Here is a 209,949-nt window from a genome sequence, read left to right as displayed (position 1 = left end):
TTTTTTCTTTGTCGCTGTTGATTTTACAGTTTCCATTCACAAAAGTAAATTGTAGAGAATTTAATTGTTTAATTTTTAGTTCTTTAAATTTTTCTGTACGACTTAAAAAATATTACTAACGGCAAAGTGGAGGAGAGATACACATAATCGTCTTTAAGCTTTTTTTTACAGAGCCTTAACGACTATCAGAAAACAAAGGCTGTAATTGTGCAAACTTTTTCTAAGATCAAATTAAATGTAGTAAAGCCCAATGCCGCCATATAGGTAAATCTGATTAATATATCCGTTAATAATCAATACAATGCTTAAGTGTCAAATTTTTTATTGGCATTTTGTTAAAAATATTTTCTTCCAATGAGGAAACAATATATTATCTTCTTCTTTATTAAGGCAGCATATTCTTGTACTAACGCTAGTGGCCAGTATCTGGTTTGCTTCAGGTCTTTTTCCCTGTCTATACAAAAAGACTTGTAGACAAAAAATCTGCGTTATTAATTTTTTTTTTATTTAAAGTACTTTCCGTATGCAAAAATGTCTCCGAATATCAAATTTAGATTCAGAGGAATCGAATTCGTGTATTGTCACTTGAAAATTTTCCTTTTAATAAATGGATTCTTCTACAGTAAAACGATATTCCGCTGCCCTTGGACCTATGTCCCAGTAGTATTGAAACATACTAGGTAAGACAAAACACTTGAAAATATAAAATACTAGCAAAATATATACAGTGCTTTTCTTTGAAGTCCCCCCCCCCCCCCCATTTATTTTTTGAACGGGTCAAAAAACATTTTTGAAACTTGGCATAAGTAAATTGTTCTATAGATACTATTTTTCACTGTAAACTAGGTAGTTGTAAATTCCAAGATGGCGGCTGGGCGACATCTTGAGAAAAAATTTTAAATAGAAAGGGGGGTCGTGTGGTACCTCATTTTAAAGGTCTCAATGAGTACTTTATAACCCTGAAATATTAGACCCATATCTTAACTCGTTTCAAAATGGCGGCCTAATAAAAAAGTATTTTTTTTAATTTTTTATTTTACATTTTAATGATTTTTGAATAGGTAAAAATCAGTGTACGAAAATAAATGCGTCACTATTTTATTTTGACATAAAAACGACAGTTCTAAATGTCAAAATAACACATAAACGCCATCTTGACGATCAGGAAAACGTTCGTTGAAAAGCCTTTCAGTCTCATGAAAATTACGCGTTGCTCCATAAATAAAAATTGCTTCGACTTTTTCCTCCAATGGACGAGAATTAACCATTTTGAAAAAAACAATAAATTCAAACTGCCAAACACACTAAACAATATCTAACAATGACCGATACAAGAGTAATTTACCGGTTAAGGAAAAATATCTTAAAATTTTTTTTCGAGTTTTTTTAATAGCTATTTGGTTTTTGGAATATCTAAATAATGTTCAATAACCTTTAACGTGAAATGTGACATACGAGGGCGGTTCAGTAAGTCTTTGGAAACCAAAAAGTTAATCTTTAAATCCAAAATTATAAATTATTTGTATATTATTATTAAAAACGTTAATAAAATCGCAACAGTGTATTTTTTTGGCTGTTACTTTTAGACAGGTCAAAACGGAGGCCACCGAGTCCATGTAATAAATATTAAAAGTACTCAATAAAACCTTTTAAATGAGGTAACACAAGATTTCTATTTAATGCATTTATTCAAGATGGCGCTTATGTGTTATTTTGACATTTAGAACTCTCGTTTTTATGTCAAAATAAAATAGTGACGCATTTATTTTCGTACACTGATTTTTACCTATTCAAAAATCATAAAAATGTAAAACGTTAAAATTAAAAAAAATACTTTTTTATTAGGCAGCCATTTTGAAACGAGTTAAGATATGGGTCTAATATTTCAGGGTTATAAAGTACTCATTAAGACCTTTAAAATGAGGTACCACACGACCCCCCTTTCAATTTAAAATTTTTTCTCAAGATGTCGCCCAGCCGCCATCTTGGAATTTACAACTACCTAGTTTACAGTGAAAAATAGTATCTATAGACCAATTTACTTATGCCAAGTTTCAAAAATTTTTTTTGACCCGTTCAAAAAATAAATGGGGGGGGGGACTTCAAAGAAAAGCACTGTATACAGGGTGTTACAAAATTCAGTGCAAATATTTTAAGAGCGTATTTTTGGAGTTAAAATAAGACTTTTTTTTCTATAAACATGTGTCCTAAAATAAACCCCCTCAGAGCTACAGCCCTTGCAAGTTGCTTGAAGAAAACTGATTATTTGGAACACAGGCTCAATACGTCAAATCTTTTGGAAATTTGTCCTAATTCTTTTCGGCTCTCTTGACATACTCAATCTCAAAAATGGTGTAAACCCAATTTTAGAAAATGATTCAGGCCGCCTTACCCTTTTGATGGTCCATATTCTATGTTTCCAATAAGAAATTTGAATATGTAGAACAAACACCATCTAATTATTCCTGGAAAAATCTAAAATTCTCGTTTTTTGCATTTTTGGATAAAATTAATTTGATTTGACAAAAAATAACAGTCACAGCGCACTTCGTTTTTTAATAGAATAATCGGGTTTAATAATGCTCTCCTTTTGTTTATCAGAAATTTTCCCGAAAACGCTTAATTATATCGAAAAAATGCAAGAGACAAAAATTTTATATTTTTTCGTTACTAACTAGATGGTGTTACTAGATTTTTAAATTTGGGTTGGGTTGGGTTTCTTATAAGATTATAAGAAACATAAGCTACGGGCCCTCAGAAGGGTAAGCTCCCCTGAATCCTCCCCTAAAATTAAATTTATACCATTTTTTAGGACGGAAAATAAAAAAAGCACCCAAAAAACGGAGACATGCGGATTTTCAGAAGAATTGATGCATAATTGTAGTTACGGTTCCCAATAATCAATTTTCTTCAAGCAATTTGCAAGGGCTGCAGCTCTGAGCGAGCGCATTTTAGGACATATGTTTATAGGGAAAAAGGTATTTTTTTTAACTCCAACAATACGCTTTTAAAATATTTGCAGCGAATTTTGTGACACGTTGTATATTATTAAAGTCTATTACGTCTTCCAGTGACAATCTTTTAAATACCCCTAAATCCTCATTTAATTATCCTGTAAGTCAAATGGTATGCAATTCCCGCCATATTCTTTGCTGTTTTTTATTTATATATTATACATAAATAAAAAAATATAATACATATAATTGATTTTTTTAGGACATTTCTAAAGATAAACCGGTATTATTATTTTATTTTCCTAAAATGCGAAAAAATTTAAAAGCCTTATTTTAACTAAACCTTTGTAGTGTAGAAGGTTGTACTTTATTCGAAAGATTATTATTCAGTTTTGAAATAATTATCTTTTTTATTGCTTTTTCGACAATTTTACTAGATCACAAATTAATATAAATATAACCCATTGTGAGTCCCTTTTCATGGATTAAGTTTCATCAAGATATTAGTTAATAATATAAATTGGTACTTCATTAATAATAATAACAAATACATATTTGACGAATGAAATACAATATATAAAAATCTTCGAGAAACACTATTTCTTTTTGGAAGTGCTTTTGACAGGCCATCACCAGAATACTTATATTGATTTGGGTTTTAACAACACAAAATAAGAAAACTGCAACCTTTTATGCCCTCCACTATAAAACATACAAATTGTATAAATATATCACTATAGTATTGAATATCCTAATAAGGTTTCTTTTTAAACTCTAGCTACTTATCTTTTGTTATTTCTTAAAACGTTGACGTTTGATTTGATCTGTGATTTTTCATTTTTTACTAATTGTTAAGAAATAATATGTATTTTTAAAGTATGTTATGTGTGTTTTATACCTTTAGTCCTAATTTTAACGATTATTTCTAGACATTCCTAAATTTTTGCATGTTAGTATTTTTTGCAGAAATGTCATGATGGTTGCAATAGCAAATCCCTGCCTATTTCTCTTATTATTTTTATGACTATGAATAAATAACGCATGATTTAAACTGTTATATAAACAAAATTATAAAATACGTTCAAGTTGAACTTATTACATTTTTCTTTCATGTTTGTTATATTATCCAACATTTGAAAATTGATTTATATTGGCGCTTAGTATCAACACTGTAGACATTTTGTGATACCTATTCATAGTAAAAAAAATATTTCTATAGCAATAGAGGAAAAAACTTGCATCATAGAGGATACTAAATTTAATAATTTTGCAGTTATATTTACTTAATTTTGTTTAAATATAAAATGTTTAAGCTTGGATTTGTAAAATGTCTTTTACGCAAATTGAAATATGGATTTAATAAAAAATAGGAAATTTTTATAGTAATTTTTATAGCAATTCACATTCGGGTTAGAACAGTTTATTTTTATATTCGTATAAGTCGTTGGTTTATTTTATTCGTATGCAAATATTGACCCTCAATTTTTTTTCGTATGTTTAAAATAGGGTGTTATTCCAGGGTATCAAAGTCATGATGATTTTAGAATAACTACCATGTTAGGATTAAAATTATAATTAATTCACTTACATGAAGGCAATAGCAGATTTGAAAGTTTTAAGCAAATTTTTTCAAAATAAAATTTAGCAATAGTTTTTGTATACATTCGGGGGTCGTTCGCAAACTTTTGACCTGGGACTCAGTCCTAAGAGTCATGGTTAAGATTTTGTTTTTGTTTTTTTATAAATGTCTGTAAAATCATTTTTTTAAGATACAATTCCTTAATTTAAGCTATTCAAATAAATACAATAAAAGAATGAATAAAGCAATAAAAAGAAATAAATCAATTAAAAACCTCGAATGTTTTTTTATTTTTAAAAATACTGATTGTTGGAAAAAAATCAACTTTAAAATTAAATATTAAAAAAAATTGCAAAAATTAATAACTTCAAAAAAAATTATATTTTAAAAAATTGCTAGTTAATGACCTTACTGAAGGTATGCTATTGTTATACATTGATAAGAAAAATAGTTTCTACTTCAAAATACGGATATTACGTAAGAAGAGTGGAAATCATTCAGAATTCCTAAGTGAACCACTTTTTTCTATCATTTATTTGACGTGCAAACGCCAATTTTTATATTCGAAATTGTCAGTTAGTAAAAATTTTATTTATCCAATCTGCTGTTGCTTTATGGCCCATTATTTCGGAGACACCCTACAAACACGGTCTACTCAAAGTAATTGCTTGAAAATGATGGTTCAAGTAGCAAAGCTTAGATAGGCATAAAATATTTGCTAATATGGGAATATCATAAAATGTTGCGTACCCACAGTAACAATCTTAAGAATAAAAGCATACCTCTGTCTTTCCTAACCCAGAAAAATGTCGGAAATTGGACATCTTTTACAGCATCAATAATTCGTTGTCTTCTTTGTTAATGGGTTAGATAAGATGTAACATATTTTTGGTAAAAAATAATTATTTTATTAATTTTAATATTGTCTTGTTCAGATGCAGATTTATCAATAACAATTTTTCAAAACAAATTTCTAGTAATTGGTGCTATTAAGCCTGCTATTGTAACTTGATTTTTTGTACACATAATATTACTAAACTAGTATTATGTGTAAAATTGAGAATATGTTATTTTTTCCATTTATGAGGCCATTTTAAATATGTTATTTTATGCCAAATTTTTAATGTAATGTTTAGAAATATGTTTAAAGTGTTCCATAATTTTAGCAATTGTACAAAAATATTAAAAATAATTATAATATAATTTTTTGTTTTATTTTCTTGAAACTTTTGGAGAAATATTTTGTTCTCCAAGTCCATTTTCAAAGTTCGTTACAATTTGTATATTTTTTGAATATTTATTGATATTTGGTATAAAAACGTAACTAAATAATGATTGATTGATGTTCTAAATTCACTTCAAGTATGTAAAATTATGTAAATAGTTTAGAGCAAATTGAAATATGTTTCTTATGTTATATTTTATTTCTTTTCTTTAAGAATTATATAACGAAAAAACTATATGAGAAACATTAAGTAAAAGCAAAAGTCAATAATAAGAAACGCATATTTTGTTAATCGACATTTTTGTGATTTCAATAGCAAAGCCAATTATCAACTAATATTAATATGTAAATAAACACAGTAACAAGAAAGCTGTAAGACTTCGAAAAAAGCTATAACTGTATCCAAATAAAAATTAAAATTAAGTATAAAATAATCCATTATATACACAATTTTGAACTATTTGTCTGTCTTAAACCTTTGATTCATAATATAGAAGAGCTGAGAGTGAATAAATAGGTCATCTAAATATAGGTCTGAAAAGGCTTAGTTCTTGAGATAATATTTAAAAGTTTTTTGTTTTAAAAATATACCAGAAGAAACACTAAATCGGAATTTTTATGTGTTTATTTCTAGACGGCGTCATCTGGAATATTTTTAAGCTTTTTAGAACACGTTTATTTTATAAATACCATACACCTTGTATGGTTATTTTAACTATACACGAAGAAATAAGAAAATTCCAAGAAAGAGAAAAATATATGAAGAGCCAGGGGGAATAAGGATGAAAGTCCATGAAACATAAAATCGAAATATCGATAAAATTAAGTTTGAAACCATTCAATATTTTGCTTAAAAACTATTCAATGAATAAATATGTACTATTGGGTAGTTCAACGGCGTTACTACCCGAAAAAAAATTGTAAGGCTCTAGAACAATAAAAAACAAACAATTCTAGCAGAGATCGCAAAAAACTGAGAAAGAAAGATAAGGGTCCAGTGACTTTCATCGATATTTCCTCTTATTATCAAGAATTTCTACGGTTTATAAATAGGCCAATAAAAGCTCAATTTTACGAAAGAAATCTTTATTGTTTGGGGACAAAATGAAGACTACGAAATAAAATAGAAATTCTCAATTGTGTGGCAGGCTGCAAATATACTCCTGTGCCGATTCTCCACAAAATCTTGCAAGCTTAGTTAGATCTTTGAACTTAGCACCTGATAAAGGGAGTAGACCTGAAACAAGACAAACTGTTGCAAACAATCCCCTCTATTGTTTGGCACCAATGGTTTTTCGACGATATCAGCTGACTGCCACTCCCCGTTGAATGTTGTCCGGAAAAACACAAGCCTTGGATTTTCCTTCGAAAATTTTATTTTTCTAATAACTCTAGTTGGAAAGGGACATTTTTTTTTGTAAAATGTATTTAGAAGCACTTCCCATTACCAGAAAAAGTGTTGTTGAACATTTTCAGTTTTAAAGGGCGATGGTTTATTCCGACTTGACTCGAAAGCCTCTATCCAGTCTTGCGGTATTTCTGCTCTATGCTTTTGATTCCTTGTCGCACTCCATATATGAATGGCCTCGAATCGGAAATGTCATTTGAATAAAGTTTAAACGTTTCTGGAAATGTATAACATAATGCAAGTATCTAAACATAGTCCAGTTTTTATTTTGTCCTGGGCATGAGTCACAGAAAATGTTTAGTTTCCTCGTTTGCTGATTTAGATGATTGTACAGCATATAATGCAATAACGAACAAACATCCGATCTTCCCTTTTTGCCTATTACTACTGGATACGTATAGAAAATAGCTTGATTATCCGATAAAATATGAATAATAAATGTGTAAATTGACAATTGACGGCAATAATACACGTCATTTGTGGAAATGTTTGGAACTGGCAAGTTCTTGGCATAATCGATGCATATTGATTCCATTTCCATTGTTTTTCTACTCTTATTCTTCGCAGCTCTTTTCCTTTTGTAAAAGGTATCTGCTTTCCTCAAATGAATATCTTTATCCAGTTGAAGTTCTCTGAGAATTTCAGCAGTACTTTTTTCCGTCTTTAAGAGTTTTGATTGAAGATTTTGTATTTTGATGTTTATCTCGTCACAGAAAGAACAGGTATCTGAACGAGGGTACCCAAAACTAATGTTGAAGTTCTTGTTAAAAATTTCTCGATAGCTGTCGTAAGATAATTTCATATCATGATGTTTTTGTTTAAACAGTTTATGCATTTTTGCAACATTTAGGTCCTTCGATAGATACGTTTTCTTGGACTTACTTTTCTGTAATGGCTGCTACGGGATTTAAAAGACGAGATGTGCTGCTTTACACACGCAATTGTTTCCTTGGGCAGAGCATGCTTTCTATTTCTGTGCTTACCTCTGCTGTCAACTGGAGAAACACCTGTAATTTTTAATGACCTTTGAATTGTTTGGACACGCCGCCCACTTATTCCGTGAATTGGCAGGAACGCTTTGAAGCATATCTGAACGTCAGAAGTGACACCGTCTTGCCCCAAGACCACAGATGTAAATAGCTCCGCACAGATGTAAATAGCTCCGCACGTGCGGACTGTGCCCAAGACTCTAACTCTATATTTGTATGATGACTGATTAAACTTAGTGACTTCATTTTGCGGTTTACGGGGTCGTCGTCGCTGAATGGGCACTACGGAAATTAGACCGACAAGATACGACTTCTGCTCATTGCATGATGATAAAGAATTATTGAATTCACGCAAAATTATACGACGCGTTTCTTCGTTTACAACATAAAAACATTTCAAATTCTTACACTTACAATCACTGCCAGTCTCATTACATTTCAAGCGAAGTTTCTTTGTAGCATCACAAATACGTCCATGTTTCCTTCGTTTTTGCGTCAGAGCGCTAGGCAAACTATTCTTCATAACCTCAAAAATGCACGTGTTTACAATATTTATTAGTTATCACTCACAACAACACAGTCGCACTGATTTAAATGTGATATTTTTATAATATTATGAAGTAATATTTTTAAAGGCGCCATTCAATCCATATGGGACTCTCAGCGTTTTTTCCGCTGACGCATGGCCTTTCAGCGTTCTTTCCTAGTACATCTAATTTTATTTCGATTATAACTTTGGACTGTCATCTTTGTTTCTTCTTATACTGTAACCCGACAAAATAGAGGCTATAAGCATGGTTTTGCATTGAATACTTTATTTTTCGTTAAATGTGGACTTTCATCGTTCTTCCCCCTGACTCTTCATATTGTATTTGTCATTTTTTAGTGCTTGAAAAACTATACTTAATAGATTAAATTTAGTTACGACAAATTGTACGAATCTCAAGAACTTGAGATTATGCTCATATGTACCACCGAACATAACCTAGAGATCTTGTTCTTTATACTGTGTATGTACTTAGTCTATGGTCAGAATTTATTAAAAAATATTCTGTGAAAGGATGAATCTTGTTTTATCCCTACAGTGTACATGTGTGGGCACAAAATATTCATGTGGTAGAAGATCACCAACATTATGGCGATATTTTTTAAAATTAATCCGAACCAACGAAAACTAAAATACTATGTCACTAAAATAACATATTAAGTCAATTACTATTAGTGTTTTGTTAATTTACAATGATCAATTATTTGGACCCTATTACTCATCTAAACGTGTAAACTCTAATCTATTTTAATTTTTTTTTAAGAGGAACAAATACGTGGAATAAAGTTCCTTTAAAGAATAGCTTGCTATCAATTTAAAGGATGTCCTGCACATTTTGGAATGTGCAGGACTGCGAAACTGGTTAAATATAAATTACCTAGAAGTGTGAATTGAATAATTAGATCCAGTTAAATGGTTATCATAATCACCGAAGCCCATTAGATTTTTTCTTGTGGAGTTATCTTAAAGAAAAAGTTTATACTGCACCACTGGCTACAAGACAAGATTTAATTTAAAGAATAGGCTGATCTTTTCGAAAATGTTATAAGTCAAAAAGATCATATTTCGAATATCTCTAATTAACAATTATATAAATTAATAGTATTTATTTTCTTTTAAACAATAAAAATTATATATTGTAGCGTTTTTACCTTTCTTTTAGGTGTGAATGAAAGCACTGTATACACAAAAATGATCAACAGATTTATTACACCTAAGATCTGGAATCCTCAATATAGTTAGGTTTGGCTTACTATTAAATTGAGTGAGGATGTCTTAATCGAGAAGAGTCTATATTGAAAGGAGTAGTAATCAGACCGTAGTTAAAGTGTAAATATTTATATTTGCTAGGTGTAAGTGATCTCAGAAGGTACCAATTTACAAACCAGTTAATTAGGTCCACCACCTAGTAGTTGCACACGGTTATCCACATAGATGCGACCGCAACATAATCGCTTCGCCACCAGGACAATTTTAGATCGATTATCGATTTTTAGTCTTAGATTTATTTACGATTTTTACCTTTATTTAATTCATTTTATTTATATTTACGGTGTAGACCAGGGTAGATCATAACAAATATTTTCTTTAACATAGCATTATAGTGTCATATATTTATTTGCTGTTTTTTACTTGATACTATATTTTCATTTATCGTACATTTTACTCATTTTTGCACTTATAATTTTACTATTTATCTTAAAAATTTATGCGAACATTTAGATCGTGCAACATATTTTAATTCATGTTATTTATACTAATCCTAATTACCTATTTAAATATTTAACAGGCAATTTGGGATTAACAATTTTTATTGCAGTCTATTGAAACAAAACGCAAGATAAAGAAAATTTATAGGATATTTCAAATAAATAAAGTAAGTTCTTTTCTTAGCACGCAAAAAATATTTGATGTACTTTCACGTTTTACTAATTTTGTAAATACATTTTCTGACTTATATCAAAAAGGTCAATTACAAGTCGGATACGAGCATTTTCAATAAATGTCCTAATTTCATTACAGTTCAGGGAGATCTCGAATTATTTGACAGCAATTATGATCATGCACAATATCGAATTGAATTTGAGGATGAATTTTTCGAATTCTGCAGCGAATGTCACAGATTCCACAAACCATGCCGCATCAGCAAGGTTCTCAAAACATGCCTTCACATAATTCCAGTTTACCTAAAATTAAGTTGCCTGAATTTTATGGTTCATATGAACTGTAACTACAATTCTCAGATATTCCTTGTATATAACAATGCATCACTTAGTAGTATTGAAAAATCTTAAAAAATGTTTAACAGGCGATGGGGTCAAACTTTTTCTTTGTTTGGAAGTAATTGATTCAAATTATATTGTAGCTTGGGATATCTTAGGCCAAAGATATGAAAATAAAAGACTCATCATCCAGGCTCATATGAAAATTTTTTTTGATACTCAGCAAATTAATAAAAAAAATCTCATGTTGCACTTCGAGGAATCATTGACACTGCAAATCTTTACTTGAGAGTTCTAAGCTCATTAGGCTTACCTGTTGATCAGTGGGATTGTTGTGTTTTATACCATATTGCATCTAAACTTGATACTGCCACAAGGCGGGAATGGGAAGATATTTCATTTGTTATTTTTAAGTAAACGTTGTCAAATACTTAAAAATATTAATTCTGCTAATTCAAATATCAACAATTGTAAACATCATAACCGCAGTTCAACCTTCAGTTACATCAGGAGTTTGCATGAATTGTAAAAAAGATCATCAGATCTTTTCTTGTGGCAAACCTTTGAGAGCTCAGCGTTCAAGATAGGTTGAATAAAATATGTGGCTTTCGAGCTTGAACCCAATGCTTCAAACAAGGTCACTCTAGTAAAGAGTGTAGAAGTACCTCTACCTGTAAAAAAAACATTCTTTAAAACATAACACTTTATTGCATTTTTCTAAATCATCATTCACAAATTAACTTAACTATAACCATAATCACGGGAATTTACAATCTTCGGCAGATCAAGACGCAGCAGTTGAGTGTGTCAGTCAGGAATCCAAAGCTCTATCTGTCACTAATATATTCTCAACGCCTCAAAAGTTAACCGACACCCTAACCATTTTATTACATACAGCATGTATTCTAATCGAGGACAAGTATAATCATCACCACATGTGTGGAGCTTTGCCTAATAACGGATCTCAATTAAATTTTATTATAAAATGTTTCTTAAATAAACTTAAGTTATTTAGCTCTAATACACAGCATTCCATTCAAGGATTCGGAAATAGTCTTTCCAACATTTTTAAATGTACAAGCATCAATAACAAATATACTGTTAATTCATTTTCATTAAAAAATATTCAATGTATAATCATATAGACAATTATAAAAAACTTACCTGATGTTTCATAATATTAAAAATCTTCAAATCCTAAAAAATATAGTTCTTGCCGATCAAGACTAACAAAAAAGGTCCTATCGATTTGTCAATAGGTGCTTCAATCTTTTGGAATCTATTGTGTTAGGCAAATTAAATTAAATGATAGTAATCTAGTTGTGCAAAAAACCAAACTAGGGTACATTTTATGAGGTCCATAAAATCCACCCTAGTTTCTTAAGAATATCTTGATCTTAAATGTGAAAATTAGTACTCATTTATCGACTCAGTCAAATACAGATTTCTATTTACCACATCATGCCGTTTTCAAATGATCTAGCAGTACCATGAAGCTCAGTGAGTGTTTGTTGGTTCTGCCAAGACTTGCAATGGCTTGTCTTTAAACCACACACTGATAGTTGCTCCTAAAATTCAAGACGATTAAACTGATATCGTAGTTCGTTTTCGAACATATATTTATGGCTTTACAGCGGATATTGAGAAAATGTAACGGCGACTTCTAATTCAGGATGATTAAAGATGCTATCAGAAAATAATTTGGCGATCTGAGCATTCTCATCCAAATCCAAGAATATCAACTAAATACACTGACTTATGGTACAGCTAGTGCAGGTCACTTAGCTATTCGTTGATTACAGCAATTGGCCGTAGAAAATCAAAATCATTTTCCTAAAGCATGGAAGAAGATCTCATCATCATTCTACGTTGATGATTGGCTCTGTGGATCAAATACTATCGAAGAAGGCAAAATTCTTATAAAAGAAGTTAATTAAATTCTGCCATCGGCAGGTTTGATTCTACAAAAATGGATTGCTAGTGACAACAATATTGTTGAAAACATTTTAAATTCTTCATTTGAAGAAAAGCTCCTTACTGAAAATTTTACAACAAAAACTCTTGGCATTTTATTGAATTCCAAAAAAGATATTTTCCAATATACAATTTCTATTCCTAATATTAATCCTATAACCTAAAGATCACTTTTAGGTATTTTGTAATTCTTGATCCCCTGGGTCTTGTTGTGCTTGCGTCATACAAGTATTATGGAAATAACGTTTTAATTGGGACGAGAGTGTCCCAATGGATTTACATCAAACATGGAGTCATCAGGGTTTGGAATTACATAGAGCTTTGTTGCTAATTAGGTTATCACTAAAAATATTAAATTGCATGAGACATCACAAAATCAATAATTGTTTCTTTTGAACTCATTTAGTATAGTGTTATTATATCATGGCTTGCTCTAGAGCAAATTAAGTTAAGCACGTTTGTAGCCAACAGGATATCAGAAATAAGGCAATCCACTGTTGTCGAACAAGGGCATGACGTGCCCTCTAACCATAAATCGGCGGATATAATATATAGAGGGATAGATCCCAACAAATTAAATCATTGCGATCTTTGGTGGTTTGGTCCCAATTTCTCAAAATGTGATAAAACAAGAATGGCCATGTCTGCCTTCCAAAATAGCATTTTCAAATAGTCTTGACCACATTTACACATGATCTAAGTCTAATTTTTTTTAACAGTTTTTCTTCATATACACGACTACAAAGGGTGATTGACTTTTGTTTAAGATTCGTTTAAAAGTTGAGAATAAAGGAAACAGTTAGAGCAGACTTACAGACGCAACATTCTGACGCATCATTTTGTCTAAGATTGTTCAAAATTATTCCTTTTTTGGGGAAATCAAATGCCTCAAGGTATCTTTACCTTTACAAAAAAGAAAAACAGAATTCTACGTTTAAATCGTTTCATAGACTCTGATAGATTATCAAGAGTTGGAGGTCGACTAAAGCTTTCAGATTTGAATTTTAATAACAAATATCCTATTTTGCTTCTCACCCATTCTAATTTCACGAGCCTAATTATTTGGTATGAACATTTAAGACATTTACATGGTAGTGCTCAAACAACACTATCTGCCGTAAGATCCAATTTCTGGCCCATTAATGGTCGTCACCTTGTTCAAAAGGTTTTTCGCAAATGTATTGGTTACTTTAGAACAAATCCCAAAGTTTTTCAAAATCAAATGCGTAACTTGCCAAAGAACAGAGTGACCCCACAAAGGCCTATTTTAACTACAGGAATTGATTTCACTGGACCTTTTATTGTGAAGAATGGGAAGGCTAAAAACATAACTACGGTTATGGGTTACCTGTGTATATTTGTATGCTTTACTACTAAGGCCGCCCATTTTGAACTGGCTGTAGATTTATCCTCAGAGTCATTTCTTAACTGCCTGAAGAGATTCGTTTCACGAAAAGGCATTTGCGCCAATATATTCACTGATAACGGCACGCACTTTGTGGGTGCTGAATGCGAACTTAAGCAGACAATTTTAAAAACAAAAAACAAAAAAGATTTTATGCTAGCACTTCTAGCTTCAAAGAATTTTAAGAGAGCAATAAGATTGCATAGCTTTTTACACCACCATATTGCCCCATTTTGGACGGCTTGCATCAAATTAGAAAAATTTTAATTTGAAAAGAATAGTAGTGAATGCCCTTTTAACTTATGAATCTTTTTTAATAGTATTTATTCAAATTAAGGCTGTACTTATTTCAAGACCACTAGTTCCTCAGTCCAGCGATCCCAGTGATGTAAGCGCTTTGACACCTGCACATTTATTAATTGGTCAGTTATTCAAAACGGGCACTAGTTATAATTACCTATAGACAATATTATTTACATACACTATAATTTTAATAACCCTCTCCACTGGGTCTGTCTCGTCGGAAGTCACCTTAGTTGTTTTTGTAGATTCCGCTAGAATCTTAGAATATAAATTATTATCACATCTTCATTAAAACATGTAACTGCATTAAAAAACAGTGTTTTATTAAGGAGAGCAAGAAAAAACTCAAAAAACTGGTCGGGGAAAAGTATACGCCAAAACAAGATGCCGTCAATTTCCTCCCGGAGGGAATGATGAGTATCCTCAAAAAAGGTACCTCATGATGGATTAACCTGGAGCTACGTTAATTGGCTGGATTGCGTATTCCAACACCTAAAAAAGTATACCTAGAAACGTTTTAGTAAATATATTTAAAATCTTATATATACCTCGTTCCTACTGGCTGGTCACCACAAAGATCATATCTATTATTTGGTGCCTCTGGTAAGATGTTATAATTCCTAGGAGTAAATATGTGTATTTAATAAGATTGTAAGATTGTTTAAATAATTTATTATCTCGTTTCAGCTTATACTATATAACAGCAAATGTCTTATAGGAAATGAAAAAAACTCGAAAATACTACACAGCAGGACTCTGACATATTTTCAAATATTTTATACCCTAATACCGTGGCGCATGCTCCAGGTATCAGAGTTTAACGGCAGCCGTCAACAAATTGACAAGTTGGCGGAGCAACGTGACAAGTGTCAGTTAACGCCAACATAAAGCAAGAATTTCAAAAATGAAAATTCAAATCACTGGTTCAAATTAGGTTCAACTCACCAATTTCTCTAACCCACTCTCAATAAAAAACTCGTATGAACTTACCAAAAATTTAATAAAAACAGAAATACCCCCTAACTCATTTCTTGTTTCCTTCGATGTTTCTAACCTATTTCCAAGCATCCCAACAGAAGATTGTTTATATACACCTGAGAACTTCTCTTTTCACAAAGCAAGCTACCTACTCATGTCATATTAGAAATTTGTTCTCTTATCGACAGTGTACTGAAGCAAAACTTCTTTCAAGTTGATTATAAATTATATTGTCAAAAGTCTGTTATTTTTTCTGGCAGAAGTGTTTATGTTTTTTCTTAAAAGAAAAATCTCAGATTGCGAGACTTATAAAAAACATATAAAATGTTGGCATAGGTACGTCGATGACATATTTACAGTTTTTACTGGTTCCACCGAGGACTTACTGGAATTTCAGGTATTTCTAAACTCAAACAATCCTTCTGTTCATTTCACTTTCGAATAGGAACAATTTGGTAATCTACCTTTTTTAGACCTCTTAATTAAAAGAACAAACAACATAAAACTCAAATTTAAAATTTATAGAAAACCAACGGCCACGGATAATGTTATATCCTTCTTTTCAAACCATCCAGTTAATCAAAAGCTTTCCGCATTTAACTCACTTCTCCACCGTCTTCATCATTCATCAGTCATCCCTCTTTCTCATAAACAGAAAAAAAACTCAATATCATTTTTCAAATTGCTCGGAACAATGGTTATCCTGACAACATAATAAATTCTCTTTATTTTAAACATCTTTACAAACATTTAAATAAGCCACATATATACAAAACCGATGGCGTTTACAGAAGAATATCATATTTTGGAAACATATCCCATTAGGTTGCTAAGAGTTTGTCGAGGGACTCCGATGAGCGGTTGCGTGTTTGTTTCAGGACTTCGAATAATTTGTTTAAATCTCTTGTCACCATCAAAGACAAAATTCACAGTCACATAGAGATTTGGTGTTTACAGACTATGTTATGTACTAATGTTCTCACCCTGACTGCAATGTGTGCTACGTCGGACAAAGCGGAAGGAGAATCAAGACGAGAGTCAAAGAACATAGTTAACTCATTGAAAAGAATATAAACCGATTTATAACCAATACCTCTTCTCCTTTCGCCAATCATATTATTGAGACCGGACATGGGTTCGACTAGCCCGAGGCGGATACCGAGGTGCTCCACGTTTGTCAGAAATAAATAATGCCATCAACTCACCGGTTTACACTTGCATTAATGAGCAAACTCAATTCGAAAGCAACACTTTCTTTAATTCCTTGGGTCCTAATAGTAGCACTGACATTTGATTTGACTTATTGACACACATTTATTTGTTTATTTATTTACACCCTATAACACTACAGTCCGATGGTTTTCTCTTACTCGCTCCCAGTACTAAGTAGAAATATGCTAATCTCATATTGTTCAATTTTGTGATAATTTTAACTGTTCAGTAGATGTCGTGCAATGTACCATTCAAGTATTGTTTGCTATTGTTTAGAATTTGTGTTTGTGTTAAGTTTTACAATTTTATAATTTTGTCTGTATTTTTTATATTACCTGTCAAGAAAAAAAAATGTTCGTATATGTTTTTGAACTGTATGTAATATATTTTAGAGTCTGATGATGGCAAGAACACTTACCGAAATGCATCACTCCTGAAATTAGAGGACTAGCATTTTATTTGTGGAGAAAAGACTTTACCTACTAACTTTTCAATATTATATTGACTCCACTTCAGAACGGACTTTTTCCTTAATAGAAATTTGTTTTTTCGAAAATTCTTTTTTTTTTTCGGATACTTTTGGAATTACTCCGATTTTTTTAGATTTTAACGAGGTATTTTATTAAGCACTTAAGTCCGCTAAATTCTTCTCATTTAACCAACTTTCTATCTCTTATGATTAAGGAAATCCCTGTCCTGGCCCTCCTTATCTTAGGCCTTTGTATAATCAAGCTAGTAGTCAATATATTTCAATGCTTCTGGTTGTCTTTAAGTGTTTATGTCTTAATAATAGTGTAAGCATTTTGATATCGTAGAAAAACAAGTTTTAATTTTATATTTTTAAAGTAATTTTGGGATATGGTCACATCACATTATTTAGAGGTAGAAAAATTATCGAAAGAGTTTGGTGACTTAGGCCACTGAAGGGATTTTAGGGCATCTCTGTTTTTCAGTGGTCCATGATAAAAGAAAACGCAAGATAGATTATTGGTGGAGAGCACTATAATTTGGATATTAAAATAGGAAATTATCTTTTTGAAATATTTTTAAGTTAAAATGTATAGGAAAGCTATTAGCTATTAAGAAAAATAAATATCAATTTCACTTGTCGTGTATCATGATAATTACAAAGCAAATTATGATATTTCTTATTTTCTTTAATTGTAATAAATATGGAATTTAACTTAAAATTTAGACCGTATCTATATGAAGACTAAAATACAAATCGTTTTTAAGTCCTGCGGCTAATGTACTTACTCAAAAAATATTATGTAAAGTGTAAATAACAATTTATGTAAAGTGTAAATAACACTGATACACAAAATGAAATAAACTATACTATAGTTATCAACCAAACTGCACCAATATCATTCAAACTGCATATCTCGGCTTAGCGACACCTCTTGAGAGCCACGCTCGTAAGCTTATTGCGCTGCATTGTTCGTAAGCATAATTTACACATTATGTAAAACTATAATTTTTCATTACTTTTATTTGATAATTCTCTAACTGTAACTGAAATAAAAAAATGAGCATTTCTATTAAAGATCACTTTCAAACTATAATAATTAGTGGGTTTCGGCGAAAATATTTAAGAAAAAGTAGAAAATAATTTTAAATTAAATTTTTTTAAATTAAATTTACCAATTATTGGTAACAGGATTTTACGTGCGCGATGTATCTGAGGCGCAACGAGACGAACTTATAACCAGAATTTTAACCCAGCGAACACTGAACAGTCTTGGGAGAAACTCTTGGGCAAACATTACGCGAAAATGTGAAAACTGGTACAATCCTGTTGTTAGAAATACATCAATATAACAAGTATAATTACGACAAAAAAATTAAACAAAACGAAAAAACACAAAAATTAACATTTATGTTTTTAAAACCAAAAACAAAACAAAAATTTACCTTATTAAAATAAAATAGTTTTCTTTTTAAAAAACAAATTAAAATGAAACCCAAATCTAAAAACTAAATGTATAACAAAGAAAATGTCAGCTTCAAGAAACAAATATTCAATACAAAAATCAACATTATTTATAAAAATTATTAATGTTTTAAAAAAGTAAACATGTGACAAGAATGGACAAAATGTAACGGGGAAACTTTTTACTTCTGTAAAAAAGTCAAAATTTCCAGTCAGACATAAAAGTTAAAAATTCCAGCTGCAGCTGTAAAGGATGTAAAGGAGGCAAGTGCTATTTCAAGCATGCGGCTGTAATTTGCGTTTTTGTTAATGAAGAAAATGCACGGTCTAAAACTGATTTACCAATGATTTGGAATCGCCCTCCTGAAGTTCAACCCGAGAAATATAAGAAGTTGTACAATTGATGCGATCCAGAACAGCATCTGCAACTGTTCTTAAAAAAAACATTCAGTTTTGACACAGTTGAAAATTATAGTTTGTTGATGGGAGAGAATTGCATTTTTGCGCGTCTTCTGATAACTAAAAGTAATAATTCTAATGCGGTAAAAGAAACCGAGGCAAAAAGAATCACTGATAATAATGAATTGAAAAATATTATGAACCATTTGTATATATTAGAGACAAGTGACAATTATATAATTCAAACGTTGTAGTAGACGAGAACAAGTAGAGATCAATTTTCTTACATTGCGTTAAAAAATCACAGACATCAACATGGTTCTCTAAACGATATGTCATTTTACAGATCATGATTAATAAGACGAATACATCAACGCTCAACAGTTGGACGAGTGTCCGTTCTAATTTCCGTGAATTCAATTATTGCTCCGCAGTGTGGGTACTTCCTGAATGAAATTGGCTGTGTCTTGAATTGTTAATTTATTTGGCCAACAAATCTACGATTCTATTAAAAAAAATGTTTCTAAGATACTATCAAAAATTCTTAAAGCAGTTGTTCTTAAGGTAATGTATGCACATTAAAAAAAAATGAAAAGTCAAGCTGAGTTTCAATTTTATCAAAAAGAATAATAATTGGTCTTTAGAATTTCATTTACGATAATATGTGGGCTACGCAGGTTCTTTTGGTTACACAAATTGCAAGAGAATTTTAAAAATTGACAGACAAACTCCTGTTTTATTTGAACATCGTCAGCAATATGAGGAAATCTCATGAAACTTTTTCTAGTGGATTCGTCTGGACCCACTCTTTTTGTCTTGATCTCTACTAACTTTAGTGCTACGAAAATGACCTTTTTTACATTTGACTTCTTTTACAGTGCCATCTCTGCTGCGTTCCGTAGCTTTTTGTACAAAAGTAAGTAAGTATGTAAGTCTTGCCAAACATAAATGAAAGTATGTTCCTTGTCTACGAGTTTTAAGTTAGTCCCAATTTGAATCTCAACGTTACGAGTTAAAATTAGATTATTGTATATAGGTAGATCATCAAAATTGAAATGAACATCTGTTTAAAAAAACTTATGTTATGACCAACTTTCCCTAAAGTAGTGGTTAATTCTTTTTTTCGTTCCTCTCATTATCGGAGCCTCTTGATCCACGACTTCCATTTGACGGTTTTTCTATCTATATATTTCAGGGAGTATTGTTGCATTGTAGGCGTCTACTCGCGGATCCTCAAATTTCTTACCTCCAACAAAAAGCAAACAGTAAATTCGTGAATATTTCTTGGGCTGCCACGGCTCATCTCTGCAAGTTATATGTGCTTTTTTTTAGTTATTCGCTGCTAATGTTAGTTATGAATAGTACCCTTCATGGAAAACTCTATCAGAAAATTACTTTTCATTATTTTTTACTCATGTTATTTAAATTTTAACGCAATGACACCATCCACTTTTGGCGGCGCTTATTGATTTCATATTTTTCGAAGGAAATCTGTAAAAGCCTACCCCACAAGTTGTCCCGCTTGGTAAATGTCAAAAAAAAAATACATAAACAATTGTCAAACATGCGGACTGAGAATATTTGAGACCAGAAGTGACAGAGAAACCATGGAGGGAAAGAGACAGATGATGAGCATGAGATGCGTGCGATAGTAGGGAAAACGAGCTGATTCCCGTAAATTGACTCCAGGCGCATGGGGCAAGCATAGGAGATATCTTTCCTCCCTCCAGTCTTGTTGGACACAACAATAGCACCCGCTCTAACTTTTTCGCTGATTTTTGTGATTCTTAAAAGTTCATATCGCAAACAATAATAACGTCTCTGACAGCTGTTCAGCCACAAACGCACATCAAAATGCAATAAGCTTATGCCAAGTCGTGTCGCTTGGTGGTGCCACTGAATATATGCAGTTTCTCAAAAAATCTAAACAAATTCAAATTAACAAAGTTTTTACTCTATAAAAAATATAAAATACCTACTTTTCTAACCTAACCTCAACTTTCACTCACATTGACCAGCTGATAAGGTACAGAAAAACCGATAACCTTATCCAAACAGATCCAACTCGACCAGCAGAACAGAAATAGAGAATGGCCAGGCATAAAATATATAAAAGATGGGTACCGATATTAAAATGTCGTATTAAGGGCACATAAAATATGTGATACTGACATATCTGGAACATATCATGTAATATTTTTTAATATGGACTTGTTAAAGAATTAGTCTAGTCTATGTATATTGATAACGAATTGCAGACATATATTGGTAAAATAGTAAAAGGAGTACATTGCAAGACATTACCTTATGTAACATGCTAGCTGAGAAGAGTACGTTGAAAATGATTGAATATACATTAGCAGTCAACACTCAATTTAAGGATTAGTGTTTAAACCCTACAATGTCATAAGAAGGCAAGTATCTATGCTGACCAGACTCAGATTCATTCCAATTCATTTAATCACCTAGCCAGAATAAGAAAAAATCAAACAATCTATGGATATGTGGGTTCGAAGGGACACTTCAGTCTGACACTTCACTCACATTGTTTAAATGCTAAACTTAATCAAATAGAAAAAGGCCTTGTGACAAATGTTCACTAACTTTCCATTGTAGTAATATTGGTAATAAGGTTGGTAATTGGTAGTTGTTAATTATATTAAGTTTTTACAACTATAAAAATATTATGATTTTTTCTGCATGCTTGTATCATGCAACTATAACAATACCCACCATTATGCTAATACTGCATATTATTTATAATAGACATAAGAAAACCTGAATAACTATTGCCTGGACTATGAAAAAATCACACAAAACCAAGAAGCCAGAGAAATGATGAAGCTGCACTAAGAAAATGAAGCTACATCCCTGCACATGCTAAACGACGAAAAATGCAAAGAAAAAATAGAGCCTCGCCTTGGTACATATCAAAAATGAGTCCATATCAATACACGAAGCCTAAATAGCTCACACAAAGTCAACTCATGTGTTTTATATGATAAGAGAAGAAATGAGCTTAAACTCAAATAAAGGCACAGAAAAAATTATGTTCAAAAATTGACTATTTTTACTTTAATATAAATCCTTAAAAATTAAAGCCATCCTATAAGGTTCTTAATTTATCAGTTTCTTTACAGTCCCTGTAAGTTATTTGTTGACTATTTAAAATTTTTTACATTTATTCTATACAATGTATACATAAATAAAAACTTACAACGACCGGCTATTGCCATTTATTATTAAGAATTGAAATAAATATTCAGTTTTCGAATATAATAAAAATTTCAAATGTCAGTTTGTTTATGATTTTTATAATTGTGACACGCGTTATCTACATTGTATGTAAGTGTTTTGTTGCTTCTTTTATTATTTATTTACTTACGGAATTCATTTACTTTTTTATATAAATGATTATTTGCGATTACACAATGAGGTTATTGTGCTAGCTCACGACCATGCGTTAATTCTCGGCTACTTTAATAATATTTTAATTCAAAAAAATCAGTAAATATCAGGAATATTAGAAATTAAATGTAAGTAAGTCATCCTGCCTTGGACTTTTTAAAAAAGTTGTAAGTGCCCTAGATGTGCTTGTGGGTATGGGTATGTGATGGGTCAGTGCTGCTTCAGTAAATATCAATAAAAGCTTCTATTTTTGGAGATAATGACTGTTGATGTTTTTGAAAAAAGCGGATCAATTAAATTACTTATTCCGTTTAAATTACAAATTTAACGATCTATCATATTAAATTTTTTTTGCTACTTGAAAGAAAAAGTGGATTTTTTTAAGTAAGAATTGCAAACAAATGTTTTGACGTAAATGCCAACTCTTTCACATATATGTAAGTTAATATCTATTTAGAAAATAATTAAGAACCTATAGACAGTAAAACTTAGCCTGAAATGATTTTAAAATTATCATCATTATCTTAATACAACATGAATTTAACACATTTTTTATTTAATTTATAATATGTGTTTTTAATTCAAAAACATAAGTATACTTAACTTTGGAACTTGGAAGATGAGAAGAATCATTCTCTGTGCTAATACCGTTAAATGCGGCTATTACACATTTTTGTAACTGCTTGTCATATTAAACATAATGTTGGTATATTCGGTATTTAGCAAAACCTCAAAATAAAGGCCAAAGGAGTTAAGTCTCGGGATCACACTGGCCAAGATATTTTAGGTTCCAACCGACTTTCTACAAAATTAAGATATTCTCGTATTTGCCTAGAATTATTTGCAGTGTACCATCTTGGTAAAACTGACCTGTGTCCGAAGTTAATCTTTTAAATAGTCTTTTAAATCATTTTTCCAAAAATGCGAAAAATGAATTAGGGTTGAATCTAGTCATAAGTATTTCGGAGGTTAAAGATAATATTATTAGTAACCATTCTTTCGCTGGACAATATTTATTTTATTGGAAAATCCAAATCTTCAAACACGTGGATACCACTCACAAAAATGGTGCTGCCGCTCGAAATCTATTGGTTTAGGTCCTTGCCAGATCTTAAATTTATTTAATTGTTTAGGTAATTTTTTCGCAAAATAAATTAGATTACGGATTTGGTTACTACTATATTTTTGTCGATTTGCCCAGGTGATATCTTGGTTTGGGCTCTCAACATTACAAACAACAAACTATTTTTTGAGAGAAGGCGATCTTCAGTCGAACCAAACAATAAACGCCCGGCAGATTTAAATAAATAATTACACAATTATTCTAACCTGTATATGTATAAGGATAACATTAATGACTTTAAATATATTCCACACATGATTATAAGTTTTATGGGAAAAACTCTGTGAAAGTATTATATAGAATTTATTTGTATAACGTCGATATTTTTAAATTTTCATTTTTCTCAAAGGCCTAAAAATAAGCTCAAAACACCACAACATAAAATTTTTCAAGTTCAACCTAACCTGTAGCTCTAACCGGTTTTAAGACCCACATTAAGAACTTTATTTTTAACATCATTTATAAGAAGGCAATAATTGGTATTTATTGATAACTTTTTTTTAAGTTCTTGCCTTTACTTTAATATTTAAAAGCAGCATTAACAAATCAAATACTTACAATAATCAGCAAAATTCGCACCACGTAATAACGGTATACATTTTCAAAAATTATTAAAATGTTTTAATTTATTAAAATGGATTTTATTTCTTGAATTATTACGACTTGTACACGTACCATTTAAAAGTCTATGCTTTTTATCTTATTATTGCATATTTGTGTAAGTTTAAAGATTTTGTACGATTGTGCTCGTAAAATTTCTAACTTAATAATTTTTGCGTTTGTACTATCGATTTGTGTATTATGTATGAACTGTATTTCTCGAAATTAGAGCCAACCAAATTTGCTCAAGTAGTAATTTTATTGAAAAGGGATTGAAGCCAGATGTAGCGTGTCACATACATCGATTTTACGTCACACAAGGTTTAGAGAGACCAGGGAAGAATTCAAGAAGACCTGATGAAGGCATAAATCGTATCAACATCGACGCTTTTTGTAGGGTTGTTTGGTTTAAAAGATTTTTACCATACAGTTATAGTAAATATATGGAAACCACATTTTAATGCATACGATTTGCCGACGCATTACTATACAGAATGTCCGAGCCAAACATTCGATTTTGTAGGCTTATTATTTGTGCAATTTTAAAATTTTGTGAACGGTACTTGTTTCTAGCAGACTTATTTTTTTGATAATAATAGGACTCACCAACTCAATTCTTTCTTGCAGCGTATACACCATCAATACTATCAATATCACCAGCACCAGATTAAACAAATATTTCGTGCTACTGTTGTTATTGTGCACTTCAACAAAACACCGATATCAAAGTAAAAATAACTAAACCAACAAAGGCGTCGAAATATGCAGGTATTGCCTTTTTGTCAAAATGACTTGAATTTTTAGAATGTGTTTTTTTTATTTGAGATAACACTGGGATAATTAAAAAAAAGAAAATGTATACAGGTAACAATATTAAAAATTTTGAGGAATGTCAGGCACGTTTAGTAATATTTCTTGAGAACGAATTGATATAATACAAAAATAAGAATACGGCTATGTATAGAATAAAATTACCTTTAATTCAAGGTATTACTCGACCCCTATTCCTATTTTAAAAAAATTGACATGGGCGCTCTGGGGGGCGAGCGGATGACGTCAAAGAAACGTAATTTCTGTCAATAAATCTCCCCCTCAAGATTAAATTTGACGTGTTCGGCCGGTTTTGGCCAAACAATTAATTTTTTAAGATTTTCAGGGTGGACTGTTTTGTCTCGGACACCCTGTATAAAAAGACCTCAATTGTTTCGAAGATCTTGAATGCCTGACTGAGGATATATTTTAAGCCCAACATTAATGAATTGACAAGGGAACAAAGTCTTTGAAGGACGATCGCATGTTGAACTACTCGCATTTGTCATCAATATTTAGGAGACATTTTTGAAGAACATGCTTTGTACCATTTACTTCGTACGTAAAGTGATGCTCAAATTATTGCACAACTATAGTTCAAAATATGTAAATGTATTATAAATAATTTTCAGAATGTACAGGGTGGCCAAATAAGCGAGGTAAGCGGCTGTATCTCAGGATCTGTACATCTGGCAACAATGGAATTTTTTTTATTATTATAAACGCGGCTGTGAGAAAATTCTAGAAATTATTTTTAAGTTCCGTATTTCACCGCAAGAGGGCGCAACTAAAAATTAAATAAAAGAAACGTCTTTTTCTCCGAAAACTTAAGTATTAACTTATACTTTTGATATTATTTTTAGTAAGCCTAGATAATTTGCTATAATTTTGGTTTTATGAAACATTGACGTACGAACGATAGTAGGGGTGGGGGAAGCTATTGAAAGTGGAATCATTAAAATTGGTGTAAATTCTAAACCACTTATTCGATTTAAGCGATTCAAAATTTATTTGCAAGATAAATGTAGCTGCTTTAAAAGTCTGATCTCATCACTACCCTATAGTTCCTAATAAAACCGCCAGAGGGCGCAATTTGTAATAATTCCAGTTTTTTTTTCATTTTGTTCCAAATTTGAATTGATCCAAATGATCCAATTTGAAGCCAAATGAAAAAAACTGGAATTATTACAAATTGTGCCCTCAGGGAACTACAGGGTAGACTTTTAAAGCAGCTATATTTATCTTGCAAATAAATTTTGAATTGCTCAAATCGAATAAGTGGTTTATAATTTACACCGATTTTAATGATTCCACTTTCAATAGCTTCCCCCACCCCTACTATCATTCGTACGTCAATAATTCAACCAAAATTATAGCAAATTATCTAGGCTTACTAAAAATAATATCAAAAGTATAAGTTAATATTTAAGTTTTAGGAGAAAAAGACGTTTCTTTTATTTAATTTTTAGTTGAGCACTCTTGCGGTGAAATACGGAACTTATAATTTCCAGAATTTTCTCATGGCCACTTTTATAATAATAAAAAAAATTGCATTGTTGCCAGATGTACAGGTCCTGAGATACAGCCGCTTACCTCGCTTATTTGCCCACCCGGTACATAAATATCTATTAGAAATTTATAGTAATGGTTCTTGTCGTGTGGAAGCAAATATGTATTAACTATAGTTTATTAAGAATATTAAACATATATTATTGAAATATAAAAGAAACATCAAGAATACTAAAAATAATGTATTTCTTTTATAAGAAACAGTTAGTCCTATTGATACAAATTTACAACATTTATACATATAACTTACACATTTAATCCTATTTATGGATTTATTCAAAATAATCAGCCTTAAAAACACAATAAATAAATTATTAAAACAAAAAAAAAATGTAATACTGCAGAAAAACTTATGTATTCTTAAAGTATTTAAGTCACAAGAAATTATTTATTAGAAAAACATTATACAATATAATTTAAAGTCAGTCATTGCAAAAATATGTGTATTTATAATAATTTTTATCTATAGGATGTTTAAAGTGTACCGAGGTACCATATCTCAGCAACGAATGAGCTTTGATAAAGGGGCTAAAAGCAAGAAGACTATAGACAGGACAGGTAACTTTATGACTGAACGATGCCAAATTCATCGTCAAGATGGGACGTTTGGCGTCGAAGTACACGGCGCAAGAGATCGATCTTTCAAACCGCCCCTACCACCCAAATTCCGTGCTGATGAAAAGATGATGCCAATGATATCACTCGACATTGAAGTTACATTCGGTCTATAGTCTTTTTGGCTAAAAGAAATCGCTAGAAATACTTCTAAAAGTTCTAACTTCTAACCTTTGCTGATCGGAAGCCTAATAGCAGTGGTTAAAAAATACCTTTAGAAAACATTTCAAAAAATGTTCAAATAAAAAAATCAAACAAATACATATTATGTTCATTCGATAATTTCATTATAATTCTATATCGTTTTGGTTTAATATGTTTTGTTATAAACTGTCAAATTAGGATAGTTTGGAGGTAAAGAATTTTAAAATATTTATAATTGTGATTTAGCTCAATAGAATTTGATAAAACTGGTAGAAAATAATTTTGTTTAAGTTTGGTAATTAAAAGAAAAGGTTGGTTAATAAAGAATAATGATCCTCTGAACTATTTAGGCACAGTACTGGTCCTAACGATATAAAGCACGTTTAAATTTAAAAAAAAATAATAAAAAGGAAAAAACACTTATAAAAAGCTAGCTACTGCTTAATCATTGAACTTAAAAAATAATTGATTCTTTTATTAGTTAATAATTATTATTTTCGCTGTAACTTTAAAGTTATGAAGTTGAAACTGAATATTTTAGTTTTTTTATTGCAAACTCATTCCACTTAAAATAATTATATTTTTATGAATTAAAAAAAAAAACAAGTTTTTTAAATAAAGCCTATGATCCAGGAAATAAATATGACGTTATTATGTCTTTTTAACTACCATTCCTTTTTTATCAGGTTTAATAACTAAATCAAGTTTATCAAATTTAGTTGAGCTAAGCCAAAATTATAAATATTTTTATCAATCTCCCTCCTGCCCTAATTTGACAGTATTTTTTTAAAAACTTTGATGGGCATGTTAACAAAAGGCATTTTGTTAACATTTATTTCCAGTAATTTCTTTTAGTTATTATATTCCACACTTATTACTCGACGTCGTTTTCAATTTTTTGGATTATTCATTCTTGAGATATGGAACATCGCCACCCTTTACTAAATACCATATATATTATAGTCATAATATAAAAAATCATTTTAAACGCTATTAGATTGGTTTGGCATTCTTTTGTTTATATTTTAATGTAGCAAAAAATAAATTTATTTCATTATAAACATTACAATTAGTTCATTCACGGTAAAATGAATAAATTACTTATCACTTAACCTACTGGTCTTGAATTATTTTTCGTCACAGCAGTCTGTCACTTATATCACAGTAAATCTAACAATTTGTTTCCAGAGGTGTGGATTTAGTGGTATTAGTAACAGTGCTGGTATTAGTCAAAGTATCCCCTCCTACTGATGGTAGTCCATGGGAGCTAGACGAATGGTGATCCTGATTTGTGGTACCCATACCACCAATATCCCGATTTCGTAAAAAACACCAAGATCGTTTTACTGCTGAAAGTACCTGAAATAAAATAATAATAAATAATAATTTAAAATACTTTTATACAAATATTTAAAAACAAATTGTTATAAATAATTCCGAACATTCCATTAATCATATATTGAATTTTTTAACAAGAGAAGTATTAGAAATAAAAAGAAATTTTTTCATAATCTTTATGTCAGTTCAGCAATACAAATTAGGTATAATAATAAATTATAATATCATTACCTGTGGTTGACAACCCACAACAATGAATATAAAAACACCCTGTAGGCAATTAATAAGGTCGGTAAAATACCAGGCATATTCTGGTCCACCTGCAAACCAGGAGATCACGTCCATAATCCAAGTGACTCCCATAACCACCACCAGTTTAGCGCATACCCTTCCTAGAGCAGCCCTGTAACAAGAATAAAATAAGCTTAATTAGAATAAGAATTAAAAAAATAGGTCTCTATTTCTTTGAATTCCAGACACCTTGTAAATAACCCACCCATCCTCTATGTACCCACTCTAGTACAATTTTTAAAAAAGATAAAACTTCACGGAAAATTATTTCAAACGAAATCACTACGTTTTACTGCTTTATTTCAATTAACGTTTTAATTTTTTATCTCGTAGTTTAGTATATCCAGCATAAGACTAATAAGTCTCTCAGTAGTAAAGCATCTCTCAATTAAATTAAATGAGCCGTATAGCGAGTTCGAAAACAAAATTAAATATGAAGTTCAGTGAAATCTCATTTTGAAGGTAACTTATCTGAAATTTAAAATAATCTAAATTGGCTTCAGAAGTATATTTTTAAACGGTAGTTATATTTACGTCAGTAAGCAAGCCCCAGTGTGTTACTACAGAGACATTCGAAGTTCTTTTAAGTTCTTTAAAAGCTATGACGTACCTTAAAATTTATGGGCCATATTTAAAATTTTAAGAGTCAATAAGTAATAATATTATGATAAAGAGTATAATATTACAGAACAATGATGTCCTTACCTTTCAGTAGTAGATTTTACTAATTCCCTCTTCCATAATCCACAAGTCAGTTCTTGGGCGGTCAGTGCGAATAGTATTAGGTTAATACTAAGGAGGATACCCATTGGAATAAAAAAGTAGGTCATTATTTCAGTGTCGCCTGTAAAAAAACAGTACTGATTACATAAGGTCAACTATAATTTAATAAATAGCTTAAGGTATTTTCAAAGACTGCTAATATCGCAATTATTAGCAACTTTATTGTCACATATACGAAATACTCGATATGCCATTAAGCATCTGAAGCAGTTTTATAAAAAATAGTTAGATTTTTAGATTCTTAAATAAAATCTGATAAAGTATTTTTATTTTGGAAATCAGATAATTCTACAAACTATTATATTCAATATTAATTCAAATGTTGGGTCCCAAAAATTTAATGACGAGTTTTGCAATTTTGCAACACAAACCACTCTGTAAGTCACTGATAGAATAAACTTATCAATTTTATTCTCAAATTGTTCCAATCACTGTGAACCTAGCGTATGATGTCATAATTTTTATTGTACGGGGTGCAAGCAAACAAGGAAAGGAATGGAAAAATAGAATGAAAACACTCGCTTAGTGTATTCAAATGAAACACGAAAATAATATTTGGTCTAGGCTTAAGTAACAAAAGTGTATCAAAATGCTCAAAACAGAAAAGAGTGGGCAGCTGCCCATCTTTGGATGCAGTAATTTGATTGATAATATAGTTAAAAAGATTTAATTTTTGATGTATTTATCTATTTGTCTCATATTTGTTCCATTCATGCATATTTGTGGTCTTATAACATCGAAATACCAAAAATAATTAATAAATAATTCAGGCCTAAGATAATCTGTAATTAGCAACTTATTTTCTTTAGCCTTTCCGCTACAGTGGTAAGGTTTCTGATTAAAGAGCAGCCTGTCCTGTGTTCAAACCTGGTCAGTAAAAACCTTTATCTTTCTCTTAATTTATTGTTTAATTTTTGTTGAGTAAAAATGACCTTAAAATATACTATATTGACTGAAAACATATACCTCCACTTTATTAATCAGTCTTTATTTAATAAATAAGTAGCGAGACTGTAGGATTTTCATTTTACCTTAACTCTACTGCAAGTGTTGACTATTTCGTTACTACTTATTATATCGGTTTATCGAACTATATATATACAGGGTGTTCATTTAAAAACTTTCCACCACGGATTTATCGATAACCACGGTTTAAAAAAATATGCCGAAATACGTCAAAAGGTTTGTCAAGCGGGACAACTTTCTAACCTAAAATTACTTCACCCCCTTTCACCCATTGCCCCTCAGGGTCATCCTCTTAAAAATTTTAAATGGCAAGGGGTATCGAGTAATAGCTTGTTTAAAATGTCTTTCGAAGTCTGTTATTTTGAGTTTTTTAAATCGGTCGATTCGTTTTCGAGAAAATTAGAAAAATCTTTATTGTTCAGATAGAAAACAAAAACATGAAAATATCAGTTTTTATTTCAATAAGTGTTCAAGATGTTGCCCGTTTTTGGCCAAACAATGATATAGGCGATGTTCAAATTCCTGACGGACATTTTCAAACACATGTTGGGGGATATCATGGCAGCTGTCGATGATGCGTTGACGAAGTTCATCCAAACTTTTAGGTTGGGGAGTAAACACAATATATTTCAAATGACCCCATAGAAAAAAGTCTAACGGCGTTATATCAGGAGATCTAGCAGGCCATTCTATAGGCCCCCTTCGCCCTATCCATTTATCTGGAAACTCGTCGTCTAGCCATTGCCGAATGGGAAGAACATAATGAGGAGTGCCGTCTTGCTGGAAATACATTTCAGCCTCATCAAGTATAGGGTTTCCATCATCATCGATTTGGTTTTCAATGGATTCAGTGATAAGCGGATTGATGGTATTTTTTCAAACATATCCAAATAAATGTCCCTATTTAAATTTCCGTTAATAAATAATGGCCCAATCACTTTATTTTCTAAAATGCCTGTCCATACATTCATTTTTTGAGGGTACTGGGTAAACCCTTCTACAAATGCATGAGGATTTTCATTGCTCCAATATCTATAGTTATGCTTATTAACAAATCCATTTAGATAAAATGTGCATTCATCGCTGAAGCAGATATTCTTTACATGAATAGTATTATCATTAATCGCTTCAGTCATTTTTTCACAAAAATTAACTCGCCTGTCGAAATCTCTCTTGCTCTTGCAATATTTTCATTTTGAATGGATGAAATTTATGAAGAGCTTTTGGGAGGGTTTAAGCAAAAATGATGCAACGTTTGCCCTTCTGGAAGACCTTTATTAACATAAAGGCTTAAGCTTGAATATTGATGATTTAGCCGCAGCGGTATTTTGTGATTTCTCCAAAATATTTGATTGCGTGAACAGGGTATAATTCGGTAAACTGTTTTGCAATGGTTTCACTGGTGTATCTGGCAGAAGGCAAATTGTCAATGGATGACTTATCTGCTGCAAGCCCAATAGATCATGGAGTTTCCCAGGGTTCCGTGCTTAGCCCTATTTTATTCCTTTTCTATATTAATGACCTTGCATCTCTTGATATAAAACGTCGACGGCTTTAGGTAGGGTTAAGCAAAGAGAGTTATTCTAATCCCCTCTCTCTAAACATAAATCAAACTAAACTATTGGCATGGCATTTCAGTTTGCTAGCACTGATCAGATAAATATACAGGATAAAGAACTGGAAATAAAAAACTGTAATAAATTTCTTGGAATTTTCATCGATGATATGCTGAAATTAGACTTGTTGCTGCTGCAACTATCTTTTTAATTCTGATTTTATTTTACAGAAAAGAGCAATTAGGTCTGTTTGTGATAAATGACCTAGAAACCTGTAGGCTTTATTTAGGAATTTAAAGGTACTAACATTGTGCTGTTTGTTTATATTGGAAACAACATGCTTAATTTATAAAAAATGTAAATTGCATCTAACCAGCGATAAATCTAGAAAACCCTATAATACCTGACAAAATCAATATTCCAATGCTCATTCCAAAGAGTACATTGACTAGGAATTTTCTCATTTATTTAAGTAGATATTAAGATTTTTAATCTTCTTTCGCAATTATTATTGTGAAGTCTTCACAAGCTTTGATTTGCTTTCAAAGATCTTTTGCGTCCCTCCTTAAAAATAAAGCATTTAGAGTCTTACTAAATATTCTGATCATGAGTGGGAATAAACCATGAAACCATGTGTGCAAGCTATTGATCTTGATCTGCTTCTTTTTAATATTACAACAGCACAGAATGACTGGAATGATACACAACAAAAAGGAATATGGTGATATCTGAGACGAAAAGTTAAAAAACTTCAACAGAAATATTGATGAGTGTAGGGGTAACAGGCAAAAGCTGTGGTCTACAGAAAGTTGCCAGCAGCCCAGATAAGGGAGCAGACACGACACTTTAAATGAAACACTTATTTTATTATGTGAATCAAAATAATTAGATAAAGTTAAATATCTCATAAACTAAATGTGTGGTTGTTGGTTCTAAGATACTTTGTTAGAGACATTACTCCTTAAACTTTAAATTTAATGTAAATTGAGACGGTATTGTTTTTGTTTTTAGCATTAAATAATTATTAGGCGTTATGTTGAATCCACAACTAACATTTGATTGTTGAAATTTTGACTATATGTAAAAAATTAGGGAAAAAAATTGCGTTCTTCTCTCGTATTGCAAATTCTTTCTTCCATCAATCATCCCATTAATGAGGTCAAAAGCATTGCAAAACTCATTATTTTATGATGAAGTTCGCATTATATAATGCATTACCTGTTTGGGTAAAAAGTGCAAATTTAGTGAAGATGTTTAATAAATAAAGCTAGCAAGTGCTAAATAAACATTTTTTTTTCTTGACAATTTTTAATTTTGTTTTTGGTGATAATTTAATTGCCGTAATAACTTTATTATCCAGGGTCAACAGTGCGTCGGTCTTCGATAAAGCCTTAAAAAAAAAGGTTAACATTTTCTAACCTCTTAAAATTTTGTTGGGACATGATAGCGCATGTCTGGAAAAGATTTTAAAAAATACAGTGTGCTTCAAAAAAATTTAGCGATATAATTTAGGGGCATTTTAAACGGAGTGCCATTATTTTTATTTCATTTTTGGGATAACCTTAGGCTACTTAGTATATGCGATAAATATGACTACTTTATCATGCATAGTTTGACTGCAATAATTTTTTTTACAAAATCATCACATTATTTAATTTCATCTTGACATCAAAAATATTAATTTACGAGTAATGTCAATATTAGGTTAAATTCGGTTTCTAGAAGAATGGGAGTATTTTGACTTAAATGGTTTCTTTTTGTCATATAGAATTAATAAATCAACATTTTTTTTATTATGTAAACATATTACCTATTTAAGTCGTTTTTAAAATATTCACGATAATAATTAAACAAATATATTAAAAATATTAATCATTTTATTATCATTACATCATATGTTCAATATGCCTTCCGTTTTGTTCAAAACATTAATTACTACGTTGTGGAGTTACTAGAGGAAACGCATCTCGTGTTCTCTGCTACATGCCTACTGTCTACAACATCCACCTACAATGAGATTTCTATAAACAACTTCTTTTATAAAATCCAATAAGATAAAATCTAATTTTGTTAGGTCACGCGATCTGGCTGGCCAACTAATAGGTCCATTCCTTCCAATCTATTTTGCTTCAAAGGTCACATTTAAATATTCATTAACATTTCGAGAAAACTCTGCAGGAGCTACATCCTGTTGAAATCACATTTGGTTTTTAGTAATTATTGGAACATTCGCATGTACTCCAGGCAGTGCATTTTGTAAGAATAAAGGGTACCTTTCTCCATTACGATGACCATTAAAAAAAATAGAAACCGATAATAGTGCTTCGAATAATTCCACCCCACACATTTAATGACTACCTATGCTGGTAGTCGTCTGCCGCATGAAATGGGAGTTTTCGGATGAATAATAGTAAAGGTTATGTCTATTTACTGATCCATTTATATGAAATGTTGCCTCATATGTGAATAGGACATAGTTCAAAAACATGGGAGTTTTGTCATTTATAATTGCTCCAAAAACAAAATTCAAGTCGGTCTTGTATGTTCCTTTTTAAAATTCGTTGCACTGATTTTTCACTTATTCCAACTGCTCTTCCGATATTTGCTTGACTTAGACAAGGATCTTCACATCTAACTCTTGCTCCTGATTCGTAACCGGTCTCATTCTTTCTACCTTTGGGTAACAAACACTCCCTGTCACCACCAAGCTCGCTAATAACCTTCTAAAAGATTTTTCATCTGGAGATCTCCTATCAGGATAACGCAACCCAGATTTAGTATCTTCTTATTTTTGTGTTTTATTTTTCTATTTGCTCCTTATTATTACTTTTTAGATTTAGGTACTTCTTAATCACTATATATGTAGTTATTCTTTAAGATGCTGAATATTTTATCATATAATAAGGCATGTTTTGATTTGGTTTTATATATGAACTTTTTTGTTAGAAATGATACCCTCTGTTGCTTCCTTCAGTGTGAACCATGATGATTTATGAGACACCCTAGGTATATCCTAGTATTTCGTTTTCAACATTTCCCGAAATAAATAATGTATAAATTACATCAAGCCGTTATATCAAGTCCTTCAATATTTATTAAAAATCGAATTACAAAACTAAATAAAAGAACAATCCTTAATACAAATATATTTATCTGCATATAACGTATACATATAATGCCCATACACAAGGATATCGTTTGGCAAACCCATCGTATCGATTGTCTGCGCGCCAAAACTGCCGCACGCTGGGGATGGCTCGATACTATAAACTTGCCTGCGATTGGTCGCTTAAAATCGATGATAATGCCGGGGGCCCGATGTTATCGATTTTTTACCCTCCCGGCTTCTATACTCAAGACCGTTGTCCGTTGTCCCTTGTTGATTTTAATTTGCAGCGAATTTTTGTCTGAGCTACAAGTGCCGTTTCTTGCATCTGGCATCTATCTATTATTTAAACGTTTTGCACGTGTTAAAAACGCTGTCAACTGGTAAGTTTGTTAGCTTGTTATGCCCAGTAAGTTTTTTATTTAAGTTTTAGTTTATGTTTTTGTCCATTTCAACTTTCTAAGCATAAAACTTTAAATTATCTTGTTTATTTTACTTTCAGTAACAAAAGTTTTCTTTCTTTGAAAAATAAAACTGCTAGTGTAGGCTGTCATAAGTACATATTCTGATTTTGATCATTTTTAAATAGTTTTATAATTATGTGTTAGTTTAACATGTAAGGGGTAGATATATATGTAGCTAGCTATTCCTAGTTTTATAAATATTTTCAGAAACTTTATAGTGGGAGACTTGATCTATATGTTCTATGTGGTAATTGCAGTACACGTTTAATTTTTAGTAGAAATCAGTTATATTGGCAAATTGGATATTGATTTAATGTTGGGAGGGAGCCTGATTTGCAGGAGGTATTTACTGTGTGCAAGACTTTTTTACGGATTCCTACGACGCATTTATATTAAACAGTTAATAAAAGAATGAAATGTTCATACTTTTTGTATATTATTATTATACAAAACTTAAAAGCATTTTTAACAAAAGTTTTCTAATCAGTGCTTGTAAACACTGGCTCCCCAAAAATATACGTAAAAACATCTATACACTGCAATGTTGCTCATAATTAATGCACATTTTTAAAATCTTTCAATCTTCTAACAAAACTTCTGTAGGTATTTAAATCTCTATATATAATAAATCACTGGATTTTTTAAATCTATATTCCGTGTTTTAGAAACCTGATAAACATTATTTAGTCATCTTGTGGGGTAGTCATGCACAATACAGCATAACATAATATTTATGTTAGATTTTTGTAAGTAATTAGTAATTTTATAAAGTAGTTTGGATTGTTCTATTTCTAAGATTTCTCTTAGTCTTTTTAAATTTAATTCTGAATAAATTGTGTTAGACCTAGTAAGCCAATCAAAATCATATAATATTTTTAAAATTTTATTTCATAATCTTTGAACTTTATTAAAATTAGGTTTGCCACAAGGTATCTGAAATGTGTAAAAAAAATCAGATATTTTATTTATGCGTAGTGACTAATTTAAATTTTCATCTATAAGTAGACCGAAATATTCTATATTTGACACTTTTTCTATAGATATGCCATTTATGTTATTATTTAGATTGTTATTAATTGACATATTTTTTTTTGCTTAAATATAATGATTTAAGAACTGACCCCATGATATAGTATGAAGTGCTAGACTAGTTTTCTATTATATATGTCTTAACCAGACTGTAGAAAACACCCCTAAATCCTATTTTAAATAATTTATCTAAAGAATGTCTGTGGTTATTATACAGCAAAAGCTTTTTTAAATAATTATAAACTGCTATAACTATTTTTTGCTTATCTAAAGTGCTTAAAATATGGTCCATGAAATCAATAAGTGCACCAAGAGTACCAACACAGGTAAAATGTAATCTTCAAGATTATGTACATCTCTAACTATCGGAATCCCTCATCATGTCCGAATGCTTAGTTTAGTTTTAGTTCCTTTATTAAAAAGTAATCAAATAAACTCTCAGTAATCAAATAAAGTCACAGGTCTTAAATGTAAGACCTGTGATCTGTATAGCGGTCTGTAAGCCGGTCTCTTTGAGAAAAGATGAACTATTTCTTAGAATTAGTTCCTTTATGATTTCTAGTAGCTCTTCTTCATTAGTTAGTGTTAAGAAAACATAACTGTTATTGTAGACTTCTTTAACAGAAAAAATCTTTATTTGTTCAATTTCCGTTTCCATATATTTAACAATAGATTCTCCAACCTGAGAAAAATATTTATTATATTAATTGTTGGCGATATCATGATGATTTTTAATAATATTATTTTTAATTATCATTGAACTAATAATTACTTAATCTTTTTTTATTTTTATTAAGCTATGTATAAAGGCCCATTGTTTTTTACATTATTTTAAGCTAATTTTCATTTAGTTTGAAAGTAACAATTTTTTAAAGTACAAATTTTATTATTTATTTGGTTTTTTAATGTTTTTAAACTCAGAAGCTAATATTAAGGTTATTTCACCTTTTTTTACCTCTTTTTTTAATAAACTTAAAAACTTCTTTATTTATCCAGTTATTATTTGTATGAATTCATATTTTTTTTATCCCAGACTTATTTTTATACTTTAATTAAATCAATCAATTTTTGAAAAGATGTTACATTTATGCTTAAATTTTTTTATCTAAATGGGTTTAGAAATTGTTTACAATCTTTGATTCATAAACTACTGATTTGACTTCATAAACTACCTTTGGTTTGGTTTGTGAGATTACACAGAAGTTTTATTATCTATTTCTATTATCTAATATTAATCTTGTGATTAGAAATAACATTATCTTTAAGATTGATTTTACAATTTAAATCCTTCAAAATCAATGGAACTATTAATTCTAAATTTATTTATAGCTATTAAATTTTTATACTCATTGAGTACATGTGAAACATCTAACAAATTAATATTTATAACATATCTGCAACTAAAAAAAATTGTCAATATTAAGAAAGGGACGTTTATATACAACTTTTTAAAATTTTTGTTCACCTAAGCTAAGGCATATCTAGTTTATTACCTCAGTTTTGCTTGACAAAGCTACAATAATATGAGTAAAATATCTATCCTAATAACAATACTTTTCACTCATATACACAACTACATAAATAACAATTTTACTTATATTATTAGATAATATTAGTTATTTATTAATTTTTACTGTAATAAAATGTCTTTTTTTTCCTATTTACAGCTGTTTTCTTGAAATACCATGGGGACCCCTGCAGAAATCTGTGAGAACTATCAACTGAAATGGAGTTCCTACACCTCCTATATTCACTCTTGCATTTCATCTTCATTATTTGCAGAAGATTCTTTTGCTGATGTAGCTCTGGTGACAATGGATGGTCACAAAATAATGGCACATAGATTTGTATTATCTTATTCAAGCCAGTACCTTAACAAAGCTTTAAAGTTTCAACCAAAAGTTACAACAGCTTTGCCTATTATGATTGTTCTACCACAAGGTAATAAATAATATCACTTTTTAACATATTTGGATCTTAAGATAATTAATATATTATTAAGCTTGTCAAGAACACTTTAACTAACATACTCATTTATTTCTAGGTATAACCTATAAAGCACTAAAAATATTAGTTAAATATATGTACAGTGGTGAAGCCACTGTACCCAAAGATATATTAAATATTGTTCTTAAGGCGGGAGATATATTAAAAATAAAAGGGCTCTACAGAGAGCCACTATCAGAAGAGATTCAAGGCAATCAAAAGCCTGGCGGAGCCGTAAATTCTTCAAGTGGTGCTAGTCAAATAGTTACTACACAGGATTCAACAAGCAAGAATCTGCAAAAAGCTGCAAAAGCTCAAGAAGTTTTTCCTTTAATAAGCAAGAATCCTCCACCATTAATTGCAACAAGGTAATAGTTATTTCGTTTCAGGGAAATTATATAAATATCCAGGGCTTTATCTTTTGTGGATTAACTTTACTAATGTCTTTAATAAACCGTGTTTTATGAGCGAAGTAAAAACAAACTACAAAATATCAGTAGGTATGTGTCTTGGACTGGTGAAGATCAACTAAAAGCTATTCTTTTACATTTAATATTACTGATAACTAAGAATACTATATGATAATTAGATTTTTCATTAAAAAAATCGAGCATAAAGAACCCATGGACAGAATAATCATCTTTGGGAAATATAGCCTTTTTAAAATTAGATTATTTGGTTTAGACATGTTGAATAGAATCCTATATTTAAGCTTCTTATATGCCTTTTAATATAATAGTTGAGATTTGCTTCAAACATTGCAGATATTTTAGCTGCCATGTCTTCTTAAAATGGATTAGTAATATACTTTTGCATATTCTCAACCTCTTCTTACTCTACTTATTTTGAATTTGTGTCTAATTTAACGTACTGTTAGCATGTGATATGAGTATCCTTTCAGTTAAAAATGTAGGTAGTATCAGTATCAAATATCAATCAAGTATCAGATAAAACGTTACGTTAAAATAAAATATATTTAATTTTTGAATTCGCTTATTTAGGGAATAGGATATTAGATAAGTTTTAATTAACCAATTACTACGTTTTTCAACAAATAAACAAAAGGTGGATAGCATTGCAACCCTCAATTTATTACCCCAGTTCTTTTCTATTCAGTATTTTTAGTGTCATATTCGTAAAAACTTTTAAACGCTTGTATATTGGACTGATTGACTTACAACAGATCTTTTGCTATCAGAATAAAGTCTGTTGTGATTGAATTTTTATCACGCGTGGCATGGTGATTTGTTATTGCAAAATTAGTAATGTATTTGCAAATAGAACCATACCTATTATCTTCCCGGGCTAAAAAAAAAGTTGGTATGCCAAATTTCGTACTATTTCATTCCGTATTTCTTAATTTATATTAGAATAAACAAACTTAGATTATTAAAATTTAAAACCAAATCCTTCCAATCTCAGTGTTATCTATTAAAAGAGTGAAATTAGTATTGTGAGTCAGTTGTAGAGCTTTGTTAAAGTCGTGTAAATGTGAAAAAAAATGTTACAGTAAAGCCATTTATAGGAATTTTTAGTAAACTTTGGAAGCAAAATAATATCTCATTTCTTCAAATCTCATTACAGACTCTTCTTACTGCCTTGAATCACACTAAGTTATTTTTTTTCATTTCATTACAACCTAACATCATCATGTACATAAATTTTGGTCTTGACAGTTTTAATGTATTAACATCCATTTTCTGTTTTTAGTCAGAAGATTATGCAAACCAGTGCTGATCCGAAGTCTAAAGATATGCAAAAAGCCCAAAAACCGTTAAAATCTCAAAATAAATCTCAGGAAAAAGTGGTTGCAACATCTAGTTCCGTTAAGCAGTACGGAGGACCAAGAGTATTAAATTTTAGCATGAATAATTTTAATGGACTGGAAAAGGAAAATACATCTCCCAAACGGGCTATTATACTTAATCAAAAAGTATGTGATAAATTTTTTAAATTTCATAATTGTACTTTTTTATTTTCTTTAGTTAATATTATAGACTTACTTAAAAATACTTAAACATAACCAATTCAAACGACCTTCGGGATAGTTTCAATTGAGGAAACTTGAAAACAAATGGAACAAATTTAAACTAAAATGAAAGTTAAAAATATTATTTTTGCAGGTTTCGCAACAGGACAAACCGCATACGATTACGTCAGCTGATGTAGAGTCTCAAAATTCCTCGGATAGTACCACTTTAACTCTTAACGCAAATAATGGAAAAGCAACTGATAACCTGTCGTACTTGGTAATAAAGGATGAACCGTTAGAATGGGCAGAATCTGAAATTGATATTGTGGAACACAAGGAAGGTTTTGCTGAGGAATCTGTTAAATCTGAAACGTATGATTCGGCTTCCAACGACGGTAAGGGTAAGAGCTTAGGGTGATTCTTTTCTAATTATTAGTGTAGTCAAATTATCAAATAAAATTTTGAACTATATTTGTTTCATTCATAATGTTTCATTTTAGGATCGGCATCAGAAATTTATACCCCACTTACATGCGAATTATGCACTGAAACTTTCACCATTCCAGCAGACTGGGTAAAGCACGTTCAAACGCACACTGACATGCTACCAGCAAAAAGAAGAAGAAGAGACAGCCCAGACGTAAGTTAATTTCATAAATGGTCAATAAAGACTACAGATCTGTTTTTATTTAATTTTCCCAAAGGAAGAAGATGAAAATGCGAGCTATCCAGAACTTCAATGTGACCTTTGTGACAAATCGTTTTCGACTCCAGCAGAATGGGTACGCCATATACAGGATACGCATACTGATTTTGAGCTAAGCCTTTCTAATAGAAGAAATCAGAAAAAAGAAAAAGTGAAAAGTGTGAAAAAGTACAAATTTGTCGTCAAGAACTAATGTTAAAAAAGCCTAAAGGTAACTTCCAGTATTTCGATATTTTTTAAGATTTGAGAAATTATACTTATGTGTAATAAGATTATACAATTATATTTTACTGACATAGAAGTAGCTTGGTTTATAACAAATTTAAATAGCATTTAAAAGAAAAATAATTTTAATATAACATACATCTAATAAAACCTGGATGTGCATTTTATTAATAAAATTATCTTATTGGATTACGATGAATATCAAATATTATGTAGATACTATTTAAACATTATATTTCTGAAAATATATGACGGATGTTTCTAGGTATGGTGGTATTATTTTAAATTTTTACGGGAATATCCCTTTTTAAACCAACTAGAAACATATACATAAAATTATTTAAGAAAGCTAAATTATAGTGAGGATGCGAAATAAATTAATGGAGAAATAAAATAAAAATAAAAAAGAAAAACGTATTTATTTAAAAAAAAATCTTAACATCAACGTTTCGGTAGTTAAATCTTCTATCTCAAGATAAATAAAATCAAATTAAATATGTAAAATTTATTTATATTTCTATGATATTGTTTGATTCTTTAAAAAGACCCAATCAAATTTTTAAATTGACATTTGTTTGACTTTAAAAAACTGTTTTAAAAAGTAATAAAGAAAATACGAAGAGCACTTTTTTAATATTTTAAAGGGGCCCTAACATAAATCAATAATAGAAAATGATCATTATTCTATTAATATTGCCTGTTCTATCTATTTTTTTAGCAAAATAATCGATTTATTAGTAAAATCAACCGAACAAATAACTATGCATTTATGTTTATTTAACATTATAAATGCACTCTCTTTTAATTTACAAAATTTTAAAATTGATGAAGCAGCTCAGTTAATTCTATTATTTACTACTTTATTGTCACAGACGTATATGTTAATAAAAAGTTAAAAATTTTGTGAATTATTTTTTATTAAAATGCAATGACGAGAAAACTAATAATCAGTTTCCTTTTCAAAATTAAATTTTAAATTTTATTCGATTTTCGAGCAAATATCAATATATTGCCACCATATATATTAAAGTTTTTTTCAGACTTAATAAATATATTATTTAAAATTGGTGAAAGAGGAGAACTCATAACCACAGGATAGTTTTGTTGATAAAATTCATTATTATGTTGGAAATAAGTAGTTTTTACAGAATAAGCGAAATGCTTTAAAATTGTACTAACATTAGTGTTCTTCCCAAATATTACAATTTTCTAATTTATTTTTAACAATATTTAGATTTTTGTCAACTAGCACTTACCAAAAAAGGATATGGGTTACAAAAAACTGTAGAAAGTTCTCATAAAGAATGTGAGTTTTTAAGTTATGAATTAGATTATTAGTGAATGAAGATAAAATATTTAAAATAGATTTGAGAGATTTAAAAGAATATATAAAATATGTGAATAGGTGAATTTACGATACTAGTGGTATTTTGTAGGTGTATTGGTCAATTGTTAAAGAACATTATTTGTTTCTAGCCAACGTGTGGAATTATATTTAGTTCATCTTCTGGGCTCAAAGTCGTAGTTCTCTCTCGTCAACTTAAAAAAGTACATATCACAGGAATAAAAACGTAGAAATAATAGTTAAAAGGCGGCTACGTAGAGGAGGTATTATAAATAAAATATAATAAAATAAATAACGTGAAACAGTTTTTTACTACGAACATAAATTTACTACGAAGAACTACGACTGGAGCCCTGAAGATGAATAAAATGTAATTCGAAACGTTGGCTAGAAACAAATAGTTTTCTTTAATAATTGACCAATACACCCACAAAATACCACTTCTAATTATTATTTATGTTTAAAAAGCTAAAGGTGTTTAAATAGATCAAACATGGCATTCTTAAAATTCATTTGCTAATAGAAATATACTTTCTACAGTTTATCAAAATCAAACTAATGTCAATTTCAAAAAATCTTTGAGTGGGTGTTTTCATAGGAAGCGGCAGAGCTGCAAACTGATAACTGTTTAACCTTTCGGGCCCCCTGCAATAGCTATTCGAAATTAGGCCTAAAGAAAAATACTCATGAACGCATACTAGGTCCAAAATATCGAGCCTGGGTTCCCTTATAGGCAACCGACATGTTGCTGCCGTTGTCGTATCGACTCTAACAATCAAAAGCCACAGGACTGGAGTTTTTCTGCAGAACATCCCGAATTAACTTGGCTATGGCCTCTCCAGTCTTTTGACTGTAATTTGCAAATTCCAAAAATCTTTCATACATTTCATTATCGTAGAATAAAGGATATTTGTTCATCGTTAGAACAATTTTAAGTGGAATCAACAATAATAGAAAAATATTTAGCTGCATTTCTTTCTTCAACATGTTTAGTATAGTAAAATTCATTTTGTATATCCGCTGATAAATAATGAACTGGCGAGCTACGATTTTTTTGTTGCAATTGTTTTACTTTTTCTAAATGAACGCCAAGAAGAGAATCATAATTCCAATATACCTAAAAAATTGCCGTTTCTTGGATTGCCAATGTCATGACTCTAAAGACAAATAAACTGCAAACACCGTAACACAGTCGTACCAATCTGCTCGGACTGCAGTGCTTCCATTAAGACTATTACGGGCGAAATCCTGAGCTGCAAGCTCTTACTGGAGTGCATAAAGGTCTTGAAGGAACTGGTAAAGGTGAGCTGCAGGGTTCAACTTGCCTAGATATCTGGCATGCTATCTAGGCCAGGTAGTTCCAGCATATCTAGGTATCTGGCATGATACCTAGATATGCTGGAAACGGGATAACAATCGGCAATAACGATTATGGGGCCTGAACCCATCATCGTTATAGCTAAATGTGTAATAATTGTATCTATGAAGAGTTGACACTGGACAAGTGGATCCTCCGAAGAAGCACCTTGCATGAGTCAGGCTAAGACACACATGACCCGTTTAAGTTTACTTGTCTCATCAGAAATCTGCTGCGCTTAAAGAGAAGCGAAATATGGCCAGTGACCCGGACATTTAAGAATACAGCCATCTCCATACCATCGGACAACCCGGAATTGCAAACCACGTTATCGGGAAGTGCCTAGCACTCACACGGTAGGTTCAAATTTTTAAAAAACACCTACAGTGTACCAAGCCACAGTCCTACAATCCAGAAAGCCTTATTAATTTTTCTTGGCCTCTGGTATTCTTCGGTGAGGCATGATGGGTCCATTAAGAGACCTATGTACATAACAGCCGTCGGCTGCCTACTAAATACTTCTAATATAGAGTGAGATCTTAAAAACGCCGAAGTAAGCTTTCCAGGTTTGTTTTTCATCCTTTATAATATGTTTAACCTACAAGTTATCAGTGGTTAGATATGTAGCCAGATTATTTTCTAATCAGCGCTATTTAACGTAATTTACCTTATGAATATTGCTATTTTCATGGAAAAGTATTCTTTAATATAATTTTTTATACCCTCTAGATGGTTTTCAATCTACAGTTGTGATTACCGAGAGCACCGGCATTGCTCAGACCAACATCCGTGATTGCTGAGAAGATCCGAACTCATTGCAACTGAATATGGGAAGAAGAAAAGAGCTTGTTTCATTGCACTAGTAACTAACCAACCTCTGATAAATTTATGGCTATTTTGTAAATTTTTATTTATTATTTATTTAGGAAACGGACAACTATCAATATCAGGTAGAATATTAACTGGAAGGGCCTGAGGACTTCTACGCACTGCATCCTCTATTTCTAGCGGAGAAAAATTCTTATTTTGTTGCAGGCCTTAACATCAAACCCAAGAATTGATTTGTGAGTATAACAATTGGAATTGCTATCATTTCCAGAATTCGGACGGCTGTAACCTGCATTGCCATTACAAAAAGTTTTCTTATTATTATTACCATCAGTATTTCGATCGAAACTGGAAACTGAATGATAGTAAATACAATTTTTAGTAATAGCTTTATAAGACCTTACAAACGATACCTACAGTTGACGAGTGAAGTTGATGGAACTTGATTTTGAAATTGATGTTGTTCATTAGTATTAGATACTGACAATGAACTTCGTGTCAAAAAATTGCAATTTCCATACTCCTTAGTGTCCGCCTTCCGCTGTTCGCGTATTTGTGTTTTTCTTGGGCGCCTGACATGCTGATAAGGCATTATACATCTTTATCTAATGAGAATAATCATATGTTAAAAATTTTATAACAAATATATTCTCTTGTAAACTAATTTGTTTGACTTCTGGGGCAACTTACATTTTATATATTTTAAAAGAATTCAAGAAATAGATATATGTGAAAATTTTTACCGAATGTACAAATTTAAATCTATATACTATTTGTAATTTGAATTAAATATTTTTTTCTTGATGAAATATAAAACAACTGTAATTATATAAGAAAGCATTAAAAAAAACAATTGATATTTTCAATCTAATAAATATATTAGACAAAAAAACTACGCCGCAAGACGAAATGTTACTGCACTTTTGTGTTGGAAAATAGAAATACTGAAAATTAGTTTATAGTTTATAAGTTTTTAGTATTTCATTTGTATTATTTTTTATATATTAAACAAATTTAAGAACTTATACTTGAAACTGCAATTAACCAATTCAAATGCAAGACCCTCTTTATGGTTATTTAACTTAACACGCACAACAGACGTTTTGTTTAAAATTCTGTAGTAAGGTCAATTGTGTAGGTTACATTGTATTGTATAATTATTAATAATAATAAACTGTATAAGTAATCCTTCCAAAAATTTCGCTGAAAGCTTTTATGAAAATTTTTTTGATACTGTTTGCTATATTACACATGTTTGCCGTGGTGGGTATTATTTTTTATGTCCTTTATCCTCAACATTTTTGTCAAGATTGTCTGCTGTGTAAAACGGCTCCTATTAGGATAGTTCTTTTTCACTCCATCAGAGTTGTTACATTGTTAATTCTTTTTAGACAATTCAGAAAGTGACTGCGACTACAAATAGTAAAGTATCATAATTATCATTATAGTACATCGGACGTATGGGCACCCAGGTGCAGTGGGCCCCGGGAATTAGTCCCGGCTGCCCTTCCTGAACAGAGGTCGAAAGATAAAAGCTTAGTTCCAGGGGATGTACAAAAATCATAGGGTATATAAGAATTTACTTCAGATATTATATAAAAGATAGAAACTATTAGAGTTAAATTGAACAAAAAATAACGGAAGATACTGAAAGGTGCCATTAAAGATTTAAATTCATAAATTTAGTCGCTACCACAATATAGATTTTGCTTAATATTTGTTTTGCTGATAGTACGGCAACTATTGGAAAAACCTTGGGATACTGTGGCTAAAAAAGCGGAAAATTTCATGAAAATAGTCAAATCTTGGCTTAACAATAACTTGTTAAATGTATACATGGTTTTAATTGCATGGGTAGTAGTTTGTATACAGTCCTTAATCCAGTTTTTGTTACCCAAAAATTTACTGTCAAAATATTGTTGAATCAACCTGAAAAATGTATTGAAATGGAGCATTATTTGAGGATGCTAAAGTTCCTCAGCCTCTTTTTTAATCAAAAATTTGTTTTCAAAATGAGCTATAGTTAGATATATGTGCGTAAGAATGGCGAATATTTTCACAATTAGTTAAAGAAGTCTAAGTTCTAAGGCCTTAATCGTAAATTCTAAGTTGCACAATTTGTTATTGACCTTAGAAATCAATTGAGTCTTATAAACCCAAACTGTTAAAATGTGGCTGGTTCTATGTCTAGTGTAGTTTAATCAGTTAGTTTGGATATTTTGTTTGTTTGTCTTGATAGCTAAAATTGTTATCAAAATTCTATGTTATTATTAATAAACATATTTTTTAAATGGCCTGTCTTAGCTAATAATAACCTGTAAGGAGAAAGCCATAAAACACACATTTTATTCACGTTGTTCCATATGTTACTTTAATATTGAATTGTTGCCTATGTATTTGTATTTTTGTTGAATGATGTTTTACTTAAAAAATGTGACATGTTTTGATAACATAACGCATCTTTCCTTTCTTATTAAAGCAGTTTAACAATAATAATTGTACAATTTGTCAATAATATGATTTGATATAGATTATGCTCATGTTGTAATATGCAAATTTAAAAAGTTGTTGCAATTTAAAATCTACCCGATAAACATTTATTATCGGTTAGAAACCGTAATGATTATATTCTCTATATTCTCCTATGGGCGGCTGCATAGACATTGGGAATCAAAAACATTACAATAATCGAGCCCATATACTGCATTAATGCGTTTTACAATTTACCGAGGGCTTTTGCATTCGTTGTATAGCGCGTGCCTTTAGGCATGAATACTGAATTTTGATTTTTGTTAAAAAATAGGCATACCTTACAGGGAGTTTTAATATGCGCCGCATAACACGTTGGATTACAATTATACTGTTAATATTCTATAAAGATTTTTGAACAATGGTTTATGATTTAAAATTAAGTTGTATGAAATGAAAAAACTTCTGCATTTTGGATATGGAGGTAGAAAACCATAATTTCTTCTATCAAATTGTTTCTGAACAGGAAATGACAGTCCAAGAGTGGATTCAGATGCATTCATGAGATAATATTCTTGGAAGAACATTCAATAAAATACATCTCTGGTCATAGGTTAGGTATGAAATATAAAAATTCGTCTTATACAGGGTGTTTCAGAATTATGGGATCAAACTTCTAGGGGTTGTTCAGTATAACAGTAGAATCCATTTGAGTTTAGGAACCCATGTTCGGAAATGTGTCACTACGCCACTACGGCCCTAAGACGCGTTTAAATTTAGAAAAAATATTAATTACCTAAATAGGATCTGATGCATTTATTTTTACCTTTTGTATATGATACCATCACAACAATTGTTCAAAATGTCTTCCTCCAACCATACGCTATACACCGATTTAAACGCCGCACATGATTTCGGCGGACTACACTAAAAATTTGATCCTCGTTTTGAATGATTTCAAGTGCTGCTGTTATTCATCCAATTAAGTCTAGCTCTGATTCTACTGGAGTTTCGTAGACTAAAGACTTTACATGTCCCCACAAGAAAAAATCAAGCGACGTTAAATCGGGTGACCTAGAAGGCCAAGAAACTGCGCCACCTCTGGCAATCCAACGGTGCCCAAACCGCTGAGCCAAATACTCGCGTACTTGTACAGCAAAGTGAGCCGGCGCTCCATCATGCTGAAACCACATTTGCTGTCTAACCTCTAGTAGAACATTTTCTAAACTAGTTCTGGGAAAACTTCCTCCAAGAAACGCAGATAAATAGGTCCTGTTAACCGTTCCGGTAGAAGGTATGGCCCAATTAAATAATCATCAACAATGCCTGCGCATACGTTGACAGACCAACGATTCTGATCTTTTCTTGGAAAAATTGCATAAGGATTTTCTTCATCCCAAACATGGCCATTCCTACTATTAAAAATACCGTCTCTTGAGAAAGAGGCTTCATCGGTCTACAAAACATATCGTAAAAAATTTGGTTGTGCAATGATCCAGAAGCCATCGACAAAGTTGAACTCTAGGATAATAATCGGCTGCAGTCAAACCTTGAACTTTCTGAAAGTGGTAAGGATAGAGTTGGAAGGATAGAGTTGTTGCTCGTGTAGTACCCGCCAGACAGATGCGTTACTCATATTCATATTTTTAGCGACGTCACGTGTGCTATTTGATGGTTCATCGGCAACTCGCTGAAGCACCTCTTCTTCAAATTCGACCGTTCTTACGGTTCGAGCAACACCAGTATCATGCATTTTGGTCTTAAACATGCCTGTCTCAGCGAGCCGCCAATGAACCGCAATAAACTTTTTGTATCCAGGATGCTGCCGTTCGGGATAACTTTCACGATACACCCGCGATGCTGCTCGTGCATTGCAGTTTGTTGCTCCGTATACCAAATGCATATCCGCCAATTCTTTTCAGTTTCAGTTTTCCATTAGCAAAAATATTTAAAAATTGTAAGCTATAAAATTTTTAAACATGACATTGATACGCGTTGATTTTAAACAATTGTTGTTATGGTATCATCTACAAAAGGTAAAAATAAATGCAGCAGATCCTATTTAGGTAATTAATGTTTTTTATAAATTTTAACGCGTCTTAGGGTCGTAGTGGCGTAGTGACGCATTTCCGGACATGGGTTCCTACACTCAAATGGATTCTTCAGTTGTACTGAACAACCCCCAGAAGTTTGATCCCATAGTTCTGAAACACCCTATATAGATGCAATATTTAGAAAATATATACTTCTTACTTTTGCTGTGAACATATATAGGAAACCTTACTATAGAATATCACTTCAGGCAAGGGCAAGCGTTCAGAATTATTAAAATGGTCGTGTAATATTAATATGAAAATGAATAAGAATAATATGAAATACCATCTCACTCAAAAAACGTTAGTTAAAGTATAAGTTAACGTAAGTCAAACATAACACTTAGATAATATGAATCTCATAAATTTGTTTACAGGAAGAATGAAAATTGGTGCATGTTCCAAAGTGATGTTATTAGGCCTGCAATTCAAAATAAGAATGTTAGACGAAAGGTTAAGAACAGTTTTTTACACAACTAAACTATTTCGGATTCTGCTGTAAGGTTAACTTTACTAGTGTTTATCACAAAATAATAATGCCTTCTGCGAGATAATCTTGAGAGCTGTGAGTACCTATAAAAATGTTATCCACCGACGACAATTTGAATTAAAATTTTTGTCATATCTTAGTCATCTCATATCTAGTCTTAGCTTGTTAAATTAAACTCAACAACGTTAAACAAACGTTAGTTACAATTACTTTATATTAATTACGTGAAATTTAAATAAAATGAGAAATGAACGTTGTAAGTTTGCCTTAACCCTTTATAACATTCCCATGATAAATTGGCGATTGGTTGTTATGACTTAACGGATTACCTCGCTTCTCTGTTTAATTCTCAGCATTATTATTTTAGTTCTGTTTTTGCAAACAACAAGACTAACAATAGTAAAATAAATTAAAGGCATTCTTCGATAAATTTTTATGAAAGAAGCTACATTTTTGAGAAAAATCTCAGCTCATTGAGATGATGGTGACTAGTGGTTCAAAATTGGCTATATTAGTTGTTAAATAAAAGCCAATGTACACATTTGTAAATATATGTTGTAACTTAAGTCTCGACCTAAATACCCCAAGTAAAAAATCGTCATGGTTTGATTATTTCTTGGGTCCATTGTTTTACTTTTTTCCACTACTATTGGCAAATATATAGCGAGTTTTATGAATGATAGTAACTTCGGGCAAGGATTTGTTTAATTCTGTAAAATATATATGAATGATATTAACTATTTTATAATAACATGTTATATTTGACAAAAATATCTTGAACTTAAAAAGTTATGGCAGATATAAAAAAAAAGATGGTTCTTCCGTTTTTTTTGTAAGTAAGGAATAAATACTTGCCGGTGCGTTTTTTTTTGCTTACTAGTTTCTTTAGGATAACTAGAAAACTAAATGAAAGATGCATTAACAATAACATTAAATTTAGACTTTGCTGAAAGTCTGGTTGTCCTTACATGTGATAGATTCTAGTAATTCTGGATATACAAGTAAACAATTTGAATGCTTTTATGTTGCAATTGATATTACAGCCTGAATACAAAGTGTCAAGTTAGTTTATTGATGGGTTTTTTATAAACTTTGATCGTAGATCCCACCCCAACGCCTGACTCGTTATATAAAATAAGTCTACCTGTAGATACATAACAAAGCCTTTATATAATGAATCTACCCATAAATCCCATTAAGTGCGTTATCTGATTCCGAACCAATAAAATCCTTGAGCCAGTAACCAATAATTATTGTAAATTGGCCAATTATTGTACTTATATGCGGTGTCTTGATGAAATTCCGTACAACCTAGAATAATGGCAAGCGGCACGCTGATGCGAGGTACTGCTTCTTCGGGCGCAAGACCTTCTACAAGATCTACAAAAGATTTCCGATCGACACGCACACTGCACATAACATTCCAGTAGCGTAGTAGTTTTTTTTATTTATGCTTTTAAATGGGATTAAAAAATTTAAGATAAATGGTTAATTTATTTTATAATATGATATATTTAATATTTATAGACTCGTAAAACCTTTTATATATACATTTTGTGAAAAAAATATTTTAGGTTTTTATAGTTCAATAAAAATTAAATGCAGTTAATAAAAAATGAGTTCAGGTATGTTGAAGATGTAGGAATTACCAGGCTCCTTATATTAAAAATGTCTGCTTACTTTTGCTTTAGTTTTTTGGTGTCCTCTATTCATACATCTCAGCGAGAGTATGAAGAACATAGGGCATACAGGTATATATAAATTTTCCAAATAATTTCATGACTAACGTTATGGTAGATCTAATAAACTGATCTCATTCCTAAAAATTAAATGAACTGGTCATATTAAATTATTACTGCAAAAATTAACCAAGTATAAGGAACTTCATAGTTTACATAATTATGATTTATTATTGTGCTATTTTAATAAGCTAGTGATTCTAAAACATTAGATGTATCATTCAAGGCCAATACTGTAAAAATTTACATACACTGTAAAAAAACATATACAGAGATTGTACTGCAACCGATTATCGAAAATAAAAGAAATTTAAAGCAAAATAAGTAATACTAAGGCCGAAAGCTTCTTCCTTATTTTCTTAATTAAAGGAAGCCCTAAGAAAAACATCTTGTTAAAATATACCTAAAAGCAAATAACTGACAACTGAAATTTTGACTGAAAGTTTAAAAGCCTGAGTAATACGAGGTTGTCCACGTCTAATAACAGAAAAAGTGATTAACTGCGTTTTATACTAAATACCAAATGTAGTAAAAAATACTATAAGAAAACCATATGACGCCTAAGTAGACGAAAAGTAAGACGTAAAGAACAAAACAAAGTAAACACCAAAATATGTCATCTTAAGATGCAATATAAGAAACAACTCCTCTGACACAGCATTGGAAGAAGCCCGAAAAACTTAACTAAGGGAAGAAGTCAGAAACCATTAAAAAGGCTTGAATAAGGTGGATTGTAAAATACCTTTATTTTATGTTAAACTTATTCTTAACCCATTTGGAATTTTGTACTTTAGATTTAGCACTTAAAGATGAAGTTATAATGTTTTCTAAGGAGTCTTTTTTCCGCTTTAACCGCAAGTTACAACATCTCAAGTTCAATCGTTAAACAGCAAACATAATAATAATAATGTATACCGTAGACATCTAGGAAAGTGTCACTTTTAGTTTCATAAAAGGTACTTGAATTTAACATATGTGGTTTTTACTTCGAACGAAGACACTTTTTTGAATCTTATTAAGTATAACTTTTCTAAGACGACTGACTTGCGAACACATGAGACTTAGTTGTGAAGGCTGAGAATGTTTTGCAGACTTCTGATATTCATAATAACAGTATTTTGCGTGCTAAAATAAAAATTAATTTTTAAATTCTAACCTGAACTTGAACTTTAATTCAAATAAATCCAATTTTAATCATAAGCACCCGATTTCTCTTAAAAATATGATAAAAAATCACGATTTAATCCTTTCAGAAGATGACAAGGATAATTGCCTGGTTATACTAAAGAGGGATGATTACATAGATAAGGTATTAGATTTTTTGGAATCTGATGACTTTGTTAATATAAACAAACACCCTACTGGTTCTAAGGGTAAAAGAACCCTTGATAATTGTAATCTAACTTTAGAATTTTTTCAAACTAAAAAAGAAAAATTATATCCTATGAATCCTAGAACTCTTGTCCTCTACGGCCTTCCTAAAATCCACAAACCCAATTGTCCTATTAGACCAGTGGTGTCGTTTGTGAATTCACATTGTTTCGACTTGTCAGTCTAGTTAAATACCAAACTGAGAGATGTAACTGGTTTTAGAAGCACTTATTCTACAAGAAATTCAGTAGAGTTAACTAATTTTTAAAAAAATATTAGCTTACAAGAGGGTTCAAAATTATTTATTTTTCTGGATGTTAAAAATGCATTCTCAAGTATTCCACCTAGTGATTGCCTTGATTTGGTCATGCTTAAGTCAGCGCTTGACAGACTTATTCTTGATGATTTTTTAACACTTCTCAAGCTAGTACTTAATCAGAATTTTTTCGTTTTTAATAACAAGTTTTTTAGACAAGTTACTGGACTAGCAATGGGATCTTGCCTCTCTCCTCTTCTCAGTGAAATTTTTATGAATGATTTGGAGATAAGGATTGTCAATGGTAGGTTTTGTGCTTTTCTCACTGTATATAAGAAATATACAGTGCATCTCAAAAGTTATGTCTAAATTCATTTAAAATTCAGGGGTGTATTCGAAAAAAGAAACGCTCGGACCCGTCGATTTTTATTTCAAGTTGTGCATTTTTGTACGTGAAGTTTGTATATACAGAGTTGCTCAAAAATAAATTACGACTATTAACTTAATTTTTTCAAATGAAAGCACCTTTTTTATTTCATTTTTGAATTTCGCGTGGAATTCTACGTATGCTTCATGCATCATTTCTTATACCTTAAGTCAACAGTTATCAAAAAAAAGACGACCAAACATTATTATTGAAGTTCACCGTACGAGTCACCTTATCTCTGATAATTTTTAAACATAGCAAAATTCCATTTAGGCGTGTTTTTTTATTGTTGGCTGGTGACCGTGTATTTTCATAGAAACCGTATGACAGTTGTGCGCCAAACAGATATTATCAATTGTGAAGTGTACGAGCAAAGTTGCGGTTTTCACAATGGTAAAATTAACGGAACGAGAAAAAATAGAAATTCTGTGCATGGCTGGGTTTGCTGATAGAATACGTACTCAAAGAGAAGCTGCTCAATTATTCAATGAAATCCATCCTGATCGTCCTCCGATATGTCAAAAGGTGGTGAGTAGAATAGAGGCTAAATTTAGAGAATTCGGTCATGTTAGAGTCTGCCGAAATCTGGTCGTCCTGCTCGAGATGAAAATGAACAACATTTAACAATTTTGCTTTCTTTGGAAGAAAATCCATGCACTCTTCTGTCGCAGATTGGGGCAAATTTACACATGGCGAAATCTATAGTTCACCGAATAGTTAAAAAGCACAAATATCACCCCTACAAAGTTATTCCTGTGCAAGAGTTATTTGATGACGATTTCGATAGGCGAAATGAGTTTTGTGAACGCTTACAAAACATGTGCAATCTAAATAATAATTTAGTAACAAATATTATTCTTTCCGATGAAGCCACGTTCTGTTTGAATGGTCGTGTGAACAGAAAAAATTGTCGATATTGGGCAACAGAAAATTCGCATTGGATGATGGAGGTAAATATCCAGTACCCTCAAAAACTAAATGTGTGGTGTGGAATAGTGCGCGGAAGACTAATAGGTTCCTTTTTCTTTGGACAGACTTTAACGGGACAAATTACTCTCGATTTTCTCCAATTTCAATTAGTTCCAGCATTAGTAGCTTTATTTACAAATCCATTGAATCCAGACTATCCTGACAAAGAACTAATTTTCCAGTAAGATAGCGCTCCTCCGCAATATGCTGCCACTGTGCGTACATTTTTGGATGAAACCTTTCGCAATCGGTGGATAGGAAGGAAAGGACCCATCGAATGGCCTGCTAGTTCGCCTGACCTAACACCAATGGACTTTTTTTTGTGGGGATACCTCAAGTCGAAGGCATTTGTTAATAGGCTAAATAATCTAGATGACTTGAAAGAGAGAGTTCGCAGAGAAGTGCGCGCCATAACTCCGGAAATGATTGAAAATGTGCAACGAGACTTTATTGATCGCTTTGGATATTGTCAAGCCGTGAATGGCAACCATTTTGAACATTTAACCTAATTTTTGTTCTTTTTTTATTTGTTACATCAATCGTCTTTTTTTCGATAACTGTTGACTTTAGGTGCATGAAACATACGTAGAATTCCACGCGAAATTCAAAGATGAAATAAGAAATCATTTGGAAAAATGAAGTTGATGGTCGTAATTTATTTTTGAGCAACCCCGTATATACAAACTTTACGTACAAAAATACGCAACTTGAAATAAAAATCGACGGGTCCGAGCGTTTCTTTTTCGAACACACCTCTGAATTTTAAATTAATTTAGACATAACTTTTGGGATGCATAGTGAGATGTATGTGGATGATATATTTAAGAGACAACTGTTTTAAGATGACAAAAACACAACATTAAAAATCTTCAATTAATATTATTTTGATTTTTATTATACAAAGTATTTTGGCAAAATATAGGTATTCTATTTAATAAGTTTCTTATATTTATATATATGTATATTTTGATAAGTCAACGATAAGGATTATAAGGAACGCGTTCCCTTAAAATAATGGCCTTAAAAATTTAACCTGGTTTACTACAAAGTCAAATATTTATGACATTTTTCACACACTAAATTTTACTTACCAGCAAACCAGCATTGTTTCTCAGCAAATCCTGGTCTGATCATACTACATGTACCTGACAAATCAGATACAGCTCCGACAAACGCAAAAATAAAGGGTCCTCCCCATGCGTATGCTTCATAAAAATAAAGTCGTATGCGTTCTTGGTATTTTTCTGTATTTTGGGGTCTTAAATCTCTGAAAAATATAAAAGTTTATTTTAGGGTAAAATAAATAGTTCTTATGAAATGTGTTATGTAGACATATAAGTTGAAAACAAACAAACATAACAAACCCGGCCGGATGAGAGGTAATCGATGCGCTTACACTTTACAGGTATCAGTTCCTAAAAGTCATCCAATGTTAAGTTAAAAAAATCAAGAAATAACTGAATCGGAACAAGCGCATGATACGATGTTAAAACTTTTATACGTCGAGCGAATATCTGGCGCATCTAAGAAATGACGGGCAATTAAGTGGATTGACCTGAAACCCTGATGCATCAGCTCAGTGTTTGCTTGCTTGTTGCCAAGTAATCTTGTGACCAATATATGTGCAAATCATTATTAAATTTTAAAATAAAACTGGTAAATCTAAATACAGGAATAAAGGAATAAAACATTCATTATTAATAAAGTCCTTTTAGTGGCTTATTTAAATAGTATTTTTAATGTATTTATAAGGAAAATAATAAAAAATGCTAGATTTTTATAGGCAAATTCGTATTCTTTCTTAAACAAATTTAATAACGTGTTGCCGCCATTTTGAGTTTATTAGGGGTTTATTGTTTGTTTGTGAACCCTTCGTATCCTTCTACCCATGACATCCCAGACATGGTTAATGCAAGAACGGATATTTTTACCTAAAGGGACTGCAATATACCTTCTGCGGCATGGGACTGGGCGTTATTTCGATAAAATGTAACTTTATCTATCTTTTGAATTTACGGTAGAGTAAAAAGACTTACAACTCTGTAAATATATCTTTAGGCATTTAATTGACCTCGAAAAGTATAAAATGCAGATACTGAAGGAGCCACACTACCTTGATTGCGTAGTTGATTCAAACCTAAACAAACTATTAAGATTCTGATAATGGTTGTATCTCGTTCAACGGCAAATTCCAAAAAGCATCCTTTATCTTTTTCACCTGATTTTATTTTTCGACTTTTGTAAGCCCGCAGGTAAGATTGAGATTCGTTTCAAAACACTATGCTTTATCTCAATTCGCCGAAGAACAGCCAGACATGTAGTTCATGATCTAGTTCAGTTACCGTAACTTTAAGTTGGTTTATGATAAACTTTTTTGAACTTTCTTATTTCTTAACACTTATGGCGAAGAGACAAATAAACAGGCTGCCTACAAAAATTTAAAGAAGTATATGCTTCAATTATTTCCATAGATACATTTGAACTAACAAAGATGTTAAAAGCATTTTTCAATGTAAAGGCAAACTTAAAAAAATATATTTTTTTCAATAGAGCACCTTAAAAGAAGTTTATGCTTTAGATAAATATTTTGACTAACAATATATTTTATATAGTTGAAAAAAATAATATTTCTACATCCTGTCAGTTTAAACCTCATAAATACCTGAATAGGAAGTGTTTAATGTCTATCGAAACAAAAAAAACAAGAATATTAAGTCGGAAAACGAATATAAAGGGTTATCCCTCGAAGCCGTATTATCATGAGTTTTCTATGTATATAAAATTTATGAAATTCATACATGTGAAAATTTAAAAAAGAAGCTAGTAGCAAAGACGATATAATTTTAGTTAAAAAATACTTAAAAATAGCAAATAAACCCAAAAATATAAGGTACGAGGACTATGAAGTTTCCTAAAATTTTCCCAAAAAAAACAGCTGATTATTCTTATTTGCCCTTTAGTTAAAAGTAGCCTATTACCCTTTAATTATTAGGCAAAAATTTAAAAAAATAAAAAAACCTATTAATAGAAAAAAATTATCAAAGGAATAAAAATAATGTATAAAACAAATAGAAACCGAAATAATTGATGATTACTTATTTACTTATTCAAACATTAATACACACGACATTACTGACCCGAAGCTTTAAATGATTTTATTGTACAAAATAGTGTTAATATCTTCTATCTAAGTACATAAACAATAATAATTTAAGAAATGAATTAAAAATTGTAAACTGGCATTTAATATACAGGGTGTCTCAGCGAAAACGAAACAGAGCTATTTTCGGTATGAAAAAAAAATTTTTTTTCAAAAATCTCGGACATGTCGATTTTATTTTTGAGGGGGACAACTTTTCCTTACCAAGGCACTCTCATACCAGCAACCCCCTTCGAGGGGGTGGAATCACCCCTAAAATCCTAAATAGAAAGAGGGGTCGTATGATACCTTATTTTAAAGGTCTTTTAATTCTGAATATAACTGCCAAATTTGAAGGGGCTAAAATTATTTCTCTGGATAAAACAGCTTGTCAAAATTGCGGAAACAGCGAAAATGAAAAAGGTATTATGGACTCTTTTTTGGATAATATTTTTAAAAGAACAAGGAAATCCTATTTTCGAAGGGGTCACTTATTAATTAAGAGGCCACCTAATACCTGGAATCCTTTACGAGGGGTTGAAAGCACCCCTTAAATCTTAAACAGAAAGAGAGATCGTGTTATACCTTATGTTGAAAGCGTTTTCACTTTAAATTTAAATGGTGACTTCCGAGTGACTGATGGATTTCTTCTGGATATGAAAGCAAATAAAATTCTGGAAAAAATGCTTTAAATAAACCTTTATGCCTGAAACCCTTTCTTACAATTTTTTTTATTGGATCATTAAAACATGATTAAAAATTTATTAGTATTGTTAATATTATTGTTATTACACCTTATCAGCATATCATAAATAAAAACAAAATACCAAATAACATGCAAACACAAGTATCTGAAGAATTTATTTAGCTTGCTAAATATCATTGGTACTTTTTTCATAAAGCAGCATTTATTTAAATAGTTTTAAATTATTACCCAGTCTTTTACGTGTTGAAACACTATTAGCAATGGTTTATTCTACTGCAGAGAGGGTTGAGATGATAGAGTTTTTCTTTCGGCATAACAATTGTGCCAATAGAACGGTACAAGAATTTAATGACCTTCATCCAGAAAAACGAGTCAACAGAAAATACGTTCTAGAAATAGTTGCTAAATTTAGGGAATCTGGCAGTGTCTTAAATAAAAAGCGTGAGGTTCAAAATGATGTTGTTGTTAATGAAGCAATGCAAATAACTGTCCTAGGTCAACTTCATGCCGAGCCAGGAATAAGTGTCAGAAAATTGGCGACGAGTACAGGAGTAAGCAAAAGTAGTGTTCATAGGATACTTAAGCATAATAAATTCCATGCTTACAAAATTCATCTGGTGCAAGAACTGAATGAGAACAATTTTGACAGACGAGTGCAATTTTGTGAATCGCTTAGTGATATGATAACATTTGCTTTTCAGATGAATGTACTTTTTTTCTTAATGGCAACGTAAATCGTCATAACTGCCGCTACTGGTCAAATGCAAATCCGGGCCAGTTTCGTGAAGTTCATACCCAGTTCCCTGAGAAGTTAAATGTTTGGGCGGGAATCTTGGGCGGCTCCATTGTTGGTCCGTTTTTTCTGCCCGGAAATTTGAATTGAGGAATGTACCGAGATCTCTTGGAAAATGCCGTATATCCAAGAATAGTAGAAAATAATGGAAGGCGGAAATCATTCTGATGATGATCAAGTCGTTTTCCAACAAGACGGAGCGCCTCCACATTATGCTGCTGGTGTGAGGCAATATCTTGATGAGATATTTCCTGATCGTTGGATTGGAAGGAGAGGACCTTTTATGGAATGGCCAGCTAGGTCACCCGATTTAACCCCATTAGATTTTTTTTATGGGGGCATTTAAAAACAAAAGTTTACGCTACCCAACCAGACACCCTAGAAGACTTACGCCAGAGAATTATAAATGAGTGTCAGATGATAACACCTGAAGTTCTACAAAACGTCAGGCATCGTTTTGAGCAAAACCTGTATCCCTGCATGGAAGTAGGCGGGGCACAATTTAAACGTTTAATAAATTGACGTAATTTAAAAAAACTTGTTTTATTTAAAAGACACAAAAGGAAAAGGGTAGGTATTTCTTATCTCTCCACTTTTACTGGCAGTAAAGATATTTCTTGCTATTTTTATATCCACAAGATATCCATCAGTCACTCAGAAGTCACCATTTAAATTCAGAGTAAAAAGGCCTTCAAAATAAGGAATGACACGACCCCTTTTTCTATTTAAGATTTAAGGGGTGCTTTCAACCCCTCGTAAAGGGTTCCAGGTATTAGGGTGGCCTCTTAATTAATAAGTGACCCCTTTGAAATTAGGACTTCCTTATTCTTTTAAAAATATCCAAAACAGAGTTCAAAATACCTTTTTCATTTTCGCTGTTTCTACAATTTTGACAAGCTGTCATATCCGGATAAAAAATTTTAGCCACTTCAAATTTGGCAGTTATATTCAGAATTAAAATACCTTTAAAATAAGGTATCACATGACCCCTTTTTCTATTTAAGATTTTAGGGGTGATCCCACCCCCTCGAAGAGGGTTACTGGTATGAGGGTGCCTTGGTAAGGAAAAGTTGTCCCCCTCAAAAATAAAATCGACGTGTTCGAGATTTTTGTAAAAAAATTTTTTTTTCATACCAAAAATACCTCTGTTTCGTTTTCGCTGGGACACCCTGTATTTTGCAGATAATACTGGAATGGCAACGAATAATTTTATATAGCAACATTATACCATTGCAGAAACATGGCTCGGAGGAAGATATGATATAGACCCATCTCCTTAATTTTAACTATTGCGAATATATACGAAAACATTTTAAATATTAGATGGATGTTGTTTTAAAAAATACTTCTTTCGGATAAACAGTTTGGCTTTCAAGAAAATATATAAACATAAATCATCAGAGGTGTGGCTTATAGGCTAAGTGAAAGTTCTTTAGACAATAGAAAACAACTTATAACAATAAAAGAATTAAAAATACCTTAAAAAATTTAACTCTCTTGCAGAGTACCTCAAGGCCTTTACCTAAACTATTATAATTTATTATACAGGGTGAGTCGGGAGGAATGCATCACACTCCAGGTGAGTATTGTATACGTGAAAATAGTTTGAAACAGCCATTTATTCTTATGTGATTCTCATTTGTTTTTAATATCTAGCGTAATTACAAATACGCAATTAAGCTCTAAACATATCTTACTTCGTGTGCGAAGGGTCCAAGAAGAAGATTTTTTTCGCAAAAAAAATAGTAGATCTCTCCTGTGAGATGATTTTCTTAAATGTGTGAGCCTATTAAATAACTGTCGACCATACCACACCATACGTTTACCTCAAAACTTTTGCTGAAAATTAGTTTCGACTGTTGTGGATCTTCGTCTGACCATACATGGGAATTGTGAGTAATATTGATGCCATCACGGGTGAATGTAGCTTCATCGGTAAAAAGTATGCCCGATACAATAGGACGATTATAATTTATCTAACCACAAAATTGCATACGACTAACATAATTTTCCGGTTATAGGTGCTGTACATGCTGTACATGGTATGGATATAGGTCTTGCTCGTGGAGCATGTTGATTACTCTTTTCTGTGGAATAAACAATTGAGTAGCAATTTTTCGTGAACGGGGCCGTTGCATCATCTTCTACCAAATTCAGATTATTTTCGAAAGGCTCGTTCAGATGTTATGTTAGTAGTGGGCAGATTTCGGTCTCGCAAAGTTTGTTAAAAACTCTGATATTTACGTTTTTGTTCAGATTTCTTAGGTGTGGAAATCATCGGCGGAATTCTTAAATAGCAGCTGAAGCATTTCCATTACAAAAGCCGTAAACAAAAACCATATTTGCACATTCTAAATTTAAATAGATGTGTGGCATCTGGCGTCGTGAGTAAAATATAGAGTTCCGATTAGTGGTAAAACTGTTTTGTGATTTGAGTATTACATCAAAGGTGCCAACCATAGGACTATCGAAAATATATGGGTCAAAAACACTGACATGAGAATCGGGTAAGATTAATTATTCTCACTTGTACAACACAAGTTTGGTGCGGTCCTTCCGACTCACCCTGTATATGTCAACTCTTTATGTAAAATAACTATTTTGGGGCGGCTAATCAGCTATGAACATTCTACTGGTTATTAAACTCTCTCTAGTGAATTATGATAGGATTATGGTTAAAAAAGTTTATTGAAATATCTTGTAAAATCCTGTAAATATCCTGTAAGAATTTTGGCTAAAAAAGTTTATTAAAATGTTGTACCACGAAGTATAACGACTTTTTAGGAAATTTACAGGGAATATGATAAGTATTACATTTCCAAAATTTAGAACTCCAAAAATACTAAAGATGAATTAAATTAAAATTTTTTTAACAATTTAATGAATAATAAAATTTAAAAATAACATAAAGTGATAAAACTGAGAATTGTAAATCTGAAATTGTAATTTATTGAAAATGTAAATTTATCTATAAGAAAAGAATATACAAGGACTTAAAACACACATCCCGATGAGAGACCAAATTAAAATCAATATCTAACTGACTTCTACTTGCAGACCAAGACACAAAAAATATATTTTATATTGAATTTAGCAAAGTTACCTTTGGTAATAAGTATCACGTATATCACGTAGTATATGATTATTGTTTATCTATTTTTTAAGGATTCTACTAGAATTAATAATTTTGGATTTTTTTTTGTTGTAAATCAAGTTGTAATATTGGTTGTTAGAATTGCATAATTAATTATATAGTGCTTTCATCTCAAAACGAACCACCCTTAATAACTTAAAAATAACTTAAAAAAACACGTCAATTTAGATATACAGGGAGACGTTTAATTTTATATTTAACAAAGTTTTGTCAATCACCTCCTCACCTCCAGCTAACCTCACTTTAATATGTCAAATGAGGAGCCCCATCGTCTGACACATTATAGTAAGCCGCTGTAAAATATCTATTCAGCAGTGCCAAAAAAATGCCAACCAAATGTCTGGGAATAATAAATATTTTATCGACCTCAAACTTTTACATTTCAAATGGCTACACTAACTGTGAAATATAATTTTAAAGGGCATACAATCTCCTATCTAACCAAACCCAAAAAAAAAAACAAAATTGGTTGACGTATAACCGAATAGTAAGCAAAAATGTGTGATAATAAAGGACATTTCATCAACTTAAATTTTGGTAGGTCAAATGGGTGCCGCATAGTGTCACACAATATTTTAAATGGTAAACAATTTTCCATCTTACTTCACGAAAAAATGGATGCAACTTGAAGCGATTTACCAATAAAAATGTATGGTAATAAACGGTTCATTAACTCCAAGTAGTCCAAAAAATCCTCCTCGATATTACAAAATGTCCTTCAATCGTCCAATCTTTGGAAATCTAAGTGGATGAAAATGTTTTTAGGATACTAAACGCCGACCCCGGTAGCACCGTGGACAAAGCGTTCACGATGCGATCGTGTGGTCTCAGGTTCGAATCCTGGCGAGGGCATGGCTGTTTGTGACGTCATACAAAAAAACTCTCGTGGTTCGGAACCCACGTTAAACTGTAGGTCCATAATAAACAACAAGATTGGGCGGCCGTCGAAATGACGCGAGTCCATTGTATTTGAGGAAGAAGAAGAAGGATACTAAACGAAAATAATTTCTATTTCCAATAAGATAAAGCTCCGCCGCACTGTGCTTCGACAGTTTGAGTGTGGCTTAATGAACAGTTTTCAAAGATGTGGATTGGCAGGCGTCGTACAATTTAATAGTCCATACGGTCGCCGGACTTAACACCACTAGAATTTTTCCTTTGGGGGTATTTAAAAAGCAAAGTTTATGAAACCTCACTTTACAATTTAATGATTTAAAGGGTCGAATTACTCGTGAATGTAGAGATATTAGCGGACAAACACTTGCCAATCTTCGTGAGGAATTTTAAAACAAAATTTAATATTATCTCGCATTTAATGGAGTGCATTTGGAGCATTTTTTTTTAGAAGTTATTAAGGGTGGTTTATTTTGAAATGAAAGGATTGTATATCTATTAGATGAATAGATAAAGATTTTAAGTTTAGTTAAGTCTTTTTAAAAATTGCTGCATTTACTATTTGTTTTTACAAGTAATATCATATATTGAATACACGTACAAACCAGAATTTTTTAATGTTAATTTGATGAATAATTATTTGACACAGAAGGTATACGACTCTTGTATAATATAAGTGCGCCTTTAAAAGAAAGAAGAAATTCCTTTTAAAAAAAGAAGTTTTAGGTGCACAAAACAAAACTATTACCACGACTTATATAAATGGCTGTAAGTTAAGTAATGTTAAGAAACTGTGTCCAATAAAATTGGAGAAACAAATTTTATACCAACTATATTTCCAAGAACTTTTTTTTAATAATAAAGTTAAGAACATAAATTAAGTTAAACTTATGTATATGTACCTTAAATTATATCTACCTTCTGTTTAGTGTCTTCTTAAGGTAGGGTAAAGTAGGGGTAAAGTAGGTAGGAAGAAAAAATTAAAGACACAAGTTCATTTCTTCTTAGGTTATTTGCTCCTGTTTCTATTTTTTAATTAATATTTGATAGTAATTAATTAATTTCAAATTATTTAAGCTTTTACATCTACTTACTATTTACACCCTAAGGAAACACTATAGCTTGTTTAGCAATATACAGCATATTTCATCTCAAAAAATATACTTATTAATATTATATTATATTATCGTTAGAGAGTAGAACCTAAGATGATTTTAGGAAGCAAAGTGCAAAAATATGGATATCCTAGACCTCTTCACTTTTAAGCTTAAACGTGTTATGTGTAGAAATTTAATAACTTCCTGGATATTTAAAATAAATCGAGCACACATCTTTTAAGCACCAATAAAAAAAAAAATTCGATGGAGAATAGTTTTAACTAGTGGAGTCCGTATAAAATGCGTACTAAATTTTTTTTTTTAAATCTAATTTTTTTTTTAAAAATTTTGACTTTTTTACTTTTAAAAATTTGACTTAGATAGAGAATCAGATATCAGGTAAATTTGAAAAAAATATGTTAACTTTTATAATGCGAGATGATATAAACATATGGTTTTTTAACCACTTAGTGATTACTACAGTTTAATCTTTATAAGTAAAAAGAATCATCGAAAGCACCGAAGCAAAACATGATTGAATTTTTTTCTTTCTTAAAGAAGTTGTGGCGGAAGCAGAACGTTGACCTATTATAGTCGGGTACTCAACCAGTCACTTGTTTCGTTTTGCGGTGTGCAACTTAATACTTATAAGTAGTCGCCAAGTTTAGGCCTGATGGAATGTGCATTATGAGTTACCAAGATGACAGAGAATAAGCATTATTTTTTTCGATAAATATGTCGTTCAAAGAATATACCTTATGGCAAAACGTCGCTGAAAGCCGTTCAGTTGATCTGGAATTAAATCGTGATTTTGTAAGTGTAAGTAAAAAGTTCAGTATCTATTAGTGTTTTACAACCTAACACTATTTTTCTAAAATTCATTTTGCTAGAATTCATTAAATATAACAATTACTTCAACCTTCATATAACATTTTTAGACACAACACAAATGTATGCCTTTTTTCATTCTTTGTATTCTAATCAACTGTGACTATTAACTAAACAATGGTGGTTTATTAAGATAACTTATCTCAGTAATAATCGCAACAATTGACGAAAAAATTTACAATAAAGGAATTAATGATTGTATTGCCAGAGTAACTCGTCGGGGTTTTGTTATCTCGGGCACTGCAAAATTAATTGTGATTGGTTTGATTTATGAATTTAAAATGTCTGTTTATGGACATTTCTTGGACAAAATTAACTGTTGAGCTAGCCAGCTGATCCCATTTAAAAAAGCCAGATCCACTGGCAGTCAGCCATCTTTTAATAATTTAAAAGTAAAATATACCTAAAGGGCCAATGGATTGTCATGTGACAAATGTAAATGAGTTCAATGTTCACGTCTTCACACTGTTATTTCACTTTTTTTACATAACAAAATGCTTTAATATTATAAATGTCAGATTACTTATTTCAAAATTCACTTTTTAAAAATACTTTTGTTACTTAGAAATTACATTTACAAGTATCTTATTCAAAATATATAAAAATTACATTAACTTAAACCGAATGTATGAGTAACGTGTTGTCGAATTTTGGTTGCTATGTATTTTTATATATTTTATTATATATATATATATATATGAGTTTTTGAATATACCGATTCAATGGGAACAGGCATGCTGGGGGACTTTGCTAGAGGTGACTTTTATTATGGAAAATTAGATATACCAAAGATATACTCAGTTATTACCAATAATTTACATCTAATATAATTACTAATTTTTCATCTGAATGAAAATATCATTCAGATGAAAAATTGAATGAACGAAAATAACGAAAATGAACGAAAATAAACAAGCAAAAATCAGTTTTGCTAATTACCTTGGTTAGTGTAGTGCTGCTATTAAGATCAAAATCCGGTGCATTTTTTATCAGAAGTAAAATATATTTTGAATTCAGTACATGCATTTTAGGCAATATGTTAGTTAAGCAAATATGAAGACCGATACGTTTATGATTGGTAAATTATGGGCAGAAGAGCAAGAAGGGTAAAAAACGAAGAAATTGCAATCAATTTTAAGTTATGCTGCAAGGAGAAGCTACTTAAATAATAAAAATTGCGTCGTCTGAGGATCAACTCAACTATGACAACTATGACAACTATACTGTGCGTATCCTAGATATGAGAAATAATGACCTGCTCTATCTACAGCAAGTATAATACCAGTGCTAATTGAAATTTAAAGGATAACTACTTGATGGCATTTAACAATATTTACCTAATGTTTGAGAAAAGGAAAGTAGCATTTCCTTTGTGTTAAGCCAGTATACTTCCTGAACTAACTGCATGTGAAGAATATTATATACAGAGCGGCTTATCAGAAACAGTCCAAACAAGGTTTGGGGCCCTTTTTTAAAAAATCTGAAAAAATGCTCGGATCAGTCGATTTTTGATTTTAGGGGGACAATTTTTAATTTAATACTTTATTTTATATCTTTTATTTTTAATACTTTCAACCGCTTAACATCAACCCCTTGGCGGAAGTTGCAACCACCCTCAAAATCTTAAATAGGAGTGACGGTCAAGTGATTGCTTATTTTAAAGGTCTTTTTTATTCTAGTTACAACTGCCAGGTTTGAAATTGCTAACTTGAGTTTTCGCAGTGTGACAACTTATCAAAGATTTTGAAACAATACCATTGTTTAATACTTTTAATGCTAGTTTTTAGAGGTTGTTGACTTACAAAACAAAAACGCTTGCAGCCGTCGATTTTTGATTTTAGAAATTAGAAAAATGATTTTTTGTTTAAATTTTGAACCCCACAACTTCAACCCATTAGCAGGGGTGACATTCACCCTTATTTTTTAAATGGGAAGGTGTGTGTTGTGGTACATCTTTTGAAAGGGCATTTAATTTTATTTACAAAAGCGCTTTGTTTTTTAAATTTGAGCGGCGGGTTCCAGGGAAATCTAATATAATTTATTTGATTAGTACCTACGAATTATCTTATTAAATGTTGAAAATGTCCACCGTTTACCTCCATACAATAGTACAGTAACTGCTCAAAGTGTTCCCGGACATGTGAAGAATATCGGATGTTATTTGTTGGCACTCATGAATGATGCGGTTCCGTAAATCATTTAACGATTCAGGTTGGGTGGCACAAATTTTTGATTTCAGATATCTCCATAAAAACAAATCATGAGGCGATAAATCGGATGATCTTGCGGGCCATTCGATAGCACTCCTTTCAATCAGAAAACGTTTCATCTAGAAACTGCCGTACTGGTAATGTATAATGGAGAGGAGCTCCGTCTTATTACTTTTATCGTAGTGTTGGTCGTTTTCCCTAATTTCAATCAATTAAGGGTATTCTCCAAAAGGTCTAAGTACGTATCTCCATTTAAATTTCCCGGTAAGAAAAATGGTCCAATTATGCTATCACCAAAAATACCAACCCAAACGTTTAATTTTTGAGGGTATTGAGTATAAACCTCATGGTAGATTCTTGGACTCGTGTCGGACCAGTACCGACAATTATGACGATTGACAGTGGTATTGAGAAAACTTGAACATTCATCTGAGAAGCAAATACTTAAAAGATAGTTGGGATTATTTTAAATAAATTCAGACATTATTTCACAAAACTGTAAACGGCGGTCGTTATCATCTTTATTTAATTCTTGAAAAAGTTGAATTTTATATGGGTCCCATTTATTATGTTTTAAAATTCTCTGTATAGTGGTCCGCGAGACTCCCGTTATATGAGAAAGTTTTCGGGTACATAATGTAGGGTTCATACTAACTTCACCAAGAACACCGACTTCTACTGCCTCATTTCTCACTGGGTTTTCAATATTCCTTTTTTTATTTGCCACCTAACTAGTTTCCGGAAATTTTGCCACTAATTCTATGATGTAAGTACGTGTTAATCTGCATGTCTGCAAAAACTCAAGTTAGCAATTTCAAACTTGGCAGTTATAACTAGAATAAAAACACCTTTAAAATAAGCTTGATCCGCACCCTATTTAAGATTTTGAGGTTAATTGCAACCCCCGCCAAGAGGTTGATGTTAAGGGGTTGAAATTATTAAAAAAATTGTCCCCCTAAAATCAAAAATTGACGGGTCATCTTTTCAAATTTTTAAAAAAAGGGCCCCTTGCTGGACTGTTTTCGATGGGCCATCCTGTATATTGTTATTTTAATAACTATTTGGAACTAGATGTATTTATGTTTTAATTTACATAGTATATAAATTATTAGGAATTTTTAAATTACAATTAAATAAAGATAAAAAGAAGACCCTTCGTATAATATTTAAAGAATAAAGCACTATATGACATATTTTAATAAAGTATATTATATTATATATTGTGTATTTTATTACATTGAAATAATGGGATTCTTAAGAGCCTTAAAAGGAAAATTGTACTATTCCAGCAACAGAAAGTTATTAACGCTATAGGGTTCTTAAAAGATAAACATAAAAATGCTACTTGATTTTATTAATATTATTTCATAATGGAAAGCAAATTTTCAAAAACGAATATGTGGCGTAAAAGAAAAAAAATCATTCAACATATAACTTTAAATTTTAAATAATTCTACAGCGGCTTATTATTTTATATGTTTATGAAGTTGAAAAATATAATTGTTTTAAAACTAAAATATCAACTTTATTGACTCCACTATATTTTGATACAATCCATTAAATTATTGCCAATCTTTAAAGTACTACTTTTAAAAATTCTTGCATTTTTTACCCTATCTTTTTTTTTATAACACAAACAAGGTTATCTGTAAAAATTACTCTCAACTTGAACCTTATGTTTTACAACCTTATGTTAACTTTTTTTCATAAAAATTACATTTTCTATTATTTTCTTTTGGACTTTTTGGAGTTTTTACTGATCTCCCTACTGAGCCTCCAATGTTAATTAGAAGTATATAAAACCTAATTGAAAGGACATCCAGAATAATAGAAAAAATATAAGAAAATTGTTAAATATTTCAATTTTATTGCAATTGAATTAAAACTGAACTTTAAAAATAGAATCAACATCTGAATATTATTTAGCATCTTAGAATAAACTGTTTAGTTTGAGTTTTTTAAATAGACAGATAGTCCAACAAATAACAAAAAATAACAGACTGAATTTTTATTTTTTTTATAGGCCGTTGACAGCGTAACGTGTATAAATCTCCATTTTAAAATGTAAACTATTAAATTTGGACATCTTTGTTATAATTTATTTTTTTTATCATGCCTGTTAGTTTATACTAAGATTTTTATAGTAAGTATATTTCATAAATAATCATTCTATTTAATCACATCCTGGTCAAGAAACAATAAACAAGAATTTTAGGAACATCCACATAATTCAGTTTTCTGTGGAAAGCATTGTTTATAGAAACTTGTGAGGTGCTTTTTTACAGCTTGAGATTAATATTATTCGGATCATTTATAGAAAGATATACTTAATACTCAATAAATTAACAATGTAAACAATCTATCGAATTTAAGAATTTATTACTTTTATCAGGAATTTTTTGAGATTGCATAGTTTTCAATATTTAAATATTAGGTTTTTAATATTTCATTTACTTTTTATTATTTTTTCTTAAGTTAGGAAATAAAATTTAAAGAAGCAAATCTCATGCTTGTCTTCTTTCAAAATTGATTGGATTTCCATCTGTTTTATATCTTTTCGTATTTCTTTTGTATTCTCTTTTTGCAAAACTTTGCTTCAGGCAAGATTTTTATATACTAGTTTGTAAAACTAAACAACACAAAATATAGTATGTGCCTTCGCGATAAATATGATTTGTATTAAATTTTTTTTTTATTACAAATCGCCATATTTGTATTTATGATAATGTCATATCTATATGATGATACTTAATATATGAGATAAACTGGTGCTAGTTTTGTCTTTGTTTAAAGAAATTGTCTGAGAACTAAACCTCTTAAAACTGTAGTCTCGGTTGAAAAAAGTTCTAATTCATTTCTTGTTAAATCTGATGTTTCCTAGTTAATATCTATACTTGGACTGACTCTTGTTAAGTTTTTTTTAATTGGCCCTAGCAACAAATTCAATAGTAACGTTTCTAGTCCTCGCAAACAAAATTAAAATTGTATAATATGACATTACAACTAAATTAACCGACTGCGATTTGAAATTTTGTGAATTTCAAATTGCAAAGATTAAATAATATTACCAAATTGATATATGCTAGTTTTAATCTAATAAAATACTAAATGTTTCTTAATAATTAGCATATAACAGTATATTAGTGAAATTAATAAGAGAAAGTACTAAAAATAAAACTAATATGTTAAAAAGTATTGGTATCAGATACCTCCTTTTAACATTATGTCAGACTTATAATAATTATTTTTACTTAATATATTTTAACCCTGTTTTAGCTATATAAGCAAGAGGTCATCTAGCTTAAGTATACCACCAACACAATGATTAGATAGTTATAAGACGTGAACTTAATTTCATAATATTTCATAATAATTCATAAGTATATATATAGGTATGTGTGCCAATATTTACAGCAAAATATAAAAGTAATAGTTCTCATATAAAATTATATTAGTGGATTTTGGTTTAATAATAATTCATATTAGTAATAAACAATGTGGCTGATGTCTTTTTCCATATTTTTATTGTTAATAGCGATTGGTATACTTCTGTTTAAAAAGGCCTTAAACAGGATCTTATTAGTAAGATCCTCACCATTAATATCAACTACACCTCGTATTTTTTAAACCAGAATCTAAGCACCGCACTATGCCCGTGCCAATAATGGATAATATTATTCCGATAAATAGCCTCATGGAACTATTGTATTTAGAATATTTTAGAAATATGAATTAACGAAGTATGTATGCATGTAGGGTATAAACTTTGATGGGCATACTATTTCATGATTTTCTGTTTTTTTTTAATTAGTACATATCTTGTAATTCTGCTAGGATATCATAAATCAACATAACATTGAGACTAAATCATAAAACATCAAGTTAATAAAGCAAAGTACTTAAACAAATTGCAATCATAAATTACGACAACGAAAAGATGAAATGTGGATATTGGGGGTCGGTGTTGATATTGTAGTACATACGATACATAGAACATACATATATATACATATTCTAGGACATACGACAAAAAAGATAAACTAGTTATATTTTACCCTTTTAATGTAAAATAGTTGTAATTATTTTATTAAAATCATTTATCAGAATAATGAATTATACATACAAAATTCTAAAAACTTTTAGTTTTGACACCAGCTAACAATGCAAAATAACTAATAAAAAACTGATGTTTTTTTAACAATAAAACAAAGAGAGTGTTGTTGTGGCGGGCGTGTCCTGTTCAGTTTACAAGAATCGACCCGGCATTGGCCGGGTATCCAGTTGCAAAATAAAGTTATTAATAAATAAAAATTATTCTTATTTTTATTTTGTGTATTTTGTTTTGTTTTTATATGTTTTTTTTATCAGCTTTGTCTACAAAATTTTGTAATTTTTTGACAATAAAGCATATGATTGATTGATTGAAAAAACAAAACCAGCGCTACCAGTCAGCACTAGTACAAAATCGTCTATCATACCATGGTGGTATCCCCATAGCATTGTTTAAGGTGCCATAATAATAGCGCTCTACAATAAGTACAGAACAATGTTTATACTGAATATTTTTGAATTACTTAATAACCTAAATTTGGTGAAATAATGCTCTGTGAGAACCGTCACCTTGTAATTTACTCTAAATATTTAATAGGGCATAAATATGAGACACATACACTTCTTCTTTATAGATTAATTAACTCAAGTAAAAAGGCCTTCAAAAGGTATTTTACTAATACTGTGCTTATTAAGCGACTTTATACTAGAGTAGATTCAGTGGGTTTAGATTCAGAAGGTTCATTGAAACCACTTTAGAATTTCCAGGCTAAACATTTGATCCCGATATTTTTATGTCGTATAAGTTTTTCGTTTTTTATTTTTTTTAAATATTACACTATATTTAATTCTCACATATACATAATTATATAAAAGTATTAAGTCAGCACGTTGAGAAAAAAAAACTGTGTCTCTAGCAAAAATTAAAACGTTTTAATTCTTATAATTGCGAGTAGTGTAACAGTAGAGTAGTGTTACAAAATGGCAACAAAATATGCGATGATGACACGTTCAAGTCTTAAATGAGATTTTGGTTACACTTTATTACTTCCATTTTCATGTATGCGGAGCATGATTTTTTTTGGGGTTAATATTTAGTAGTTTTCTACTATTAATATGTAACATCTTACAGTGTGATTTTTTTTATTGACAATTTTATCTTTGTATATTTCAGTTTTCTATATTTAATTGCAACAATGTCTTATGTTTAAAAAAGTTTACAAACATTTCTTATAGTTGATTACCCAAGGCCTAAATTAACTCAGAAATTCTTGTATTGGGATGATTGATGATTTTTGAATGAAAATTAGTTTTAGGAAAAATCAATAGAGCTTTAAAGAAAACTATCTATTTATTTTATGTTATTTAATAAAATGCCTAATTTAATGAAATACCACATTTAATCGATATAAGTGAGCTTGTAGTTTTTTTAATATTAATTATTTAGAAAAACTATAATATGAAAATCTAAAATTGCTATATCGCTTACGCAATAAATATTTTCTGGTGGGCGTATTATTTATTGGTTTCCTATTCTTTCTAATTAGTAAATATTTTGTAATTTTCTCAGGATATCATAAATAAAAACAACATTAAAAAAACTATAAACAATACAGATTCACTGATGCAAGTAAAAAGTTCTTCAAAACGAATTTAATGAATACTGTGATTCTAAAGTGCAGTCGCATAAACATTTCATCCTGATATGGTTACGTCTTGCTTTTTTTTAAGAAGTTTATTGTTTTCTTTAGATAATACACTAAATTCAATTTTCACACAATAAACAAAAAACAATATTTATTTATTTATTTTATTGCACAGCTACACAAATAAGTTAAAAAAATATACAACTGATCAGGTGGTACTCTATACTGGCACTGATTGAATTTATGTTATAGACCTGAACTTGCCAAGGCACAACCAGTCCTCCTGCACCGCAACCAAATAACATCGAGAACAATGTGAATTGCACTATTTGTTTTATCTTAAGTTTCATCTTAACCGCATGAGCTAATGACGCTTCTATGGAAGTCCTTGAGTGTTTATAATATTTTTATTGCTTTTCGTATGCGGTAAATACATAACGATGTACTTTCAAGATACCAAACGTTCTTAACATCTTTAAATTGCGGTTGTTAGGTATTTAAATTACCTAAAAATATAGCCTTTAGCAAGTATTAAGAAGATAAACTTCTATAAAACTCCATAAAATAATTTTAGTAGACTTGTAGAAGTATATTTATAGTAATGCAAGAGACCAAATATATATATTCGATTACTTGCATGCAATGAGAATTTGTCTTAAATATAGTTAAAAATGGACAGAGAAGGAAAAATGTGTTCTCTTAAACAAATACATATTCTTTTAACCGATAAACGGAAATTAGATGGACTAGAACCTTAAACATTTCAAGATAAAGATATTCTACTGTTGTGAAAAGTTAAATATCTGGAGGTAAAACTGGAGCCCAAAATAAAATGGACAAATATTAAGCTAAAAACGCAAAATGGTACAATATATCTATAATCGATTAGTGCAGCCAGCTATTATCTACGCTGTGTAGCATGATAGCTCAAAAATAACAGCAAGACAAAAGCTAGATAGAGTAGAAAGACTAGCTTGTCTAGATATAAAAGAATCAATAAAATAAACGCCCATATCATATATCTTTCTGGATCTCCTAAGCCCTAACACTCAATATAGATTAAGACATCATCAAAGCGACCATTTTTGCGACTCATTGGCACGAAAAACGAAGGACTTAACATTTTATATATAATTCCTTTTTAAATTAAAAAAAAAGTTTTCTAGTGTATTGTTCTAATAACTTACAAATAAATTGGTAATTTGCTAAATCGACCTTAAATTATAAAAAAAACGAAACGTGTTGCTTCCAGACACAGTGGAGGGACATTTTTAATATTGAGTATTGCCTCCAAGTACCCAAATTATTGCTTGGATTCTTTCTGACATGCCTAAAATCGAATAACGAATATCTTCCTGAAGAATAAGGATACATTACTCTAAGAGAGTATATTGTAATTCATTTATAACTGAAAGAGCAGGAAAAAGACTTTTTAGTTTTGGCCCAAGTATGTCTTAAACATTTTTAATTGTATTCGCATCTGGACTAAGCCACTCCAAGACAGGAATATTTATATCGTTTGAGTAGTCTTGAGTCATTTTCGCGGTATGGGGTCTGACCTTATCTTGCATGAGAGAAAATTATTTCCAATGAAATCAACATAAGGAACAACAATCTTGCAGAATTTTACTTAAGTATCTGATAGCAGTTAAAGAGCCTCTTGGAATGGAATGACGTACAAAGCAAGATTGCCTTCACTTGTCTTTGCCTAACGGTCCGGTCTGTTCGCTTACATGGTTGTTCCAGACATAATGAAGTCGATTTCTGATTTCTACAGTTGTAGCATGACGATCTCGGAGACTTATGAAAATAAGTTCTTCCTTAGCGGCTAGTTCCAGGTCATCTAGTGTAACCTCCAGCTATCAAAAAGTATATAAATACGGTGCATAATGCTATTTGATACAAGATGATAACATTGGGCAATATAATGCTGACATCGATGATCAAGACCGAACTTGAATCATCGCAACCATAGCAACCGCTATTTCAGGATAAACAGCAGGCATTGTTAGTTTAAATAACCGTAGCAAAACATTGACAAAAATTTTTCAAATATATTAAGAACAATAGAAACCTATGGCGAAGTATCCAGTTTTGAGTGATAAAATTAGGAATTTTTAAATAAATGCTTGATTGTTGTTAAAAATAATGTAAAACAGGTTGTTTTATTTGTGTTTTAGTTACGATGTTGAAATCAATAACATCTTACTAATAACTAAATTTTTGTAACAGAAAATTGACACAATTAAAAAAAAATTAAATATTTCAATATAATTTTTAAAAGGCGAAACTAAATATAAACTAAATAAAACAATATAAAAAATAATTAATATAGCTTTTTTTTTAAATTAACACTTCTATAAGAATCTGTCAGTCTGTCATGGCCTTCTTAAAAAAAAAATAATACGGCATTGTTTCCAGAGATGCATGACCATGGCCTACTATTAAAATAAAAATAAGAGGTTATTTTACAAGAATTGTCTCTTATTTGGTCATTTTTAAAAATAAGTGCATAGCGTATGTATTTTTGTATTTTTGTATTTTGTTATGTATTTTTGACAAGGAAAAAAGCAGATTTTTGTGTTTAAAAATATACAGTTCCATTGTGTTCTATTAAAAAAAAACATAAGCTTATTTTATATTTTTATCAAAATCCGAAATCATTACAATAAAACATATAATTGTATTTTACAGGAAAACCTTTTAAAACTGTTTTTAGCTTTTCTAACATAAAACGGAGGTTAAATATTAACGGAGCTACAAGGAGAGGTCCCGCAATCAAAAATTTTCAAAATTACTCTATAGATTATATATTTCAATTTTCAATTACATATTTCGTTTCATTAAAAAGTAGCATAGTAATGCGAAAACCGCATAGCTTCTACAACCGAGATAACCTATAAAAGTTTCCAAATTTGGACACTCATGTACAGTGTGTCTCAAAATTAAAATATATATTATAACGTTATCGATTATTTTTTTAAAAATTGCTTTTATTGCTTATTTCTAAATAGCATGTCAACTTATAAAAAACTGTAAAATTTAAATTTTTTGTGACCTGTAGTTTCGATAAGATATGTAATTTATTATTTTTTATTTAACAATTTTAAACCACTTGGTTTCACTGAATAATACTGTAAAATAGATACATTATTGTAAATAGGTTTTAGAATAAGTTACTTATTTTGTTGGGTGTTACGTCACTTACAGTAAAAAAGGAATTTCATAAATTTGGAAGAAATGTGGCATTCCATTTTCGTTCAAGCAGCAAAAATAGTAAATTTTAAATTTGTTAAAAGACTTGACCTTAAGTGTAAAGTCAAGTGGTAATTAATCATTATAAGGCAAATGATCATAGATTTAAGTAGTACTTTTTTAATTTAAACGCAATGCCTTATTTAACTGAAAAGCACAAGATTGAAATTTTAATGATCATTGGATAAATAGAACAAGAACTCAAAAGGAGATTATGGGCTTATTCAGAAACATGTAGCCTGAAAATTATTTTCGGGAAAATTAACACGTTAGAAAGACAACTAGGTATTCCTCGTAAATCTGCGCTCAATGAAAGTCCCAATCTTAATGTGTTATTATCCTATAAAGAAAATTTTAATATTTCCACTAAACAAGTAGCGCGCGAATTGGAAGTCAGTCTTAAGAAGTAAGGGCCCCGAAGAAAAATTTCATTATATCACATTCCAAAGAAATTTCATCCCTTTTAACTAAAAATTCTCCAGGAACTCAATGAAGAGGATGCAGATAGAAGAATCAAATTTTGTGAACATGCGACAATTGCATAACGATTTATGGAACTTATGCAAAATAATACTGTTAAAACAGAAAATATTTTCTTTTCTGATAAGTCAACGTTTATGCTGAACGTAGGAGTAAATCGACAAAATTGCCGTTATTGGGAGCAAGAAAATCCATGGTGGATGATGCAAGGCTACACTCAACACTCAGAGAAAGTAAATGCTTGGGCAGGAATTGTAATCCAGCAAGTTATAAGCACAATTTTCTTTATAGAAAACCTAAATGGAGTAAGATGTTTACAGTTTTTATTAGAAGAACTAATTCCAAATCAAGCTGCTCTGTTTCCTGATCAAATAGAATAAAAACATCTGGTTTTAACAAGATGGTGCGCTTCTCCATTTTGCATATTCTGTTAGAAACTATCTGGATACTATATTTCCAGGCAGTTGGATTGGTAGAAGAGGATCTTTTGAATGGCCACCAAGATCTGCCGACGTAACTCCTTTAGATTTTTTTTCCTATGGGAATATTTCAAATCCAATATGTATGTCCAAGCCTGCAAACATTCGGGAGGTAAAAAAGGAAAGAATTTTGAGTACATTTTTGTTTTTCTTGAAAACAAGGTGTTTTAATTATCTTGGAAATCGTAAGTCATAAAAAACCTGAAATTTTGCAGTTTTGTATAGGTCGATATGCTCTTTAGAGATAAACAATAAAAGCCATTTTTAAAGAAATCATCGATAACATTATATGTAATATGTATTTAAATTATGGGAGACAGGTTATATTAATTTGTATATAAATCATTAAAAATGTTCAAAACGATTTTCAAGCGCATATAGGATAATAATAAATAGTAAATGGAATACATTTTATAAATTTATTAAAAAGCTTTGTGAGGAAAACAGATTTTATAATTTAAATTCAATAAAAAAATATATATTTTAATTATCTTGAAAACGGCAATCACATAAACTTGAACTTTTGTAGCTATGTATAATTCGATACGCTTTTAAAATACTTTTTCAAAAATATGCAACAAGAAATTAGAATTACTATCTTATTTTTGGCACATATTGCATAGCTTTGTTTTCAACAAAAAAGAGCGCAAATAAAATACTAATCAAAGGGGATTTTTTTTTAAAGTATATAAACTACTGAATTTATTTAAGTTATAGACTATATATGTATGTATTTACCTTGTTCTTAGTTATAAAATTTAGTTCCTATAGATATAAAATGCATTGAACCAGATGTTAAAATCTACTTTTATTTTATTTAGCAAATCTAGGTTTGTTTATGTTAAAACCTATAACATTTAATGGCAAGCATAATCTACTGTATACAATGAAATCTAGTGCATGTCAAACAATTCCATCTCCGTGTGTTCTTTTAATATTTATTTTCGAACCATAGATCTCATGCTAAAACTGTTTACAAAAGCAAGTGAGCTACTAGCCATGTGAGTTTTTTACGATCTATTTCTGAAAAATCAGAAACAGATATATTAGTTGACCTTTGAGGATTTATGCGCTCATTTGTTTTATCTTAAATATCATGGCTGTCCTCTAAAAGTCTGTTTTAATCATTGTAGGTGAAACTAAAACAAATAAATCTGGAAATTTTTCGAAATAACCACATTGCTTCTAGGTCAGTTCAGATATCAACATACAAAATGTGGCAAGGCATTTGATCTAAAATTAAAGTTATGGTATATACTGGGTGCGTCAACAAAGCGTACGGCAAAGCGCTATCTTGCTAAACTATATGAAGTAAAGCAAAAAGTTCTACAGCAAAGTTGCAGAGTTGCTAAAAATCTAGAAACTAAATATATTTTTTAAGAATAGTTTCTCATACATCGCTCCGTCTATCTATAACTCGCTAAGTGACAACTTTAAGAATATGAGTCCATTGAAGTTCAAGAAATCGATCAAATCCTTTCTTCTATCTAAAGAATAGTTACTACCTGCTATGTGTGTTGTATTTCTTATAATTGGTTGCTTTAGATATGTGACTCACGAATATCGGTCACCTTAAAAATATTATTTACCTGCCTAATAATATTTTATTTTATAAGTGTTGTTGCATGTTAGATTTAATTTAATTTTAATCTTTCGCTTTTTTTATCATGTTTTCTATGTTAGACTTAGTTAATGGGTAAGTAGAGTAGCTATGTAAAGTTAAACTTCGCCTTTTTTTGTCAAACATATATGTTTACAAGAATAAAGACATTTATTATTATTATTATTATTATTATTATTATTATTATTATTATTATTATTATTATTATTATTATTATATGTTTGCACAGGGTCGGTTCTAAAAAAGTTGTTATAAAATATGTTTTTTTGTTTGATTGAACGGCCTGTACATTTCACATAATGATTAGGCCTAAAGAGTTCTTACTATGATATAACATTTCTTTAATTTGCATCCGGCGTTGCTAGGTAATTAATTTTTTTGTATTTTTTTTTTGTCTTTTAGAGTTTAAGATACCTGTTAAAGACTGGCAGTGATATTTTGTCATTTTTGTGATAAGAAAGTATAATGATATTACATATTTAATAAAAGATCCTTCATCATATTACATGGGAGTTTTTGTTGATCTTATTGGAGGTCTGTCAGTTCAAAATATATTAACTTTTGATACGACATGATACAAAAAACGACTAGAGTAATAAAATGTACTTGTACACTGTGTCCCATTTTGGATGCGATTGCGGAGTATCTCTGTCATTTTGTAAGATATAGCTTTGCGGTTTTCGCGACCCTGTATCACTTTTTTCTAAAATTTTTAAAGCCACAAACAGAAATATTCCAACTATTTTTGTTCCTGAAATACAGGGCGAAAATGAAAATGTTTACTTTTGAAGATGTTATTATTTCTTAGGCCCTGTATAAGATTAAGAAGAAAAAAATTAAAACTGCTTATAATAGATATTTTTATATATAAGTCAGTGTATAAATTTTAGAGCACTGTTTTTCAGATTGAGCACAAACTTGATATTTATAATTATAAGTTTTTTCAATTTTTTTTCTGAATATATTGATGTATCACAACCTAATCTTTAATAAATTTTAGCTTTAAAAATCAGAAAAATCCATATTTATGTTTGTTTTTTTAATAGTAGGCCTTGAATTATTTAACACATACGTTCAACTATTACTTTTTTAAAACGCCATATGATTTAAACCTATTTATTTAATAATATTTTAAACATACGCTCAAAATATTACTTTTTAACATAAACTTAAAAATATTGGAAAAAATATATCGGTACAGATTTAACATTAAAAACTTTAAATACAACATTGACACTTTGTCTTATACATAAAGCATATACAGTTTCAATTCGCTTTAAGGCATTTAAAATTATAAAGGGTTGCCTCTGTTGCTTTTGTAAGTTTCTGAATGCTTTTTCTATTGAGGTTCGGAGTTTATTCATATTATTACGCCGATTTGCATACATTTTATTTTTTATGTATTACCATACAAAGAAGTCTAAAATACTTCTAAAATCCGGTGACCTCGGGTCATCCGGTCTATTTGATTAGCCTGTATGTGCCAATCCAGCATCTACCAAAATGAGCACTTAAATATTCTCTAACTACCCTTAAATTATAAGCGAGTTCCCCATCTTGTTGGAAATATATCTGATGTCGCTGTGCCAAAGGTATGTCCTCCCGCAACCCTGGCATATTATTTTGTAATATATTTAGGTATCGTTGGGCAGTTAAGCTACCTTCGAAAATTGTATTTATAATTTTAGTGTCCAATAGAAAACATGAAACACTAAAACCAAATCGGCCTCATTGCTGCCATTGAAAAGTAATATGTTGGTTTTTTGATACCACTATCTTGTATTTTGCGTATTAAATATGCCGCTGCTGCTTATATGGGATTCGTCAGATCATAATATTACGTTTCTTGCAAAATCCAGATCTTCAGAATGCAGAATGCAATTCTCGAACAATATTTATCTTATACGGTTTAAATTTGTCTTTTTTAACTCTTCTTTTTTTGTACTTTTGTTTTTGAAACTCTAGATTGGATGTTAACCGTAATACTGTAGCCCGAGATGGCTGATATCTTTTTGAAAACCTAATAAGATCTTTTTTTTAAATTTTGTAACAAAATAAAATAAGTCGATTTTTTACATGTTTAAATATAATTGCAGCGCTGCTTTGAGTTTTATGTTAGAAAGATTTAAACATTTTATATCATACTTTTAAAAAAATTGGAATAATTCAGCCATCATTATTGATTTGTATTAACTCTGTGACTTAGTATTCATGAATGCAATAAATAAAACGTTTTTTATGCACGTTCGCATGTGTGAAAAAATTCATGGCCTACTATTAAAAAAACAAACATATGATTTTTGAAGCTAAAATTTACTAAGGATTAGGTTGTGATATATCAATGTATTAAAAAAAATGCAAAAATTTGACGTAAGAATATATAGGGTGTTTCATTTAAAAAATACCAAGTGTATGTGGCCAATCTTAAAAACAGTGCTCTAAAATTTTTTTTTTAAATATGCCACTGATGACTATTTATGAAAAAATATCTATTATTTTTTTTTTTTATTTAAGCAGTTTTAAGTTTTTTTCTATCTTATACAGGGCCTGACAAACAATAACATCTCCAAAAGTGGACATTTTTGTTTTCGCCCTGTATTTCAGGAACAAAAGTAATTCAAATATTTCTGCTTGTGGTTTTAAAAGTTTTAGAGAAAAGTGATGCAGGGTGGCGAAAACCGCAAAGCTATATCTTAAAAATTTACAGAGATACCGTGCAATCTCATCCAAAATGGGACACAGTGTACATCTCACAACCTTTTTTGACAGAAAAGTTTGTTTTGCTGATCATCAGCAGATCACTCTCTACTAATCCCCTATTTATAGTTCATGAACCTTTTTAGTAATTACTGTAGCATATTTTCCTATCGATAATTCGGGAAATTTCATTTATTAATATCCACACTATTTATAATAAACACTTGTTGCCCTATCTTGGTAGCGTCGATTTATGAGATTTTTTAGAGGCAATGAAACAATATTGCCATTATTGGAAATTAAAATTTTCATTGTAAATTCCATTTAAGAAAAAAACGTTTTTTTTGCTTCAATTCTAAATGTTTTTTAATAAGGGTACTATAGGTCATCTTTAACTGTTTTTGAGTTATTGACCTTTAAAGAGTCACATTTTCCGCCTATATGATTTAATTAAATATATTAATATAAAATACACATTATACTTCAGTCATTCATGTTTTATTCTATTAGACCATCTTCTTTTTACTTCATTGGCATTTTATTGATACTTGTACTACAGCTCTACTATCTGAGCTTTTCGTCTCACGAATTATTCATGATGAAATACTATAATTTATTATAAACTATATTTGAGTGGCTCAGCTAAATGGTAAAGCTGCCTAAATTTATTGTCAGTACTGTATACGTATTATAAAGCATTATAATATGTATTATTTACAAAGTACAAATTAATTAATATTAATATTGCCTATTAAGACAGTAACCTAGATAATTATTATTAAATCTTTTGGAGTAAATTTTTACTTACTACTACAAAAAAATTAAACTGGATGGTGACAACAAGATGTTTTTTTTTTAATTTGGCCAGTTATAAACAAACCTGTAAAGTATTGTATATAATTTAACGCCAGTTACATTTTGTTACGGATACAAATTATGCTAAGACTAAGCCCAGTAGACATCATACACTGTTATCTACACCGTTATAACATAAATACAGTACAATTTGTATGCTTAAGAGGTAACCGAATGAGTTAGTAAACATTTTACGGCAACGTCTGCGATAATTTTATGTATTTAAAGATAAAATGGGCATCTTGCTGATAAGTTATTCATCTTTATTGTAATATGTGTAAATTGATCCCCTTTTTAGATAAAAATCTATCATAATAAAATTTAACATATAAAAAGCGTAAGATAAAAACCTCGCATTTGAGTAAACTTGTGCTTTACTTATGCAGACAAAAGGTCAGTAATATATTAACAGAAATCCATATCAATTATCAAGTACATTTAAACTCTATTTTTACAAGATATTCCAAAATATTATTATATATATAATAATTTTTCCAACTAATAAACTAATAATGAGCCAATTATTATGAGAAATAGGACAGCGGAAAGTATAATATACTATAAACAAGCGTTGTCACTCGTGCTGCCATTCTGTAATTTTTTATAAATGACATTAGTGAGAGGATACCCTATATATTGTTACCTTATTATTAAAATAGTTTATGAACATTATTTTTATCATTTTTATCCTTCAAGAGAAAGATCTTTCAAAGCTTAATACATCTATTATATTCTGCTCATCTTGTTGTAAGTGAAAAATGTTTTGCCCTAAATAACAAACGTGTACATAAAATAATATAGTCGATTAACCCTGATGAGTGTTTCTTTATATTACAGCAAATAAACAGTTACAGTAATCCTGTAGTTTACTTCCTAGATCGAATTTTATGAAAGCGTAGGAAATCATTTAAATAGGGTCTCGCATCAACGGGTAATAAGTAATACTTAACGTCAGCGATAACGGTACAAAGTACGAATTAATTATTATATTAAGCTTAAGTTGGTTTCGTCTTTATATAAATATATTTTACTTTTATTAAAAATTTACACGAAAACCCGTTTGGCCAATCCAGATACATACTCTTATAGTCATGTGTGAAACTTGAATACATTTTTGTCTGCCTTAAAAATCGAAAATTAACAAGTTTTCTGTGCCGTAAATCATGACCAAAAGCAAGAAAAACAGTTTTTAACGTAAAGTACTACACTAATATCGCGTAGGTTTTCTTTTTGAAACGAACTATTAAAACCTTTGGAGAAATACCTGAATACAATGTTTTTCAAACTCTGTACGGCCTGTAAAGATAACTATGTTTATAACTGGCCAAATTTTGAAAAAAAAATGTTGTGGCAAATGCGTGCAAAAAATATTTTAACTAATGCAGTCCAATTTCAATTTTTTCTAAGTAAAAATTTACTCCAAAAGATTTAATAAATATAAAGGTCTATACTGTCTTAATAGGCATTATTAATTAATTTGTACAGCTTAATCATTTAGCTGAGCCACTCAAGTTTATAATAGTTTTTTATAATGAATGAACTTATGCAGCTGTAGCCAAAGAGACTATCGTGTTTGTTAAACCCAAAATAGTACGTAACATCCAAGCACCTAGATGCGACCCAGAATTATAAAAAGAAGACGCCTAATCTCGACAAAAGATCTATTCAAAAGACCGACAAGAGCAGTACAAGCTAGTCCAGAAGTACAGTGTAAAACATCACATTAGTACGTAACAATAAGGAAACCAGAGTAAGAATTAAAGTAAAAATAAATCCAGGAAAACTAGGTATATGCATCAAGGAAGTCCATGACAAAAAAAAAGTCCTTAATAATCAAGTCTAGGGATGCCAAATGATGATGTCCTGAAAAACAAACTTGAAAAGAAAATAAACGATTCGGTTGCCGCTACACTTCCGAAGGGAAAGAATCCTAGACTGAAAATAGTGGGGATCGAGAAAGAATACTCACATGAAGAATTGCGATAGGTTTTAACTTCTTAAAATAAAGATGTTTTCTAAAGTGAAAGTTCCATAGAGGTAATTATCTTTAAAAGAATCATATCTCGAGTGTGATCATAAAAATTATCAAAGAATCAAAGGAAGATCTGAAAATTGCTTCAAAAAAAAAAGCTTCTTCTTAGACATAGATCTGGCAGATAATTTGAATATGTAAACATTACATGTAATACCTGCTGCAAATTTGGATATCTTTCATGAGAAGGTAAGTCACCTAAAATATGCGAAGAGTCAGCCAAAACAACGATTCTAAGGAATCGACCTCTGATGCCTAGTGCCGAAACTGCATTTAACTGCAAATGAAAAGTACGGATTAACGTTACATGTTAAGCCTGCTGCATTTGTTGTAAATTATGCATGTTATATCTGCCAAGTAAAATTGGAGTAAGCGAAAATACAGTATGCAGTTCATGATAAATTGCAATTACAGACGGGAGATATTGTTCAATTTAAAAACTGTGTAATTACAAATAGCCTAGTTCATCAAGCCATGGACCTTTACATTATACACCAAAACATGCAGAGTTTAAGAAATAAAGTAGCAGAAGTTTAATGCTTTTTAAGTTTTACAGTAACTCGTCCCCAGATTCTATTAGTGAGTGAACAATATGAACAAGTGAATAGTAACAGAGAAAAGCATTGAGGGTGTGGTGGAATGTGCCTGTGTTAAAAACAAAATAAAAAAAGATTGTAGTTGTGTGCGTATATAGAAGAGGATTAAGATCATATCAAATATTTAAGGTTAATAAGAAGCTTAGAGAAAGTATTCTTTTATGCCCATTTTTGGCCTCAAAAACGAGGTCGAAAAAATACCCGATTTCTTAGTTCTGCTCGGATTCCCCTATAACCCGGTATTTTCCTGATCTACTTGATGAGAACAATCCGCTGGTATAGTTAGTTAGAATTCGAAAAAAAAAAATTCTGGAAAAAATCCAAACGGGCGGGTATACCCGAAAAATGAAAAAACCCAAACTTTGAAGGCCGATATCTCGGCTTCTATGGGAGCTATCGGGAAAATTCCAGCGCTTTTGTTTTAGTTTCGTAAAAAGTTATTCACATAACTTTTTTAGTATATAAATATTTAGAAGGAGGATATTTCAATGTAGATCACGTTGAACAAAATAACATTATATCAGAGTTACCTGATTTATTAAACGCTTTTAACTTACAAAACATATATTTGAGGCTACAAAAGTAACTAAGACTACAGGGACACTTATTGATAATGTATTTAGTAATCTAAGTCATAATGATTTTAAGAGTAATGTTTTAAATTCTGTCTTATTGGATCACCATGCGCAAGTACTGGTACTACCTGTAAGTTTGAAAACAAGGAGAGTATTTTCTATAGTAAAAACCAGTTATTTTAATAATAAGCACCAGAAAGTAGATTTGGATACAGCTTTTGAGAGTGGCCATATTGAAACAGCATAAAACCTCTTTTATTCCATTTTCAAAATCAAAACATCACCACATTCAAAATCTTTTTAATCAAATATTTCCTTCCTAGAAGAAAGTTAAGCAAGTAAAAAAAAAATCATAAAGTATGGGATAAAGAATTTTTGTTATAAGAAAATAATTTCTTTTAATAAAAAGAACAAAAGCCAAGTAACTAATAAGTATTTCAAAATATATTGCAATATCCTAAAAATAGCTATATTTCAGGCAAAGTCTCTTACAAATATAAACGTTTTATTCAATTTGCTGAAAATAATCAAATACAACAAGTGTGGTAAATAAAGTAACAAAAGTAGCAATATATATATATTTTCTGATAAATATAAGAATTCTAAAAGTATAATAAATAACTTAAATGCATTTATCCTCAAGTCTTGCCCGCTGGGATTTCAACTGGATCTGCACCAGAAATGTACATAAATGATATTTGTCCAACCTCATTTTTTTTTAAACTCTACAACTCCTGATAAAGTAAAAAAAACAACTGCCAAGCTTAAAAATAGAAAATCTGTTGGAGATGACGAAATACCAATATTTCTTTTAAAAAGTGTCTTCAAATTGATATCTGGTCCTATCTGCCATAATGTTAATCTTTTTAAAGTTTCTCCACGGGGTGTTTTCTAAGCTTACTAAAAAATGCGGATATTAAAGTAAATTATAAAAAGGGTGACAAACATTTTAAAAAACAATTTAAGTCAATGTCATTACTTTATTTTTGCTACAAATGTAAGTAAAGTCTTTGAAATTTTAATTTTGGACAGGTTTTTATTTTTTTTTGAGAAAAACAAGCTAGTCAGTGTAAGGTAAAATAGCTTTTGAAAAGATAGATCCACTTTACAAGGTATATATAAATCTAAAGATATATGGCTCAAAAGAAAAGAAAGAAAGAACGAGATAAGATACTATGTTCTTTAAATGACAAAAATGAAACACTGGCTATATGTACAGACCTTTTAAAGGCATTCGATAGTGTGAGTCACCAGACATTATGTATGCAATTGGAATCATATGGTATTAAAGAAGTAGCATTAAATTTAATTAAACGTTATTTCAATGGGTAACTACAGATACTTCGGTCATCCTCCACTAAATTTATTTAAAAAATATTAATCCGACATGTTTCGGACATATAACATGTCCATCATCAGGAATAACAAATTAAGGGGTTCCGTCAATACATCTTATAGATCTGGTTCTAGATCTAAAAGCGAATAGGGCTCAGCAGGTCATAGAGAGGGATGAATGTGGCAATACTTTAAAATCAAACAAGCTGGTAACAAGGATGGGGGTAGCTCAGGGGTCAGTTGTGGAACCCTCTCTGTATGTAGCCTATACGAGTGAGCTTCCGGAGGTGTCTCTTGAACATATATACTATGGTACTATACAAGAAAGATGAAACTACATTATTTTTTTCCGAACAAAAGCAACAGCTTCTAGTTACAAAAGCAGTGAACACACTTAATCAACTGCAGAATTTCTTTGTAGAAAATAATCTTGAACTGAATATTTAACTGAATAATTATTTTAACAAGACTCAAATGGTTCAACTTTTAACTAACTTACTAAGTACTAATTATAACGTTTTTTATAATATGTACTTATTTTTAAGATGATATTGTGTACTTATTATATAATATGTACTTATGTATAAAATGATTTTCTCTTAATATTGTGACAATCCTATGTATCGTGGAAAAGTTTGTCATTTTTCATTGTCATTACAATTTTTTTTACTAATTTTTAAATGCTATTTAAGCAGAAAAAATAAATTTTTAATTCATGGTGCATATAATCAAAATATGTTCATTTTGTGCTAGAAATTGGTTCTAAAATGAAAAAATGCAAATAAATCGGTTAAACGTCTATTTATGAGACTTTTTTTTAGAGTTCTTTGAAGTAGATATAAGAATAAAAAATTTGAATTTTTCCAAAGGATCTTTGATAATTCAATATTTTTGTTTAATGGATTCCGTAATAGAGAATCAACTTCTTAACGCGCAAATATCTTGCTATATTTCCCGTAACTTTTATTGTGGCACTTATTGTGCCTGTATAGATTATGAGAAGTGTAACTAAGCTTTTTTTTTTTAATATTCCCGAAGAGGGAAAAAAATCATTTTGGCGGATATTTTAAAAATATTTTATTTTTGGGCTAGAAATCGGCCACAAAATCAAAAAATGCAAATAAATCGGTTAAACGTCTATTTTTGAGACTTTTTAGGGTACTTTGAAGTATTAAAGAATAAAATAATAAAAAAAAATAGATTTTTTCCATAGGAATCCTAATAATTCAATACGTATATTTAAAGTTCAACTACCATTAACTTAACCGGTCCTATATCTTTTACGGTTTTCAACATCCCCAATGACTACTCTCGAATTTGGGATAATCTGTACATTACTTTTTTAAACATGTTGATTATTCGTCTAAAAATATTTTATATTAATGAGAAATCAGTATCATATCTTTTATTAGCAAGGTTTTAGGTAGATAATCATCCTGATCCTCAACTGATAATGTTAAAAATATTTGGCCATAATATCCTCGTTTATTTGGTCACATATATTTTTCAAACAAACTACAGTCCTTTATTTTCTTCTTATTTAAGTTAATCGGTGTTCTCCCAGCATCGGATAAATCGTCCTCCGTATTCTTTAAGGAGTTCTATCAGTTTATTGGGGATGCACTTTCCAGTATGCCCTGAGAAACTGGTGTTTAGGCCATTCGCTAGAAAAAGAAAACTAGAAACGCTCAGATGCCTTTACTCAAATGAAAAACTATATTTCTCGAAAAAAGTTAATCTTGGGGTTACTCATACAGACTCATATAGGCGTAGTCGTATGGTAGAAAATAAAATGGTTGTGTGTAGAATGAACACAAATATAATTAAATCTATTTAGATAAGAGTCCTGAAACAATGAAAGCGGTAGACTTCAGTATATAAACATCTAGACTTGTCCCAATATCAACTACTGTGTAAATGTTTTTCTGTAGTAATTCCTTTCAAGTTTGGGAAACTTAGAAATGTGCAATAATATGTATAATTACATTGTTTTATTATTTTGTCAGCTTATCAAGTTGTTTAACATTTGCAGGTAATAGGTATATGTAGTATTATTTGAAAACTGCTTATAATGATTACAAATAAACAAATTAAAGTAATCCTTTTTAACAAACTGCGTTGTATCTGGCTAAGTAGCTTAAGGAAACATTAACCTATCCAGAAGTAAATAAAACGTGTTGTTTCCAGACAGAGAGAGCGATTAACCTAATTCCATTTCAATGTAAACTAATAAAACGTGCTCGTGAGCCAAAAACAAAATAAATTAATAAATCTGTCGCGGCATCGTTTTTTTAAACCTGGGGTATTAAATCCGTTTTTCGCGACGGACGGATGGACATAATCATAAATTTAAAAAAAATAATTTTTTACGATATTGGTATATTTTTTGTTACTAGTATAGAACTAGACTTCTTGACGCCTGTAGTAACATATAGTGCTTTTACGAGGACTTAGCTTAATACTCTAATTATCAAATATTTCACGTTTTATTTTATCATATTTAAGATGATCCTGCAAAACATTTAATTAATATTATTAATAATTACATACATATAAAAATTGAACTAATTTATTATATATCAAAAGATATTTCGTCAAATTGGCAATTTCCATACAGTTGCTAAACTAAAAGTATTATACATATATCAAGATTAAGTATAATTTAATAATAAACATCAAACAAAAAAACCATTTAGACCCTAGGCGTTTCAAATCTTTATTGAACTTCCAGACTTGGCGGCTGTATGGGACCTTGCACCCCTCAGTTTGCTAGGACTAATCTAATAATCTCGAAAATAAATAATCGTCTTCTCGTTAGCTTTTCATCAGTTTACTAACTGGATATTAATGAATCCATTTCAATTAGGATTTTTCTAATTACTTGGGGTCTAAATTTTTTTGCTTAAAGGAATAGGAAATGGAAAAAGCCTTATCCAAACGAAACGAAAATGATTGCATCCTAAACATTACTTAGTAATGCAAGCAAAAACCATAGCTTAGTTTACACCAGAAAAAGTAATTTAAACCTAGTACCAAATTGTGGGCTTATTTTATTTAGTACAATGATACTGTAATTCTGGGTAGATTGTTATTAAACAATAGTCAAAATGTCTGTTATAGGCATGAAGCAGCCAGCTTAGTAAACTTTTTACCAGTCTCCAGTCCTAGAAGTATTTAAATGAAGCCTTGGAGTAATGAGTCATAGATAATTATATGGAATAGCTATAATGACTCTAACTGGGTAGCCTAAGACATAGTTATTGATTTCTCGGGACCCAGTCTCAGTTGAAAAACAAATAGCACTTTGTTTATTTATATTATACCTGCACATACCAAAAAATTACAAAATTACCCATGTTAGGGGGAGCCATTGATGGTACTCATATTTTTATAAAACCCCCAAGAGATGGCTATAAGGATTTTATAAATAGAAAGGGATGGGCATCATATAATGAACAAGCAGTAGTTAACCATAGAAGTAAGTAAGATAAAGTCAATGGCAGATTTTAGAAAATATAAAATATAGTTCAGTCTTGATTTTTACTCAAAATATTATGATGAATACATGAAATATTGTATTAAAGCATTTCAAAAAGTTTAAATATATATAAATTAATAAAGTAATTGCATTCTAGGCATCTAAATGTTTTTGTATTAAGTAATTGCATTCTAAATGTTTTGGCCCAGTATTCAGGCTCAGCTCATGATGTCACTATTTTAAAAGCCTTAAACTTATACAAACACCATAAAAAAGTTTTGCCTCAGGTAAATTATTTTGCTTTCTAATTATCTAATTACCTAAATGAAACTCTTGTTTTCAGGAAAAAAATATTGAATAACATACAGATTAAATATATGATAATGGGAGATCCAGCCTACCCTATTCCTGACTGGATTCTTAAACGATATTCAGGAACGTTCAGTAGAGAGGAAGAATGCTTTGATGTTTACCTAAATTCTTGCAGAGTAGCTGTGGAGTAGGCATTTAAAAGATTAAAAGCCAAATTCAGGATTCTACAAAAAAGAATTGATACCAACGATAAATTTGTACCAAAGATAATAATTTTTTTTTTCTCAATCTGTTTTGTTATGATTAATTTTGGTAATGTGTGTAAATTTTATGGTAAAGTGTTTTAGATGCTATGTTTGTTTGAAATTTGAAATTTAAAGTGAATTTGGAATTTTTTAGTTTTTAGGATGCTTGTACACAAGATTTTGTTGTATTACGTAATATAGCACATTTTCTTTCTTTCTTTCTTTCTCTTTCTATTGCTTGCTTCATTCGTCATAATTTTATAGACGAGCGTAAGAAAATTTTTATTAAGAAATGGCTTGAGGATGTAGACGCAGCTGAAATAATGCTTCCACAAACCAAATCATCTGGGCAAACTTCTTGTGGCACTCCAGAGCTCAATCAGTTCAATCCTGTGGTAAAATACTATAGTCAGCAGCAGAATCTAGCTTAAATTTTACCTTAAATTTTCCAAATCACAAAACAATTTTACCACTAACCAAAACTTATTTTATTCTCGACACGTATTTCTCTAACGATGTTAGCATTTTTAAAAGAAGATTAAATAATCTATTTAAGAATAAATCTTTGAGTTCTAACCATGGGACTTTTAAAATTTCCCTCTACGTAAATTCTGTCACTGCTACATTACCACTTATGCTACTTACAAAGTAAGCTATTTATAAATATGTGGCTAGCATCATTATCTACCTTCATTTTATGTTATTTTTTAATATAACAGCTATTATTTCAAACTTTTATTTATACGATTCAGAGGTTACAAAGGCCGGAGATGTCCGGTACATTAACAACGTTCAAATTAGACCTTAAGACAGAAGTGTCTCACGTCAAACAGACGTAATTATCGACTAACTATACTTTGCTTCAACACCGTTGAAGCTTGTTTCCAGTTTTCCTAAAAACTTACTTTTTTTTAAATGCTGTTCTTCAAAAAAGAGCATAAAATTAAAAGACTGTATGTCAAGCTAATACAGTTAAAAAATGTAGCAACTCTAGTAGACTACTATATTTTTAGTTGCTAGCTAGTTCAAAGAATAAATTGGTATAAAGAGAGTTCAGACTTTTCAGACAGGATTATGGTGACCAACAGATTATTAAGTAAACTCTATATTGTGGCGAAATCATAGTTGAGCGCATTGAAAACTTTAAATGTAAATGTGTCAAAAAGGGTAAATCGTAGCGTGATTTTTGAAGTGTATCTTTTTTAAGCAAAAGTGTGTGCATAATGCATATTGCAAATAAAGAATTAAATTATGCCAAGCCTAAAAAAACTTACGGCGTATAAAAATATCAAAAGTATCGTCATCTATGACATAATTTTAAAAAAGGTTAATTGTAAGATTTGCCATATTATAAAAAAACCCATTATCCATTTTTTTTTAAAAACGATGTTTATTATCTTGTATCTTGGTGGCTCGCCTTTGACTTTCGGACTAGGAAAATTTAATTTATTTTAATTGCATTTTTTTTAAAGAAATCCACTACCGTTCATTTTATACGATCCATTTTATTAAACTGGAGCTGAAACCGACCATTCATTATTATCGATGGATTATCTACTACTAAATAGTGTAAATTATGTATGTTAAATATACTCTAAATACATCAGTCCCCAAAATCGAATTAAAAGCATTTGAAACAAATTAGGACAAGGATAGGACATTATTATTAAACATTATTATCCGGCGTTAAAGATAAGCGATGGTAGCAGAAAAGTGTATAGTTTTTATTTAAGATAAGCAATCTTGTGTTTGTGTTTTTAATTTTTCTTAGCAGGAGTTTTTATTTGACTTGTTTATTATCTAATGTAAAATGTAAAATCAAAATTTTGACTTACACGTGAATATTCAATAACGGGCAAAAAGCCCAATATTACAAGGAATAAATTAAATTTAAAATACCAATTGCATAGTAACCCGAAAATAAAGTAAACTCTATATGGCAATTAGTATAATTCAAACTATACATTACAACTTAACAACTAGGTCGAAAGCTCGTCTACTTCAACATCGTACCAATCACAGAGTATTCTTTACATGATAAAATTTATTTGCATTCAAGAAGTCAACATTAGAGGAGTGCTGACCACCCTTCTTGCTGTCCTTGCCAGGAATGAGTTTAAGCCATAGTTGGTTCTATGTGTAGGGCGGGTCTGTCTTGATGGTACATATGTGAATGGCAATATTTGCTAAACAACTAACAGTTGCGGGCATGAGTTACAGGAATAGACATATCATAAAAAACTGACATGTCTCTCAGATTTCTTTTGGTTTCAAGAGTTGTTAGATGTTAAGATTAGACTTGATAATAGTCAGAGTTATAGCAATTGGTTCCAGGAAAATTTATTCTGTATGTCATATGAAGTCGCTTGATATTCTGGTTATGGCAATTGTTAGAAGAGGACGACGCACATAAACCATATTCCAGTGCTCTGAAAATCTCTACATCTCTTGATAAAGCCTAACATTTGAAGTGCTTTTGAATTCAGATATGTGGGGTATAAAACTTAAATGGCTATCAAGTATGGATCGCAAGTCTTTTATGTGCGAATCAGATTTAAGGATATTCTTATTGATTTAGTAAAAATTATCAATAATATACGGACTCCTACTGAAGCATATTTAATGAAATTTTTTAACATTAAAATCCATAGAATTATTATTGCATTAAGCAGCCAGCTTGCCAGTCAAGCACAATGATACTATATGATGCCAAAAGAAGCAAAGAATACTGGTGAAAACATTTCATTAATATAAATATTGAATAACAAAATTCCATGGTGTGTCAGTGGTGTGCCACAAGTGTCACTGACTCTTCTGGTACACCAAATAGCACAGGAATCTCTTTAGATTAATAAGGGCAGCAAGAATCAATCAACGCCCATTCTCATTATTTATAAAGACATTTGATCCTTTCGAAGACTTTTAAGAACAGACTTTTCAATCCAACGCATAGACGGACTCCCTTTCAAGACCCTTAGAGAACCTGTTTCTAGGGAACTGGCCAAAAAGTCAACAAAGATTGGAAGATTTAATTCAATTTAATGACAGCAATATAGCCTGTCCATTGAAAAGTTATAACTGGAGAGAGAACATCTAATAATCTTTATCTAATTTATTTATATTTTATTTATTTATTTATATTAAAAACAACATCTAAGGAGTGGTACTTAGTATGCTGATAGGTCAGTAATTAAGTTACTTGGGCATTATCATCATTTTTATGAATTGGTGTTCTGTAACTGGTCTTCCAGCGAGAAGGAAAAACTCTTGGTTCGAGGCATAAATAATAATAATAATAATAATAATAATAATAATAATAATAATTATTATTATTATTATAATAATTAATGACTTTATTCAGCAAAAAAAAATATTACAGACACTTGTAATAATATGCCACTCTAGGCGAGATTCAGTTCGACCAGAGAGAGAGACTGCTTTAAGCAACTACCCTCCAGCCGTCTGTTTAGCTAACCAAGGTAAAACTAATACTAAAGCTAATTTCTAGAGTTGCCCTATTTAAATAATTTCTAAATCAATTGGATAACATACGAATTTTGCTAACTAGCTATTTCTCATCTCTGGAATTTATTTGCTAACTAGGCATGTATAACAAAAAAAAAACAAAACACATTAAAAATATGTAAAATCATGCCTTAATAGAACCAAAACATGGTGTTTTACAAACAACTTTTAGTCTAAATATGATAATAAGTTTAAACCATCTAATGCTTTGTTGATTAGTAAGGCAATGTTAAAGCGGTGTGGTGGCGAGGTATGGTATGCAAAGACTTTTGTTGTATTATTTTATGGAACAGTATGATGGAGTGAACAAACCTTCGAGCTCTCATATTTATCCATTTTGTCTTAGTTATTTTATGAGTTATTGGTTTAAATCTTCGTATTCCATGCATAAAACGAAAACAAGAGTTCTGTATTTTCTGTATGAGTGTGTTGTTAAAAGCGGTAATGCATGGTCCGTATACGGTATCACAAAAAATAAAGTGTGAGAGCACAAGTGATTCACATAGGATAATTTTTAATTGTTTGGTCATAAAACATCAATTTAAAAAAAAAAGCTTTAAGATTAATTAAACCCTTTTGTAGGTACTTATTAATATGTGAAACGAATTTCAGATCTTGATCTATAATCAAGCCACGATTTTTTACTTAAATTCAACACGGCGAAACTGTGATGTAAGCACGATGTTAGTGTAGATGGAAACTTAAAGAAGTAATTAAAAAATCACACCTTTTGTTATTTTCAAAAAGTTTGACATAACCCGCATATTTTCCAGTAAAATAATTGCTAAGTAATTTTTTTAACCCTTGCAATAACCAAATCAAATAGGAAGACCAGAGGCCGTGCTAATAGAAAGTTGAACCGCCTCAAAAAACTGGGGGAAAGACCATCTGAGCCCGGTAGTTTACTTATATCCAATAGTGACAACTTGGTATAGATTTCAGAAATTAAGATAGATAATTGGGACATTGGGAACTGAACAAGCTCTCTGGCTACACATTTCAGAAATCGGCGAATAGATTAGCTCAAGACTAGATCTCACGACCAGAGGACCTAGTAGTGCTGCTATATGAAATTTCATTTTGAATCCGAACCTTATTTCTACTGAATCTCACAAACCTATTAAACATTCTTCAAATTAAACCTGAGAGAAATCTTAGTTAAATAAACATACTCCTGATACCATCGTCTCTTTAGTGACTTGCACTCTGCTCTTAAATTGCAGAAAGAATTCTACTCTGAATATAAATGAAAGTTAAAAAATCGCTTGTGTATCATTTTCATTTCTATGATTAAATGTAAAGTTTTGTCAAAAAAAAAACTTCAGAAATTTAGAAAAACGACGTACAGAAGTTTTTTATAATATTTTATTTTAACTGCGGTAGAATCCTTTAGTATACTATTTTTCGCATTATGCAAAAACTAACAAAAAAAAAATAAGAAAACACTCAAACGCATAGCCGCTGCCGATGCATGACTGAGATGCATATTAGTAGCGATGCAGACGCATGCAGCCGGTTATTTGGCGGTACCTTTGACATGTAAGACCGAAAACGGTTACGATAAAACGTATTCAGCTAGTAGGTTACCCTCCGGCTGCTGCTGCTCGACCCATGAGCGAAAACGGATGTATGGTGTATATACATAGATTTCCTTTAATTTTTGGGGTAGTTAGTTATCCGGCGATCAAAGCTTCAAGGTGCGCAGATGTGCATAGAATAATTTTGATTTTATAGTAAGGATTATAAAAATATTTATTTGGCTACCGTGATATATATTATAAATAAAATGTGTTTCGGCATATTTTGTTTCGCGACTCTTTTTTCTCGAAGACAGAGAACGGCTGCGTTGATTACTTGCGAAGTCTTTGTTTCTCATAAACACACAAAAGCCAATCCTAGATACGTTTAAACATATTTGTGAGGTATTCTGCTTCAAAATCTACATAGTTTTTAAAATAATTATTGGTCAACAATAATAGGGGCAAATTTATTAATAACACATTTTACTTTTAACATTAAAATTATTACTTGAGAGGGCAGATTATCTTCAACAAAGTGACTATATTTTTTGAAATAGTCTTTTTAATTATTGCCTATTTGTAAAAACCAAAAATGTAAAGGTTTGCAAATAAAGTTCTCTGTTTTTTTTTTGAAAATCGAACAATTTTACAAGCATATTACAAATTTGCTATTTACTTTCTTTAAAATACACTCTTTCTCTATGCTTGTATGATCCCCACTAAAACTATATAAAAGTAATTACAGAGTATTTCATTAAGGGCACCGTAACTCATCAATAAATATTCTACCAGCTAGTTAAAAAGAAATAATCGCTTCGTTACATTGAAATCTGTGGTTCCGGCTAGACGGCGTTATTTGAAACACTTCTCTTTTTTAAAGTTGAAGAAGTAGTCCATTCTTGCAGTGGAGTTAATAGGTCAATGGGTAACTAAAGATAGGATGACCGAAGTATAGTTACCCATTGACTTCTCTATTTTGTTTTTATTTAAAAATTAAATAAAGTGGCATAATTATTACATCATAATCATAATTTAGAATAAGTAAAGACAAGAAAAATGTGAAACACTTAATAATTATCTTCATTTATTTCGAAATTATAGCAAAAAAATATTATTATAAGAAATAAAAAATAAATGACATATTTATTTTACATTTTTTCATTTTTACTTATTGTTTTATTTCCCTGAACTTTCCTTTAAATTTTTATCAGACTTAAAACTGATTCAAATAGTATAAGATCTAAAGTGAGTTTAAAGGCTAAATGGCAGAAGCAAACTTTAAATTTATTTTAAAATTATTAGTACTTAAACCATAAAAACGTGTCAAACTTACAACGTGCAGAAACCTATAATAATTATTTAAAACAACCCCCGAATTACAAAATGTCAAGTTTCTTTCAATAACACTGACCTGCTGCCAGTCTGCAGTTCAACTTGCGAAATCCCAATGCTCCCAGTTATTTTATGTGGTTGGTTGCATTTGATAAACAAAACCTTTTGGTCTTCCCCACTGGTCTAGCATGATTAAATCTGAAGATCTCGGTAAACACAAAAAAAATCACGTGTTTCTATGGTTTAACTATTAATGTTAATCTGTTTATGTTGTTTTGGCCAATTGGTCATGAAAAGGGCTTCAAATCTTATGTCTTTTTGGTATGGACCAAACTTCAAAAAATTAAAATTGATCTGGACTATATAATAAAAAATAAAATAAAAGGTAATAAGACTACCTGATTACTTATATAAAATTAATTTTTTTTTCATTTACCATAGTCTTCTTAATCGGAGACCTTTGAAAACAATTAATTTTTCATTGGTCAATAATTGTTCTTTTAAGTATAACTGTAACTAACAAAGAGCATTTTTATAACGAACAACAATTTTTGAATATGATATATTAATAATTTTTTTTAAAAATAAGGCTCTATAGCGGGCACCACTAGATTACACCAAAATTTAATTAGATTCTCCCCTCTCCTACCCTATTCTGACAGTTTATAGCAAACACTGTTGAATTATAGTAAAATTATCGACGTAATGTTTTTTCTAAAATTTTTATGCGAATGTTTAAAAAACGTTTTTTTTTCTTAATCATATCAATGACGCTCCCTAAAGGCAGAGTTAGAAACTTGAAAATTATTTCCAGTAATTTCTTGTGGCGACTTTTATTAATCAATTTTGAAAGCTCCTGGATTATTCATTATAGCACCTCGCTACCCTTTGTATCCTCGGCACACTTTGTATATAAGATACTAAAAAGGTTTTATATCTTAACATATTTCTTATACATCTTAATATATAAAATATTTTCTTTGTATAGTAAATTTAAAAAATCTTTACACCCAAATCGTTCAATAAACAAAAGTATCAGTAGTGATATAGCCCTGCCCCGGTCCAAAACTGATTTATTGTCACATTAAATATTTGCAAGGGACAAATAAAATCTACTTTGATGTAGCAACCATTAACGTGAATTTGATGCATTGAGACCCTACTGTGTTTGATATTCACAAGGATGAGGGTACAGCGTTAGGGCGGAATGTGATTCGCCCATTACAGATTTGAATTTCCAAATGAGAAAGGGGGACGGAAAAATTAAAGTTTCAAAATTTAGCATCGTATTTCAAGAAACCTTTTTGGTAGGCACTCAAGATTTCTTTCTATAACTATAAAAGAATAATTATTTATTATTGAATAAGTTAACAATAAACTCAAAAATACTAAAAAACCTTTAAAAATGTACAATAAAGTTAATCTTGTGTGTCTAATTGTGATTACATTATTGTATTGCATTGGGTATTGCATTCAAGTAAAATATAAAAAAATTATTTAATAAAAGTTAATATTTGTTATCTTAAATCTGTTATCTTATAGAATTTTTTTATCTCTAAGGATTCAATTTATTCTCATGATATTTTTAGGTTTAATTCCGCTGTTCAAATTTTTTAAATCTGCCTGTGGTATTTTAATATTTTCAAGTCAATTCGCAATACATCATAAGTCTATAATTAGATATATTTTTCTAAATTTTTATAAATCAAGATCTTAAAGTGATTTTTGAGAATGAAAGCTTTTCTTCTTGATCTGCAATCCATTCATTGATGTTAGCAAACACATTATTTTTTGCCACTCTATCTCTACCTAGTCGAAATCTTATCTAACTACCATCTAACTTACCTGGCCATTGTGTAGATTCCAAAGCCATATCATTTTTTTTCTCTTAATTCTTCTTCTGTCTTCGATCTTTCCCTCAATAATTATTTGTAGGGAGTTGTATTTTTAATAACGCATAATAATATACATTTGGCAAAAGTAAGTTGTTTTTCTCTTTTTTATAGTGTCGAATAGTTAACGGCCTTTGTTTATCATTTTTAAAACTTTTTCTTTTATTACTTTGTTCATTCATGTTATCTTGAGAATTCTGCGATATGCTCACATTTAAAATTCCACTAAATTGTTAATCATGTTATTGTCTGGAGAGTCCAACCCTTACTAGTACCTCCGTTTAGAATAATCGGCCAGATGTAACATTCTATTTATATGAAATCGTATACGTAAATTCTTTTTAAGTTTTGTAAATGCTGCGCCAGCCGATTCTATACGGCATTATATCTCTTTGTCTGATGTTTAGCTTCTAGATGGCCATATTTTAAGATATCTAAAACATTTCACACATTCTATTGATTTTCTATCAAAAGTTAGCTTAGATTAGTAAAAGCGTTGTCATCCCTTGTTGCTACATGAACTTAGTTTTCTTGGTGTTATATTAAAACCCATGGCTTTATTATATTGGCCTACTTTGCTAAAGAGTTATTGTAATTTAACCATGCTATCCATATATCATTCAACATGCCAAGTATTATTGATCCACGCATTAATCCACTCTGATTCCAATCTCTGCATCACTAAAACTCTTTTACTCTCTATTTACAAATTATTTTTTGTCACATCCTTAACCAATGTACATACAAATCCAGAAAAAAGTTTCTTTTTTCTTTTGGCAGAATATTAATAAAAATACGTTTAACATATTTTTATATCTTTTCAAGGCATGTTCATATGAAATAGCTCAAAGCTGTAGATTTTCTTTTAAAATAATAATTATAAGCTATAATTCATTGGCAAATGCTAGTCTATGGCATTTGAGTGAGCCAACTAAGTCGTTAATCAACAGAATACACAATATTGGAAATTCTGTGATATCAAAATAATTGTTCTTATGAAACTTAAACAAAATTGCCCTATTACAAGTCGTAAAAACTTAAATTATTATCACAACGATAAATACTTGTAACTATTTAATTAACTTATTACGAAAAACTTAAAACACAGTTTCTTTCAGCTCACTCAAAATGGTTTATATTGCTATATTCCTTAATTTTTTTTAAATTACCAAATTATCTTGCTCTGAATTTAAATTTTTAATGTCAAGTTCTGTCTCATTTTGGGAGTCTTTATGAGCAATATACACTCTGACTTTGTAAATCTTAGTTTAACTTTCTTTCACTATCTCTCATTTGAAGTTTCTGTAACTTAAGCTCAATTATTTGAAAATAATATATTGTTGAGATAAATTATTAAAAATATTCTTTAACCACTGTACCTAAGTAATCACATTTCACTGTTTCTAATGGAAATTTTTTTAATGACTTCATCACAGTTAATGAACCTTCAATATTCTTTTTATTGGAGATTCACCACTTTAACAGAGAAGGAAGCAAATTATTAAGACATTATTTTTAGAGTTTTTCAGCATCTGAATGCTGATTTTAAATGTAGGTTTTCAGAATATCTTTTTTAAATCCATTTACTTGTTCTATGTTTTTATTAGCCAAGATATACATAGTTTAATAGGAAAAACACTAAGTTAATGTTATTTCTCTGCCTGGTTGTTGTACTAGCGCAATGACAACCATTAGGAAAAGAAAGAAGCAGATAGATTAGTCAGAGAAGGCCGAAGCCACAAATTACTAGTACTAAAGCGTTTCTGTAGGTTTGCACTTTCAACAAGCCTGAATTCACTGCAGACCTTTTGGCCCACAACAGGAAAGTCGTTCTTTAATTGTACATACAGAAAATTTTTGAATTTTTTGACGGATACTAAGAAAGCACTTGACCATACTAAAATCTCAGAAGACACTCTCTCCATGCTATGCAAGTGCAAAGATTTAAGCAGGTTTGAATTCAAGAAGCTAAGAGACGCCAAGCTAGAATATTCTCTAATTAACCTATCTAATCTCTAATCACCGGATATTTTATTCTTTAATGGAAAATGTATTACGTAAAAATGCAAGTTGTTAACATTTTTCCAAAAATTAAAAATATCCAAAAAAATATTATTTTGAGCACGTAAATATGTATTTAATATGTTCGCAGGCTTCTATAGTAAGTTTATTAGTATATTCAGGTCTCATGGGCAAAACTATTAGAAAATTTGATGATATTTTATACCGCTCGATCTAGCTTACCTTTAATAATCAAAATTGGTAAACAGATGATCAAACTTTGCAAATGAAAGTAAAACATCAGCTGATCGACGATCTTTGATTTCGGAAGAAATTTCACCGAAAAATCGACGTTTGCGTAAACTTATTCTGTTTTTTTTTACCAGTCACTTAACCGCTATCATACACTGCAGATCTTAACCAGTTTTCACCATGTTTCTGATCGAAATTTTTTAATGATTAGTGACAATTAGACAAATACATACTTGGGATACAAATCACATATCTTTACGTTAAATGCAAGAAGTATTTATTTAAATATGTACTCTCAAAAGTCATATCACTCTAAATAAATACAAAATATAATTTCTCTTATGCAATATCCCTAAATTTTCACAAAATGTATATTTTCTTCTGAAAATAAAACTATGTTTTCCCTATCTTTCTTAGACCTTTACCAAGTGTTAGTATTATAAGTGATTGCCTATCATCCGAGAATTAGATTTTCCCAGCAAACCGGGAGTAAAAAGATCGACCCTTCACTTTTAGAGGGGTGGGTTTGGAGCTTAAGGGTGACAAAACGAAAGACCCTCTAATCTAGTTGTTAAGCTCATACATAAAAATAAGGATTTAAGTGGGCGAACACGTCTTTAAGCTAAAATAGCGTTGGGTTTATCTTAAAAACATATAAATACATTTTTATTAATTTATTGCGTAAGTTTATACATATTTTGGTATGTATAGTTCACTCAAAGATATACCGTTGACTCCTTAATAAGTCAATTAGACCATAAAGCCCCATTCTGCAAGGTCCAATTTTTTTAAGAGGTGATAAAGGGAACAGGGTCAGGTTGAAAATGATTCTAAGTGCAACTGACTAATTACATAAAGAATAGTATTTTATTAGAAAAAGTTAATAAGTACAAAAAATACACAAATTTGTATACTATTATTTTAATAATACTACTTATTTTTTTTCCAAAGTAAGGCAAAATGACGAGATAAATAATATTTATTTATAAAAGTATATAAGAGTAAATAAAATTAATAATAAAATAGGATCATAATATATAGTGCGGCTCTTAATTGTTCCCCTCTTAATTTTTTGAATATGTTTATACAAAAATTTGAAATTTTGCACACATCATTAGCAATTAAATACATTTTTATACATTTTTTTGTCACTAGTTCCTTTGGAAAAATTCAAAATGGCGACGGGACGCCATTTTTTTCGCGTTTTTTATTTATTTTTATTCTCTTTACGACACCTACTCAGGTGTAATGTGTTTGTAGGTATATTGTTGTTTGTAGAGTTTAAATTGAAATTTGACAGGGGACCTTTACTTATACATGTTGGAAAATGCAGTAGAACCACACCATCCTTGAGATTATTAAAGTCAATCCTCATGAATTTCAGTTAGTAATAAATTTTCAACAAGATGGGAAATCGCCTCACTTTAGCAGAAATGTTAAAGAATCTTTAACTAATACTTACCTTAATCGGTGATACCTTAAGCGGTGAGATTTTTTATGGGGCTACTTGAAACAAAAAGTCTACGTCACCCAGCCAGAATCTGTCTTCGATCTTCGCCAAATAATGATTAATGCATGTCGCAATATTGATGCTGCCAATTTCCAAAATGTTTGTAAAGAGTTCCCCAATAAATTATTTTACTATTTTAACGGGTGCACATTTTTAACATCTTTTGTAGTGAAATAGTTACATTTTTGTGTTACCTAAAGTTTAATTGTTTTAAATAAAAATACAAATGCGAAAAATAACATTTTGAAAGGCTGCCTTTTTGTTATGGGTTTAAGTAATGACTTAATATTCTAGGGTCATAAAGCATTTAGTGGGAGCTTTCAAATGATGCATCGCATGACCTCCCTTTCAATTTTATTTTATTTTAAGTTTTTTATGTTTTATTAAATATTTATTTAAGTTTTGGAAAATGAGCTAGGGACCAAAAAGTGATATTTTGGTTGCTAATGATGTAATTTGTAAAGAATTTAATTACAACTAAATTGTTCCACTCAATGTCTTCTTATTTATATTAGACCCTAGGTAGGTACTTACAGACGTAAAGGTATGTATAATACTTACAGACCTAAGATCATAAATTTTAATTCGGACTAAATTTAGGTGTAAGTATATACATATATTAAAATTTTTTGCCATTATTGTACCTACTTAATATTTTGCAATACAGGTAAATATTAAATTTCTAATCCGGCTCTGACCACAAATATTATAATTTTGGGTCTTTTTATGACCCAACAAATAATTAGGGTTTTATTGCAGTCAAAAGATCAACAGTATATCGTTGAGTGAACTATAACAAATACCTAAACGAAAAAAATGCAACAAATTTATGCATAACAAACAAATTTCTCGATACGATTATATTAATAGTGAATATTCTTAATAAAAACAAAAATAATTTTTTTCATTTTAAAATTGACTGCATTTGACTAAAACAATACGCGATGTCAATTTTATTGACTGATTAGTGGCCGAAATAAAACTTACCTAAAAGTCCACCAGATGTTGAAGCACATGGTATTTAACCAGAAGAACGCCGACAGAAACAGGAAATGCATTGCTACAGCTGTAAAGAAAACAAAGAATGTTTAGTTTTAAAACGTTTTTTTTTCAAAGGGTTTGTTTTTTGATATTTGGGCGTTGATACATTTTTAAAAGGATATTTTAAAGGATATATTTATATTTTTTATACATAAATAGAGGTTAAAGAGGTTTAAAAAGCATAAGCTTAGGCTTATGTGAGTCCGTTTCTACCTTTATATATCTTTCTATAAATGTTTTTACACACACAATATAAATAAATTTATAGTTATTCATATTCTAATTCTCATAAAAAAAGTTATTTATTTTTTTTAAAAAAGTAGTCATATGCAACTATGGCAAATAATATTTTGAGGAAAAAATAACTTATTAAATTTGTTTAGTCTACTTTAATTGTCTGTTTTCTTTTAAATTGAGGTTAGCTTGTCAAATTATGTTAACAAATAAACGCAAGGTAGCAAAAATATTATCATCGTCTCTGTAAATTTGCATCCTACCTATCGCTTTACTCAACTCGCTATTATTCATGATTAACGTCAATGTTAAGCTCTCCTGTTAGTCTTTTAAAAGTTTTTTAAGAATATCACAGCATTTTCCACTTAGATTGTGAAATTGCATTTTTATAACAAGTACTTGTGTATTAGTAGTTACTGTCAATTACAATGGTTATAAAATTTATATTGATTTGACTTATTGAAACAAAAATAAATTGAAAAAATGTCGAGTTTAGGAGAAAGATGACAAATTAATTTAGAGTCATAAATTGTTAAAAGTCTTAAGATATACTTCAAAAAAATTAAAGAGTCACTCAAAAAAATTAACACTAGAAGGTTAGATCAAAAAAACAAAAGTTTTGTAATCGACTTTTTAAATTGTTTTTTTGTAAATTTTAATTGTATTGATTTTAAAAATTACAAATATTATTTTTAAGTTCAGCTCAAAAATTTTAAAATACCAATATTTTTTTTTATACTACTAAACTTTTTTATATATGTAAGTCTAGTAGCGTAAGTAAATCTCTTTCTAACTATTTATTACCATGCATTGTAAATGAAAAAGAAGAAATATATTTATTATCAAAGTACAGTTTTCAATAAATAATACATTATAATATAAAATAAATAAATAAATAAGTAAAAGAATGTTTCAGATAATAATATCCAATAAACATACAAGATTTAAGCCCACTTAGACCTCAGATTTGTAAATGTGTTAATAATAAAAAAAAATAAAATCAAGAAATTTAGAATAGTACCTACATAACAGCAAGAATAAAAACACAAAAAAACGATGTAAAAACCAAAAGGATTGAATTATAAGTTTTTTTTCATTAAAAGTGAGAGACAAATAATAAAAGTTTATATTTTAGTTGAATAAGTTTATTGACGACTTTTGCTTTTGTTTTATTAAGTTAAAAAAGTTTATAGAAACTGCAACTTTTTAATAAATTTTCAAATTTCACGCTCTAAAGTCGATCTCGGTGAAACACCAGACCGTTAACCACTCGGCCAGCCCTGCTTATGAATATTAGAGTCAAAGGCATATATGCGTATCGTGAGCAGAAACAAGAGGTTAGATAAGATTATTAAAGATAAGTCCTGGCTCAAAGGTGAAAACATCATTAACGCATGTCAAAATTGGACTCTTTTTGACTTTGGCGATTTCCATTTTTTCCAAGAGATCGAACTTTCTACCTTTAGGACACTCGTGAATAATGGAAACATTTTCAGGGACGGAAAAAATATGACCCGTTGATAATAAATGATTAGCAAATGCTGACTTAGTTTCTGTGGTGTCGGTGTCCCTGAACTTATTAACGAGGCTTAGGTGTTCCTTTACTCTTGTGGATACTCTCCTTCCTGATTGTCCCACAAACAGCAGGGCAATCCCTACAATTAAGACAATATACACCCGATTTAGATAGAGGGTCACTTTTATCCAACGTCTTTACTAGGTTCTTTCTTAGCGAGTTAGTCGTTTTGAAAGCTATGGAAAGGCTGAAAGGCTTAAAAAAATTTGCAACTTGTTGGGAAATGCTGCCGAAATAACTAAGGCATCTAAAATTATTATTGTTGGTGATGTTGTTCGGTGGGTGGAAGATGTGATAGGACAGTTTATATTTATTACAAAATTTGTACTATATATACTTTATATATACTTTATTATATAATTTGTTCAAGCTGTAAAGTGAGAAATTATTGTTTACAGCAATTATTTTTATAATATTATGTTCTTTTTGAAAAGCATCTTTGGACAGAGGTAATTTAAATAAACGGTAGAACATTAAATTAAAGGCTGCATATTTGTGTTGATAAGGGGAATTGGAGTTAAATTGGATTATATTATCTGTTGCAGAAGGTTTGCGATATACTTCAAAAGAAATACTGTTATTATTTCGGTATAAAAAAAGATCTAAAAAAGGTAATTTTCCGTTTGTCTCTCTTTCCAGCGTAAAAGAGATCTGATTATAAAGGGAGTTAATAAATGACAAGAAATCCAATAAATCAATCTCGTCACCAACCCACAACACGCACACATCGTCCACGTACCTTTTATAAGCTCTCAAAAACCCCGCAAAACGACTTTTCATGATTTTCTCCTCCAAGTGACTCATGAAGACCTCGCTCAAAAATGGTGAAAGACAAGAACCCATGGCGAGACCAGATTTTTGCCTAAAGAATTGATCATTAAATTTGAAGAAATTTTGTTCTAACACTAATAATAAAAGGTGAATAAGATTATCCACCACCAGTTTTGGCAAAGTACTATTACTGTTTAGCAGGATCTCAACCAATGTTAAACAATCTGACGAGGATATGCTAGGGAACAAGTTCTTTACATCTAAGGAAAGCAAAATGGCATTGTTTGGAACATCTATATGCTTTAGATAATTGGTAAATTCAATTAAGTTTTTAATGGAGAATTCGTTCCGAAAACCAGTTACTTCTCTTAAAGTATTGTTAAGCCAAGAGGATAATTTGTAGCAAGGAGAGTTTACGAAGGAAACTACTGGTCTTATCGGGTTCCCCTCCTTATGAATCTTAGGTAAGCCATAGAGCACAGGAGCACGTGATAGGGTATAGGTTAGATTTAATTTATAGGTTAAACAGTTGAAATCTATATACTTTGCTTATAGGCTAGTCCTTTCTATGCCGCTACTTTTCTTGCCTAATTTGTTTTTAACCTTGAAAATGCGGGGGACAAATAATTTCTAAGGCATTAAGTTTAATACAAAGTAATAAATAGTAATAGAAAAAAACTAAATGTAAGCTAAAAATAAATACACGATAAAATGTAAAAAATATTTACTACTGAAATTCGCTACGACATATATAAAGATTAATTAGTAATACTATTTCTCATAATGTAAATAACAAAAAAAAAATCAAGTCAATATAGAAATATTAAATTTTTTTCATCATTTGAAATAAAAATGTCACATGCGTAACCGCCTAATATTTGAGCATGCTGTTCCACTAATTTGAGAATATTTGGTTGAGACATACCAAATTTAGAAATGGTGCGGATGCTTTATCTTGATGAATCCATAAGATATTGGCTAGTGGGTTTTTCGGATCAGCATATGCCTGTCACAATTGTAATACGATTATTTTTACTCAGTAATTAATATTTAGAATTAAACTAATTAAGCCAGATAGACCTAGTAAAAAACAATTATTTTTCAAATTTTAGTTTTAACCAACCTTCATATATTTAATGAGTGTTCACGTATTTAAGACGTAAGATCAGTAGTATTATCGAAAGTGCAAAGAGAAGCCAATTTAAAGTATGCCTTAATTAATAGGTATATTTTTGCATAAGAGCTAAACAATTTATATTAAGATAAAACAATAGAATATAAGTAATACATATTAGATAAATAAATTACATTATTACTGATAAAAATTTTGTTTTTAAATAGCAAAAAAAAAAATCAGAGCTATATAAACATAGACCAGATACACACTTTTTACATTATTTGTTCGTAATGCTCGAATATTAGTCGCCGTAGCGTAAGTTACATTATAAATTTATTGGTCATGCTTGAGAATTGCCAGACCCATGTTGGCCATTATGCTCTGAAAATAGCACTATTTTTCCTTGATAACAAGTATATCAATTAATATTAATGTTTACTTTGATTGCGATAAAGAGTTGAGCCGGCGGCGATATTCAATAAAAAAAGTCTTTTATTGAGACCAATAAAAGGCCATGTGTAATCAACGAAGGTTATTTCTAGGTCTGATGTCATAAACAAAACAGATTGAAAAAATGCATAGTAAAAATTTAAATTCAGGCCGTATATTGAAAATCGGAGATCGTTTTTAAAGATAAATAAACGCATTTCAGTTTAATAGATTCAAATGCTCAAATAAATAAAAAGAGCTAATTATTCTATAAAAGTTTTACAAAAAACCTCTTTTACAAAACACATAACCTTTTTTACAAGTCACCATTTCAAATATCAGAAACAGATAATTGTAGGGAAGAACTGCATTACATCTTTTAATATGGAATTTATGAGATTATTTCTGCTTAATAGTTAAATGACCTAGTAGTAGAAAAAAACTCAGTGCAATTACCTAAATAAAAAAATTAATAAGTTTCAATAGCACATATTTGTGACTTTCGGTTAACTTATTCTCAAACTACGGTGGTGATAGGTGTAAATAGAGTGAAGATATCAGTTAAATTATTACTTATTGCACTATTACTCTTAATACGCAAGATCTTTTCGTCCCTCACAAAGTTTACAAAACAATTAACATCAGATGTATCATTACCTACTATAATAGTATGATGATATAAATTTATTGTCTTTTTAAATAATAGATCTCTATATCTGAAAAAGGCTATATTTAAGAGCTGAGAGTGTGAAAAGGATTAGTCATTTATTTTTGAGTACATGCGTCGACAAGTGCTATTGTTTTAAAGGATTTTTAACCTAAAAATATAAAGTAGTTAAGAGCAAGAAGATTTGATTATTGTAATTCCATCGCATCTAGGACATTGTCAAACGTGAGGACGGATTGTTCCGGGTATTCTGAATGATGGATATTTAGAGACATATTTTTGTTTAACCGTTTTTATTTTTACCTTAGGCTTATCTAAAATTCTTAAGATCTGGTTATATTTTCAAATAGAACAGCGACTGACATAATGGATCAAAAATAAAAAGGTCCTTAAAGCATCACAAGGCAGCAATAGGACAAACAGGAGATTTAATTTGTACACAAGGCCACCATTTACCACCATTCACGCACATATACATTTCCTCTTTTATATAATAATGCAAAAGTATTTCGGCACCCAAGAAAGAAATTGAGGACCGTTTTTTCAAAACTCGCTTTGTCCAAATTATGCAAAATTGAGTTTTATATCGTTTCTACATAATTTCGACCTTCCGCATCGATTGAAGAAGTCGGTTTTTGAAAAACTCGCTTCATCCCAACCATAGGATGTATCAAAACTGGCTTTATCCGGTAGATATTGGTAAATATATACATAAATAGAGCTTGATGCATTATATATTTACATTTCGTGGTTCGTTTAATAATCGTTTTTTAAATTTTGATCTTAGTTTGGTATAAGTAGCAAGCCGATGCACATGTGTTTCGTAGTTTAAAAATGTCTGAATATTTAACGAATGTCGTAGAAGTGCCTGGAGGACGCTAACGAAAAATTCCGCGGAAAAAATCAACTCGATACACGGAAGCGAACGCGGGAGTATTGGATATTGTGTGCTCACATGCTGAGCAGTTAAATAAGAAGCACTACTGTTCAGTAGCAATGCTGACACTCTAAGATTTGGAAGGTACTTTGTTTTTATTCTCTATGTAAAGTAGTGCCTTATTTTAGTTTTATTTTTTTTTAGATTTTCGGAAGCTTTTGTATCTAAATAGTACCAAAGAATCGCAGGATGCATTTTTGCTCAAGTATATGAAGGTTAGTGCACCAAAGCGGCACCGTGTTGATCCTGATACCGTACGATGTCCCAAAAATGTATCCGTTAGGTACGAAATCAGAAAAACGAGTAGTAATGAACCACTGCAGATTTGTGCAAAATTGTTTCAGTCGATTACAGGTACTATCCTTTCTATCCACGTAATAACTGTATTTAATAACGTTTTATTTCATTTAGGTGTATCGAGGGACCGGCTTGCACGAATAGCTCGTCTGTTTTTGGAAACTGGCCAAACACCCAAAGAACAAAGAGGGGGTAACACAACCAAAGAAGATGATAGGAAGGTGACTGCAGATGTGATTAATCACATAAAAAATATAAGTATAGGGATAGTCATTATTGTCGCAAGAAATGCACCCGAGCTTACCTGCCACCTGAGTTAAATTTGTCCAAAATATACGAACGTTTCTGTGAGGAGCAACATACTAAAAAAAAAATATGCTCCTTGAGTAAATTTAAAAAAGTTTTCTATGGGCAATTTAATCTTGGATTTGGCTCTCCTCACAGTGACACTTGTTCAACTTGCAAGGAACTATTGATTAAAGTGAAAGTGGAAAAAGATTTGGAAAAGAGAAATGATATTAGAACCAAGTTAAGAATCCACAAACTGCGTGCAAAAAGATTTTTTGAGTTAATGAAACAAAAAAATAAAAATGAAAGTGACATCACTTTTGATATGCAGCAAAACTAACCCATACCAAAACTATCCATAGAGAGGTTTTTTACTTAAGGCAAGTGTGGCTTTATAATCTCTGCTTGATTATAATTAATAATACTCCAATAGATAAAAATAAAGTATTGCTGTACACATGGCTAGAGACACAAGCTGGAAAAAGAGCTAACGAAGTAGCTTCTGCGTTATTAAATTATCTGCAAATTTTGGAACAAAAAATAATTAAAGAGGAAAGAGAATGGGAACCTAAGGCACTTCGTCTTTTCTCTGATTCTTGTGCGGCGCAAAATAAGAACTCGATACTGATAGCAGCTTTATATAGATTTCTTGAAAAATCGAAAGTTTTTTTCAAAATACAGCAAATTTATCCCATTCGCGGTCACAGCTACATGCCCCCAGATAGGGTTTTTGGGAGAATAGAAAGAGAATTTCGTAAGCTCGAAAGCATAGAAATACTTGCTCAATATTATGACGTACTAAGTAAACATGGATACGTAAAGAAGTGGGGGAAGCATTGGAAAACTTATGATTATAAAACTGAGTCTAAAAAGCTAATAAAACCCAAACTTTTAATATGACACAATGTAGAATAATAGAATACCGCAAAGAAGGAGGAAAGGTAAATGTGAACGTTAAATCCGCATATACTGGATGTGCTACAGAAGTAGAAATATTTAAAAAAGGGGTGAAGACCTTAAAGTTATTAGACAAAGCATTGAAGATTCTAAAGACAAATCATGTTATAGAGGTAAAGATAGCAGATATACGTAAAATAATGAAGTACGTTGGAAATGCTAAAGACGATTTTTACAAGGAGCTTCTCGGGACAACTAATGAAAACCTTACCGAGGATGACCACTTGCTAGAGGGTGAGAATCAAGACGAAATCCAAAATGAATAAGAAAAATTTTTTTAATAATAAATATTTTCAGTTTTGAATTAAGGATTAAAATATGATTATTTGTTTGAATAAAATTGGAGAAAGTAAGTTTTGGCATGTTTAATTGTTTAAAAAAACAATTGTATGTTACATAATCAAACATAATTAAAAAGGCTATATAATCAAAAAATAACGTTTCCTGTAAAATTTGAAATTTGGACAAAACGAGTTTTGAAAAAACGGTCCTCAATTGGATAGTCATATATTACATATTACTATAAAGTATACTTATAGTTCTTTTATTATTCTAGGGTAAATTTCTTGACTTTAAAGTTTTTTAATTATTGAAGTTAAGTCAAGCTTTGAGAGAATTTTAACGTAGATAACGTTTTTTTGAAGAGTTGTGTAATTTTGAATTTTATTATGTTTGATTCGGTACGTTTAGTAGAATTTATTGAGTGACTTTTATGTTTCTATTTACTATCATAATGGTGGACAGTTATAATCACTTCTGGTGATTCTAGGTTGACTGGTTGTGACTTTTTTACATTTTGATTTATTTTAGTGTCCATGAAAAGCTATAATGAAAAAGCCAAATAAAATAATATTTTATTTCTGAAATAATATGCTTTTTTTTACTGTGTGATAACTGAAAAATGTTTCACAACTAAATTGTAGTAATATTCACAAGATCACGCCTGGAAAATTATTTTACGAGTACAATTATCTTACTGTTATAGCTAAATTTAGATCAAAAGTATCCACATCTATGAAAAGTTTTAATAAACATGTTCGTTAAAACCAAAATTTTATCAATTCCAATGGGTGCTGAATTTATTCTTACCTGTTCGTTTTATACAAACTAGTGCTCTGGGAATTACGATCTTAGTTTATCATACCTCAATGAACTATTTAATTAATTAAATTAATTTAAAAAAAGCAGGCCTCATTTATTCTTTTACGAGGCTCTTTTAAATGTTTTGTTTGCAGAGTGTGTATAACATACATGTGAATGACCCCAAAGAAAAAAATATATTTTTTATCGATCTATTCCATAGGTCTTCGTCCCAACCACCTATCTGGAAATTCTTTGTTTAAACATTACCGAACTGGAAAAACCTAGTAAGGAGTATCTTTTGTAAAATATACTGTGGCTTTTTCGAGAATTAAATTAGTTCTACCGTTTTAACAGTTAAAAGACTGAAATTTGCCTACTAAAACTTCAAAATGATACATTGAAAAAGTCATTTTACATTTTTCATATGGCATGCAAAAAAGGATTTTTTTAAATTAAATATGTAGAATTAGTTCAACTTATATTTATTTATATAATATTTTCTTTAACATCTCCATAATAAAATAGGTTAAAATAAGAGGTCCACTGGTAAACTAAACATATAATAATACTATGCACTATTTTGCATAAATATCTATTTTAAAAAAAGTATTAAATAACTACATAAAAACTAAACTAATTATGAATCAAATTATTAGTATCATTAGTAAAAAATAATGTACACTTGTGTTTATCCTTTGAATTGCTATTGAGCAGTCCTGGCTAAATATATTTACATAAATACTTAGCAATCTGCTGATTTTCTCTTTCTAAAATATTTTTTTTCCACGAATTGGTATATTAAATCAGGATGGTTTTATAAATTAAGTTTCGAAAACATATACCACGTGTGTCTGATTTATCGATCCAAGGTTCGGTTTCTTATTATAAACTCAGTTGAGTTTATAGCAGTTGCTATAAGCTGGCTATTTTACAGTTTATACTTAGCAAAAATATATTTATAAGCACATTTATTGGAGAAGATTAAAGCCTGCCAATTTATAAAAACAAAAATTGAAATTTATTACTTTTCCGAACTGTTTACTTTTAAAAACTAGAGCGTTTTAATTAAATGAAATGTGGGAGTTCAATGTCAATATTATTTATAGTGTTAATCTTAAAAATACATAGAGATAATTTTTAAAAATTTTATTCCCACTACCTTTAGTCTCCTATGTTAGCAAATTTTCTTCTAATTAGCTTTTAAGTACCGTTAGTACCTACAGAGAACCACTCTTCGTGTTTGCGTGCCCCAGTCCTTGCGTGTCCTTCCAGTTCCCCATAAATCGAACATAAAAAAAATAAAAGCCACGCATTATCCATTACCGAAAGGCATTAACATAGCCTCCTAAATGTTTCCTAAGAAATGGTTAGAGAAAATTGCTCTTTCGTTCTGTTAAGATTTTTGTGATGGATAATGATGATTACATAAAAGTTTTTTTCGATTTTTAATTTTAAGCGAGATAACGAATAAGTTTAAAGCTATGATTAAAATTACGAAATTATTCACTTTTCTTTATGCTATTTTAGGATCAACTACAACTTAATAGAACAATATTTTTTGCTTGATCTTTTTGATAGGAATACTTCATAAGATGAAGTTAATACTAGTTCTACCTCAGAATAAAATATCATTCTATATTGATTGTATGTTTTTCTAATTTTTAAGTGTATATTTCAATAATTATTAGCCTAAATATCAATTCTGGTGATTCATTTTTATTTTTTCAAGAAGTTCTTTTTGAAGGTAAATAAGTTAAAAGATTAGGTTCTGATGAATTTTTGTGAAAAGCTAAGTCACTCAGTTTTTGAAAAAAGTACTTGCGGAAAAAATTGAATGTCCACATTGAAAGAGTAAGTAAATACAACTATCACTAACATCACATTAAAATGGATAAAGTTGGAAAAACAAACCTTTCTTTCCGATAAGCTTCTAAAAAGAAAAAACATGTTTAACTGAAACATCAAATGCCGCGTAGTTAATGTTTCTAGCAATCGAATATTCACTCAATACCGAATGATGCAATGTTTTCGTTAATAAAATTAAAACATTTGGAACGAGTTGGCGAGGTTACAGCATGTTGGAGCAACCTGAAACCCTCAGCGGTTTTTACTGCAATAAACACTTTTAAACAATCAAGAAACATTAAAAATCTTTTTTAATAAAAATATTATCAATGTGCAAGTTGTACTAAGCAAAAACAGTGCAAGTTGTACTAAGGCTAGAAAAGCCAAAAAAGTTGGTCATTTTAATCTGATAATACTCCATAGAAGTCCTAGTTATCAAACATATTTCGTAATTGACAGAATTATTAAATCTCACTTAGAAAGATCAAATAGACTAAAAGAACCACAACGAAAAACTCTAAATATAACCAGAAACTTTGCAATAACAGCGTTAAGACAAATTACTAAGGAATCAATCTCATTAATATTTACTGACGATTATTAATCATGTTCCTAGTATGTAAAAGACACAAAAACTAAATTTTAGAGGAAACTGAACCTGAATAATTACTTTGGCCCGAGGGGATAACGATACTGATGAAAGTAACACTAATTGTTAATAACAAAGAAGAAGATGATAATAATAATGATGATGATGATGAACAGTAGTACTCCAAGTAAAACACCTATCTATTTTTTTAACATTCATATAAATCAGGCTTCGGAAAATATATAGGTACTTATATTTATTTAAGATTGTATCACACCTGTAGCATATCCTTCCCTACTGTAGATGCTTTATTTTTCCTCTTAAGCCGGAGGTTCTACGTCTCAGCCGGATCCCTTAGTGAGGATCCGTGGCAGCAGATTCGATTGCCAAACAATAATTCATGTTCTGTTGAGAGATTGGTTAAGCGAAAGAAAAATAGAAAAACCTCTCTATCCTTAAATGAACTTTAAAATTATTATATCACTTTACAATTGTAACTTATTTTCGTTAAACTTAAAAAAAGTCTATATCCTTTTTTAATAAGTTAGCGTGCGATCGGTTGCTAACCAAGTTTAGAACATAGCATATGCATATTGCTAGTGACCAAATCCAGAAGGCAATATATGTCGGTACCTATTTATATACAGGGTGTCAATTTGAAAACTCTTAATGCAAATATCTCTGAAACTAAAAAAAAGAAAGAAAAAAGATAAATTTGGAAAAGCGCAATTTGGTACGAATGCTATAGAGGTAGGGAGCACTACAACCACCATATTTTAATTATAGGATGAGACACCTCTTAAGCCCGATACATCCCAATCCCAACATTTTTAATGGCACCACCCCTTTTGTGATACCTTAAATTTAAGGTCTTTTGGAGTAGTATTTACCTGCATAAGAATTTTTACTACATTTTATACAGGGCCAAAGAAAGTTAGTAGTTAAATAAAATAAACTTTGTTTTATAAAGTGCTATTTTATTTAATTAGGTGCTCAAAATACGTTCCATTTTGGGCCAAACAAAAATACTAATATTTTTTAAACTTCATTCTGAAAGCCTTCCCTTAAAATAGATGCACACTTTGTAATAAATCCGTTGCCAAAGATAATCAAGTGCTCTACGCTGAACTACGCTTTTTCTTGTTTGCTACAGATCAATATCCAATTCAAGGTCAAGTGATCAGATTGTACATCATAGTCAAAAACAACAATGTAAAAAAAAAAAAGTAAAAAGCGTCACAATAATTTATTAAATCTGATAAAAAAAAAGTTTGTTTACTAAGTTGGAATGCAGGTTTTAAGTCGTGTTAGAAAGTAGATGTTTGGAACTAGTTTTAACAAATATTTCACATTGTATATCGTGTTGTGACTTCTTACCGACTCACCCAAATACGTCACACAATGGTTTACAGTATGGCTGAAAGATTTGAAATTAATTTGTATTTAGGGTTCTCAAAATCGTTGTACTTTAAGGACTGTTGCATTATTTATTGAAAGAAATCTTGGAAAAAATGTAAGTCATACTTACGTGAGGCATCTAATTCTTAATAAATAAAACACACTACTTGTACTCACTTCTTGAGTAGTTAAGAAACCATAGGCAATATGTGGTGTGCCATTTTTTTTGAATAGTGTCGTTGCTTTAAAAATTTCTTAAGCCCTGATGATGGCTAGGCAGCAATTTTTAATTAATTATATACGCTAAATACAAGTGCTGTATTTTATTTATTAAGCAAACAAAGCGTACAACTGTAGTAGTAAGTACTTGATGCACAAGTATAAGTATTAGGACATTTTGCTATGAGTCCTACATTGTCTCTAAGGCAAGCTTCAGCGATAATAGCAATTTATCATGAATTTATACGTTATGTTAGGTACTTAAGCTAGGTCATTTGCATCCATACAAAGGTAAATTCTTCAGGAATTGCGTGAAGATGACTCTGACCAAAGAATAGAATTTTGCGAAGGAATGACAGAAAAATTACGTATTACTCCTGAGTTACTAAAAAATATTTGTTTAAGCCGCGAATGCACGTTTTTTTTTAAAAATAACTCTGTAAATAAACACAATTGTAGAAACTGGAGTGATGAAAATCCGCATGTTTTCAGAGAAAGACACACACAGTATCCAGAAAAAATCAATTTCTGGGCGGAAATATTGGGTGATACTATTGTGGGTCTATTTATTAATGGTAGCTTCAAATGTTGGAAACCACGATTCAACCTAAAATTGTTGAAGAAATACAAAATAAGTTGGATATTTATGAACCTAATCGAAGACTTATTACATTTTTAACAAGATAGAGTTAATGATGGAGACGCCCCGCAATGTTCTTCCTGTGACGCAATTTTTACATAATGCGTTTCCAGATGACTGGATTGGGAGAAGAGGTCCAATGGAATGGTCGGCAAAATCACCAAATCTAACACCCCTCGACTTTTTACTCGGGATCACTTAAAAACTTTTGTATTTAAAAGGCAATCAGCTTCATTCGATGATCTTCGGCAACAGATTATTAAAGAATGTGCATCTGTTCCAAGAGCAGTTTTTCAAAATTTGAGTTTAAAAACCCTGTATAAAATTTAGGAAAAATTCTTATGCAGGTGAATACTATTCCAAAAGACCTTTAATTTAAGGTATCACAAAAGGGGTGGTGCCATTTGTTACCAATTTTTTGGGTTGGGGTGCTTCGGGCCCAGGGGATGACTTACCCTATAACGAAAATATGGTGGTTATAGTTCTCCTTACCTGTATAACATTTGTACTAAATTGCGCTTTTATAAATATTTTAGTTTCAGAGATATTTACATTAAAAGTTTTCAAATTGACAGCCTTGATACCCAAGGCCAGTTGTAAAATTTATAACCTTTATAAATCCATTAATATATTAGATTTAGTTGCTGGCAACTAATTAATTATCGGTAGGTTTACTCACATTTTTACTTCCCTTCCATCAAAATCAATCTAACTTCACGGTTTGAAAGTTAATATCTTGTCAATAGGAACTACATAATAATATGCTACAATAGTGTCGAGGAACTGACATATTAAACTGCCTTATAAGTGTCTTAAATGTGTTGACATTTTGCTAGTATTGAATATTTGTGGATATTGGATTTGACATTTCTTTCCTCACTAGTACTTAAGTATTTTTTTTAAAAGATAATTTCACAGCAATATATCCTGGTGGAGCTAGAGATTATCCACATTGACTGGCTTCTTGCCAATGGTTTTTTGATCACAACGAATCTGCTTTTGTTAAAATATTCTTTTCGGATAAGCATGTTCTACGGCAAAAAAAACTACAGCTATTCACAAAAAAAGTTGATTATGATATACCTTAACATCTCTCTAAATCTCTCTTTATAAAGATAGTGAAAAACTTTTTAATACCGAATATTTCCAACTCTAGCATTTATGTAAGCTTGGAGACTCCTACCCATCCTATCTATGAGATTGCAGATATGCTATTGAGGAATATTGTGCCACCATTGCCACTTTTCCCGAGCAGCATGAAGAAGCTCTTGTATAGTCCTAGGTGGGTTTTTGCGTGTTGCCACTGCCCTGCAAAGTATGTCCCAAGCATGTTCTATGGATATCTTTATCTAAACATATTCATATCTAGCGATAGTGTGAACCAGTTCAAACGATTGATGCCTTCCGATTCCAGATACTCACTTATAGCTCTGGCGTGGAAAGGCGTTATCATCCATAAAAACGAAAACCACACCAACAGTTTCTCGCCACAGTCTGACTGAGATTCTAGACCCTTTATCTAGAATCTCCCTCAGGTTTATGTTATCAGTTGCCTTGAATATATAAATTAATTCTGTGCGGCCATTATACCACAACAGATTATACCACCAGCCCAGACCATAGCATTTTCTCGTGCAAAGGATGGTCTGGGGTGTGCATGAACAAGCTAAGCAGCTCTTCTTGCCTTCCTCCATGCCCCTATCCGATGATTAAAACTAGCCAATTAGTAGGTGTGTAATCTATTTTTGCCGATAAAAAATACTTTCGGAAATTAAGGATGATTTTTAAATATGTATATGTATTAATATATATATATTTTTTTTAAATACATAATTAAATGGGTATGCCAGCACTGTTTTGTTTTTTCTGCCTCGCTCTTATCCCCCACCCCCTTCATTTTTTTGCTGGAGTTACTATTGTTGTTTTCTTGTTGTTTTTTATTAAAAAAGTATTTCCATATATTATTATAGAATTTTCTTCTTAAATATTTTTAACATACTATTTTTTTTCTTAACACTTTTTGTACGAAGCGTGTGTTTTAATTACATATTTGAAAACCAAATCGTGGATCTGATGTCCAATTTGTCATTTCGGTTGGCTACATTAATATAATTACATTTTTTATGCTTTGTAAGTTGACACATGTGGCAAATAAACTATTTTGAATTTGAATTTACATGTTTAGTTTATAGAAACATGCCATCATGAAACTTTATAAGACATCTTCCATTAATTAATGAGCCTAAACCATTTAAATCCTTCTTGCAATCAAAAACTGAACATCACGCATCTCGATATCCAAGAAACCTGCTATCGGCTTCTTTTATCAAGCCATTACACAACGTATTCGGTGCATTAAATAGAATCAATTACCTTATAATATAGTAACGATTGCATCAAAGGATATCCATATATGTATATCAGCTATAAGTAGAAGCGATGAGCACGAGTCAGCAGAGTCTGCAGGTCAACGGCATTTAACTTTATTATAATCCCGCTGATTCGAAAATCGACTTTGCTAATAATATGAATGCTGCGATGACGCTCACTTAATTTTAGCGATTGTTGGCTATAAATAGTTATGTTAATTAAATGTACAGGGTATTTCTCATTAGTGCAAAGTGGACGCATAAATACGTTTAAATGTTAAATCTAAAAGTTACAATAGGAGTTAAACTTAGTAAAAGGGTTTTAAAATAAATTGATAGAAATCGATTGTTTCTAAACTGAACTCGTTATTTCGTTACATGTCCGATTGATTATCTTTTTTGGAAATACTTAATATACTAAAAAAAATCACTTTAGATGTATTCTCTATATGATAAAAAAGTTCCAAAAATTTTTTACTATATTTACGAAATACATACATATATATTTTCCCACATACTTTTTAATATTTTGATAAAGGCATTAGGTAAGAGGTAGGAGAATATTTATTATCTTCCTTGTTTCGGAATGAGCCTTAATATTCTAAATTGTGATTTATTTTTTATTATTGGCACTTACCAGGACAAAAATTACTTTAATTATAATAAAATAAATATTTTGCTATATCAGTATTCAAATTAATCTAGTAGTAAAAAAATTGAATTATTAAACTATCGACTAGTAAGATAACTAAAAAATAGTCGCTATATGAATATATTGTCCCACATTTTACTCTTTAAACGTGTATATGTTATTTCCTCAGCAAATATAAATATTAAAGAAGTTTAATTTGTCCATAGTTATTAAACATATAGTTTATATCTCCTTTAATGAATAGTTGCTAACTACGAATACAATATTTTTTGCCAATTTTAATGAAAGTAGCAAAAAACTTTTAGTAGCAACACAAAATCATTTGATGGTAAATTCTTATGAGTTTTATTCTATAAATATTTTTTCGCAGATCTGCAACGATATTTTAAAATCGTTCAAAGTAATCGTTTTTTAGAAGCTGCAGACTTAAGTGAGGTAAAAAAAAATTAATGGTTCGCTCGAACCCTAAGAAAAAAAATATTTTTTCTTGAGGTTCGTTTTCATTCTAAATGCACCTCAGTCCAAACACGTTTTTTGTACTTGTTTTTTTTTTATTATTATGTCGTAGGTGCAATCGATAAAGTGAGAAGTTGCTCACCAATTTTTTTAATTATTTCTATTCCCTTCACCTCCTACACCCGAAAATAGTCTCTCTTTGTCTCTCTCTATATTTTTAGTGATCTGCTGCAGGTCCAAGAGTTACAGTCACCGTGAGTCAGTTGAAGCAGTCAAAGTTGGTCAAAGAAGTGAGTTGGAATCGGCAAGGTTGCTCAGGATTTTTTTCTATTATCTCTATTGTCTACTAGATCTAATACTAAAATATGGGTCTCTCTTTCTCTACACGTTTGATAATATATTACAGGTTAACACAAATTGAGTTTAGGCGGTTGTCGTATGTTGATGTAAAAGGCCATGTTACTTAACTCTGGCTGTTAGACTATAGACATTTTTGTTACTAGTTTGTAGGAGAGAGAGAGAGAGAAATGTATTACGAAGAAATTTAAGTGTAAATAAAAAGTCAAATAAGAAGTTAAAAAAAATCTTGCATAGAGACAGCAAAGCTCATCTTTATAGATTGTAGGAAGAAGAAGCCGCGTAGCAGTTCTTTTGCCTTTAAGTCCTATATGAATAAATACCTCTAACAGTGTTTATAAATACCCAAGGTAAAAGCTAGGAGAAAGTAAGTAGATTACATCAAGAAGATATTTACTGTACATTGCGATATTAAGTTTGAAAATATAAACTATGCGTAAGTATGAAATATTTATAGCGACTTATTTTCTTAATATTTATATAAATAATTGAGACCTTTTCTTTTAAATTCACACTGTTGCGTTAAAACTGTTGGATCATATTGCTCTGCTTATTTCAATAGCCGTTCTTTTTTTGACAGCTCAGACAACACGTGGAGGTCGTGGTTATTTATTATGCACGATGTACGTTTTCCAGGACTCGTTCCCGTGATGCAGTGAGAGGGCACATAAAAGACCAATTTCCTGATTTTGAAAGTTTAAGAGGCAGAAGGTAGACAATATAGTATATAATTTACAGTCATTAATGTCTGTATTACTAATTTTGTAATTTTTGTGCAAAATGCGCAAGATTTTAATGAATTGATAATATAACCTAGCGAGGGTTTTCTTTTTCTATCTTTATTGTTGATTACTCCATTTCTTTTATTTCCTGGGGAAATTGCTTGTAAGTAGGATAAACCTGAACTTCACAAGTTTAATTTAACAATTTCTTTATTGTTTTTTATTATCATATTTATTCCTTTACTCTTTAAATACTTCAACGTTCTTTTATTAATCCATAGATTAATTCAAACAAAATATATATTACTTCGTTAATCTATGGTCTAAATTACTCTTAATTTTTGTTCTGCATAGTTCAGTTAATTTTTATCTAATTTTTAACGAAGCGGACATAAAACGGTAAAAGATATGTCTCAAACAAAGGGTTCATGAACTTTGCCTGCAATCTTTAACATAAATAAAATTTTATAACAATATTTCAAAGTACTCTTCTCTACATAAAATGAAAATGAGATATCATTATTATCATTTATTAAATTCACCTTACTATTAAGGTATGAGGTGTAAAAATATTATTTGGTAATGTACATATATTTAGTGTAAATAAATGTTTTCAAAGTTTAGGCATTTATTTTAGCTGCTTGTAAAACTCGTCAAAAGGTGTTGATATACCGAAAAATCACATATATAGAAGTTGCATAATAAAAGTGATAGTTAGCAAATATTAAAAATAAAAAAAAATAAGAATGTTAATACGCAAATGTTTTTTATATTTTCGGCCAATGCCGTGTAAATTCTTACCGTTTTTTTGTTTACTACTCTTAGGGTTTATCAAAATTTGTTTTATTGCATGGTTTTCAGTACTTTAGTTTGATCAGTTATCTCAGTGTTTAAGTAGTGCGTATTTCATTTGTCTGATTATTTTCTGTGGAAAAATGACCCATGTTCACGATAACAATGAACTAGAGGACATAATACTTAGAATAAAAATATACAAAAAGGCCTCGCTAAAAGAGCTGCTCAGGTGCCATAGCAACTCAAGTTAAAGTTTCTCATAATAAAGTGTGAAGGACAATATGACAAAAACAGTATTATCCTTATCAATATTAACGGGTACAAGAGCTACAACCTAGGAAAGTATAGTATTTTCCTAGTAGCTTTTAAAACAGTTAGGCCGAAATAAAACACTTTATAGCTTTTAATTTATGAATTATTAATTTTGTAATTTTGCTGCAGAATGCCTAAGACTTTAATAAATTGATAATATAGTGTAAGCGTAAACGAAGTTAAAAAATTTTCATAGAGACTATAGACAGCGAAGATCATCTGTAAAATCTCCAAGATTTTAAGGAGAAGAAGTTGAGTAGCACTTTTGTTGCGATTAAGTCCTATATAAATCAATTGTAACATTGTCTATAAATACCCAAGGTAAAAGCTAGGAGAAAGTAAGAAGAAATTTAGTATACATTAAAATATTGTCTGAAAACATAAACTATGCAGGTTTTGAATTATGAAATATTGTAGTTTATATTTTTTTAGTTTTACATACCTTATATTTGCATACGCTTCATAAACATTTCATTTTTTTGATTATACATGGTGTTTTCAACGTTGAGTACGTTTTCGAGGACTTGTTTTTGAAAGTTTATGAAGCAAGAGGTAGACAATATGGCATACAATTTATAGTATTTAATGTCCAAGATTTGGATAAATTAATAATATAACCTAGCGAGATCTTTTTCTTTTTTTTTATCCTAATTGCTGATTAATGCATTCCTTTTATTTCCTGGGAAAATTGCTTGAAAGTAGGACAAACCTGAACTCTAGAAGTTCCATACCGAGAATGGCTGATTGCTAGAAAGGTGCAGTTCTTATTATTGATCGAATTTTAAGTAATTTCATGTAGGAATAATGATTTTAAGATCAGTTCGTTCCACTTTTACTACCCATTGATTTTACCTAATTTTTAATTGTTTTTCTTAATTATTTTTTCTAATTCTTATTTTTTTAATTTATTTTCTTAATTTCTTTAATCTTTAATATTTTAATATTAACGTTGCATTACATTATTTTATTAATCTATAGTTAAAATTACTTTATTTTTGTTTAATATATTTCAGTGCAATTTTCTGCGGGCATAAAATGATGAAGGCTATGCCTCACATAAAAGGTTCATGAAGTGTTCCTGAAAACTTTAATATAAGCAACATTTTATAACAAAATTTCCTAAAAAAAAGTACTAAAATCTACAAAGTAAAAAATTAAATATCAATATTATCATTTCCTAAATTCACTTTAATATTAATTGATAACTAATTGCTTATTTATTAATTACAGTATGAGGTATAAAAATATTATTTGGTAATGTACTCATATTAGTGGCGCCCTTATTAAATAATTAAAAGCAAGAGTATATATTTTGTGATAGCCCGTCCTACTAACCGAGCCTCCGAACTATCCCAAGACACCAATAATTCTGAGCTATAGTCTACAATCTCTTGGCTAAAATTAGACCTAACATAAAATATACGGAAAATTAACTTTTTGGTAACCAACAATTAAAAAAAATCTTAAGAACAATAAAATTGTAGTGCCAAAGTTTTATTTAGTTTATTTATAAGTGAAGTATTTAAAATACCTTAAGAGCTATTAAAATAATACCTTGTTGACAAGCCACAAGTTTCTTAGCACCTTTCTGGCAAAGAGTTATTACGCAACAAGCAAAACAAGCACTTAGATGCACAAATTATAAATACCATGTATCATTGCCGGTAGTACAACGATCCAACGCGAAAGATGATTTATTCCATCTTCTTGTGCCTCACTTAACCTCGGCTATGTCATATCGTTGTGTCTATTTATGTTTCCGGAAACATAACAGGATAATTTGAGTGTAATGCCTGTGAGGGTGGATGATGTATAGCTCTGTTATAAATATATGTGGTTAAATTATTATTAGAGGTAGGAGTTTCCTGGGCAGTTTTATTCAAGAATAACAGATATTTAAATAAAACCTAATATGAGTTATTTAGTAAATAGTATGCTTACGTTATCTTCCATTTATAAATTTAGTTTAATAAAAGTAAAATTTAAAGATTTAAAAGACTTCTTTAATAAAGAAGGACGTGGTATGTTAGATGTATATAGAAAACGAAACAGAATTTTTCTAAAAATTTTATTACTCTGGTAATTTTTTTCTAATTTTTTTTCTATTTGAATTCTAATTTTTTTCATTAAAGACAGGTAAAATAAATGCTTATTCCTGTGCAAGTAAGATTCCAAGTAACAGCAAACAGTAAGTTTTTTAAATGCAACATCTTGTATATTAATCAATATTTATATAAAAAGATAAATGTCCTTTATTTAAATGTATTGTGGTCTTACATAGTATATATATTAATCACGTTTTCTAATTTTCTAAATATAAGAAATTAATCGTCATTATTAACAAATTTCAAAAACCATCTAAAACATATTTAAATAATTAAGCTCTGTGCAGCAACTGTTATAAATTGCACAAAAAAAAATTAAACACATTACTGTTTGTTTTTATTAGAATAAGGCATTCTAAACATAATAATATAAAAAAAAATTTAAATAAAGTAAAAGAAATATAGCAAGAACATGTCATAGGTTTAATAAATATGCAGTTATTGTATATACACTTTTTTCTTTAGATTTCTTCGGGCAAGCTTACAGGCTAATGACATAGTCCTACGATGCTCTATCAAGGAGCCATTTTTTCTCTCGTTTACAGAACGCACTACTCTAATTACTGCACACATTGAGGTTTATAATGTAAAAGCTGTTAATGTCATTTAACTAATAATAATAATAACAATAATATTAATAATAATAATTAAATTAAGATTGAAGGAAGGGACAATTAGCAGGACAATGCCGATCAAGAGACAACAGAAAGTGAAGAAAACTTTGACCCACCACACCAAGCACCATTATCAGACGTGACAATAAATCAAGAAACTCGAAATGACCAGAACAATGAACATAATGATAAAGTGCATGCTAAACTTAGAACAGAGTTTAGAAGGGCAATTGCAGAGAACAGCTTCATATAATAATCGACTGTGCGGCTACCGCTGTTATTAAAACTTTGAGATTAAAAATTATAAGGAACCAGCAAAGTATTATACGTAATGAAAAAACGATACCGCCATGGGAAAGGAGACTACTAAAACAAATTGAAGATATTATCAAAGACATTGGCCCGCTAAAGAAATACATCGGAGGTATCAGAACCAGAAAAAAATACAAGAAAGAGTAGGAGAAATAAGGCGTCAGACTCAACAACACAGCAACATACACAGCAGGACCCTAAAAACTGTACTCCTGAACAATGTCTAGACACCCTTAAACCGAAATTATCTATTTTTTCGGGTCCCTTAAACAGGTGTCCAGAAATAAAAGGAAACAAGATAATTTATGCAAAGCAAAATAATAGGCAAAGGGTCCTGTTTACTTCACAATCTTTATTTTAAAAATCCCGACGCGTTTCGGTTGTTAAACCATTGTCAAGGGAAAAATTATATTATCACAAAATGTCCATAAAAAGGTTAAAAACAACGGCACACACATAACATCAGGCATTTGACAATAAGAGAAACATTTTCGCAGCATATATATTGACTACCGAAAAGCTTTTGATGCAGTTCCACATAAATCGTTTATTAATGTATGTACATACTTTTTTTTTTTATTGATTTATTGACCTTTTGCTGAGCACATTTAGTCACGAAAAGCCTCTATAATTTTTCAGTATTTAAACTAAATCGGACATCACAAACGACCATGCCAAGTCTGGAACCCAGGGCCACACGACTGCTAGGCAGGTATATACCCACCGCGCTGCATGTACATACTTAAATTGTACAAAATAGATAAACACATAATTTCCTTTGGTTCTTCACTTTGTTTCTGCCTTGCCATGAACCCACTCTCTAGCCAACTCAATTCAACTGGTTACGGATTTGGCCTTAAAAAGGATAATAGAGAACTAACAAGAGTAAACCATTTACTTGATATGGATGACTTAAAAATTCTTGCAGCAACACGAAATCAACTAGATCAGATGCTTTAAATACTGGAAAAAATCTCTGATGATATAGGAATGACCTTTAGACTGGGTAAGTATCGAACTGTAAACATTATTAATGCAAGCATCATCCGCGCAGTGCCGTAGAATGAACTTCGCTACCTCGACATATAGGAGGAAGAGGAATGGCCGACATAAAAAAGCAGCTGACTCAGCAAATTAGTAACTTGCGATCCTTTTTCTTAAGAAAGGCTAAAACATCAGAAAATCGTCTTGCCGTATGTAAAGTAGACGACTTAACACCACTTAACTACAGAAGCTGGAGCTACCCATACACCATAGCACCCAGCAAAAAAAATGCAATCTTGGATGGAAAAAGTACTACATGGAAGGCATGTTCACCAGGTTCAAGAAGAGTATGTCGACATGCCGTATCGAACTACTGGTTGATTACGGCCAATTGGTTTTGTTTGGGAAACGCAAGCATTTAGATAAAGGAATATAGTAAATTAAATTAAAGGGATATTCATACTATTGTATTTAAGTTAAAATTTTCTAAAAGTTTATTGGTAAAGCGCTTTCAGCTTCTAGCAGGACATTTTCAGTGCTAACATTTGAAAAGAAAATACATTTTTTATTTATAAGATGTTTAGACTAAAATTAGGATATTGTTTTGCATAAAATAACATAGTGCTATGATTCGAACCTTTAGTGTGATAGTCATATCACAAAACAGTTTTTAAAAACTGTTGCCTTATAAATGATTTTCTAGCCATAATCCAGCGACCCACTGACATAAAAAGGGAATCTTTTAGACATAAACGTAAGTAGAATATTAAATTCCCCTTCTCGTCTTATTTAGCTTAATGATAAAAGGTAGTTTTTTTTTAAGTGCAGACATCTCAGAAAATATTTCCTGACAAGGTGGTGAACAGTTTTGGTATCCATATTGTAAAAAGGGTAGCCTAAGTTTGTGAGAGAAAGATGAGGTAACAAAAAATAGGTGATATCAATGAAACAGTAATTGTAATTTGAGCATGGCTCTAATATTTAAATAAAAAAACTAAAATTTCTCTTAATTTAAAATAAGAAAACAAATTCTGCTTCTTGCTGATTAATGGTCGCCCTAGAAAATATATTTTAAGAACATTTCGGAGAGACGGAGTTGAGCCATTGGTAAATGGCACTATCGTGCGGGCCCAATAAATTAAATCATAAATAAAAGAGGCATTATATAAACTGTAATGTAATCTTTCACATAGATTTAATCCCTGTTAGTAGGTACTGGTTACTTTAAACTTTGTTAAGGGCAGTTAAATTATCATTAATTTTTAGATCGCCTTTGATTCTCTTATTTAGCTGATTTTATTGCGACTTTATCTACTGATTTTAAAAAGTAAAGGTTATATGATTTTATACAAAAATAAGATTTATGTTTAGTGAGGATAAAACTCAATAAACAGATTTCATTGCAGTTACGCACAGACAAAATAATATTAATATTATTATGAATCTCTTTCCTTCACCACATTAAATTCGACCGTTTTAATATGCATCACTAGTTTAATCTTTTATAATAACTTAATTAAACCAACAACTTTATTCGTGTCACGTTTAATTCCAGATAAGTCACTCATATAACGTAATGGCAGGATGTCAAGCTTTAAGGCACATTACACTAAAAAAATTTAATGCACAGCTCAAAATGTAAGTCATGCCCTGAAATGCCAGAACCAGCTAATAAGCCAGACATAATATATTCTTTCCTCTCTCTTTTCAATTTGGAAATTATACATTTAGTCTTGCCAGATGGTGGTATAGTATCTGATGTCTAAATTTGCAGTGTGACGGCAGAGTTAAGCTTCTTTAGAGACCTAATGGGATTAATACGATTATGTTTCTCATTTTATACATTAAGTTAGAATGATTTAGATGCTCATATATCCTAATAAAATAAGTTATAAGCGAATTTCGAATGGAAATGTCGAAATGGAATTATCAAGTTAACTTGATAATTGCATAAATACTAAAATAAAATTAATTAACAAAAGCAAAAGCCAAAAGCAACGTAAATGACCATGTTTATATTCATTTTTCATGGCATCAAATCATTTAGATATTAGATATTCTTTAGCGAATAGGCTTATGTTTCTATCAGTGCCAGTCATAATTCTTACATGGAACGCTTTTAATAAGCGAAGGTAATTACAATATAAAAAAATCACTGTGCCAGCGAATAGTCGAAGACTATGATAAAGGAAATATTTGTGATAAATGAGACCCTCATTTATCACAAATATTTCCTTTACCGACTCTCTACTACTGTATAATCCGATCATAAAATTAAGTAGGTGAAAATAGTAATAATCATTGCAGCAAAATAATCTCTCCTTCACTAAGCTTTAGCTTTCGGAGTTGGATTGGCAAATAAGATGCAATGGAATCGCCCGCATCGTCTCAATTAGCGCTGCTAGATATTTCCTCTAGGGCTATTTGAGAATTAAAGTAAAACTTTAAGAATGCACTATTCACTGAATTTAAAATAATGCAAATTTTCGAGAATTAGAGAATACAATTTTATTTATGTAGAGGTATTACCAGACAAATTTACTACATATTTTACATTCTCCGTAAGATTGGATAACAAAGAATATGTCGCAATGATCTGTCACACTATAGGGCCATTTTTTATATACTAAAGTAAGGCGACTTGAAGGTAAGGTGGTGATGTACCAAGCTTGTAAAAAAACTTTTTTAATTTTCATAAAAAGGGGACCAAAGAGAACTAATGGAAATATATTTAAAAATATTCGAAAATATATCTTAAAATTGCAGAGAAAGTACATTAAAAATACAATTATTTTAAAGTAATAATCCGTTAAAAAGTCTTTTAAGAAAGTAATATAAAAAAAGTACAAAAATCTTATAAGAAAAGATAATTTACGCGGAGAAACACCCCTAGATCTTTAATAAGATAATACTATCCTCAGGTATATATTATCAACAGTGTAATTACATATAAATAATTTTTTTTTAATTCGCAAAATTATATAACATTGTATTTATCGATACACAAGGACAAGTTACTTGACGTAGACAAAAAAAAACATTTATTTAATTTTAAATTGTCATACGCATTTTGTCTTACAATATATTTTGATATCATCGGAACAGCTTTTATTTTAGGAGTTTAGGAGAAAATTACAAAAAATTGTTTAACTAAAAACACAGATAATAAATATTTTAGAATAGGAATTGTATTTGACAGATCGGACGCTCGGAAAAGTTACTGTAAAACCACAGGACTCCTTAATTATGACAAAATTATTTGATTGACCTTATCAAATGAAGAACATGGTATCCGGTCTCCAAGGTATTAACAGATTTAAAACTGTATTGACTTTTTCATGGGCCTGACGTATTTTTTTTACTGGTGTAATTTTGGTAGTAATAACTACTTTAAATATTATTTAAAAAAATAAATGTATAGATATAATAATATTTTTTTTTATTAAGAGGTTTGTACTATACCCCAATATAATATATCAACTATGTATGGCTATTAAATCAGAAATTATTTGATATAAAACAAATTAAGTTAATACAAAGACACACTATTTTGTAAATATTCTTTTTCAATAAAATATTTTTAGAAACCTGGGCTATGAAAACTAAAGAATAATGTTTAATCATTTATTTTTGTCCATTCAAACTATTTAGAGCGGCTTCTGTCGTAATATTCAGCTAAATGACTCTGAGTTATGGTAATTACTGACAGGCCACACGTTTCTTCTGGATTTTACCCATCATATTTAATAAATGGAAGCTCATTTGTAACAAGCTGCTGAAACGACGATAATTTGATGGACTTTTAGTATTCATATGTTATTTATAATTTTTTATTTTAGAATCTCTTTATTACGTAATTGAAACAGGTCTTAGAGATAATTAAATAAAATAAACACTTTTAACAATGATTTTAAAGAGAAAAATTTTAAAATGAATAAGTAAACTTTGGTAATATTCGGTAGTAGAGAATGCGTCACTAACTATTATTGAGCTTAATAATTAAGAGAAATGCTGCTATAATTTTGGAATAAGGAATTTGTGGTTGGAAAAAATTATGGAAACTGTTATATTCTGGATTCTTACATCATACCAAGATGTATTATTCATCTTAATTTAGACGAAATATTGTGAATTTGTTTAGGATCGAAGGGACAAAGTCGTTTATTGCAAACTATTTAAATGAAAATGCGGTAACGAAAATAATACAAAAATATGAAAATCGTGATAAGATGCTCCTAAAGCTGGGTGTATTTGTAAAACTACTATTATAAAAATTGATTTTAATAATATCAAAATTTGATCTCAGAAACGCGAAGACGCAACAACTCAAGAATAACCAAGTAGTTTTTAAGGGTAGACAATGGTACAGTGAAAACATTTTGTCGAACTTGCATTGTCTTATTTATTTAATGTAACACGACGTTTCGGTTGATAAGTATCTCCAACCGTTATCAAGTGTAAACTGGTATCAGTTTACATTTGATAACGGTTGGAGATAACATTAAATAAATAAGACAATGCAAGTTCGATAAGATGTTTTCAATAACCAAGCAGTTAAATATATAAACTATAGCGGCAAATAACTAAAGCATTCAGAAAGTTATGAGCTTTAAATAACTTGAAGTCAATATTACGAGTAGCAAAAATCGCCAGTAGAAACCACAAACTAACAGCATTTTAATGATATTTGGATATTTCTGTGACGAGTAAGAACAAGAAGAACAAGACGTAAAGCGTAGAGCCTGCAATAATAATATATTCTATCAAACCCGATCAGAAATGACCGCAACTGAAAATCTTCTAGGAATATAGTAGTAGATATAGTAGTAATATTATAGGTTATACAGTTGGTGCCTGAGAAAGCATTTAAGAGTATGCGTCGTCTAAATTATCAAAACATCAAACAGAACAACTGAGGATGGAAAAACCACGTTAACCGAATGGATCATAAGATACTTGTAAATATGGCAAATGTTATTAAAAAACGCAACACTTTAAGACTTCTTAAGACACTTCCAAAATGATGATAAGAATCTTGGAAATCGCTATCCCAAAGTCGCATTAGAGACTGATTTTTTTATGGAAAATTAAAATATTGACCTTGGTATAGCTGTAACGAGTAAAATCGTAATAAATAAATTCTAGAGTTTGCTAGAGGGATCTATAAACAGGAAATATATAGGCGCCGGAAAAGGAGGGAATATAAGGTTTGCAGATGTTCTTTTTTTGTGTGAGAAAACTATCCTAATATAAGTATAGAGTAAAGTGAATTGAGTTTAATACGAGATTAAATTTAATTCTATTAGATTTAAAGAAGATGTGCAATTGAGATGAATATTTTAGCAGCACAATAATCCATAATATAATATGTCCAAAATAATAAAAAATTTAAACCCTGTTGATCATCTTTGGGATATATTAGCCTCAAATGAATTCCGATATAAATAATCGATTAATGAAAAATATAGAAAACAGCTACTGTTTAATATTATTAAATTACAGTAGTCGCAAATTCCTTCAGAAACTAAAAAGCTGTTGACTTGTTACCTAGGAAGTACGAAGCGGTAATCAAATATATATTTTTTTAAATCAATAGATATATAGGGTGTCAGAAAAAAAGAGATCAATATGCCAAAATAATGCGAGTATCGTTACGCCATTTTTTTAATTTGGCGCTCGGTATTTAATATACAGGGCGTCAAAATGAAAAATATAAAATCGTTTTTTTGAAGTAAGTCTAGTGTTTCAGCAGATATTAAATTAAAATTTGGTGTGAGGGGTTTTTTTGAACGGGAAATTGAAATCCGTTCATGGATTCGCTATACCTTGCAGAGGACGCCAAAACTAAAAATAACAAAACTTTTTATACTCCTGTATAATAAAGATATGGTTTTGATGTTTGGTAGGTTTTAAATATTATTGTAAACAGTAAATACATGTCAATTCTCGACTAGGAAAATGTGACTTCAATACTAGATTAGCCGCTAGACGCTATGCCCAGACATTCTTAAGCCGATTTCATCCCAAAAGAAAATATTTTTTAAATTTGATTAACCGCCTAAGGAACAACTGGGCTGAAGAGAATCCTAGGGCCATAGTTGAGACACATCAACAAGTAAATTTAAAAGTCCACCTGTGGGCAAGTTTGTGGTTAACTTTCTTTTAGAAGCTGACATTTTTCCAGGTAATTTGACTGGTGATTCTACAAGATTTATTGCTGTTGTTTCTACAAGAAATACTGCCTGATTAGCTTAATGATTTGCCTTTAAATTTAAGACAAAATTTTTAGCTTAAACTCGACGGTGCTCCGGCTCATTTTGCTATAAATATTAGCAACTATTTACATCAAGTATTTTCCAATCGATGGATTGGTTGGGGTCGAGATGCTCCTGTTCCATGCCACTCCGTTCGCCCGACCCTACACCTTTAGATTTTTCAGTCTGGGTATGTATGAAAGACTGTGTATATAGCTCCGATTTTAAAAGAGGATCATTTATCGGAAAGAAATATGCAGCTGGAGAGCATTTCAAGTTGAACCCAAATATTTTTCAAAGCCTTAGATTTTCTTCAATATAGAGGGCTCATATGTGTATACAAATGAATGGAGGTCATGTAGAATAAATAATTTAGGGTCATTCTATGATTTTTATTATAATAAGTAATTAACATTAATTTAGAAAAAATAATTATAATTATTAAATTAACATATCCAATAAACGGATTATCAGGCCGACATTTATTAAGAATACTTTTTTTACAAGAAAAGATTGGAAAATTAGAATTTTGTACTAGAACTTTACTATACAGAGGCACAAAAAAATTTTGGTATTTTTAACATATGCCGCAGGTGGCGCCCTCTACAAGGTATAGCAAATCCGTGAACGGATTTCAATTTCTTGTTCCAAAAAACTCCCTCACACCAAGTATTAATTTAATATCTTATGAAATACTTGACTTACTTCAAAAAACACTTTTATATTTCTTATTTTGACGCCCTGTATATTGAATACCGGGCGCCCAATTAAAAAATGGCATTGCGAAAGTCGCATTATTTTGGTCCCCCCTTTATGTGGCCGGCGAATTGGCCTCCCTTTTTCAAACACCCTGTATATCTAACTAATATTTTAATTGAGTATGTATACGGCGCAACAAGTAGAAAAAACCAGTGTACTCGTCGTTTAAAAGGTTTTATACTTTTTTTCACCACCGTACATTGTTGAAAATTTAAAAAATCTTCTACATACAAGGGTTATTGTAAAACTAACATTCCATAGCAAACATTAATAATTCTTTTAAGTTTTTAGTGAATTTCGGAGAAAGCTGCTGTAGGCGTTGGCAATAAACAATAACGGAAAAGCGATACCTACAGACCTACCCACTCAAAATCTATCATGATAACATAAATTTAAATCTCGCCAACATGCGAAAATTAACTACTAGTTATTTTTTCTTTTAAAGAATATTTTCTGAAAATAATAATAACAAACATTTCAGTAAAATATGTTGTAATTTTTTGCTTATTCAACAAATTAACTAAAATAGTACGAAAAAAATTAACCGTCTGTAATAGGATTTAATTGTTTTTTAATGTAGTCAACTTTTGCAGCTTTATTATACTAAAAATAATAAAAACTATTTTTAAATCTTAAAAATATCTCACAGGCCACTAGGGCTAAACTTCGGACTAATATTTTTGACAATTTTCGGTTTTATCCATACATTTTGAAATCTTATTTTATTGCCTTTAAATGGTAAATTATATTTTTCGGTAGCCATAGCCATAGCTGTTCAGCTTAGAAATTTTCATAAAGATTTCGAAACAGAAGGCGCAACTAGCATGTTATTTTAAATCGAAATTAACTGCCTAGTTTTATAGAAGATTGCTGTTGGCGCTACCAGCAGTGCCGGCCATTTGGATCATTGAACTTATATTTTTATCATCGATTATTTTTTCTAAAAAACTAAAACTTTTTTAAACAATAAAACCAATAATTTCCTAAGCGTAAGATGATTTAGATTGGAATTTTTTCAGTGTACAGTGTACATCTCAAATTCGAAGGTGACCAGTGAGATCCTAAAAACCGTAAAAGATACTGGTTAACTTAAATTATGGCAAAATTGCATAAATTGGTGCTTATTAAAATAGAGTTTAAAAAATTAATAATATTTATGGAAAAAATAAAAAAATATTTTGTTTTGTTTTTTTATGTTCTTATTTCATTATTATTTTTTATTTGACATTAACTTAATTTGAGATATTGAAGTCGCTGCAGTCATTTTACCACATAATGTTTAATGAAGAAAATGCTTATATTTTAAAAATAGAAACAAAGTAATAATAAATTTAAATAAATTTATTGTGTTTTAGTAAATCTATTTATTGCGTATATTGTGAGATTTTTGAAAAAATATCTAATAATTACTGGGTGTGCAGATGGCTATGTATTATTGTTTAGTAGCGTAATGTTTCTACAGGGTTTTTTTTAACTATTCCAGCTTAGATTTTTATTTAAATGAGACTAACATATACAGTGCTTTCATTTCAAAATAAACTATCTTTAATCACTTAAAAGATACAACATTAAAATGTCTATTTAACAGTGAAAAAGTTAAATCGGTTGACGTGCCAGCGAATAGTAAGCAAAAATATGTGATAATAAAAGACATTTTAGGAACCTAAACTTTGGTATGTCAAATGGTTGCCTTATAGTGTCACACAGTATTTTTTAAGCTGTTGAATGAATATTTTAATGCTGCTTACAATGATGTATCTCACGATGGGAGTTACTATTTAACATGTCAAAGTGAGGTTAGCTGGAGATAAGAAAATGATTGACAGAATTTTGTCAAATATAAAATTAAACGTTCCTCTGTATATCTAGATTGACTTGTTTTTTTTAAGAAGTTCTTAAGGGTGGTTAGTCTGGAAAAGAAAGCACTACGTAAATTAAAAAAAATAGTCCATTTTTCTCAAAGAGACCTCTTGATAATAAAAATTCAGAGATTAAAGGGACACAAAGTCAATGGTCTCAAAAGATGTTTATTTTTTAAAAAATGATTACACGTGTTTCGCCCTAAGGCATCGTCAGATCGGTAAAGCTATTGGATTAACACCACAAACGTTCAAGTTAAAACAAAAATAAATACATACAAAATAAAAATAATGTTGACGTTCACATTAATTCCGGTGTCAAAACTAAACTACGTAAATGTTTTATCAATTAAAACATTTAAATCCCATTATCAAAAATATTAAGAGGGCTTCTAAAAAGTTTTACTTTATGTATCTAAATACTTTAATAATTAAAATTTTTATGTTTAATATTAACGTATACATGTATGTAATAAGTGGCATCTAGGTGAATAAAAAACAAAGCTAATACTAGTGTATGTTTCTTAATATTTATTTACTTATACACTTGTTTGTTAACAATATGAATAAGGCCTCACCTGTTAGTTAGCAGGCTTCAAACGTTTTTCTAGAAATGCAACTTAAAATATATATTTTATAGTAGGTATACACTCCAGTGTATTGTTATGATTTAGGCTCATAAAATCATCAAACCAAAAAATATTTAAAACAACCACATCCAATCTATAAAGTAGGTTTTGTAGCGTCATTTGTTGCTTAGTTTATATTTCACGGGGTGGTAATAATTTTTTCGGAAACTAACATTTAACTATAATTTGGACTTGCTGAGTAAATATCTTGGTTTGGCATTCCTGAAGTCAGTATCAACAACAGCATCAAAGTTCACACACATATGTCTGTATCTGTCTGCTATTAATCCGGATACTTTAATCATTATACGAATTTTCTAAAAATAGCAAATATAGAAATACACAAGTTTTATCCATGATTTCCCCAAAAAATTAGGGTTGTTGAAATACTTTTTTTCTCTAGCAAGACTTACAACGATCAAATGATATGAAAATTTTAGTTAGTAAATAGGCCAAAACGTCGACAATATTAAAATTTAAAACCTGAGTTTGATTTGACCTCATATACAAATAATTGAACAAGATGCATACAAATTTTTTTTTGGTTACAAAAAACTACACATTTGTAAATTAAAATTAAGGAAATTGCCAGATCAATTAGATAAACACCAACATAAACAAAACAAGCCAAACCTAAGGCTATAAGACCTTGTTAGTATTTGTGATATGACGAATGTATCTACGACAAGATTGAAGGAAGCAAACACGTACGCTGTAAAATATTAAAAGCATAAAAAATATTAAAAAACGTTACATCAGATCTATCTGAAATTTGGCACACAGAATCTCACATATGTTCTGCTCACATTTTGTTTTTCGATATGTTAAATTTAATAAACCGAAATAAATTATTACCAGCCGTAGAAACTAAAACCATTTCGCCGTCCTGATCAAGATGGAAGACAGTCTGAACAGCTGCCGGGGGAGCTCAATAATAACGAACCACAAAAGATTAATTGTAATGGATCACCAAACGAAATAAAAGGTGTGAGCGGAGTTGAATAATAAATATTTTAAACAATTTTCAACTCATTCTGATATGAGTTTTTTTATATTTTTCTAGTTCGAAAGTTCGAAAAGTCACCAATGACTAGAGTCACTGAGACTTGGTCACTGAGGGAGTCACCTTGACTCCCTCTTAAAACAATTTTTTTTCTTTAAATCTAATTAACATATTAGTATGCAGATTTAAGTCGACCCAAAAATTCTTATTCCTTTACATGAAAGTGTCCCCAAGAGACTTCAAATCCTTAATGGTTCAAGCCGATCTTTCTACAAGTAAATACCTATATCGTTATAACATTATATCAAGGGAGGACCGTCATCATAAACGTAGAACAGAGGATCATACAAATAAACCTAAATAAAAACATATAAAGAAATCTATAATAATTATAAAGTACTTAATTTCCATCAAAATGCTTTTTATTAGACAGGTACGTAAGAGTTTATAAAAGGTAATATTAATTATGATTTAAAGCATAACCTATTATTAATAAATAATAATCACGTAAATATTTTTTGACGACGTCACTGTTAAAGATTCCTTGTCTTGATGCAATCAACAATTCGATCGTGCGGCGTTGCGATGTTGCCTGCGATTGATGCCTTTTTCTCTAATAGACGTTATCTGCATTCATTATTTCAACTTTAAATATGACTTTTTTATAGAGTATCTTATCATATTTTATTAAAGAGAAACAGCAGTATTGTTTTGTGCCTCTCAAAAGAAGTGACAAATTTTTATGATAAAATGAAGTGTTTTTTTTTGTGCATCAAAGATGTTGAAAGCAAATAAACATAGTTCCACTGCAATGCTAATTCAAGCCTTTCAATGTTAAGCAAAAGCAAAAGCTGTAGCTTGTAAGCAAAAGAACGCAGATAAATATCATGTTTTAAGGCCCATTTTAAAAAGCAAAAAGTAACGAATTTATTTTAAATATAATATATTCTAAAACATATTACAAATTATCAAACCAAATTTTCTCTATGACACAAATAACATTAAAAAAAAACTATATGACACTGAGCGAATATAAGCCAGGCACCTTTTTTTGCATGTATGTTGGGTAACACCAATTACGACAGAAGTATTCGCAGGCAGATTTTTAGAAAAGGCTTATTGTATCATATTCTTATTTCTTGCGTTTTTAGGTTTACTTTTTCTCAACGATCATAAAACCGTTTATAATTTTTTGTCGATGGTAATATTAATGTGAATCTTATATCGCTGATAATTTAAATAAATTATAAATATATGTCAGCTACTTTACACATGGGATTAAAAAGTAAATACCTTATATTGATAGAGCATCGTATATTTCCTATAGAAACCATATTTTCTAAAAACTAGAACTGTCTAACATAGGTCGATAATACATAAGCCACTTTGAAAATTCAAAATTGCAAAAGGCTAAATAAGATCTGGCGTCTTCTAATGTATGTAGTCTAGACTTCCGACATGTTCTTTGATGCTGCCTGTCGTACGGTCGTTTTGTAAAATGCCTATTGGCCTTTCACGCCTTCAAGAATTAAGTTTCATCTTGTGTTGCCAGGCATCCTTAAAACATCTTTGTCTGAGTAAATAATAAATATTGGTTTATTTAGATCATGCAATGCATTACATAATTGGCTTATCTAAGCTTTATAAGTTCATACAACGGTCGAGTGAGGCTAATTCTGTTATAAGTAAAATAAAAATATTTGTCAATATTTATTATGGGTTAAAAATAAATATAGCCAATCGGTAATTACGGGAGAACACCTGGAGAATATAGCTACAGGAGAATTCTTCCATGTCCTTTTTAAAGCTAGACAATAAATTGTAAATTTTTAGTTAGTAGGTTCCAAATTTTGTTTTAATAACTAATTAAGTAGGATCTAAAGATAATTTGTTACAATTTCGTGTAGCAAAAACTACATAATTAAACTTTATACGGTCTTACAAGCACAAGGCTGGTCTAAAAGGTAATGGCAACTTAGCAATATCAATAGTAGCTTTATATCAATATATAAAGCTACTCAATCTAGTTACCTATTTTTTGACATGTATTTACCATATATTTAACCAGTGCGGATGCGCAGTTGTTGTTTGACAGTTGTTTAAGCGAGATGTAAGTACTTAGAACATTGAAAGGCCTTTCAATGTTCTAAGTGTAAGTATTTCCGTGAAAGTTGAGAAAACCAAGTAATGAGGTAATATTAAACATTTGTTGCGCCATCATCCACTGAAATTTTGGGCAGCAGTTTGGGTAGCCCGAAAACTACAAACACTGATGATAACATCTCTAAATTTTATCAAATAGAGCTAAATGATCAAATTAAAGTAAAAAAGAATGAATATATCTGGATATAGTGTTTATCACATTATACTAAGTAAATTTTTTAGACATGAAATAAATGAGTATATTTATTCTTAATTGAAAACGCAGCGTATGTCGGTTGCCAGCTACCAATTTTTTTTATCCGGGCCATTTTAAAGGCATAAAACTTATAAATCGATTAATATATTTATCCTTGACACCCACAAACATTTTTGTTAAAATCCTTAGAAGTTTTAGATGTTTTAGTTACTAGCAATCAATCGAATGCTAGCTGTACACATTGCATATATTTTTAGTCAACTTTCATCAAAACCAATCGGGTTTCATAGTTTTGAAGTAGTTTTTGATTGTCACACATCTTTTTAACATCTGTCACAATATCTTTTTAATAGGAACGATATTTGAGACATACATACACAAATGCATAATAGTATGTAGGATCGTGCTGTTACTAACTAGCATAGTAAAGGGCGTTATTGGGGTGTTTAAATGTTTTGGCATTTTGCTGCATTTTTTGATATTTGAGTTTCGCACTTTTTAATATAATAGTGCGTAAAGTAATTTGGTATTTTTGATTTTTTGAATATTTCCTGCGGTAGTAGAAACGTTTTGTGTTACATCTATTTAAAAACACCTTTACTATTTTGGCTGTAAAAATTATGGTTACTGTTTTTTGAGACGGTAATCATAAACCATGATAAGACCATACTATGTATCATTATTGGACAAGCTGAAGGCTTAAATTGTGGAAAAAAAATCTATTTTATGACAATGCTTAACGCAGTGCTATACTTCAGTGATGAAAATCGACAAATTATATGTTGAACTGGGGGATCACTCTTCTTACTCACGAAATCTAGCCCCAACCTTCTTCTCTTCATTCCCAAATCAAAAAATTGTACTCGAATGGTAAATATTTTCGTCAAGGGACATGATCACGAAAGATAATTATCGATACCATCGAGTTCTATCTCAATAGAGTTCAAGAATAGTGAGTAGACTTGACAGACAAGGAGACTATGTAGAGAAAGAAAATTTTATGGTGTTTACCGGTAATATTAATTTGTTAATATATAAAGAAATATACATTCTTATATCTGCTCTATTTATTAATCATATTACAGAGAAAGGCAAACAGTAATAATTAAGAAAATTCGAATAACAGTATAAGACTGTTCAACGTAAATTCCATCCGTATTTTTCAACAGATTATTTTACTTTCGCTTTCACAAGGCAGTATGCCAAGGAACTTTTACTGAAAAATAAAGTAATTTTAAAATCTATATACGTGTATATTTATAAATTACCTTATAAACTCTATTATACTGAAGCTCCATTATAGAATTCAAAAATTATGAATTAGAAGACACCACTTAAAGTCGTGTTTTATAGTAACAAAACACTCACTTTTTAACCACATGGAACTGCAACTCTTGGAATTTGAAACTAATAGAATAGTTTTCTAGAAAGATAATTTTCACATTGGTGATCTGGTTACAAGTTGTAAATATATTAAAACAGAGAAATCGAAATAGTTTAGTTTTGCACTTGTGGCATTTATGGTTTTAGTAAATTTGCATACTTGTTTTCTGTGAGTGTTAGTTATTAATATATTACGTATATTAAAAATAACTAAAAAATCAAGTTGATTTAACGTAATTTTAAGTCATTAATATATCATACTGGATACGTATATAGTATGATATAATATATATAACCAACCAACCAACCAAGAGAAAGCACCTAAAAGTCATCTTTTCAAAATTACTAATTTTAAAATTACAAAATCATAATTTTTTGATTATGAAAACTTTGTCTTAATGTTTTACGGGTTATTGTATTTTTTGTTTTTAAGAAAAAAATGTAATTTGTTAGTTTTACAGACTAAGTTGAGAACTACGTGAAATTGACTTTTAAATCTAACGAATATTGTATTAGTTCCACATTTTTAATTTCAGTTTAAAAATGTAACATCCTATGTGAGTATTTTAGAAACATATGAATGTTGAACTAAAAACAAACCAAAGAGTTTTCATTCAGATTAGTTAATAATTAATATTACACTCTTTATAACATATTACATAGAATTTTAGAAAAAAAAATTGGCGCGTAACTACTTAACTTACTGCATTTAAGTTCACTGGTATTACAAAGTACAATAGAATATTTTTAGTTTTGCTATTTGCACATAATTCTCGCATAGCCTCCATGCAAGGCGAATAAAGTAGATATATATTAATAAATCATAAATACGATAAACACTGCTTTGGTAGAAGAACAATGAACCATTTGCATCGTCGAGACATTAAATATACCATATACATATAATAAATGTATAATGATTCAAGGACGTTACATACATAGCATTTATGATTTGACCTTTAGAAGGAATGTATCTTTACTACTTGTTCTGGCTTTAATGAATTTTATCGACATAATCGGTTTTTATATCTGAATTCAATTGCTGATATTTTTTTAAATGGGTTTTCAATCGTTAAGTTTCTATTTAATTTGTTCTCTTTTTTAGGGGCTCACTATATGTATAGAAAAGAATAGAAAGGAACAAATTAAAATGGTCTTAACATTTAATTATAAGTTATTACATTTAGTTTTACTAAAAATAATTTAATAAATATTAAATTTATCGAAGATACTTCTGCTTTGTTTCTAATATTAAGGTTTTAAACATAAAGTACACAAACAATCGGCACGGCGATATAAACAAATTTCTGTATTTTTAATCCTTATTATTCTATTTGCACTCTTTCAATAGTTTTTCTGTCCTAAAGATTTGTACAAATTTAAAATAGAACGTTATTTATATTTTAATAAAGCTGCTATTGTTGACCTATTTGTTTTGTCAATAAGGAGGAAAATGGAGAACTGAAACTTTAGCATAAAAAAAAAACATTTATAACACACAAATTATTTTATAAAATGTATTGTTATTTTAAAGTCCTAATTATTGGGTAAATTATAAAAAGTGAAAAGCAGGTACAAAATTGTAATAAAAGGCCTTAGAGGACTTTAGAATTCAAGAGGTTTGTAATTACTTGTTAAGTTGTTTCTACCTGCTGCAAACATAAAAGTGATTATACCAAATTATAAATTTAAATTATATTTTGAAGTATTACTATACTACCTGCAGTCTGTACATACCATTTTTATATTTTGTAAAAAAAGAGATGGTTGTCTATTTTATGTCTCCTTGGGCGAATTTTACCCCAAAATGACTTTTGACTTCTGAGCTTGCCAAAACTCTAGACATTAATTAGCTTATTTGTAACTTGATCAAAGCAATGTTAGGACAGAAGAATAACTGCCTGCTTGTAGAGGAGGATGATAAAGATTTAGACCTAAATCCAGGATTCCTACAGGGAGTGAGTATATTTATTTTTCTTCTTCAGTAGTCATGTCTGGTGGGCCACCTGTTAATATTTAATTACCATTGCCCAGGCAAGTAATCAATAATCAAGCAAATAATGGGGATAGATTCTCATCGATCATATAAAGGGTAAAAAGTATCATACTTGTGCCATTCGGAAGCAAGAGAATGCTAGGAGAGCTCCGACCTAGTCAACAGTGAAACTATATTATTTGTTAGCCAAATATATTTCAGCCATTGTTAATAAAGTGCCAAACTGAGATGAAAATTTTAAGAAAATCAACCAAAAATTACCCTTGATAAGTGTCCTTAAATATATGGCAAATCATGGGGAATAAACTGTCCAGTTTACATATGTTTAAATGTTTTTTTCTTTAAAAAATGCTTCTTTTAACTTATTATATAGGTCTTTAGAACGATACAGTGAGCAAAACATTTAAATTTATTCAGATAGCCAGGTAGTACTAAAAGCCTTTTTATCCTTTTTTGTAGCAAATATCAATAAAACACTCCCTAAAACTTATTGCTTTTTTTTGTATTATATGATTCTTCAAAGTCGCAAAGTACACCTTTTTTTATTAGCATATATTAGGAGTAAATATGACCTTAAGTTGTTATTAGGCTATTTAAAATTCTATGTTTAAATTAAAAAAAAAACAGTTAATCCACGGGCAATTTATTACGTTTTCTATTGCATCTTGCGTAAATGTGGCCTAAGGCATTTTTACTTACTTGGTGTTAAATATAAATTTATATAATATAGATATGCGCATAATAATTAACTACCTTGGAAATATTCACCAGAAATGTTATATAGTTTATATGCATGCATTTTCAATCGGTTGTATATTAGTTTTAAAGAAGTAAATCTTTTTAGATCTTGATGCATCCTATATTTTAAATTGGTTTAAAACTTCTTTATTTTTACTTCTATACGTTATTTTGATTTTAAATAGAAAATTAATTTTAAAAGAATGGTATCAAGTACCTACCTTTTAATAATCGAGAACTTAAATAAATTGAACGTAGGGGATCATAAAGATACACAAACTTGAACTTCAAAATTTAATACCTATTATTTAATACGTATTAGTATTGCACACAATTAAAACATAAAAAAGATGTGGAAAACCTTAATTTTTGGGCATTTTTGCATTTGTTTTGTTGTTATACCTACAAAGTTAGTGATTACAATTCTGTAAAAAATAGAGTCTCAGTGCAAACAAAGTCCTTTTGTTACAGAATGAAAAAAAGCTATTAGTAAAATGTGCAACGTTTATGAGGTCCTCTGCTATTAATGTACTCGTAAAATCAGATTTTAGAAACACACATCTGGGTTTGTATGCAAATAACATTTGAAAATAAAATTTTTACTACAGTTGTCGGCATAAAAGTAAATATAGATAACTTTTGTTTCGGGTAAGTTGCAAAGGTTATTATTTTTTTATTTGCTGAATATTCATATAGGTTTTGTATTATCATTAACGTTTATGCAAAATCTGTAATCGACATTTTTCAGAACAATATATGTACTTTGTGTCGCAGTTTAGAGTATTAAGTGTACACTCGCTATAGGATTTTTAGGTAGTTTTCCAGTGGTATATCGTCCCAAGTTGTTCTTTGTAGTTTCATCCGCCCTGGATGTCCATGAGATCGACTAAAGCGTTTCGACTAGATTCAAATGCTTTTATGTTTTAAATACTTTTGTCGATTAATTTCTCCTAACACGCTGATGTGCACTTTTTAATATTTATTTATCATTCCATTATTGACCGTAGATACCATCACACTTGACTTGCTTAAGTCAGCCTGGTATATTCCGAGTCCCTTCTGTGGTAACCAAATGAGTTTTAGGTGTATTATTTTAACCCGAGGGCATTTTTAGTGCTTTATAATTGCAGATTTCATTAAGTAGTTCTATAAACGCCATCCTGTGTGTATTTTGTTGAAACATTTATGTAGCGTTAAAGGTGGATGGAAAGCAAGCATTTGTTAAAAAAGAAAAGAAATTACTCCTTTAATACCCCGACGTTTTATCTCATATCGATCATGAAAATGAAGCTAGGAGAAAGTACGATTTGCTAGGACAATTTATGTCACAATTATACTTGAGATATAATGATTCTTTTTGGATATTATAATCTACCGTTGCCAAAGTAAAATATACGGATAATGCCTTATATGTTAGATATATAACAATTTATTATCACTCTAAATATGCGCATTCTAGGAATCTATCTGTCATTCCTGCTACTGATCTACTGTTCTCAGTGAACCAACATCATTTACTCTAAATAGACAGAATACGTGTATAATGTTAATTATACGGATTTTGAATTTTTTCTATTTTCAGATCATTTTTGATCAGGGAAACTAAGCAAGAAATTTTCAATCTTTAATCTGTATTCATAAACAATCAAAACGGGTCTGTTAAGGTCCAGATTCACTACTCGGCAGACCTCTTAAAGAAATTGACTGATCTGTGTACAACTTTAAATCAAGTGGTGCAGACATCACATTAATAGTAATAGCCTACTACTACTTAAAAAGTCAATTTAAACCGATTTTTCAGATAAGAAAGTCATTACTTCTCCACCCTGCATTTAAATCTGCCAAGTGACATTATGTACTATGTAACACCCAAAATTCCAACACGTTATGGAAAATCCTTTAAACTACTTAGTTTTACTTTAAAAAGTTTATGGTCAAAGATTTGTTACTGATGGCGAATCACTGGTAGGCCTGCTTGCACATTTTATATGTATGTGATGATGATATATGTATGTATGATTACGTACATTATTGCACCCAAGCTATTGTGCAGCATTTTTAATTTCATCGTAAATGATATTGACGAGTTCATTAGTTCTTTTCATTTAAAAGTAAATAATGATAAAAAAGAAAAAACAAGAATATAAATTCGTACAATGGTATTATTTAAAATAAATATTTGATGGATTTTCGTAATTAGCGCATTAAACTGTATATCACCGAATGTTACTAAATGCCACTATCGTTTTTGTGGAAATCCTTAAAATTATTAAACTTAGTAAAACATCTCAGTTTATCATTCAATAGGAAGTTAACATTTTTAAAACCTAATCAGGTCTAAAATAATGATAATGCTGGGTTTTGTTATGAGATGAATTCATCTCCGGCTCTTCTGTTTTATTCTTAGGTAAAACCGCAACCTAAATATGCATCTACACGCCTCGTTTTTAAGCAATCCACACTGATAGAAATAAATAAATAAATGTGTAAATTTGCATAATACATTTTTAAAACTTTTACAATTTCATACTCGTGAAGAAGTGATTTTTATTTATTGTCTATAATATTTTTAACAGTAGAATTGATTTTGCAGCACTCTTAAAATACAAAAAAAACTAAATTTTGTTGGTTTGATTGAAAGATTTTGTTTATCATAGAATGAATTATGGATTGAATAGGACATTCATCATGTTCAATAGTGTATTCATTAAGTCTTGTGGATGAATATTTCTGTGTTGATCCATTTAGAGGCTCACTAGGTTCCTTTGAAACAAAATTAAAGACTTTGATAATTTTTGTTCGAGTATAACTGTTGGAATACTATTTTAGTCAGTATATTTATATTATATATAATAGTAATATTATAATAGTAATATTATAACAGTAATATTATAATAGTAGTATTATAAATAGTATATTTATATTATTCCACCCCGGGGAGGGCCGGGGTATAATAGCCCTCCGGTACGCTCTGCCTGTCGTAAAAGGCGACTAAAAGAGCAACTCCTTTGGTGGTAGATATTGTCCACTTGCATCGCCCGGTTCAATACCACCACATAGGACTTAGGCGGCGTGAAGTGGTTCGATGGAACTCACGTTTCGCCGCCATGTCGATGTGTCCGGTTTCCAAAGGGGAAATGGAGAAGAAAAGTAAATGCATGATGGCGCCCTCACGACCTAAACTTTCCGGAGGTAAACTCGCCTCCCATTCGGATCTCCGGACGGAGGCTGGTCGGGGGAGTTCATCAGGCGAATCAAAAAGCCTAAAAATCAATTTTTGCAACATCAAATAAGCCTCACATTCTGGCATTGGCAGAAACAAAGGTGAAACCTTCAACAACAAATGTTCACCTCATTTATCCTGGATACGATCTACAAACCCGATTTTGACTAAACTTTGAATTGGCAGTATTTGTCAAGAACGATTTGAGTTGCCAGCGGGAGGAAACGCTTGAACCTGCGGACTTCGATGTCATGTGGTTCAAAAGAATAGCCAGTGGTGCCACGAAATTTATCTGCTGTATCTACAGACCACCAAGCGACACCCAATATAGACGGCTCATTTTGAACCTGGTTGATTGCATTAACCATCTGCAAATTGACTACCCAAGCGCAAAAATCATCGTCATGGGTGATTTTAACGTTCACAATATCAACTGGCTGCGCTTCTGCAACAAGAACGACGATGAAGGACGAGAAGCTGAGCTATTTGCCACCATATGCGGGCTTACGCAGCTTGTGAAGGAACCTACCAGAATCCCCGATCGAGACGGCGAGTTCGCGAGTCTCCTAGATCTGGTCTTGGCTTCAGACCCTGACTCGTACACTGTATCAGTACATGCTCCCCTAGGAACATCGGACTACAAATTGATAACAGTCTCTTGCCAGTTGGAGGTTAAAACGCAGGATTCTCCGATGCCGCGGAAGGTATGGCACTATAAATCAGCAGAGTGGAACCATCTTTGGGAATTTTATCGCTCATTCCCTTGGAAAGAAGTCTACTTTAGAACCAATAACATCTCAGAATGTGCAAACCAAATTACAGAGATCATCTTGGCAGAAATGGAAGCTTATATCCCTTTTTCTACTAAATGCGGATCAAACAACAAGCAATGGTTCAACCTGAATTGCAAAAAGGCAGTAAACACTAAAAACGCAGCATATCGCAAATAGCGTCAACATCCATCGAAAATCGGAGGAACTTTTTAGCCTCCAGAAATAGCTGCAAGCGAATTATTGATGAATGCAAAGAGAGTCACAACAGGACCAAAAACAAACTGCTAAACTGCCCAAATGGAACAAGATCTTTCTGGTCGGTATCGAAAGCCGTTAGTCAAGGATTTGCTAAGTCGGCCTTGCTACCCCTAACAGCAGATGATGGTTCTATCGCGGTAACAGCAAGGGAGAAAGCCAACTTACTGGGTAAACTCTTCGCGTCCAATTCTACTCTGCACTCGCAAGGCAAAACACCGCCATATTTGCCAAGGGTGAATTCATCGATGGGAGAAATTTCGTTTCCCCAACGGATTGTAAATAAAATTCTTAAGAGCGTAGACACCAACAAAGCTTCTGGACCCGATGGAATTCCAGCCCTAATACTAAAACGTTATGCAGAAGAATTGACTTCTCCCTTATGTAGACTGTTCACGGCATCGTATAAACAGGGCCAATTTCCAACAAGCTGGAAAACTACTCGAGTGCAAGCTGTACCCAAAAAGGGTAAGAAGACGATGCCCTCCAATTACCGCCCGATTGCACTAGTTCCAGTAATATCGAAGAATATGGAGAAAGCAGTCAACCAACAACTGTTAAGATATCTGGAATCATCTGGACTAATCAGCGATCATTAATACGGCTTCCGAAAGCTTAGATCCACCGGCGATCTTCTGGCCTACGTCACACACTTGTGGACAGAGGCCATGGAGAAGCACGGCGAGTCCCGCTCAGTCGCTCTTGACATTTCCAAGGCATTTGACAGAGTGTGGCATGAGGGCCTACTAACCAAGCTCTCCTCAATCGGCATACAAGACTCATTATTGAATTGGATCAAAAGTTTTCTTGAACAACGAACAATCCAAGTAGCCGTCGATGGATACCTCGCCGACAAATTTAATATTAACGCTGGAGTCCCTCAAGGATGCATTCTATCCCCCACCCTTTTCTTGATATATATCAACGATTTGCTAGGAACCACTGTCAATCCAATCTACAGCTTTGCAGACGATAGCACACTTATTTGCACATTTAAGTCCGCCAAACCAACGACAGCCGCAAGTTCTCAGAATCTTAGGCAGCATCAAGTAGCTTCAACCAACAACGATATTAGAACAATCTTAGAGTGGGGCGATAACAATTTGGTCAATTTTAACGCTAAAAAAACGCAGGCTGCAGTATTTACGATGAAGGCTAACCTTGGTGGCCCGGAGCTGGTTATGACAGGGAAAACATTGCCAATGAAATCATCTTTACTTCTTCTAGGAGTCGAGGTCACCAACAGTGTGTCCTGGCATAACCACGTTGCCGAGGTCGCCAGGGCGGCTTCCAAAAAACTCGGAGTGCTTGTCAAAACGAAAAAACTGTATACACCAGAACAGCTGCTGACTCTTTATAAGGCTCAAATACGCCCTTCTCTCGAGTATTGCTCGCATGTCTGGAGCTCTGCACCCAAGCATAGTTTAAACCTGCTGGATTCTATACAGAAGAGAGCTATTCGTCTTATCGACAAACCAGAACTGACAAAGAGTCTGGATAGTCTGGAGCACAAAAGAAAGGTGGCTGATCTTTGTTTATTCTACCGTTATTATCACGGTAAGTGCTCCTCTGAGCTGGCAGGCCCGATTCCACCCAGGGCTGTTCCGGCAAGAAGGACGCGTCTAGCAGTTGCGGCTCATCAACATCGAGTCCACCTGCCTACCCCAAGGACGTCGCTGTATCGGGACTCATTCATCTGGAGAACATCTTCTTTGTGGAACGGGCTTCCAACTCACATATTTCCCGACGCACACAACCTACAGCGATTCAAGATAAATGCCCACAAATATCTTCGCGCAAGCACCACTCCAAGAGTGACATAAGACTTTCCTCTTGTGCTTGTGTTTACCATTAAAAAAAAAATTTGTACTTACAGCTGTTTATCTATATAGTTACCTAATATCTACACAGATAACGATATAAAAGAACTATTAAGTAATACTTACATCATATGGGCATATTTTATACAATAAGCAAAATATAAATTATTTTTAAATATAAATAAAATTACCAAGAATTTTTTTTATATTATTTTCTCATGTTTCCTTTTTACTATCTTACTATTAAACATTTATTCATGTTGAATTATAACAGCGTATGAGGTACGTATTCACAAATGTTTTTTTTTAATCAAACACCTTATGTCGTTCATACCTAAATAAGAAAAAAAGCACAAAAAAATTACTAGTAAAAAACTATAGGTATAGAGATCACTCGATTAACATAGCTACAAACCTAAACGATGTACGACTATACCAATTATAATAACATAATATATTTTTCTAAGTACATCTCAATTTTCAAAACAATTAGGCATAAGAATGGAAAATTGTGTAAGAAACCTTAACGAAGCTCGATGCAGTCACACCCGAGATCTCAGACAACAAAAATACTGAAGTATGACGGAATGTGAAAGTTGTGTTCTCGCTTCGTGTTTGCTTTACATTGTAAAATTCCATTAGTGGTTTTAATATCTTTTATAACGGATGTAGTAAATTGACTTTTGTATTTCTAAAGACACTTCATAAGCATTTATTTAACAAAATTCTTGATAGTCGTATTGTAATAATTCACGTAAAAAATATTTTAAACTGTAGTTAACCGATAAACATGGGAACCTGTTTAGCACCTGAGTTAATTTTCTTATAATTAGCCGTATATATGTACATATGTTATAAACTTGATCAAAGTGAATCATAATAATTGCTTTAATAATTATCTTAAAAAAATATAGAGGAACTGGATATAAAGAAAATAACTTAACAAAAAATATATCGATTTTATGGCTCTGAAGTCTTTATTCGTAGGTACTTACAAGGTCGTCCGGCCACCAAATATAGGTATTTTTGTAAAAAGCAGGCCCCAGCCATTTTCAGATAATTCGACATACTTTCGACCGAACAATTAACCTTTTTCGGTCCCTTAAGGGATACAATAAGAGCAGCTGTTCTGCCAAATTACAGCGTAACGAGCGGTATTTTTAAAAGAAAATCCTTGGTTTTGTAAAGTGGTATAATAATTATTGAAGCAATAAAACAGAATGGGTTTCAAGAATGCTTAAATTAAGTACATTTTATATAAGAACTAATATGAGCCAGTCTGTAGAATATAAATATTAATGAATGTGGCTACTTATTTAACTATATGCTATTTTTTAAAACTAAATAACAAATCGTTATCTACGTCTGTGTATGCTTTTTTAATTAACAATTCACTTAAGTCACCTAAAAAAGTTCTTAGAAAATCCAAATAAACAGATCTTTCAGAAGGTCTTTAACTGAAGTTAAGTGCAAAGTGTTGTTACTTCGTCAAGAGAGGAATGTAATCAAGACATAATGGCACTTATTAGTGTCTAAAGATAGTACAGGGATACTCTAGGATTTTCCCGTAAAACAACAGCTAACAATTTACAAGTTACAAATCACAATAACTTATCAGACTCATAATTTAAGACCAAGAGGAGCAGCCTACAATTCTATACTATACTGTTTTCAGATGATTCAAGATTTACTCTTCCGACAAACCCTTACTGGTCATAAAGGCTTATTAGAAGACCTCGAATTAAAGTATAAAAAATATTTGTTTTAACATATCAGTTTAAAAGTAACAGAATACGTGGTTTTTTTTTTAAATAGCATATCTCAACTTTGATTTAACTTGAATTCTGCTTAAAATTATGAATATTTTTCATATTATATAAGCTACGATTTGTAGCTATCCTAATATTAACATTTATTCTATTTTCATAAAATTAATTTTTATAAAAAAAAATATTAGAGAAGAAATGTTATAGAGAAGAAAAAAATTAAGAAAGAAATTTATAGAGAAGAAATGTTTATAAAAGTATTAATTAGGGTAATATAATTATAGGGCTCATTAAAGCTACTTTGCATATGGCATTAATTTGCAAATATACAATTATGCAATATGCAAATGCAGCAAATATGCAAATATAATATACGGTTTTAAGACATCAACGAGCATGACCTATGAGCTATATTTTACCTCTTAGTTCAGGTATGATTAAAAAGATATCCAATATTGAAGTATACCAAATTTTTAAACATGTTTATCCAGAGCTAGATCAGATATAAAGTTCTCTAATAAGATAATTTAAAAACGTATTTAAATAGAATAATTTAATGTGTTTCTCTTAAAATTTGGGTTGAAACTAGATAAAATGCTTCATTAAAATGCTAAGATGATGGACATTGCAGTATACTGCTTACAAATCTGTACACAATGTTCTTTGTAAGAGAAAATATCAACCTTATGAAATTTTTTTTGACCATGGACTGAATAAAGCTGATTTAGATCGATATTTTCAATTTGACTAGATAACGCAATAATAAAATTACGGCGAAAAATTTAATTTATGGTTATAGATTTATTTTGCCTTAATTAAGGTCTAAGATATTAATGGTATGTATTGTCCAACAAGAAATCCTCACTCAAAATACTTTCGTAGAGAAGAAACGTTAAACGGAAATAAGATTTTGATTTTATATAGTTTCAAATACTTCTTGCGTTTCCTAATTTCCAAATCTAGATCAAGATAATTCATGCAAATTACTGTTCTATATTAGTGAAATCTTTAGAAGGGAGAAAAAGAATGGATAGCTTACTCAACTGATGTAAAACTGCTCAGTTTTTATGAAGTATGTTTAAAATAAAGGATCTAACAACACTAAAAACAAGTCAACAGACTTTTATTCTCAAATGTTGTAAATCGAATTAATTTTAAAAGATTGTACATAATAACTTTCAAATTATCAATAGCTATAGGTTTAAATATTTAAATTAATATCAAACTTTTCAGAATTACATTTTTCTTAAAAACTATGTTGACATATAGCACAAGCTATTGAAGAATCCTCTATAATATTTAATTATAAAATATACAGGTTTATGAAAAAATATGGTCATTATTTTGGTACAGTATCTCCAACAACATTTGCCTAAGTCAATATAGTTTGATATGCTTTTTGATATAGTTACACATTTTTATAAAATTTGTTGCAGCGAATCATATAAACGAATGAATTATTGAAGTTGAGCTTTATGAATTATATCGTTTTTATAAGAATAACAGTAGATACGTGTAGTTTTTTTTAGTTAACGTTTCACAACACAAATGCAGCTTTTTATAAAATTGGCTATGCAATAATCCAGTACACTGTAAATACAGCTATAGTATGGTAGTACACCTTCATCAACTTTTTGATATCAAGTGAATTTTTAAATTGATTTATAAGATAGACACTTTTGTTTAATTTTTTACATACAAAGTTTATATGTTCTGACCAGTCCAAGTGTGTTAATCATTATGCCTAGGAATCTAGACAATTTTGAATCCGACACAAAGTTGCCTTCAAAATTAAAAACAAATTTATTTGGCTTTGTATATTTATTATATAATTGAACCACATCAATTTTCGCATGATTTAGCATTAGATATACACCAATTATTTCTTTTAGTTAGACATGACTGGACTTTGCGCATTAAGTTGATCGGATCTGGATCAAAAATAACAGCTGTTGTGTCATCACACAAAATTAAGATCTTCGCACTTTTACTAAATTCTATTAGGTCATTTATAAAAACTATAAAAATAAGCGGTGAACCTGGTAAACAGTACTGGGAACACCACTACCCAGTGGTCTACCCAGTGGTGTTCCCAGGTTCATCACAAAATGTGAAGAATTTTCATTTCTTATCCTTACATTAAATTGTTTATTAGTCAAGAATGACTGAAATATTAAATTAATAGTCTCTCCCAAATTTTGGGTCCACTGAATCAAAGGCACGGAAGATATCAAATAGCAATACTACTATGTGTTCATTGCTGTCAACGCATTAAAAAATGTGCTGTGTTAGTTCTACTAAAGCACTCTCTGTTCATAAGCTTCTGTGAAAGCCGTATTGGTTAGAGAAAAAAACGCTATTCGCATTAGGAAAATAAGTCGTTCTATTATGAATCACTTTTAAAAAAAATTTTGTGAACACAGTCGATTTCTGTCGATTGAATCGACGACTGATCTTTTTAGCTGGTCGGGCAACAAGCTCTTTTCTACCAACGTATTGGCAATTATAAACAATGTTATTGAAATTTCATCAACACTTTCTTTAACAAGAAACACTGAAATGTTGTTAAGTCCAGTGACCTTTCTGTTGGGTAGAGATTTTATAATATTTGCGATTTTCTAGAGGAGCAATAGGCGTAAAGAACATCAAGTTAGGGATTACATACTTCCCATAAGTACATTACTGAATTGTGGTTATTGCACCACGACAATTATGATATTTAAACATCATACAGAAATATCATAATTGTGGTGATCACTGACGTTACTTTGACCTAAAAAGCGTTTTGGAAAAAATTATTGGGTTAAATATATACTCGCCGGCACAAAATTCCACCACCCTGAAATATTGCCCAAGTTTGATGTTTTATAAATGTTTTACTTTTTATCAGATTCTCACGATTTTGCCATCAGTTTTTAGATACATTTGTTGTGATTTTTTAAAATCATTTTTTAAAGTAGCATTTTTTGATTAGGCTATATTATACAGGAGTAAAACAAACTGTTGTTTTTTCTCGTAATTTCAAAAGACCCTGTAAAACATTGTTGATTTGTTAATTAAGTTGAGTACTCAATTTATGAGTCCTTAAAAGCTAATAGAAAATATATTTTTTCTCTCTTTTTCTTTAAAATTGATGGTCTGTAAACAATTTTTCACAAACTCACCCTGTCTCATAAACGCCTGAATATTTATTAACAGTTTTATATACAAGCTTTTCATCTTAAAATATATGATGAACCATCTCGAAAAATATCAATTTGGTGGAAAATATGTAATTATTTCATACATTATAAAATATATTTCATATATTTTAATTGCCTCATATACGTCGATTATGTTTTATTTCTACTAAAGATCGAATAAATTTAAAAGCACATAATTCTGCACATATGTAAACTTCGGCTCAATTATTAGTCGTTATGAATAACAGATAGTGTTTGCAACATCTGGCTTATTTCGTAAGTCCCATTAAATAATTTGCACAAACGATAAGGTCAAAATACTTATACAGAGTTAGTCATTAAATACTTACGTATAGACCCTGTGTAAGTAAAACTGAACTTAGCTAAAAGACTAAGAATCGTCAACGAAACAACATATTATGCATATCTTTGTTGGTCTGTGAACGGGTTTTTTACGTGGACACAGAAACTGGTCACTGGTCAGTTTGATGAACTTACATTTCAAAAAAGACCAACAAACTTTTTGTCGGCGACTAAGAAAGGCACTTTTAAAATTGGTTTGCGATTTTGACCTTAACTCCTCGTAAAAATGTTTTAGTAATCATCAAACATGTGATTTGAAAAAGCTATTTTTAGTAAGTTTCTTGGCTCACTAGTTCCTAAAAAATACAATCCTTTTTCAGATATAACTTTTACTAGTTAGAAACGTATATTAGTATTATTTAAGTGCCTATAATTATTATTCAAATAAAATTGTATTTACTAGGTAAATCAAAAGTTTTTAACCCAAACAACTATCTTGACCCAGAAAGTATGTACTACTAACCTAAAGCAATATTTAAATGGATATATCTCATAAATGGTTACTGAAATAAAAAAATATTTTAATAGAAGCACTTAATCAAGCAGTTAGTATTTAACATTGATTTTAATGCTTTGACTGTAGCAATAACCAAAGATTTTTTAAAATTAATAAATTATTTTTAAACTCAACCCAGAGAAGAAATTTTAGCTAAATTGAAATAACTATAACTCCCAGACTAGTGTATTCTAATATATTTCCTGTATTAGGTTTACAACTAATACTATTTATTAAAACCGCTCTATTAAATCCCTCTGCATAAAATAGTACTATTAGTTTTTTTATTTTGATTTTTAAAATGATAACTTCTCCATATATATATATATATATGTCGAAAAATAACATAACTTTTAAAAGAAATTAAAAGTTACTTACCAAGTGTAAAACAATAAGGGTAAGCAAATCGTGCGCCGGCAATTTGGGAAATGCAAAGCAATACATCTCCGAGTAATAAACAGGCGACGTGATTGGTCTGACATTTCCAATGAAGAACGTGGTGAGTTGTGGGTAGCAAAGAACCAGCTGCTAGTGTAGCTGCTAAAAAAATTGCGCTAATTGCCAATCCTATAGGGTATATCGTCAATCTTAGCGACTGTTCTGCTTGTACTGGTACTGGTAAGTAGCTTTTGCAAGTGAATATGCTGGCGGATCCACCTGAAATAAATTTACTTCAATAAATCTGTATTTAATGTATTAAATGTAACTTAAAATATTGTTAGAGTAGTAAATTAGTTTTTTAAAACAAAAAATCGGTTAAAAACATTTTAATATTTTCATAATAGAACATAATTTTTGACTGACATTATGCGCGAATCATATATATACACGAAAAACGAAGGTTTGGGTGCGGAAAGTAATATAATATACAGTGACCGCCTAAAGTTCCGCATAAATTCGATAAAAATTAGAGACATGATTTTTTGAGCAAACGCTCGGACCCGTTGATTTTTATTTTAAGTTCCGCATTATTTCACATAATTTATGTATACAGGGTAGAACAAAAAAAATTACGTCATCGGTCATTTTTTTAAATAAAATGCTATATTTTTATTGCATTTATGAAATATAGGCGAAATTTCAAGCAAGTTTCTGATAACACACCTTATCTCAAAACTCATCTAAATAACAAGAAAACAAATAAGTACGTCTATTTACAAATTAAGGTAAAATCGAGGATAAAAATAATGATATAAACACTGTCAATTGTTCCTATTTCCATGGTTGCACTTGTAAAGAATCTCCATTTTCGAATGTCACTCTCAGTTCGAAAATTAATAGTTTTTATCAGAATAAATTATGGCTAATTTAACGGAAACCCAACGAATTGAAATTTTGATGATGCTTGGGTACGGGGATCAGTCAACAGTTAGTAGAATAGAGCACAAATTCATAACTTCAGGTCATGTTAGGGATTTGCCAAGATCAGGTTATCCAAAAATTTCTGAAGAATCAAAATTAAACGTTCTGCTCTAAGAAAATCCAAACAATGCAACTTCACAAATTTCAGTTGATAATAATATAGCCGGAACGTCAGTAACAAGCATCTTGAAAGCAAATGAATACCACCCTTATAAAATTAGATTAATACACGAATTAAATGAGGACTATCCTGATCGAAGAAACCAATTTTGCGAGCAAATGATGAATATTTGCAATAATAACCCTCAGTCTGTGTTACGAGTTTTGTTTTCGGATGAAGCAACTTTTTGTTTAAACAGTGTCGTAAATCGCCAAAATTGTCGGTACTGGTCAGTGTCAAATCCACACTGGGCAACTGAGGCTCATACACAGTACCGTAAATCTATTAATGTTTGGGCTGATATCATGGAAAATAAAGTAATAGGGCCATCCATATTTTTTCGAAGAAAACTTAACAGGACAACGCTATTTGCATTTTTTCCAAGAAGATCTTATCCCTGCTTTAGCTGCCCTATACCCATACGAACAAGACCCTGCTGTCCCGACAGATAATTTGTGGTTTTAGCAAGACGGCGCACCGCCATATTTCTTTCGAGATATTCGTAATTACTTGGATACAGTGTTCCCAAGAAGATGGATAGGACGAAGAGGGCCAATAGAGTGGCCGGCCAGGTCACCAGACCTAAATCCCTGCGAATATTTTCTATTGGGGTACCTGAAAAGTAAAGTTTATATTGAGAAGCCAAACAACTTAAAGCTTTCAAAAATAGAATTAGATATGAAATTAGACGTATATCACCCGAAATAATTGATGATGAAGGTGTGTTTTACGAAACTTGCTTGGAATTTCGCCTATATTTCATAAATTCAATAAAAATATAGCATTCCATTTAAGAAAATGACCGATGACGTCATATCTTTTTTTTTTGTTCCACCCTGTATACAAAAATTTATGTGAAATAATGCGCACGAAAATCGACGGGTCCGAGCGTTTTCTCCAAAAATCATGTCTCTAATTTAAATCGAATTTATGCGGAACTTTAGGCGGTCACTGTATATTGTATTAAGTTACAGTAACAAGTGTTAGTCGGTTGTTCTATTTTGGAACTTAAGAAAGATATTTGGCAGACGTCTATAAAGTTTCATCTTATAAGGGTCGTCTTAAAACATTTTGAATTAGGAAAAATATTGAAACATTCTGCAACCTTTTTCAGATTTAATTTAAATATTTCTGACCATAATTTTTCATTTGACTCTTGAAGTTATGATGTTAAAAATGTATTTTTTTTTCTAATATTGTTTTCCTAATATTTAAGGTTGTGGCAGATTTGATTTTAAAAAGCATGAATATCTTAAAGAGTTTAAATAATTGTCAGCGCAAAAAAGGGAAAATTTTGTATAGATAGTTATACAAAATTAGCCAGCTCACACACGTACTTAAATGTATCGCGATACACGTTCCGGTTATAACGCGCATTTTTAGTCATTTTCATCGAAATAATTACATTAAATACCTTATTTTAACATAGTTAATAATTCGTCAAATGATTTTTTAGACATTCTGTAATAATTGAAAAACTTATGATAATACTACCGAATATTTGTATGAAATTTGCCGATTTTTTTTTAATAATGCCTTCAATGTTTTTAATGAGTTACTTATTATATTGGGTATTACGTCACTTATAGCAAAAATCAATTTAGAAATTTTTATCTCACACGCTCAAAAATTGAAAAGAAGAAGAAAATAGACTTATTTAGTAAGTAACTCATTATGAATTTGTCACAACAATACAGATTTTACTTAATTCAATGTTTTTGTTATACTGACTCTCGCAAAAAATCGTCTGCTTCAAGACGACAAATAATTCTTAGCAATTAAGACATTATTTCTCGATGAAAGTCTCGAAGCAATTGAATTTTGGAATTTTTCTTACTGCATATCCGTTTTCAACGCAGTATGTATCGTTTATATCTCATGCGGTAGAAACGCATCCGTTTGATTGAAACCGGATCGTGTATACCCGCACATAGTCTTTAGTCCGAAGAATTGCATCTGGAATTATATATAAACTCAGATTAGAATGTTTTTTTTTAATTTTTGAATAAAACATCACGTGAAAAATTGTTGAGATATTTTGAGCATTTATATTTAGACGACGTCCAATGACTCTTAAACTCAAATAACGATAACCGCATATTACCTCGAAAATATCATAAAATCCGTAATTATTCCTTAGTGTAATGAACTAGGTACTAGGTTTATCTTTATAGCCGATTATGCCAAGCCACATCGTAGAAGGGCTCTAGAAGTGTACAACATATTGTCCGATTGGTGGATCAATATTTTGCAAATAATAATTAATAATTTTATGATTAGACGCCAAGACATGCTAATGCCCTTTTAAATAGTATTGCATATTAATTTTCTGGCTTATTAATTTAGATGTTTAAAGTATTTGTATTTTTAAGCTTATTGATTTTTTAATTTAAATTTGCTTGTTGATCAATCGTTATAATGTAATAAAATAAATGTTATGTGTATGTTTTTAGTTAACCTTAAACTGGATGGGAGTAACATTTTTTGTAATTCAACTAATCTTAATTATTAGGAGGTGCGAGACTATTGAAAGTAAGTGTCAATAATGTCTGTTTTCTGTTTTGTGAGGTTTTATAAAAAAACATATGAAGATAATTCTAATATAAATATTGTGGATACATTGTACAAGTAAGTATACTAACATACAGTGCCATTTACGATGAAAGTAACAAAATCATTTAAAATTCGGGTATTTTTTTCTTCTTTAATTTTTTGACACCTCGATTAGTACTGTCACTTGTGCGTTTTCCGAAACTAAAAAAAATCTAAACAGGGTACATCAAGTAGAAACTATGGTATCAACATTTATTTTTTTAAATAGAACACCCGGTATACCATGACATTTTAGAATGATATATTCTGAATACTTTATGTATATATGTTTATAAGAAATGACTAAAAAACAATTAAATTCTTATTTAAATGTAACCAATTTAAATATTAGATCTTTATTGTCAAGTTTTCCGGATTTTCTCAATTTTGTAAACAATAAATATGATATTTTGGGTATAAGTGAAACGTGTCTGAATAAAAATATATTAAGCAGTGCAGTTTCTATGCCAGGTTATAAGTTTTTTAGAAAGGATAGATTAGACAGAGTTGGGGGTGGTGTTGGCATCTGTTAGGTCAATGTTTCAGTGCGAAATTGTAAATATTAATGTTAATAATGTAAACTTTCAATTTATGCTACTAAATGTTAAAATTGGTATACACAATATTGCAATACTTATAATATACAGGCTCCTTAAATCGAAAGCGTTTGAATTCATAAATTTCCTGAAAGAAGTTGTTCCGCATCTTTTAGTGACCTATGGATTATTCAGTACATAATTCTCGGAGATCTGAATATTGATATGTTAAAACCTAATTCATTATATTCTATGCTTAGCTCTTTTGGGTACAAATAATAAATGAACCAACTCGTATAACCAATACTACTGCAACATGCTTAGATCCCATTTTCATTAACACTAAAGATATTTATCATAAAAGTGGCACCATTGTTTCGGGTTTAAGTGATCATAACCAAATGCCTTTCTGCACTTTAAAATTGGTCGTTAAAAGACAAAAACAAAAATTTATAACCATTCGCAATTTTAAATATTTCAATGAGATATACTTTAGGATCGATTTATCACATATTTACTGCGATAATATTTATAAATAATCTTGCGGACATAAATAAAAAAACTTCAATATTTAGAACAAAATATTAATTGTTTATTTAATATTCATGCACCCTATAGAGCTATAAGAGTCAGTAAAAAGCCAGATCCCTGGTTGACAGGCACCTTAAGACTTATTTTAAAAGAACGTGATAAGGCTTTGACTAAATACAAAAATCACAAGTGTTTAGAAAATTGGAGATATACGGAGTGTCGTAATTTTGCGTTGGCATCAATAAGACGAGAAAAAGCTGCATATCTTGCAAGCTTAGAGAGTGACAAAACTGGTAAAAAACTTTGGAAAGGTCTAGAAACTTTAAATATTAAAACAACCAAGAATAAAAACGAGCTGCCGTTTAATATATCTGATCCAAATCAAATAAATGATTTCTTTGTAAGCGTCTTTAATAAATCTGATAAATGCTTAAACAAAATTAACTTCTACTCCAGTAATAAATTTACCGAAGATAATTTTAATTTTTCTTTGAAAGACCAAAATCCTGTCAAAAAAACTATAAAAAATATTAGGTCCAATATCCCTCTGGTGTGGATAACATAACTCGACGTATGTTACACTTATGTCTCCCTGCTATTCTAGATCATGTCACTCATATTATAAATTGTTGTTTGGAGGTAGGATATTTTCCCAGGGCCTGGCGTGAGTCTGTGGTATGTCCGATTCCCAAATCCTCCAGTCCTGAAAGTGTTCAAGATTTGCGTCCAATAAGTTTGCTTCTCGTAATCTCCAAAGTTCTCGAAAGAATAGTCTATATGCAGCTGTCATTACTTTAATGTCAAATATCCTCCCTTCCCATCTGTCTGGTTTTAGGAAACATCATAGTACAGCTAGTTTACTTTTAAACGTCACCGATAATATCATGCGAGCTCTTGACAAAAAAATTCAGCCATTATGATACCTTTTGATTTCTCGAAAGCATTTGATGTCATCAATCATGATTTGCTTGTAGCGAAACTGAAATAAATCTCAGATCGATCTTAGGGTCATTATTATTTCTTATATATACTTTAGATTTACCCGGTCTTGTTGAAGTTCTGAAATACATCAGTATGCTGCTGATACATACATTATTTTGTCTCTGTTAATTTTGATAACGTGACTGATACTATTAACGCTGATCTGAACGTAATAAATCAACTCTCAAAAGAGCATCCTTAACCTTGTCATTAATCCTAATAAAAGAAAAATGATTTTGTTATCAAACCGAACACATAAAAATATAATGGAAACTGTTCACATTCAATTGGATAAGGAAACTATATTGTTCTCTTATACTGTGAAGGTTCTGGGACTTAAAATAGACAATTCTTTAAGGTTTAAGGAACATTTTAATACTCTGCAGAGGTGTTATTTACGCATGCGTATGCTTTATGCCAATAAACAAATTTTAAATTTTAAAACTAGGAAAAACCCGTAGTGGCCCTTGTTTTATCTATTTTAAATTACTGCCTTATAGTTTATTATCCTTGCTTAGATCAAATAAATCGTTACCGCCTACAACGCGTGCAGAATACTTGCTGTAGATTTATTTTTAACCTCGGAAAGTTTGATCATGTACCAGACTCTATATTTCAGTTGAGGTGGTTAACGCTACCTTACCTAGTCAAATTCTTCACATTCTACTTTTCTTTATCGATTATATGTTAATCAAAGTCCTGAAAATCTTTTTGAAAAGTTAATACCAAGAAATCAGGTTCACACTCGAAATATTAGCAACTCGAAACTCAAAGCTCAATATGATGACCATGCCGCACCATTCCACGGCTCTGTTCAAGCGATCTTTTACTTATAATGCCGTTAAGTTCTTTAATACTTATAAACCAATATTTAATACTTCGTTAAACGTGTATAGGAAATATTATAGAATTTTGTTTTTAAATCAATCCAAAATATAGTCTAGTTTTCTAGAAGATAAATGCTTTATATGTACTTGTTACTTTTTTTGTTTTTGTTCATTTGTTTCAATGTGTCCTTTATAATAAAAATTTTGGTTAAGTAGAAACTATGACGCCAACATTTTAACGACATTTTCGCCAACGACATAACATTTTTTATGTGATTTTCTTACAAAGTAAGGACATATTTATTATTTGCGAACAGCTTCCAATTTTAGAGCCTACTTGATAATGGTTTATTATACATTTATAGTGCAATTATCATATTAGTTGTATTATTTTATTTTTAGTTGTAAAATCACGCATTATTTTTTGTTAAAATCCATTTATGAGAAAATGCCGAAAGTGCTGAGAAAGAACGAATTGACATATTCATGATGATTGCTTTTGGAGACCTGATGCTTACACAACAAGAAGTCAGTAATCTATTTAATGCAATTTACGCTGATCGTCCAATTATTCGTATAATAAGTAATAAAATTACATATCATGCAATTACTAGAGCCAGTATTAGCAAAATTAAATCAAAATTTAGGGCACACAGCCCTGTTCGAAATGTATCTAAAGAAAAACCTCCAAAAGTATCTGAAGATGCTACGCTAAATGTTCGATTAGAAATGAAGAATAATCCCCATGTTACGATTAGTGCAATTTCTAGTATTTGGAATTTATCAGTGGCAAAAATATTTTGCGTAAATTAATCCTATTATTATAAAGTAAAACTGATACATGAATTGTTAGAAGACGATTTTTACCACCAAGTGCAGTTTTGTTAGCAGATTCTTAAAACTAACAATGACAATGGAAATTTCATTCAAAATATTATTTTTTTCTGATAAGACCACCTTTATGTTAATGGATACGTTAATAAGCAAAATTGCAGATATTGGGCAAATAAAAATCGAATACCACACAGAGCTCCCTCAAAAAATTACTGTGTTTCGAATAAACATTAAGCGGATAGCGCTACTTGAACTTTCTACTTTTTAAACTTATTTCTACTTCAAATGTTTTATTCTCTGATCCACAAAAGGCTAACATGCCTAGAAAAGAGATCTGGTTTCAACGATGGCATAGTTTGCACGACGGCAACTGTCCCATCGCCGTTCGACAATTTCTTAATGGAACTTTACCTAACAGATGGATTGGATGAAGAGGATCGATCGAGTGGCAAACCATCGTCACGGGATGTAACCTCATTAGATTTTTTCTTCTAGGGCTATTTGTAAGTCCAAAGTTTATGTGAATAGACCAAATACCGTTGATGATTTAAAACACAGAATTCAAAAAAAAAATTAGACTAATCGATCCGCAAGTGATTGAAAATGTGCAATTGGAAATTATTTACCAATGTAAAAAGTGCAATTAAGTAAATGGACAACAAATTGAACATGAGTTGCAATAAATATTGTATACATTTTAATTTTTTAATGTCGTATGTTCCATTAGTCTATTACGTCAAATTTAACGAACCGCTGACTTTAGGCATATGCTAGGCTATACAGAAAGTATTCAGAAGATATCGTAAAATTGTAAAATATTATGATATACAGGGTGTTCCATTAAAAAAAATTAATGTTGACGCTATAAGTCATAATGTCTACTTAAAGTACTCTTAAGTAGACTAAAGTTGCAAAAAACGAACTGAGCAACTGAATTTTTAATGAATTTGTTTCTTTCACCGTGAATGCACTGTATACGTTTTCTTACGCTTACAATTATTAGTGTGTTTTTTACTAAAGAGACATATATTTTTAGGAGTATTTCTTTTCTTGGTTATCACGTTTGCTTAGAGCAAGAAAATTTGATGACGCTAACCTGTATATAAAATAATGGTTAAAAAAACAAGATCCTAAAATATGATGGGAAGTATAAATAAATTTAGAAACCAAATACGGAATCGCATAACATAAAGGTCTATACCCTTTCAAAAAGGTTTTTTATAGTAGCCGCACAGGGTATTTTTTACGGCTTTGTCTCACTATGGGTCATTAAATAAAGAAAACCCGTTCATATCTTACCAAAAATTCTAAAGTGCTCAATGTAAGCTTAAGTTCAGGTAGATTTTCCCTTGTTATTTTTTTATCGACCGTATCTCTAGCAGCATCTAGGGCAGTAAACATTACGGCTGGCGACAACATTTTTATGACGCATCTTATACTTTGTTTTTAGAGAGTATGTGATGGTCCGTTTGATATTTTATGGGAAACTCCAAATAAAAAACGTGTTTAAAATGTTTCTCCGGTGAACGTGAATACTAATTTTATGATCTGAATCTTACGTATATACAGTAAAAGATTAGGACGACATGGTAAAGTAGTATTCACACAATGTGATTTTTCTTGGTTTTTATATTTTTTCTCTTAAGTTGTCCGCTTTATAAATATAAATCTGTGTACCAATAAGGTCATACCTAAGCTGTATCTCTATACCCCTTTATCAGGTAGTGTTCAGTCACGAAAAAATCAGTGAACAGTACAAGTATATTTATATAGTTTTTTTAATTTTTCGCAAATAAAATTATCTCTTTATTATAACATACTTACTGACAAAAGGCGAATAAAAACAAAGTTGAGATTATGTTTTAATAATAAAATAAATACCTATATTTATTTTTTTTTGCAAAAATTTAATAGAACTAATTAACGCCCATTTTTTTCACAAAATTCACAAAATTTCTTCACTATAAAATAGAGGTATAGAGATATAGTCGAAGGACGAGTCACAATGGGCCTAATCGGGTACCTCTATATAGATTATTGACACACTTTATTTCTTGGGAATTAAAGTAATTTTTAAACTAATAATATATTTTAACAAACAAATATACAGAGTGTTCATTTGAAAACTTTCCACCACGGATTTATCGAAAACCTCTATTTCAAAAAAAAACGCCGAAATACGTCAAGGGGAACAACTTTCTAACCTAAGATTACTTCACCCTCTTTCACCCTCTGCCCCCCAGGGTCATCCCCTTAAAATTTTTTAATGGCAAGGGGTATCGACTAATAGCTTGTTCAAAAGGTCTTTCAAAGTCTTTTATTTTGACGTTTTTTAAATCGATCGATTCGTTTTCGAGAAAATTAGAAAAATCTTTGTTTATCTTAATTTGTTCAGATAGAAAACAAGAACATGAAAATATTAGTTTTTATTTTAATAAGTGTTCAAAATGTTGCCTGTTTTTGGCCAAACAATGATATAGGCGATGTTCAAATTCCTGACAAACATTTTCAAAAACATGTTGTGGGATATCAAGGCAGCTGTCGATGATGCGTTGACGAAGTTCATCTAAACTTTCAGGTTGGGGAGTAAACACAATAGACTTCAAATGACCCCATAGAAAAAAGTCTAAAGGCGTTATATCAGGAGATCTAGCAGGCCCCCTTCGCCCTATCCATTTATCTGGAAACTCGTCGTCTAGCCTATGCCGAACGGGAAGAACATAGTGAGGAGAAGGGGCGTCTTGCTGAAAATATATTTTAGCCTTATCAAGTATAGGGTTTCCATCATCATCAATTTGGTTTTCAATGGATTCAGTGATAAGCGGATTGATGGTATTTTCCGTTAATAAATAATGGCCCAATCACTTTATTTTCTAAAATGCCTGCCCATACATTAATTTTTTGAGGGTACTGGGTATGCCCTTCTACAAATGCATGAGGATTTTCATTGCTCTAATATCTACAGTTATGCTTATTAATAAATCGATTTAGATAAAATGTGCATTCATCGCTGAAGCAGATATTCTTTACATGAATAGTATTATCATTAATCGCTTCAGTCATTTTTTCACAAAACTCAACTCGCCTATCAAAATCGTCTTCGGTTAACTCCTGCAATATTTTCATATTGAATGGATGAAATGAAGTGAATGAATGGATGATATGAAGTTTGTTAACTGTGTGAACAGAGCCTAATGAAACACCAGTGGCAGCAACAATTTTGCGTAATGAAGTATTAGGATTTATTCCAAAATGACCCAAAATTTCAACTTGAGCGGCTTCATCCAAAATTCGCCGATGATCACGTTTTTTATTTGCAACAGATCCAGTTTCAGTAAACTTAGTAACAAGGCCCAAAACATACCTATGCGAAGTTATCTTCTCCGGATGTCTGGCGTTAAACGTGACGGCAGTTTGCCGAGCACATTGATTTTGGGCACCATAAATTAGAAAATTTCCACTCTTTCGGCTAGTGTGTAAACCATTTTGGAAGTAAAATCTTCAATTCAACAAATAAATTTTCACTATTCCAAGACTGTCACAAATGTAACTGATGGAAAAATAAATTCTTTATTTTCCTAAGCAACTATAAATAACTAAGCAGATATAACAATAAATACAGTTCGCGCAGGATATCTGTCTTGATGAAAAAAAATGCGGAAAAAAATTCAGGTTGTTATTTAGTTTTTTCCACGTCTAATCTTCGGAATTGCTATTTATGTTGGTAGTTTCCGTTTTAAATTATAAACGAATTGTAAATTTGGCAAACCCTAACGGACAACATTTTGAACACTTATTGAAATAAAAACTGATATTTTTATGTTTTTGTTTTCTATCTGAACAAATTAAGATAAATAAAGATTTTTTTAATTTTCTCGTAAACGAATCGACCGATTTAAAAAAATCAAACGTCAAAATAAAAGACTTCGAAAGACTTTTTAAACAAGCTATTACTCGATACTCTTTCTGTTTTTGAAGGTGGTAGGCAATGGTACAGTGAAAACATCTTGTCGAACTTGCATTGTCTTATTTATTTAATGTAACACGACGTTTCGGTTGAAGATACTTACCAAGCCATTTCGACAAGATGTTTTCTCGATACCCCTTGCCATTTAAAATTTTTAAGGGGATGTCCCTGGGGGGCAGATGTTGAAAGGGGGAGAAGTAATTTTAGGTTAGAAAGTTGTCCCCCTTGACAAACCTTTTGACGTATTTCGGCATTTTTTTTTTAAAGTGGTTTTCGATAAATCCGTGGTGGGAAATTTTCAAATGAACATCCTGTATATATATATACCACTTACAATAATAAATATTTGTTGGATATGTTGGATGGTAGAGCTCCTCTGCTAACCACGAAATTCAATGTTATTTTGACTCAAAATGTTTTTGTTTAGCTTTAGCGAAAGTTTATACATGGAATATGGTTAAGGATATTCTTGTCAGATATATCCAAGTTGTTTTTGTAGAACAAGGTAAATACGTTGCGCCCAATTTCGAAAACCTAATCAAAGCCTTTATCTGCGTGTAAAATTATCAATTTATTCTCTTTTTAACAAAAAAATTAGCGTAAATGAATGAATTGAGTAAAAATAAATCCTAATTAGATATGGAAAAAAAACGTAAATTTTCTGTGCATTATATCAAAAAAAGCCTTTGGAAAGACATGGGAAAAAAAAGAAATATCATCATTTAAATGGCTTTGCATATAGAGAATATATATTCAAAACATTACTATATATATGTATATATATGCAGATCGGATCAATTCAAAAGTTAGATATAGAAATAAATGTGTTATTTTACTAAAACAAATATAAGTCATAAGCTAAAAAGAGGACGAGGGGCGTTAACCGCTCGTTCTCGTTGTATTGCGAGGGTTCCGCTGAAAACCACTCAAAAATATATTTTTCCTTTCAGCACCCAGCACAAGTCCTGAAAATCTTTAAAATATTTGTTGCTCTCACTTTGACTTTGAAATTATTCAGTTCTCTTTTTATACAATAAGCTCAATGAGAAAAATTAAAAACTTTTTTAATTTTGTCTTACCCTTAGAATATTCCAATAATGGTTTAAATAACGTGTAAAAAAATATATTTATTATCTGTAGTCGTAGCTCGATGTCATGATATAATATACTTGGTGTTAAAGTACACAGCTTATTGCAGGTATCAAATATTAACCAATACAAATACGCATTTTAAATTATTACGTCGCAAATAACTGTTTTAAAATATTATTTGCAAAACTGGTTAAGCCATATTTATGTATATCTATAACATATTTATTTATAGTTAATGCTCTACCTTGTTTATGTACGAAACAATTTTGTAATTAATTTTGATTTAGAATTTTCTGTGACATCACAATATTGCTGTATTTTAGTTTAATAAGTGTCTATTTGATTGATGTGTAGATAATTTTGTTTCTATAGGGCTAATTATATTTAAAAAATCATCAATTTTCCCAAAGATTTTCACTATAAGAATCTTCAAATATTAAAATTGAAAACTATTGGCAACGTATTTTTTCTACAAAGGCATCCGATATATGATAATTCATATTTAAAAAAAGCTAAAAATCATTAGAAAAAAAAAAACTTATACATATAAATATACAAACTATCAATTTTATATTGAGTCGCGGTAATGCAATTTTAGTCGCATAGTTTGGGAAAAAATAAATCAAATTTCCTGAATTACGAAAATATAGGTGGACGGCTAAAAACAAAACGAAAGACAAAATGACAGCATAAGAATCTAGACAAAATGAAGATAATAACAACAATAATATATAAATCCATTACTTAGAATTTAAGAAAAAACGTTCTTATTATCAGCTACTAAAATTAAAGCTAACCTAGCCGAATACAGTTACAGTAAAATTTAAAACCATAAATAGCAAAAAACAAACTTTTTACTTGTGATTTTATAAAAAGTTCAAGGGTATCTAATAGACAACAGATAAACTGAAACGAGCGGTTTACAGTGCCGAATCGAAATATAAATACTAAACCCTTTTTAGAACTTCAAACTGTTTGAGGGCATATAAGCACCGCATATTATATTAAAAACTTATTTAGTACACCAAGTATTACTTTTCTATAGGTATTTTTATGTTTAAGTAATCTTGACTATAAAACTTTCTTACCATAATAATTAAAAAGTCAATGACTATTATATTATGGTATTTATGACGTTTAGTCTTATTAAAATTATTAAATGTCATTTATTTAATTTTTGTTAGTTGCTTTAATCATGACCACTACTGTATATATATTTCTTATTTGCAGGTCGGCCAAAGTACGTTTTTCTTCTTCTTCTTCTTCCTCTTCTTCAGGTACCTATTCGTTTCAAATGTTTGCAATCATGTTGCTAATCGTAACTTTTTTTGTAACAGCTCGAATAGTTGTACTGAGCTTTTCCCAAACGAAGTCCGTAGATTCCGAAACCATGATGTTCTCTTCTTCCGGGCCTTCTTTTACCCAATACATTTGCTTAAATTACCGTTTCTTCATTTCATATTACCATTTACTTACTTGCACCCCCCAAATTAGCAATCCACGAACAGCCACTAGATTCTAGTAGGAAGTATCGATCTTTATTTCTCATAACATGCCCTAGGTATTCTAGTTTTCTTTTTTTAATGGTGTACCTGACTTCTACATTTTTTTCATTCTTTTTGGCACTTGTTAGTCTCAGCTATGTTTGTCATGTGAGCTTTCCATGATATTCTGAGTATTCTCCTTTACAGTCACATCTAAAATGCTTCCAGAGTTTTTAGTGGTGCCTTCTGTGGATGTTCAGCATTCTATGTCATAGAATAAACAGAAGTGCATCTTAAGTGTCTTACTTCCGTTTGAAGAGACGGTACTACGCGATATGGTCTATTAATTATTACAGTGTTTCGTTTCCAAGCTATCTACTGTCATCATGATATCAACGACACATCAAATATTATTCAGTTTTTAGTACAAAAGGCTACCTTCCCCTACTCCGTTCGCTTCATTGAAATTTTTTGTTGTTATCAAAGTTGAATATCAAAGGTAATAGCCCATTGCCTTTCACTTATGCTATTAGATCCCCATCAAGTCTTAAGTATGTTGTCTGATTTTAGTAGAGATTTGAAATTAATCTAATATCTTTATCGTTCAAGCCAGCTTCTTCCAGGATATGGATTATTTTATGAAGTTAAGCGCGATCAAACACTTGTTTATAATTGATTAAAGATGCGTATACATCACAGTTGACGTCTCTGCATATCTGGATTAGGATTTGAACTTTGAAGAGTGGCTCTGGTTCTGATTGCATTTATACAACTAAATTAATTTTCGGATATCTATTTTTCGCATTTGTTGTAAATTCTTCTGATGATTCTAAGAAATAATTTTAGCATATTATATTATCAGAATATCAGACCATCAGTCCGATATTCCTCGCACTTCTCTTTGCTTCAGGTTTTTTGGGCAACGCTATACATTTTGATTGCAGTTTTTTTTTCGAGAATATTTCCAGAGATATAATATTCTATTGAAGGTGTCGGTATTCCAGGCTTATCATTCATTATACAACAGCTTCAAAAATTCAGCATCTACGTTGTCTGGTCTAACTGCTTTTTTATTTGTTTTATTGCTTCTTCTATCGTGGATTAGTATGGATGGGCCTGTAGCTTCTTCCAAGAGTGAGTACGTGACCTCCGGTCTTCGATTCTCAAAACAGCTTTTTTAAGTACTTATTTACACCTATTTTTCAAATCATGTTCGTCAATGATAATTTTTCTTTTTCTGTTTATGATCTTCATAACTAGTAGTTTTTTAAAGCTTCTAGTTGACTCTCGTATTTTTTCCTGTAGAATAAATTCTGTCGTGTCTGGCTTGCAGTATTTATATTTCTGCGCATCTCTCTGCTGTTTATTTTTCTTTGGCTTCTTTAATCATTTTCTTAATATGGGCCTAGATCTTTTGTTTGTTCTTTTCTTCAGTACTTTTATGTGTTCTTCTCTGTCTCATTAATTTTACTGGGTATCCAAAAATTCGTTAGTTTTCGCCTGCATGTCATTCGCCTTTTTTATATTTGTACCTTTTCGTGAACGTATTTGCTTGCTTTTCTTTTATTAGACGTTGCTGTGAAGCCTTTATATCGTATTCGCGAATTATTTTCTTTTTAACTTTTTTCAGTTTAAGTGTTCTAAGCTGTAGTAGAGGTATATGATCTGATTCACTGTCTGCCCCAAGATAAGATTTAGGTGAATTAAAGCAGTTTCTGAACCAATTCAATTTGGTTACGGATAATGTTACTAGATACGTTACGTGTTACGTATTGGCTGGCGACTGCACTTCAAAGTACATACCTTGTCTGCGATTCGATTGGCCAATAGCAGGACTGTAGAACATTCATCTAAAGAAGGCACTTGTGGGATTCAGACCGTTTACATCATGGTATTTCGTTCTAGTATAGTGTTTATAAAATAAAAAGCATTCTAAAACATTCCTATAACAGAAAATTTCATAAAAAAACGAATTGTATTCTACAATCAAGAAAAACCCCTATTTAAAACCACTTATTAAATATAGTTTTAGACGAGATGGCCATTAGAAAAGCCGGATGTAAAAGCACTACGTGAACCATGCTCTATTTGTAGTAATTATTTCATTTCTTCTCTTTCTTGCACCGTGACTTTGGTTAAAATACGAAGAAATATGAGTAACAATTGTATGCCATGGAATAAACCAATTAAATGTATGTACATCAGTTCTACTTGAATTGTTAATGTCTCTAATTGATATCTCTAAACACCATCAGAGAATATTAAAAAAAAGTATCCATGACACTGCACATAACTTGATCCTTCAATAAAGTGGCACATGAAAATAGTAGGGTGCTAACAATTTGATTTGGAACGGGAGCCTAAATTTAGGAAACTGAATTTGTTAATGTTCCTAAAAATCAAATGTAGGTAATTGCGGTCTTAGAACAAGATTAATATTAAAGAAAAATAATAAAGTTAAAGAACTTTAAACATTTCTAGCTTCCCTCAATGCAAAATTCGTCTTGTATAAAAACCCAATAGAGACGATTTCGATTGCAGTTAAAAAAAAATTATGAAAATTAAAAATTACTATAAAAAATTATTATTTAAAAAAATATTACAAAAGATTCACAAATAATGCAAATTTTGTATTTGACATTTGTTTTTCTAACAAATAAACAGTGCTCTTTTTCTTTAAGTTAAATGATAAATTGTCATAACTGCTGATATTGGTATTATATTAATTCATATATCAGGAATCTATTATCTTATAAACTTAGTGTTTAGCACTGATGTGTCATTTATTTTACACTTATGTCATTTCATATACACTTATACACTATTCCTTTGAGAATATTTGGATCAGACGTTTTCAAACCAGAGAATTGGTAAAAGAGGTTCTTTAGAATGTCATCCAAGATTGTAGAAGTTATTATCCTTAGAAGTGCTCACTTAAAAAACGAAATTTATGCCTTTATTACAGTTAATTACTTTGTAGAATTTCTTAATAATCCCCGTAATATTTTCAAATTTCTCTTATTTTTTAGGTCATTTTTAAAATAAGAATATGTAAATTTAAATTGCAATATATTAAAAAACACTAAAAAGTGAAATTAACTGATTTTAATGTTTACTTCGTTTTTGCTGAAACCCTTTTTCTTTGCCTTTTAATAGTTTCTTATTAAATTTATGATAAGATTGTTTACGGTAGTTTTAAAATTGACTAAAAAATAGATTTTTGCAATTTTCGAATACCTCACTTATAATCATAATAAACAACCGATTCGATAAACTTTAATTATTATAGCTAAAACATTTGTTCTTGCTTGTAGCAAAAAACATCGCAAAAACCTATGTTGTTAAAAATACACATACTCGGCCGCTAGCCATATGGTCAATTATTTGGCTTCTCGTAAACTATCTTGCGCAGTATTTTTCACGAAAAAAATATTAAACTGGTATCGAATTTCTTATTATGATTACCAGTAGAGCACTAAACTGGTTGGCGATTTTCGTTATTAAAGAAACTAAGAAAACAGTTTTCTTAAAATATATAAGCAAGTAAATTTACTTCTACTAAAATCTGCTAATGGCAGATGCCATACCAAAAAATTTAAATAAATTTGAACTAAAAAAATAAGTATAAAATTTGGGCAGTAAATTGGAATAGCCAAGTGAATTATACAGTGCGGCTCTTAATTATACCCTTCCCCTCTTATATGTTGAATATGTTTATATAAAAATTTGATTGAGGATAGAAAAATTTTGAACATCTTTTAATTGTATATGTTAATTTAAATAGGTTATACAATTTTATTATTTTTTTTGTAGGAGTAAGAGACAACACAAATTTCATTAAATAAAAATGCAATAGGTGAATAAGGATGTTTATAAAATTTTCGGTAAATAAAAAAGTAACCAACAACCTATTCAACTTTTATAATTGGTAAATTGGGATAGAGCTTTAAACATGACACATGGTAATTAAGATACCTACATAGAATTATATAACGGACATATTTAGGAAAAGACTTGTATAGGCTAGTGAAGAGCAGCAAAGTGAATTTTGAGCAAGAAACAAGAATGCAGTCAAGAAGTCCAAATAATACAATTACCCTTAATATGTCGCTTATAGTCTTTGTACTTACGTTAACGGAAGTCTTTTTGAATACCTACGAAAATCTTATAATCCTTTAAACAAATTCTTGAATGAACTCTACTATTATTTATTTGGTTATTGCTATTACCATAATAATCAGGTAACAGAACTTCAAGGTGACACAGGGTTTTTTTGTTTGAAAAAATTCGAATACTTTGGTGCGCCATTGTATATTAAAATCGAAAAATTTTAAAAACGGTTTATTGAATCCAACTTTGTATTCAAATTAAAAAGAGTTATGGTTACTTTAAACCATAATTATAATAGGTTAATAACTTTTTAGAAAAATCGAATTTTATTTATTAAATAATATTTATTAATTCAATGAATATCAAATGTTGATTTACCGAAAAAGATTATTAAGTTCCCAGAGAGACAATAAAATTGTAAATATCGTGCATTAGGTTAATAACCAGAAATGTCAATATATTGGAAAGGCTTATCAGCTTTATTTCTTATTTAAGCGTTTTGTACGATTAGGAAAAGTTGGGGAATTTGTGATTCTGTGTTAACATCAATTTTAGACATTTAAATTTGCGTTATAGAAAATATCTCAATACTTTTTGCCATGCAATCATAATGATATACATATAATTGCATGGCAAAATATGCAATAATATTTTTCTTTCTGAAGAAATATGTTGGGAAGAACTTTTCCCCCAGTTAAAAATAATACAAAAAATATATATTTTTTGAATTATCATTACGGTGAAAGAAAATAATTAATTTTATATGCATGTTTATTATAAGAATTGTATTTCTTCAATTATTTTCTAGAACTAGTATGAAACTCTTCAGAGCTTCATTTAAAATTATATATGATGTGGAACTCGGTCAACGTGCATTAAAACGTTGACAAAGTTTTTGGTTCGAAAGATTTTTTTAATTTCACTTTTATTTTTAAAATTTTTCATAGCTAAACTTTTTTTCTAAATATTTGAAAATTTAACATATAAAACGGCATTTTATTAAGTATCAAATACGGAATATTGATTAATTTTAACTAACCTTGTATCTTGTCCCGCTTGAGTTTGGCGCATCCTATACATATTTAGAAACTTATATTCTTTATCATTTTAATCATTTATCACGAAGAAATATAATAAAATTTCTTTTTAAAACTGAATCCCTTTAACTTAAAGAAATAGTTATTTGTAAGGGTTATAAAGTCAATTTCTTTACCGTAAAAATATTGCAACCGCAAATATTTTTTCAAAAAGAAATTTTAAATTAAAGGCCTTTAAGCAGCGGTTTTTTTGTACCAACAGATTTAATATGGCAATAATTGTATATATAATATATTATATGACTGACAATTTTCATAAAAGAGCTCAGCTTCAGATGGGCTGAACCCTAAAAATGTTTTCAAATCTGCCAGAATGCATTTTAAATCCTTTTACGAATTAATTAATAAGTCATTTTAAAATGGAGCTTTTCCAAGCTGACTAAAGACGGCAATTATTATTCCCCTACATAAAGGAGGTGATAAAGAAGAAGTTTCCAACTATCGTCCAATTGCACTCCTTCCCACGTTATCCTTTAAAGATCATTGAACGATTGGTTAAAAAAAAGCTTAATTTTTATATTTTCTGTTTAAATATAAAAATACTTACTTCCCTTCAATTTGGATTCTTGAGTAACAAATGCACCAACGATGCTATGTTTTTGCTTTTTAGTAGGGTATACTGCCTAAACAACGATCACTCGACAGCAACAATTTTCTACGATTTCTCGAAAGCTTTTGACTATATAAATCATAATATCCTAATTAATAAATTGGAGCACTACGAGGAACACTTTTCGAATATTTTAAGACTTACTTTAATGACAGAAGTTAGCTTCTAAGGGTTAATATGACAACGTCTTCTTGCAAGCCGATAGAAATGCCTCAGAATCATCTTGGGATCCATTTTGTTTCTACTGTTTATAAATGATATCGCTAGTCTGAACACTAGCGGTAAAATCTGTCTATTCGTGGACGAAACAAGTTTTTGACTTGGAGCAACACTAGTCATCATTAAATTGTGGTGCGTTTTTAATCTCTGTGCCTTAAAAAACGAAAGTCTTGTCCTACAAAAATACGTTGGATACTTTTGTATTCCATGACACCAGTTTAGACGTCGTTGATGCTGTGAAGTTTTTGGAGCTTACTGTAGACAAGTCGTTAAAATGTGACATGCAGATCCAAAAAATTAAGCTTTGTATGCTTTGCACTTAGATCGGGTTTTAGAGAATTAAACTTGGCAATGTCTAGATCAGTATATAACACCCTTTTTAAGTCGCATCTCCGATATGCCCTTCCATTTTGGGGTACGTGTTGTGCGACTCAATTTAAGCGCGTTTTTAAACTACAAAAGAGAGCTATTCACTGAGACTAAGTAGTAAAACTCTCTGTCAAGAATTCTTTACAAAATATAAAATATTAACTCTTCCTTCTTTATTCATATTTGAATCCATTTGCTTAATTTGCAAGCATGTATCAATAGTTCCAGAAGAGCCATCTCACAATTACCCACTTAAGAAAGGGGAGTATGATCTTTATCTTCCAACCCCGCGGTCAGAGTGAGTTAAAAACTCTATTCTATATAATGCAAAAAAAGTAAACAATCATAATCGGCTTGAAAGCAAATCCATATCATCTTTTTCCACATTTCGCAAGGCTTTAAAATCCCACTTGCTTGAGTGAGCATTATATACAGTAAACCATTTTTTTATTAAATAATATTCAAAAGTTATAAATATTTATTTATTTGAACTTTTAAATTTTTTTACTTTTCTCACTTTTTTTTGTTTATAATAAGACTATATACTAAATATTATTATTATTATTATTATTATTACAAGGTTTTATTAAGTAATGATCTATGATAACTGGAAATTGAGAAAAGAAAAAACTACTTTTTGGTCTTTTTTAAATTTTGTCTGTACCAAATACTTTAGTTCTTTAGAGATTGAAAAAAAAATCCGCCTTCGTCACAAGCTTACTTCAGAAAAAAATATTTTGTTGTATTTAAAATAATAATATTTGAAATACTGATTTGCATAGCAGTATATAGTATATATTGTTATATAAACTATTATATTTAGAATTATTATCTCCCCATATCTCCTAATATCACCATAAAGTAGCGCATCAAATTCAAGTGTTGCTCTTATCTGTACTCTGTAGATATGTGCATTTGTTTATTTTTAAACAAGATTATATTTTGTTTACTTAAAGCTTTTGGTCAATCAACTTGCACTTTTAAGAGCTTTTTTCATTGTTTAAAACAAAAATAATATTGAAGAGAGCTGATTTTGTTAAATAGTTTTTATCTTACTAAGTATTAGTAGTTACTAATTGTATTTTTTATGATAATAAAAGAAAGTTAAAGTAATCTTATGAAAATCTATTATATATCTCAAAGATCAAAAATATGTCAAGAATCTAAGAAAACTTTTAACAACATTCCTATTATCTAATAATAAATTTGCTAATTGGTTTTTAGGGCATTTATGAAGAACGCCACTGATACTTTCAAATGAAATTTTTTCCATAAGAAATATGTAATTGGAAATGGGTATGTAAACTAGCAAACCTCGTTACTTTTTACTTAAATTTTAAACAAAAAACATAAAACATAAAAGATATCGCTATGTGAAAAATGCGTCAACATCGGGAAGATCTCATAGAGTCACTTAAATTATATTAATTATATCATAGTTCGAGCCAAATAAACTTCTGGACTAATTAGAAACAAAATCTTGCAGCAACTTGGTATTAGCGTGACAAGAAAAACCGTAAGAAACCGTATACTTTGATGAAGGTCTCTAGGAACGAGTTACTGTTAAAAAGCCGTTTCTATTAAAGAAGAATGCAAATGGCCGAAAATAGTGTTCTTGAAGTTACCTTCCTTGGTGTCAAGAGAAAAGAAAAATTGTTTTATGAAGAGATGAAAGCAGAATTGAAAGTATAAGTAAATGTTAAAAGTTTCTATGTTAAAAATTTCTATGTTAATTTTATTTTTCATAAATATGCTTCGTGAAAACTTTAATAGGGCAGAGAATTGACAGTGTGTCATTATTTAGAACCCACAATAATATGAACGTTACGACCTAAAATCGGTTCAGAAATGTTCTTTTAAATTAGGACAGACGATATATTAATACTGTAATTATTGTCAATATCCGAAATAATTAAGGTTAGGGCATATTCTATTTAATATTTTTGGAAATTTAATAATTTACTCAAATGATATATAGCTTTTCGGGCTATATTCCATTCAGAAAAATTAAACACTGACGCAATATCTTTCTAATATTAATAAAATACTAATAATATTACTAATAGGTTTATTAAAATAATTTAACTTATTTAACGAAGGCTTCTTTAGACACCCTGCAGCAGACACTCCTATAATTTGTTTCTAAAAAAGAAGGAGAAAAAAAAACGTAAGAAAAAAACAAGAGGAAGATAAAGGAAATAAAAAATAAATAGCCTAGAGAGCTTTAGCATTTTCTTTTGGATAAAGAATATTAATAATATATCCTAATTTAAATTAAAATATACTGTTTACATTTATTTCTTATAATAATTTGAGTCATTCTCATCTGTTTAGCAAATAAAATTTATTTAAAAACTAATTAGTGAAGAGTTTGCAAAGTGGATAGTTAACGACAAAATCTAAAATTTCTTTTCGGTGCCGTGGGATAGATACTTAACGATTAAAATGCAAAAGATGATTGCGGTTGTCGACTCCGAATTCAAGATTGTAAAAGCGTACTTTTGTGTTTTTGCTTTTAAAATTTGAAAGCAAATGTGTTTATGTACAGTTTTCTTTTTGTGATATTTGTACATATTAAGCTATTTTGATTTGTGAGCGAAAAATTAAATGTGTTTATTTATTTTCACAGACTCCAAATCATAAAGACAAGATCCTTTAACATCGTGGCAATAATTGAAATGGTTGAAAAATAAATATTCCCATAATTATATCTTAATATCTTTTTTGTAAGAAATGTTTAGCCTTTATCAACGCAAGGTTGAATAGATCCTTTTTAATTTTAGAGTTCTGTCATCTTCAAATCGCAAATTAGTGTTCATTTCCAAATAAAACGTTATTAATTTTAAGATTTATAAATGTTCCTTGACGGGTTTTCTTAAAATCTTAATAAATTACCGATTTCCCTTATTATCTCGAATATGTCTAACATAATTTTTTTGGTTAACTAAAATATACATTTCTTTTCTTCATTATTTAAAGATTTTGGAAATACACTATTTTTTAGCGAAATATACACAAATATAATATTCATTTCAAAACTCCCCATCTCGAATAACATCATAAATACCTTTTTTTATTAAGTACCTAATTGAAAGAAGTGAGAAAATCTGTCAGGAAATTCTTTGTCTCCCCTTGACAATAACATATTATTGCGACTTACTTTTAAAAACAGTAAACTCGGCAACCTCAAATTCTGTCGAATGAATGGCATCTTGTAATGTAACTAATATCCTTATGCATAACTGCATTAGGATATCTGCAACATGCTTAGATCCCATTTTTATTAATACTAAAGATATTTGTCATAAAAGTAGCACCGTTTTTTCGGGTTTAAGTGATCACAACCAAATGCCTTTCTGCACTTTAAAATTGGTCGTTAAAAGACAAAACAAAAATTTATAACCATTCGCAAATTTTAAATATTTCAATGAGATATATTTTAGGATCGATTTATCACATATTTACTGGGATAATATTTATTATCTTGCGGACATAAATAAAAAGGTTCAATATTTGGAATATAATATTCATTATTTATTTAATATTCATGCACCTTACAGAACTATAAGGGTCAGTAACAAGCCAGCTCCGTGATTGACAGACACCTTAAGACTTATTTTAAAGGAACGTGATAAAGCTTTGACTAAATACAAAAATCACAAGTAATTAGAAAATTGGAGATATACGGAGTGTCGTAATTTTGCGTTGGCATCAATAAGACGAGAAAAAGCCGCATATCTTGCAAGCTTGGAGAGCGACAAAACTAGTAAAAAACTTTGGAAAGGTCTAGAAACTTTAAGTATTAAAACAACAAAGAATAATAACGAGCTACCGTTTAATATATCTGATTCAAATCAAATAAATGATTTTTTTTTTGTAAGCGTCTCTAATAAATCTGATGAATGCTTAAACAAAATTAACTTCTACTCCAGTAATAAATATACCGAAGATAATTTTAATTTTTCTTTGAAAGACCAAAATCCTGTCGAAAAAAACTATAAAAAATATTAGGTCCAATATTCCTCTGGTGTGGATAACATAACTCGACGTATGTTACACTTATGTGTACCTGATATTCTGGATCATGTCACTCATATTATAAATTATTGTTTGGAGGTAGGATATTTTCCCAGGGCCTGGCGTGAGTCGGTGGTATGTCCGATTCCCAAATCCTCCAGACCTGAAAGTATTCAAGATTTGCATCCGACAAGTTTGCTTCCCGTAATCTGCAAGCTTCTCAAACGAATATCCTCCCTTCCTATTAGTCTGGCTTTAGAAGACATCATAGAACAACTAGTTCACTTCTAAACGTCATCGATAATATCATGCAGGCTCTTGACAAAAAGATGTCAGCCAGTATGATAGCTCATGATTTCTCAAAAGCATTTGATGTCATCATGATCATGATTTGCTTGTAGCGAAATTGAAATATTATGGCTGTAGTGATGATTTTGTTGTCCTTTTTTAAAACTTACTTGTGGCGTAGAACCCAAAAAGTGCGGGTGAATAATGAATATTCTGCTTCGAAAAATATTATTTCTGTTGTCCCACAAATGGTTTTGTTTTCAAACCGAGGATCACATAAAAATATAATGGAAACTGTTCACATTCAATTGGATAATGAAACTATTTTGTTCTCTGATATTGTGCAGATTCTGGGACTGAAAATTGATAATTCTTTAAGGTTTAAGGAACATGTTAATACTCTTCTGCAGAGGTGTGAACACATTTTAAATTTTAAAACTAGGAAAAAACTCGTAGTGGCTCTTGTTTTATCTATTTTAAATTACTGCCTTATAGTTTATTATCCTTGCTTAGACCAAATAAATCGTTACCACCTGCAACGCGTGCAGAATACTTGCTGTAGATTTATTTTTAACATCGGAAAATTTGATCATGTATCAGACTCTATATATCAGTTGAGGTGGTTAACGCTACATTACCTATTCAAATTCTTTACTTCTACTTTTCTTTATCGATTATATGTTAGTCAAAGTCCTAAATATCTTTTTGAAAAGTTAATACCAAGGAACCAGGTTCACACTCGAAATATTATATACAATATCTTGACCAAGTCGCACCATTCCACGGCTCTGTTCGAGCGATCTTTTACTTATAATGCTTAAGTTTTTTAATACTTAGAAACCAATATTTAATACTTCGTTAAAATGTGTAGAGGAAATATTATAGACCTTTGTTTTTAAATCAATCCAAAGTTTAATAGTCTAGTTTTCTTGAAGATACTTGTTACTTTTTTCTCTTTTTTTTTCGTTTTCTCCATTTAAATTATGATTGTTAGGAAGGTTAAGAGTTAAAGAGTAGCTCTAAGCTAATCTTCGCCTTCTTTGATAATGTAGTATTAAGTAATATTGTAAGATTAATATTGCTTTTTTTTAATAAAGACATAGTATTATTATTATTATTATTAATTTTTTTTAGCAGGCATCTTAGGAGGCCAACTACTTAGTCTCCTAAAATGCCCACCCAAATTTTAATTTTTGTAAATATTTTGTAATATTTTAAACACACTGTATATGCCATTCACTGGCAATGTTAGTGTAGAAATGTACAAATTTGCATTTTTTTATGATTTGTTCACCATGTTCTTACTATGGAAAAAAAATTGCAATGTAACCTAACATAATTTTAACTAGATCATATCTCAGGAAACCTAAATTAACAGAAATAAATCTGTAGAGAATTTCTGACTTATATGATTATATGTTAAAATAACTTTACAGCTAGGTACTCTCTCTGAGAAGTCCAGCCATTAATTTTATGCAGCCATTAGCATTTACTTGCATCTGAGCAGCATATTATCCGGAATAACCACTGATATTTTGGAAATTCCAATATTTATTTTAAAAGAACTAATGTGCTGTAAAGTATAAGCTATGACTAATAAAGTTTCATCTAGATTAGATCAGGCTTTTTGAGCCAAATTTCATTATTATGATTGGAATGGAGAATACCTTATCTTTCCTAAAAATAATTGTATTTAAAAAGATTGTTATAATTAACTGTGCTTGGAACCTTAAGATCCGGTTTTCCGCTCTCTCGCCCTCCTTTTTTATCATGTATGCCGCTAATATACTTTTATTTGTTAATTACAGTGACTACTCAGACAGATGAGACTTAACTTATATTACCGTACGTATATAATTCGACATGGCTAATTATGCCGTTTGTCGTTGCAGCGGAGCGAGTTAATCTCAACTTGAATATACTTAGGTTCTTATCTTATAAGCATAATAATGATTATAGAAAAAAGTATAAATAATTATGCAATGAATTATTCCTATCAAAAATCGATATTTTATTTTTTATGTTTGTTCTATGCTTTTAAATTTTAAAATGACGAATGGGCGTGACAAAACCAAACATAATAAGCAAATTGTATGGATGTGTCTTGCAATATAGCATTTTAGCTTTAGCGGTGCGATAAAGTAACTTACTAATTATTAAAAACGTTACTATTAGTTAAATTTAAAATAAAATGTCGGTACGTTAAATTTGCCCAATTTTTTTTATGGGTTTGAAAAGTGAAAGGCAGCTAGTCAGATGAAAAGTAAGAATGATACAAATTTGGTAGCGGTTTTCATAAATTATAAATATAGAGTGGAAGTTAATCGTTAAAGTGTTTTCTTTATGATATATTTAAATGGAGAGTTTTTGGTTTTGTTCGCATATTTGTCTATATTTTTTTTCTCTCAGTTTTACTTTGAAACTATTAATTTTTCGCGTATACAAATTCATAAAAGTTATACAGGCTGTCCTTAAATGGTTTTATCAAAATGTTACCATTTTAAGCAATTTACCTTTGTCCGAAATTTCTCCGATTCCGACCTACAGGCGGTAAAGTTAAAAAATGAAAAATTATTTTTTAAAAATGTATGATCATTTTGTATTGTAAAAGTTTAAAAATTTGTACCCAGGAGTTTTTTGAAATTCTAAACCCGAATATGCACACCCTTTCACTGTGGCCATCGGAGGACACTTCACACTGCACTTCTAATGGTTTAAAATGTCCAAAGCTCTTTTTCTCGTTGTAGCTTCTTAGTTTTTTGTGAAAAAAAAACTTCTGCATTAGCTCGAAGATTATTTGTTATTAATTTTATGTGCATGTTTTTTTTTATTCATTTTAAGAGTAGCCGCATTTTATACCTCTCTAAGAAAATATTGTTTAGTCGTTTCTATAGTTTAACTTCGACAACAATTAAATATCTTTCTTCAGCATTTATCGTGCCGCCTGTACAATATACCAATAAAGAATATACCGATATGTTACTATTAAGGTTTCCAAATCATCGTGTTTCAGGCCATCCAACATTTTCTGCAGTACAAAAATGTCTTCAGGAGACTGGTCGCTTAGCTCTCAATAGTTTCTAAACTTAAATACGAAATTCTAGAACGCTTTGAAGAATATTCGGGACTAAGGACCAGGCGAATAGGTGTGGCAATGGGAGTATCCGAAAATCTCGTTATTACATATGTTCTATCTACACCATAAGACCCCAGTTCCTAAAGTTTTGTAATTTTATTCATGTAGAAAGAGAAACAAGCCTTAACTTTAGCAATAATATTCTGTTTACTGACAAAACTTGTTTCACGAGGAGAGAGTTACATAATTTTATAATAATGTACCTATATGCTAAAGAAAATCCACATGCAGTAAAGCAGTAAAAAACACCCTTTTCAATATAAATTTATTATTAATATATGGGCTGCTATAATTAGCAATTTCACTATTCGTCCTGTAATTCTTCCCACATGATTAATGGGAGAACAGCATCTACAAAACACTTAGGTAGTTGGATTTATTGGAATATGTACCTCTTTAACTTAGCAGAAAAATGTGGTTTATGCATGATGGTGCTTATCATTCATAACATTTTTTAATAATTGTTAGAAATTATTTGAATGGTTGGTATCCAAGCGGATAGGTAGAAATAATGATGCTGACGTAAATTGGCCCCCAGTTTTCCAGATTTGACTCCTCTGGAATTTTTCTGGGGAACGGTGAATAATGAAGAGGAACTATGGCAACGCAATCAAGATGCAACAAATAATCTTCGAGCAAATGTAGAAGGTATGCAGAGAGTTAATTTTATTAAATGTAAATATTAAAATGAGAGAGTTAATTTTATGTTAAATGGAAAACATTTTTCACAATTTTAATAAAATCCGTATTGTTACTACACTGAGAAACAAGTTATGGACATTGTAAACCAGTAGTGTAAAGAGGCAGTAAAGTGCAGTGTAAAGCGGCGTCCAGTGAAAATCCAGTGAAAAGGTGTGCATATTCGGCTTTTAGAACCCAAAAAACTCCTGGATATAAATTGTTTAAGTAATGCGTTAAAAAAGGTTTATAAATAAAAAAACCATTTTTATTTTTTTAAACTTTACCGTTCTGTAAGTCGAAATCGGCGCGATTTCGGTTTAAGGAAAGCTTAAATCGGCTTATTTTTATCTCAGGAATATGTTGTAAGATTTTGTAAAGATTTTTTATGGACATCCTGTATGTTGTTTGTCTATTTTTCAAACTGCTTGTTCTAAAAAAATATTTAGCTCAAAGGCCACATGAACGCGAATGGCGAATATGAAAAAACGCTACAGGCGCCTGAAAACTGGCGTACCAATTTAAAAAAAAAAATCTCTACAGGAGAATCATATTTATCGAAAACGGTAAGCTTTTTTCTTTCAACTTTACCACCCTGTAGTCTAAAATCTAAGGTATTTAGGACATAATGTACATCAATAAGAACTTTTTTGCTTGGTTTTGTCAAGCAAAAAAATTACAGACATTTATCATTATCTTTTTTTAATTTCATCCCATTTAAACTTAACTTACCTGCTTGCTCAAAAATATGCTCCAAACAATAATTTGTACTTGGCAAAAAGCTAGGCATAATTGCGTTGGTCGTATTTATTATTAGAGTACCATTTTCCAAAACTTGTCCTTCTTGCAGTTTTCCGGCTACTGCAAGATCATCTCCTTTTTCGCAATCTGGAAATCCTGCGATCAAAGTTTTGTCCTGACCGACATCAATGTTATAACTATCCTTAAATCTAATGCAGGTTGAATTAAGATCTGCATATATTCCACCTTTTCCGCAACACTTTTTTATCTGTACTGAGGACATGTTTTGGGATTTATAGATAGGTCGACAGTACATTACAAATTCATAATCTAGGCAGTATTGATTAGGATTTAGATACTTTTCGTAAGTAATACTAAATAAATGACCATTAGCCAGTGGCATTGCAGTACGAGCTTTAAGTGGTTCTATTGCAGGTTCTCCGCTACACCGGGGCTTAATGCTACTTTTTATCTCCCACCGTGGAGGTAAGTTCCCTATAAATCTCGTAGTAGTTCCATTAAGATATACCGTTAACTCCCAGGAAGAATTATATGAATTTAGGCATTTGTAGTCTGAAGTTAACCGCTCGTCCATTGCACAACATTTTGCTATAGCAATTTTCTTCACAGGGGAGACTGGAGGAATCTTATTTGCAAAAGTTAAATTAAGCACAATTAACGTCACAAGAACACTGTTTATTCCAGCCATGATTCTAAATGAACAAAATGCAATTTAATTCAAAAATACGCGCCAAGTCGCAAAACGTAAGAAAGCATCGCGTCGAGAGATTGTCAGAGAACGACGACGAATCAGACGATTGTCAGATACGCGATACGCGCCGATAGGCACAGGCAACTGTTTCTTCGGAATCGCCTCGAAGTTGAAGTTAACAGTTAGCGTTGGACCAACCTTGCCCCTTACCTTTGTTGTATTATAGTAGCACCGGTGCGATAAAGTAGCGGGGAGAGTTCGCCCGTATTCAATTGTAAAATTGGTAAAGTATTTGTATACAGGGTATTTATTCGATATGTGGTCAAAGTTTAAAATGCTATTTTTTACTCAATTATAAGTTTAATATAAGGTAAACATTAGATTTGGACGCTCTTTTTTAAAAAAGCATAATTGATTGTGAACAGATGGACAAAGCAAAAATAATATTACTTAATTCCAATAAGAATAAAGAATAAAGAAAAAAAGAGAAACGTTTTTCTTTCATAACAGAAAAAGAAGAAAATTTCTTTCTTTAAAAATAAATTTCTTACTGGATATTCATTAATAATTACTGCAAACTAAGTCCATTGTATTCAGTATGGATAGTGGTTTCAATATAGATGGTAAAAGAGTTTCATTTCTGATAGTATATTAAGTGATAATTCTATGCAACCAGATAATTCTTTCAATAGCATAAACTTATTTTTTGACCACTTAAACGCCATTATAGCAACAAAAGGAGCTGATTACTTATATGGCTCGCGGGATATAGATTTTCGACCAGAAAGCTATTAAAATAAAGAAACTTTTAGTAGTTTTGGTTTATACTTTACCAACAACTCAATGACGCGGTCCGAGTCGCAATCCGAAATTTATTTTATCTTTACCCAACCATAGCCACTACAATATTTTGACCCCAATAACCATTGGATTTTCTGATCACCTATAGCCTTAAAATTAAAACTTAACGTAGGTAGAGGTGGCAAATGCTCTAAAGAATGACTAATCAGACGATCGTTTTTAGATACAAACAAGGCAAAATTTCATAATTATCTCTTCCCAAACTTTCAACAGTGTGTACTATGCCACTAATGTCGATCAACAATTTTCAGCATTTTTAACATTTTCCAGAATGCCTTTTATCATTCTTTTTCTAAAAAAATAAAACTAAAAAGAAAAAGTAGAAAAAGCACTTCTAAGATAGTCACCAAGTCTAAAGAACTCAAAAAAATTATCCATTGGCTGTACCAAGTTAAAAAAGACCTTAAGACAAAAAATTAGTACATATCTTAATAAAAATTATAAAATTTTAATAAAAACATCAAAGGGACGTTTAAAAATTAATAAATCTTAACATTCATGAATCGACCCCCAAGGACAATTTATATCCCTTATGTATTGACGGTGATATGATACCAGATCCTCAGATCATTTGCAACATTTTTAACAGCCACTTATGAGGTTATAAAAGGTCACTAACCCTCAAAAATCATCACTTATTCAGTTCTCTAATCCTCGTATGACCGATCATAATCCGAAATCCTACCTTATAAGAACAAATGAAAATTGTATAATAAATGTCCGCTCTACAAGATTCGCTTGAGTTGGTGTTATCACATTAATTACATTTAAAAAATTTTGTGAAAAATTTGGTTCATCGTATTTTGTGTTGACTAGGGTGAAAAAGGAAGTGCATCTCTTAGGTTCAATTCTCCTCCATATCCATGCACATGTGACGGGTTAGCAACTTTAATTCATACAAAAAGGAATTTAAGTAAATTTTTAAGATATTACTTTAAGATTTTTCATTAAAGTGTGTCTCTACTTACTGTGACTTGTTTAAAAAACATACTGATCCTATGTTTTTTCTGTTTAAGCAGATTATGCGTGACCATATGAGTCGTGCCCAGTTTGTTTGCTTACAGTTTTCCTGTGTTACGTTTTGCAATAGTTTAATTTTGTGTTAGCTAGGTTAAAACTTTTTGTTTTTGCTAATTTTTAATTTCTTAATGTGTGACGCAACCTATATGCATGTTTTGTATCTTAGAGCTTTCAATGAATAAATATTTTTTTTTCTATTACGTACTATATAAGTATATTTCAAATTTAGATAATACAATCTTATATATTCAGTTAATAAAAGAAAATAAGAAAATACTTTTTTTAGTATTAACAAGATTATGAAGAACTTAAGGTCTTTAACGATTTGATTCCATATATTACTTATATTAGGGAGCTTTAGATTTTACCTATCTACCTCTAAACTAATTTCAATATCCTGTCTAACTTTATTTCTCAATTTCATACTTAAGAAAGAAAGAAGAGCAATTTACTTAAATTGAAAATAATTTATTTACCTAAATCAAAATTACAATTTTACATAAACTAATGTATAAAAATGTAAGTTAATCTATATTCTTATGATGAATTCATAAATATAATATAGAAAAAGTTAATATATTTTATTGGGTTTTACGTCACTATTTCAGTTAAAATGAATTTAAAAATTATTAAAAAGAAGAAGAAAATAAACTTTTTCACGCCTTTAGAAGAAATATGATCTTAAATCTTTACCGATAAATTTTGTTATATTTAATCGAATTCAAGTTCAATAAATCTTAAATACAATCATTTACTTGAGGAATAATAATTGTTTTTTGTTTTATACGCAGGAGTTGAGGTTTTACCTATCGACCTCTGAGCTCGTTTCTTATTTTCAATATCCTACCTAACTTTATTTTCTCATTAAAATTGAAAAAAACTAAAAGCTTATTTATTGAATAAAAAGATCTAATTTTAACCAACGATTTGGTAGTTAAATCTACTACTGTCATCAAGGCAAATAACATAAAATTAAAGTGTATATAAAACTACGCAACTTTTTTTGTTCTTCTTTGCTGCTTTTATCACAATTTGTGAAATACTTTCAAATTTCAATTTAACGTTGGTTTGACTTTGAAAAACTGTTTCAAAAAATCGCAAAGAAGGTACAAAGGATACATGAATAAAATACAGCGTGTCCGAAATAGAAAAGTCTGCTCTGAAAATCTTGAAAATAAATTGTTCAGGCAAAAATGGCCACAACACGTCAAATTTAATATCGAGGGGAACATTTATTGACAGAAATTGCGTTTCTCTGACGTCATTCTCTCACTCGCCAGAGCCACCATGTCAATTTTGTTAAATGGTAATAGGGGTCGAGTAATACCTTGAATTAAACAAAAATACAGCCGGTAATGTCTCTACATACGGCTATTTTTATTTTTTATTTTATCAATGGGTTCTCACGAAATATGATCCCACGAATAAACGTGGCTAACATTCAAGTTTAAATTTTGCAATTTATCATGGTTCTTTTTAAATATAATAAGACAGTGATTCCTTAATTATTTTTTTTCTCCAAAACGGTTCATTTTATCAATAATGGACAAGAGTGCATTTTCTTTAGTTTAAGGTTCAAGCTATCCATATTTATTATTTCAGAGTCTTTATCACACAGGCCGTTAAAAATTTAAGCATTATCATGTACGACCTAGTCCGCCCCTGGTAAAATAAACAAGGTAAATGTATTTTAAAGACTGGGTTCTAAAAGACTGTTCTTAACAGTGTTAATCACGTAAAACTTTTATTAAATATTACGGAGTACTTCAAAAGTTATTCAAGAAAAACTGATTGCCAGCAGCGTTTTTAAGGGGCCGTTTCTTCATTGAGAGGGCCTATAGGAAATTTTTTTATACTATTGTAATGTGCAATTGACTATTTCGATACAGATTATTATAGAGAAATCATATTACAATAATAATGAAGATTAACGAAGAAGAAAAAGAAGGAAGTTAAACTAAGAAGGAAAATAATCTTATGTCAATTTTCTGTGGCGCATATTCGAAATCAAATGTTCACCTGGTTCCATAAAAAACCTTTAATATTTTGGCACAAAATGTATAAGGTAAATATTGGAAGACTTTAAAATACTTTTATATTATTATTTATTAATTATACAGTGCGGCTCTTAATTGTCCTCCCCGCTCTTATCTTTTAAATGCATTTATATAAAAATTTGAAATTTGGCACAGATCATTAATAACCTTAATACTACTTTTTGCTGGCTCATTTTGCAAAACTACAAAATGACACCATTCTGAAAAATAACTATTTTACTACAAAAAATTTTGAAAATGTGTATCATTAACTTCAAGAAAAAAATAATCTATTGGAGAACTCTTATAAACTCTCTTATGAACATTTTGGAAAGTGGCAACATCAATATTGCGACATGTATCAATTATTCTTTGACGTAGATCGAAGATAGATTCTGCTTGACGTAGACTTTTTTTCCAAGTAGCCCCATAAAAAAAGTCCAGAGGTGTAAGATCGGGCGAACTGGCTGGCCATTCGGTACGCCCTCGACGACCAATCCTTCGATTAGGGTAAGTATTAGTCAAATATTCTCTAACATTTCTGCTAAAGTGAGGCGGTGGCCCATCTTGTTTAAAAACTGTTTCCAACTCTAATTCATGAAGATTGTCTTCAATAATCTCAAAGATCAGTGGTCATACTGCATTTTCTAACTTGTTTAAGTAAAGATCCCCTATCAAATTTTGGTCTAAAAATAGAGGCTTAACAATATGATTCCTTAATATGCCAGCCCACATATTTATTTTTTCTGGATATGGTGTGTGTTTCACGAAATTACGGATCTTACGTCGGACTTACGTCGCTCCAATAACAGACAATTTGTCTATGAATATTACCATAAAAAAGTACATTTATTACTGAAACAAATGTTTATTTATTTGTTTATTTATTTATTTATTTTAATATACGGCAGAGTCAGTTTACAAATACAAAATACTAGATAATATAACAATATAAATACAATAATAGAATTACAAAAAAAGTATACCAAGATAAAACCTCTGAAAAAAAAATCATCAATAGGGCTAAAAACTAAATTAAAAGCTTAACACTATCCAAGGAACGTAGGTTAATGTGTAAGATTCTTAATTTTTGATTTGAATGACGGTAAGCCGCTGGAAAATGGATCCAAACTATTATCATTAAAGAAACGCAAAGTCCTAGTCAGTGAAGAAAAAAACCCATAGTTGGCCGAATGAAAGGGTAAACGAAATATAGAAGAGTTAATCCTTCTTTGATAGGTGTTAAAAGGAATTGCTTCCAAGACGGTAGGACAATGATATAAACCATTTAAGATTTTATAAAACGTTAAAGCATCAGAATAATGCCGTCTGACTTCTAGATTAGAGATATTAAATTGGACACTGATAGCATTAGTCGATGTAATAATTACGAAAAATATTAACTTCAGCTCTATAAGCAAGGGATCTTAAGAATCTTCTTTGTACAGCCTCAAGGCGTTCAATATGAGAATCATAATAAGGGGACCAAATTACAGACGCATACTTAAGCAAGGAACATACCAAAGAGTAATAAAGTAATTTGAAACAGTAAGGTGAAAGATGTACACTATTTCTAATAATAAAACCAAGACTACACATACTCCTGTTAATAATATCCAAAATGTGCGGCAAAAAAGTTAGCTTGGTATCGAAAAGAACACCTAAATCTTTAACTGTATCAACTGACTTAAGTTCGTTATTATTGATTGTGTATTAATAATTAATAATTTTATTAGAACGACCAAACGAAATACATACACACTTCTTTACATTCGGTTCCAGACTATTGCTATTACACCACTCAGCAACACTACTTAAATCCAATTGAAATAGCTCAGCATCAAGATATGACTCAATGGCTTTATACAGTTTAAAATCATCAGCAAAAGCAAGATGTTTTGAATGAACAATTACATCACTCAAATCTCTTATGAACAAGTTAAAAAAGACCATAAATGTTCTTCACATAAGCAGGCTGGCCTCCTATTCTCTAGGTCATTACTACGTAAAATTCCATACGTCGATCAGGATTCTCTTCTGTCAATAAATAAAACATTTGAATTTTATATGGATGAAATTTATGTTTTTTAAGTACCCTTTTCACACTATCCGAAGATACATCACACGTATCAGCAACTGTGGAAATAGAGTGTTGTGGATCTCTTACCATAACTGCTATAACATTCACCTGCTTTTCTTCTTGATAGCTCTGGACGCCCTGCATTCTTCCTACTGGAAACACTACCCATCTCGATAAATTTCTGAATTCGGTTGCGATTTAATTTTTTTTTCAAGAAAATTTGCAAATTTACTTTTAATTGCAAATAAAACTTTTAAGGAAGAAATATAAACCATAATAAGTTATAAAAAAATTATAGCACTTTAAAATTCAACAGTGCAGTGTCCAGTCACAAAGCAAAATGCATAATCTTCAATTTCTCAACCTGTATAATGAAATAGACAAATCGCGATAGCTTTTATCCTTTGAAATCCACTAATTAACTATGTTTAAAATTTTCTGATAAATACCAATAAAACTTCCATTAGACCATTTACTTATATGCATCACATTCTTTTCTAAAATATCCGATACATTTCTTATATACACGTCATTATTGTTGCGCTGTGATAATACGAAGACTTTCATCAGTAGTCATTAAGCTTAGTTCTTTTTCAAATGTAGTGTTCTAATTGATCACTTATAGGGTAAAACGTGTTACCGTTACCCATTAAATATAATTATATACCATTTGTAATTATCTATGATTAGTATCTATGTAAAATGGATGGTTTCTTCGACATAAGTTTTATATAATTTATAATAAAAAAAGAGAGTAAAATTGTTGAGAGATCAAACTAATTTAAAACTGGTATAAAAAAAGTTTTACTAATCTACCTAATGGCTAAATATAAGAAAATTGTTAAAAGACACCAATAAAAATCTAGGTAAACATAGTGAAACACCAATGGAGTAAATATAAAATACTATGGTATAATTTATTGTGAAGGAAAATTAAAAAAGGCACAAGGATAAGGAAGCTAAAGCATCAAACTGTTTTAAATGGATCTACCTAAATCATGCAGGAAAACTTAGGAAACAAACTTACCTTTTAAATGGTTTAAGAAAAACAAAATTTTACCATGGGATATACTTAATGGGACTAATTTTGTAATCTGAATTCACCTGACGCACCATCTGAAGTCTAAGCGTCTAACTTCTGTACTTTAAGTTTACAATATATCTTAAGTAAATTGAGCGATGTACCTTAGTAAAGAGAAAATATGGTTTATAAAGAGATATAAGAGAGGAATGAAATTAGGCTCTAACAAAGCTATATGCTAAGGAAACTTCCGGCTCTTGGGAACTCTAAGTATTTTCGCTGAAGAACTTTGAATCTCCTCAAATAGTCAATAGTTATGGAGCAAAAGAATTATTATATTACCATAAGCTAGACTTTCTGTAGGAACAAACTGACATGTCAAATATGCTTTAAGCAACATGAAGCCAAAAACTATTTAAAGCTGCAAAAATAATGTATTATGTATGTATAATCTAATATCAGGTATAATGCTTATTTTAATAAGAGCAAACAACTCAGGATCCTAATTATCCTTACGTACCTGATGAATTTAACCCATTTATTAACTTGTTGAGAGCTAAAATCGTTTATAATAAAAAAGCTCTAATGAGCGTCTGATGAAGAAGAAATAACAAGAGCTACTTAAAGAACTAACTGCTGACAGTAAGAAAGAGATTCTTTTAGTTTATAATAATATTGTGAATAGATTAAATTTAGATAGAAAATACTTGACCTGAGACCTAGCAAGTAAGTCTGTTTTGGTATTGAGGCATTTTTGATGTTTTATAATAATGCAAATTTTAATAAAAATTAAGAAATTTTTTTATACAGTGCTATCATTTCAAAACGAACCACCCTTTTTATATTTCATAAAGTTCTGTCAATCACCGCCTCACCGCCAGCTAACCTCACTTTGATATGTCAAAAGGCAACCCCCACCGTGTGACACATCATTGTAAGCGGCATTTAAATGTCTATCCAAGAGTGCCAAAAAAAATTAAATCGATTGACGTACCAGCGAACAGTGACCAAAAATAGTGTCTGGGAATAATGGATATTTTATCGACCTCAAACTTTTGTATTTTAAATGGCTACCCTAAGTGTGCTACATCATTTTAAAGGGCATACCTGACGTATAAGCGAATAGTAAAAATTAAAATCCTTCAAGAACTGGGAGAAGACGATTTGGATAAGAGAATTAAATTTTGCGAACTGATGTGCCAGGGAATTGACGAGGACCTTCATTTAGTAAAGAACATCTGCTTCAATGACGCCCGTGTTATGATGATGATAGGAGGACCAGCCTGACACACTATGCTAGATCCAGAAGAACTTCCATAATTATCCTTATCCGAGTCCCGATAGGAAAAATGAGGAAAGCATCTATGAAGTAAAAACCATTCTAAAGGATCTACAAAATGACATAAAATAAATGAGGCAGTCCATGGAGTTTCTCAATGAAATGTATGAGGAAAAGCGAAAACGGAATAAAGTTATTGCGGAGATGTTCTCGGAAACATGAAAAGAAAACCAATTACTTAAGGAAAGGGTTTCCAGATTGGAACAAACAGTAAGTATTCAAGAAACTGATAAAATAAAGAATAATATGTGCATCGGAAATATAACTCGGAAAAAAAAATCTACTCCTGAGAAACTTGTTACATTATGTAACTTTCTAAATGTACCTTCATTGATAAGCAACTTTGAATAGACGAAAATATGATTTTAAAATTGTTAGAGATGATCGTAGATAAGGCAAAGGTGCAGGAATTTTGCCGTATGTGTGAAATACATTACATTGTGAAACACTTAACCACCAAGTAACTAATTATTTTGAGCAAATTTGGATTGGATTTAAAATAATTTAACTTAATGACCTTCTATGCTATTGTGACGGTGAAAACTTGAGGCTGATGGATGTAGGAGGGTCTTTCAGATATTACTTCTGAATCTGGGTCTTATACAATTTCTGTTGCGTATTTACAAGAAAACACGAGTAAAAGTATTTTTAAGTCTCTCAGGCAGTTTAAATAATAAATAATTCCTTCCAGGCCCTTGTGATACGAATGATCTCCAGATCTACTGGTATCTGATAATCTTGTTTGTCTTGGGGACTTTAATATCAATGTTTTGGATTTGTACTCAATATATACACAAAGATACGAATACATAAATGAACCGACTAGATATTGTCAATCCAATGCTACTCTAATAGATTTAATTTTATTTTAAGCTTTCACTATATACTAAATTCCGCTGTCGATCCTGTTTTTAAAATCTCACATCACTTATTAATAAAATGTAAACTAAAGCTACAGATATTTAAACAAAAAACCTTTTTACTTAAAGTACAGGAAATTCTGCAATTTTAAGCAGCAAAACTTCTACCATAATCTTTTATCTATAACATTTCATAGAATTTTTGACACCACCGATATTAACCATAAACTTGAATTATTTATTTATTTATTTAATAGACGGGATCAACCCCATTACAAAAAAAAATATTACAAAGTTCAATAGTTACACCTAACCATAACTTGAAATAGCTAAAATACCAATATGTTTTTACAGGCAAACCAACACAAAATCAACAGAAGAGTTTACACAATCTCTCTAATTTGATTCCTAAATTTAGACAAGCCAATGCCCACGACTTCAATATCCTCATGGTTGATAATATTTAAGGTTCTTTCGATTGGGGAGTGAGTGGCATAGTTGGTAATGTGAAAAGGCAAAGCAAATAGTCGGTTTCGTCTCAAGAGTCTTGAGGGGACATTGAAGCTAATTCTACCGAGAATGTCGGGGCATACAATTAGACCATTAAGAAGCTTAAATACAAGGGTTAAATTACCACGAATACGTGTTTCCCTCAATGTTGTCATAGCCAGCACCTCCCGTGCATCTTCATTATCTTTCCAAATTTAATTTAAATAGACAAAATCTTAAAAACTTATTCTGAATCCTTTCAAGGGCCAGACAGCTGTTCATGTAATAGGTGGTCCCCCTATTATATAAATATAGAGTATATCATTGAGCTATACTCCAATAAAGAAACCACCAAAGACATGTACACTCTCTTACAGGTCTCGACTGATAGCTCTCTACAGTTACGCAGAACAAGACCCAGAACCCTGGAGGACCTAACCACTATATTATTTATATGTATATTATTATTAAAATTTAAATGATCATCAAAATAAATGCCAAGATCCTTGATTGCATCAGAATACTGAACAGGGCTTCCCTCTATATTGTATGATGTTACAACTTTTTTGGTCTTTGGGAGTCTGGATTACTCTATAAAATTTCAGGTCATCTGCAAACAATAAAAAGGCACTATTTTCAAAACATGTAGCTATATCATCAATGAAAATGTTAAAGAGCAATGGTGAGCAGTGTCCACCCTGAGGTACACCAGAACATATATTGATATTGCTGGATCTAGCACTACCCAATCTAACCTGCTGAGTCCCGCCTGACAAGAAGCTTGTGAACCAGGCAACTATATGATTGGAGAAACCAAACACTCTAAGTTTCTCCTGCAAGATTCTGTGATCGACTTTATCAAAAGCCTTGGAGAAGTCTGTTTAAATCACACATTATCATCTGATTTAAATATTGGTACCACAAAACTATGCTTCCATAATGACGGAAAGAGTGCTGAGCCAAGGTATTTCTGAAAAAGGAAGAATAGAGGGCGAGAAACAGTACAGACACATTTTTGTAAAAAATAGTTTGGTATCCCATTAGGACCTGAACTAACTTTGGCCTTTAATCTTAAAATTTTATCAAAAATCAAACCAACAGACAGTTGGGGATTAGGAATTGTCATATTTTCTCCCATCTGTTGACCCATATAATAATTGTTATTTTTATTTATATTAGTATTGTAGACAGTTGAAAAAAACTGGGCAAAACTCTCCGCTATCTGTTCGCAACCAGAAAATTCATTATCATCATAATACATTGAATTTGGAATTTTATTTACTGCCTTCCTACTGTTGAGGTGATACCAAAAGCTTTTAGGGTCAGTACACAGTAATTAGTCTAAATTTGAAATATAATCACGGTAGCAAATATTCGTTAAAGTTTTGCCCTGAGATTAGAAAAAGTGACATAATCAGATTGATCACGAGTACTGATGTAATTCTTGTGAGCAATCTTCTTCTGTGTAACTAGATATTTAAGTTCACCCAAGAACCACTTGGGCAAATCAGATGTCCTATATCTTTTGAGAAGAACAATAAGGGCTAAAGAGTGTTTTTTCTTGTATTCTCAGATTTATAAGTATCAGTATGTCATTTTTATAGTTAATTGAAAGATTTGTTTCACCACTTTTCTTCCTTCTATTGAGTTCAGTGACCACCCGTTTGATGCACTCTCTCTGCATCATGGTTAAATCACCTTTAATTTTATATGTATGATTCCCAGGCACCTTTCGTCCAGCCGACAGTATCTCCTTAACTATCCTGCTCTCGGAAAACACTACCTTAAGTGGCCGAACATAATTATCTCTTTGCTTTCCCAATCTAATCACCTTGCCCATTTTGTTTACAGCCGATTCTTTGTTTATAGATAACAGAAGTTCAGATTATTCATTATTTAAAACATACCTTACTAATCTTTTTGACACACACGCACCGTCAAAAACAGCATACATCTCGAAAAAAAAATCTCCCTGGCTTACTCAAGAAATTAAGAACTTAATATACCTCACAAACAAAGCACTTTGTACACATTTCAAAGATCCTAGAGAGCGTTCACGGACTACACCAGAATACGTCACGGACGATATTCTGGAAGCTGCAGATCGTGGTAAGCTTACTGTGCTCGTCTTGTTGGGTTACTCCCAAGCATTTGACAGGCTTAATCATGAGTTAATCATGATTCAGCGTTAATGCTTGTCTTTTGATGAGGAGTTATCTAGCGGGGCGGCTACAGTCTGTAAAGCTCAATGGGCAAGAATCTACTAAAATGCATATTCTTAATGGGGTTCCATAAGGGTCAATCCTCGGACCTTTTCTTTTCACCCTATACACATCCTAACTGCTAACTTGCCTTAAATACTCATGTATTTATGTTTATGCTGATGATTTCCAAATGTATTATTCATTTTTGCCCGAAAAAATCTTAGAAGCTCACAATAAGATTAACGAGGATGTCAAACTTTTAATTAGTGCTTATTAAAAACATTGTTTAGAGCTAAATCCAAAGAAATGTCAGTAAAACAAGATGAGATGCGTATTCAACGAATACAAAACCCCTGTTCGTTTAATCGGAGGTATAAGAAAATATGATAGTGGTGTAATTGCAAAGATGAAAGAAATCGGAGGGCTTTCCATGAAAGAGAAAAGACTACTTCATATAGTTTTATATCATAAAATAATTTTTAATGCCCGACCAAGGTATTTGTATCAGAAAATTCAGATTTGATGCTCATAATTTAGAGTGAAATTAACTGTTTGCGCATTAGGCAAGTTACAGTTAAATTTAATTACCTCTGCATAAAGCAACACAAAGCATAAAGCAACATCCTTTCATTATCAGGTTATGGCTTTTATAATAGGGTTCCAGATAACTTACGGTTTGAAAAACATATGTGTAAAATTCTCTCAAAATTCATATAGAGTTTAGTTATGATTAAAATTATTTATAGATAAAAAATTTAATTTCCAGTTAAATAAATTGTCAATTTAGTTTTGGTTAAGATAGGCAGCTAGTCGCCTTACTTCGCCTTTTGTAATAATTTTTGTTGCAATAAAATCATTATTATTATTATTATTATTAAATTTAAAATTAAACGCCCCCCTGTTTATCTAGATTGATGTGTTTTTTTTAAATGTTAGTAAGGGCGGTTCGTTTTGAAATGAAATTAATGTATATTACATCAAAATAAAAAACAACTGGTAGATTATAACATGTGGGGAACCTAGTCCACACTAGTTTCGAACTTGATGTCAATAGTAACAGAATCCATTGAAAAAGCTAAAAATCATTATATACCTAGAAAAAAAAAATAATAAAAAATCTAACTTACATAAGAAAGTAATAAAAAGAAATATATATTTAATAGTAATAATAATAAAAAGGTATTTATTATTATTATTATTAGTTACCCAAAAAAAATTACAAAAATGCAAATCAAAGTAAATAAATACAGTCAGGCAACTAAAAGATCTTTTAATCAGATTTCCAGGAATCTTCTACAAATCAGGATTCCCTGGGTTCTGTTGCGGCCTGTCAATATTAAAAAATAAATTTAATACTAAATATAGTTAAATTAAAAAAAATAAAAAATATTAAGCTATAATAAATAATCTAATGAACACACTGAGAAAAAGATAGGGTAAAGAAAGGAGAGGGACAGGAATGTGGCATGTTAATATTAATATTAATTATGTATGAGATAGTTTTGATAAAAAAGGAAAATACATATTTTTATACTGACATGGAAGAACATGGCTCATTTATTTTAAATTTGTTAATGTTATGCATATCTGTTCGGTAGCTAACTTTTGTTAGAAAATAAGGAGGAGACTGAAAAGTAAGGATTTTCTAAACGAAATCAAGAGAATGCAATATTCGTCTATTGTGCATATTACGCCCATTAACGTATTTTAACTGATGATATGTTCATGTCGTTTTATACCAAATATAAGTCTCAAACGTGAATTATAAAGTTTTCGAATTCTAAATATGTCATAACCGTCTAGCCAAGACCCGTGTCGCAAAAATTGAGGGACGAAAGCAGTAAGGCATTGCAAAGTATTGTTTTTATAACTGGATTTAAACAATACCTTTATGAGAAAATTGTTTTTGTGTGGAATAACCAGTTCTTAGTTTAAGTGTAACATGTTCCTTAAACCTAAGCTATCTGTAAGTCCTAAATTTTTTGTAGAATTTTTAAAAGATATTTACTCATTATTTATACATATGTAAATTTAAATTATTTAAAAGGTTAGCACGAATATTACTTTACTAAATAGTATTGCTGTTGATTTACCAGAATTTATTTTCAAAAGAAGTTATTGAACGTACGCAAACGCATGTATAAAAGAACGTTGAGCTTTACAAAAGTACACGAAAATCTATACATTTTATTTTTGAAGTTTAGAAAATACCATTGAAGCTGCCCAGTCAGGCGCTCTTATTCTTATAAAAACTCTTCTAAGCGATTTACTGTACCAAAGTCAACTATGTCCTTAGGAAGTTTCTTGGACGACCACGTGCTTTAACCAGTTACATAGACCGCAATTACTGGTGAAGTTTCCTCTTTCCAGAGAGAATATCGAACACTCGTCAGTGTGGTTGCAAACTGCTATTTAGCACCATGCATGTGGGCTCCGAAAATTGACAACTTGTCTCGGAATACAATATTGATGCTAAGGCTTATTTATCTACATACGCTACGCATATCTTTCTGTATCCATTTTTTAAATTAATGTTTTTTTTAAATATAATAAAGATAATAAACGTAGATGAGTGGTTGATCCACTTGACTTACGCTTTAATGAATATTTCACAAAAAGTGTCAAAAAATTAAAAAAACACGGGCATATTGGAAAAAAATATATTCACTTCAAAAAATAATCCACGAAATCCTGATTTGCGATAAATCAAAAGTTTTTGCTTCCTTCTATCTAATGGCGTAATAAAAGATATGAATTTTAAAACTAAAAAAATATGAATTTTAGGAAACCATTATAGTCGAAAATTTAAAATCCTTACTTAAAAAACAAACTATTTGGCAAACGATTTCGTTCTTACTTAGTATACGGCTTATAAAGCATAGCTGGATCTATAGAGGCAGTAAATACAAACTTTCCTCCCACTTTTTGTCAGAAGTGGAAAGTGCGGCGAAATGAATATACATATCGTCCGTGTTTTTACAAAGTGGCGTATATCGTTATTTTTACAAAAATCACTTTTTTAGCGCTTATAGTTAGGTTCAAATTTATCTATACCCTCACAAAGTGGCGTATATGTATGATCAAGCATTGAGAAGCTATGAGCAAAATCAGTTTGGGCGTATGTTTTAAAATTCCAGTTGTGGAAACCACAAATAGACCTATATCATATACGCCATATCGCAAAAAAATTTTTATTGCTGCAAGCGCTGACTGCAAAGGCGTATATCGATATGCGCCTGTTTGTGAAGTCAAAAGAAAATACATTTAACCTAACAATCCGCGGCCGGTAAACATTAGTTCTGCGCTGTACTTACCGCCTTGTTTTTTGTTATAGTGTGGTTTTATTGAAATATTAATTAAAAATGGATTTATTAGTGGAATGGCGAAATGGAGAACGAAATGTAGTGAAAAGCCAATTATTATTCAAAACGCGAGTTGTGAAACTAAAAATTGTACGGATGAAATATTTGCCAGTTGTGAGATATGCACGGCACTTTTGTGCTATAAGCATTTTATGGAGGATATACGGGACTGCACCATACACACATCTAATAAAAATACGGTCAAGCCTAAAAGTAATGTAAATGTTCCAAAAACAAAAAAATCCTGAAGATTTTTTGGTGGACGGGGCTGAAAAAGAAACACCTGAAACATGATTCTCTTTTAATACGCATAAAATAGCAAAACAAAAAAAATATTTAGGACAAGCTTATACAGTACCTAAAACAATAAACCTAGTACCCCCAAAAGTAGTTAGAGAAAGGTGCGATTCTAATTACTGCGTGCTACATAATAAAAAATGTGATATGATTACTGAAGAGCACAGAATGAAAATAATGATAGATTTTTATACTTTAGGACAATTAAGTTTACAACGGGAGTTTATATGTCGCCACGTTGTATGCAAGACACCTAACGTTAAAAAGAACGAGTCTCGAAGACAGCACACTCTTGTGTATTACCTTTCAATTGATGGTATTTTGACACCTATCTGCAAAAAGTTGTGTTTAAATATATTGGCTATTTCCGAAAAGATGGTTCGAACTTCTTTATCAAAACGTATGACAACTGGAGTTGTAGAAAAAGAAAAAAGGGGTGGAAGAAGGAACTGTTTAAAACTAAGAGATGACTAAATCAATTTCGACACAAAGACACACATTTTGAGATTTCCAAAGGTAGAGTCTCATTATTGTAGACAGTCATCAAGACGCGAGTATTTAAATTCACAACTCAATCTCATGAAAATCTACGATATGTATCAGCAAGAAGCACTGGATAAACAAAAAGGATTAAACCACATAGGGAGTTTATCAACCTACAGAAAAATATTTAACACTATGAACTTATCCTTCCATCATCCCAAGAAGGATCAGTGTACGCTATGTGTAAGAATACAAGAAACTGCCGATGGCGCATCTGTTATTATTGATGATGATTGAAGAAAAGAATTTGATGTACACGTTGCAAATAAAAACAAAGTTCGGGATATTAAAAATATTCAAAAAGAAATGGCTTTGACTGACTCCAAAAGATTATGCGCGGTCACTTACCTGAGAGTGCCTTATTTTATAAACAGCGACTTAGTGTCTACAATTTTACAGTGTACAACATAGCCACAAAAGATTGCTTTTGTTATACATGGCATGAAGGTCAAAGTAAGAGGGGATCTTCAGAAATATCTACGTGTCTATTTATGTTTTTGGAAACATACGACCAAGAAGGAATAAAAATTGTTGATTTATTTTCTGACGGACGTTATGGTCAAAATAAAAATTCTGTTACAACTTTCATGTTGCTTTACTTTTTAAGTAATAAAAGTAAAAGCATTGAAGCCATTCACCATTACTTTTTTGAAAAATGTCATGGACAATCTGAGGGAGATTAGGCGCATAGCGCAATTTCTTCAGCTGTGTCAGCGGCAGGAGATATCTTTATGTCAAGTCAATTAATACCGATTTTTAGGTTGGCTAGAAAAAGACACCCATACATCGTAAAAGAAATGACACACACAGATTTTTTCGACTTCAAATCTCTCTCTCAAGATTTGCGAATACTATCAATCAGAAAAGATGATGAAGGAGAAGAATTTAAATGGTCGCAAGTGATGGAAGTAAAGGATGAAAAGGCAAATTTGCAGAAATTTTTTTTCAAAACAAGTCATTTACAAAACACTTACAGACAACTCACTCTTCCTCGAAATATATGGAATAAAATTAAACTAAAACCTTTGAAAACCAGTGAACAGAAAATTGCACTCAAGAAATACGAATCTTTATTATCCCTTTGTGAAGGAAAAAATGCTGTTGTTCGCCAAGATTTTTATACTAACCTACCTCATTAAGGTTTTTTTGTGTACTCCGTTAAGATACATGTTAACGTTTAAATAAAACATATTTTAACCACTAAAACTACTTTTTTTTCTTTTTTATTATAACTGAATTAAGGACGTATTTACTTATGGACAGAAATGTTTCACAAAAGGGCGTATATTTTTTTTTCTCTTTTTAAAGCTAAAAAATTTACTGGTGCTGAAAAAACGTGCTTAATATTATAATTTAAGCATAATGCTATAATATATATAATCAAAAAGTTCTTCTAGTTTATTGAAAAATAAAACACAGCTGGTTGAATATTTTGGAATTTTTAAATTGGCTGTTCTGTAAAATTTTATTATTTGATATACCTAAGTACGCCACTTTGTAAAAACATGGACGATATATATGTATATTATGTATATTTATGTATATTTATTGTATATGCAACATTACAATGCATCTAATGCAGATCCTAGATATTACATTAGTGATGTATGTCCTCTCAGACTGGAAAAGTTGCGTTGAAGATTTTTGTGTCCAAAAGTTGTCCTTTTAACAAACAATTGTCATTTGATGACCAACATCGTTGCCTTTTATACTTTAAAGTTTTCGATAAATTTCCTAGGTATGTGTTCCAGTCATCTAAAACTCATATCGTTTATGAATTATGAGTCATCAGTTTTACATCTCTTTTATGTTCAGGATTGAGCAGGTTAATAAGGTATTAACATAATACCGTCCGTGACCACAGACAAAAAGAAATTATTTTATATATTTCAAAATATGTCACCTTTTGATACAAATAAAAAGCAATTCTTGGAAATGCGCCATGCGAACCATAAATCCTTAAATTGTGTATAATCAGTGACATCTATACTGAAAGCCGGTAACTACAATGCTTTAAAGGTTTTCAACGTTAAAGATTTCCTTTCGTAAAGTATGTAAAGGTTTCACCAAATCACGAATAGAGTGCGGAATATGGTCCGAAATTTTCTTAAACTCTCTAGAACTGATAAATAAAAAGGCAAATAATTTAAAACATTAAATGGTGTTGATAATAGTAAAAGCATTCTCATATTAAGATTTTTCTAATGTTTGAAAGTAAATGATGAAACACCTACTTACCTACAACATCATTTACCTACAACATTTTTATAAATAAGATTGGCATTAGTATGGTATTTGCATACTATTTGATGCCCAATAATACAGGGGTGATTAAGAAAGAAGTACAAAAATTGAATTGGAAAAATTGACAAAAGGCCTTTTTAATTTAAATAGAAAACCCATTTTTATTGAAAAATGTAAATACGTTAATTATTCTCATAGTTTTTGTGCTGTTTTGCTCGTATTTTGAATTTTAAGTTGATTTATTTAGAGTTCTACTTAAATTTAGTTTAATATTTTCATCTGTAGTGTGTAGTTTTTAAGTAGTTCATCTTGTTTAAGGGCCTCATTTGGGCCCCAATTTCGGTTATTTAAGTTATACTATTGTAAATTCCTGTTTTTTACATTTTCTAGAATTTATACTTACTTGCTTTAACTGTCATGAAATTTGTATTGAAATGGTTAGTGTCCACCTGTAAAAACAATTTAGAAAAATTCTAAATTATTGCATGGGTCTTTAAAATAAAGAAAATAAAAGGAACCGCGTTTTGTGACATTTTAATCAGTTTTAATTAGTTTTGTTGTTTATCTTTCTGATATATCTGAAACAATTAAACGACAGTCAACGCCAAATCAGGGTAGAGTTTTTTTGACGTTGTCAATAAAAGTGTCCTCCTGAATTTCGTTGAAATTTATGTCAGAAGTAAAAGATATTTGGAAGCCCATTTTAGTGGATGCCTTTAACAAGAAGTTGGACACCGAAAAGTCAATACTGCTATTAATGAACGAGCAGAAAGAAATAGAGGAACAAGAACAGTAGAACAAGAGGAAAGAGACCGTAAACAGAAGAAAGCACAAGATTAACGAGACCGTAAATAGAGGGATGAGCAAGAAGAACGGGACAAGTAACAGAATGATTTATTAAGTACGACAATTAAATCCGACCTAAAGAAAAAAATAAAGAGTTGATTATGACCATGAAAGATGACCCAAAAAAAGAAAAATGAAGATCTCATTAAGACCATGAAAGAGGACCTAAAGAAGAAAAATTCAGATCGAGACAGAAAACAAAAACACATTATAAAGACCATGAGAGAAGACTAATTGAATTTAAAAGATGACCTTAAAAGAAAGCAGGACGAATCAGACAAAAAACAAGAGAAACGAGATTTCCAACTTACAGAAGAGCTGGATATAAAACAAAAACAATTAATAACTAACTTGAAAGCAACATTTGAAGGATTGGGGCAAATACAAAAAAAATCTAAGGATTAGAGATGAGAGTAAAGCGTGCCTCTCTTCATCCCGATCCCGGAATGCCGACAATGATGAAAGTTAAGCCGCCAATATTTGACGGCAAAGAACTGTGGAGTACCTACTTGAATCAGTTTGAGGCTGCTGCTAGGGGAAATCGCTGGAATAACGAACAAAAGGCAATCAATCTTAAGCTATGCCTAAAAGGAAAAGCTAAAGAAATATTAAGAAAGCTGGCAGCTGAGGATCAGCATAATTTTGACGTACTGGTGCGTACGTTAGAAATGAGATACTGTGAAGCTCATCTACAATAAGTGTGACAGGCCCAATTAAAATGTAGAAGACCCGAGGGAGGTCCACAATTTGAGGCCGATGTTGCTCGATTAGTAAATCTGGCTCATCCTTACACCCCAACGGAGTTCCGGGAACAAGTTTCTATGAATTGTTTTATTGACGAGGTTCGAGTTTCAAACACTAAGCAGGCTCTAAGGATGGCTCACCATAAAAGTATTTCGGAAGCCTTGGCCATCTGGAGTATAAAGCAGCTTTTCAAGCTATTAGAAGACAAAACTGGATAACACGAATCAGAACTTCGGAAAGTAAATCTTGAAGACCGCCGAAAGAAGCTTGAGTCATTTCTGGCTGGAAAACCTAAGAGACCAAGACCCACGTATATCAACATACCGGCTGCTACTGATGGAGAGGGCTTGGTAGTACCAGGAAAAATATATTGATGCCACAAATGGAAGAAAAGAGGGAGAAACTGATTTAATTGAGCCCATAGAAAGCTGTAAAGTAGATGATCATAGAATTTCGCCATCAACGACGTTATATATGCACAAGAAATCTATTGTTTTGTTTCGAATGGTAAACTTGAAAGTGTATGACCAACACCTGAAACAAATAGAGAACATAGCGTATGCTCTGAAGTAGCGGCAGTCATGAAAAATGCTAATAGAACTCGTCATTCAAGCAGATGTTTTCTTGGATAACTACAAAACCTTTTAAAAGAATATTCTGCCAATTTGATCATGGACCAGTGTCACTACAATTGCAATGTCTTATTGAAGAAAATCAAGATGAGTTTTCCTTGCATAATAATGACCTGGAGAGTACTGATTATTTAGATTATATAGCAGCATTGAATGAACGCTGGAGAAAAAGCTCCGAATTAACAAGCACCTTGATGGATTCCCATAGCTAAACAAGATAAAGTTTCCTCAATGGTTTAAGGAGAAACGACACAAGGAATCACAGAATAAACCCAGAGTCCTTGGACATCTCCAATTGTACTAGTAAACTTACCAAGAATAGACGACATTTCGACCTGAAGCTCCATGTGAAGATTGGATAGTGAATGGTAATTTTCTCGACTGCAGCAGGACTTTGACAGCTTACACTGCTTACAGCCATGCCCCTCAGACTCTGTAATGCTCCAGCCACCTTTCAAAGGCTTATGAAAATAATTGGCAGCGGTGTTACGTGGAATGACTTAGGAATCATGTTTAGTTTATCTGAATGACGTCATCATAGTGGAAAAAAATTTGGCAGACGAAATGGTATTTAGATGATCATCAGACAGCGAAGCAGTTGCTGCTCATCCTAAGGGGCCAAAGAGCCATGGCATGGGTCGTAAGATGTATTAATAAGATGTATAATAAGATATATAATAAGATGTATTATTAATGTTAAGATGGAAAGTCCAATGCAACGATATATTAGAATGGTCACCCGTCAAAACACCAGCATTACACCTGCCAAACAATGTAAATAGAAGGTGGATGACATTGTTTGGCAGGTGGAATGCTGGTGTTTTGACGGGTGACCATACTAATATATCGTTGCACTGGACTTTATAAAATTCTTATTATTTTTAAAATTTGTTTTAGTTTCAATAATAACTACAATACCCAACCAAACAGCTGAAAAAGCAACAAGCACAACTGCTGGTGGCTCGGGTAAATTTTTTGAGCACTTATTTAACGTTTTAGTTGCATTTAGTTGCATTTGAATTCGCAGTATCGGTTGTTTAATATCCAAATTTAAACAGTACTTTTTAGTGTTTATAAATCGATTGAGACTAAGGGAAAATGAATATATCAGACAATTTACTGGCAAAATCTTTTTCTACACACCCCCATTGGAGGAGAGATAATTTAAATCGGATTTGGTACTATCTTAGAATTAGCCTTGCGACATTACCTCGCAACATGACATGAGTCGGAAGAATTTACAAATAAAGGAGTTATTCGTTACTTAATAAATTTTAGTTCTCAATTAGGAAAAAAATTAAAAGATCTTTTTAACAAAGAAACAGTGTTAAGGTTAACATATGTTTTAGTAAAGGGACTTCTCAGAACAATCAAAATGGATGCATGAAAAAAACTGCTAAAGAATTTAAAAAAAAAAATAAATTATCTAGCTGTAATTGCCCATTACACTACAGATGTTGCAAATAACTTTCCATTAGTAATTATTTTTACGATATATTGTCTCCAACAAAATAAGCCAGTGGAAAGATTCTGAAAAACAATCTTGAACACACCATTTTAATAGCAAATTATATTTTAAATCAAATTAAACCTTTAACCAGTGATATATTTAATATGCGAAATATTTAAAAGTGCAAAGGTATAACGCTGCTTCAGTAATAAACGGTAGAGTAAATGGCGTATACAAAAAATTATTAACGATAAATATTTCTTTGCAAACTTTGTACATTACTATGCACATCAAATGAACCTGGACCTTATAATACGCAATGCAAATGGATTTTTTTTGCTCTGGAATATCTTCCTTTTTTAGCATATCACCTCAAAGAACAAAAGTATTGGATGAAAAAGCGCATAAATAATGACCACGATCATCACAAAACTAGATGGAATTTTTAATGGCATGGTGTTCATACAGTTTATAAACGAATTGAGCTGATAAGAGAGATTTTAAAGAATGACAAAAATATTAAATTAAATTCAATCATTGAGAAACCCGAGGCACATAAATTTAGATTAAAGGTCAGAGATTTTATATTTTGGATGTTAAGTAAAAGCATGCCACATGTTGATATAATTATTTATAAAGCAACTGCAGATGAATAATACTAACCCGGTTGAAGCTAAACAACATCTACAAAACTTTAAAAACGCAATTTAAAGCTCCAGAATAAGATGCAGTTATTGACACATTAGACTCGGAGCTTGTAGAAACCGATGAACCTATTTCTCTAAAAAGGCAACCTTATCTTCGCTTCGATATATCTATAAACTATCTGAAAACTAGAGGACTTGAAAGTTTGTGATTTCATTTTGCAATAGATTAGGGTTTGATTTACTTTTTACAGGATATCTAGCAACTATAGCGTTATTTATAAAACAAAATTTTATTGAATATTAAAAAAGCTTTCTAGACAAATGGCTTTCTGAGACAGTTAGGTACAGTTTTTTTCATTTTTAGAGAGAACCTATCTAAAAACAGAACTGCAAGTACTTCATAAAAGAAGAACTTCAATATATTTCTGAAGAAGATCACTTTTCAAGAGAGACAACTTTTCAAGAAACGATTAAGATGCTTGTTCTCTATGTTAAAGAGGTTAAAAGCTTTTCTACGTAACTCGGGACCGAAGATCAAGTGCGTTGGGGATGTTATCAGCGGAAAAAGTGTTTTT

General features: G+C 30.6%; 2 protein-coding genes and 3 long non-coding RNA genes across 9 annotated transcripts; 3 read left to right on the top strand and 2 right to left on the bottom strand.

The window, feature by feature from the left end:
* Positions 1 to 14,908: 14,908 nt before the first annotated feature.
* On the bottom strand, positions 14,909 to 16,890 carry LOC126742008 (uncharacterized). The gene is made up of 3 exons (XR_007662456.1): positions 16,790 to 16,890; positions 15,155 to 15,226; positions 14,909 to 15,098 (listed from the first exon to the last, which is right to left on the bottom strand). It is a non-coding gene; the product is annotated as an uncharacterized LOC126742008 (long non-coding RNA).
* On the top strand, positions 15,798 to 42,085 carry LOC126742001 (protein tramtrack, alpha isoform). Of its 5 annotated transcripts, none has more exons than XM_050448528.1 (7): positions 15,798 to 15,920; positions 38,598 to 38,871; positions 38,975 to 39,284; positions 40,627 to 40,849; positions 41,040 to 41,289; positions 41,389 to 41,528; positions 41,593 to 42,085. In XM_050448528.1, exons 2-7 carry the CDS (start codon positions 38,616 to 38,618, stop codon positions 41,785 to 41,787), a joined length of 1,374 nt encoding a protein of 457 aa, XP_050304485.1. In that variant the 5' UTR covers positions 15,798 to 15,920; positions 38,598 to 38,615; the 3' UTR covers positions 41,788 to 42,085. The 5 variants fall into 5 exon arrangements, with proteins under 5 accessions (XP_050304485.1, XP_050304482.1, XP_050304483.1 ...); XM_050448525.1 differs by having other exon boundaries at positions 15,826 to 15,981; XM_050448526.1 differs by lacking the exon at positions 15,798 to 15,920 and adding an exon at positions 22,336 to 22,473.
* On the bottom strand, positions 26,808 to 186,865 carry LOC126742000 (probable G-protein coupled receptor Mth-like 1). Its single transcript, XM_050448523.1, has 7 exons — positions 185,979 to 186,865; positions 156,735 to 157,013; positions 104,720 to 104,798; positions 56,255 to 56,430; positions 29,732 to 29,870; positions 28,967 to 29,138; positions 26,808 to 28,756 (listed from the first exon to the last, which is right to left on the bottom strand). Exons 1-7 carry the CDS (start codon positions 186,694 to 186,696, stop codon positions 28,568 to 28,570), a joined length of 1,752 nt encoding a protein of 583 aa, XP_050304480.1. The 5' UTR covers positions 186,697 to 186,865; the 3' UTR covers positions 26,808 to 28,567.
* On the top strand, positions 83,424 to 91,914 carry LOC126742007 (uncharacterized). Its single transcript, XR_007662455.1, has 4 exons — positions 83,424 to 83,520; positions 90,786 to 91,143; positions 91,301 to 91,430; positions 91,487 to 91,914. It is a non-coding gene; the product is annotated as an uncharacterized LOC126742007 (long non-coding RNA).
* Positions 110,372 to 112,559, top strand: LOC126742009 (uncharacterized). Its single transcript, XR_007662457.1, has 3 exons — positions 110,372 to 110,588; positions 110,649 to 110,858; positions 110,916 to 112,559. It is a non-coding gene; the product is annotated as an uncharacterized LOC126742009 (long non-coding RNA).
* Positions 186,866 to 209,949: the final 23,084 nt, after the last annotated feature.

Source organism: Anthonomus grandis, chromosome 11 (genome assembly GCF_022605725.1).
Source record: "Anthonomus grandis grandis chromosome 11, icAntGran1.3, whole genome shotgun sequence".
Taxonomy (NCBI): domain Eukaryota; kingdom Metazoa; phylum Arthropoda; class Insecta; order Coleoptera; family Curculionidae; genus Anthonomus; species Anthonomus grandis.
This window is presented reverse-complemented; position numbering and strand designations above follow the sequence as displayed.

Coding starts and splice junctions, on each gene's coding strand:
- LOC126742001 (XM_050448528.1), top strand. CDS start 38,616: ATGGGGACCCCTGCAGAAATCTGTGAGAACTATCAACTGAAATGGAGT. Junction 39,285..40,626: donor CCACCATTAATTGCAACAAG/GTAATAGTTATT, acceptor TTCTGTTTTTAG/TCAGAAGATTATGCAAACCA. Junction 41,529..41,592: donor GAAGAAGAGACAGCCCAGAC/GTAAGTTAATTT, acceptor ATTTTCCCAAAG/GAAGAAGATGAAAATGCGAG.
- LOC126742000 (XM_050448523.1), bottom strand. CDS start 186,696: ATGGCTGGAATAAACAGTGTTCTTGTGACGTTAATTGTGCTTAATTTA. Junction 104,799..156,734: donor CCCTTATTGTTTTACACTTG/GTAAGTAACTTT, acceptor TTTTCTTTACAG/CTGTAGCAATGCATTTCCTG. Junction 56,431..104,719: donor AACATCTGGTGGACTTTTAG/GTAAGTTTTATT, acceptor TATATTTTTCAG/AGATTTAAGACCCCAAAATA.